This window comes from Gorilla gorilla, chromosome 1 (assembly GCF_029281585.2).
Source record: "Gorilla gorilla gorilla isolate KB3781 chromosome 1, NHGRI_mGorGor1-v2.1_pri, whole genome shotgun sequence".
NCBI classification, from domain to species: domain Eukaryota; kingdom Metazoa; phylum Chordata; class Mammalia; order Primates; family Hominidae; genus Gorilla; species Gorilla gorilla.
The window spans coordinates 171,700,255-171,988,612 of NC_073224.2; the positions used below are offsets into that span (position 1 = coordinate 171,700,255).

The window sequence follows — 288,358 nt, forward strand, 5'->3', positions numbered from 1 at the left end:
GAGGCAGGTGGATCACCTGAAGTCAAGAGTTCAAGACCAGCCTGGACAACATGGTGAAACCCTGTCTCTACTAAAAGTACAAAAAAATTAGCTGGGCATGGTGGCAGGTGCCTGTAATCCCAGCTACTCGAGAGGCCGAGGCAGGAGAATTGCTTGAGCTCAGGAGGCAGAGGTTGCCTCACTGCAGTGAGCTGAGGTCGTGCCATTGCACTCCAGCCTGGGCAACAAGAGCAAAACTCTGTCTTAAAAAAAAGTTTTTTATGTTAACATATAGTGAATTTATTATTGTTTTCTAAAATAAATATTTTCAAAATGTCTCAGTTTAATTTCAAATATGGGAAATATCAGTAGATTTAATCCTCATAAACAAAGGTTCTTTGGATCCTCAATAATTCTTTTTTTTTCTTTAGAGACATGATCTCACTCTGTCCCAGGCTAGAGTATAGTGGTGCAATCATAGCTTACTGAAGCCTTGAACTTCTGGGCTCAACCAATCTTCCAGCCTCAATCCTCCCAAGTAGCTAGGACTACAGGTACATACCACCGTGCCTGGCTAATTTTTTAAAGTTTCTTTTTTTTTTTTGGTAGAGATCAAGGTCTTGATGTGTTCCCAAGCTGGCCTCGAACTCCTGGCCTCAAGCGATCCTCCCAAAGGGTCAGTTCAACCTCCCAAAGTGCTAGAATTACAGGCATAAGCCACCACATTGGCTGGATTCTCAGTAACTCTTTTTTTTTTTTTTTTTTTTTTTTTTTTTGAGATGGAGTCTTGCTCTGTTGCCCAGACTGGAGTGCAGTGGCGCGATCTCAGCTCACTGCAAGCTCTGCCTCCTGGGTTCACACCATTCTCCCGCCTCAGCCTCCCTCCCGAGTAGCTGGGACTACAGGTGCCTGCCACCATGCCCGGCTAATTTTTTTTTTTTTTTTTGTATTTTTAGTAGAGATGGGGTTTCACCATATTAGCCAGGATGGTCTCCATCTCCTGACCTCATGATCCATCCACCTCAGCCTCCCAAAGTGCTGGGATTACAGGGGTGAGCCACCGCGCCCGACCTCAGTAACTCTTAAGAGTATAAAGATGTCGGGCTGGGCGCCGTGGCTCATGCCTGTAATCCCAGCACTGTGGGAAGCTGAGGTGGGCAGATCACCTGAGATCAGGAGTTCGAGACCAGCCTGGCCAACATGGTGAAACTCCATCTCTACTCAAAATACAAGAATTAGCCAGGCGTGGTGGCGGGCACCTGTAATCCCAGCTACTCAGGAGGCTGAGGCGGGAGAATCGCTTGAACCCGGGAGGCAGAGGTTACAATGAGCTGAGATGGTGCCATTGCACTCCAGCCTCGGCAACAAGAGTGAAATTCCATCTTAAAAAAAAAAAAAAAAAAAAAAGAGTATAAAGATGCCCTGGCCAGGCATGGTGTCTCAGGCCTGTAATCTCAGCATTTTGGGAGGCTAAGGTGGGCAGATTGCTTGGGCCTAGGAGTTTGAGACCAGCCTGGGCAACATGATGAAATCCGGTCTGTACAAAAAATACAAAAATTAGCTGGGCATGGTGGTGTGTACCTGTAGTCCCAGCTACTCCTGAGGAGGCTGAGATGGGAGGATCACCTGAGACTGGGAGACTGAAGTTGCAGTGAGCCATAATTGCACCACTGCACTCCAGTCTGGGCAACAGAGTGAGACCCTGTCTCAAAAAAAAAAGATTATGTCCCAACTCCAAAATATTGCAGCGTGTCTGAGGCCATTATAAATGGCAGATCTAAAATATATCTGCTAGAATATGAAAGAGAACTACCATAATGGGAAGAGTAGGAAAACTACACAGTTAGCAATTAATGGATTATTACATTTAGTAATAATGAATAGTTACTATTTCTAAAACGATCAACTTAGTTATATCATCTGTGATCATTACAAAGAAAAATTAAGAAATTAAGAGAAAATGGGCTGGGCGTAGTGGCTCACGCCTGTAATCCCAGCACTTTGGGAGGCTGAGGCGGGTGGATCACGAGGTCAGGAGATCGAGACCATCCTGGCTAACATGGTGAAACCCTGTCTCTACTGAAAATACAAAAAATTAGCCGGGCGTGCTTGTAGGTGCCTGTAGTCCCAGCTACTCAGGAGGCTGAGGCAGGAGAATGGTGTGAACCCAGGAGGCGGAGCTGGCAGTGAGCCGAGATCGCGCCACTGCACTCTAGCCTGGGTGACAGAGCAAGACTCCATCTCAAAAAAAAAAAAAAAAAAAAAAAGAAAATGTAGCAACCAGAAAATGTTAACATTATATTTATATCAACAGAAGCAGAATGTTGGATTCTGAACACTCTGACCGCAGCAAATGTAAAACAACTCTGTTTGTGTTGGGGCCTGGAAAGGAACATGGAAAATAGAAACTTTTGTTGGAAGTTTGCAAAGGAAAATTTTTTCTTTTACAAATGATTTTTAGTGGTGTCAACTAATTACTTTATAATCACTATCACATGTAGCTAAAATTTAATTTTTTTTGTGTTGTCAAGAAACTGCCAAAAGGTTGGGACACTACAGTCATGAATTGCTGATCACACACCTGATTAAATCAACAAGTTGGGCCAATATAGCTTAGCAATTTTACTAGCTGAATCCCATCAACTCTATGGCTACAAATTGGTTGTGACTATCAGCTGAGACCATGGCCAAAAAATATAATTGTCAATTAGTGTGTTTCATATAGATAAGGCCAAAGAGTATCCCACCTACATTAAATGTCTCAAGCTCATTCTGATTCTGGGAGTTCAATTTACAAAGAGAATTAACGTTTCTCTTTATTTTAAATGGTTTCTATGGATACTTTCTATGAAGCATTTCATTCACATCTATCCAATTTAAGCTTCTCATTTTAATTTAAATACACTTTCTATTCCTCCAGATCTGTATATGATACACACAGTTCATTTACTGAAGATAATCTATAAAAAGCATTTATGCACACAAAATTTTAAATTAATACATTTAAAGGTTTAAAGAGAAGAAAGAAACTCCTACTATACAGAAATTCATAATCTCAGATTTGGAAGTCTATTTTTATTTCCATAATAATCACTCAAATCCTGACTTGTAAAGAATCATATTTTCTGGTTTCAACATTTTTTGTCATTATTAGGTTCCTCTTTCTTGATCTTATTTATTTTGTTTTATTGGAGTTTTCTTGCTTGTCAGAGTTGGGAATAAAACTTTTTGGGGCCGAGTGTGGTGGCTCACATCTGTAATCCCAGCACTTTAGGAGACCAAGACAGGAGGCTTGCTTGAGGCCGGGAGCGCAAGACCAGCCTGGGCAACATAGTGAGATCTTATCTCTACAAAATATAAAAATAAAGTTAGCTGGGCAAGATAGTGCACACTTACTGTCCTAGCTCCTTGGGAGGCTGAGGCTGGAGAACTGCTTGAGCCCTGGGAATCTGAGGCTGCAGTGAGCAATGAGCCAGCCACTACACTCTAGCCTGGGTGACAGAGGAAGTCCCTGTCTCTAAAAATATAAATAAATAAAAATAAAACCTTTCTTGTTTCTACTGCATTTCAAAGTCAACATTAAAAATTTAATTGATTACTCTGGTTTCTACTTAGTGTAAAAACATTGAGAAAAACGTATTTTTAAAAGAATAAATCAGGCACAGTGGCTCATGCCTGTAATCCCAGCACTTTGGGAGGCCGAGCTGGATCACGAGGTCAGGAGATGGAGACCATCCTGGCTAACACAGTGAAACCCCATCTCTAGTAAAAATACAAAAAATTAGCCGGGTGTGGTGGCGGGCACCTGTAGTCCCAGCTACTTGAGAGGCTGAGGCAGGAGAATGGCATGAAAACCCAGGAGGCAGAGCTTGCAGTGAGCTGAGACAGCGCTACTGCACTCCAGCCTGGGCAACAGAGCGAGACTCCATCTCAAAAAAAAAAAAAAAAAAAAAAAAAAAGAATAAATCTCGGCTGGGCGCGGTGGCTCAGGCCTGTAATCCCAGCACTTTGGGAGGCTGAGGCAGGCGGATAACGAGGTCAGGAGATCGAGACCATCCTGGCTAACACGGTGAGACCCCGTCTCTACTAAAAATACAAAAAATTAGCCGGGCGTGGTGGCACGCGCCTGTAGTCCCAGCTACTCGGGAGGCTAAGGCAGGAGAATGGCGTGAACCCAGGAGGCGGAGCTTGCAGTGAGCCGAGATCGTGCCACTGCACTCCAGCCTGGGTGACAGAGCCAGACTCTGTCTCAAAAAAAAAAAAAAAAAAAGAATAAATCTCAGAAATAATATTGCTGGTGTTTGCTAATGTAATAAAAACTCTTTATTTGTAAAAACTTCTTTTTTTACCAAGAAGGCCTATAATACCTAAATTTGTTAGAGAAGAGATCAGATGCCATCTCCAGCTAAAAGTCTTTCGTTTTTTTATCTACTATGCAAACTTTATACACCTCAGCCTAGAAACTTAGGCCTTCCACATTGTGGTTCCAGACTCCTACCACCTTTATCTACCATCCCGCCCCGCACAGACCCACAATGCAGCCAAACAGGCCTACTGAGTTCTCAGAGTCCCCTTGCTGACCTCTGGCCCTTCACTCCCCATTCTCTCCCCACTTGAAATATCTCCTCAGGCCTCCAATGTCTGGTCACTGAATGTGATTCAGGCCCTGTAGTTAAAGTACTGTTGTTACTCCTTACAGCACACTGCGCTTCTTAAGATTCATGTGTGTGTTTGCTTTATTCTCTACTTCTAAACAAAAGCTCCTTTACTTTATTTATTTATTTATTTATTTATTTATTTATTTATTTATTGATACGGAGGTTCACTCTGTAACCCAGGCTGGAGTGCAATGGCGCAATCTTGGCTCACTGCAGCCTCGAACTCTGAGCTCAAGGGATCCTCCTGCCTCAGCTTTCTGAGTAGCTGGAACCACAGGCATGTGCCACCACACCTGGCTTATTTTATTTTATTTTAAATAAGTAATATGTATGTATAATAATTACACAATTCAAAAAGCACCAATGCAAAGGTTATGCAAGGAAATGTCTCTTTCCCACCCTCCTCATCCAGTTCTCCTCCCCAGAGGCTCCCAGCGTTGCCAATTCCTTGTGTATTCTCTGCCACATGAGAGAGAGAGAGAGAGTGTGTGTATTAACACAAATGGCAACACATTTTCATGTCATTCTGCAGGGCAGACATACAATAATCTTGGGCAGGTTGTATCATACACAAGAGCGTCCAGTAGAAAGTGGTTAAGGGCTAAAACCCAGCCCATGTACCTCTTGTCAAGCTGTGTTCTCTGTGGCCTTGCTATTGTAGGGCAGAAAATGTGACATCTTTTTCTCACCCATCCCAAGGTTCATGGCTAAGACCCCCGTAACAAAGACAGAGTAATAAGAGAAAGGCATATAAATGTATTTAGTATAAGTTTTATGTGACACGGAAGCCTTCGTAAATGAAAACTCAAAGAAATGCGGGAATTTGTGTATTTTTGTGGACAATTACACCAAAGTATGATTGGAGGACAAAAGGGTATGATCTAATGGTAATAAACTGGGAGGAACATAGCAAGGCCTGTTTGTTCAGTTTCTTCTTGGTGTCCCCTGATGGCATTCTTTCTCTCTGGGAGTATAGGAGTGGACACCCATCACATGAGGGTGTTCAGGGAAGAAGAAATAAAGACAGAGAGAACCTTCTTCAGGGGAGAAAGGTCAGAGAAAGGTGAGGGTGGGCTTCCTGTTTCTGCTGTTTTCTCAAATGCCAAGGTGCTATATTTTAGGATGTCATGTCCTGAACCCTGTCACTAGTTACATCCTAGATACATCCTAAAGAAAAAGGGCTTTCTTCAAATTTCCACAAATACATCCTAGAGACTAGCAGTGATTGGTCCTACTGCATAATTGTATTTCATTTACATTTTCATTTTCTTTTAAAATATCTGTTTTCTTCATTTTGCACTACTTCAAGAAAGGACTTGCATTACAAATTCATGTTGAGAAAAAGATTAATTTGCAAAACCTATTTTCAAACACTAGCCTGTTTTTTTAGACTTGCCAATTTACAAGTCATCGGTGAACATACTAAGTGGTGGATATTATTGTTTCAAATGAAATCCCTGTGAACTTCTCAGAAGTCATAAAAATATTATCAAAAATCATATTTATCATGGTTATAATTTTTGAAGCAGTAATTTTCAGAACTTTGACTAGGCTAAGTTATTTAGAGTTTATTAAACCTTTAAAAAACTTTTATTGTAATAATTACACCTTCCTTCTTTTCCTCAAATAAGTCTAAGATATTAAAAAATTTTTAAGTATTATTTCCATACCGTGAGGGCTCACTGAGTGTCAGTTGCAGAATGTGTCAAAATTCCAGGCTGTTATCGTTCTAGAAAGAATTCATCTTTAATGCTTCTCACTCCAGGGGTTCCCTTTTGATGTGTTTCTGCCCTCATTTTCCAAGAGTTAAATCTACACCTGTGTTTCTTCTCAGAAAATTCATCATTCTACTTTGTAGCTTGAGATTTGCAGGCCAAGATCGCAGCTTCTGGAAATAAGAATTCAGAAATTCATTGTTATGTCCAATCACCTATTTGTATTTTTCTTTAAATAAAGCTATTCAGGTTATAGACCTGAGATTCATTCCTCTAAGAATTTTATTTCAAGTGACCCTGTCATTCTTACTGGACATGTTGCATTGAGGTCAGAACCTCTAGAAGACAAAAAGACATTTCCTCATGGCCTATAAGGTAGGTATATGAGTATTTGTAATGCCAGAGACGTTTAGCATTTACTCCTATTCTATGACCTTAAAAAAAAAAGCCTAAACTTTTGGATATTTTTTTACACATTTTCAATGAGTATTTTTGTTGTTGGTTGTTGTTGTTTGTTTGTTTTAGAAACAGGGTCTCTCTATGTTGCCCAGGCTGGAGGGCAGTGGCTGTTTACAGGCATAATCATTGTGCATTACAGACTCAAATTCCTGGGCTCAAGCCATCCTCCTGCCTCAGCCTCCCAAGTAGCTGGGACTGCAGGTGCATGCCATCACACACAGCTTCCAATGAGTTGTTATTGCTAGTTAAGTCATGATTCAGGGTCCCAGGATAGGGATCACTATGTACCCAGGTCCCTCTTTACCATCCTGGGAGAAGAACAAAGGACTGAAGAGAGGTGGGGTAGAGCAAGCTCAGATCTTCCCAGGAAACATGCCTTCTGCCTGGTACTTGTCCCAGGCTAAGACCCATAATATAGGGCAGAGAGTCTTGTCCACATGTACCGTTCACACACAAAGACATAACCCCCTTTAGCAGTCATTGCCTTTTGGCAGCAGTGGCATTCCAGGTAGGCCTACCAGTAGTTTCTGGTCTAGTTCTGGCTGGGGGAGTTGCTGCCACAAGGGGCAGCCCTGTAGTTCTTGATTTGGCCTCCGTGTCTTCCGCCATGGTGTTAACTCCTAAAGACTCCCCTGACACAACTCGCAGTTCCATGTGACCCTCCAAAAAAGATCAACTTTTAGATTTTTAATATAAAAATCAACTAATATGTCAATTATCATTTGCCACCCCAGTGCTGACCTTCATATCAATTCTTCAAACAGTTTACCTCTGACCTCAGGCTGAAGGAAGAGTGAGCAGGAAATAATGATGATGGTGATGATGATGATGATGATAATGATGATGATGATGTCACTAGGGCTCAGAAATCATACCCCAAAATAAAGGCCTCAGAAGGAAGGTTCATCTCTGACCTTCTCCTGTCCTCCTGTGTCTCTTCTGTCATTCTCCCCAAGGTAAGCCATAGAAACTAGATTCCTCTTCCCCAAGGCGGGTCATAGACACAAGAACCCCTTTTCCCCAAAGCCAGCCATAATACCTAAAAATATTACTCTAACCTTTCCCCACCTTTCTGGGTAAGAACTAGCCATAAAAAATCTCTCCAGCCCTTCTTGTTAGATTGTAGGTCATAAGACTCCCAGCCGGAAAGAATTCTGCCCTGTATGCAGAAGGAATGAATGCTGCACAGAAAGGCTAAGAAGAACCTGAATCAATAGCCCTTGCTGGGTTTCCCCACTCAGTCTATTGCCATTAGTTCATACACGTTTTGTCCAATCACATTTCTACACAGCTGTTCCCCCTTCTTTTTTTTTTTTTTTCCGAGATGGAGGGTCTCGTTCTGTCACCCAGGCTGGAGGGCAATGGTGCAATCTCAGCTTACTGCAAGCTCCACCTCCCAGGTTCATGCCATTCTCCTGCCTCAGCCTCCCAAGTAGCTGGGTCTACAGGTACCCGCTACCACACCTGGCTAATTTTTTTTTTTTTTTTTTTGTATTTTTAGTAGAGACAGGGTTTCACTGTGGTCTCGATCTCCTTACCTTGTGATCCGCCTGCCTCGGCCTCCCAAAGTGCTGGGATTACAGGTGTGAGCCACTGTGCCCAGCCAGCTCTTCCCACTTCTTATAACCTAAGCATTAAAAATGACTTTCCTTTTCTCTTTTGGTCTTCATTCTGAAGTCTCCTGTGTCATGTAAAATTAGAATTAAATTATTTTATTTTATTTTATTTATTATTATTATTATTATTGAGACAAAGTCTCACTCTGTCACCAGGCTGGAGTACAGTGGCGTGATCTCAGTTCACTGCAACCTCTGCCTCCCAGGTTCAAGTGATTCTCCTGCCTCAGCCTCTTGAGTAGCTGGAACTACATGCACTGTGCCACCATGCCCGGCTAATTTTTTGTATTTTTAGTAGAGATGGGGTTTCACCGTGTTAGCCAGGCTGGTCTTGAACTTCTGACCTCAGGTGATCCACCCGCCTCGGCCTCCCAAAGTGCTGGGCCACCGCGCCTGGCCAGGATTAAATAATTTTATTATGCTTTTCTCTTGTTAACCTTTCATTATAAGGGTGACAGCTTATGATGTGGAGGAAAGAGATCACCCTCTTTCTTTCCCTACAATGATGATAATGATGACGATGATAATGACTGGAAGAAGAAGGAGCTATAAACATAATGGTTGCTTTTTTGGATTTCTAAATGCCAGGGAGTCAAAAGAGCCCTGTCAAAACATCCTGCTTCATATAAGGTAAGAGATATTCCTGGCATAATGTTCACAAAGTATTAAGTATTACTAATTAGTAATAAGTATTCAGACATTTTTGCCTTTCTCTGTATTAAGGAGGTCTAAAATATTTTATTGTAGCATAAAAGTTGTTTTGAGTTAAAAACATTTGAGAATGTGCTTTTTTTCCTTCATTATCTGCCTAAGAGCACAGCCTCCTATTAGAAGTCAAGATAACAAAACTGTCATTGTAAATCCCCCCTTTGGTAGCAACCAGGGAAGACTGACTCTCTTATCAGACACTAGACATCAGCTTCCTACCCAAACAAACAGACATTGTCACAAAACTATGATGTCTCCCATCTACCCTCCTGTAGAAGAGGAAAGGTGTAATACCTTTTCTTACTCATCATAAGGATCATGGCCAACACTCCTATAACAAAAGGCAAGAGAACAAGAGAAAAGCATGAGAAATGTATTTAACCAAAGTTTTATGTGACACGGGAGTCTTGAGAAATAAAGAGCCAAAGACCCAGGGAAAATTGTCTGTTTTTATGCTTAGGTTTGATGAAGAACTGACAGCCATATAGAAATGTGATTAGACAAAAAGGTATGATCTAATGCTAATAGACTGACAGGAGAAACCCAGCCAGGCCTGCCTTTCTGTTCAGATTCTTCTCGGCCTCCCTATGTAACATTCCTTCCTCCTGGGTATGAGGCTGGACTCCTCTGGAATGAGATTCTTCAAGACAGAAGGAGAAGAGTGGCCTTCCTAGGTTTTATGGCATGCTTGGAGGAAGAGGAGTTCTGGTTTCTATGACCTACCTTGGGGAAGAGGAGTTCTGGTTTCTATGACTCATTTACTTAGGCGAGGAAAAAGAGACAGGAGATAGGAGGGTAGGAAGAGGTCAGAGAAACCCTGTTTCTGAGGTCCTTCCAATGTCCTTCAGTTCAAAGTACTCAGCATGCCAAGGTGCCATACTTTGGGGTATCAGGTTCTGAGCCCCAACACTCCTAAGGGCCCATTTATCTTTCCTAAAAAACATTAGTTTTCCTGTAAGTACCCTTCTTCTCCTCTTAAGATAGTATACACGCTCCAAATTCTATTAGCAACTGCCTCCTTCAGTGGTTATGAATGCCAACATACATTTGATATATGTGAACAAAAATCTGTCTTTTGCTTTGCTAATCTGTCTTTTGTCAGTTTAATATGCAGACCCTCAAGCACTAACCATAAGAGGGTAGAGAAAAAGCTTTTTTCTCTCCAACAGCATCATCTCCTGGGAAAATAAGACTCACCCTTCAAGACCCAGCTCAATGCTGCATTTTTCCTTCAATAGGAAGTGTTCTGTCCTTCTTCCAACCTTCTAAGAAATTTGCTGATATCTCTTTTAGAGCATTTCCCTCATATATCTTACAATAATGTACCATTTGTTTCCTCTGTCATATTCATATATATATATATATATATATATATATATATATATATATATTTAAACAAAGTCTTGTTCTGTTGCCAGGCTGGAATGCAGTGGCATGATCTTGGCTAGTTGCAACCTCCGACTCCCTGGTTCAAGCGATTCTCCCGCCTCAGTCTCCCGAGTAGCTGGGATTACAGGCACACGCCACCATGCCCAACTAATTTTTTGTATTTTTAGTAGAGATGGAGTTTCACCATGTTGGCCAGGATGGTCTCGATCTCCTGACCTTGTGATCCACCTACCTCGGCCTCCCAAAGTGCTGGGATTACAGATGTGAGCCACAGCTCCTGGCCTACTTTTTTTTTTTTTTTTTTTTTTTTTTTTTTTTTTTTGAGACAGAGTCTCATTCTGTCGCTCAGGCTGGAGTACAGTGGTAAAATCTTGGCTCACTGCAACCTCTGCCTCCTGAGCTCAAGCAATTCTCCTGCCTCAGCCTCTGAGTAGCTGGGATTACAGGCACCCACCACCATGCCTGGCTAATTTTTGTATTTTTAGTAGAGACAGGGTTTCACCACGTTGGCCAGGCTGGTCTTGAACTCCTGACCTTAAATGATCTTCCCTCTTTGGCCTCTCAAAGTGCTAAGATTACAGGCATGAGCCACCGTGCCTGGCCTAATATACATGTTTTAAAGACAAAGACTGGTTCTATCCCATGTTTGGGCTTCCAGTACTTTGTATATCTAATAGATACTTGGTAAATATTCAGTGAAAGAATATGGCCTGGAAGGAAGAAATGAAATATGTCTGTTGGCCTCAGCATCAGGAATCTGAATAGTTCCTAAGCCGGTGGCAGTCACTTCTTAGCTATTAGCTTTGGCCAAGTCCCTTTTCATTCTCAGCCTCAGCTTCCTCATTTGCAAAATGAGAATAATAGCACCTCTGTGGAAACTTTCATTTTCATGGTGATTAGATGAGCCATCTCACTTAAACATCTAGCAGAATGTTTGGGACATCAAAGACACTCCATAAAGTTAGTTCCTCTCTGCTTCCTTCACACCTAACAGGGGCCTGTACTTTGAGGAAACTCAGTGGTCTTCACATCTTCATCCTATCTGAATATCACTTTCAGGAGCCTGCCTCCCTTTCTCCTGCCCAGGTTAAAATTGCCCCAAATAAGAACAACATAGGTGGGACAAATCCCTTCCAGAGCCATAGAGAGCCAAAAAGCCAGGACTTCTGGAAGCTCCCCTGGTGTTCTAGGCATACTGTTAGATCAACTTGTCAGCTCACTGTTACCTGTGTCAGCTGAGAGAGGGAGGTTAGAATGGTGGTGGTGGTGGAGGGGGCTTAGCTGATAGAATTGAGCTTAGAAGATGAATGGGGATGGGTGAAGTGGCCACATAAGATGGCTAGGCCAAGAGAAAGGAGGGCTTTGGTAATGAGAACAATGTCTTTATATGTGTGTTTCTCTGGGAATATATATAAATTTGTGTGATTTTGTTCTCTGTGTGAATCTGTATGTCTCTGCTTATGTGTACAGGAGAATCACCCAAGAGAAATCCATCCATCTATCCATCCATCCATCCATCCATCCATTCATCCACCCATCTATCCATGCTTCCACTCATGTATTCATTCAGTCAGTCATCCGTTCATTTTATTTAAATTAAAAGAGATTTCCAACCATCTATTCATCCATCCATTTATTCATTCAGTCAGTCATCTTTTCATTTCATTCAAATTAAAAGAGCTTTTTAAAATGCTTCAGGTACTAGAGAAAAAAAGTTAAATAAAATATCCTCTACCTGCAAGGAGTCTGACTACAATCTGTTTGCAGTTTGTTGGAAACAGACAAGTAAATATTTTACAAATACTGTTCTAAGATAGAGGCTAGCACAAGATGTTAGGAAACAGACCAAGGAAAGAACCCTGGAAAAAGAAGTACTAAGTTGGGCTTTTTGGTTTTGTTTTTTTTCTTCTTTGCAGGTTCCAAAAATACATTTAGCTCCATATATTCCCCATCCCACCTCCTTCCACCCCAGAGTTTGTTTAAGGAGATTTTTTTCTTTTGATTTGTGCTAAAAACCCAGTGCCGCAGCATTTCCTCTCTGGTATAGAGGCCATCCTTCTCCACCAATTTCAATAAAATAAAATCAAAGTAACTTTTAGTTATATCACTTCCCCTTGTTTGATGTGGGAAATTATGAAGTCTTTGAGGCACCAGCACAGTTTCTTAGAATATAGAAAAGGCTCGATAAACATTTCCCAAATAGTGCGCAAGTGAATGAAAGAATGAAGTTCTCTACCTGTGCAAGTCTTATGTGTCACATGGAGACCCCTCCTCTGGATTCTCAGGGTCATGAGAGCAGCGTGACACTGGGTCTGGCCATCCAGAAGCACTTAAAACGTGATAGATAATAGTGTAATTAGTTACTACCATCTATAATTACTATTTAGTGGGTGGTTCCAAAATATTTAAAATATTGATTTTTACTTTTAGAGCAAATGGGTTGGGGGGTGGGGCGGGCAATGGAGAGAGAGAACACTTTCAGGCCATGATGAAAACCATGTGAGGCACTCCACAGCTGTTTTTCAGACCTCTGCAGGAGCACCATGCATTGCCTCCTCCTCTCAGCCAAATTCCAAGATCTAAGGGTTACCCCCCAGGAGGGAACATGCCATTCCCAGCAGAGTCCATTATCTCTTGCAACCTGTTATCTAAACAGATTGTCTCCTTGGCTCCATTAGATGAGCAGATAAGCATACCTGAAGCTCCTGGGGCGCTCTGCCATTTACATAAGATCCCAGTGCCTTGGGCCACTGCCTAGTGCCTAAGGAACCCAAAGGTTGTCTCTCTCAGAACTCAAGACTTTCACTCCTTTGCCTCCTAGGCATTTGTCAGTCACAGAATTCTCCACTACCAGGCCTCTTGGCAAACCAAGTGTCCAGACCAGTGTGATTCCCCAGGTTTAATCCTAAACCAGTAGCTTACATCTTCCTTTGCTGAGACCTACTTTGAAAGCCAAAAGGACTGAGTTGTCTGCAAATAATTCCAATGCCACCATGAGATTTGGGGTTTATTTTATTTTATTAGAAACAGGCTTTTGTTATGTTGTCCAAGCTGACATGGAACTCCTGGGCTCAAGTGATCCTCCCACATCAGCCTCCTGAGTAGCTGGAACTACAGGTGCATGTCATCACACCTCGCTTTTAGGATTTGTTTTTAATAGAAGTGAGTTATCCATTAGCATTTGTGAGACATATCTGGAACATCACCTCAAGTGTGAAGACTGACTTAACTCACTCCAGCTACCTGGATTTTCATTTTGAAAAACTAATGTCTAGGCCTGGAGCTACAGTTTTGCTCCCAGTTCAAAAATGTCTGGCATATAATAGGTGCATAAGAAATGTTGTTCCAATTAATGGAGAAAATGTCAGTTTGGCCTTCATCTGAATGAAACATTTACCTTGTTTGGGTAGAGAGTTATGAATCTGGAGATGGCTGGTCCCTCAGTCTACCCATTCAGAAAGAACATCACTCAGTAAATCATACCAGGCAGTCAGTTGGCACTTTCAAAAACTGTGCTTCATTATGGTAGGACTGGGAGTATAGAAGGAACAAAGGGAGTGTGTGTGTGTGTGTGTGTGTGTGTGTGCGTAAATATATATATATATAACTTGCATAATTTTAAATTTTATACAATAAAGATAGAGCATAAATATGACAAAATACTAACATGAATGAACCCTTCATGTTATGGAAATATATACTGTGTCTGTTCTTTTCTATATTCTGTATTTTTTGTTGTTGTTCATAAGAGACAGGGTCTTGCTCTGTCACCAACTGGAGTGCAGTGGTGTGATTATATCTCACTATAACCTCGAACCCCTGGACTCAAGGGATTCCTTGAGGCTGGGATCACCTTAGCCTCCCCAAATGCTGGAATTACAGGAGTGAGCTGCCGCTCCAACCATATATTCTATTTCTAGCTACTCTATATTTCTATTTCTGAAAATTGTCAATTTTTTTTTTTTTTTTTTGGTCGTTGTCGTTGTTGTTGTTTAAGATGGAATCTCACTCTGTCGCCCAGGCTGGAGTGCAGTGGTGCGATCTTGGCTCACTGTAGCCTCCACCTCCCAGGTTCAAGTGATTCTTCTGCCTCAGCCTCCTGAGTAGTTGGAAATACAGATGTGCACCACCACGCCCAGCTAATCTTTGTATTTCTTTAGTAGAATTGGGGTTTCACCATGTTGGCCAGGCTCAAACTCCTGACCTCAAGTGATCCTACCACCTCGGCCTCCCAAAGTGCTGAGATTACAATCATGAGCCACCGCACCCTGCCCAAAGTTTTTTTTTTTTTTTTTTTAACTATGTTGCAAGGATTTGATCACCTAGAGAATGTGGATTAAAGGGAACCAGAACTCTTTCACAAAGGCAGAATGTCTTCTGCTCCTATCTTTTTGAAAATGTACACTTAGTCCTACATCCCTCACAACAACATGAAGTGTTCAATATTACACTAGTCATTTTGCAGATGAAAAAAAATGAGGCATTGAGACGTTAATTAACCAGCTCAAGATGACACAGATCTATCTGACTGAACTGGGCTTCAAAACAAGCAGCCTGTCTTCAGAACTCTCCCCTTTAATCATTGTCATGATGAACCAGAACCATCTATAACAGAGAATGGAGCAGCAAGAATAGCTATCTTCTGCCTCTTTCCTGGAGCCAAAAACTGATCTGGAGAACTTCATGCTCTAAGGCCATGTTATCTCAACCTTTTTTCCCGCTTTTATCCCTACTCTCTGCCCATTAAGTAGACTTTTTAGATCTTTTCTGATCATTCCCTCCCCACGAAATTTTAATACCACATATATGCCTTATATCTGTTTACGTATGACAAAGGGCCACAAAACATTTTTATATTTAAGATTTTTTTTAACCTTCCTAATAACCAACTTTCACCTCCGTGGCGGCAACATTGTCCCCCATTAAGAATGTGTGTTCTGAGGAAACCAATATTGAAGATTTCTGTAAGATCTTTTATATTGCCATTGTTTATCCATATGTCACAAATATATGGTGTGAAACAAAAATCTCCCACATAGACTCCCACAGGAAATACAGTAATGGAAGAATTTTGGTTCTTTCTCCCTGGCTTCCGAGGTTGTGTCTGAGGAGCGACTGCTGGGGTGTTCATGAGAGGATGGAGAGTGAGTAACACCAGAGTAATTGCCTCAGAGCTGGAGATTCCTGTTGTCCTTATTATACAGAGCCAGTTTCCAATTACATGTGCTAATAAGGTCCAGCAGTAAGATGGGTAATTGAAATCCACAAGAACTCCCAAACCTCATTTAGAAAGCTGTTTCAAGCATCTCTTGAGCCTGTGAACCAGACTAGGATAACTATTCCTCTTCTTCTTGAACCTGTAAGAACCAGACTGGGATGACTGTTGATCTTCCATTGTTTCCAGCCTCAAACGGAGAAGGAATAACGATTGGGCCTTGTTCACCTTGCATGTCTTTACTCAGGGCATTCCGTGAACCAAGCACTTTGTTGACCCCATTCACAGAGATGTCTAGTATGTACCCATAGGCTGCATATGTGGTAGGTATCGTCCTTTCTATTTTGAAGATGTGAAACTGACTGATGCAAAGTGTTACCAGTAGGAAGTAGCACAGCCAGGGTTCAAAATCCGGTGGTTCTAATTCCAGGTACATTCCTTCATGGTATCTTCAAAGCTTTATGAAAAAACTGGAAAGACCTGGGAAATGTTCAATTCAATTGAATTCAGTGCAATTTGAATTGTTAATCAATTTAAATGTTCATCATTTGAGCTTTAAAGGTAGGCAAACTGGTTTTTTTTCTTTCTAACTATATGTCCATAAGAAATTTCCTTAATGGCCCTTGCATGTTATTCAAAATTCTGATTAGTAAAACTGTATTGTCATGAAGATTAAATGAGGTAATGTTATCAAGCACCTACTATATCATCTGCATCAAAATATCCTGTTTCCTACTCCATTCATCGGTTTGGTCCTTGTATCATTTTGTATCATTTCTTTGTTTTTTCCCCTTGTGGCCTTATTGCTTCCTGACAGTTTAAAATATCTATCTGGCCTTCAGAGCTGAATTGTAAGAACTTCAGGATCAGGAGCTGTTCTCATAAAGATGGTTCTCAAATTTCGAAATTTTTATCTTTTTTTTTTTTTTTTTTTTTTTTTTTTTGAGATGGAGTCTCACTCTATTTCCCAGGCTGGAGTTCAGTGGCACAATATCGACTCAATGCAACCTCTGCCTCCTGAGTTCAAATGATTCTCCTGCCTCAGCCTCCTGAGTAGCTGGGATTGCAGGCACCAACCACCACATCCAACTAATTTTTGTAATTTTAGTAGAGACGGGGTTTCACCATGTTGGTCAGGCTGGTCTAGAACTCCTGACTTCGTGATTCTCCTGCCTCGGCCTCCCAAAGTGCTAGGATTACAGGCGTGAGCCACTGTGCCCTGCTTCAAATTTGTATCTTTTTAATGTGTGAAATCTTATACATTGCACATTGACACTCAAAGTACTAAATTAATATCAGCTTCCACACATCACCCAATGAGCATGAATTTGAACTCTCAACCAGTGGTGCCTTCGGCCAGGATTCCTGGGTTCAATTCGGATGGCATCATTATCTTTATGCAGCAAGTTTTGCTTGTTCTATTATTTGAATAGCTAATTGCATTTGCCCTTCTAATATGTGAAAAGCCATAACAAAAAAGTGATTGTGACATAATAAAAGATATCCCCTAAATGGCAGATCTACAGCTCAAATAGATTATTATTGGACTTAAGCTGATATTTGTGTTCAACTGTGAAGAGTAAGAATAAAATTAAGGGTCATGCATGAAGCATTGGAAGTCTGTCTTTTCAGGGTCAGCCTAAGAGGAGAGGAGTAGTGGTGGGGACATGAAGAACACTTTAGAATTTTAATTGTGAATCTGCATAAAAGTCATTGACAGAGAAGTTCAAGGGTTTAAAGAGACATAGCCAAGGGTAAAGCTCACACAGATTTCTCAATTAAGTAGATATTGGCAGAGTTGAATTTTTCTTTAACAAAAATATTTTTAAAAACTAATACCGGCAGGGCACGATGGCTCACGCCTGTAATCCCAGCTCTTTGGGAGGCTGAGGTGAGCGGATCACAAGGTCAGGAGTTCGAGACCAGCCTGGCCAATATGGTGAAACTCCGTCTCTACTAAAAAAATACAAAAAACTAGCCGGGTGTGGTGGCGGGCGCCTGTAGTCCCAGCTACTCGGGAGGCTGAGGCAGGAGAATGGCATGAACCCGGGAGTCCGATCTTGCAGTGAGCCGAGATCGCACCACTGCACTCCAGCCTGGGAGACAGAGCGAGACTCCGTCTCAAAAAAAAACAAAACAAAAACAAAAACAAAAACAAACCATGAAATCATTTCACAATACCATGAAATCATCACTATAAGTTCCTGCTCAATCTCTGCACAACAACATTAGCAAATTCTTCTTCCCACAGTAAAATGATTTGGTTGTTTTGCTTACTAAATGTCACTTTTAGGAAGTAAGTTCTGCAAGGGCAGGAATATCTGTTTTGTTCAGAGATGTGTTCTAAGCACACAGATCAGCACCTGGCATGGAGTAATCGCTGAATAAGTATTTACTGAATGGAATTCAAGTAAACTGAAGTTTAAATAAGATATTACTTTGTAAAATTATCTGTTATACATCTGATGAGAGGTTAATATTCAAAATATATAAGAAACTCAAACAACTCAATAGTAAGAAAATAATCTAATACAAAAACGGGTAAATGGTTTGAATAGGTATTCCTCAAAATAAGACACATAAGTGGCCAACAGGTATATGAAAAAGATGTTCAGGATCACTAATCAACAGAGAAATGCAAATTAAGACCATAGTGAGAGATATCACCTCGCAGCTATCAGAATGGCTATTATTGCAAAGATGAAAGATAACATGTTGGCAAGGATGTGGAAAAAAGGCAACCCTTATACACTGTTTGTGGAAATGTAAATTAGAACATCCATTATGAAAAAAAAATATGGAGGTTCCTCAAAAAATTGAAAATAGAACCCATGATAGGATTCAGCAATCTCACTACTGGGTATATATCTGAAGGAAATGAAATCAGTATGTGCAATAGAAGAGACAGCTGCACTTCCACATTCATTGACGCGCTATTCACAACAGCCAAGATATGGAATCAACCCAAGTGTCCAGCAACGAATGAATGAATAAAGAAAATGTGGTATATGTACACAATGGAATACTATTTAGTCTTTAAAAGGAAGGAAATTGTGTCATTTGTGACAACATGAATGAGCCTGAAAGACATTATGTTAAGTGAAATAAGCCAGGCACAGAAAGATACATACCACATGATCTCACATGTGGAATCTAAAGAAGTTGGACTCAGAGAAGTAGAGAGTAGAATGGTGGTTACCAGGGGCTGGAGAGGGTAGGGGGCTTAGGAAAATGTTGATCAAAAGATGCAAAATTTCAGTTAGGTAAGTTCAAATTAGTTAAAATAAGTTCAACAGCTCTATTGTACAACATGGTGACTATACCTAATTAAAAATGTATATAATTATTTGCTGCCGGGTGTGGTGGCTCACACCTGTAAACCCAGCACTTTGGGAGGCTGAGTCAGGCGGATCACGAGGTCAGGAGTTCAAGACCAGCCTGGCTAACATAGTGAAACTCCATCTCTACTAAAAGTACAAAAAATTAGCCGAGTGTGGTGGCAGGTGCCTGTAATCCCAGCTACTCAGGAGGCTGAGGCAGGAGAAATGCTTGAACCTGGGAGGTGGAGGTTGCAGTGAGCCGAGATAGTGCCACTGCACTCCAGCCTGGGTGACAGAGCAAGACTCTGTCTCAAAAAAAAAAAAAATTATTTGCTATATTCAATTTTTTTCTCTGTTTAATAATTATGTGATCCTTCTATAACCTAGGAGTTTAAGAAAATCTAAAATAGATAATATGATTAGGATTTTATCATTTAGCTCTCACAGGTTCAGAAAAGTTGAGTACCAAGTTAGGTTCTGTCATGCATTAGGCATATAACCTTGATCAAGTCACTAAACCTCCCTGAGCCTGATTTAAGATAGATAAATAGTAACTTATTTATGTAACAAACCATATATTTATCTTTGTATCTGTACTACAGAATTAGGACAGTTTATAAGAATACCTACAATAAACTAAAGTAAATAAATTGCATACAGAAATATGTAAATACATATAAGTTCCAAGAAAAATACAGGTTGAGTGGGAAAACAAGACTAAGTAAAAGGGCTCCGTTTCTTTTTGAGTTCTTAAGATACAACCTTAGAGATTAATGTGAGAATCAAATGATTTAATAGGATGCTGTTTGATAAAGAGTTCATTGACCATGATGGACAGAGAGGCTGTATAAAGAGAAACAAGCCCAGCCATACCTCACATTCCAGCCACCCCCATTGGAGCTCCAGACATGTGAGTGAAGTCACCTTAGACTCTCCAGCCCAGGTGAGTCACCCTATCCAGCACCACACAGCAGGGATAAGCTGCCACCACCATGCCCTGCCCAAATTGGAGAATTATGGGCAAAAATATGGCTGTTTTAAACCACTACCTTTTGGGTTAGCTTTTTATACAGTAATAGATAAACAGTTTGGTTTCATTTCTTGGTCTCAATAGCAGCAACTTTCGTCTCCTGTCTGGAGCAACTCCCTCTTTATTTCACCAATTATCACTCCACTATCTGTCCTTTTGCATCCATGGATTTTGAAGGAAGGTCAGTGGTACTGTGTGGAAAAGGCTTTGGCCTTTGACTGATACCTCCAAAGAGAATTATCATGTGTGAATACTAAACAAAAATAATATTTAAAGCTGCAAATTGTTTGGCAGTACAAAAATAGAAATCTGAGCCTTCTATTGACCAAAAATCAGAAATTGGATGTCACAGTGGATTGTTTGCATTAGGCCAGAAGGAAGAAAAATGTTATTAGTCATTCCCAGTGAGCCACAGTGAGAGATTGGCACATGCATATGAAATGCAACCTCGCTTCCCATAGAAAGTGATTAAAAAGATTAACACACACACAAACACACCTTTTGTATTCCCAATTTTAATATATTGTACAACAAATACGTTAATATCAAGGAAAAGAAAGTAAGCCACAAGCTTTTCACCAAAATGTAACTACAGTCATGTATTGCTTAATGATGGGGATATCATCTGAGAAATGCATCCTTGGGCAATTTTGCTGTTATTCAAACATCATAGAGGGAACTTACACAGAACTAGATGGTATAGCCTGCTAACACCTCAGGTATAAGATATAGTCTATTGCTCCTAGGTTACAAACCTGTATAGCATGTTAGTGTATTGAATACTGCAGGCAATTGTAACACAATGGTAAATGTTTGTGTATCTAAACATAGGAAAACTGTAAAATAGTAAAATACAGTAAAAATAAAATATCATATAACACACCTATATAAGGCATTTATTATGAATGAAACTTGCAGGACTGGAAGTTGCCGTGGGTAAGTTGGTGAGTGAGTAGTGAATAAATGTGAAAGTCTAGGACATTTCTGTACACTATTGTATACTTTACAAACACTACACTTAGACTACACTAAATTTGTTTTAAAATATTTTTCTTTCATTAATAATAAATTAACCTTGGCTCACTGTAACTTATCTACTTTATAAACTCAATTTTTTTTAACATTGTGACTCTTCTGTAATAACACATCTTAAAACATACATTTTGCAGCTGTTCACAAATATTTTATTTTTTTATCTTTATTCTGTAAGCTTTTTTTCTACTTTTATCTTTTTTTTAACTTTTTTACATTTTAGTTAAAAACTAAGCACAAAAACACACATTACCTAGGCCTACATAGGGGCAGGATCATCAATATCACTATTTTCCACCACTGCATCCTGTCCCACTAAAAGATCTTCAGGGTCAATAATACACCCGGAGCTGTGTATAATAGCGCCTTCTTTTGGAGTACCTCCTAAAGGCCTGCCTAAGACCATCTTTCAGTTAACTTTTTATTTTTATAAATAGAAGGAGTACACTCTAATATAACGATAAAAATATAGTACAGTAAATACGTAAACCAGTAAGTTTATTATTATTATCAAAGTATTATATACCGCACATCATTGTATGTGCTGCACATAATCATATGTGCTCTACAACTGGCAGCACAATAGGTTTGTTTGCAACCAGCATCACCACACACATGTGAGTAATGTGTTTTGCTCCAGCGTTATGATGCCTACAATGTCACTAGGTGAATAGGAATTTTTTAGCTCCATTTTAATCTTATGGAACCACCATCCTATAGGCACTCTGTCATTGACCAAAATGACATTATGCAGTGCAAGACTGTATTTTTATCTTGCCAAGTTCCTTTTCGATCCCTTTCCAAGTGCATTAACTGTGAATCCTTATTTTTAGCTGATTAATTATCTAACTTCTCTTTCACAGGCACAAGAACCAATGTGAACCCAAAGCAATGAGGAAGGAAGGCAGGAAAGGGAAAATAAGGGAGTGTTCCTTGTTGCCCTGGAGGCTTGGAGGAAAGCTGCTTAATTATCAATTTACTTTTCTCCATTTATTCAGTCAGTAAATGTTACTACAAAATTTTTAAGTACTTTTCATTTCTTAAAATTCTTCAGCTGTGTAATTACTTGTTCATTGATCTTCTGCCCAGTTAGACTGTAAGCTATGCGTGAGGCCAGAGGCCAGATCTGTTTTTTCTGGTTTTTTTTTTTTTTTTGGTTGCAGTGTTGCAGTGAGCCAAGATCATGCCCAGGCTGGAGTGCAGTGGTGCAGTCTCGGTTCACTGCAACCTCCACCTCCCGGGTTCAAGCAATTCCTGTGCTTCAGCCCCCCAAGTAGCTGGGATTACAGGCATGCGTCACCACACCCAGCTAATTTTTGTATTTTTAGTAGAGATGGTTTCACCATGTTGGCCAGGCTGGTCTCGAACTCCTGACCTCAGGTGATCCGCCTGCCTCAGCCTCCCAAAGTGCTGGGATTACAGGAGGGAACCACCATGACTGGCCTCAGATATGTTTTTTCTTAATCACTACTGTATATCTAGCATCTAACATAATGCCTAGCGCAATGCCTTAAGAGGCATTTAGTAAATATTTGTTGGTTTGAAGTATGGGAATTGCAAGTCCAGAGGACACATTTACCAAACTAGGAATGGAAAGGAAGAAGTAAGGAGAAAATGGTTGTTAAATAGTGGGTGAGAGTCTATATATTAAAAGGAGAGCATGCATGCTCTAATGTACTTTATAATAAATGTGGTCTATTTGATTAATGCTGCCAGCTCAAATCTGGGTCTTCTGGAAAAAAAAAAAGTGATGAAAGCATCTCCAGAGACATTTTGTATTCAGTTCATTTAATATTTATACTGAGTTTCTTAAGTCAGCATCCTCAAGGAGACCAAAAATGATGGTTGGAATATGGAGAGTAATGCTCAGGAGGATGGGGTAAGAGCACTCCCCACTCACCCAGTCCTAGATAAATCAACATAGCCTGAGTTAAATTTAGGTACTTCTCTAAAGGGTGGAGGGACTACTCCAGAATAGTCCAAAAGGAAATAACATTCTTTCTCATCTCTTTCTCCACAAGACTCTAGCAGAGCTTTAAAAAGTAGGTTTCTTATTACAAGGAATAAAAACTATATAAGTTAGAATAGAGATCAAAAAGAGACCCCAAAATTCAATGATTTAGTAAGATAGAATTTCACTGTGCTTTCTCATAACAGTCTATAGGTGGGCAGACCAGGCTAGTAGATAGCTCTGCTCAACAAAATAATTAATAGACCTAGATTCCTTCCATTTTGTTGTTCCATTATACCCTATTAAGGCAGTATTTCTCAAATGTTAACATGAATTTAAATCACTGATGGATCATGCTAAAATGCAGATTCTCATTAGCAGGCCTGGAATGGGGCCTGAGATTCTGTATTTCTAAAAAGCGTCTGGGTGATGTTAATGCTGTTAGTCCAAGGCACACACTCTAAGTAGCAAGGTGTCAGGGCATTGTCATCATCTTAATGGTCAAGGCTGGGTGACTGGCATATCTGTTCTCCAGTTTTCAGTAAGGGGTTAGAAAACAAGTCTAGGGCAAGAAGTTGTCACTAAGTAAACTATGTAGAAATAATATACACATCTTCTTTTCATATTCAGTAGTCAAGGACTTAGTAAGATGGCCACACCTGGCTTCAAAGGGACTGACGAATGTCTTTAGTCTCTAGCTGGGCAGCCATATTACCATCTAGAAGGGAATTGACATTACCATACACAAGGAGAAAACTGATATATTGGGAAACAGTCAGCAGTTCGCACCATGAAAAATAAGGAGCCAGGAGCTTATAATTAAGCAATAGAAATGAAATGTAACACCAAGAAGTAGATGTATGGGCCAGATATTGCACTGAAACCTATGAAAACAGCTTTAGCAAAAAGCTATTGGATCAGAAGTCAAGGATCATTGATAGCATTCCATTTTTAATTTTCAATCTCTGGCATGCTTCGCTTGCACATCCTCTGTGACTTGTTCATAAGAGTTGCTGATGATAGGAGAGGTAGCAGCAAATGACTCTGAGACTATTTTAGTGACACTGAGTGGACTCTGACATGTGCTTATGGTTAGAAAAAACAAATATAAACAAAAATCAAGAACATAGCTAAGATTTCATTAAAGACATTCAGTCAAATACTAAAATAATCCAAGCATGAATTAGGAGCTTCTGGATGTGTTAATATATAACATGAATTTATATATCCCTATGGCCAACAGTTTACCCAGAACACATTTCAAAACTTAACTGCTTCTAACAGCATCAGAAGCAAAATTTATTGTTCAGTCCCTTGGATATGACACATTTTCTTAGAATATTCAGTTGCATAATAAATTTTAGAAGCTTCCAGCAAAGAAAATTTCATAACTTTTTCTGTCATCCCCACATCAATTCAACATGTAAGTATCCTCTGCCTTACACAAGATCTCTTTTGCAACTAATCTCATTAGAGTGACCGTCTGAAACACTTCTGAGCCTGAAAGGGGCATTATTAACAATTATGCTGGGTATAAATCCAGCATATAAATCCAGTTGTGTAACCTATGACTGTCCTGGGTAGCCCAGGATGTATAACTCCAAGTCTAGGTTGTACCTATCGTATTTTCTTTTCATCTTTTTTCCTCAATTATTAGGTAGAAGTAGCAGACATTAATGTATTTGTCAGTAAGTTTCTTTAAGATTGCAATGAATAGCCAGGTGCGGAGGCCCACCCCTGTAATCTCAGCACTTTTCATTTCTTAACATTACTTAAGTGAGGTGGGAGGATTGCTTGAGCCTAGGAGTTCAAGACCAGCCTGGGCAACACAGTGAGACCTTGTCATTCCAAAAAGTAAAAAAATTAGTCGAATATGGTGGTGCATGCCTGTGGTCCCAGCCACTCGAGAAGCTGAGGTGGGAGGATCACTGGAGCCCAGGAGGTCGATGCTACAGTGAGCTGTGCTCACACCACTATGTTCTAGTCTGGGCAACTAAGCAAGACCCTGTCTCAAAAAAAAAAAAAAAAACCCAAAAAGATTGCAAATGAATAGTCAATAGCAGATTACCTTGGTAATGAGAGTTTGTTGCAAATAATTTAGGTAATGAAAATAAGGTGACGTTATGACTGGAGAGCTGTACCATCAGTTTTTTGGCTTGTTTGTTTGTTTGTTTTGAGACAGAGTCTCGCTCCATCACCCAGGCTGGAGTGCAGTGGCACTATATCAGCTCATTGCAACCTCCACCTCTTGGGTTCAAGCAATTCTCCTGTCTCAGCCTCCCAAGTAGCTGGGACTACAGGCACCTGCCACCACGCCTGGCTAATTTTTGTATTTTTAGTAGAGACGAGGTTTCACCATATTGATCAGGCCAGTCCCGAACTCCTGACCTCAGGTGATCTGCCCGCCTTGGCCTCCCATAGTGCTGGGATTACAGGCATGAGCTACCGTGCCCAGCCATGGTGTCAGTTATTTTTGACCCTAATCCTGTACTTTAAAGAATAGGATGTAGGACAGGGTTAAAATTCAACATAATTCAGGATAAAGCCTCCACTGTCTCCTCCTCTCTGTGTGCCTCTGTTGGGCAGAGATTTTGCCAAGTCTTCTCAAGGTACTTGGCCTCCCTCACATCAAGTTTGTCTTCTTCAATCAATAATGGCCAGGGAACAAGGATGGGTTGACTCACTGAAGATGTTGTGAACTTTTTATAGAAAAAAATACTTGAGGATCATTTTATCTGACTATAGCATGTCATTAAAGCTGCTAGTGATATATGACTGTAGCATGGACATAGAACTCAGGGACATTTCTCTAGTAAAACAAACTCGGAACATTGTATACTTACAAACAACCATAGGAACAAGCTGACTATCAGTCATAATTAGAATATGCTGAGAATGTATTATGGTTTCCTACTAGGACATCCCTTGTTTGTTTAAATCACAGAGAAATAGTGCCACTAAAAAGTATAAAAGAGTGGACATCGTTGAACTGGAGAATTAAAGAAAGACTAATTAAAACATCATAGTTGAGGAAAATAGAATAAGTCTGGTTTCCCCTTGCAATTCCAAATTCCAATTTTTACTGCTAAACAAAAGCCCAACTTATGAAAAGTCGTATAAATAAGATAGAAGTGTATATCTTTCTCATATGACAGTCTAACAATATGGGATGGTAAGACAGCTTCATAAAGTTAAAAGCCCATTAAAAGTTGGAATTCTTTAATTCTCCAGTTCAACGATGTCTACTCTTTTATACTTTTTAGTGGCACCATTTCTCTGTGATTCCTTCTATGTCTGCATTCTGGGTGGTGGTGTCCTCTACTACATGGTTGAAGGTAGATTCCCAACCTATCTCCTCAGTCAACATTTCACCAAGCAGAAAGGGGGAAGGGTTCAAGGGCGAGGCATGCTTTTTGCTTCTTCTGCTCATATCCCATTAACTACAAGAAAGGCTCATGAGTATTTTTGGTAGCCAGGAGTTCTAGTAGGGTCTAGCATATCATAGTAAAGGACAAAAAAGAATGGATACTAGGAGATTACTAGCAATCATGCCATATAATAGAAATAATAACTTAATCTATCAATGAATGACTAGGGGGAACCTGTTGGCATTATTTAGTAACCTTATATCATAGGAAAGTAAGGCTCACAAAGGTTAAACGATTTACCTAAGGTCACATAGCAAGTAATCATGGGAACCAGGACACAAATCCATGTCAGTTGACTGCAAATGGTAGGTTATTTCTACCACTCTGTGATGTCTTTCCAACTGCTTTTCATATAAATTTATAAAAAGGAAAATAATGGTAGAAGATATCAATAAGAGTTATTGTCGAAGAAATGTCAAAAGGCAGGAATACTAACTTTTTTCATTGTGTAGTTATAGAGCTTTTATAGATTCTGAAGTATTTCGTTGTGCTTTTTTTTTTTTTTTTTTTGAGACAGAGTGTCGCTCTGTCGCCCAGGCTGGAGTGCAGTGGCGCGATCTTGGCTGACTACAAGCTCCGCCTCCCGGGTTCACACTGTTCTCCTGCCTCAGCCTCCCGAGTAGCTGGGACTACAGACGCCCGCCACCACGCCTGGCTAATTTTTTGTATTTTTAGTAGAGACGGGGTTTCACCGTGTTAGCCAGGATGGTCTCGATCTCTTGACCTCGTGATCCGCCTGCCTCGGCCTCCCAAAGTGCTGGGATTACAGGTGTTAGCCACCGCACCCGGGCCTCATTGTGTTTTTTAATGAAAACTAATATGCAATCATTAAAATTCAAATACTTCAAAAATGGTAAAAAGTGAAAATTTTCCTCTCCCCAGAAGTGACCACTGTTCATAATTTGTATTTCTTCTTGCAAATCTTCTTATGAAGGTTTTTAAAGGTTCTTTTGTCTATTTCCAAAGTGATCAGGTACCTAGCAATATTTATTTGTAGGACTAAGGGAAAAGAAAAGTCAAGTAGATCAGCAGAACCATTCCTAGTCACTGAAAGATGGAGTGATTCTATGGTTAGGAAACTTTGGGGGCAACTGAAGCCAGCAACAGAGAATAAGAACCGCGTTGCAGAAGAGGTGAAGCACACCTACGCAATATCAATAAACCCATTGTAAATGAAAAATGTTTTAAGCCAAAAATGCATTTAAGACATCCAACCCATCATACATCATAGCTTAGCCTAACCTACCTTAAACGTGCTCAGAACACTTACATTAGCCTATAGTTGGGCAAAATTATCTAACACAAAGCCTTTTTATAATAAAGTGTTCAATATCCATGTAATTTATTATATACCGTACTGAAAGTGAAAAAACCAAATTGCTGAATGGGTATTTGAAATAGGGTTTCCACTGTATGCCTATTGCTTTCATGCCATTGTAAAGTCAAAAAATTGTAAGTGGAACCATGTAAGTCAGGGACTGTCTGTACTTGTAATGTTGCCAACAACAGTACTATCTATTTGGCATCAATTCTTTCCCCACCTCCAGAAACCAACCCCCACACCCAAGGTGGTAATATCCTCAGTGATACCAACTTACTTCTCCCCAAAAGACTGGCTTCCTCAGTCAAGGTTACTAGCTAGAAAATGTTAAAGATGGGGCATGGAGGCTGGGCGCGGTGGCTCAGGTCTGTAATCCCTGCACTTTGGGAGGCCGAAGTGGGTGGAACACCTGAGGTCAGGAGTTCAAGACCAGCCTGGCCAACATGGCGAAACCCCGTCTCTACTAAGAATACAAAAAATTAGCCAAGCGTGGTGGCGGGCGCCTGTAATCCCAGCTACTAGGGAGGCTGGGGCAAGAGAATCGCTTGAACCCAGGAGGCGGAGGTTGCAGTGAGCAGAGATTGCGCCATTGCACTCCATCCTGGGCAACAAGAGTGAAATGCCGTCTCAAAAGAAAAAAAAAGAAAAGATCAGACACGGTGGCTCACACCTGTAATCCCAGCACTTTGGGAGGCTGAGGCAGGTGGATTGCTTGAGGTCAGGAGTTTGAGACCATCCTGGCCAACATGGCGAAACCTCGTCTCAACTGAAAATACAAAAAACAGCCAGGCGTGGTGGTGCACACCTGTAGTCCCAGCTACTCGGGAGGCTGAGGCAGGAGAATCGCTTGAACCCAGGAGGCAGAGGTTGCAATGAGCCGAGACTGCACCACTGCACTCCAGCCTGGGCGACAGAGCAAGGCTTTGTCTCAAAAAAAAAAAAAAAAAAAAAAGGGTGCAGTGGCTCACGCCTGTAATCCCAGCACTTTGGAAGGCTGAGGCAGGAGGATCACCAGGTTAGGAGATCGAGACCATCCTGGCTAACACAGTGAAGCCCTGTCTCTACTAAAAATACAAAAAATTAGCCGGGCTAATATATAGTGTCTTTTGATTATACACTTGACTCAAAAGTGTTTGAAGAAATAATTTGTGAATTGGTATATTAGTTTCCTGTTTTGGTTTTTGAAACATTTAAGGTAGTGACTAATACAACTAAGATTTCTCAGCTTTTTCTTTTCATTTCTTTTTTTATTTTTTTCAGAGATAGGGTCTTGCTCTGTCACCCAGGCTGGAGTGCATTGGTGCAATCACAGCTTGCTGCAACCTCCACCTCCTCAGCTCATACAATCCCCCCACCTCAGCCTCCTGAGTAGCTGGGACAACAGGCAAGTGTAACCATGCCTGGTTAATCTTTGTATTTTCTGTAGAGACAGGGTTTCGCCATATTGCCCAAGCTGGTCTCAAACTCCTGGGTTCAAGGGATCTGTCTGCCTCAGCCTCCCAAAGTGTTAGGATTGCAGGCATAAGCCACCCTACCTGGAGCTGATTTCTCAGCTTTTTCAACCAGACATTAGAAACACTACCCATTTCCTGGCCTCTGATAATTTTTTTTCCATTAAGCAACACAAAGAAAAGACAGCATGGGGAAACCAGTAAATTCAGAAATTACTTCCCTATCCTATGTGCATATAGATATCAGACATATAGACATATAGAAGCCAAAGTATGAAGAAAAGAAATTCATAAAGTTCAGTCATTTCTATCATAATTGAATCAAAACAATAATTTTTAAGCCACTATCTTGTCAAAGCTTAGGCATAACTTAATGAATAAAGAATAAAGTTTACTCCAATCTGCCACATTATTCTATTGATATTTTTCCATAACGCACCGAAATATTCACTTTTATTTTTAATGTGACATTGTAATTGATTGCTTTCTTTTTACTTCAAAAAAATTTTTGATTCTCACACTTACAACTAAAATTGGTATTACTTTTTAAATTAGAAAGCATACCTCAACATAATTAAAGGCTTTTTATGGAAAAATAAAGGCTTTTTATCGGAAAGGAAGAAGTCAAATTATCCTTGCTTGCAGATGATATAAACTTTTATTTGGAAAAAAATATAAATACTCCAAAAAGCTGTTAGAACAGATAAATTTAGTACAGTTGCAAGATACAAAATCAATATACAAAAATAAGCAGCATTTCTATACATTAACAGTAATCAATCTGAAAAAGAAATCAAGAAAGTAATCTTATTTACAATACTACAACAAAACCCCATAGGAATAAATTTAACCAAAGAAGTAAAATATCTTTAATAGAAAAACTATAAAACACCGATGAAAGAAATGGAAGAGACCACACAGAAAAATGGAAAGATATCGCATGTTCATGGATTAGAAGGTGTAATATTATTAAAATATCCAGGCCTGGCATTGTGGCTTACGCCTGTAATCCCAGCACTTTGGGAGGCCGAGGCGGGTGGATCACCTGAGGTCAGGAGTTCGAGACCAGCCTGGCCAACATGGCGAAACCCTGTCTCTACTAAAAACACACAAAATTAGCTGGGTGTGGTGGTGGGTGCCTGAAATCCCAGCTACTTGGGAGGCTGAGGCAGGAGAATTGCTTGAACCTGGGAGGTGGAGGTTGCAGTGAGCAGAGATTGCTCCACTGCACTCCAGCCTGGGCGACAGAGTGAGACTCTGTCTCAAAAAAATAAATAAATAAAATAAAATAAAATATCCATACTGCCCAAAGCAATTTACAGATTCAGTGCAATCCCTATCAAAATACCAGCAACAATTCTTCACAGATATAGAAAAACAATCCTAAAATTCATACGGAAATAACAAAAGATCCCCAATAGCTAAAGCAATCCTGAGCAAAATGAACAAAGTTGAAGGCATGGCACTATCTAATTTCTAATTGTGCTATAAAGCTATAGTAACCAAATCAGCATAGAATTGGCATTAAAACAGACACATAGACCAATATAACAGAATAGAGATCCAGAAATAAATCCACACTTACAGTTAACTCATTTTCAACAAAGGCACCAAGAACATACATTCAGGAAAAGATAGTCTCTTTAATAAATGGTGTGCAGAGAACTAGACATCCATATGCAGAAGAATAAAATTAGATTCCCACCTTCTACCACATACAAAAATCAACAAAAAATAGACTAAAAACATAAATGTAGGACCTGAAACTACAAAAGTACTAGAAGAAAACATTGGGGAAACAATATAGAACATTGATCTGTACAAAGATATTTTGGGTAAGACCTCAAAAGCATAGGTAACAAAAGCAAAAATAGACAAATGGGATTACATCAAGCCAAAATGCTCTGCACAGCAAAGGAAACAATTAACAAAGTGAGGAGAAACCTATAGAATGGGAGAAAATACTTGCATACTACCCATCCAACAGGGAATTAACAAGAATATATGAGGGACTCAAACAACTCAATAGCAAAAAAACAAATAATCAAATAATCCAATTTAAAGGTGACCTAAATAGACATTTCAAAAGACCTAAATAGACTTTTCTCAAAAGAAAGCATACAAATTACCAATGGGTATATGAAAAAATGCTCAACATCACTAATCATCAGAGAAAATGCAAATCAAAAACACAACGAGATATAATATCATCCCAGTTAAAATGGCTATTATTAAAAAGACAAAAAATAACAAATCTTTATGAGGATTCCACAAAAGAGAACAGCTGTACACCATTGTTGGGAATGCAAAGTAGCACAGCCATTATGGAAAATGGTATGAAGGTTTGTCAAAGAATTAAGAATAAAACTATCATATGGTCCAGCAATCCCAAGGCGAGGTATATATCCAAAAGAAAGGAAACCAGTATATTGCACAGATATCTGCATTCCCATGTGTATTTCAGCACTATTCACAATAGCCAAGATATGGAATCAACCTAAGTGTCCATTATTGAATGAATGGATATAGAAAATGTTACATATACACAATGGAATATTAGCCATAAAAAAGAATGGAATCCTATTTGCAACAACATGGCTGGAGGTCATCATGTTAAATGAAATAAGCCAGGCACATACACACAAATATCACATATTCTCACTCATATACAGGAGTTAAAAAAATGGATTTCAAGGAGGTTGAGAGTAGAATGGTGGTGACCAAGGGCCTGTAAGGAAACCAGTGGAGATGAAGAGAAGTTGGTTAATAAGCAACAAAATACTGTTAGGTAGAAGGAATAGGTTATGGTATTTGATATACAGTAGGGAAATTACAGTTAATAATCAGTATTGTATATTTCAAAATAGGTAGATGGGAAGAATTGTAATGTTTCAAATAAAAAGAGAAGATAAATATTTGAGGTGGTGGATACCCCGTTTGCCCTGATTGATAATTACACATTACATATGTGTATCAAAATATCACATGTACCCCCAAGATATGTATAACTACGATACCTCAATAAAAAGTACCAAAAATTTTAGACAGCATGTTTACAAAGGAGATGTGGTGTACATACTGTATATTATGTAACATCCCCAGCAGAGTCTGAGGTAGCACTTTAAAATCTAAAGCATTGTATCAGCTAGCTATTACCTCAATAATTCATCATAACAAAACACTCCAAAACTCGATGGCTTACAAAAGCAACCATGTTTTTCTTATTTCATAGCTCTGTGGGGATGCTGTTCTGTATTTCTTCTCATTCTTTCAGGATCACTGATTCCCTGGGGCAGGCCTTCTCATGGTGAATAATGGGAAGGCCAAAGACCCAAAAAACTCAAATCTCATCAGCACATTTAATGCCTCTGCTCTCATCAGCTCCCCTCACATTCCATTGGCCAAAGCCAGTCATATGACTAAGTCCAGCTGTAACAGGACCAGCCGCAGACAAAACTCCTCAGACACCGAGTTAAAGAAAGAAGGGGTTTATTTGGCCAGGGGCATCAGCAAGACTCCTGTCTCAAGAGCTGAGCTCCCCAAGCGAGCAATTCCTGTCCCTTTTAAGGGCTCACAACTCTAAGGGGGTGTGCGTGAGAGGGTCATGATTGATTGAGCAAGCAGGGGGTACGTGACTGGGGGCTGCATGCACCGGTAATTAGATTGGAACAAAACAGGATAGGGATTTTCACAGTGCTTTTCTATACAATGTCTGTAATCTATAGATAACATAACCAATTAGGTCAGGGGTCAATTTTTAACTACCAGGCCCAGGGTGTGGCACCAGGCTGTCTGCTTGCAGATTTCATTTCTGCCTTTAGCTTTTACTTTTTCTTTCTTTGGAGGCAGAAATTGGGCATAAGACAATATGAGAGGTGGTTTCCTCCCTTACAACGTTAGGGAAATATATTTCTTCCCATGAGGGAGAAGGTAGGTGAAGTGTTGCTATAAAATACTCAAATTAATATGCTAACATTTCTTCAGTAAAACATATGAATATCTCTGCATTCAGTGGGATAAATACAAATTATAAATAACCCCAAGATAGTTTGGTTTTCAGAACCTTTTGGATTTTATATTTGAGATGAAAATCTCCATCAAGCCCTTGTGATCTTTCCTCTCTTGTCCTTTTACTCTGTAATTCCTACTCCTGAGACCAAGGGCTTCAGTAAGGATGGCCTTCTCTCTGCTTAAGGCCGCCAAAAGCTACTGTTGCTACATGTCTTCTAATGTCCTTCAAGGCATATATGTCATACACTTCTTTTGTTACCCTCACAGAACCTAACAGAAGCTCCGGATCCATAGGAAACTCATAAGAGAAATGCTTATTCAATTCGATTATAACATCAGTGAAGCCTGTAGACCCAATGCAAGCCAAGCATGAAAAGGTGTGAGGATGCTAAGCCTTAAGGACATTTTCTGTCATTCAGTTCTTGCATCTCATCCACTCCTACTCCATAAGTGTTCTCTTCTTAAAGAATATCTTAACAGTTTGCAGCTGTGTTAATCAAACTTCCCATTGTCTCTTTATTACATAACTCACACTTCCACATTTTTAAACAAAATGAGATAGTTACTTTGACTTCAACAATAGTCTCCTAAAATAAAGGGGGGAAGAGTTGGCATTAGAGTTATACTAACATCTAAGGCCAAGTAATTAGTGACTCTACTATTTTTCTATTCCCTTAATTATCTGAGAATCATGTATCTAAGAAGGTTTGAAGTACGGCTGTGGATTTGTGTTTAAAGTGGAGCATTGCCCAATAACAGTGCTGTCTACTATATATTTTTCCCTAACTCTTCTGGCCTAAAGTGTAATTAAAATAGAGAGTTATTACAACCGAATGGTTATTACTTGTTTCATGTTACAGTAGGTTGGTTGATGTCTTCTTCAGAAATAAATAACTCAACTTCACCTGGAGGACTTTTCCGATGTCCCAATGTGATCCTTGAGTGACGAAATCATGGTTTCTTAAGTTGTGGAAGGAAGATAAAATAAACTCAAAGATTATGAAAGAAGAACAATAGAAAATTGCCAAATCACCAGCAACTGAACCAAACAAAAGAGTTTAAATAAATAATTTATTTTTAAACCTACATCATAAAAAATGACAAATCAAAGATAAATAAATCAATAGAAGCTTTGTAGTTCTCAAAGGAGATTTCTGGGCATATTTCTGGGACTTTATAAGTTGATGCAAATTCTCTATCACTTTTTAAAATTAGCTGGTTTATTTTATTACAGCAGCAATAAGGTTCAAAATTTTAAAATAAACAAAATAAGAAAGCATAAATTAAAACATCAAATTTCCCTACCTTCTATCTTTTCCTTCTCTGTAACCACGGACGTAACCTCTGGTAACATTTTCTTCCATTTATAGCCATTGAGAATATTTCACTTTCAGTGTTTTTATTAATTTGCTCAGGCTGCCATAACAAAATACCTCAGTCTGGGTGGCTTAAACAGCAGAAATTTATTTTCTCACAGTTCTGGAGGCTAATAGTCCAAGGTCAAGATGTCAGCAGGTTGAGTTTCTTCTGAGACCTCTCTCCTTGGCTTGCAGTTGGCTGCCTTATTTCTAAGCCCTCACACTGATTTTCTCTGTTTGCTCACATCCTTGGTGTGCCTCCAGTGTCTTAATCTCCTCTTCTTTACAAGGACACCAGTTGGATTGGATAAGGACCCACCCTAACAGTCTCATCTTAATTTAACAACCTCTTTAAAAGCTTTATTTCCACATACAGTCACATTTTCAGGTGCTGAGAGTGAGGGTTTTCACATACAAATTTTAGGAAAAGACTGCTCAGCCCATAACACTATCTTAAAAAGCAAAGCAGTGCTACAGCAAAATGATGAAATTCCTGTAGACATATCTTTGAACACTTTTGCAGGCATATGGGTAAGATAAATTTCAATTTGGGGGTCAAAGAGTATGCTCAGCAATAATTTGGATAGATGTTGATAAATTTCCTATAAAAGGTTTGTAATAATTTATTCTATCAACAATATATAGACCTGCATAGTTCCCTTCAGCTTTGGGCTTACATAACCTTTTAATATTCTTAATTGGATAAAAAAATACACTTTGTTCTTCAGTTTATGTATTTTAAAATATTAATATGGTTAAGTATCTTTTCAGGTGTTAATTGCGCACTAATATTTTTTCCATAAACTCCTTTGCCCACTTTTTTTCTATTGGGTTATATATCTTTGTTTCTGTTTTTGTTTTGGAGACAGGGTTTCACTCTGCCACCCAGATAGAGTGCAATGGTGCAATCATGGCTCACTGTAGCTTCAGACTTCGAAGCTCAAACAATCCTCCTGCTTCAGCCTCCCCAGTACCTCAGACTACAGGTACATGCCACCACTCCCAGTTAATTTTTGAATTTTTCTTTTGTAGAGGCCATAGGGTCTGGCTATGTTGACCAGGCTGGTTTCAAACTCCTGGCCTCAAGGAATGCTCCAGCCTCAGCCTCCCAAAGTGCTGGGATTACAGGTTTGAGCCACCATGCTCAGCCATACCTTTTATTTACTTATTTGGAAGAATTTTTTTTATATTAAGGTGCCTTGTCATATTTGTTGCAAATATTTTTTCCCAATATGTGCTTGTCTTCTATTTGACCTTTTTTCACTGCAGAGTGTTAAAATTGATAGAAATTGAAAATGTTAAGATTAAAATGTAGATATTAATCTTTTTCTTTTGGTTTGAGGACTTTGAAATAAATTTAGAAAGGCATTTCCCATACCAAGTTTATGTTTGGATTAGTATTATTCATGTTCTTGCTTATTATTTTGGGATTTCTTTTATTCACATCTTAATAGAGAAGAAGGAAGGGTAAAATCCAGGTTTATGTTTTTCAAATGTTCAATCAGTATTACCAACATTATTTATTTAATAATTTATATTTTTCTCATTTATTACAAATGTGACTTTTATCATTTTATTATTAAACTCAGATAATTACTCCAGATTATTTATGGATTTGTTCATCCATCTCATTGATCTTTTTGTTTATTTGTGGTCAGAAAGAAAGTTCAGATACTTTAAAGCAACACTTTATCTGATGTACTCAACCCACCTCATGATTCTTCTCTTTTCAAATATTTTCCTACGTGTTTATTTTGTCATATAAATTTTAGCATCATTTCATTCAAATTTCAAAAATCTTCAAAAAACTTTGTTTATATTTTTGATAGGAATTGCATTATAGTTTAGATTAATTCAAAAATAACTGTCTTTCAAAATATTGATTCATCAGATGGAAACCATCATTTTCAGCAAATTATCACAAGAACAGAAAATCGAACACCGCATGTTCTCACTCATAAGTGGGAGTTGAACAAGGAGAACACATGGACACAAGGGAAGGGAACACCACACATCCAGACATCTGGGCCTGTTGGGGGGTGGGGGACTAGGGGAGGGATAGCATTAGAAGAAATGCCTAACGTAGATGACGGGTTGATAGGTGCAGCAAACCACCATAACACGTGTATACCTATGTAACAAAACTGCACATTCTGCACGTGTACCCCAGAACTTAAAGTAAAAAAAAAATTGTATGCAGAGAAGTGACATAGGAACATAAACTTTAGAAAAATGTTACTAATCAGATAACTTTGAATAAACCACTTAATCCCACTAAAAAATAGATAGGTAGGTAGGTAGATAGACAGATAGATATAGATAGATAGATGATAGATAGATAGATAGATAGATAGATAGATAGATAGATAGATAGATAGATAGATGATAGATTCATCTATCCAAACAAAAGATGTCTTTTCATTTAACTCATTTTTAAAAATTTTGCCTGAGTGAAATTTTAAATTTTCATGCTTTCTTATTAGATTCATTCCTAAAATAGTTAATTGTGAATGAGATATTCTTCTCCATTCTACTTTCTAGCAGATAATCATTATTCTAAAGTAAAGTACTTGACTTTTTTTTTTTCTTTTTGAGATGGAGTCTCACTCTGTCACCCAGGCTGGAGTGCAGTGGCGCAATCTTGGCTCACTGCAACCTCCACCTCCCAGGTTCAAGCAATTCTCCTGTCTCAGCCCCCCGAGTAACCAGGACTACAGGTGCGCACCACCACGCCCGGCTAATTTTTTGTAGTTTTAGTAGAGATGGGGTTTCACCATGTTGGCCTGGCTGGTCTCAAACTCCTGACCTCACATGATCCACCTGCCTCAGTCTCCCAAAGTGCTGGGATTACAGGCATGAGGCACCACATCCAGCCAAGTAATTGACTTTTAATTATTGTGATTAGCTTTATTACTGCTTGAATTATTTTTATTTGAATTTTTAGATTTATAATTGTATCAATCACACATAATTCTAAGTTTGTTTCCTTCTTGTTTCTCTTTTTATTCTCTTCTTCAGTTGCAATAGCTAGCATCTCCAAAATAAATATCAAATACTAATGGTGATTTCAATTCTAGATTGTACTAGAGAAATTCACCAATACAATAAAGCAAGCAAACAAAATGAAAGCTATAAAGTTTGGAAACAGAAGTAAAATTATTATTGTTCATATATGACATGATTGTTTATGTAAAAAAATGGAAAAAATCTACAAACAAATTATAAGAATACATTTATTTTGTAAGGTCAGTTGATAGAAGGTTGATATAGAAAATCAATTTTATTTATATGTACTACACAACTAGAAAATAAAAAAAATTTAATACTTTTTATAATAGCATTGGAATTTTCTGTGTTTGGGTATAAAAGTAATAAAAGTAGTACAATATCTCTTCCTTAAAAATAATAAAATATAGGCTGGGTGCAGCATCTCGTGACTGTAATTCCAGCACTTTGGGAGGCTGAGGCAGGAGTATCACTTGAGGTCAGAATTTCGAGACCAGCCTGGGCAACACAGCCAGACCCCACCTCAAAAAAATATATATATATATATATATTTTAAGTTAGCTGGGAGTGGTGGCTCATACCTGAATTCCTAGCTACAGGGTAGGCTTAGGCAAGGTAATCACCTGAGCCCAGGAGATTGTGACTGCAGAGAGCTGTGATTGTGCCACTTCACTCCAGCCTGGGTGACAGAGTGAGACCTTGTCTCAAAAAAGAAAAGATAAAATATGGCCAAGAAAAATTTCTAAAAGACCCTTTTAAATCAAATGGAAGAAATCACATGTTTGTTGATTGTAAGCTCAATAAACTTGCAATCTTGATGCCTGTTACTGAAAACGTGATGCCTGTTCCTGAAAAACACCATTAAAAAAAAAAAAAACAGAAAAGACAGATCACAGACCAAGAGATGATATTTTCAATACAAATCTTGAAAAAGTATCTGCATCCAGAATATATAAAGAACTTCTACAAATAAGTAAAGACAAAAAATGGTGATCAATTTAAAAAATAGAAAAAAGACTTGGACAGACATTTTACAAAAGAGGATATCTCAATGAACAAAAGGCAACAGCATAGTCATCACAGAATACTTATTGAAACTCTAATCATATACTCATATATCCCCACCAGAATGGCTAAAATTAAAAAGACTGACACTGCTAAGTGTTGATGAAGATGTGGAACAATTGGAACTTGATTTGCTAGTGTAAATGTATGTTGGCATATCTACTTTGGAAAATTATTACAGTATAGTAACATTAAATACACCCATATTTCTGTAGCCCAGCAATTCTTCTTTTGCATAGATATTTAACACAATGGAATAGTCATGTCAACCAAAAGACAAATACAACAATGTTTACGGTAGCTTTATTCATAATAGCAAAAACTGGAAGAAACTCAAATGTCATATAAACTGTGATAATATTTACACAACGAAATGAAATAAGCAAAATACTGCTACATGCAATAACAAAGATAAGTATCACAGACATCATGTTGGGCAGCAAATGCTAGTTATGAAAGAATACAAATACATATTATGAAGCTCAAAAAGAAGAAAAACAGATGGATGGTGAGAAATGTGAAAAAAGTTCACACAACTTTAGGATTAAGAAGGAATAATCAACTAGGAGGGAGCACAGAAAAGCCCTTCGAGATGGTAGAAATGTTTTGTATCTTGATCTGGGTGGTTCCATATCTAATATATTTATTTGTTCTGGGCTGAATTGTACCCCTCCCCCAATTTATATGTTGAAATCCCAACTCCCAGTACTAAAGAATGTGACCATGTTTGAATACAAGGTCTTTAAAGAGGTGATTAAGTTAAAAGAGGCCTTTAGAATATGGCCATAGTCCAATATGACTGGCACCCTTATAAGAAGAACAGGAAGCCAGGCACAGTTGCATGTACCTGTAAACCCAGCGATTTCAGAACCTGGAGCAGGAGGATGGCTGTAGTCCATGAAACCTGGGCAACATTGCAAGAGCCCATCTCAAAAAAAAGGAGCAGGGAGAAGACATCAGGGGTACAGCACACACCCAAAGGAAAGACCCTGTGAAGAGGCAGCAAGAGGGTGGTCATCTGCAGGCTGAGGAGAGAGGCCTCAGGAATCCAAGGTGCCAACCCTGCTGACACCTTGTTCTTGGACCTCCAGCCTCCAGAACTGTGAGAAAATAAATTTGCATTGTTTAAGACTCCCAGTCTGTGATGTTTTGTTATTGTGGCCTGGTATAGTTTGGATCTGTGTCCCCTCCCAAATCTCATGTCAAATTGTAATCCCCAGTGTTGGAGAAGGGGCCTGGTGGGAGGTGACTGTATCATGGGGAAGATTTCCCCCTTGCGGTTCTCATGATAGTGAGTGAGTTCTCACAAGATCTGGTTGTTTCCCCCTTTGCTCGCTTCTTCCTGCTCCAGACATGTAGGACATGCCTGCTTCCCCTTTGCCTTCCGCTATGATTGTAAGTTTCCTGAGGCCTTCCCAGTTATGCTTCTTGTACAGCCTGTGGAACTGTGAGCCAATTAAACCTCTTTCCTTTATAAATTACTCATTTCAAGTATTTCTTTTTTTGTTGTTGGTGTTTTGTTTTATTTTGAGACAGGGTCTCACTCTGTTGCTCAGACTAGAGTGCAGTGGCGTGATCTCTCTCTGTCTCGCTCTGTGGCCCAGGCTGGAATGCATTGGCATGATCCCCGCTCACTGCAACCTCCACATTCTGGGTTCAAGCAATTCTCCTGCCTCAGCCTCCTGAGTAGCTGGGACCACAGGCATGCACCACCACGCCTGGCTAATTTTTGTATTTTTAGTAGAGATGGGGTTTCACCATGTTGGCCAGGCTGATCTCACCATAACCTCCGACTCCCATGCTCTCTGCCTCAGCCTCCCAAGTAGCTGGGATTACGCACCACTACCACCTGGCTAATTTTTGTATTTTTAGTAGACACAGGGTTGCACCATGTTGGCCAGGCTGGTCTTGAACTCCTGATCTCAAATGATCTACCCGTTTTGGCCTCCCAAAGTTCTGGGATTACAGGTGTGAGCCACCACTCCTGGGCCTTCAAGTATTTCTTTATAGCCATGTGAGAACAGACTAATACACAGCCCTAGCAAACTAATACAGTATTCATATGTAAAAATTCATCAATGTGTGCTCCTATGATTTGTGTACTTTACTGTATGTAAGTTATATAGCAACCAATTAATTGTTTCCTTCTAGCAAACAGCTCAAATTACTCCTAACACATCCATTCTACTCTTCACCACAAACCTGTCTCATAGTTTATTCATCATTTTCTGCATGGCCCATTACTATTTCTGATCGTATTTTAACTCTACCTTAGCTTTTTCAGCTGTTGCATTTTGCTGTATTTTTCTAAAGATAAGAAGAGAAATGGTGGGAGAGTGTAGAATTAGTATAATCTTGTTATTTTGAGCACTTCAGTGAGCTATAAATTAGGGTCTGTTTTCTAGATCTACTGATAATTGTTTGAACAACTTTGGATGCTTCTACTTCTGGTTTCCCTCATGGAAAATGGTGATAATTATAGATAGCCAGATCTCCATGGTTGTAAATATTACTAAGATAGCATCTTAAAAACGGTGCTATACAAATATAGAAGGCATCATTCTTCCCAGTTCAGTAATAAACATGGCTTAATCTTAATGAGAACATCATCTCTCCACCCTCGTTGTGTTCCTATCTCACATCACTGTAGATCTCCAAAGCAATATGCTGGAGACACAAAGGTGTGTGCTAAGTCTTCAGCTAGACGTATGGTCTTTAGGAGTTACTGCTCCCTGATTTTACCCCTTGCTTGTTTAGATTTTTCCTTTTTGTCTATCTGGAGAACACCTACTCATATTTCAGAACTTATCTAGAACTCTAAAGATTTATCTGAACTCTTTCCTCTCCTGTAATATAAAATAAGCCACTCTTTCCTTGTTCCTACTTTCAATACCAATGTTGCCTCATGTGGAAATATGAGGATGACTTCTAGTACTGCTAACCATAGCTGCCCCTTAATGTTACCACGTCCCAGGCACTGATCTAAGTTCTTCATATGTATATATATTATATATAACATATATATTATATATATATACTTGAAATCCTAACAGCAATGATATAATGTTCATACTATGAAAAAAAGAGGCATAAATTGTTTAAATGCATTTCCTAAAGTCACACGTGAAGTAAACAGCAAAGCCAGGCTTTGGACAAAGTCTGTCTGGCTCTAGCATCTGTTCTCTTAACCTCTATGCAATTCTACCTGTCCCATTATTGTGCTTCTTGCTTTTTAACCCCTTTTCTAGACTTTTATGTTCTTCAGGGCAGAAACATTCTCTGATGTATCTAGTGTCTTGCACATATTAGGTGCTCAATAAACATTTGCTGAATGGGTAAATGGTATATTATTCAATAGAGACACTTTCACTCTCATACTGAAAACATGCCTTCAAATTTGTATTAAATAGTCTGAGGAATCTAGAATTTCAAGGAATTCTGAAACAAGTTTCTTAGAAGTGTACATACATACTCTTTTGTAGTGAATATTCACTTCCAGGTTTCTCTGAGAAAACGTTTGAATTTTTATTTGGGTTTCTTTAAGCAAAGTTCATTTGCAAAGATAATCAACGAGAAAAGTATTGCCTACCTCACATCAAGTGTTGGGAAGATTAAATGATGTAAAACACGTAATATATTCAGAGCAGTGCCTGGTACATAGAAAAACTAAAGGAATATTACCATTACTGTTATTAGAATCAAAGACAGAAGAGAGTAACTGTTAAGTGCATGGACTTTGATACCACACTGATTGGATTCAAAGCCTAGCTCCAGTGTTTATTAGTTATGTGATCTTGGGTAAGTTACTAATCCTCTCTGAGCCAACGTTTCTCCAGTATGTAAAATAGAATAATAATAGTATGGATCTCAAATGGTTGTGGTGAAGATAAAATGTTCTAAGTGATATATATGAGTTTATTTAGAACATTTAATCCTCACAAGTATTTGAGATGCATACTATCCCTATTTTGCTTCTAAGTTTTATATATTAATATATTTCTTCTATCTACTTGTCTGTTTATCTCACTTCAAAAGTGCCCATCACTTAGCATGTATGTGTTTGGTGTTATTATTATGCCATATTATTTATGACACCTGACAAATAATATGTTCATTACCTGTTGACTACATTAATTTAAAAGTCTAGGATGATTTCTAGGTTTTCATCTTGGGCCTCTGGATGGCCAGCAGTTTAAAACGGGTAATACAAGAGGAGGAATACCATGGGATCACAGCTTGGTGGTACCACTTTAGGAGTGAACTGATCTGTCCCAACGATTATGTTACAAGGGGAAAGATCTGAGCTTGGCTGTGAGTTACACACCACAAAGTACAAGGTCCCACATTGATGAATCGGGGAACAAAAGATAATCTAAAGTAACTAGTTCTTAGAGTACACTGTGAGATTTTGCTAGATACGAGCTTAAAAAGATAGGCTTTATTTATAGGCAATCAGACGATACTGCCAACCTCTATTCAGAACAGAGAAAAACAGATCAGTGTTTTGTAATGACCACATTCTGAAAACAGTTTGCTAACTATATTATCTATCATAAGAAACCAGAGATTGGAGGCCTGATAGTGAAGGTCTTCAATAGTCTAAATTGGAGATATTATAGGGGTCTAGACTTGCAGATCAGTGAGGATGGAGAAGAGATGCTAGCTCACTATGAATAAGGGAGGTACGGTCTGGTCAAGATAACTGCATGTGTAGGTAATGAATCTAGGATGACCTTGAGATATGTAAGTCGGGTGGCTAGTTGGAGAGTCAGGAAGACTCTGAGATAGGGAAGGCGTCTGGTTGATTTGGAGGTGCATGTGGTTTGTCTAGGCGGAGAAGTCTAGGAAGCAGTTGGTTATATGAGTCTAAAGTTCAGACAAGGGGTCAGGGCTATAGATAAAGGTTTGCCCACAGACCCTATGAAAAGAAGAGGTAAAGGAGAGAATACTCCAAAATACAGTATTAACTCTCAGGGAGTTGGTAGAGAAAACGGAGCCAGCAAAAGAGAGAGAAGGAGATGTTAAGAGAAGTAGGAGGGGAACTGAGAGAAAAAAATTACTGAAGCTGAGGAGGTAAGGAGAGACTTTTCTGGAGGGAGGAAGGTTACATTTCAGAGACCTCTAGTAGGATAAGTACCAAGGTCACTCCATGAGCTTTATCAGAGCAGTCAGTAGAATGCTGGCTATGGAATCTAGATTTTCTGCAGATGGCCAGAGAGGGAATGGGAAGTGAGATTATAAAGCCAGCAAATAGGAACTATTGTTCCTAGAAGTCTTTGTCTTGTTTTGTTTCGTTTTGAGACAGAGTTTCACTCTTGTTGCCCAGGCTGGAGTGCAATGGCACAATCTTGGCTCACTGCAACCTCCGCCTCCCGGGTTCAAGTGATTCTCCTGCCTCAGCCTCCCTAGTAGCTGGGATTACAGGCACCTGCCACCATACCCAGCTAATTTTTTGTATTTTTAGTAAAGACAGGGTTTCACCATGTTGGCCAGGCTGGTCTTGAACTCCCGACCTCAGGTGATCCACCCGCCTCGGCTTCCGAAAGTGCTGGGATTACAGGCGTGAGCCACCATGCCTGGCCCCTAGAAGTCTTACGGTAAAGGAAAGAAGCCCATGAAGGCAATGGGTTAAGGAGCCGTAGAGTTAAGGGAAAGATCTTTTTTAGGATGAGGAACACTCCAGAGTAAGAATGAGGAAAGGTATGAAAAAAGATCTCTAAAGATATCATAGAAGGTGACGGGAGGTAATTAATAATAACAACTAACCATTACTACATTCGTGCCATGTGCTAAGCATGCTCTGTAGTGAGTAGTTTTCACTCACTGACTCATTTAATCCTTACTATCATCCTGGAGGCAGGGACTATTGCTATTGTCTTCATTTGTCACAGGAGGAAATCAAGGTACAGACAGGCTTAGTAACTTGCTCAAGGTTACATAGCTGGTACTGTAAATTGCAGAGCCAGAAGTTCAAACTCAGGCAGTCTGGTTGCAGAGAATATGCTCTTCACCATTAAGCTGTACTGACCAACTCTCTAAAATGGGTCTGAGAACTTTGTCCAAGAAGTGGTTCATTGCTTCCTTGGAGACAAGGCAGAGAAGATACTTATCAGTTTGGAGGCTGAGAATGTTTATACTTAATGGCCCCCACCTCTCCTTGTCCCATAAAATAGAACATCTATTGAGAGAGAAAGATGAAGAAGCATGAAAGCTTAGAAGCCAAGACCTGGAAGAGCCACTGGGATTCTACTAGAATTAAATAAAAAAGACTTCTGAGTAAAACACAGTCCTTTGACCTTAAAAAATGTATAATACACTGAAGTAGATATGACAAGTGCCCAAATAACTATAATCTGGGGCAATATGTGTGAAGGGACATAATAGACATAGAAAGTTAGTTGTACGAGGGTTCACCAAGGGAGACACTGTGTCAGGTTATGGGGTAGAAGGATCAAAAGAATCTCAAAGTATGTGAAATATTTGAAAGACAGAGTTTCAACAAGCAATCCAGGAGTCTTAATATTTTTCCAACAGACAGCTTACTAAGAGCAAGGTTCAATGAAAACATTGTTGATAGCGATTAGAGGAAACTGGAGTTGACGGGAATGTGGCGCAGAGGAGAAAGAGTCTCTGACCAAGGCAGGATGAGAGGGCAGGGGTTGAGGGCATTGAACCTCACTTTTCTAACTAAATAACAGTATCCACCTCCAAGATTATCCTTTTCCTCCTCCACCTCCTCTAGTTTCTCCCTGTTATTGAGTGCTTATCAAATGCCTGGCATTTTGTGAAGCTTTTTATTTTTTCTATCTATCTATCTATTTATCTATCTATCTATCTATCTATCTATCTATCTATCTATCTATCCATCGAGACGAAGTCTCGCTCTGTCGCCCAGTCTGGAATGCATTGTCACGATCCCTGCTCACTGCAACCTCCACCTTCCGGGTTCAAGCAATTCTCCTGCCTCAGCCTCCTGAGTAGCTGGGACTACAGGCGTGCACCACCACACCTGGCTAATTTTTATATTTTTAGTAGAGACGGGGTTTCACCACGTTGGCCAGGCTGATCTCCAATTCCTGATCTCAGGTGATCCACCCGCCTTGGCCTCCCAAAGTGCTGGGATTACAGGTGTGAGCCACCACGCCCGGCCAACTCTTTATATATTGAATATATCTGATCCTCATCACAGATTTTGTGAAGATAACATCATCTCCATTTCACAGGTGACTTAGCTGAGGCTCTGAGAGGTTAAGTTACTTTCCTGAAGTCTCAGAGCTAGACGATGGTTACAGCAGAATTCCACCAACATCTGTTTGATCCTAAATCCTTGCTTCTCATACTGCCTCTCATAATTGAGTAACAGCACCTGGCATGTAGGAGATGTCCAATAAATTTATAATGGACATTAATAATAACTAATGGATATATGTCAAACAACATGTGGTGCTTGGGGTGGGTTATTACAATGTTTAAAGTGAACAGAACACTGTTCTGCACATGCACCCCAGAACTTAAAGTAAAATACAGATAATAATAAAATAATTTCAAAAGTGGACAGAAACCAAGGTACCCTTGCGGGATTGGCAGAAGAGGAAAAAACTCACTTTTTTCTCTCCTTTTTTAGTGACTACTTACTTATATTAAACTTACTATGTGTCAGGCACTGTTTTAAACACTTTATACAAATAAACCCTCTTAATATTCATTACAATCTCATTTACAGATGAGAAAACTGAGGTACAAAACATTTAACCTAACTGGCCCATGCACACACCTAGTAAGTGGCAAAGTCAGGTGATCTGGCTCTGGAGCCCATGCTCTGAACCATGCTGTCTCTGTGAGGGTCAAATGGAGCCAAGCATGGAGGACCTTGTGCGTCAAGCTAAGGAGAGCAGCCCTTCATAAGCCGGCGCTCGGCGAGTTCTCCCAGGAGAAGGCCATGTTCAGTTCGAGCGCCAAGATCGTGAAGCCCAATGGCGAGAAGCCAGAGGAGTTCGAGTCCGGCATCTCCCAGGCTCTTCTGGAGCTGGAGATGAACTCGGACTTCAAGGCTCAGCTCAGAGAGCTGAATATTACGGCAGCCAAGGAAATTGAAGATGGTGGTGCTCGGAAAGCTATCATAATATTTGTTCCCGTTCCTCAACTGAAATCTTTCCAGAAAATCCAAATCCGGCTAGTACGCGAATTGGAGAAAAAGTTCAGTGGGAAGCATGTCGTCTTTATCGCTCAGAGGAGAATTCTGCCTAAGCCAACTCGAAAAAGCCGTACAAAAAATAAGCAAAAGCGTCCCAGGAGCCGCACTCTGACAGCTGTGCACGATGCCATCCTTGAGGACTTGGTCTTCCCAAGTGAAATTGTGGGCAAGAAAATCCGCGTCAAACTAGATGGCAGCCGGCTCATAAAGGTTCATTTGGACAAAGCACAGCAGAACAATGTGGAACACAAGGTTGAAACTTTTTCTGCTGTCTATAAGAAGCTCATGGGCAAGGATGTTAATTTTGAATTCCTAGAGTTTCAATTGTAAACAAAAATGACTAAATAAAAATATATGTATTCATAGTAAAAACAAACACACACACACACACACACACACACACAAACGCTAAGGAGAGCAATCCTTGTCCTTTTGCTTTCTCCAGTCTGAGGTCTCCTCTACACCTCTTACAGCAGTCATTCTTTTTTTTTTTTTTTTTTTTTTGAGATGGAGTTTTGCTCTTGTTTCTCGGGCTGGAGTGCAATGGCGCCATCTTGGCTCACCGCAACCTCTGCCTCCCGGGTTCAAGTCGTTCTCCTGCCTCAGCCTCCTGAGTAGCTGGAATTACAGGCATGCGCCACCATGCCCGGCTAATTTTGTATTTTTCGTAGAGATGGGGTTTCTCCATGTTGGTCAGGCTGGTCTCAAACTCCCAATCTCAAGTGATCCACCTGCCTCAGCCTCCCAAAGTGCTGGGATTACAGATGTGAGCCACCATGCCCGGCACAGCAGTCATTCTTTAAGACTTGCCCTCTCAGCTAATAGAGTCATTGTATCACCAATACCCTTTCATCTACATGAGATTATAAACTTTGTGAGAGTAAAAGATATCTGTCATTTTTGCATTTGTGTCCCAGCACTTGCCAGATACCTGGCATATGGTCAACACATAATAAATATTTATGGAATAAATGAAAGAAAGCTTCATCAAATCATTCATGCTTCAGGTATCAGATAGGACATATGTTCAAGGCCATTCGTTTGGCTGTAAAGGAGTAAATGAGACTGGGTAATTTATTTTTATTTATTTATATTTAGTGTTACTCTTTTTAATTTAACTTTTATTTTAAGTTCAGGGGGTACCTGTGCAGGTTTGTTACACAGGTAAACTCATGTCATGGGGGTTTGTTGTACAGATTATTTCATCACCCAGGTATTAAGCCCAGTACCCGTTAGTTACTTTTCCTGATCCTCTCCCTCCACCCACCCTCCACCTCTGATAGGCCCCAGTATGTGTTGTTCCTCTCTATGTGTCCATGTGTTCTCATCATTTAGCTCCCACTTGTAAGTAAGAACATGCAGTGTTTATTTGGTTTTCTGTTCCTGCATTAGTTTGCAAATGATAATGGCCACCAACTCCATCCATGTTCCTGCAAAGGATATGATCTTGTTCTTTGTTATGGCTGCATAGTATTCCATGGTATATATGCATCACAGTTTATCTAGTCCACCATTGATGGGCATTTGGGTTGTTTCCATGTCTTTGCTATTGTGAATAGTGCTGCAATGAACATACATGTGCATGTGTCTTTATGATAGAATGATTATATTCTTTTGGGCATATACCCAGTAATGGGATTACTGAGTCAAATGGAAGTTGTGTCTTTAGATCTTTGAGGAATCACCACACTGTCTTCCACGATGGTTGAACTAATTTACATTCCCACCAACAGTGTATAAACACTCCTTTTACTCTGCAACCTCGCCAGCATCTGTGTTTTTTTTGTTGTTGTTGTTGTTGGCTTTGAGATGGAGTCTTGCTCTGTCACCCAGGCTATAGTGCAGTGGCATGATCTTGGCTCACCGCAAGCCCGCCTCCCGGGTTGAAGCAATTCTCCTGCCTCAGCCTCCAGAGTAGCTGGTATTACAGGCACCTGCCACCACACCTGGCTAATTATTGTATTTTTTAGTAGAGACGGGGCTTCCCCATCTTGGCCAGGCTGGTCTCGAACTCCTGACCTCACGATCCACCCGCCTCGGCCTCCCAAAGTGCTGGGATTACAGGCATGAGCCACTGCGCCTGGCCTTTTTGGTTTTTAATAATAGCCATTCTGACTGGTGTGAGATGGTATCTCATTGTAGTTTTCATTTCTCTAAAGACCAGTGATGTTGAGCTTCTTTTCACATGCTTGTTGGCCGCATATATGTCTCCTTTTGAAAATTGTCTGTTCATGTCCTTTGCCCACTTTTTTTAACGAGGTTTTTTTTCTTGTAAATTTGTTTAAGTTCCTTATAGATGCTGAATAGTCGACCTTTGTGAGATACATAGTTTGCAAAAATTTCCTCCCATTCTGTAGGTAGACTGGGTAATTTATAAAGAAAAAAGGTTTATTTGGCTCATAATTCTACTGGCTGGAAGATTGGGCATCTAGTGGCAGCCCCAGACTGTTTCCACTTACGGGGGAAGGCAAAGGAGAGCTGGCATCTACAGAGATCATATGGTGAGCTCTGTAACACCCAGCTCTCCTGGGAACTAACAGAGTGAGAACTCACTCACCATTCACTCCCAGGAAGGGCATTAATCTACTCATGAGGAATCCACCTCTATGACCCTAACACCTCCCATTAGGCCTCACCTCCAACCTTGGGGATCAGATTTCCATGTGAGATTTGGAGGGGTCAGATAAGCCAAACTACAGCAACATATAACAGAAATAGGAAAATGTTTGCCCTCATACATTGTTGTCTTAAGATGAATAGTATTCATAAAACAACTCAAACTCGGGCAAAGAGGGTTTTCACTGGGGATTCATATCATAACAACAAAATAAACAGAAATATTATAAGACTCAATTTGCAGATTACCTAAGACAAAATCAATTTTATGTATTACATGTCTTTTGCTAATGTATATTAAGAATATCCTCAAAACACTCTAGCATTATGGTTAACAATTACTCTCATGAGTCATTTGACTTGAAAATTGATCTTCAAATTGGAAAAGCCCTTAGCAGCAAATACCAGCAAAGACAGATTATAAAAATTTAAGGCTTAATGGGAGGGAGTTTTCTCTGAGTGGGAGTTAGGTACTGAGGAAGAGAACAGAGTTGAACACATGAACAGAGGAGCAGGCAGAAAACATTAAAACAATGCCTGTCACTGGGCGCGGTGGCTCACGCCTGTAATCCTAGCACTTTGGGAGGCCGAGGCGGGTGGATCACGAGGTCAGGAGATCGAGACCGTCCTGGCTAACATGGTGAAACCCCGTTTCTACTAAAAATACAAAAAATTAGCCAGGCGTGGTTGCAGGTGCCTGTAGTCCCAGCTACTCGGGAGGCTGAGGCAGGAGAATGGCATGAACCCGGGAGGTGGAGCTTGCAGTGAGCCAACATCGCACGACTGCACTCCAGCCTGGGCGACAGAGTGAGACTCCATCTCAAAAAAAAAAAAAATCTCAGCTTCCCAGTTTGCTAGCAATGTGGCCAAGGGAATATTCCTTAACTTCTCTGAAACAGTTTTCCCCTTTTTAAAATGATTACAATAGTACCTATCTTACAGGATTGTTGTATGGATTAATGGAGATAACATAGGTAAAGCATTTAGAAGAGTGCTTGGTACATAGAAAGTAGTCAACATAAGTTCTCATTCTTGTTATTGCTATAATTATTGGCATTATTCATAGGAGCTATTAACTGCCACTGTATTTGATGTTTGAGGAATGATGTCCTCCCTCACTTCCAGCCATTCCAGTTTCTTTTCACTAATGCAAAGTAGGAGAGGTCCTTGATTTTCATGTATATTATCCTCATGCAACCTTTGCTTTTCCATGTTACATATAGGCATCCTAAGCTGTTTTTATGGTACATTGTCCTTCATGCTGAGCTACTTAGTGATGATTTTGAGCTAATCTGCAATGGGGATAAAGATTGGGCTTTGGCTTGAGTCAGCGTCTGTTCTTAACATATCTAGGCTAAGGCTGAGGTTAAGCCTCAGCTTCTCTTCCTGACATTGGCCGTCTATGGGAGGTCTCCCCAAACCCCTGCATAGCCAGGGACTGAAACTTGTTCATTCATCTTTTTTTTTTTTTTTTTTTTTTAGACGGAGTCTCGCTCTGTCTCCCAGGCTGGAGTGCAGTGGCGCAATCTCAGCTAACTGCAAGCTCCGCCTCCTGGATTCACACTATTCTCCTGCCTCAGCCTCCCGAGTAGCTGGGACTACAGGCGCCCGCCACCAAGCACGGCTAATTTTTTGTATATTTAGTAGAGACAGGGTTTCACCGTGTTAGCCAGGATGGTCTTGATCTCCTGACCTCGTGATCCGCCCACCTCGGCCTCCCAAAGTGCTGGGATTACAGGCGTGAGCCACCGCGCCTGGCTCATTCATCATTATTCATTACAAAAATTTGTGTGCCGAGTCTGCCACGGTACTGGGTGTTGTCTGCATATCACAGGAACCACTGTCCGGGGCAGGTGTTTCTGGGCCTTCCCAGGTTTTCCACCTATTGCCACTCTGCGCGGAGAGAAGCAGATATGGAGGAACTTGTCAGCATGAGAAAGTTCATGAGGAGATGGGGAAGAAGAGCCATCATGACATGAAGGAGCAGTCAGCTCAGCCCCTATTTGGCTTATACTATGAAAACTGGCAAAAAGAAAAAGCCCTTTTCCCCACCTCTGCTGGAGGAACCCAGCACAGGTGATCTCAAAGGCTTAAACACTGGAGGTTTCCCAGCTCTCTGCTGCAGCTTCTTTCAAGCCTGAGAAACAGGGGGCTGGCTGGCTACTTCAAACTGTTGATTGCCTCCCACTAGAGGCCTCTGGAAACCTGTAAAGTTTCTTACCTGCCCTTCCAGGTTGCCTGGGTTCAAAGAGGCAATTTTATAAGAGAGACTATAATTAGGGGTTTTATGGTTTGTTTTGTTTTGTTTTGCTCTCTGGGAACAGAATCCTCCTCCCCTATAACATGCCATATTTGTTGAGTATTCACTTTGTGTCAGGCACTGTGCTAGGCACTTTTTATTTTGTTTAATGATCACAACCCATAAGACTGGTATTATTTATTCTTTGCAAGAAATGAGAAAAGTAATTTCCCCACATTTATTTACACAGCTAGCAAGACATAAAGCTGTGACTGAATAAGCCTAATGACTGAATTGTCTGTGGAATGTAAAAGAAAAGGTGAAATGAAGATCTACAGAGGAGGTGGAGATGCAAAACGGGAGTGGGACATGGTGTATATATTAAGCAATTGAAGATCAGGTTGAAGTATTGGTTTTCTGAATAGTTCCTACCCACAGTTATTGTGTAAAAGGAGGCATTAAGAAAGGTCTTGTATCTCCATACAAAATAAGACAATGGGGTCCGCAGAAAAAGAAGGGAGGGGTGGTTTTGTTTGGGGGAAAAAGAGCATTTTAAAAGAAGTTGTGTGTGTGTGTGTCTATATATGTGTGTGTGTGTATGTGTGTGTGTGTGTGTGTGTGTGGTGAAAAGTGACACTGAATAATAGAGTGTGAACCCACAGTGCTCGCTCACATTCACAGGCACCAATTACCAGAAAATACCAACAACCATGGAGCCATAGGGATGCCATTTATGGATAAAAGCTATTTATGAGAATGAGAAGACTCAGAGTGGGATTATTCCTCTTGTTAGGTTCCTCTGGGAAGTAAATTAGATGTTTAAGGAGATGTATTCAATCTTTTTAGAACTCTACATTACATTTACTGCAATGCCAATAATAATATGCTGCTCTTGGCTTCCAAAGGAGGCTTTCTCAGCTTCAGAATCTAAGCCCTCCTCTGTGCAAGGTGCTGTGCTGGGACTGTGAGGCACACAAAGGTTCAGATCACACTCTCCTTGTGTTGAAGGAATTTGCAAGCCAGTTAGGGTAACAACACATCACATATATAGCTACATGTGCAAAATGCAGTCTAGTGTATAGGTGCCAGGTAGGAATATAGTCAGTCAATTATATATAGGAACTGGGGGTGAGGGAGGAGTTATATCTACCTTCAGTTAGATATCCATTTATCCATTCATTCATTCATGAATTCATGCATTCATTCATCTATTCAATACATATGCATGGAACATCACTATGACCTTCCATATCCCAAACACCTTTTTTTTTTTTTTTAAGATGGAATTTTGCCGTTGTTGCCCAGGCTAGAGTGCAATGGCGTCATCTCAGCTCACTGCAACCTCCTCCACCCAGGTTCAAGTGATTCTCCTGCCTCAGCCTCCCGATTACAGGCATGCCTCACCACGCCCGGCTAATTTGTATTTTTAGTAGAGTCGGGGTTTCTCCATGTTGGTCAGGCTGGTCTCGAACTCCTGACCTCAGGTAATCTGCCCACCTCAGCCTCCCAAAGTGCTGGGATTACAGGCGTGAGCCACCATGCCCGGCATATCCCAAACACTTTCAATAAAATGATGAGTAAATCAGAATACCTAATATAAAGTCTAGTGGAATGGAGTTGAAATGATCAGTTTTTATTGACAGAGTTGGATTTGCCCTTGGATCATTTCAGTCTCTGGGATAATCTACCTAATGACAATGACTCAAAACAAACATTTCCTTGGCAGCTGGAAGTTTTTAGAACAGATGTTTCTATGTTAAAAACCACTGAGTATTGTCAAAGTTCAATACTAGATGTTGTCCTTATTAACACACTTGTCAAGTAAAGTTAACCACCTAGACTTCTCCTAACATATGCTTCAAACAGTAATCACAATATGATAAAAATTTTAGAGCTGAGCAATAATCAGTCATCAGTTTTACCAGTTTTACTAGTTTTTAAACACAAAATTATTGATTTCCCTTAGTTTCCTAAATATAATAATAAATATTCATATCTTACAAGAATACCATGAAATAGTACTATTATTCCCATTTTACGGAAGGGAAAACTCTTCTGTAAAGAGTGAAGCTTTTACAGAAGCCTCAGAGTTGGTCTGTGAAACCTCAGAGGTGGTAAGTAACTGCATAATGGCCTATAATCACATGAAACAAGGGGCAGATGGGATCTGGGTTCCAAACCAGATCCAGCTGACTCTAACTGTCATGTTCTTTTCTATTCACCTGTGTTGTCCGCTTGGGAAATAAAGATTCACAGTCACTTTTAATGTTTAAAAAGATGTGATAGAAATTCAATTTTTTTAAAGCAGCCCGTGGTGATGAATACTACAGGTGTCTACATCCCACCCAGCTGGGCATTATTGGTAATCTCATGACAGAAGTACTGATTAGCAATTAGAAATATCCCTTTTTAATTAAAATAACTATTTAATAAGTGCTCTTTTAAAGCAGGGGATCATCTTGGTGGAGAACCAGCATCTCATTTCCAGATGAGAAAACTGAAACCTAAGGAGTTAGGCTAGTTACTCTGCAGAGATGCATTTCAGAGCAGAGGGGGTGGGGTGTATTGTAGCAGCTCATTAAAAACTAAGTCAAGGAGTTCACTAATCTGAATAAATCACTTCTACCACTCCAGACATTTTTTATGGATCCAGTTTATATTTGAAGTGGACAGGGGCCAGGTGTGGTAGCTCACACCTGTAATCCCAGCACTTTGGGAGCAGAGATGGGTGGATCACCTGAGGTCAGGAGTTCAAGACCAGCCTAGCCAACATGGCGAAACCCCATTTCTACTAAAAATACAAAAATTAGCTAGATGTGGTGGTGGGCACCTGTAATCCCAGCTACACAGGAGGCTGAGGCAGGAGAATTGCTTGAGCTCAGGAGACAGAGGTTGCAGTGAGCCAAGATCGTGTCACTGCACTGCAGACTGGGCGACAGAATGAGACTCTGTCTCAAAAACAAACAAATAAACAAACAAACAAACCCACCATTTTTTCTCTACCCTCTTATGCATAGTGCTTGGGGGTCTGTGGACTAAACTGACAAAAGACAGATTAGCAAGGCAAAAGACAAATTTTTGTTCACATATATCAAATGTATGCGGGCATTCATAACCACTCAAGGAGGCAGTTGTTAATAGAATTTGGAGCGTATATTCTATCTTAATAGGAGAAGAAGTGTATTTATGAGAAAACAAATGACTTTTAGGAAAGATAAATGGGCCCTTAGGAGTGTTGGGCTCAGAACATGATACCCCAGGGTATCTGAGTACTTTGAACTGAAGGACATTGGAAGGACAACAATTCTGTCTACTTCATCCTTTCTGATAGTACCTGGTGTTTGCCAAAGTAGAGGTAATTAATTACTATTCAGTGAATAACATTTGGACTGGGGGGGGGGGGAGTTCCTCTGGGGCAGGTGCAAGCACTTTGACATCTTGGTATCCTCGAGTGCTTAAGAAAGAAAGCCTGGAACATGTTAAAGGCTCAATAAGTGACTTGGATAAAGAGTTGAATGAGAGAATAGTTAAACAGCAACCACAGTCATGCATTGCTTAATGATGGGAATACCTTCTGAGAATGTGTTGTTAGGTGATTTGTCATTGTGCAAATGTCATAGAGGGCACTTACATAAACCTAGGTAGCATAGCCTACTACAGACCTAGGCTACACCGTGTAGCTGATTGCTCCTAGACTACAAACCTGTCTGGCATGTTACTGTACTGAACACTATAGACAACTGTAATGCAATAGTAAGCACTCTGTGTATCTAAACATATCTATAGAAAAGGTATTGTAAGAATATGGTATTATAACCTTATAGGACTACTGTCACACACACGGTCTGTTGTTGACTGAAACATCCTTACGTGACACATGATTGTATATCCTCAGAACTGTTAAGAACAATTAGATGTTGAAGAGATGGAGTTTTGTATGCATAAAGTTTGGTGCTTGTCCTTGACAAGTCTCTTTTCTACTTGGAGATCAGAAATGAATGCTTCTGTTAAGTGTAACCCGCATGACATCTTTTATAAGGGCAATGAAAATTCAGGAACAGAGTAGAGGAGGAGAGAGGACTGGGAAAAATAGTCTCTTGGCATGAAGAGGTGTGTAAGGATGGGAGGGACAAGAAACAAGATGTGTGGGTGGTGGTGGTAGAAACTGCACGTTTGGGGAGCAGGGTGGGGTATTTACCAAACCAAGGGTCTATTGAGTAAGGTGAGTTGTACTGGCCAAGTGGCCAGTTTATGAAACATGGAAAAACCAGGCCCAGAAATTTAGGCTTGATAGAGCAGGAAATCTCTATCGGGAGCCCCGCCCCTCTTTTTATGGAAGTTAAGTATAAATATAAATATATGATTTCTCACAAAGAAAGTTACAAACATTGTAACTTAATATAGGTACCCTCTAAACCAACTAAGATCTCTTTAGACCTTTGAAATACAAACTGTGGGCTTGCTTTCACATTCACTTATTCATTCCACAAAAGATTATGGGGCACCTACTAAAGCTAGCATTTTGTTAGGCACCATGGGGGGTACAAAGAACAAAAAAAACTTGGTCCCTATTCCCCAGGAGTTTACAGCTCAGTGGTGGAGACAAACGTGTACACAAATCCTTACAATAGGAGGTAAAAATGTAAATACAGGATTGTAGGGGCTCAGTTCCCAGAGATACTGCATGGAGGTGGTGTGGAAAATTAGAAAGATTTTTTAAGACTAATTGGTTTTGGATCAGGTTTAACATTGATGGAGTAGAACATGTTCTCTTTAAGGCAATAACCAGGGTTAAGGCTGTGGAAGCACATGCGCTGGAGTAACGAACGGTGGTCTGATTTGGCTGGAGCGCAAGTTTCCTCAAGGGGCGCCGTGGGGAATTTAGCTGGGTATGTGCCCAATAACCGAGGCTGGGAATCTGGTAGAAAGAAGTCGAGCTGAGACTTTATTCCGCATCTCTGTGTTTTGACTTAGGCATCTATTGGGTCCTTTAAAAAAAAATTCTCCTCCTCTTTCCTAAAGAGAGTTCTAGCAGTTGGGGGTGGGGTGGGGACCATTTCCTAAAGTCAACGCGTAAGTTAAAGGTCTGCAAGGCGGTCCACCGGTGATTTAAATCTCGCACTTCGGAAACCAGAAAAGGAAACCTGTGAGAAGCTGGGCAGGGGGAACCCGCTTAACATCAACAGCAACCCCTAAATGGCATCAGACCTTGGAGAGACAGGTTGCAGGCCAGACTCGGGAGCCGGGCGCCAGCACCCGCCGGAGCTCTGAGCCCCGAACTGGTGGGCAAGGGGTAGAGGAAGAGAGGGAGGGAGGGAGGGAGGAAGCGCGAGAGGGAGGGAGGAAGAAAGGGAGGGAGGCGGCGTCATGTGATCCGCTTCCCTGCTCCTTTAAGCGTCCACAGGCGGCGGAGCGGCCACAATCACAGCTCCGGGCATTGGGGGAACCCGAGCCGGCTGCGCCGGGGGAATCCGTGCGGGCGCCTTCCGTCCCGGTCCCATCCTCGCCGCGCTCCAGCACCTCTGAAGTTTTGCAGCGCCCAGAAAGGAGGCGAGGAAGGAGGGAGTGTGTGAGAGGAGGGAGCAAAAAGCTCACCCTAAAACATTTATTTCAAGGAGAAAAGAAAAAGGGGGGGGCGCAAAAATGGCTGGGGCAATTATAGAAAACATGAGCACCAAGAAGCTGTGCATTGTTGGTGGGATTCTGCTCGTGTTCCAAATCATCGCCTTTCTGGTGGGAGGCTTGATTGGTAAGTGCGGAGAGCTGCAAACTTTTCCCCCTTTCTGTCTTTTCGGGCCCCTTCCCTCTTTGCCTCTTGGGCTACTTGTTACAGTATCACTGCCTTGCTTCTATGATCTAATTAGTCCGGCTATTGTGCTTAAGAAAGCAGAGCTCCATGGGGCTCCGTGGGGCACAATCCAGTCTAGTGGCTAAGAGAAAAGGAGGGGAAAAAGTTTTGGCCTAGTTTCAGTATCCACTTGAAAGGCAAGAGGGGGGCGGCGGGGGTGGGAATCTTAAGCATGGCGACGGATCGCGCGAGGAAGCGCTGGGTTACAAAGTTGATTGCTCGCCGCCCCCCCCCCCCCGCTTTTTCCCGCGTTCCCCCCCTTTTCCTCTCCGTTCCCTTCCAATCAGCTCCGGGAGGGCAACGTAATCGACTTTATTAGGAACAACAGAAGAGTCGGGGAACTGCGCCCGGCGCAAACCCGGGGCTCTGTTACAAGGCTGAGATACTTGCACGGTTGTAAATGCATTTGGTCGTCTTTGCTAGGGCTGAGGGTTTGCAATTTGGGGTCCCGACCTGCGCGCCCTCTGCTTTCCCGCCGCACTCCACCCCAAGCTCTGCCGTGGACAGGTCCGAATTGTCGGCCGGGAGGTTGGGTGGGATGGGGTGGGGTGGGAGGGAGTCCTTGACCAGCGCCGCGGGAAGTTGGAGAGGTCGGAGGGGAAAAGCGTATCCGAAAGGTGTTGCTTTTGGCCTCCTGCCCACTCGCGAATATCCCTTCCCCCACTACTTAGAGCCCCGAGAGCCGGTGACTGAATTTCCCCGTCCTCTTTTGGCGCTTAGGAGAGCGCCCCCAGCTCCCACCACAGCCCCCCGCAGGTGACAGCTCGCCGGCCTCCCCGGCGACAGCGCCCGCCCCGGGAGACCTCCCCTGGCGTGCACCTCCCGGACCTCTCTGTGTCAAACAGGCTTCCGGGTGAAGAAAACGGACCGTCCACTCGGAAAAACTCCCTTCCCCTCACTGTCTCCCCATCTGCATCCATCCTCCCGCCTCTCTGCACACTCGCGCCCCCCACCCCCTCAAGATTTGGGACATCCCGGCACAAACTTCAGTGCCAACTTTGCAGCGGGCGCGGACGGGAGGTTCGGTTTCCTTACTTCACGGCTTTGTTAAACTTTGCGGAGTGGGGAGTCCACGGAGGGGCTTTCTCCGCGCGTGCCTTTACGGGCGCCCACGCGATGTGGGGTGCGGGGAAAACGCCCGGGGGCGCCGGCGGCGTCGCTGCCAGAGCTGCACCGGCTTGGGCACCTCCAGTCGTGTGCGTGGCGTTTTGTCTCCAGACTTGGGTTTGATGGGAACAAATTAAAGGGAGTTTGGTACTGTAAATCACGGTAACATCCAAGCCAATTGTCTTAAACAAAGGAGAGTGGGTGAAGCTTCATCAAGGAGAGAAATACCTAAAGGAGACAGTGCTCTTTTCTCTGTGTGCATTTATCCACAAAACAGAAAGGGGTTCAGAGTTTTAAAACAATCTCTTATCCCCAGTGTGGGCCAAACAGCTTCACATTTTCTTTCTGGAACCCTCACCCTCAACACACACACACACACACACACACACAAACGCGCGCGCGCGCGCACACACACACACACACACACACACGGGTTGGCTTTTGTGTTAGGAGCTTCTGTTTGACTACATGCAATCTTGTTTCCTCGTATTGGATTTTTCGAGGCTCTTAATACCTTCTCTGCTGGGAGCTGAAGGCAGCCTTCCCTGTGCCCTCACAGTGATTATGCAGCGGTTACAATTACACCTCTTGTCTCCCTTGATGAGCAGTTGCAGTTAGATGCCATTGGATCTTGTGTGATTTCAGTGGCAGACCATAATTAAAATTTCTTGCACCTTGTGCTTTCAGAATTAAATTGGCCTATTATCCCTGTCTGACCTTCATCCTCTTTGAGGTTTTTGCACAAGCAGCAAACCATTACACATAGTTTCCTGGTGTTTGTTGGTGTGTTTCTTTTTCTAGGCTGATCTCCTAGCTTTGCAGACAGAGCCCATTATCCATGAAGTAGGCTTCCTAGGGCACTTCTGAAACTAGTAGGATTTCTGGGACGCTACCACCAAGGAGAAGCCCTAAGGGCACTCGTGAGTGGCTGGTGGACATTGGAGCGACTATAGGGTCAGAACACTTGTCTGTTCCAAACAGGGTTTGTCTGGAGTAAGTGGTGCCAAAGATTGTTTTTCCCGAAGAATTTGGTTAATGACGACAACCTCAAAAAGTCCGCGGCAGGTGCTAACTGTAACTAGCTTCCCCTCAATTAATAAACTGCTTTATTCCAATTTCCTTGAAAAATATCTATGTATAACACTTCTTGGAGGAAACTGTATAAGTTTACTGCTTACCTCTCCTTCCTCAATTGCAAAGGCTGTGTCTCCAATTCAGATCAGATCTAGCTCATGTTGAACAGTGACTTAGCCTTTCCTCTTTCACTTACACAGTAATTTTTTTTTTGCTCTTAAATCTAAAATTTGGGTAGGACCCAAATATGGGAAATAAATATCAACAAAATGTAAGTGAAAAATTTTCCCACCAAACTTCCCTAAGCTGGAAAACAAAGGAAACTAAGGAAAGAATAGCAACAAAGTGGGCAAGCGGAGACAGTAGTTGAAGGAACAGTTTGTAGGCTGGAAGTCAAGGTAAAGTTCAGAAACCTCCTCTGCTCTCTCGAGTGAGAAGAGAACTCCTCCGGTGCTCATTGTTACTGCTACTTAAAAAGTCAGTTGTCCTGGGTGTGAAGTGTCTCTCTAATATATCTGCAGTAGGCCAAGTGAGAAAAAGAAATGTCCCCTTTGAACTGGCCAGAATGTATTTTTCTTTTTGATCACTCTTTTTGCTGATGAAAGTAAACTTAGGAAGAGCAACTTAGGAAGGGGAGAATATAAATGGCAAAGCTCTTGTTTGTAAGGATGTGAGTACTGCATACACCACACACACAAATATACAGCACAAAAACAACCACCCCACCAAACAATGACAATCCGTGAACCCCAGAGTGACCAGGCAAGTGAGTTAACTAGCAGGCTTCAGGCTCCTCATTGGTAGAGGAAGGAGTTTAAGGTCCCTTTCGGTTCTAAAATTGTGTAACTCTTTCAGTACTTAGAGAATTGTACATGACATTTAGGCTGTTGTTTCGTTGTAGCCTTCTAGATTTGATGGAGAAAATTTAAACATTCACTATAAAAGCAACTAGCCTCCAGGAATTGGCTTTGGTTTAGCCAGCTTAAATGTTCTCCTATTTCAACGTCCTTCTTACCGGAAAAAAAAAAAAAAAAAAAAAAAAAAACCACACATTTTTTTGCTTGCTTTTTTTTTTTTTTTGTGTGGCACCAGTGTCTGTAAGCTAAACCTTTAATGGGATTTTGCAAAAAGGCTCTGAAAGCAACATCTTACATAGTAGAACTTAGGGTATTTATAAATTCACTGATTTATATAATGCTTTTGTAAAAACTTTGAGCCACTATGAAACCATACATCTGATACATCTACTATTCTAAATACATCTAAATACATTCTAAATATTTAGAAATTATTTAAAAATGCAGTAGTACCTGAAGGAAAACATAAATATTTTTAAAAATATAACTTTATCCTCCTTAAAAGTAAGCCTGCAGAAAACTTAAAAATAATTTTCTTTTGATTTCATGTTGGGTGAATTTAGCTCCTGAAAAGGCAGCTTTGGGGGTGGTGGTAGAAGCAGGGAGGGAAGGAGACCATGTACCCTGAAAAGAGAGTGCAGACTAAAAATCATGAACTTGAATCCCATTATGTGCAATTTGCTCAGCTTCAAATTAGTCATGTCTCAGAAATATAATGGTTGAAAAAGCAGGTCACTGTTCTCAGCTATTCTAAAACTGCTAAGAGTATGAAGATCAGAACTGGATTAATAGAAAATTGTTGCATTGTTTTCAGCATACCCATAAATGAGACTATTCCAAACATAAACTGTAAGTATCAACAAATCACCAATTATTATTTCTTTAGAAAAGATCATTGTTTCTTCCAAAAGGTAACTTATGTGAGTGGCCTTTTTAAATTTTTAATGTTGAGGATGTAATGTATACTGTATAAGATATAACATACACACATATGTAATCAATTTTCTCAAATTGTGCATGGATTATCTACTTCTTTCAATGATGTAGCCCACACGATTGTGCTAGTATTGTTTAAGTAGATAGAGGCAACTGGTCTTTACTGTGACCCATTTATGTGAGCTTTTGTTTCTGCTCCTGTTGTTTATTTGGAAGTTGCAGAATTTTAAGAAATTAAATTACAGTTATGCAGAGTATATGTGTTTACTCTCCAATTTATTAGATTTTAAGCTTGTTGCATTTATTTTAATATATCTTAATGATGCAATAGTTGTAATCCTTCAGTATTTGGGTATCTGGTGAGAATCTTGACAAGAATCTTGACAAGTATTAATCAATTGGTTTTTGGTTGATGTTAAGTCATATTTTTCTGTATTCAATTCTGCTTTTTATTTTGTCAAATGTCATTGTTTTCCTCTTTGTTAACTACTAGAAGTATCTAATGTGGTTTGTAGGAGTACTGTGCAACCTTACAAATTAATCTTTTTTAAAACAGCATGAATTTTTTTTTAGTAATTGAAATTACAATATTTGACTTAAAAAAAACTAAACTATTTGTTTCTTGCAGTGTAATCATGCTCATGCTAACAATCTCTAATTGCTCTTTTTTTTTTTTTTTTTTTGAGACGGAGTCTCGTTCTGTCAGCCAGGCTGAAGTGCAATGGCTCACTGCAACCTCCGCCTCCCGGGTTCAAGTGATTCTCCTGCCTCAGCCTCCCGATAGCTGGGATTACAGGCACCTGCTACCACACCCAGCTAATTCTTGTATTTTTAGTAGAGATGGGGTTTCACCAGGTTGGCCAGGTGGGGTTTCACCGGGTTGGCCAGGCTGGTCTCGAACTCCTGGCCTCAGGAGATGTACCTGCCTCAGCCTCCCAAAGTGCTGGGATCACAGGCACAAGACGCCCAGCTTGAATTGCTCTTTCATCTGATTGTTCTTTCAGTACAGCCTGTCTAGACTTCTATTCGAACTTTCCCTTTTCCTGTTACAGTGAGAAACATTTCCTTGAGCTAATAGTGTTATGTGTGGCTTTGTGAGGTTTTCAGGTTCCCTGCCTGAAACCCGGATCGAGACTTCAGGCCTTCCCTTCCTACATGACGTTTTACAATGATTTGACCTTAAAATGTTTAAATCCATATAAACTGCAGAAATATTTCTTACCTTATATTCCTCATAAAGGTGTTTCTATGGAGACTTAGAATTTTGAATTTGTTGAAATTATATAAAGATCCTTAAAGCTCCTGTGTGCCACTTGCCTGATTTGCAAAATATCTATTAGGGTGTACCGTGTGCTCAGGATGGGGCTACATGCCGACACGGGGTTGGTAAAGAGGAGACATGGAGCTTGAGTAAACTAGGGGAGCTGTGGGTAGAAAAGAGCCCCTCTTCATCTAAGTTTACAACAAAAGATTTCCTAGGATGTAGTTTTCTAGCATCAAGATAATTTTCACTTATTTATTGGGAATTCGAGAATGTATGAAATTAGAACCCCTACTAATTATACTGTCAACTAATTATATTAATATTTCATCTTGAAATAGATATATTAATAAAATGATAAAATGTTTAACATGTATTGAATGTGCAATATGTGCCAAAACCTGTCTAATTTCATCTGTACAAAACCTTGGCAAATTGGTATTTTTGTACCCATTTTACATGTAAGGGAACTGAGGTGCAGAAAGATCTAGTAAAATTGCACAAGATTACCTAGCTACTCGTGGTCAAAGCTGGGAATGAACTCCAGTCAATCGGACATCAGAGCCTAGATTATCAACTTTAGGTGATCCTCCCACTTTCCCCAAAACCTTGACTTTTAGGCCTGAATAAAAATCTGAATGCAGGGAAGCATGAGAATAGCACTAAAACTGATTTCTCATTTTTATAATCAGGTAACATCAAAAGGAAGAAAATATTAAATGTGATGATAAATGAAATGGAGTCCAGCTGTACAGACCCAAAAAGTGCCTTGCCAAGGCTGAGGGAGGACATGTCTTGAGAAGTTTGCCTGTGCCAGTCCAACCAATTCTATTCAAGTTCTAACCAGTCCCCATAATTGTATGAATCATCCAATTGACTAAAGCAGCCAAGTTAACCATCAAATGTTTGAGATTCTGCTACTTGCAAGAATATTACTCAATTTTATTTTCTCTAGTTGGTGATTTTAACATATATGTAGTTATACAGTAAGTCCGGACTTTTTCAAAGGAGAGGAAAGAAAGAATCAGTGGAGGTTGGAGAGGTTTTTAGAGGGTGTAGGTTGGTAGTGATGGTGGAGGAATTGAGAAAAGAGCCTCTTACTGAAAGTTGAAAATTCTTTTCCCCTGCGGAGAAGTTTTGTTTATATGCACACCCATGCATAATAATGAGGGCCTTTTAAACCAGAGACTCCTACAAACAGCCACCCTGACAGCAGGAATAGGTACATTTTGTTCTTTGGAAAATATGCTAATAGATTTCTCTATTGAAAGATTTGCAGCCCTTGATTTTGATAGAGACCCTGAGAGGTAATGGGACACAGGGAGCATGATCATAGAAATGATCATGACTATTTCATTTAGGTCTTACTTTTTCTCTGAAGGGTTGTGATGGTGGCCTAATAAATGTGCCAGCTCTGCACAGTTCTAGAGAAAGTGCCCGTATGGGGATGTGGGAAGGAGAGGAGGAGAGTGGAGAGGAGGAGCTTGAGACATGCCAATTCTCAAACTTAATGATCTCAAACTTTAGTGTTTTCTAAGTTTTCTTCTCATAAAATGATGAATCTAAAAGGATTGCTAAATTAAAGAAAATAATGATGTATAATTTATAATATAAAAATACTAAATTTCTATAGCCTCTTACTACCACCTCTTCCCCCCACCCCCTACATTCTATCCCTGACTAAATCTTGTAGGGGAGCAAAAGCAGTAATCATATTGGAAGACTGGGGAACTATGGAAAGCGTTTCACATGTAAAGATTCACTTAATGATCATATTAACCCAAAGAAGTAAATACTTTACTTTCTTCAATTTTCACATGAATCTGAGGCTCATTTAAGAACCTTTTTTGAGGTTGCAGAGATAGTAAATAAGAGTGCAGAGATAGTAAATGAGAGGGCTGAGACTCAAGCCCACAGTCCTTGATTGAATCCTAAGCCATATTCTTAAGCTTAATGCTACCTTCCTCCCATTGTCCTTTCCATTTCTATGGGAAACAAAGGGGTGAGTGTGGTGAAACTGATTCTACACAGATACAGCAGAAGATGAAAGCTCAATCCCCCCCACCTTTTCGTTTTGATTCCACCCCTTCCCAAAACCATGCACTCATATCACTGCATGGTTACTGATCATTGGCCTATTACTTCCTTGACAAGGGATCCCCAACTCCTAAGACATAAGAACCGCCTACACCAGCCATTGTAAATATTGGCCAGTGTTTCTGGGCCATGCTAGGGAGGGCTGAACCTCAGAAATTACATGCCAACACTCCCCAAAGGAAATTATTGCATACAGCAAAAGATGGCTTAGAGTTGTAATAGGAAATTTGTCGAGATAGTGGGCCCTCTGAATGTTCCCTGGATTTAGCATACATCGTAGGTCCTGAAGGTAGCTGTTGAAGAAATGGGAGTGTAATGAGGATGTGGAATAGGAAGATGGGGGTAGAAAATAGACTGAAGAAAATGAAATGAAGAGCTCTGGAAATATATGAGACTGTCTTTTCAAGGACACAGCTTGTGCCTGGATTTCCAAAACCTGCTTCCAGTGTCACCCAATCCCCCAAAACTGAGCTAACATTTCCATCTGCTACGCCTATTTAAATCCTGGGCCTTCAAGTTTAATTTTCTGCTCCCCCTTTCTCCTTAGTACTCCATTCTCATAATGTGGCCAAGGGGTATTCTTTCTTTGCTGGCCCACAGGAATTACAGGGTCTTCTTAAACATCTGGTTAATTCCCTGGGTTAACTCAGAGGTTTTATCCACAGATACACATTTCCAAGAAAGCAGAGGTAATTGAAAGAAAAGACCAAGTTATTACATTTGTTTTGGCAAGGCATTATGATTTTCCTTTAGAAAGAAGATAATAAGTCTGTAAATGGTTGACTCAGTTTTTCTTCAGACCTGGTTTAATAAGGCCAGCCTCATGAAAGTTGGTTGGAGGCCAGTTAACTGCTGCCTTAGTCCTGGCTGACCCCCTCCAAAAGAGAGAGCTTCTGGTCTCAAAGCAGCGTCATTTAGTGGAGAGAAACTTGGCTAGGACTCTACAGACAACCTGTGGCCTCAATGATCCCAAAAAAGTCATAAAATCTCATTGACTCCCTCTCTCAACTGTGATGTGAAACAGAGCCCTCCTTCCTCATGGGGATTGCTACAAGCATAAAATATCACTGGAATCTACTATCTTGAGGACTTGACACTTGTTGGAGTGTCTCATTGAGCCAGGCCTATCAGAGATGTGATTTCCAAAGGACTTTGCACTGAAACCATTTGATTAATCCCAAATCCATCTCTCCTACATTTCTTTGTCCCTCTCTGTTCTTAGATCTGGGGAAACTTACACATGACACTGTTTATTATCCATTCTTTTCCTTCTTTGAGTCACCACCACTTTGTCCAACACCTATAGATTTGTAGATCTGTTGAGGCAGAAGGAATGGGAATGACCCAAAACCTTACTTGGTTTGGGTTTGAAAGTTTAAGGAGGTCATCCTGCTTTCTAACATTAGTTCCTGTGCTATAACCAAGTATTTCATTATGAACCTCCCCCAAATGATAAATATTAATGTTATTGCAGAAAACTAACAGATAAGGACACAAGTCCAAATCTTCTCCTAAAGCATGCACATTTTACTCCCAAGAGAATCTCTCATGCTTTTACTCAATCTATTACTTTTACTTTATATACAGTGTTAGTGAAGCTTGATTATGCCATTTTGTAAGTCTGTCCTTCTGAGTTGGGATGATTTGCCAACCCTCACTGGCAGCACAGACTTGTAGAAGTATGGTAACATGAGGACATAGGATGAGACAAGAAATCAATTAAAAGTCTCTATTCAGAATAAGAATGCCTGGGATTCAGGGGTCTCTGGGATATTAGGCAAGTCATTTCACACATCAGTGGTACCTCACCCCTGCCCCCCACCCCCACCCCCACCCCACACCTTGGCAACATCAATACATTCTAGGCCAATATGATACTTGATCCCACCCTAAAGCTGTGGGATTTTGTCACTGTCCATGAGTGTGGCTACTTGAATCCATTGTGTCCATACACTTTGGTGGTGTTTGTCCTGAATAGAAACTGAAGAGCTTGTCAGTATTAAATCGTAAGGATGAAAGGGCCTTCAAGACTATCTTGTTCTACCTTAATTTAGAAGGAATTTGAGCCCCAGGATAGGGAAGCCATTCAGTTCATGCAATTAGAGGTGGAGCCATGGCTTGGACGCAGTTTCTAATGCTACTCAGTGCCCCAAAGATATATGTCCTTCAGAGTTTCAGTGTGAAGATCATCTGATTTCTGTCTAAGGCTATTAAAGAGTTAATGTGCAGAACATTCCCAACTGGTGCTTCTTATAGCTCGATTGATTTTTCTGTCACTTGAAAATAAAATAGCAATAACTTTGTCATCTCCCCCTTCCCTTTGTATCCTTAATATACTTAGCCAATCCCTTATGGAACAACAGAATTATATGGAATGTTATGCTATGCTATGTGGATTTTAAGGAACACTACAAAATTTAAAAAAAAATCAACTAAATTCTTTCCTTGCTTGCTGAGGGCGTGGTACATTCCCTTCCTCCTGCTTGGGGAAATGTAAATTTAAAACTCTAAAAAACACACACCAAAACCACGCAGTATAGTCATTACTTATCCAATCCAAAGCACAGTCCTTGCGTCTAGTTTTAAGACTTTATCAGTCTGAGGCTTCCTTGACTAAAAAAATCTATGACTAATTCTTGTGCTTTCGGAGGATGTTTGTGGCAGGCATAATTCTGAAGTTGTAGTGAGCTTGGGGTAAAGTCACATAGCCCTATATATTTTGGTCGAATTTACATACAAAAGCAGCAACAAAATTCCTCATTCTTCGTCTCTGCCATTTCTTCACTTTGAAGGTAATTGCAAGCAGAAAATTCACATTGCCAAAATAAGGCTTACAATGTTGTGGGCCCCTCCTTTGTGACTAACAAGTGTATTTTTGTGATTTGAGTGGTGCAAGTATTATACTGTAAATTCTTCCTCCTCTGTCTTTTCGTTTTGTTGAAACTGAGCAGAGTCACGAAGCACTATGTTTTTCTGCACCATCTAATTTAGCTGAAATAAATCTTGACTTTTAAGTCTCTGTTTAACAAGCTTGCCTTCAGGTGATCACTAAAAAAGTTACGTTCCATGTTTTATGAATTCCAGCCTTCTTTCCAGGCAGAGCAGCCCTTTTTGAGGTTCTATTTCTTTTACTCAGTTCCCATATATTTTATCTGTTCTTATTTAGGTTGTAATTTGCCCCAGAGCAGAATGCCTCAGACATGGAAAAGATATAGAAAGACATTCCTTTCTTTTTTCGTTCTGTTGAGCTAGTTCTGGCTTGTGTGAACCAGGCTTTTACCTTTTAGCTCCTGTGTGTCTGGGCTAAGTGAAGTCATAGATAAGATTTTTACTAAGGATTTGAAAAGACTGCACATTGGGCCTTGCTGTCACTTATAGAACATCTCAGAAAGGTTTTGCTTCTTCAGGATCATATGAGGATGTGGGTGGGGTGGGGCTTGGCTGTGACAGGCAACTGTGGGACCTCAGCTATCTTTTTATTCATGCCTCCCCCTGAATTTCAGAATTTGCAGGTCTATGAGCATGCCAGTATTAAATCCCTGGCACTATTCTTTGAACATGCCTAAACAGGACAGAGCTTTGCTCTATGAGAATGTGGTATTTCTGGGTAATAGTTGATGAAAGAGAAAAAAAAAGATAATTTGTAAATGCTCAAGATTTTTAAACTGAAAGGGCACTAAGGTCATCTTTTAATTAGCATTTGTTTCTGTTTTTACAGATATCAGAAGAATTCCTCCAGTACCTTCCTTCCCTCCCCCACCTACTTCTTGAAAAAGAGAAAGTTTAGGAGATCGTTGAGCAGTATGTTTGGGATTTTAACAAAGTCAGGATTAATGTATATATGAGACAGTAATATTTCTGTGTTAAAACTTCGGCTAGTTACTTAAAGCAGCTCTGTAAAGGAAAGACATTAACTCTTCCCACTTGACAGAACTGTTACTTTTGTAATTTTGAAATTTTTGAAATTTTAGTAATTTTGAAAGTTGCTTCTTGATGATGTGGGCTTCTTACAGGATTCTTGAGAAATAGTCACTCTATAAAAATAAGTGTTGGCTCGAGGTTTTCCATTTGATAGTTCATGTTAAATGGGAAGCTTAATCCTTGAGAAACTTGATCTGTCCATTCAAAGTGATGGATTTCTATAATAACTGATGGAATGTGGTTTTATGGTTGACAAATGGCAGTGATCTGATTTATCTCTTTGTTATCAAACTTGCTTTGTAACCTAGACTAACCATTTAAATTCTGTGAGCCTCAGTTTCCTGAACCAAAAATCTCTGAGTCACAGGGGGTTGTAGGATTTAAATGAGAGAACGAGTTCCATCTTCTTGGGAGCCTGCACATAGGTGTTAGATCAATTAATATATGTGAGCCATTTCTCTGAAGGAGAGGTTGCCCATAATTAACTTTTCAAGTCTGTTTGTTTGTTTATTCTGGAGTCAACCTGTGTCTCGTAAGGTCAATGGCAGGTTATTTCTGCCTCTTAATTGATTGGATAAAATTAGAAACCCAGCCACCCTGCTTGATAGCCTTCCTATTAGGCAAGATCTATGCTAGCCAATAGTCCAATAAGCAGGTCATTCATGTATTCGGTAAATTAGAGTAATTAACTTGGGTTGTTTTTCCTCTTTTTAACCAACATTTAATTTGAATCTAAATGTTTGTCTTTTAAAATTCTGGGCCAGTATTCATGGCTCTTTAGAGCATAGATAAGCCGAGGTAGCATGACTTTTTAAAATGGATATCACTCATTATGTGGAAGAGATTTATTCCCTCTTTGCTTGCTGCGAAGTGAATCCCAGTTGTACTTCTGTTTTACATTATAAAATTGGAGTCATCATCCACTGGGAAATTTTTTTGCTTCTAGATAATAACGTGAATGACAAAGACTTCTTAAAGTCAAACTTTGAGGAAAAATGATTTTTAAAAATAAAATATTAATTACTTCTGAAACATTAGCTAGAATTATAGTTTATAAGAAATTTTAAACAAAAAATAATGATTAAAATATAACCTCTGTCAAACTGTAAGCTGTATGAGAATAAGGATGGTCTAATATACTCACCTTTATGGCTGTTACTACAGATCAATGCAATGTAGGTACCCAATAATATCTGTTGAAGAGGTGAATAGATGAATGCCTTGCATTTTGGACCTATTGTGGAGGTAACTAAAATGCTTCTACTTTAAGGCTTTGAGGTCCTCCCTAAGTTTTATAACATTATATTCCAGGCTCTTATTATTTAAATGGGGGGAGGGTTTTTATTATTCACTTGAACATAAAAGATTGTGTTACCTTCATAATATACATGCTTACATTTCTAAAATGGTACAATTTTGGAGTTGGAAAGGGACCTTTTTCCATTATATTGTGGAAACTAAGGTCCAAGGAAGACATAGTGAGAAATCAGGTTTGAACTGAGCTTTCTGACCACTAGTGGAGAGTTTCATTACCTATGCCTACTGTTATGCTGACTGTTATTATGTCTGGGTTATATATTTTGGTCCCTACTTGGCCATAAAGCCAGATAATTGACTGTGGCTGGTTGTCTATACTAGTTGATTAAAGTTTAGTGGGAAGAGGGGAACACACACAAGTATATTTATTTCCAAATTTTGAATATCCAAATGGAACTGTTGAACTGTAATGCAAATTTTGAGATTTACTGTCTTTAAGAAGTAAACGTTTTTCTTCTGTTCCATGAGGGCTATTTTGAAGGGGCTTCTTTTAGAAGATCCACATAGTTTGCTTAATTTTCTATAAACTTTTAAAGATGAAAAACAAATCTTTGAAAGTTATCCTTCTAAGAATTTTGTAGATTTATTTACGGTTGTACTTAGAGACCAATAATGTATTTATGATGTCAGCTTTTATAAATGCCCTTGACAGGAAAATATAGTTCATTCAAGTAACTACCTCTGCATTCCACTGTCTTCAGCTTATAGATCTGGTGAGTGGGAATGAATTCATTCGCACATTCCTTCAGGATTCCTCCAGGTTCCTGCACACAAGCTGTGCCAAATGTCTGCCTGCAGGCAAAGAGGAACCGAGGCCTGTGACTTGCAAGTAGAGCCAGGCAGAGGTGCGAGGCGGGAACAGGGATTAAAGGAGCATATGTAAACTGAAAGGGAAGGAAGCAAGTATGACAAGGCCTCAAAACGACAGTGCCTGGCAAAGAGTACACACCGAGAATGTGATAGGTATGATTTTATCATTAATCTTATTCTTTTGATCCAGAAATGAGTTCTTAGAGGTAAATCACCGACCCAGGGTTCTTTGGAGGCTGGCATAAAAGGTCTTTGCCTGCTGTGAACCTAGTCGTACTGGTTCAGAGAAATATAGATGATTCCAGTTCCAGACTTGGATGTACAATTTCTTGGTTGAATTTAAAAGCCTGTGACTGGAAGTAGGTATTTTTGTCCCCTCTCAATATCTATTTATATTTTTGAACAAGAATAAAATGATGTTAAAAGAATTAAAAACAAAGAAAAAAGAAAAAAAAATCCACCATTTTGATACAACCATTCTATGTTAATGTTTTATTCTTTCCCCTTCTGTGACTGAATATTTCCAATTTTCTATAAAAGAAATGTATAGGCCTACTTAGCAGAGGCTCAGAAGTTTATTGTGTATGCTGCTTCTACCCGTTGTATGTTTACTTTGGAAATTCAGCAGTCAGTTCCTCTTCTCTTCCTTCAATACTCTTCTCTGATACTTAACTCAAGATTGTGGTTGAGCCATTGAACCATGGGAAATTCATTTTCAAAATCTGCTTAATTGCTGTGAGACTTTTAATTTGTTCTGGATGATGGTGCTAATGTCTGGGAACTGGGACTGAAGCCCTCCGAAGTTGTTAATTTAATCAACCGCTGTGTCCTTGCCATGCCTAATGAAGCGGGGGGCGGTGGGGGAACCAGACCCCTCTCACAAAGGGGCTGGGTTCCTCCTGACCACCTTGTCAAAGATAAATAAGAGGGGCCCCACAGTTAGGTTGAACAGTTGGAGCAAATTACCAGAGTGTCAGCCCACGTTATCCAAAGCCCAGGGTTATGCTTCCCAAAATAATGACTGAGTAGGTTTTATGTAGGACCCCGGAGTTTTAAGGCATGGGTTTTGTGTGCGTGTGTTCACACCTGCCAATCTGCAGAATTCTTCAGTCAGTTTGGGGTTCTGTTATGGCTTTGTCCATAATCTGTAAGATCATAAACATCACCCCCAGACTATTGATGTTCCCGTTAACCACTGAAGTTTTCCATGGCGAGACTGGTGAAAGCTTGCTCTGTCCTCATGATAAATTAGCTTGTTTATTCCTCTTCTGCTTATTTCTATCCTGCTGTTGGTTAGTGTAATGAAGCAGAAGTCCATTGTATGTGTTCATTGGGTAGCGATCCTCTGGCACCAAAGGGGGTAATTGAGTAGAAAGGCGGAATGCTGTTGGTGCATGGGAGAAGTTAACACCACATGAGGTCACCAGGCTTCAAGCTTTAATCAATGTGGACACAATGCAATTGAGATTGTGAAAAGGGTTTGTTTATAGTGTGAGAGTAAGGGTCAGTAGTTAATTTGAAATGCTGTAGGTGTGTTTTCCTTGAACCAAGAAGGTACAGAGCATGTGTCATAGAGGACTGTAAATATCCTCAAGGGAGGGACGTAATTGGGGTGGGGATTTAAAAAGAAGGGCATTTAAGAACTTCAGTGTACTTCTTGTTGCTCCATCCATGTTTTATTGAAATTTTTTGCCATTTTTTAAAATGAGGAGACTGTAGAAGAAAAGTATTTAAGTCCATGGTATAAAAGCACAACCCTACCAACAAAGAACTTTGTCTTTTTTCAGCAGTGATTTCCTTTGGGAAGATATTTGAAGTACTATAAAATATTGCTAATAGGACCCCTGTATACTAATTCTGAAAGAATGCTCACTCTCAGAAGTTTATATCTTTAGAATTTGTCATTGTTGTGGCTTGAATTAAATAATATGAAAACCATTAACCCTCTACTTGTTCATGCTGCTGCCTTTTTCCATCTCAGGGCTCCAGTCTGTAAAGTGTGCCTGTCTGCTTTTTGGATTAATTTTGGCATTTCCCCCCATTATTGTCTAAGTTTCAACAGCTAGAAACACAGCTTCAGCCAATTTGAATGTAGAGAAGGCCTGCCCTTTTGCTGCAGAGAAACTTTGCAAACAAACATCTGGTTTTCTGAAATGACTGCAGGGAAAAGAACATGAGGGTTGTGGAGGAGCCAGAGGCTTGCCATGAACTCTCCCATGCTTTGTTGTGTGTTTGTGAAATCTAGGTAATGCATTGATATGCCTGATACCTCACATTTGTATAGTGCTTTTATCCTTCTTGAAGGTACTTTAGTAGAAATCATCTTATTTGATCTTCCCAACAACACTGTAAGATAGGCCAGTCCATCAGGGATATTTACATTTTAAACTTACGAAAACTGAGATGGGGAGTAACTGTTTGTGGTATGGTTTGTCTGGCAAGGCAGTAGCTATGTTTGTGGAAGGAATAACTCGGGATTTGAATATTAATTGCTACATTATGACAAGTTGAAGAACAAGAAAAAAGAGGAGTTTTAAAAAATATGAATTACTTGTGATAGAAATCACTGTGTATTGGCCAAACATTTCTTTTTGAGCTCTCTTCCAGGACAAGTAAATGACAGTTGTGGTCCATCTTCTTTACCCTCCTCTGTATAGCAAGCCATTCCCATGAACAGTTGTTGATTCTCTCTTTACATATTTATTCAACACATTTTAGCCTGCTGAGGGTGTCCAGAGTTTTTCTCTTTCCCCGGGCGGAATCTGGGTCTTTAGAACCCCAGGGTAAATCTTAAAGAAGGAACCAGGGAGTGCCTAGGAGATGAGGGTGAAACTAATTTACTGGGTTTAGTTAGTGAATGATGCTATTGTTGCCCACTTTATTAATTCCTTTGTATAGTGCCTTTCTACTTATTTAAGCCATGCTAATAAACATGCATTGAAAGGTCATTTTTAGTGTCAGTATGATAACCCATAGTATGGATAAAATTAAATTGCTCAATCTATTGTTGGACATTTAGAATAATTCCAGTTTAAGGCTATTATAAACAATACTGGAGAAATCTTCTTTGTATTTAAATTCTTATACGTCCTTTATTATTTCCTTAGTAAATTCAATTTTGTGAATTAGGTAAAATGAAATGCACATTTTTAAGGATTTTGATGGTCAGTGATAATCATCATATCACCCATTAGCCAAATCTGGGAATGTCTATCTCTTTGCATGTTAGCCAGTACTGGTGATTACTTTTGTTTAAAAAATGTTTCCCAATGTGCTGATAATATCTTATTTTTTTAATTTACATTTCGTTGATTGATAGTAATGGTAAACCTCTTTTCATGTGCCTACTGGCTACATATATTTTTATATGACTTGCGTGGTTGTTCCTTTCTTTTAATATACTATTTTCAAAGTTGGATCATCCCAGTAATACAACTTCTTGGAGATTAGGAAAAGAAGGAAGATTTATTGGAGAGGATGATTGGTGTTTTTTGGCTGCCTAGTGTTTTGCCTATTTGTTTTGGCAGCAGGATCTGCCTGAATCTCCTTTGTGGAGCATTTTTTTCCCCACTCTCAGTCCATGTGCCTTAAGAGAATCTTCACTTCTGATTCCAGTGATGGACATGTGGCCAAGCCAAGCACTAGCCACGGTGGATTTATGCCTCAAGTTAGTCTAATTAGAGTGAATTCTAAGACTTGTGTTGAGGCTACCAGGAAGAGATGTCCTCTCTTTTTCTTACTGAATTTCAACTCACAGAATATAAGCCTGGAATTGTTGGAGTCTTTCCAATGAAGCCTGAGAATGAAGCTAATAAAATACAGGGTGGAATTCAATGACTGTAGAGAAGTGAAATCTGTTGACATAATCTGATTTCTCAAAACAACCGCTAGAAGACTGCTTTATCTCTAGATATTTTTCAGTATCATCTTACTAATTTAGTTTTTGCTTAAGTATCTTTGAGCAGGGTTTCCTGTCTCTTACAACCAAAAGAAACTGATACACTTGTTATGCCTTCTTCAGTTTAAAAATAAGTTGGTGGAACCAGATGTGGTGGCTCACACCTGTAGTCCCAGCACTTTGGGAGGCCGAGGTGGGCAGATCACCTGAGGTCAGGAGTCTGAGACTAGCCTGGCTAACATGGTGAAACCCCATCTCTATTAAAAAATACAAAAATTAGCCGAGTGTGGTTTCACATGCCTGTAGTCCCAGCTACTTGGGAGGCTGAGGCAGGAGAATCACTTGAAACTGGGAGGCAGAGGTTGCAGTGAGCCGAGATCACAACACTGCACTCCAGCCTGGGTGACAGTGCGAGACTCCATCTCAAAAAAAAAAGGAGTAAGTTGGTGGAGGCCACTGCTGCATTGCAGAGTGTATTTGGACAGTTAGCTTATTTTGATGAAATAAGTCCTCTGTAACAATTAAAGAATAAAATAAGTTATGGAACCAACCTCTGTCAGGCAGCTCCTCTAACTAGAGCAGTATTGGAAATGGGGTGTGTGTGTGTGTGTGTGCGTGTGTATATGTATGTTCAGAGATCACTGTTGAGCACCAGGTTGCTGGTGAAGATCATTAGTGACAATTCCTGGAACTTGGCCAGGCTGCTGGCTTTGAAGCAAAGCTCATTGCAACACGTGTTCCTGCTGGGCTGGATGTCTGTGTGAAATGGATGGCAACAGGATGTCCCAGCAGCTGAAATGAAGATCCTGAAGGCAGAAGAGAAGCTTTAATGACTGCCCAAGCCAAGCAGTAGTGCTGGGGATGGTTGGGAAATTCAGTAGATGTTATGATGACTCGAGGTTTCTTTGGGACATCTAGGAGGCTGTGAGGCCGAGGAAGCAATGAGCAGCACATGTTGCTACAAGTTCTGAACTAGGTTAGCCATGGGCTACAGAAGGAGTAAACACACGGATTTTGCCCTCCAGCAACTTAAATTTGGGAAGATAAGATCCATAAAATAAGACAGTTTGTTGTTAAGGGCTAAGGGATCTAGGCATTTTTTAGATCAGATAATTTTTTTTTTGATACATGGGGGTTTGGTATGGGCCTTTAAAGTATGGGACAGCCGTCTGAAACACAACTTGATGTGCAGAATCCAAGACAAGATTCATCTCACTCAAGGTGCTGAATTAATAATGAACTTAATACAGAAAGCCATGAGCAAGAGTTCTGGCTCTAGCCCCATTTATCTCCTTGGTATATCATTGAATCCCTCATGCTTCCTCTTGTCTTTCCTTTCTTTTTTTTGGAATGAAGTTTCGCTCTTGTTGCCCAGTCTGGAGAGCAATGGCGCGATCTCAGCTCACTGCAACCTCTGCGTCCCGGGTTCAAGTGATTCTCCTGCCTCAGCCTCCTGAGTAGCTGGGATTACAGGTGCCCACCACCATGCCTGGCTAATTTTTGTATATTTAGTAGAGACGGGGTTTCACCATGTTGACCAGGCTGGTCTTGAACTTCTGACCTCAGGTGATCCACCTGCCTCGGCCTCCCAAAGTGCTGGGATTACAGGCGTGAGCCACCACGCCCGACCTTACTTCCTCTTGTCTTTCTAAATGGACCTGGTAATGCTTTCCCTTGGCAAATAAAAACAGAGGCATGTCTTTCCTCAAAGCCAGGTATGGTTGGGCTTTTCCACCCATTTCTTTTCTTCCTTATTAAAGGCACTAAAATAAATCTTCAGACATGTTAGGTTACCTATCATTAGAAATTTATTTTAGATGATCATTAAGGTATATCTTAGCTCTTAGCTAAATTCTGAAGAATACAAAGAGGCACAAGAGATGATAATCTGTTCATCTGTGGTGTTATTGAAATAAAGCACTGGATGTTAAATTAGTGAGTTGAGATCTCAGTATGGGAATCTACCACTTGCCAGCTATGAGACCTAGTCTTGCTTTTACTGTCTCATCTGTAACCTACTATAGATCTGAAAGCTTAAATAAGATAATTATATGAAGGCATTTATCTTTGGATTATACCAAAAACAGATAAGGTGGAACTATTTAGCTGAGTAGACAGGCAATGACATATATAAAAACATCATTAATAAAATAGAGCAGTGTAAGATGAAAATATTAGGTAATATTATTTGAGTACTTAGTATGTACCAGGCAATGTATTAAGTATTTTATGTGCATTATGTCAACTGCCGATCTGGTAGTGTTGGAACTAAAATCTTCATCTAACTTGCTATTTTTATGTTTAAAAGTCTAGAGAAATTGAAGGATCCTTAAAGCACTGATTTGGACCTCCTTAACTTGTTAATTGTATTTTCTTTTAAAACCCTTTGTTCTAAAAGTAATGGAATTTGGGGGATAAAACCTGGAGGTGGCTGTGAATTGACCAGAAGATTTACAAGTACCCATAAGGGCTGGCATTGTGTTAGACATTGTGGGCAAATTCATTCAGCTCTGGGACTCCGTCTGTATTTCCCTTCGTGAACTCTTTTGCTGAATGTCCCATCATCTTTTGTCGAGATGAGATCCTGTTCATCCTGTCTGCTTTCACAACATAAATGTTTTAGGAACTCTCCACAGACTGGCTGGATTGTCTGTTTGGGCTGTGAACAGATTGTGTGGGTGATGAGACAAGTAGGAAAAGACTCAGCGATCAAAAAAGGGGGAAGGAAAGCTCTTTCTCTTTCTCTTAGAATGGAGCTCGGATACAAAGGGTACTTCGTTAATCATGCCTCCTTTGTAATCAGAATGGGGAGGTATTTTTTTAAACCACCACTATTTTGTCCTCTGTCTCATCCAAGTTAAGCCAACTGTGCAATGGCTAATCGAGGGGTTAAAAATTTCCCAGATGCAGCCAGGCAGAATCAACTTCACTAGATAAAGGAATCATTTGACGGTGATTTGAAAGCTGTCAGGTGTAGCGCCAGGCTTCTTGCAGACATGGCACTGGCCTGGTAGGACACCCATGTCCAAGATCCACATGGTGGCAGATTTGTGATTAGATGATGAAAATCTCATGAGTGGTGAGAAATGGGGAAGAGATCTGTAAGACTCAGGGGTTTTGGTGAGTTTAGAGGATTCAGTCACTTTGCACTATGTCCCTAGAACAATCACTGAACGGAAAATCCAGGCATCTCAATTTACTGAACGACCTTGGGCAACTTGTTTAATCTTTCTGTAGTTGCTTTCTTAGAAATCAAAGAAGGGTAATAATCTTTGGTGCCCACTTAATGGGTGTTGTATAAAATAATGAGATTGTAAACGCTTTGAGTGCCCTGGAGATGAGGAGATAGGGAAAATTCTCTTAGGTGTTCTTCATGCTGAATATGGAAAGATGAATAAGCTTTTGTTGTTTTTTAAGAAAAACCTGTCTTTTTTTTGCACCTTTTTTTTTTCTTTTACAAAGGAGGCTGTGTGCCTCAGTAGAGGTTGACTCTGTAACAGTTTTACTTTCCTGGACAGGTCTGCAGATTTACAATGTAGTCGGTTTTCCAAGAGGAATGTTTGGGTTTAGAGCTGTCCTATCCATTCGCTAAATCTAGTGGTGAGATGTTTTTAATGAATTGTTGGTGTACAGCAAATAAAGAGCAATGAAACAAAAGACGGTGTTTAGAAAAGGACTAATCAACTGTTACTCTAACTGTCCCCTAGCTGGATGGTTGCCTATTTTCTTTTTAAAATTAAATGCAGTCTTCAGGCCAAAGCAGTGGGAGGTGGCGGTACATTCCAAGAAAGAGGCATCAGAGTGTCTGAGGGTTGGAAGACAGCAGAAAGCTGCTTGATCCTTGGTGGGTTTTTTTCTGTTTGTTTTGTTTGTTTTTGGTTTTGCCCTTACTGCCTTACCCCTTGATCATCTATTCAGAACAGAGGGGAAAAATCCTCCACAAGGTTTCTCCTCCCCTTGGTTTGTGTCACCTAAACAACATTTTCTTCCCAGGTGAGATTGTAGCTTACCTCCTCTTGTAGTGATGAGCGGCTGGGGCTTTCCACCCAGTGGACCTTCCATTTGTCTGTTTTCAACAGGGAACCCCAATTTACTAATTCTCTGGAGAAACAGAGATTTTGCTTGGGGAGGGGGCCTGAGAATTTGTTTAGCCCAGTCTCACCCACACTGGGTCTCCCAAGAGAGATGACCTTCCTGTTAGGATCTTTCTATTTGAGCGACCTATTGCTCTCTAGACAGCTTGTTTAGTTTTTCAATCCAGTTGGAACATTACGATGGTTAAATGTTCTTTCTTATCATTCAGTGGAAAACTGGCTTCCATGACTGCATTGTAATTTCCACTCATGAATGCTGGATTTTCCATTTAGAATAATCTCGAATGTATGCTTCACTTCAGTTACACACTAGCCTTTCAAATAACTGAAGATGACTATCATTTCTCTCCTTTGACTTTCTCTTCTCCAGTTAAAATACCCCTGGTCTGGTTTAGACTCCTGACCATACTTGCTGTCCCTTTCTGGTGATTGCCTTCCCAGTCAAGGTTAAGTTTACCTCTGCTACCATGGCAACCAGCTACTGTTTGTTGTTTCTACTTAAAGGAGAGCACCATTTTCCTATTTTCTGCAGAAAATTCATAACTCAAAAATCAGCTTGTTGATGTCCCTAGAACAAAGACATCCATACTGCTGAGTCCACATAGTGCTGAGATCAACAACCTCTACAATAGTCCATACAGTGGAATTGCCATTTGAACTCATGTAACTTTGGGTAAATGTATTTCTTGTTGTATCCCTGCATTAGTTTTTCTCATCAGGAGAAACAGTGTGGCCTGAGACAAGGAGAGACTATGGACCTGGGACAGATTAGGTTCAAACCCCAGTTCAGCCACTTATTGGCTGTGACCTTGGATGAGTTATTTTAATTTTTCAGGGCCTCATTTTACTCATCTCTGAATGGAGATAATAATATCTACCACTTACTTCTTTTTTTTTTTTTTTGAAACGGAGTTTCATTCTTGTTGCCCAGGCTGGAGCGCAATGGCGCAATCTTGGCTCACCGCAACCTCCGCTTCCCAGGTTCAAGTGATTTCTCCTGCCTCAGCCTCCTGAGTAGCTGGGATTACAGGCATGCGCCACCACACCCAGCTAATTTTTTGTATTTTTAGTAGAGACAGGTTTTCTCCATGTTGGTCAGGCTGGTCTCAAACTCCCGACATCAGGTGTTCCGCCCACCTCGGCCTCCCAAAGTGCTGGGATTACAGGCAGGAGCCAACGTGCCCGGCCACACTTACTTCTGTATAAGAATGAAAATCACCCTGTTAAGTCCCTAGCACAATGCCTAGCACATAAAAAATATCCAACAAGTGGTAGCCATTATTATAATTTCTAAATGACAGCCTGATGCAGTCAGTGTAACATGAGGCAAACTGTAATGGTTATGAATTGCTGAGAACTTGGAATCTCTGTAGTTGGAAACTCTGAAAATGAAGTGTTGTAGAATGGCTTGAATGGAGTATGAATTTTTCTTGTAAGCCTGGATGATTGGGGTAAAGCAGAGGTTCTCCACCAGAAGCAGTTTTGCTCCCCAGGGAATATTTGGCAATGTTTGGAGAAGACTTCCCCCACCCACACCCCCCCTGAACTTGCCAGCAGTGGGGATGAAGATGCTACTGGCAGCTAGTGAGTAGAAGCCAAGGATGTTGCTAAATATCCTCCAGTGCACAAGCCAAACCCCCACAACAGTTATTCAACCCAAAATGCCATTAGTGCAAAGCTTGAGAAATCTCTGAGTAGAGGGATGGGGACCGGGCAGCCAAGAATAATAAGAGGAAACTGGTAGGTATAGCTCTCTGATTGTGAGAAGCCCAGAACTTGGACCAAATATTAAAATAAGATGATGGCCCAGTGCAGGCATATCTCTAACCTTATGCATTCTAGACCCACACTCCTAACATGCCTTTCTAAGACATCAATCCTTTCAATGTTCCCCATGTCACGTATGAACACAATAAATTCTGCCTAACGTTTGCATGATGTGTTTGCACCTCTCTTATTTTCTCATGTTGCCTCTATGGAAGACATGGCCTCTTTGGTCCAGTCTCCAAGTAGGGATTCTGTCAAAGAAACAGGCAGTCAACCAAAGGTGAATTTAAAGTGACCTAACAACTTCTGTTCTTTAACTGTCAAAGCATGGTAAAGGGGATATATAATCTCTAGCAGTACTTCTGGCAATCCCTATTTTCTTTCCCATCCACTTTGATGTTTCTAACGTGTCTCTTCCAAAATCTCCCCAACACTCCCGCTGGTAAACTGCCCCCCTCTCCCCGCCGAGCTTAAGCCCATATCTTCTACCTATCCCCTGTCTTTTGATTGTGCATCATGAAAACTCAAAGAATCCATCTAGCAATAGTTGAATCCTCATCGTGGGGCAGGTGAGGGGGTTGTGACAGAAGAGGCAAAACCAGCATTCTCTTTATCTGAAGAGAGGAGGGGAAAGGGTAGCCAAATACCCATGTCAATAGTTTTTGCTCTGCCATAACTATTTTATAATAATTTGTGAAGATAATTGTGAAAAAAGATGTTATAATCCCATTTTTCTAAGGATAAAACCAAGGGTTAATTCTGTGTTCCCTCAAATAACAGGCTGCTTGAGATATGCTTGGGATATTTCTCAGGGTTATCTTAGATGTTCCAGTTAAAATTTGTATAGAATCATCTCTGGTATTGGGGCTGTTCACTGATAGGTGAGGGGAGCCCCTGTTTTTAACATCCAAGATGCACACCTTCTAGTTCCTTAAATATTGATGAACACACCCCTCAGGGCAAGAAGACAGCACAGAGAACATGGAGAAGGTCTTCATCTCCCACCAGACGCTAATTCTTCTCATGTGTTGACAGCACTATTATTAGCAGCTAACATTCATTAAGGCTTCACTCTTTTCATGGTACTGTAATAGGGTTTTTATATTAATCATTTTATCCTCAAAATAAACTTAGGAGGCGAGTACCTTTTAGTACACTTTTACAAAAGGGAAACTGGCATTCTACAAGGCTAGGTAAGCTGCCCCCCTAAATTGCTAGTGAGTAACAGAGTTGGGATTTGAACCCAAGTTTTTCTGAGCTCTAGCTCTTGCCTTTAATTTTTCTTACTTTCTTTTTGTAATTGCCTTCAGCAACATAAAGCACCGTTCCTGTGAAAGTAAGTCCCTTGCTACTCTGTAATCATTGTTTTCTCTTATGACATACTTTTTGTAGAGGGTAATCAGTGTAAATTTTGAAATATATTAGGAACCCAGCCGTTTAAATGAAAATCTGAAAGAAAGTTATGAATTGATTTCATTAGCAAATTTTGTCAATGATCTCTTGGCTTAGAAGTGTATGCTATGACTTTCATTTCTTCTGAATAATAAATAGACTTAGCTCTCTTGAGCTTATTTCTATCATCCTAAAAAATAGAGGCTGGATATGATCCAAATTATTTCATTGTATTGGAATGTCTTTGTGTTGTATTAGGCTGTGAGTATACAGACCACTGGCTGGAAGCTGGAATGTTGTTTTTTGTTGTTTTCTCCTAAAGGTCTTTATTATTATTGGATTAGACCTACCTTCTCATATTATAAATTATGGGGGTATAATTCACTGTGCTGAATACATCAGTATGAAAGTTTACATATGCAGTTGGCTGTAGCTTGTCCTTGCTTTTAGGAACAGTTCTTTGATCTCTCCAGCTGTTGGAAGACAGAAAACACTCAGAATACATTCAGATCCCAAACAGTAACAGAATGAGAATAGGACCATTAAGATCTGTTCTTCTAACAGATGTGAAAATATAAGGACAAGGAGGGGAGGAGGGGCCTGATAGGGACAGCCAGAACTCTTGGAATATAAATTGACCCTAATTTGTAGGAACTTTTTCTTTAAACTTAAAAGAGTGAATTTCTTCATAACGTAGAAGTACATACATTCTTTTTAGAATCCTACAATTGCTGAGTTAAAAGTGCTTAACAGTTTAAATACTGCCTTTTACAGTTGAGAAAACTAAGGCCCAAGATTGATTGAATAATTTGCCTGATTAATGCATATCCATTGCTAGAACCCAGCAATCATGAGTCCTGGGATAATTTATTCTGCCAAGATTCTTATGCTCAAATTTGTAGTAGTTCAGGAATAGCAGATCAACTTGTGGCCCAGAATCGAAGCTCTAAATATTATATATGAAGAATGCCCATAGAATAATAATGATAACAAAGACCCTAAAAGTCACCTTTCCATCCCTACCCGGTACTCAAATGCCCTCTGCATTCTTTGCACTCACCAAGTGTTAACTGAGGAGCACCTCCACTCACACAGGTGCCGGCAGCTCATTTTCTTCAACTGGTGTGGTGAACTGTGGGCCAGTTTGATTTTATTGATCTCAGATTTCCTTCCTGAGAACTTGCAAGATTGGAACCACTCAGGGTAAATCTAATTCCTCCTCCACATTTAGTCATTCACATATTTGACCTTTTATCTTCAACCCTCCATACTAAACCCCCCTTTTAAACAAGCTATACACCTCCAGCTTCTACAAATTCTACATGTGATATGACATGTCATTCATTTTTCTTTGATTCCTGTCTTAGTGAATGACATCACTCATCTGCTGCCTATGCAAGAAATTTGGGGACATCCTTGACTTCTCTTGTACTTACATCCTATGTGAATCAACAGGGACAGTAAATTGTTCATCCTACATCGCTCTTTCCTCTAGTAAAAACTGCCCCTGCCTGTCACCCTTCTGAATCTCTGAGTCACTTCAGAACTTCTGATACCAGCTACACTCCACTGTTCCTTCAACACCGAGAAGATTTTCACCATTTTTCTTTACTAATTCTTTGAGAACTTTCATATGTGATTCACTGGGGCAGAGAGAAAAAAATCATTTACGTCTCTGGGAAATAGTACATACATGCAGCAGAAGGTTCCTTTGCCCAGGTTTCTGTCTGAGCCTGTTTTGTAGTTTTGATCTCAGAAGTAGAATATTGATGCTTTTAGAAGGGAGTGTTTGCTTTTTCTCTGGTAGGTACTGTTTAGAGGGTGTTAAAGAAATGACCAAAATCTTCCCTACATGTGTTCTTAAGAAGACAGATTTTGTCATAAAATCTTCAAACATTAGTTATATACACTAAAGGCTGAGATGTGAACATTTTATCTCATTTTGTCCCCCATCTGCTTTCTATTCATTTAGGTCTTAAAACCCTCAGGGCAGTGCTGGAAGAAGGTAAATAACTGTAAGTCCTGGCTTTGAGAACCTGTTTCCAGGAACTATGCTGAACAGCAGTTATCTAAACATGTTCCTGCAATATTAATGTTGGCCACAAACCCTTTGGGAGCAGTTTTTTTAAAAAAATTACCATTGTTTTGTTTGCCTACTATCTAATTTCTTTTGATGTGTAAATTACTTGTGTGGATTGGGTTATAGTTTAGGAAAAGTTCATTTTGATCTTCAAAATTCAGTATTTCATTTCATATATTGCTTGACACGGATCTGGAAGAACCGTCATAAGTATTTGTAGGAAGTGAGTCTCTGATGAGCACATGTGTGACCTTGGGAGACTGACCTCATGGAAGCCCACTCTGGCTTCTTCCCAAACTGTCACTGAGTGCCAGTCTAAGTGTACTTTGATACAGGCGGGACAAGGATTAATCCACTATGGCATTTAAAAAATGATGCTTAGTAGGCATTTGATAAAATTTTGTTAGTTACATTGAGCATAACTTACATTAATATGTTTATTATGACACAAAAGCCATATAATATATAGTTCAATTCAGGTCCGGAGGACTTGCATGTTTAAGTTTCTGTGCTTAGTGGCACAAGGCAGAATAAGATGTAGTCCTTCCCCTTAGGAGCTTATAATTTTGTAGGGTTCAGAAGTGATGCCTGCAAATAAAGTAGAATGCTATAATAAAGACATAGACCAGGTGATACTGGCACCAAAGGAAGTAAGAATCTTTTGTCAACTGAAGGAAAATCAGAGGAGGCCTCCAGCTGGCACACTATAGGCATTTAACAAATTGAATGAAGGAGAGACGGCCCTTGAGCTAGAACCTAAAACTGATGAAATTTAAAATACTAAATAATTGCATAGACTATTTAATTTTGTGATTTCAATGTTTTTTAAAAAAATAATTCCGGCCGGGCGCGGTGGCTCAAGCCTGTAATCCCAGCACTTTGGGAGGCCGAGGCGGGCGGATCATGAGGTCAGGAGATGGAGACCATCCTGGCTAACATGGTGAAACCCCGTCTCTACTAAAAATACAAAAAATTAGCCGGGCGCCTGTGGTCCCAGCTACTCTGGAGGCTGAGGCAGGACAATGGCGTGAACGCTGGAGGCGGAGCTTGCAGTGAGCCGAGACCTCGCCACTGCACTCCAGCCTGGACGACAGAGCGAGACTCCGTCTAAAAAAAAAAAAAAAATTAATAATAATAATAATTCCTAAGAATGTGAATGTTAAAACTGCAAGTTACCCTCAAAATGTACCTCTACCCTCAATTCTAGGAAATTTGCAAATTATAAGGGCCTGTGTTTTCTTTGAATAATCAAGGAAGGAAATATGATTATTCTTGGCATTTGTGAAATTCCAGATAAAGACATTAACAGGTCTTACTTGCCCTTAGCCTTAACTTACAATGTACAATATTAAATTTTTGACCATTCAGAATGCCCTGTACTTTAATTGCTTTTATCTGTTTATCTGGAACTGGTCAGAAAATAGAAAACAAATCAATAAACTATATGCAGCTCTTTGTTGGACCTTAATTTCTCCATTCCCTGGCATACCATATGCATGGATAGGAGACTTATCATTTTGGTGTGACTGAGAGGAACTTATATTTAGTTCAGGCTCTTGCTCTTATCTATCCATTTACTTTCCGAATGTTTCCATGGATGAGGAACCCACCCTTTCCTGAGTCAAACTGTGCCATTGTTTGCCTACCTGAATTATCAGTAATTCTTCCGTAGGTTGCTCTGGAGTCAGATTTTCTCTAACTTGAATTCCTGTCTCTCACTATGCCTGCAAGTGCTGTCATAGACTTCCATGGCAGCGCTGTGTTCCTGAGTCAGATCTCTAGGCTAACATCCTAAACACTGCCTACCTGCAATATGAAGTAATAACCACGACCCGGTAAAAACGGGGAGAGTATCAGATTCAAGGGAGTTTAGTGCATTTTCAGGAACCTATTACTCCATCATTTCTTTATGGAAGTCTTAGAGGTACTCTGTCCCTGACTGTAAGTCTCCCAGAAAAGCTATCTTGCTGGCTCCCTTTGTGTGACACCCAGCCCAGTGCTGGTAATGCCTTGCCTGTGGAGCTTCAGCAAGCTACTTATGGTCACAGTCGTCTTCATTCATCCCTCAGCTCTGCAACTATCTCAGGTAATCTGAGAGTGCTAATAAATAGTAAGCATTAATAAATAAACAGATAGTTGTATTGGAAAGGAGCATTAGATATGAAATCAGACCTGGGTTCCAGTCCTAACTCTATTTACTGATGAGACAAAAACCACTGATCTTCTGAATATGCAATGGTGCTAATTATGTTACTTGTTAACTAGGTGGATTCGATAATCTATGTATGTGAAAGTTCTTTGCAATTCACTTACTAGTTGTGGTTCATGTTTATTATTAACAATAATATTGATAAAAGAATATATGTAATTTATGAATAATAAATGTCTGATTATTTTAAATAACAAATGTTGGAAACTTGTAGAGTGTAATAGGCACTTTAGAACAAAGCCACTGACTGTGTTTCTTCTAGAAGATTTAATTTTGGTATTTTCCGACCCTAAAATTCCAATATAAATGTGTGCCCATGGTGAGTTTATTTAAGAAGGAGAGCCAGGTGTCCCCTTTTTTGTCACCTCCACCCCTACAGCTTTGCCAGAGCCACTTTGGGGGCCTCCACGGGGGCTCTGAGAGATTTCCCACACAAGAACTGGTGCACCCGCCATGCTGGGTTTATGACATCATCGCCCAAGGTAGTAAATTAAAGATGCTATAATTCACTTTCCATAGGTGGTCTTGGCTGCATTCCACAGTCTTTTGGCTGAAAGGTTGCTGATTTTGAAGCACTGGCTCAAAGTCAAAACTTAACCCAGATGACTGGCCAGCCGAGCAATGAGCAATAGCGTCAACAGATGAGCCACTGGTTTTTCTGTGGAGGTCTTTTGTGTTCACTTCATATGTATTTAATTTTTGCTGTTTTGAGTATTTCTGGAGTGATGGAGAAACAGGAATTGCAGGCATTTTTCAGGGATAGAGAAATTCGTAATTTGATGTACTTCCATCAGTCTTTTCGATTTAGGCTCTCTTTGCTGCAGGACACCAAGGGTGGTAAGGGTCAGTTTTTGAGTCCTAATCCAGGCCACCACTGGATTGCTACACCAATTAGCACATCTAATGATTGGCAGACTTTATGAGCTAAACCTCTGGCAGGGCCCTTTATGTGCATTTTATTATTTTTTCAAAAAGAGGGTAAAAAAACTAGCACCAATCTTGAGCCTAAAATAATTTCATGTTTACCACACCATTTCAAATACTATGTAAGAGTTTGGCTCACTGTCCCAAAGCACTTTAATTTTTTTCCTCTTGGTTCCAATGCTCCTCCATTCCATGGGATCCAAGCCAGGCAAGTAATGTAAGCCAAGTGGCGCTTGTTTGCCACGTAGATCCTGACAAATATAGAGTAATTCTTCTATTCTTCAAAGCTGTTACATCTTTGGCTCCACAACAATTGAGGCTGCAGGCGAAGCATTTAAAATCCTCATCTGCCTAAAATGTAAACATATGATTTTTTCAATATTTTTGAGTCGGAATGTATTTACAAGTGTTTGCTAAATTTTTGGAAATTTGCTGTCAAAATGTCCATAATTTCATAAGTTTATGTTGTAAAGAACTATTTTTAAATAAGTGCTTGACTTTTGTGTGTACGGTACAAATTATTTTGCATTCAACTCTGCTATGTAGTATGTATGTTTGTGTTTTGGTGGCAGTGGTTCAGTGTAAAGGAATGTTCTGCTGTATTAAAAAAAATTAGCTTTCCTAGAACAGATGTTAGCGTAACTAACTGACTGAAAATGGCTGGCAAGAATGAATTTCATTTCACTTAGCGTACCCCATTTCATGCACAAGGGCATAGCTTTGATAATTGTAAAAATCACTTCTGGTCTAGTCTCTGTAGACACACTTTCAGCTCTCCAGTAACTCAGATTGAATTGTGAAATAATACTTCATTTAGTAAGCTAGTAAGATTTAATGGGTATGGTTGAAATATAGGAGAATCTTCTCTTCAAAGTAGGTGGTGGAGATAGCATAAGTGTCTACTATAACTTCAGAGCAATTTCAGTAAAAGAATTAACACACTGAATCATTTAAGTACTAAGTCAATTTAATGCAAATATTTGCACTTTCTTTAGCTGAACTTTTTGAAGAGCTCATTCTAATTAGCCACCCAAAACTTAGATAAGTGGTATGGCAGATATTAAGAAATCTTTTTAGGAACTGACTTTCAGTGAATGGTAAGCAGGTTTGGCTCATAAGACCTCACAGCTCAGCCAGTTAATATGATCTGGCCACTGAAGTTGTGCAGTATATTTCACATGTTTCCTTTTAACCAGAATTAAGGCTTTTGAGCTGGTGAAAGGCATGTGGAATGTCTAAGGAAAATCAATTGAGCATATTTAAAGCTAATTTCTAAATTTAGCTAAAGATTTTCTTAGGTTAAATAAGTACTTTGGGGGCATTTGAAAAAAAAATGTAGTTACATAACAGGAATTCATCTAGTCTTTTCTGACACCTGTGTTCCCTTTCTCCCTCTTTTCGACCCTCCCCACCTTGATACTCAAAAAATCCAAAGCACACTCTGCAATTGCCCAAGGGTTTAAGTGCTCAATATGTTTTATATAAGTTCTCATAAGGCAAGCAGAGATATTTAGATAGGCAGAGCTTCGAACCAACTTGGGCATATGCCTTTTAGTTCTTATAAATACCATTCATAGTGCAATGGAGGTTTTCTCTACATTTCAAAGTAAAATGGATATTGAGCCATTCAACTTCATAGATCAGGTAAAAGTTTTGGGAGCTTATATTCATTCTTCAGCTATTGCTTCAAAAGTTTGAGGAGCTTATATTTCCCAGCTGTTGCTTCAAAAGCAATAGCTGGAAAAAAAAAAAAAAAAGCAATAGCTGGAGAATATAAGCTCCCCAAACTTTTGAAGATACAGACATAGACCAAGTAATTTGTAGTCTCTGCCCACCCCCGCCCCAACATTAATTCTATCCGTTGAAATCAGTCCCAATTATTTTTAAAAAATAAAGGCTAATAACCACTTCTAGTACCCCAAAATGTTTTATGGAACAAGATAGAGAATAAATAAAATGAAATTATAAAATATAAATAAACATTCACATTTTTACAGGTGGAGAGATGGTGCTGGCAGCTTTTTAACTGAGATTAGTTTTCAGGTGTTAAATCAATGTCTCAAGTCAGTAGGAGAAAGTATCTGCTACCAACTTTTTGTATGTTTTTAAATCAATGTGTATTGTTCCTATCATTTTTGTTAGATAAATTCTATTGTAAACATAAAATTCTCTAAAACATTTCTGAAATCTTTGACCATTTTTACTTTAAGTCATTACTTTTTAAAATGGTGGTGTTCTGATTATTAATTCTTATAAACAGGAATTACCTTTTCAACTGGTCTATTCTCCGCATTCCTTCCCCTTGTACCCCAAAGCAGATTATTCTTTAAATATCATCTTTGTTGCAAGGCAGACATTCTTCCTCTAATTTAGAGGAAGGCTATTATTACCTGATGATTGAGACTTCAAAGGCTCTTTGGGGCCATTTGTGGGAATAGGAGGGGGAGCTTCTTCATTCCCACCTGACTACCCTCTCACTCCCGCTCCTTCCAGCAGATCTCTGGTCTGGCCTTGTGGCTACTTACAGGGCAGAGATAGGTGTCATAAAAGGAAACATTCCTGCCAAATAAAAGTTCTTTGTTATGTGTGGCTCTGTTTATTATTCCTTCTTTATGGTGCTCTATAGAGTACAGCAGGGACGATTGGGAGCAGGGGCCAAGGCACTCTAGTAGAATTATACCACTGATTAGAAAAGGCAAGGGTGGACACAGAGATAAGAGTAGTACTGCAGTTTTCACCTGCTAAATGATCTCTTTTTAATTTTTAATATTCAAGCACAGATATCTGCAGAAAATATGATTGTTTTAGATATTCTATGACCCAGCACATGTTCTATCTCTACCTCAGCACCTTCCCTCCTTGGCCATCCCCCATTCTCCCTTGGCCATTACCTGCTCTCTTCCAAGGCTAAGCCCTGCCGAAAGCTACCCTCAGCTCTTTTTACAACTGGAGCATCCTGTGCAAACCTCTGTCAGAGAAATTTCCAATCAGGGTGTAATTCTTTGTGAACTTCTCAGCCTCCCACACTAGCCTGTGAGCAAATGGGGGTCTGGGAGGCCATTCGTCCCTGTCTTTAGTTAGTACGGTACCTGCATAACAGTAATGCTCCTAGGTAATTGCTAAAGAAATGTTCATTACTCGTAATAAAGCGAAGAAATAAATAGTCTATGTTGGCTTAAATGGAGACCATGTGTCATGTCAGCCTGTTGTTTTAGTTTTATTTTAACTTTTCTAAGAGGCAACCAAGTCTTGTGTCTCTCTCTGTCTAACTCTTAAATTACAGGTTCTGGAAGGAATAGGGGCTAATGATTTAATGTTGACTCAATTTTAAGCATGATAAATGCTAGCGGTTGGCTAGATAGTAATTTGTAAACTGGATAGCCATTTGAAGTGAAATAACAGGAAGCTGACTGGAGTCAATGAATATTCTTCCAAAAGAAGTACTACAGGTTTAGTCATTGTTCACTTACATTTTTATTCAAGGTTATGTTGTAAGGATGACTGGATTTTTCTGTCATTCTGGTGTATTCATTTCTCCCACCTCCCAAATATCTGACTGTTGCCCTTTCTCAGGGAATGTCAGGTTACATATAACATTCATCAAAATTATTTTTTCCTGAAATTGTTTATTTATTGTCTGCTTCCTCCATTATTTGTGCGTTCCATATGGTTGGTGCCTATCAGGTTTACTCCAGAACCGGCAGTGTCTAGTGCATGGTAGATACTCAAGACAAATTTGGACAATATACTGTGAGCCATAGTAATGTGTGTAACTGAGGGACCACTGAATTTTCAGAGAGACTTCAGGTTGTGTTTGTACATTTCTTCACACCTTGAATTTGTTAGAAGTCTTATTGATTTCATATCACTTTAACATTAAATGTTGTGTAGAATCACATTTCACAATTCATGTGCTATAGTGGAAAAGTGGAGGCCAAAAATACTGTATTGAAATACAGACAAAATAAAATGGTCATGTTTGATAAAGTAAAAAGAACTGAATTCATAATGGACTGCATTTTCGATGAATAGCTCATGGTTTTATAACTTCTGTGCATATTCCCAAGGCTATCTGAACCAACCATGAGTTAACCAGTTTACAGTGACTAGGCATATTTAGTTTTGGCCAAATTATTCTGTCATTGAATTGGTCTGGTGTAGAAGTAGTTTTTGGCCTACTTGTTCTCAGTTAAACCTTATGCTATGGGTGGGTGGAGGAGACATTTATAATGTGTGCTGAGGCAGCTGGGTAATATTGCATTACTCTCCTAGGAATACTGGGGAGTGGTTATTTTTAGCTTTCACCTGAGCAAACATGACTCAGTTTGTTGACCTGAATCTATCCAGCCCCCTCTTGAATACACAAACTCTATTAATCCCTAGAACCACGCAAGTGACTAAGTAAGGCCTTCATTACAAATACCTGTTATTGTGGCTTGTTCAAAGGTTGAAGATGATTTAAACTTCCTCCATTTAGCTCTTTTCTCTTAATCCCACACACTTGAAAAAAATTTACAGATAGATCAAACTTTTTTTGATTCTAGACACAATTTGTGACCCATGTAGCTAAAATTTTGACTATAGCTAATGAAAACACCTTCTATGGTAGGTGACCAGCTACCAGCTGTAAGCTTTGCTTTTGGTTTACGTGATAATGCTGTCTATATAAAGAAACACTTGGGAATTCTCTTTTAGCTGGAGTAGGACATTGCACTGAGCTGTAAATATATTATTGGGGGAACATTAACTGTCCATGTTTGAATATCAGGATGTCTGTTTACTTTCTCAAGCAATACTTGTGTTTTCTCTTTTGAACACTATTAGAAAAACGGAAAGTGTTGAATTATCTTCAGGTTTTGAAGTTATGGAAAACATTTTTGAGACTCGAGGACTAATTTATTCAAGTGAAAAAAATTGTGATTCTCATAGTATAGCTTGAGATGCACTTGAGGCTTCTCCAAGTTCACTGCCATGATATTTATGAAAATATTAGTATTTCTGGGATTTTTTTTCTTAATAGAAGAAACACTAGACTAATGAGAGGATGAAAATAATGCAGGCCCCTAAAAAAGGCAGGCGTTCACTGCATTCATTAAAAATGCGGACTTTGTGACCGTAAAGTGTTCAGCTTCTCTGTTATTAAGTTGGGAATGTGGTTTTGGAGCTTAGCTGAGGAACTCAGCTAGTTATTTTTCGTTTTGGTCTGAGAAGTGAGAGACTTGTTTTTCAAGAAGGTAAAAAATAAAGAAAAAAAGGTTAGGTTCATTTTGGAAGAATAGAAGTTTTAAAATGTAGTAACTATTTTCTGCAGCAAATAGTCAGTTTGAGTATGTTAGCCGAAAATAGAATTCATGACTTTTGTCTCACTGTTTATTTCTCCAACCACATTAAAAAGGGTTCAGTTAAATGTGCCATTTGGCTTTTCTAATGTCAGTGGGCTATTTAGCTGAGTCAGGATAACCAAAGTTTGATTGACTCATATTTCTAAGAATAAGTCAGATGTCTGATTTTAGATGGATTAGATGTGAGGTCTTCGTGATACAGTTTTGAGTTTTAAAGAAAAACGTCTGTAGCAGGGATTAGTGGCAACTTGTATTGCAGTGTTCAGCCTTCTACATGAAGGATGTTCAGCTAGAGCTTAGTAGTTTGAGTTTTCTGATAAGTATTAATAGGCATTGTCCTAACTTCTTACAAAGATAACATTTTACTAAAAATGTATCATTAAAATAGATATTTAATAGAATAGAAAAATAATGTGGATTCGAACATTAGAAGTAGGGCAGAATATTAATAATACACATTTTTGCCTCTTATATAACTTTCTTTTTGCTTTTCATGTTTCTCCATTGCTATCTGATCTCTATTAAATAAGAGAGAATTTCTGCAAACATAATATACCAAGTATCAGATGCACAGAAATACACATATTTAAACCACACACATAAACCATAATTTATGACACTTTCTTTTAACTACTAACTTTCAAAGGTTTATAGATGTATCTATTTTAAAATATACTAGTAGGACCCACATAAAGAAAACAATGAAAGTTTTCCAAGGAATTTAAAAACAGATTGTAGACAATGGAGAAACAAGTACTGTTCTTGGATGGGAAAACTAAATGCTGGGGAAGGATGCTAATTCTGTCCACATTAATTTATTATTATGTATTTATTATTTATAAATTTAATTTAATCTTCAATATCCTAGCAAAAAGATGTAAATTTGAAATGGATTGGGGAAGAGAGTTACTCTAGCAGATATTGATAAAAATAATAAATTTATAGAATTCAAAGCAATGTTGTGCTGACCTGTGAATTGACAGTTTAATGCATGGAAAAGAACAGATGTTCAGAAACATGCTTACATGCATAAAGGCTAACAGTGATATGATAAATCAACAAAAGGGAGGGTCTGTTCAATCAACTATAATTTAAATATTTAAGAAATAAAATTAGAACCTCACCACATCTCTTATAGCAATTTTCAGATGGATCAACTGTTTAAATATTAGAAAAAATGAAATTGCAAAAAATAAATAGAAGTCAATATAGATGACTATTGAATTTTGAGATGAAGAAGGTCAGTTTCTCTAGGCACAAAAGCATGGGGGGAAAAACATAAAAGAGGGATTCCATATAAGATCTGGAACTTCTCTATTTAAATGTACATAAACAAATTTAGATAGCAGATGGAAAGTTTAGGAGAAATTTCCAACAAAACATATTAGGCAAAGGATTATTCTTATAGATAGCCTTTACAAACTGATGAAGGAGAAGTTGATTTTGGTGTATTGTGTGATTGACTATTTTGCAACTAGTAACTGAAAGATTTTAATTATAAAGAAAATATGATATAATGGCTAATATTTTATACTTTGTGTGTGCCCAAGCACTACTCTGAGTGCTTTAATATGTTAACTTGTTTAAAATATGCAGTGACTTGGAAAGATCAGTACTATTATTATTGCCATCTAAGAGATGATAAAACCCATACAGAGATAGGCTTAGTAATTTGCCCAAAACTTTCCTAGTGTGGATTTGTGGTGACACAACTAAAAATGAGAGAGCCAGGATTTGACACCAGACAGGTCGCCTCCAGAGCTGGTGTTATCACACAATACTCTGCTTTTCTAAGTGAATAAAAAGAAAAGACTACAAAACTATGCATGATATAACTATTTTATAAATATGTGTTAATATTTGTGTATATTTTAAAGTTACACAATTTAATTCATGTGTAAACTTTTTATCTAATTACACAGTCATAGAAAAGACAGATGGCATTTTGACATTTTTCCAACAGTGGTTACTTCCCTCTAGTGGGATTTTGGGTAAATGTTGTTTTGAACTTAAAATTTCTGTATTTTCCAAGTTATTAATATTATAATCATATAACCATTATATAATCACAAAATAGTGTTTTTAAAGTTACACATTTCAAAGTTGCTTTGCTGTCTTGAAGTGCGTCGTTTATATTTTAGTACACTTTTGAAGTATCAGTCAGTGTTTGAGTTCCCATTCTCTGCTAGGTACCAAGCTAAGTGGTGGCCCCGAGTTCTTTATCTTAAGCAAAAGCAATGTTGTACAATTTTAGAGCCAAAAGGAATCTTAGAAACTCTTCCGTTTCTCAGATGAGGGTCCTGAAGCTATTATAGATTTAACTGACTTATCCAAGATTCACTGACAGTAAGTTTTTAACCAGGCTTTGAATCCAGGTTTGAAGACTAAGGTCTTCTGACTTTAGATACTGTTCTCTATGAAGCACCAGAGCTCTCCAAGACCTCAAGCAGGTGGGAACTGTAGCACAGTTGATTTTTTGTGACATTGTTTTGAAGTGCGGAAGTATAACTAGACTGGTTACAAATGTATTCTTTCACAACAATTAAAACATAATGGGAAGGTTCTCAGGGATACTGTTATGACACCTCTGGAGGTCACTGAAAGATCCTCAGCCAGATTTGGAAGATCCCTAAGTATTGCTGAGCCCCAGTTGTGGAAGGCGGTACAAAAACTGGAGGGAAAACAGCAGTGGAAAGAATATTAATCAGAAACAGTAGTTTCAATAGATGGCTTTTCTAAAACAGACAAACTTTCTCTTTTCAGCTCCAGGGCCCACAACGGCAGTGTCCTATATGTCGGTGAAATGTGTGGATGCCCGTAAGAACCATCACAAGACAAAATGGTTCGTGCCTTGGGGACCCAATCATTGTGACAAGATCCGAGACATTGAAGAAGCAATTCCAAGGGAAATTGAAGCCAATGACATCGTGTTTTCTGTCCACATTCCCCTCCCCCACATGGAGATGAGTCCTTGGTTCCAATTCATGCTGTTTATCCTGCAGCTGGACATTGCCTTCAAGCTAAACAACCAAATCAGTTAAGTGTACTCTCCTCTCATCCCTTTCTTCCCTTTGAGCATTGCTCTCTTTGGGTTCTTTTTGAGCCAATTCTAATAAAAGTAAAAATGGTAATAGTAATAGCAAACAATTACTGACTACTTCCCAGGCACTTTCTGTGTACTTTACCTGTATTAACCCATTTAATCTTCCCACCAGGTTCCTTGAGGTAGTCTTATTATTTCATTTTACAGATGGAACACTTGGGCACCAGTGAGGTTACTCATGATCTGAAGACTAGAGAGTGGAAAAGCTGAGATTTCTGACTCAGAAAACTGCCCTAACCACCAAACTTCATCACCTCTCTAGTGTCACAGGGGAGTTCACCCCAATGGAGTGACTTGAGGGTTCCTGAAAGGTTTTTATTTTTTTTTAAATGTCTTTTTCCACTGGGCTTTGAGTAAAGCTATGGCCTTAGAAAAAGATCCCTACCAAAATGGAAATGCCAACCCATGAGCACCCATTTCCCCACCAAACCAGGTTTTTTTTTGTTTTGTTTTTTTGTTTTTTGTTTTTTTTTTTTTTAGCTTATTTGCAGTTAAAAACTCTGAGGGCATGAGACATATAAACGTTTCATGGGGAGAAAATCACTGGGTGATTTCTGGGAGGCCAATACATGTATGGCATCTGGGGACAGTATCAGGAATCTTAGGCTGAGAAGTAAGAAAACTTTTTGTTTTTTCCTTTTTGACTGAGATGGGATCAAGGATGTGAGGGAAAGGGAAAAAGATGTGTTAAAGGCAGCTCTGTCTAGGGCCTGTCCATAGATTGAAACATTATTTCTTTTTCTTTTCTTTTCTTTTTTTTTTTTTTTTTTTTTTTGAGACAGAGTTTCGCTCTTGTTGCCCAGGCTGGAGTGCAGTGGCGCAATCTCGGCTTACTGCAATCTCCGCCTCCCGGGTTCAAGTGATTCTCCTGCCTCAGCCTCCCACGTAGCTGGGATTACAGGCACCCACCACCACGCCCAGCAAATTTTTTTTTTTTTTTGTATTTTTAGTGGAGATGGGGTTTTACCATGTTGGCCAGGCTGCTCTTGAACTCCTGATCTCGGGTGATCCACCCACCTTGGCCTCCCAAAGTGGTGGGATTACAGGTGTGAGCCACTGTGCCTGGCCTGAAAACTATTTCTTTCTTCTTCTTCTTCTTCTTCTTTTTTTTTTTTAGAGACAGAGTCTCCTATGTTCCCCAGGCTGGTCTCGAATGCTGGCCCAGGCTGGAGTTCAGTAGCATAATCATAGCTCACTGCATCCTCGAACTCCTGGGTTCAAGCTATCCTCCCACCTCAGCCTCATGAATAGCTAGGACTACAGGCACACTAATTTTGTAATTTTTTATTCTTTTTTTTTTTTTTTTTTTTTTTGTGACAGGGTCTTTCTCTTTTGCCTGGGCTGGAGTACAGTGGTGTCATCACAGCTCACTGCAGCCTCAACCTCCCAGGCTCAAGCGATCTTCCCACCTCAGCCTCTTGAGTAGCTGGCATGAGCCACTGCACCTGGCCTTAAATTTTAAAATTTTATGGGGGTCTCTCCTGAGCTCAAGCAATCTTCCCACTTTAGCCTCCCCAAATTTTTGGTTTACAGCTGTGAGCCACCATGCCTGATCTGAAGTACTATTTCTAAATATAATTTTCATGTATCTGTAATAATCTTGATGTACAATTATTTTTACTCTGTTTAGGAGTTGGAGCACTATGTATACCTGACTGATAGCTTACCTGAAATAAATAGATTATGCTGAGATAATTTTCTAGATACAGTTTTCTTTTTCTCATTCATTCATTCTCTTGCCCATTATTTTAAACTGTTTTTGAGTGCCTACCACTGCTAGGCATTCTGCTGTTGGCTGAATATGCTGTCCTTTAAGGAACTTACGGCTAAGTGGAAATGACAGGCAAATAACTAATCATTACAGTGTGGTATGCTGGGTGCTGTGACCAAGTTATGCCCAGGAGGATATGGAAACTTAAAGAAAAGGCTTCACAGCAGAGAAAAGGAAGACTTCCCTGGTAGGGTGTGTGGGTGTGTGTTGGCGGGGAGAGTTGTAGAGAGGCAAGCAGACAGCTCTTTGAGGTGAATGTTAAAGAGAGAAAAGCCTGGTGAGGAGGTGAGGATGAGCAAAAGAAAGAGCATTCTATATAGAAGGAAATGGCTTATATGAAGGTCCAAATTTGCACAATAGCCTCAAGCTTTTAAGTGGTGGTTCCCATGTCCCTAAACTCTTGCTTATTGACTCACTTGTTCACTCACTCACTCATTGGTTGTGCAACACATTTATTCATGAGTTCATTTAAACTTTATTAAGTCCCAGCCATATGAACACTCAGTACTGGGGATATAAGATCACACAAGACATGATTCTTGTAACGGGTTAGGGAAGAGGGTGCCTGGAAAACATACACTTAAACCTACAAATAAGAAAAAACATGTTATGTGCTATAATAAGAATACACAATGTAATGTGAGGAGCCTTGGGAAGGAAAGAGTTTGCTATGAGATTCAAAACTGTATGTCTAAAAATTTTTTTTTGAAACCTGCAGGTTTGGGTTTTAGCATTTCTATTCCTAAGAATGCATTCAAGCAAAGGAGAATAAGGACAGTAAGAAGAGCCATGGGAGGATGAGATAGGTAGATTACCTGATTTATGTATGTTTGGGTGGAAAGGTAAAGGACATGGTATTCTGTTATTTGGGCTGGTTGTGGTTATTTCAGGTATAATCTCTCCTAGACAGATCCCTACTTCTAGCTCCAAGTATAAAGAAAAAGATTTACCCTGTAATAATAAATAATTACTGTCTACTGACTGTATTAATGCTGGGTAACAAATTACCCTAAAAGTTAGCAGCTTTCACCTGTAAACTTTCTTTTTTTTTTTTTGAGTCTGAGTATCACCCTTGTTGCCCAGGCTGGAGTGCAATGGTGCGATCTTGGCTCACCACAACCTCCACCTCCCATGATCAAGAGATTCTCCTGCCTCAGCCTCCCGAGTAGCTGGGATTGCAGGCATGTGCCACCACACCTGGCTAATTTTTGTATTTTTAGTAGACACGGGGTTTCTCCATGTTGGCCAGGATGGTCTAGAACTCCCGACCTCAGGTGATCCACTCGGCCTCCCAAAGTGCTGGGATTACAGGCGTGAGCTACCGCGCCTGGCCACCTATAAACGTTTCTTAGCTGCTCATTTCTGTGGGTCAAGAATCTAGTTTGGGAGTCTCTGGCTCAAACTCTCTTAAGGTTGCAATTAAGCTGTTGGCCTGGTCTGCAGTCTCATCAGGCATGAGGGCTCCACTGGGGAAGGGGGATCTGCTTCCAAGCTCTCTCACATGGTTGTTGACAGGCTTCCATCCCTCCCACATGGGTCTCTCCATAAGACTGCCTCGCAACATGGCAGCGGGCTTCCCCCAGGGATAGTGAGCCAAGAGAGAGCCCGAGCAGTGCTGGAGAGGGAAACTGCTGAATCTTGCAAGCGACATTCCATCACTTCTGCTGTATTCTGTTGGTTAGAAGTGAACTAGTAAGTTCAACCCACACTCAAGGGAGGTGATTACAGAAGAGCATGAATGCTAGGAGATGGGGATCATTAAGGACCATCTTAGAGGCTGACTACCTGCTGGCATACTTTTCAATGGAGTCACAGTTTCATTTGAAATGTGTTCCCTGATTTATATCTAGGTTAGGGGGTAAGATAGAAAGTTTTTTAAGAGCATGGACTTAGGAGTCCTACAGCAATGGGTTTAAATCCTTGTACCACTTTTTAAAAGCTCTGCAGTATTGGGGAAGTTACAGAACTGCTCTTAGCCAGTTTCCTCCCTTGTAAAATATGGATAATAATGCCTAATTAACCAACTCACTCTAAGGAATAAATTAGTTTATGTAAAACTTTTAGGACATAGTAAGTACTTATTTTTTATTTATTTTTTTTTGAGACAGAGTCTCGCTCTGTCACCCAGGCTGGAGTACAGTGGCATGATCTTGGTTCACGGCAATCTCTGCCTCCTGGGTTCAAGAGATTCTCCTGCCTCAGCCTCCTGAGTAGCTGGGACTAAATTTTTGTATTTTTAGTAGAGGCAGGGTTTCGCCATGTTGGCCAGACTGGTCTCGAACTCCTGACCTCAGGTGTTCCACCCAGCTCGGCCTCCCAAAGTGCTGGGATTACAGGTGTGAGCCACTGCACCCAGCCTGGACATAGTAAGTACTATTAAAACAGTTAAAAATTAAAAGTAGCTATTAAAATTATCCAATTATATTTTTCCTTTGCTGAAATTCAGCCATTTTTCCAATTCTTACTTCTACACTTTGGTTAGTGAGATTAGTCTTTATAAAAGAAGCACGTGGTAGAGGTAAGTCTTCCTTATCCACAGTGGATATGTTCTAAGACCACCCAGTGCCTAAAATCACGGTACTGAACCCTATATACATACATGATGTGTCTTCCTATACATATATACATACTTAGAATAAAGTTTAAATTATAAATTAGGTGCAGTAAAAGGTAACAACAATAATTAATAATGAAAGAAAAAATATACTGTTCACAATTTTAAGGACAGGAGATTCATTCTTATTGTAGATCTTAGCAACCTCAGCATAAGATTTTTTTTTTTCTTTTAAGTTGAGAACTTTCATCTTCTTAAAGGAAGCACTTGACTTATCTCTTTAGCACATCTGAAATGCCAGCATCCCTACTCTTGCACCTTGGGGCAATGAGAGAAAATAAGGATGACTTGCACACAAGTACTGTAATACACAGCAGTTGATCTAGTAACCTAGATGGCTGCTAAGTGACTAACAGGCAGGAGCAGGGAGATGCTGGACAGAGGGGTGATTCTTATCAGGGGACAGCACAAGATTTCATGATGCTACTCAGAACAGTGCACAATTTATAACTTAAGAATTATTTCTGGAATTTTCCATCTAATATTTTTAGACTGTGATTGACCTCTGCTAACTGAAACCACTGAAGGTGAAACCTCCGATAAGGAGGAGGCTCTTTTAGCTTTAGTTTATCATTTCCTTGCTCAAAGCATCTTCAGTGACTAACAAATAAGACTCGGTGTTCAGACTCCTCTCCCTTTCTGGCTCAAGGCTTCTTTCTAGCCTCCTTCCTCACTGCTGGCCAGTAACCATTCTCTGCATCCTCAACAGGAGTAGTTTCCTGCCCTGTAAACACATCCAGAGAGTTTCTCCCTTTGCGTCTTCGCTGATATTGATCCTGCCTACCTCTTCCTCTCTTGTGATTCCTCTTCTCACAAATGAAGGGCTCCTCCCAGAAAAACCTACTCATTCTTCACAACATCCCAAATTTTACATACCCCTGGAGCCTTCCTAGGTATTTTCTATATTATCTCCCGTCCTCATTCCTTCCTGGATATAATCTGTCTTTCCTTACGCATTCTTCATTACTGGCCTTGTGATGTTTACTTTATCAGCCTTGTGGTCTGCACAGTGGAATTGTCTTCTCTGAGTCCTTACTAAACCATGAACTCCCAGTGGGCAGATTATGCAGTATATTTACGTTTATGAAATCCACAGCTTTGTGTTTAGGAAGCTGTGGATGAAAATATTGGATTGTATCATTCTTCTGCCACTAAAAGGAACATAAAGCAACTGATTGAGGTGCTTCCTCCCCTCCCACACTTCAAAATAAGAGTTCTGTTGTTTAACATTTCAGTATATGTAAGTCTGGTCCCCACTGCTCCTATATTTTTTACACTGATGAAATTGTGGTTAAGAAGTTAAGAATTGACTATAGGAGTAGTATGTTGCTACTTTCAAGCAGCCTGTTACATGACAGGCAGTTGTTTAGAGCATAGTCTGACACTTGGGCAGGTACTTGCCACAGGTTCCGTTTTCAGGTTGTGAGGAAAGTGCTGGATTATCTTGTGGTTCTACCTTTTACATCACTGAAGGTGACTGGCCTATAATTTGATTTCAAAACTTGGCATCAGAATCATTGAGTAACATAATGCAGAGCCTCAGGTAAGTTTAGGTGAAATTTTAAAAGTCAATGATAAATTTCTAAAATTATACCACCAAAATTGAAAAAAGGTTAAATATGTTTAGTGAATGTTATTTATAACTGAACTTTTTAAAAGAAACTTTCCCAGTAATGTGAAATAACTCGAATACTTTTAGCTACTTTTTTTTTGCCAGTTTCTAATGATGTTTTGTATTCATTATAAATGGATTGAATATTAGAATTCTCCAAATTCATTTGAAATGTATTGAAAGCTCCCTATTTACATTTTTCAGCTTTAGCAGTGTGAATAAAATGATTTTAAGCTCAACTCTTGAGCATTTCTCCCAAACCAGAAACTAAGAAATAATTCTACATGTTAAATAATTTCACAGATGAATTACTTCCCAGCAAATACTAATCCTAAACAACAAAAATGCCGATGTTGGCAAAGCTTTAAAACATTTCTATATGTAAATATTAATGTCTTATTTTTTTCTCATGTACATCTTCATGCTCTAAAATATTTTATCTTCATCTACAAAAATACTGTACTCAAGCTTTCTATCTTAAAAATAATCCTTAATTTTCTTATAACATGAGAACTAGCACTTAATAGGGGGCATACTAAAAAGTTAACAAGATGGACCACTAATTATTCCTTTGATAAATGTATAAAATAACTTTCTTAATAGAGCTATCAAGAAAACCACACCAAAAAATACTTTTCATGAGTAGCAGCAACACATTTTGGCTGCTAATTTTTTTTTTTTTTTTTTTGGAGACGGAGTCTTGCTCTGTCCCCCAGGCTGGAGTGCAGTGGCACGATCCCGGGTTCACGCCATTCTCCTGCCTCAGCCTCCCCTAGCAGCTGGGACTACAGGCGCCTGCCACCAAGCCCGGCTAATTTTTTTGTATTTTTAGTAGAGATGAGGTTTCACCGTGTTAGCCGGGATGGTCTCGATCTCCTGACCTTGTGATCCGCCCGCCTCGGCCTCCCAAAGTGCTGGGATTACAGGCATGAGCTACCATGCCTGGCCAGCTGCTAACTATTATATGAGAAGTTACATGTTGTGTTTGTGGGAATATTCATTTCCTTAAATTTATCCTCTCTACCTTTGCTTATGGACACTGAGCAAGGCATTGATTATACAGATTATATATATTATGTCATATATATTCAGCAATATACATATACACACATGTTTTAGTATAACAGGCACATCAGGTCTAGATTTCTCTCTGATTTTGGTATTAAGAATGCATGAGACTCTCTACTTTTTATATTGTTTATCGTTACTTTGGATTCCTTTCTGACAGCAATGAACAGGACTTCAGAGAAGAGTTTGGGAGTGTGGCAAACAAGATCCTATTACACATGATGGTTTCCTGCTTATCAGAGATTCACCTGTAACAATATTACTTCATATGTAAGGAAAAGTCAAGACCAATCCATTTTTTTTTTTTTTTAACTTTGCGTGGCAGTCTTTGAAATGAGTTTCAGATTTCAAACAATGAGAAGAGATTTCATGTTTGGGCTCTGAAATTAAAGCTTGGGTTTATAATATATGTCTGGTTAGTGTCTTCATCTACTTTTGAAAGAGTCTTTGAGTAGATAAAATAATCTAAGTACTATATATTTTAAATGACTTCTAGTCACTTGGGGTTAAATGTTTATTCCCTTTAAATCTTTCAATTTAAAAGTGATGCAGGTTTTAGCTAGGATTTGAGTTTCCAAACCCTCAGAAAACTAGAAAAGCATTGACTTACACTATAGAAGCTGGCCATTGTTTTAATTTCTGAATTTAATCAAGCCAGTGCCTTTGGGAGAAAAATGATGGCATTATAAGGTACTTTATAGTAATAAATTTCCTGATACACAGCTTCTAAAATTCTTGGAATCTCCTGAGTGATAGGAATGCCTCTTTGCATGCTAATGAGTCAACTGATGGCTGGGGACTCCCAGATAGCTTCAGAATGGTCACCTGAAAGACCAAGGCATGATTAGAAGGGTGGGGAACTAATTTCAGCCCCACCCACCAACAGCCAGGAGGGAAGAGGCCTAAAGATTGAGTCACTCGCCTACGGCCAATAATGTAATCAGTCATGCCTAGGTAATGAAGCCTCCATAAAAACTCAAAAGGACTGGGTTCTGGGAGCTTCCAGACAGCTGAACTTGCAGAGGTTCACGGAGCATGGCACCCTAGAGAGGACAGGGATGCTCTGTGCCTTATCATAACCATCCTCAACTTTTTGGGCACCAGGGACCGGTTTCATGGAAGACACTTTTTCCACAGATGAGGGGATGGGGGATGGTTTGGGTATGAAACGGTTCCACTTCAGATCATCAGGCATTAGATTCTCATAAGGAGCATGCAGCCTAGATCCCTTGCATGAATACTTCACAATAGGGTTCCCACTCATATGAGAATATAATGCCAGCTGATCTGACAGGAGGCAGAACTCAGGCTATAATACTTGCTCACCCACCTCTTACCTCCTACTATGTGGCTCAGTTCCTAACAGGCCACTGACTGGTACCTGTCTGCTGCTAGAGGGTCAGGGATCCCTGCCATACCACATGCCTTACCCTATGAATCTTTTATCTGGTTGTTCATGTGAATCCTCTGTCATATCCTTTATAACATGTGCATAAGTTAAGTGTTTCCCTGAGTTCTGTGAGCCTCTGTAGCAAATCAATCAATCCTAAGGAGGAGGGTCATGGGAACGCGTATTTATAACAGGCCACAACCTGTTTTTTCGATGGGCATCTGAAGAGGGGAGCAGTCATATGGGACTGAGCTTTCAACCTATGAGACTTGATGCTATTTCCAGGTAAGTGGTGTCAAAATTGAATTTTTGGACACCCAGCTGATGTCTGCTGTGTAAGTGATTGATTGCTTGCTTGGTGTGTGGAGAAACCTTCCCCGACTCTGTGCCCTGCTCCTTCCATCACATCTGGGTCAGAAGTAGTCTGTGTTATGTTGATTATGAGTGGAGTGGGAATCAAAAAGTGTTTTTTTGTTTGCTTATTTGTTTGTTTTTCCCCTCACTCGGAGTTCAACTTCTAAATGGTGGTAGTTTTAAAACAATAGTCTGTAAGAGCTGAGGAAAAGAGGCCAATTAAGAAAATCTAGAGACTCATAGATGCTTGGGAACAGGAGTCATTGACCTTTCAGTGAATACCAATTACAAATATGAACAGACCTGTCTGTGGAAATCTATGATTGAGTCAGTGCTGGCTTTTTGCTAAATATTTCAGAGGTACAGAATTAATGAATTTGTCAGGATGTAAACATGATGCTTCTGTCTAGTTGTTAGGGATATGGGATTTCAATTTTTACTCTAAAGGAGTTAGGAAATGGAGTATGAATAGGCAGAGAAGAGTGTCAGAAAAAAGTCAGCCTTAACATTTAGAGTCTGGATGTATTATGAATCACTGATAAAAATGATTATTTACCTGATGGTATTAGACCTCTTGGTAAGGCCAAGTTCTGTTATTTGGTATTATCTACCAAATATTGTATTATCTACAATGGTGATGGGTGAATTTGTAGAAGGATGAAAGTCAAAGAATCCTTCTGGGAACTAATTTTTGGCCTTCAACAAGAATTGTGATATTTAATTCTGTGTTTTCTGATGCTTCTGAGGAAAGCTCCATAAAGAGAGGTGAATGGGGCAGAGCATTTTATACACTATAAGAACTATCCCTGCTATGATGGAACAGGCCATTGGTAGTATGATATTCACATAATTGTATTTCTATGCTTCAGCAGATAGTCCTTATTAATAAAATATGTTGAAGCAACTGCTAAGAAGAAATGTATAACTCTACTCTCCCATCCCTACTACTACTCCCACCAAAAAGAGGTCTTCTTTCATTTACGACCATGTCTTCTTTAATTTATGACTATGTTATAGCCTGTGTTAAAACTATCTAACATTTTGGCTGGGCACAGTGGTTCACACCTGCAATCCCAGCACATTGGGAGGCTGAGGTGGGTGGATCACCTGAGGTCAGGAGTTCAAGACCAGCCTGACCAATATGGTGAAACCCTGTCTATACAAAAATTAGCCCAGCATGGTGGCATGTGCCTGTAATCCCAGCTACTTGGGAGGCTGAGGCAGGAGAATCACTTGAACCTGGGAGGTGGAGGTTGCAGCAAGCTGAGATCACACCACTGCACTCCAGCCTGGGCAACAGAGCAACTCTGTCTCAAACAAAAAAAACCTCTAACATTCTAATTAGATAGTTTTCATTGTTGGCTAGTGTCACTAGAATTTTAAAGTTACCTTTTAAGTTTCTTTACCACAATTTGAGTCAATGCAAGCAGAAATAAAAACTTCAAATTCTCCCTTTGTTCTCCTCCTCCCTCCTCTCCCACCAAAAAAGGTAAGTTGAAAAGCTCAAAATACAGCAAAAAGATCTCAGAGACTTAAATGGAGTAGGGTTTGTAGTGTTAGGTAAATGGTACAGAAGTTGTCAGTATTCAAGATGGGCTTACATGGCCAGTCTCCTTTACTCTTATTGAATTGTGTGCCCCTTCAAACCAAGGCTGGAACCTGGAAGTTACCAGTATGAATCAGTTTTACTTACTGACTTGGTATAGAAAGCAACTGAAATCATGGGAGAAAACTATATTTTGTTTACCCCAGGATAGAGAAGATTAGGGACATGATGTTTGTTTGCTCATGAATTATCTCTCCCTTTGAGGAAATCTTCAGGCACATCTTGACAGCTCTTCCTTTGGAATTGACCATTGTGAGCATGTTTATATTGGCAGGAGCATGGGAACCTTTGGCTTTGAGTGTGATTATTGGTAAGCACATTACTTGGACAACATCATTATAAGGCTCCTCCATAGGCATCGCTATAGAGCTCTATCTGGCTTGGTGGGTTTTGTTAAGTATTTGCAAATGAAAAATTCCAATTCAGAAACAGAGTAGGGCTCCTCCAAAACCTTTCCAAGATTTAAAAATTAGTATTTATAGTTTGGTATATCTAGTTACATACACTTTCTTCTAGTCATCTATTGGTTACTGGTCCATTTAACATTGTTGAGTAGATTGTGTTAGATTAGTCTCTAGTCTTAACAAAACACTCTTCTATGGTGTTGAATAATTTGCAGAAATTGTTACTAAACATCAGCTGTTTTACTTTAGCTTGGAGTGCTGAAAGGAATACTAGAGGGCTGCTGGTCTAATCATCATCAACCAAGCAGTTTAGACTGGAGTGTAAGGGCTGAGAGAACCCCTTGATACTCTACATAAAATTTCAGTGGTATTTGCTTATATGCATTTTTGAAGTAAGAGTGTTTGTGGTTCTTGTCAGGTTTGCAAATGGGTGGTTGACCCAAGTTAAAGCACTAATCCTTTAATTTAGCAGCTGGAGAAAGCTTGAACTCTGTGGTACTCGCCCACGGTGGCACAGCTGGCTGGAGCCAGGGCAGGATCTCCTCGTTGTACATCAGTGGTGTAGATAGGTAGATGGTACCTAACAACACGTGCACCACCCCATACAGGTGAGTCAGCCTTCTACCAAACAGCGGACTCTAAGATCCTTGCACAGAAGATGCACTGGTCTTTCTAAAATGATATATTTTCAATTTTTTAAAATCTCCCAATCAGTATTTCAGGGAATGAAGTGCAGTCTAGAATCTAGACTAGGTGGTAGGCTGGCCCTGTTTATAGTGCCACAGCTGCAGATCACCCACGTGTCTCATTTCCTGCTCTGAGTTTAGAATATAAATGAGGATATTCTCTTTGCATCCATACAAGTATATCCTGATTACTAAAATAAAAACCTGGTGACATCATTGACTAATGTGAAGAGCAGAGAAGCCAGAAGCAGCACATCCCATAATGGTGCCCCCAATGTATAGAAGGTATTTTTTTGTTTTCACCTCCTCTTCTAACTTTGGGTCTTTCAGTATTTAAATGCCAGCTGGTCATAACATAGCTATTGTGAGGTTCTTTTATGGGGAATTCACACCTTTATCTTGGTTAACTTAAAAAAATGAAGTTAAGATTATTTTCTGGATTATATTTTTCTAAGCAAAAGGAAGTTAAATGAGAGCAAGGCAGAATTCTGCTTGCAAAAGTGCTAGGGACTCTACATTGGAAAAAACCATTTTCCCCAACCCTACCTATTGTCTACACACTGATGCTAGAAACAGTTCCAGATCCTCTTTTGCTTTAGTGAGTTATCAGTAATGGTGTTAGTAGAGAGATAGTAGTAATTCTTTATAGGAAGAAGAGGTTCTGGCTTTGTTGTTCTGATCCAGGTTGTTTGCTAAAATAATTGCATAGTGAATCTATCTCTCTTGTGTTGGGGTGATCAGACCCAACACCAGGTTGTGGGGGTGACAAAGTCCAGCAGAGTCAAAGGATTGAGAAAAAGACAGTTTGAGAGAGAAAGTTGGGACACCAGGGGGCCATCACTAGTGTACAGAGGCTGCGAAGGCCCCGAGCTCTGGGAGCCCACGCTATTTATTGGTAATCCAACAAAGAAACAGGTGGTGAAAATGTGGAGGTCAAAAGAGCAGGCGCATGATCTACAGCTGTGATGGTTTAGCATTTATATGGAACATGTTCTGCTACTTGAGATAATGGGAATAGGAGCCTAGGAGCCTATGAGGGCTAGAAGTAAGGAACCAGCAAGTCTAGACACATTCCCGAAGACATTATGCAAGCCCTGCCTCAGTTTCCCTCCCAACACTCAGCATTTCCTCAACATCTTGCTTTGCCCATTATTCATATTTTGACTAGAAAGAAAAGCCCAGGCTTGACCTAACAAGCAAGATTATGCGTTCATTAAAGGTAAGGCTTGGGAGAAGATTACAAATATTTCAGTTTAGTATCTTAAGTTGCTGTCACATGGAAAAGAGTTCTAATAGCTGAAGTTGTTTGCCGATGAAAAGGTTGCCTCTACCAGTAGTGAGCAGCCTGTTACTGGTAGTGGTCAAGCAGAAGATGGTTGGTGAGGATCATAAGGATGGCCACAGTGATAGCTGGCATGGGGCAGTGCTTTCTTTGCAAAGTACCATCGCACTAGAGATGCTGTTGCTTGTCTTTGTTGCCAGTCATTTGCTTGGCCTGAACTTGGCCTTAACTTCCCCCTCCCTCAGCATGTTCCACCACCTCTACTGAATGGGCAACTGGCCATATGATCAGTCCCCAAGCCGTAACTGATCAGACTAGCAGTGGTCCCTTGGCCAAAGGGGAAGCAATCAAATTCTCTCTTATAAGAAATTGCATTTCAGTAATTCGAGATCTTCCTTTATTAGCACTTAAACTGAAAAGCCATGAGAGTCACCTGGGCAGTCATCATTCTACACGTGCACAGAGAAGCCGTGATTGTTGACTGGCAGAGTGGGAAGACCAGATGCAAAGAGGAAATGGAGATGAAGACTATTAGTATAATTACAATAGACTATAAGAGTTGACTTTCCTCCTGACAGCTTTCTATTCCTGGTTTCAGACCCTCCAGCTTCTCGGCATTTTCTGCCCTTGATTTTCCTAAAGCACTCCTGTATGCCTCCAGCTGATTTCTGATTAAGTTAGTGGGGGTGAAGTCCTGTTACTTGCAAACAAATGTTCGCTAATTAAGACAACGTTTATTTCATCTGATCATCGGAACAATTATATCTGGCAGAGTGAGGACACTGAGGATGACAGAGTTTACATGATTTGCCAGTCTCCCAGCTGGGAAGTCGAGAGGCTATGAGTGTACATGACGTTAGGACTCCAGTGCCTTGATCCCACCATGAGTCTATTGACAGGGCTATGGAGTGCTTCCTGTTCTGAGTGGGAAATTATACTAGATGACCCCTAAGGTCCCATCTACTCTAACTCTCTGAAATTGAGAGTCCATGACTCACTTAAGATTCTCTGGCTTTATAAAAAATCTCATTGGTATCCCTTTGGTTTTGTAAATAGATGACTTCAGAGACCCTCAAGTGAAAACCATTCTAGAAGATAGTGCTCAGTCAAGACAGATGCTCTTGTTAGAGGGTGAGCTTAGTGTTGAAATGAGTGAATTTTCTTTTCTTTTGTTACATGCGACCTTGTGTTCATTTCTACTCCTTAGGTAGGCAGACAGGGTTGGTGTACTGGAAGTGTATTTTTAGTCTGACATTAAAAAATGTATCATAGACACCAACACAGGAAGCAGTTTTTAGGTGAGTCAGTGTATAAATAACCTCAAAGAGTTTCATGATGGGATGGTAGATCTTTCAGTTTAGCAGTTCAGTATCTGAAAACCCTTTCCCAATTTCATTCATTCATTCGATAGGCATTATTGGGACTTGTACTACATGCTAGCATTTTGCTCAGGATTTAAGAAATAAAGATAAGTCCTTATTCTTCATAATACAATTTCAGAAACCATCATAACCCTCTTTTGTTTAGTTTTCTCTTTTCTTTTCTTTTTTTTTTGAGACGTAGTCTCGATCTGTTGCTTAGGCTGGAGTGCAGTGGCGTGATCTTGGCTCACCGCAACCTCCGCCTCCCGGGTTCAAGTGATTCTCCCGTCTCAGCCTCCTGAGTAGCTGGGATTACAGGCGTGTGCCACCACGCCCAGCTAATTCTGTATTTTTAGTAGAGATGGGGTTTCACAATGTTAGTCAGGCTGGTCTCAAACTCCTGACCTTGTGATCTGCCCACCTCGGCCTCCCAAAGTCCCAAAGTGCTGGGATTACAGGCGTAAGCCACCACTCCTGGACTAAGAGTGAATTATTTAAAGGCAGGGACACTGTGTTGTTCATTGTTATATCCTTTAGCACAATATTAGGCACAGTAAATATTCCATGTGTACTCAAAATAATTAGGAGCTCACAGTCTAATTCATGGAGAGAGAATTAAAAAATTACACCAGTGTGTTCAGTGCATTAAGTACCCAAAGGAGTCCATAAACATAGAAGGGGAAATGATTAACTCACGGAAAAGGAAATGTTTTGATTGAGTCAAAGGTGGAGTTTTAAAGACGTTGGAATCTGTGATCACTTACAATGTGAAGGCAAAGAAACAGTCCAAGGGCAGTCTTATTTTTTTCTGGAAAGTGAAAGAGCTTGGAGAGACAACTCCAGCACTGGGTTAAGTACTTTCAAGCCAGAGTGTTTGGGCTGAATCATAAATTATGAATGTTTGGCCTGCTGCTTATAAATTATGCGACCCTTGGCAAGGAAGTTTTTGAAACTTCCTTGTACTTCATTTTCCTCACTTATAAAATAGAATAGTAGTACTACCTTTATAGGGTTGTTGTAAGGATTAAACTAGAATAGTGTATGTGAAGCTTTTACATAGTAAGTGCTGGATACATATAGTAAATGCTCAATATAAGTGAATAGTTGGCTGGGTGCAGTGGCTCACACCTGTAATCCCAGCACTTTGGGAGGCCTAGGCGGGCAGATCGCTTGAGCCCAGGAGTTCGAGACCAGCCTGAGCAACATGGTGAAACCCTGTCTCTACAAAAAATACAAAAATTATCAGGATGTGGTGGTGTGACCCTGTAGTCCCAGCTGCTTGGGAGGCTGAGGTAGGAGGACTGCTTGGGTCCAGAAGGTTGCACCACTGCCCTCCTGCCTGGTTGAGATTCTGTCTCTAAATAAATAAATAAGAGTGAGTAGTTATTATTCTTGGACTTGAATAGAAAGGAGGAATTGTGTTCCAGAGAGAGCATAGAAGCCCAGAAACATAGGTGGCAGGGCTGAGTGTTCAGAAAAAGGACCCTGTCCGTGGATGTTAGCCACAGGCCTTTCATTACTTCCGGACAGTGGTTATTAATTTCAGGTCAAGGACTTTAACCTTGGGAGACAAATATGCATAGACCCCATTTGCACATTTAGTATTCATATTTCAATGGAAGCCCTGAAGCTCACCCATGGAATTCAGAGCTTTATGAATCCCGATGAGGGTACGCCCCATGAGTACCAAAATGCATGCTGATCAGCACTGAAGCAATTGGAGAAAGTCCTAAAATAGAAGATGTGGAAAATTCTTAGCATCCTTAGGAGAATGTGCCCACAGGCATGATTTAATTATATTTGACTATAAACATAGCAACATGTAAATTAAAATATTTTGAAATGGAAGAATATTAAGATGGGAGCAGAGGTGTATGGGAGACAACCTCTTGGAGCGGAAGAGTGGTAAGGAAAGATCAGGACAAGAGTTAGCAATGGGAACATTCTTTTGGATGAAGGTACTTCAGCAAAGGCATTAGGTATAGAGAAGGAAACATTGATTATGCATCTCCTATGCAGGCTCAATGCTAGATGTTCAACGTTAAATCTCTACTGTCCTCTGTGAGGCTGTTACTGGAGAAAAAGTTTTAAATTTAAACAAGTATGAAATTATGGAAGTGAAGTGACTTCTCCAAAGTGATTTCTAGGTGAGAAAGTGAGGACTAAGACCATATTTTTCTATCATGAAATGCTCTGAAATAACATATGTGCAAAGGACGGTAAGCCCATTTGTTGGGCTGTAGAAAAGTGTCCATATTAGAGAAAAAAGATGAGCTGCTGAAAGACAGAGGGGCTGGTAGGTGAGTTGCCTTGATGACCAGCTAAGAAATTTGGAGTTTTTTTCCTTAAGAAAAGGAATTGAATATCACGTCTCTAGTGCTGAACTAAAATGTGGAATTCAGGATTTGAGACTCGTACCTTGTCCTTTGAATTATACAGTGGCTGAAAATCGTGTTTCTTTTTTTCCCATCTGGACTTCTCACTTGGTGGTTTTCCCAACGGGAGGGCATCTGTGAACCTTTTAATGGGAGAAGTCGTCAAGCTGGGTTAGGGCTGTGCTCCCAGGGCTGGCTTCGGAGGCAGGTAAAATCTGACTCCCTTTTGCTTTTCAGCTACAGACACAGCCATTGCTGCCACCACCAGCTGGGTGACTCGGAATCTAGGGGTTGCCAGTAATTGTGGGTTTAAGTCACAGAGGAAAAAGATAAGAGGAGAGCCAGGCTGGTTTTTCCACAATTAAATGTTGCCTCTCAGGCTTCTCTGTTGGCAGGAATCCAAGAGGTCAGGAACCACCAGCCATATTATTTTTGTCCCTGGCTGCCTGCTCTCATTTGTATCCCCTCCTCATTCATGGGAACGAAGAAAAGGTGGGTTGGAAATAAAAGAGCTTGTTCTAGCCTACTTTTTCCTTTACGAAACTTGTCAGAAACAAAGCTTTCCTGTGAAACAGACGGGATCCCTTCTAGTAGCTGGCTTTTCCTGCAAGCATTTTCTGTCTCTTCTTTTCTTTCTGCTGGCAGCACAAATGTATTTTCGGGGTTAGGGGTGTTACCATTGTTGAAATCTACTTTTCTCCTTGTATAGTCATGCTGGTATGCGGTGTTATTTCTCAAGCACTGCCCTGTAGTCTGGTTCTCTGGTATTTTTGTATTTGTTAATTGTTTAACTCTTCCATTAGTCAAACTCAAGTTGTTATCCTTTGTCACTCAAACTCCATTATAAGTGCCCCGAGGACAGGCATGGTTTTATAGTTCTTTGTTTTGGCCTCAGTGCCTTAAGTATAGAAGGCAGTAAACAGCTGGAGGTGTTTTAGATTTCTACATTCATGAAATATTAGAACTAGAAAGGATCTTAGTAAGCCTATGATCCAACTGTAGTATTTCATGAAATAATACATTATGTAAAGTGACTTACTCAAATTATATGGCTAAATAGTGGCCTTTTTAGAGCAAGAAGCGGGTGTCCTAACTTTCCTACCCCATGACTGAGAGACATAAGGGGAAATTACTTGAGCTGCTGAGTCAGGCAAACCTGGGTTCTCATTTTGCCTCCCTCTCACATTGGTAGCATGGCCATGGGCCTCAGTTTCCTCACTTTGAAATTGCCTGTTATGGTTTCCATCTGGCTGGCATCTGCATGGGTGAAAATGTCTACACATAGTAGGCAGTAAAAAATGTGAGCTCTTAGGAATCATTGTTTTATTTCTTTTAAAAATACTTCATTTATAAGAAAACATATTTCTGAGATATTTTCAGCATCAGAAAATGGTGCCCGATTGCTCTTGATGAGAAGAACTTTGGAGGGAGAACAAGCCAGTAGGCCTCTTTGATGGAGATTCAGCCTAGAATGAGCTAGAAATAGAAATTAGTCCCACCTACAGGACATAAATCTCATGGATGTAATGCCTTTTCCTCTTCCCAGTTGTCCCTCCATATAAGGGAGTTTGGGTTGATTAACTCAGCAGTTAGTAACACAGCCCTTATCTTACTCACACTCAGAAGAGGATGTGGAGTAGTGGAGGAGGTCACCAGGCCAACAGGCCCAACTTGCTTCCTACATGATAGGAACATCAATGGTCATAAACCATTTGATGAGATAGGAGAAGCCAAGGGCTGAGGGAGGAGATGGCATTCGGGGCAGGTGTGTGGAGTGATGCATGTAGAGACCAACGCAACAGTGCTAGCGTGATCTGAAAGGAAAGAGCAATGATTTTAAGGGAAAGGCTGAGGGCGATGGCTGGAGAAGAGCAGAAAGGGAGTCCAGCTTAACACTCTTGTGTTGTGGGTGGCTTTTATTGAGGGAGGAGCAGCAGAGTTCTTCTGCGGCTCCACCAAGGGTCATGGTTTTCCATTATGCTTCCCATTCTGTCACACACACATATGCTTCATCCACCTTCTTTATAGTATTATGAATCTATCCATTATCTGGAACCCCAGGTGGCAGTAGAATATTGTCCCACTGTCTCCTGGAGCCCAGCTCGAGGAATGTCCTGGCTGATTGATCAAGGGAAGGACCTTATCTTCAAACAGAACCCCAAAGCTGAGTGCAATAATTCCCCACATAAGCCGTATGAAACAAATACTCCATGTGAATAACACTGGCCTGACTCCAGCAATAACACAGCTGTTGAAACAGCTTAGTCACCAGGGCGATGGAGGTATGCAGTGAGGGAATGTTGGGGTGCCGTGATCTGACATTTAGCTGGCTGGCAGCAGCGCTGAGAGCCAACATGGAGCTGCGGGAGAGCTGCAGAGAGAATCTGCTACCCGTCCACAGGCATTATTCCCTTGTTTCTTTTGAAGCCCAACCATAATCCCTTCCCTGGGCAAGGCAGACTGAGGAGGAAAACGGAAAACATTTTAGGACTGAAGGGAGGGAAAGAAATGGTTTGCTTCTTTTAGACACCTGGTTTCTGCCCCTTAATGATGCATGTTTATTTCCTGGATAACTTTTTTTTAAATGCCCCAGGCTAGGCAGAGTATAATTTAGATATGGCAAAGGGGGAAAAAACTCATTTATTTATCTTGCCTAGAAAAACGTCATGACTCTTCTTAGCTTACTTGTGTCCAGGGGATGTATGAAGAAGTCAGCAGGGAAAGTCCTGGCCCTGCTGCCTAATATTGCCTGAATCTCTGTAGCGGTTCATCTGCCAGAGCTCTTGTCTGAAGGACTCTGGGTAGATCTGGGCAAAATACTTAGCTGGTTTCGTCAGGATTTTGGGAGGACTAATAAACTGCCATGGAGCGACCCCATCCCTCTTCCAGCTCTTTGAAGAACTGACCTGTGTGTTTTCTCTTTATCCTGGACTCCCTCTGCACTGTTTGTTTTGGAAGTTGTTAAGTTAAATTAGCCATCCCTTTCCTTTCCTGGTTACTGTATGACAATGCAGCTGTCAGTCTGTGAACTCTGCCATCATCTATTTTTAGACACAGTGTGAATGAAGCTCTCTTCTCTAATTGCATTCAGAGAGAGAGAGAGAGAGAGAGGGGGGCACGCAGGTAGATTTTCACAACGATCAAATCAGCTATTCTAAATGCTCTGTGTACTGACAGTGTCCTGGAGAGAAAGCAAAGAAACCCACTGTGTGTTTTCCTCACTTGCTGTCAGGTTTGTTTTCTTTCCACATTGATGTTGATTATGGTCAAATAGGAAAGTGCTGTTGCCACATTTGCTTTCCAGTGTTTTAACACTTGCTAACTTAGATGGTTCTGAGTTCTCTAGCTTTGTTAGGGAAAGACTGGTTCATCATTGGGTTCAGATTCTTTGGTAAACAAATTCCTTAGAAAATATCCTCCTGGCAGTATTTTCCACAAGGTTAAATCGTCTTAAGCACACTGAGAACTGTGTTAGCAGTGGGCCTCAGTTTCCTTAGGATGTCTCTTTGTCTACCTGCCCCCCCATCCCAGTCCGTCTTCTGCACAGCTGCCAGAATCTCCTCCTTTGCTTTAACATCCTCTAATCAAAATGCTGTGGCACTCAGGGCAAGCTTCTTCCCTTTGTCATCAGACCCTTCCTGTTCTCTAGCCTTCCCTGTTCCCTCCAGTCCCTCTCACATTCTCTGCCATATTGAATTAGTTGCTTTCCCTGACTGCACCCTGCTATTTTGTGCTTATGTGACTTTTTATACATGGGGCTTCCTCTGCCTGTAATGCCTTTTCCTATCTCTCTGCCTAGTGAACTCCTATCCTGCAATTCATTGGTAAATATCACCTCTTCTCAATAGGGTGAGACAGAAGATTGTGTCTTCTGTGCTACAATTCTTGACCTTCTACTCAGAACTCTTGATCTTTTTGTGCTGACTGTATACTTCATATATACTTCTAATGCAGTACAAACTACATGGAATTATACTTATTTATATACCTGCCTTCACCACTTTACTGTAAACAATTTGAGGGCAATGACTTTGCCTTATATGCCTTTTTATCCCTACTCTTTTTTTTATAGAAGAAGTTTAATTGTTTCACTCTTTATAGACATATATAAACATACATTTTTATGTTTATATACATGTATATAGTTCCAAATCCTATTTCTATATAAGATTTGTATTTATTTACATATAGGATTTGGAACTTCTCTGAGTATTTTTTGTTAAATTATACTTTAAGTTCTGGGATACATGTGCAGAATGCGCAGGTTTGTTACATAGGTATACGTGTGCCATGGTGGTTTGCTGTACCCATCAACCCGTCATCTACATTAGGTATTTCTCCTAATACTATCCCTCCCCCATCCCCCCACCCCTCAACAGGCCCTGGTGTGATGTTCCCCTCCCTGTGTCCATGTGTTCTCATTGTTCAACTCCCACTTATGAGTGAGAACATGTGGTGTTTGGTTTTCTGTTCCTGTGTTAGTTTTCTGAGAATGATGGTTTCCAGCTTCATCCATGTCCCTAAAAAGGACATGAACTCATCCTTTTTTATGGCTGCATAGTATTCCATGGTGTATATGTGGCACATTTTCTTTATCCAGTCTATCATTGCTGGGCATTTGAGTTGGTTCCAAGTCTTTGCTATTGTGAATAGTGCCACAATAAACATACGTGTGCATGTGTCTTTATAGTAGAATGATTTATAATCTTCTGGGTATATACCCAGTAATGGGATTGCTGGTTCAAATGGTATTTCTGGTTCTAGATCCTTGAGGAATCGCCACACTGTCTTCCACAATGGTTGAACTAATTTACACTCCTACCAACAGTGTAAAAGTGTTCCTATTTCTCCACATCCTCTCCAGCATCTGTTGTCTCCTGACTTTTCAATGATTGCCATTCTAACTGGCATGAGATGGTATCTCATTGTGGTTTTGATTTGCATTTCTCTGATGACCGGTGATGATGAGCTTTTTTTCACATGTTTGTTGGCTGCATTAGAGTCTTCTTTTGAGAAGTGGCTGTTCATCTCCTTCACCCACTTTTTGATGGGGTTTTTTGTTTTTTTTTCTTGTAAATTTAAATTCCTTGTAGATTCTGGATATTAGCCCTTTGCCAGATGGATAGACTGCAAAAATTTTCTCCCATTCTGTAGGTTGCCTATTTACTCTGATGATAGTTTCTTTTGCTGTGCAGAAGCTGTTTAGTTTAATTAGATCCCATTTGTCAATTCTGGCTTTTGTTGCCATTGCTTTTGGTGTTTTAGTCATGAAGTCTTTGCCCATGCCTATGTCCTGAATGGTATTGCCTAGGTTGTCTTCTAGGGTTTTTATGGTTTTAGGCTTTACATCCAATCTTGTGCGAGGACACCAGTAGGTGCTCAAAAATATTTGGTGGAAACAAAAATAGAGTTGGATGGTCCATCTAGCACCAGGGATTTCAGGGGTGTGTGTGCAGGGGTTTGGGGGGAGTAGAAGTAAAAAGGCAGGTGATGGAGAAAGAAAGTATGAATGTCACCAAAATATAGAGCAAACCACTTGTTTGATGGTAGAGTGACAGGAAATTTAGGTTTGTAAGAGTTATTTGGAGAAAGAAGGATGATAATCATTAATTTGGTAAATATTCAATGAATATCTATTGTGCAAAGACATGAGTGATATAACTGTGAACAAAACTGAGTCAGTCCCTGGCTTTTAGGAACCCAGCCTAAATAGGAGATGGGTAGGGAGAGAGATGGGGATAAGTAGTCAGGAGAAGCACCATGGAGAATAAGTGTCATAAGTGTCATATTGCTGGGTGAACAAGGTACTGTGGGAGCAAGGGGGGGTGCCATATTGAGTTTGGGTGAGTAAAAGAAGGCAAGAGTAAATCTGGGGGGAATTCCAGAAGATGAGTAGGAGTCTGGCACGAGTGGGGATGCCAAGCACTGTCTGCAGCCCAGATAAAGAAGCCTTTTGTAATTCACCCTCTCAAAGGAGGCATCTCTTTATAAAATTTGGTGTGATTATGGGGACCCTGAGTACAGCAGGTGTAGATAACCTTGAGTACTAGCCTTGAAATAGCAGCCAGAGGCCGAGCGCGGTGGCTCACACCTGTAATCCCAACACTTTGGGAGTCCAAGGCGGGTGGATCACCTGAGGTTGGGAGTTCAAGACCAGCCTGACCAACATGGAGAAACCCCATCTCTACTAAAAATAGAAAAAAATTAGCCGGGCATGGTGGCCCATGCTTGTAATCCCAGTTACTCAGGAGGCTGAGGCAGGAGAATCACTTGAACCCAGGAGGCGAAGGTTGCAGTGAGCAGAGATCGTGCCATTGCACTCCAGCCTGGGCAACAAGAGCGAAACTCCATCTCAAAAAAATAAAAAAAAACAAAAAAAGAAAAGAAAAAAAGAAATAGTAGCCAGCCAGCATTGATTGAGTGCTTACTATATGCCAGGCCTGTGCTGAGTGCTTGGCACCCATTATCTCATTTACTCCTCACAGTGATAGGAGAAGGGCATTACCATTACCATTATCCTCATCTTACAGATAGAGACATTTAGTGACTCCCAACATTGCATAGGCACCAAGTAGCTAAGGTGGGCTGTGGTCCCAGCCTGTCTGTCTCCAAAGCTGAGCTCTTACTCATCTTCCAAGGCTGGAGAGGAGAGGGGCTGTATTTGAAGTGGCCAACCTAGGTAGAAGGGGTAGTGAACGTTCATAGAACTAGAACCTAGGCTGCTACATAACATCTTAGCCAATTATGCCATTTAAGGAGTTTTAATATCACACTGAAGACAATATAAAGGCATTGAAAGTGTTTTAGAAATCATTTCTGTAGCAGGAAGTGTGAAAATTAGACAGGAACAGGGCAGGTGTTTTAGTCATGGAGGCTGGAGATAATGGTGGCCTGAACAAGCGGCATATCAGTGAGGAGAGGAGGCTAAATCTGAAAGACACCTAGTAGAGTTGACCAAATTTGGTGGTTTGCATTTCTAAACCACGAAAAAGGAGAGACTGGTGAAAAGTGAACATGCAAATTCAAATATCAAGAGGGAAATCTGGACTGGAGAGGAGGGTGACTTGCATCCCAGGAGCAGATGAAATCCTTCAGGGTGAACGTGTTGAGTTAGATGAGGAAAGAGCTACTCTCCGACCTGGTGAACAATAAATATGGTTTTTTTCTATATTCGGTGGTACTTCAGATTCATTTATTAAAAAAAATTAATGTCTCCACTTACTTTTTCAGTGGTATAGCATTTAAGCACTAGTAGCCTTGGCTGCAATAGGGGTAAGTGGATGTTTTCTAACTGCATGTCACTTTGAAGAGAACCTAATGTGAGCACCGTTCTCCCTTGTCCTCGTCATGTTCCATAGACAGATATGTGACTTCAACCAGATGATAATGCATCAGAATACAGCAAGGAACCAGTTTTGCAATGCTTAGAAATATGTTTTCTTACATGTGGAAGATAATTCTCTGCAATTCAAATGCTTGATTTGATGAGGAAAGACAAGAGAAGCAATGTGAACTAAACTGTTAGGCTGGTTTGCAAAATAATTGTACTCATTCATTTTTATAACCACTCACACCCAGGCCTGTAGGGCATCTTAAGAAAACCGCCAGGGCCAAATTTATAATTAGCTGAGTCCATTTTTGCCAGACCTAACCATGTATAGGAGAGGGTTGGTTTTGTTATTTCCTTAATTGAAAGCATCAAGAAAAATTCAAGCCAGGTCAGAGAGTTTTTTATTGGGGAAGGAATGCTGGCATAAATAACTCCAGATTATATGTCTGCCAGAGGCTGGGAGGAGATTTGTCTCTGTGGCCTCTTTCTGAGGTTACCCAAACAAACTCTGGTGACTGGCAGCTCCCCTATGTAATGTGGGAATGCACACGAGCATTGAAACCTCTTTAATTTTTTTCCCAGGGCAAAGGCCCAGGAAAGTCAAAGTGTCTCTAGGAACCTAAAAGCTTTTGACAACCATAAAATCATTCTTGATTTCCTCTAATATATCTTGTCCTCTCCTTTTTCCCCTTTTATTCCAGTTAATAGGTCAACAATATAACCCAGCCACCCTGGGAGTAGATGGAGAAGGAACTGGTATTGGTTAACAGCCTTAGGGAGTAGTTCCCACTGTTTCCATACTGCAAAGGTGGAAACTGAGACGTATTCAAGGTTGTTCAGGTGGGAAGTCATAAAAGGAGAATTCAAAATCACATCCATTTGGTGCCCAGTTTATACACTTTGTACTATCCTGGCTGGGAAATACCTGTTTCAAATATAGAAGGTATAGAGCTTAGGTGAGAAGCATTCTGATGTCTTCCTCAATTAAGGTTCTAGTGGCCTTTTCATTGCTTTTCCTTCTCCCCACATTCCCACCCCAGGGACAATTCTTACATTAAGCAGCTGCCCTAGATTTCTTGGGGACACTAGACCTCTTTCCTAGCGATTTCTAGCACCCCCCTCCCACCATTTCTGGCTTATAGAAGGTACTTGCTCTCCTCTCTGACTTTCCACTTGCCTGCAGAAAAACTGATTGGCTTTGCTTTTCTCAAGCAGGGCAGGGGGCAGTATAACTGGTATAGAGACAGACTTCCTAAGGATACAATTACTTGATGCTTCCCAACATGGAAAGGCATGGATCTTTCTGTCTGTAACCACACTTTGCAGTCTAGGTCTGCTCCTATGGAACCCTGGAGCATAGGGGAAACTGCCCCCATAACAGGATGGAAATAGTAAGTGTAACAAACGACAGTGCCTTTCCACACTTCCCTTCCTCCTCTGAATGAATTCTCCACCCAACTAAAATATGTCTCCAAAGCTATTTGAGAAATGTGAAGCTTGGCTAGCCCATAGGACCTATGGGCTTCTATACCAAAGCTGCTGGTATAGTATAGGTATGGAAAACCATGCATTTCAAATCTATAAATGCCCTATGCTGATACCTTACAACTGTACCCCCATGAAACTGATATAACCAGTGTCCTTGTTTTATAGGGAAAGTTCTAATATAGTGCCAAATGTAGTGCCAAATGTAGCTTAGCCTTCCTGCCATTCTCCCAGGGAGTTCAAATTGGATTCTTCGCCTTCATTATCTCTGGAGGGTGGAGGGGAAGTATTGCCCACGCAGTATCCCAGGAGTCATGAAACCAGTGTTTTATTAAATGCAACATCATCATTAATGCTGAACTTTATTTCCAAGTCCACTGGAGGCAGAAGAGAAAACAATTCAGGTAACCAGCTTCGCAGTTTTATTGTGTTCCTCTGTCCAGTGCTTTCCTGTTTCTGGGTTTTGTGATCTAGGTTTGGATTAGGGATTCATAGTGGGAAGCTCCATGTTCCTGAAACCTGGTAATTATTTTGAATTAAGGATAAGTATAAGAGTTTCACTTCCCTAATAAAATGTCAACAACAATACCTTACGCTTCATGCTTTCTGCTCTGTCTTGAGCATTTTTCATGCAGTAACTAGTGTAATAATCATGAAATTCTAGGCGTTAAGTCTTATCCTAACAGGTAAGGAACCAGGTCTGCTAAGATTGACCTGTGCTACCTCATGTGTGCTATCTGTCTGGGGGTGAGGAGTGATATCACAGTCTAGTAAAGGTCACTTGAACAGGCCATTTTCCCTGTGATTTCTATTTTTTTATGTACGTCATAAAAGATGGCAGGATGCTATGAGACTATTGGCTATGAAGCTCTAGGGTCCTGAGTCTGGTATTTCTAGGGTAGGGCTTTCTGAGTTACGGCGTCTTCACCTCATAAGCAGGAATAACACCTCTGCTTCAGATTGCACAGGAAGTAAGGAGATGATAACGTGAAGAGACGGCAGAACATGCTATAATTTTAACAGCCAATAATAGATGGCTTTAGAAAGCTTAGATTAGATAATTCCAGACATTCTTATGAGCCATACTTGCAGCCTCCCAGGAACATTGCCTGTTTCTCTCCTGTAGAAAGCTGGAAAGATATTTAGTTTGTGTTGAGTGGCTCTTTGACCAAGTATGCTTGATTCAGCTGTTAGCTTCTTTTGAATTCTACTGTGTTTGTTTGTTTTCACCAGCAAAGGTAGTAGAGTGCAGTGGGGCCCTTACGTGATCCAGACTTAAGCTCTGCTGTTTACTAGCCATATATTCTTGGGCAATTTATATAACGTCTTCTTCCCAGGATGCATGTGAGGCCTGAAGAAGGCTGGTGCATGTTAGCCTCTGATGAAGGAGAGCTGTTGCTATTATTAAAGACTTAGCATATTCATATTGTGTGACTGCTTTGAGGGGCTTCTTTTATCACAAGTTAGCCAGTTTTCTTTAAGCAATACCAAAAAAGTGATTTTATTTTAAGGCAATTTCAATGACTTTATACAAGTTCCTTAAGATCTGAGGGCATCACTTTACTCATTAATTAAAATAAAATAATTCTGTCCACTTCGTGGAATTGTTGGGAACATTAAATGAGGTAATTTAAAGCACAGAAACCACAGGAGCTTAATATGGAGTAATTGTACATTAAAATACTGTGCACAATTTTCATTTTAAACCGCATATTTTAAAATAGTTTTTCCTTTGAGGATCCTCAACAGATTAGAATAACTTTTGAAGCTGGGACCAGGCAAGGAAGCAATCCTATCTAGCCTTGTCTCTGTGAGGCACCTGCTCTGAACCAGGCCCACCACAAACATTTGTCTGGCTTGGGGAAACAGTATGAATGAAGGCATGCCTATCATGTGTCTAAATATTTAGAAGTGATAAATCAGGCCAGCAAACTGTTAAGCCAAGTACGTTGCATCCTCTGATGATGAGTTACTTGCATAATGAACAGGATGGCCAGGTTCGAATTGAGGACTCATGGATGACTTGGAATTCTGTGCCAAAATGTGACTGGCCAGGAAGTGTGGGCCCCTACACCCCTTTTCTCCCCACCTCTGGCTCCATCCCATAAAGAGAGGGGCCTTGCGTGCTTGTACATGGACACTCTAACCTCCGAGCTCGAGCTCTGTTCATATCTTCCAACAAATAGCAGCCTTTTCACTGCCACCCCCACCGAACATCCAAGAGTATACAGGTGGTCGTCTAGTTCTTCTTGGGAAGCCAGACCTGGAAAGAGGCCACACAGACCTTGGAAGTAAGATAAGAGTTCAGAGCTGTCTAGGCAGAATGTTCTGGAGTCTGACATCTCGGAGCGTGGTCTAAAGTGAGGGGGTCTGTAGGCTCTGGGTATATATATCCCCTTCACTTGGGAGTCTTCTTGTCCTATAAAGAAGGGAACAGTTGACAGAGTGGGACCCTTTAAAAGTGTGGGGCCCAAACTTCAAAGGCCCCTCTTGCCTGTGTCTAAGGCTAGTGTTGCTCTGAACCCTATGGCTCCAAGGAGAACAACCTGTGAGTAATTTGTAACCTGTGTGTGAGCTGATGACATTTTTTACAGCTTTTCATATTTATACTCTTGTGTTTCTCCAAGCACCCTTTTCAACACAGTTTAAAGTCCCAATTCCTACTCCCGGCGTTATAAGTAGGATGTACTTTATTGCCTAAGATTTGACTCCAAGGGAGCTCTGACTGATTCTTTCTGTTGACCACTGAGGCTACTAAGTGGGGAGAAGTTGTAGCCAGCTTGGTCCCTGACCAAGGGGAGATACCAACTCTGAGCATTGTTTCTGCCAAGCTGGGAGTGGCACAGTTTCTTCTACAGACTCTTGCTCTTCTCCACCTCCAGCCCTGGGTCTACGTATTCCCCTGGTGTCCTCAAGTCCAAAGTCTCTCCTTGGATCATGCACAGATGGGAAGATGTGGGAGAACTGAGGTCCAGCAGTTTTGTGTGCAGACTTTGACCCAGTCACCCCATTGTCAGTGCCATGCTTTGTTCTGCCTTCGGCAACCCCTGGTACTTTCAAATTCTGAGTGGCTTCAGGTTCCTGCAGACATGTTGGCTCACTTTTCTAGAATATCCGCTCTATACGAGTGTAGGCTGTGGCTGCCAGGAAACCCTACTTCATGTATTTTTTATGTTTTAAAAAAATTTTGAGGCCAGGCACAGTGGCTCACGCCTGTGATCCCAACACTTTGGGAAGCTGAGGCAGGTGGATCACCTGAGGTCAGGAGTTCAAGACCAGCCTGACCACCATGGATAAACCCTGACTCTGCTAAAAATACAAAATTAGCCAGGCATGGTGGTGCACACCTGTAATCCCAGCTACTCGGGAGGCTGAGGCAGGAGAATTGCTTGAACCCAGGAGGCAGAGGTTGCAGTGAGCCGAGATCATGCCATTGCACTCCAGCCTGGGTAACAAGAGCAAAACTCTGTCTTAAAAAAAAAAAAATGAAATCTCTTGTCTGCTCGTGTGTCTACAGTTAGTTTTTTCCCCTTTTGATTTAATATCGTTTGCTTTTCTTTTTACTGTCTTTGTCTTTATTTTGTGGAATTTCAGGAGGAAAACACAGTGGCTAATTCACTATGTTTAACTGAGGATAAAAATAGGAATAATAGAATAGTGGGTACTGATGTTCATCGAGGGTTTCCTCTATATCAGAATGGCCTCAAATTCCTTCTTCCATGGATCATCTCTTCCTTTTCCGAGATTTCTTCTGAGAACCAGGGATCTGCCATGCTGCCATGTCAGCTTTAAGCCACCGTAGAAAAGCCCTGCTTTTCGGAGGGCAGTTATTCCTATCTGTTTCCCTTGTGACTTGTATGTGTTCAGGTTTAGTAAACATTTATTAAGCACCTACTGCATACGAGGCAGCATGCAGTGCTTTCACTAACTTGACTTTTAATCCTTGTCGCAGCCCTGGAGGAGGTGGGTATTAGATGAGCAAACTCAGGTGCCTGGATACTGAGACTTCTTCAAGGCTGAATAGCCAGAGCCTAAAATTGTGCCCATTTTCATAACCCTAGTGGTGGCAGGATCTCCAGTCATTTTGGAAATGTGATTTGTGCTTTTTTTTTTTTTTTTTTCTCATTAAGACTTCTCTGGAGGGGTAGGGTGGGGGGAGGGGGGCAGCGGAGGGAGGGAGGGGGAGTGGTGGGGAGCTGGAGAGATTAAGTTTTTGTGTTGTGTGTCCCTGTGTGCGAGTGTCATTTTAAGGTGGCTCGGGAGCGGCCCGGAGGAGCGAGGGACCGAAAAGGGAGCCATGCTGCGCTAGGTGGGGCTGCACAGCTGCAGCCACCGCCACCGCCGCAGGGTGGGGTGGGAGGGGCGGGAGCCACCGCCACCGCGGCCTCCAGGGTGGGCGCCTTTTGCCGTGGACGCCGACCGTCCGGAACGAGGGTTTCATCACCTTAAATGGTTTTGAACCAATGAAGCTGTGTTCCCTTAAAAAGACGGACAGCCCATCGTGTGAACTATAGATTTATAGTATACACATTTATAGTGTGTACAGATTTATAGTGGGTTCATAGTGGCGTCATGCACGCAGACTCCTGCGAGTTCCCCTAAGTTCTTAGAGGACTGCTTTGCCTTTTGATCTGAGAGTTGCAAAGTTCCATAAAGTATGGCCCTGTGGATAAGCACAAAGTCAAGAGACAGCGATTGGACAGAATTTGTGAAGGTATCCGCCCCCAGATCATGAACGGCCCCCTGCACTCCCGCCCCCTGGTGGCGCTGCTGGACGGCCGCGACTGCACTGTGGAGCTGCCCATCCTGAAGGACCTGGTCACTGTGGCCTTCTGTGATGCGCAGTCCACGCAGGAAATCCACGAGAAGGTTCTAACGAAGCCGTGGGTGCCATGATGTACCACACCATCATCCTCACCAGGGAGGACCTAGAAAAGTTTAAGGCCCCGAGAGCGATCGTGCGGATAGGCAGTGGCTACGATAACGTGGACATCAAGGCTGCTAGCGAGCTCGGAATTGCTGTGTGCAATATCCCGTCTGCAGCCGTGGAAGAGACATCGGACTCTACCATCTGCCACATCCTCACTCTGTACCAGAGGAACACATGGCTGTACCAAGCACTGCGGTAAGGCACACGGGTTCAGAGCATGGAGCAGAACCGCGAGTTGGCCTCGGGAGCGGCCCGCATCCGTGGGGAAATGCTGGGCCTCATAGGCTTTGATCGCAGGGGGCAGGCGGTTGCAGTCCGAGCCAAGGCCTTTGGATTCGGCGTCATATTTTATGACTCCTACTTGCAGGATGGGATCGAGCAATCCCTGGGCGTGCAGAGGGTCTACACTCTGTAGGATTTGCTGTATCAGAGCGACTGCGTCTCCTCGCACTGCAATCTCAACTAACATAACCACCACCTCATCAATGACTTTACCATAAAGCAGATGAGGCAGGGAGCATTCCTTGTGAACGCACCCCGTGGTGGCCTGGTGGACGAGAAAGCCTTAGCACAAGCTCTCAAGGAGGGCAGGATACGAGGGACAGCCCTCGATGTGCATGAGTCGGAGCCCTTTAGCTTTGCTCAGGGTCCGTTGAAAGATGCACGGAATCTTATCTGCACTCCACACACTGCCTGGTACAGCAAGCAGGCGTCACTGGAGATGAGGGAGGCAGCTGCCACTGAGATCCGCCGAGCCATCACAGGTCACATCCCAGAAAGCTTAAGAAACTGTGTGAACAAGGAATTCTTTGTCACATCAGCGCCTTGGTCAGTAATAGACCAGCAAGCAATTCATCCTGAGCTCAATGGTGCCACATACAGATATCCGCCAGGCATCGTGGGCGTGGCTCCAGGAGGACTTCCTGCAGCCATGGAAGGGATCATCCCTGGAGGCATCCCAGTGACTCACAACCTCCCAACAGTGGCACATCCTTCCCAGGCGCCCTCTCCCAACCAGCCCACAAAACATGGGGACAATCGAGAGCACTCCAACGAGCAATAGCAGAGAATGCCGGAAGGTAATCATTCAGATACACTTGGGACCAAGAGATAGTGAAAAATGATGAACTAAGAGAAAAAGAATCTGATGGTCTTTGTAACTGATTCTGGACATATGCATCATTGATGCTGCAGTGTTAAAACTACAAGAGCTAGAAAACTGAAGATGTCGTCTGCTTACGGAAGCGCTGAAAGACTAGGATGTGATTTATTAACGACCAACTTCTGTTATTGTGTGTTAAGTTTTTCATCTGTGCATCAAATCACAAAGAATAAATAGAGCTTTTTCCTTCATCAGTCCCTTGGGCACAGCAGGTCCTGAACACCCTGCTCTACAATGTTGCATCAAGAGTTCAAACAACAAAATAAAAAATATTAAGAGGATATCCCCATCCTGTGACTTGAGTCCCTTAAGTCTACAGGGGCTGGTGACCTCTTTTTGCTAATAGGAAAATTACATTACTACAAAATGGGGAGAAAACTGTTTGCCTGTGGTAGACACCTGCATGCATAGGATTGAAGACAGTACAGGCTCCTGTACAGAGAAGCGCCTCTCACATCTGAACTGCATACTGAGTGGGCAAGTTGGTTGTAAGTTCAGTAAAAACCCTCTGATGCAAAAAAAAAAAAAAAAAAAGTATTAGGTTTCACAAGCTGTACTCAAATACATTTTCTCAGTTTCAGATCCTTTGCTGTTTTATTGAGTGGAAAGTCGAGCTAAAAAGGTTCAAGAAGAATAATGCTGCATTTCCTTATGTCTCAGGAAACACTTTTTATGGTAACTTGTCAGATTGTCTATGAACAAACCCACTTTTTTAGACATTGATAAAGTCTTTTCTTCACGTGATATTTTATACAAGAGCACTTCAGATGTATTAGATGTGACTGATTTTAACAAATCCTGTTAGATTTGTATCAACTAGTTACAGGTTCTATTCATAGTCTTTTGTGAATCATTGCCTTTTTGTTTGAAAAGATGGCCTCTTTTGAGCCTTTGTTTGGATACATTCCTGTTTTTGTGACAAAAGAAAAACTTTAAAATTGTCCCAAGCAGAAAAATAATGGCTATCAGAAGTATGTTTTGTTTCAGTGTGAGTTACTGTTACTGTATTTGTTTATTGTAAACATGGACATTTAGCGTTCACTGCAGTTTTCAATAAAAAGTAATTAAAATTTGTTAAGTTCTGAAATTCAAGTACATCTCACTAATGTAAAAGTTCTCTACTTGAGATGTTTAAGGCAAGTGCGTTGTCAATTAGCCAATTTCCAACTCTTGTTACTACAGGGTTACTACAGGGTTCTATCTGCCTATTCCATAACCAGACTCAAGAATGCTGACAATTACCTCATGTGATATAAAGTTTAACTGAAAACTCAAAACCTCACACAAGTCCATCATTATCAAGTCATGTCGTCCTTAAGATGTAATGGTGGGTTAGAGCTAAGTCAATTAGAAAAAAACAAAGTTGCTCAACTTTTGGAATTCTGATTTTAATTTACCCCAAAGCAAAATGACCTGGACCTGGTTCAACAGAGGGAAGTGAACCTTGAAACTGTTTTGCCAATAACCTAACAAAATGATATTTACAAAGAAGTGTTGCAAAATAGTCCCATGAGTTAAGAACTTGAAGTTGATTTAATGGACTTTCTTTTTAAATAGAATTAAACCTTTATATTAAAAAAAAAAAGACTTCTCTGCTCTTGAACTTGCTCATCATAGTATAAAACAGACAAAATTAATAGGTGCAATGTTTTATTAATCTCATCTCCTTAATGAGTTCTGTGGTGAGTTTAACTCATTGGTGGTCCAGTCCACACATATGGAAGTATGTGTGAACATTCATTTGTGCAATTATGTATTATTCCTATCTGTGTATAAGTCTTTAATTTTGGAAAAACACTTTGCCTTTTACATTAACTTCATCCACAATATGAAGGGATTTTGACTTTTGGAAAAGTAGCAAATCCTATATTTGAGAACTTTCGGGAATAAGTTTGAGAAGGATGTTTTCAGACAGAGTGTGACCAGAGAAGAGCCCCAGAGGGACGCGTCTGAGAGGTGGTTGAAAAACTTGGTCATGTTTATCAGAGAGGAAAGAGAATGCAGGCAGATGTGGTATGGTTTTCAAGAACATAAGGCACTTTTTATGGAAGAAGGAAGGACATCATCTTCCATGTGGCTTCTACAGGCAGACCTAGGACCCATGGTACAAGTTATGGGAGGATGAGGTCTGACCATTTGTGCTCCCTCAGAGGGAGTGAGGCCCCTGTCTCTGGAAGAGTTTAAATGGAGGCTCTTGACTCTGGCAGAGTGGACATGAGAGGGGACCCAGCAGTTGGCTTAGACTTTCATCCTATGACTTCTAAGTCTTCAGGTTTGGAGTTTGATAGAAATTAATATTTCCCTTTTGTCTTGTTGGTTTCCATGTCAAAGCCTAAAAGAATTTTTTGAGCTGTTTCTAAAATATCTTTCCAAAAGTCATTTCTGAAATGTGCATCCTTTCTCTTGCAGGAGAAAATGCAGAAGTCTCCATGGACGTTTCCCTGGCTTACCGTGATGACGCGTTTGCTGAGTGGACTGAAATGGCCCATGAGAGAGTACCACGGAAACTCAAATGCACCTTCACATCTCCCAAGGTATGACCCCTTGCTGTCTAAGCCGACAGTTTTTATTTGGTTCTCAGGTATGTGGAAAGATTTGCTTACTTTACATAGGTGTGTCCCTTCTTCGCATGAGGACAGCTTTGGTAATACCTGCTCTGCGGAGCATTTTATTTCCTCTTCTCTCCTGCCACGGGCCTTTCCTAACTTTGCTTTTGCCTATTACTGTTGAGATTTCCTGCGAAATAGTAAAAACATGAGGTTGAAGCCTCTGAGTACCTTGCCCCAGCTTTAGCCATTTTTTTCCTAAAGAGGAGAAAGATTAGGTGGTTTTATCACTGACGGTGTGACCTCAGGTAAGCTTACATAATCTGTCTGAGCTTCAGTTTTTCTTCTGCAAGATGAGATAAGAGTACCTACCTTGAGAGTCTTTTTAAGGGCTAGATCAAGCTTGTCCAACTCTGCCTGCGGGCCGCACGCAGCCCAGGATGGCTTTGAATGTGGCCCAATGTAAATTCATTACGTTCTTAAAACATTATAAGTTCTTTTTGTGATTTTTTTTTTTTTTTTAGCTCATCAGCTATTGTTAGTGTATTTTATGTGTGGCTCAAGACAATTCTCCTCCTTCCAGTTTGGCCCAGAGAAGCCAAAAGATTGGACACCCCTGGACTAGATGATACAATGACGTAGGCAGGATGACCTTATAATTTAACATCTTGTCTGGGACATATTTGAGAGTCAAAGCGGATATTAACCAGATGGGCCACTAGGAGAAAACATATAAACTAAGGCCCTCCATGGGTAAACCTAAGTACCCATTGCAGTGTTTTTTGAAACACTAGGGGAGTCTCCCTCCCCCAGGTTTCCTAGAACAAAGCTACAGAAAGTGTGTTCTGAGAACCAACAGTGGCAGCATCACCTGAGAGGTTTTAGGAAAGGCAGATTCCCAGGGCACACCCAGAACCTATTAAGTCAATGTCTCAGGGTGTAGGAGCAAGGAATCTGTGTTTTAACAGGCCTTCAGTTTACTACCTTAAACTCAATGAAGTTTGAGAGCCACTGCCCTAGACCCTCTGCTGAGTGCTAAATATAGGGCTGTCCTCCAGAGAAAGCCATTTGTAGGTAGAAATGAATGATAGACAAACTAGAGGAAGCAGGAGAGAGGAACAGCTAACATTTTCAGATCTTTGCATGCAACCAAGAAAATTAAAAACCTTTCTAGCTATCTCTGCAAGTTGACTGCATCTTTGAAATACTGGTTGAACATCTAAGCTAGATGGCTTTCGGATACAGAATTTTATCCATAGAAAAGGGAAAAGTCATTTCTCTTATTTATACACATGGAGGGCACTGAGTAGCGAGGGGGAAGGGTGTTTGCCTGCAACTGCTTCTTAATGCTTAATTATCTTTAGGATGTGTTGATCCCTTGCAAGAAAGATATTAAATCTTGAAAGGTGCGAAGGAAATGAATCATCAAGTGTCTGCTTTTTGATTGCAGTGAAATTTAGTCTTGAGTCTCAAGATTAAATGAGAAATTGCTTTAAAGCTTTTGAGTCCCTGGTGGATTGTGAAGTTAAAAAAAAAAAAAGTCAAGTTGCCACCTGCTGTAATTTGTCCTAATGAGCCAGTCTCATGCTGGAGTTGGGGGAGAACTGGGGGTGGGGGAAAGGAAGGAGAGAGAGGAATCTTTCTTCTTAAATGCCCTAAATACTGGCAGAGGCAGGACTTTAGTGCATGAAGAAAAGTCTCTAACAGGATACAACGAATTTGTCTCTGAGACAGGAAGGTTGAGCCAGTGTCCCAGATGCCAATGTGTCTCTCTTAATTTGAACTTAGGTAAATTTGTGTCAAGGGTGTCCATGTTACTCATTCAGTAGTGACAGGGAAGTGTGGGGCACCCAGAGACCCATCGTGGGGGATTAGAAGTGACCCTGGAGATCATCTTACTTAACTTTCTCACTTAGGAGTAAACTGAGGCCAAATGAGGCAGGGTGACCCAAGGTACCCAGCAAGGAACATGGTCAGGACTAGAATCAGCCTCCTGGCCTGGAGTTCAGGAGTCTTTATCACAGCACAATGCCTGCCTTTGGGCAGGGCCCATGTCCTTCTCCCAATTCTGCTACTACTTTTGGGACCCTGGGCGAGACACACACCAGATGGAATTAGACTAAGTAGGTTTTGTTCCCTTCCGCCCTCAAGTTCTCAATTTCCATCAACAAAATAAGGCCCTAACTGGAAACAAATCAGAAAATACCCTCTTGCTGTTACCACAGAGGATAATCAGCCTCCTCGCTGCAGCTTAATCTGAGGGAGAATTAGAGCCTGCAGTGAACTTTTAGTAGTACCTGCAGAGCCCCCATCCTCCCTGATTTGAAAGTATAAGAGAGAAAGGAGTGGAGGGGAGAGAAAGATGATCTATATAGGAAGAATCATCTGACCTGCAGCTGAGGTTTGAAAAAGCAGCATTCTTTCTACAGAATTTTTAAAAATCTCACATGCCAACTCTAATCAACTGGTGTGTCTGACAAGAGCCGCTCACACCTTAGGGATAAAAACTGTTGACGACTGATTGGTTATGTGTGCCTTGGTGGGGAAGAGGAGGTAGAAGCACCTCCCCACCTCTACCTTGCCGTGTGTGTCTCTGTCTCTGTACAAAGGTCTGTTTACTGCATTCTAAGCTCTGACTGTCCAGTAAGGAACCCTCCCCACCAGCCGAGATCTCAGAAGGGGCAGAGCCCCTTCCTAGCCCCTTCCTACACACTCTTAGACTATGGACTCTTTGTTATCTTCTTTCTTCTCACTTCTTCAGTGGATCTTTGCTCTGAAGATTTATGACAAATTATGGAGGTCTTGCAAATTCAGGCTTAGGAAGGACAAATTAGATCTCCCCTATCACTTGATCAGGAGGTGCCAAGGAAACATTGAACATAGAAACCCAACATTGATGGTAGAGTCTCATCTTCTATATCAGGGAAAAGTCCCGGCCTGCTGAAGCTCATGCCTCTTTATGCTCATCTTTACCCCTGGCCCCCACCCCTCAGCAGGTACACAGTCGGGAGTCCTGGTGAGGTGGAGCACAATTTAGTTTTCAAAAAAAAGCTGTGTCCCTACTGTCCAATTTCCCACCACCGTGCTCTGGGCAGTATTTCTTAAATTGTTTGGCACGAAGTCCAAGAGGCTTTCCTAGACACTGGGCTAAATTCTTATTTCATTAAAACTTCTATTCCCTTCTGCCATCTTGGACTGTTAGGAAGCACTGGAGGCAGAAAATTCTTAGTGGGTATCTCTGGCCACTAATCTTATTATCTTTCTTTCTTCTGTTTCGACCTTCCCTAAATACCAAGGGCTCCTTGTGTCTTTTTTTTCCTGGCAAGTGAATAAAAAGAAGATATTTTCAGCTTCTTCTAGCTTCTCCCTCAGGCCAAAATCAGGAGAATAATTAGCCGTCGTTAAAGAGTGTAATGATTCAGTAAGAGCTTCCACCTGAACGTTTAAGAGGCTGACTGTTCCACAGAGCCTTAGAGACCCTGACAACACACTGCAGATAAAAACTCTTGTAACCGTGGCAGACAAGATTCGTAAGATGCGAGGTTCTAATGAAGATTAAACAGCCTAGAAAGGTGTTAGGAGATAGAAGGAAGGTATCTCTGCTTTCTACCTAAAATTTCTGGTTCTACCTTGAATACGGCTGTTTGTTGTTGTTGTTGTTGTTGATGTTTGTTTTAGGTTGGGATAGCTGGGTAGACACCATGCCTCCAGTATGCCTTGTTACTCTGTGCCTCTAAAGTGTACCTTTAAGCATTAGCTGCTTACAATTGATGTTATGGGTCCAGGGTAACAGAATTCAGAGCCAGTCTATTGGAAATAGTGACCCTGCCTCAAACCCTCTGCTCTTTTTCCAGACTCCAGAGCATGAGGGCCGTTACTATGAATGTGATGTCCTTCCTTTCATGGAAATTGGGTCTGTGGCCCATAAGTTTTACCTTTTAAACATCCGGCTGCCTGTGAATGAGAAGAAGAAAATCAATGTGGGAATTGGGGAGATAAAGGATATCCGGTTGGTGGTAAGTGAATGTAATTGATCTTGGCATGTGTATTGGAGGGGAACTCCATCTCACTCTTGGCACCTCTATGCCTCACCTGTCTCATCTGAGAAATGGGAATAATAACATACTCATGATGGCTGAGGTCATAAAGTGAATAAATTTGTGTGAGAGATTACAGAAATGGGAAACAATGCAATTATTGTGCCCACTTAAGATTTTAAATGGGCTTAAGATCACTTAAGATCATTACAGTGATGATAAGATCATGATATAGTCATGATTGCATAATGAATAACACTGAGATAAAAGTAAATTTTCTTTTTTATGTGTTTCACCTTGCAAGCACAAATGTTAAAAGGAATAGGGGTGGGTTAGGTTCTTTCCATCATATTTGTTTAATTGGTGAAAAGTTAGAACTTGCTGCAAGGAGGCCATTTCTTTTCAATCTCAACAAAGTCCCACAAGAATTGTGTAGAGACACAGAAAAGCATAATAATTACCTGTAATGTCCTACTATTTAGAGAAATAGTCACTGTTCAGGTTTTGATATATCTCCTTCCAGGCTTTTTTTTATACATAGTAATTCCCTTACAAAAAGTAGGATCATATTGAACTGACTTTTTTCCTTGCTTTCTTTATTTAATGGTATATGTAATATAAATTGGTCAATGTAATATAAATATACTTTCCAATATTGATTAGCATTTTATAGAATAGATTTACCTTAACACTTACCAATCTCAACATATTGACCATCTAGGATATCTGCAACTTTCTAATGAAAAGCTTACAAAAAAAATTGACCATGTACTTAATCGTAATCTTAGCATAGGGAAAAAGCTCTTGTAGCCTTAGTAGACCAGATTAGTAAGATGTGAGGGTCGAATGAGGATTAAACGGCCAAGGGAGGTGTTAAGAGATAGAGGATATCTCTGCTTTTTACCTGAAATTTCTGGTTCTACCTCAAATGTGGCTTTTTTGGGGGGTACACTGTGGGGGTGGTAGCTGGGTAGATATCATACACCCTGTATGCCCTATTAATCCATACCTGCCCTATTAATCCATACCTCTAAAGTGTATCTTTAGGTATTAGCATTTTAATATCAGTGGGATGAGTCCAAGGTAAGATAATTCGAAGTCTCTCGGAAATAGTGACCCTGCCCCAAAGCCCCATGTTCTTCTTTCAGACCCCAGAACATGAAAGCCATTACTGTGAATGGGATGCCCTCTTTATTTCTCTGGTCTCAGGTCCATAGCACAGGGCTCTTTTAATATGTATTTCTATTATCTCTGAGGAGAGTCCAAGGGTGTATGAGGGCAGTACATGCTATGAATGTGAAAGCTCTTGATCATGAACATTCGCAGACAAGGTCTCCACTTACCTCTCCCACAAAATCATTTGCTAGTAGAAGGAAATGCTAAGATAATATTCACCTTCAAAATTATCACTGGTCTCTGCCTAGGGGATCCACCAAAATGGAGGCTTCACCAAGGTGTGGTTTGCCATGAAGACCTTCCTTACGCCCAGCATCTTCATCATTATGGTGTGGTATTGGAGGAGGATCACCATGATGTCCCGACCCCCAGTGCTTCTGGAAAAGTAAGAGCTGGTTTTGGAGCGCTCTTCAGGAATACTGGCTTCTCATGATCCGCCAAGCTCTTGCTTTTGCTGGTGTCCAGTTCAAACAGCCAGTGTGTGACTTAGGCCAGTGATTTGACCAGGAGTCATCCTGGACTCCTTTTTCTCCTGCAACTTTCCTATGCAAGTTGTTATTAAGTAAATCCTCGGGGTTCTACCTCTCTCACCTTTCTGGCTCTTTTTAATTAATTAATTTATTTTTTGGAGACAAGGTCTCACACTCTGTTGTCCAGGCTGGAGTGCAGTGCTGGGATCTCAGCTTGCTGCAGCCTTGACTTTCCAGGCTCCAGTGGTCATCCCACCTCAGCCTCCCGGTAGCTAGAACCACAGGTGTATGCTTCCCAGCTAGTTTTTTTGTATTATTTTGTAGAGACAGGGTTTCCCTATGTTGCCCAGGCTGATCTCGAAATCCTGAGCTCAAGTGATTTGCCCGCTTCAGCTTCCCAAAGTGCTGGGATTACAGGCGTGAGCCACCACACCCAGCTGACCTTTCTGGCTCTTTAACCTGTCCTTGATCTTCGGGATATTCCGTGGTCAGAATCAGATACTTGTCTGTGTTGTAGTGAAAAAACTCCCCTAAGCCCAGCTCCTCTCACTTACAGAAAGACAGTGCTCCTGTAGATGTACCTACTTGCTCTCCACATCATTGACTTCTCCCTTTCTGCTGGATTCTTTCTATTAATATACAAACATGCCCTGCCATCTCCCATTCTTAGACAAAATTCTCCCATTTCCCACTTCCCCCTGAAGCCACATACCCTTTTTCTGCTCCTCTTTACAGCAATGCTTCTCAAAAACCTTGTGCATATGTCTTCTCCTCTGTTCTCTCTTGAGTCCTTTCCAGTCTGGATTCATCTCCACCACTCTACTAAAACTGCTTTTCACGGGATCACCAACAACCTTCATAGTCCAAATCCAAAGGTCATTTTTTATTCCTTTCTTTTTATTCATCCCAGCATCTGACGTAATTGATCAGTTTTTCTTCCCAGAGTCTCCTCTACCCTTCTGTTGGTCATTCTTCTTTGCTGACCAGCATTTAGGTTCCATTCCTGTCTCCTTCCATCTTTCCAGACTCTTAGACTTTGGGACTGGGGCACCTGCTTTGGACCTCTTCTCTTTATTTAGCTGTGCTTTCCCTAGGGGGGTGATCTCACCTACCTTTGTGGTCTGAAAAATCATCTATTCTCTGATGACTCTTAATCTGTATCTTTAGCCTCAGCCTCTCCCAACTCTGGACCCAAATATTCCAGCTCTTTACTTAATGTCTTCATTTGCATTGAAAATGTCACATGTACCAAGAACAACACTTGATTGTGTCCCATTTCCAACCTATTCCCTCCCAGGATCCCCATTTCAGTAAAAGGCAACTCCATCCTTTCAGTTGTTCAGACTGGAAATGTAGCAGTGAGTCATCCCGTATGTCTCTGTTTTTCACACTTCTCATCAACTTCACCAGGAAATCTCACCAATTCCACTGCTGCCACCCTAATCTAACTAACCCACCATCACTTCTCACCTGGATCAGTGGGAACAGCCTCGCAACCCCTTTCCTTGCTTCCACCACATGCCTCCCTGCAGCCTATTCACAGGATAGCCAGGAGTGCCCCCTTTCAAGTGTTAATCAGATCCTGTCACCCCTCTGCTCAAAGCTCTCCACTAGCTTTTCATCTCCTTTGCCCTGACCTATAAGCCCCTTGATGATTGGGTGCCTTCCATCTCTGATCTTGTCACTTGTCCTCTCCACCACCCACCAGCCCGCTTTATTGTGCTCAAACCCACACCCCAGGGCCTTCACACCTGCTGATCTCTTCATCTGTCCACCTTACGTAAAATCACATCCCCATTGCTCTCCACTCTCTTGCCTAGCTTTCTTTTTCATGATGCTCATTCTTCATTTATTTATTATCTTTTTCTTGTACTCCCTCTCTCACTCCATCTCTATGCAAGCATCACAAGAGCACAATCCTTGCTTTTCTTGTTCACAGTTATATTCCCAGCATCTTAGAATAGTGACTGACACATAGTAGGAGTTTAATAAATATTTTTTGAATGAATCATGTCACTCCATTGTTTAAACTTTTTATTGGATTCCAATAAAAAGTCTCTTCAAGATAAATTTCAGTTCTCCAGTGGAGTATTCAAGTTTCTTCATGAGCACAGCCCTCTTTGTTTCTCTGGTCTCATGTCCTGTCATTTCCTGATGTGCCACATGCAGATCCCCAAATGCAGCAGGTTCTTCCAGGCCTCTATGCCTCCATCCAGGCTCTGCCCTCTCCTCCAAACACCCTTTCCACTTCCCTCACCTTGACTCACAAGTCAGCTCCATTCCTGTCTGTGTCCAAGTCAGAAGTCCTGGTAGCAGCCCTCTATGCTTTAAAACTCTATGATGTTCCTGATCCTAATCTATTCAGTTGTCTCTTTATCTGGCTTCTCTACTAACTGTATCTCCCGTGAGTGAAAAAACAGGTCCTGTTCATTTGGGATTCCATAGTGCTAACATAATACCTGGTACGTGATCTGTGCTTAATTAACATATGTATTTCAAGGGGATGGAAAAAAGTATGAATAAATCAGTGACTTAAGAATTATATTTTAGTAGAGAATTGGCAGTTCTTAGTGTGACAGGGAAAGAGTAAAATAAAAGCTAAACAAGCAGTCAAGAGAATTTACATTTCAAATGTGTTTGGAGTCATGTATTATTGAAACAAATATGCTTATATAATTCATAGTTGCTGAGGATATCACAATAATAATGAGTGTTCTTAATGATCAGATGAATGATAACCTGAATAGGTGAAAGAGGACAATTGTACTTACTGACGCCTGGGTGAGAAGGCAAGGGGACACAAACATTATAGGAAGCTCGCCATCTGCAGTGGTACCAAAGTAAAGTGTGGGGCATTAAGGAGGTCAGGTTCACTTCCATAGAAAGTTTGGTATAGCACTCCCTCATTCTGCAGCAGTGCCAACTACATAGGACGTTTTGCATCTCTGTGCAGAAGAAATTGATCATATGGCTTCAGACCCAATAAGTAACATCTCATGTCTCAAAACTGAATTCGGGGAATTGTTTGAAAATCTGCCTTCCAGATGAATAAAGTGGCTGTCCTGATATTTTCTCACCATCAGAGTCATCTTTGCTCTTGGGATTTCCATGACCTTTATCAATATCCCAGTGGAATGGTTTTCCATCGGGTTTGACTGGACCTGGATGCTGCTGTTTGGTGACATCCGACAGGGCATCTTCTATGCGATGCTTCTGTCCTTCTGGATCATCTTCTGTGGCGAGCACATGATGGTAAGAGCCGCCGGGAGGGACAGACGTCTGTACCAGCTGCTCTGTGCAGGCTGCCAAGCTGACACCTGCCCCCCTTTGCCTCTAGTCAGCAGTGGGTGAGACAGAATAAACTAGTAGTTACAAGTGGGAACTCTGGAGGCAGACCCTCTGGTTCACATTCCTGCTTCACCACCTGCTGACCAGCTGAGTGGCTTTAGGCAAATGACATTATCACTCTGAATCTCAGGTCCCTCATCTATAAAATGGGATGTAAAGACCTAATGCATGGGGTTTTCGTGAGAATTAAATGACAGAATGTGAGTAACTTAAGATAAACACACACATTCTAATGATTAGTATTATTTCTTGCCCTTGAGCTTGAGTTTCTTGTCTGCTGGCTTCTGCCCTGCTTGTCCTGTCCCCAGGAATACAGGTTAACCACCAGAGAATGTGGGCCTGGCTCTTTCCAGCTGGCAATGTGTCCAGATGGCCTAGTAACCCCTATTACTCTGAAATACAGACCTTCCCGGTCTCCTCAGTTTGCACAGACACCAAATCATATTTCAAGAGGGATTGAAGGTACCATGGTTAAAAATAAGAATGGTGTCATCATCACATTGTGGCTAAGATGATATGCCAGCTGGAACTTGGTCTTCACGTCAGGCACATGGGCTTCACAGCAGAGTGGACTGTTTTTAAATTCCATTATGGCTCAATCATGAAAACCAGACCTCTGAAGTCCTGCTGCCCTTCCAGGGGAGCAGTGTGAGAGCAGAGAGAGAGACTTCTTCCTACTGCTAAACTGTCTACATTAAGGGGTCTTTTTCTCCATGAGGCGTCCTCCAGCAGAGATGCGCTGAGAATGAGGCCTCGGCAGCAGGGCAGGGGAGTGGATGGAACTTGGTCCAGCACCAGGAAGCCAGCCAAGGATTGTCCACAGGGAGCTGGTGTGGACTGACCCACCTGGGGCCCCGCCTGGAGGCTAAGATCATCTTTGCTTTCCCTTTTTTCTCATTCTACATTCCTTCCTTTTCTTTCTCTTGGTGTCTTTGTTTATCAAGGGGACTCATTCCTGGTTTTAATAAGGATGGGGAGAAAATATGCCTATTTTCCTCACCATAAGAGACACATTTTACATATTTAAATGCTTTAATGTCTTTACTTTGTCTTCTGAGGATCAGTCACTTTTATAAACACACGTTACAAGTCACGTAGAAATTTAATTCAGAATGAGTTATTTTGTGGACCACAAAATGTCCCCTGCCTGGGAGCCGAGGCCTTTCTTTGTGCTCCCATGGCATCCTGTTCTTATTACTCTCAGAGCCCTTATGGCTGGGCTTTGTCATGTTCTACGTGTGTGCCAGACTCCCCCACAGAGGTGAGCTCCTGAAGAAGAGATTTTCATCTTTGTTCTCATACCTAGAGTCTAGCATAGTGCTTGATACACAATAGGTGGTCAGCAAGTGTCCTTCGAATGCTGACTCCCCCATAGAATTGCTTGGTCTTCCTCTCCCCTCTATCTCCCTTCTCAATTTGGTTTTCCTCAGGATCAGCACGAGCGGAACCACATTGCAGGGTATTGGAAGCAAGTTGGACCCATTGCCGTTGGCTCCTTCTGCCTCTTCATATTTGACATGTGTGAGAGGTGAGCAAGTGTTTGTGGGACACTGAGCCAAACTGTGCATCACAACGGCCACTCCTGTCATTTTAGGAGGAGTGTTTGAAAAGGAGAATGGTGGTCGGGAACCTTTGGTTTGGAAGCACTGGATGTGGTCACATCCTCAGACAAGGTCTGGGATCAAATCAAAGGCACAGCTCTTTACAGTTGAAAAATTTTTGGGCCGATGTATTCAACAAGCTTCATTTCTCTTTAGGATCTCTGTAATGTTTTTTAGCCTAAATACAGCCCTCACCCCTGCAGCTGAAAAGCTAAGAATATGTGAAAAGGAAAGTTCCCGTTGCCTTTGTATTAATTGTGTCTTGCCTTTCCATCTCATTTTCTTTGTAGAGGGGTACAACTCACGAATCCCTTCTACAGTATATGGACTACAGACATTGGAACAGAGCTGGCCGTATCCTTCCTTGATGGGCTCAGGGTTTTATTTCTTCCCCTGGCCACCCAGTCCCCAAGATCATTTTCTAAGGCTCTGCTGATGCTCCCCATATGTACTCAGTCAGGGCTTTGATTCTCAGGCCAATCATAACAGCACAATTAAGGCTAATAATAAGAAGAATTACTGCTTGCTTTCAAGCCTGGGTGAGAGCAGGCAAAATGAGAAGGTCACAGCCCATCCTCACAGCAAAGGGATCTGAGCTGCTAGGCTTACTGCAGCCTGTCTGAATTATCTGTTATACACTGTTTCCTGCAGACTGAAGCATGACTAGCTTTTCCCTGGAGCCATGGAGGTTCATCTCTGGGCCCCTGTGGAAGAGCCTGTTTCTGAAACCGCCTATGTGTGAGACTTCTTATAGTGACCTTGGTGTGCTGGCAAATCACACTGCTGCTATTCATTCCTGAGACCAAGTGGAGATAAGGCTAAGGTGATTAGTTCCAGAGGAGTCGCCAAGGCTTCTGGTTGGTTGGCATAAACTCTAAGTCATCTTCATGAAGCAGAAGTGACAGTCTTAGCTTATCCCTTTTAGGATGCTGGATTTAAATATTTTATCTTCCGGGATAGTATGTGAAATGCTCTTGGGAGAAAAAGACTCTGCTCTGGCGTGGAGAGAAAGGCTTGGGTTGTATTCTTCCTTGATGGCTCACATCTTGCCACGTGCTAGGGAATATCCTTTGTCTTGCCATGATGTTTATATTGGTTTCTCAGTGTCACAAGAACATTGTGAGCAAACTAAATCAGTAGCATCATTTCCTCAAAGATGAGAGAGAAGCTCTACCCTTCCTCTGTTATGCCCCCACCAAATGTTAGCTGCACAACAAGAAGAATGTTTCTAATGTTAAATCTAGTTCAACTTTTTTAATTTTGTAGATAGGATGGAGTGAGTAAAATTTCAAGTCCTGCAGAAAAGAACTATATTCCCTTCATTCCAGGATGATGCTCATTACAGGAAAGAAGGAGAAACTGCATTAGATACTACATTATTTAATGAAATATGCACGCCAAGTTCATACTTATTAAATGCTTTTAAAAATAGACAATTTGGGCCAGGTGTGGTGGCTCATCCCTGTAATCCCAGCTACTCGGGAGGCTGAGGCAGGAGAATCGCTTGAACCTGGGAGGAGGAGGTTGCGGTGAGCCAAGATAGTGCCATCGCACTCCAGCCTGGGCAACAAAAGCAAAACTCTGTCTCAAAAAAAAAAAAAAGCAATTTGGGCAAAGTTGTAGCAGAAAGAGGTTGGAATCAGGTCATCTGCCTTCCAAGGCAGCTCACGCTATCCTAAGACTTGGTGGTTCTCAGACTGGCTCTAATTGGCAGGTCAGTCTCCCTAGTGGGTCTCAAGTGTACTGGCAGCAACCCAAACTCCCACCTGTGCCATGTGTCCTTGAATCCCCATTCTGTTGGACAAGATTTTCTGTGGTGACAGAAGATTGCAAATAGTCCTTCATCCCTGGTTTCACTTTAAGACCTTCAAGCCCATGCCCAGGTCCCCCGCACTGAGCCCCCACGTATCTCCTCTTCAATTATGCCAGAGCATCTCAATTGCATTCTTATGAAACTCCAAGGACTAGCCCAGTGGTTCCCAAACATAGTCATACTTGATGTCCTAGCCCTGGAATATCTGATTCCATATATCTAGGGAGGGACCTGGGGATCTACATTTGAACTCTTCTGGTGATTTTACTGTGGTTTTTCATCTGATCCATAGTGACGAATATATGCTTTATTAGTGCTTCTCAAATTTATTGTGTATACGGATCTCCTGGGGACCTGGTTAAAAGGTAGATTCTGATTCATTAGGTCTAGGGTAGGGCCTAGATTCTTCATTTCTAACAAGCAAGACACCATTTCTTTTCTTACTTGGTTTAGAAAGCAATATTGAACACCTCCCTCTGTGGTACTAATGTGTCAAGAAACCTATCATTGGCATTAGAATATCAGGTTTTAATATTTTATCCCCTTGAAAATTTTCTACATATTTGGAGACAAAACAAGTATTGCCAACAGACCTGGGGAGAAGGGCCTGGACCCGCTCAACTTGGCCTTGGCTAGCCCGTTGTTTCCTTTACTGGACACTACCAGATGGCCTTCATCATCGTGGCTGGAATCTGCCTCTGCCTCTACTTCCTGTTTCTATGCTTCATGGTATTTCAGGTGTTTCGGAACATCAGTGGGAAGCAGTCCAGCCTGCCAGCTATGAGCAAAGTCCGGCGGCTACACTATGAGGTGGGCAGATTTCTTGGCTCGTTCTGGAACTGGTGCTTGCTTGATCTTTCCACTTGATGTGTAAACACACACACCCTGGAGATAGAAAGCCTTTACTTTGAAATACAAATTGAGAGATTCTCATGTAGGATCTCTGGGCAAAATTAGAGGCCAAATCTTACTCTGAGAAGCATCTAGCTGGCCTAAATCTTGGTGTTTTCTGTGGTACAAATGTGTTTCAATTTTCAGTCATGAGTAAACTTGTTCAGCCGGTTCTTCAGCTTGGTGATGGAATGTAGGTTACATACTAGCTGGGAGATTGGACTATGGCAGAATTGGGATTTTGTTGGGATGAGGCTTTAGTCAAAGTTCTGTCCCAGAATCAACCCTGTCCTGTAATTAAACAGGGTTTAGCCCACGTGATCTGATTTCCAGACTCTTAACAGGCCACATTCCCCTAAAATATCCAGCAGATGCTCAGACAGAGTTCAGTAATCTCTGTTTATAGATTATGTTCCTCATTCAAGAGAAACACTTAACATCCTCAAATCCCCAATGCAAGCAACACATCCTTGATTTCTCAGGGATCCCCTGGGTTCATGCCTAAGTGGCTGTCCTTGGAGAAACAAGCCTAATTCCTGTATGAAAAGAGAAGCAGAAACTACAGAACCTCAGAGTTTTTATATGCAGTAGATCTGCACAGAAGAGCCCCTGAATAATAGGCCTCCCTCCCTGAAACACAGGTTCTCTTAAATCCTGCTCTTAGGAAACCACAGGCACTTTCTAAGGCTTGCCTGTCTCCAGAGCTGGAGTGACATGAGAAAATTCAACCAAATCCACTTCATGTTGATTAATATGCACATTTCTTTTTGTTCACTGGAGCAGAATTTTATTACAACCACAGAAAACTTGGATTTGGTAACTTTGAACCCTTGCAGAGAAGCATAACCAGCTTAGCAGGGAAATTAGCAGCCTCACGACGTGTTGTGAATATAATTTCCCAGGCTCTCGTATCGCTGCTTTATGAGTGATAAGAACATAGGAAATACTTGGCCCAAGAAATTTTCAGCCACACTCACCTCTGCAGAAGAAATATTGCTATGGGAAACCATTTTACTGTCATTCTTAGGGATTTGGTTTTACAGATTTCTTTAAAATTAAGCTTTTTATAGATTTACAGAGTGAGAAAAGGATTGGTAGCTGATGGAGTATTAAACTACTCTTTCTTTTCTAATAGGGGCTAATTTTTAGGTTCAAGTTCCTCATGCTTATCACCTTGGCCTGCGCTGCCATGACTGTCATCTTCTTCATCGTTAGTCAGGTAAGTGGACCCTGAGATGTCAAGGTGAGAATGTCTCTGCAGAGGTCCCTCTACCCTGCACAGAAATTCGATAGAGCCACTGAGGAAAGGAGGAGAGAGGCCATAATTCTGGACAGCTGGTCAAGCCATATTTTTCTGGGTCTTGATATCACCTGGCCAAATGGACTAAATTTTCTCTTTCCGTAAAACCTTGTAGGAGATAAAAGTTTCCAAATAAATTAAAAGCCTACAGCCAGATTGAAGGGCACATATTTTATTTACTTATGAGAAAAACTTATCAAGCCGTGTAGCACAACACTAACAAGCATAAATTTGATTCCATTTTTATCTAGCATTAACATAAATCCTTATACAGTCCATCAGCTATTCCTTGTAATAATTATATTGCCACTTAAATATGAAATGTAATTCAAAAGTCTCTTTGATAGCATCTTGTCTTTTCACTGGTTATTTCCAAAACTCAACATTTTGCTATACTTGAAAATCTCAATAACAATCATTTTTAAATATTCATAACTTGTTTTGAAGGGTGGGAAGTACTGTTTAAATCTAATGTATCTATTATTCATTTGAGCATCACAAAAATCCTATGAGGTAAGTAGGGCAGGAATTGTTATCCTAGCTTGCTAGACTATGATATCTAATAGCTTTGGAGAAAGTTTTCATTTATGTTGCTTCCTAGCTGGATAGGACTGTGGATGGATTACTTAACAGTTCTAAGGTTTAATTTTCTTATCTGCAAAATAAATATTACAATAGACCCACAGAAGGTTGCTGTAATGATTACAGGAAGTAATATTTACAAAGAGGGATGCATTCTGAGAAACGCATCATTATGTGAGTTCCTCATTAAGGGAACATCATAGAGTGTACTTACACAAACCTAGATGGTATAGCTTACTACATACCTAGGCCATATGGTGTAACCTATTGCTTCTAGGCTACAAACCTGTACAGCATGTTCCTCTACTGACTACTGTAGGCAATTGTAACACAATGGTAAGTATTTGTGTATTTCAAACATATCTAAACATAGAAAAATACAGTAAAAATATGGTATTATAATCTTACAGGACCACTGTCATACATGTGGTCTGTTGTTGACTGAACCATCACTGTGGCAACCAAATGTAGTTAGCAGAGCACCTGGCACATTGTAAGCATGAGTAGCTGTGTTCTTATGAATAGCAAGAAGGTTGAATGTCTTTCTTGCCAAAGGACATGCAATAAGTTAGAGATCAGAACCCAGTCCTTCTGACTCTTTTGCCAGTGCTTTGTCATTTAGTCAAAATGGAGGATTTCAGTAGTGCAGATAGTGTCTTAGGACACGACTTGATCCATTCTGCAGGGAAGTTTCCCTAGTACAGGGACTCCTAACCATTTTTGTATATGGACCCCTTTAGCAACCTGAAGAAGGCTACGAGTCTCCTCTTAGAATGGTTTCAAATAAGTAAAATAAAATACTTTGAATTTCAAGGGGAATCATCTCTATATATTATATGTAATATATATTTACAGTGAAACAGATGCTACAGGTATATTACAGATTTATATCTACAACTGTAATTGATGTGAAAATATCATGATTTCTATTGAGAAAATCACAGTAGTACTAACACTATAGGGATTTTTCTACATCCGTAATTGAAGTAAACATTATCTTTCAGCTAGAGACTAGTGAAAATAAAGATATAATTTTTTCTATTCTAGTTTATGGACCCCTTGAATTCTATCCAGGGACACCCAAGGGGACCCCAAGTTTGGAGCCTCTAGAGCCCTGTTGTTGGCTCTGCCACTGGGGAGTGTTAGTGTTGCTAGCTCTGCTGAGGTTGAAATGAACATGGAAAAAATAAACTGATATACATATATGTCTTGTAAGTTCTGTTCACCACATCTGCTTTGACCTATAACACTGCTGTGTTTATATCAGGTTGTTTATAAAACCTTGGAAACTTCGCTTTCCACTCCATTTGCAGTAAAACTATTTCAAACTCTGAAAGAGTGTTTTATTCTACCAGCTAAGGCTCAAACATCCATATTCAAACAAGAGTGTCTGAGGCCTGACTTCTCCCGTGGCTATTCCCTCCTATGACCAAAATGCTTTTCAGTTCCTCCAGTCCCTCAGTAGTGCACAGTGGCACTTGACACAGCCAGACCTGCAAGGCTGAGAGGGCACAGAGCACTTCCTTGGAGAAACAGAATCTCAAGGAAGATGGGTTGAGGCGTAAAAGGCAATTTCAAGATGTGTTTTCAGGAAAGCAGAAAGAAGGACGCTTTTGATCCTAAGGCCACACACAGGTCCTTGTGCCAGTTTGGGAGGCTGACGTCATTCTCCCCACACTGCCTCGTGTATATCTTGCCTCTGCAGGGAATGCCTCCCACCTGAAGTCAAGAAGGACTGATCCCTGAAGCAGCTGCATGTTGCCAGGATTTAACCTTGTACATGTTTAATTAGTGTACTTCTTATAGCAAAGGAAGCCATCTTCCAAGGAGCATAGTCCGTGGCTTTTCTTTGGAGAAAAAAATTAATATTCTATTGCCTCAGTATTTTCTAATACAGCTTCAGCCTGTGGCTGGCTTTTTATATCTGCTGCGACAGTCGGCCCGGAGTGGATTTCAACTCTAAGGGGTAGCAATGAGGCCTTTTGAATTCCATTAGCTCCTCACATTCCTCCTGCTGAGTTTTTTTTCTAAGATTTATTTATAGACATCTAAGACATTTTCCGGCATAACTCTCAGTGTCCCAGGTACTGTATTAATATAGTCATCAGAGGATTTATTTTTTAATGTCATTTTGGAATGTCAGAGCAATGAGCTCACCTGAAAGGAAACCTATTGGGTAACTTTTTGAAATGGATCCCAGCCTTAGGTAAAAGGAATGTATTAAAACCCCCATTATACTCTCGGGCTTGCTGTGGGAGAGCTTGCATTTAAGCCTCATGAAATATAATGCGAGGGGATCTCGCCAGGATATTGAAGCTCTGAGGCCAGGAATGAAAGGCGACGGGAAGCTGTGGAATGCAGTGACCTTGAGGCTTTGTAGCTGGGTACTGAGGTGCAGTCTTTTAATGCCTGCCATTTTAATGGCCTCAGTCATAGCAACCAAGAGATGGTACATCGCAGTCTGGTATTTCAGCCCCTTCCCTCTGGAAAAGAAAGAGGCGTTCCATTTAGAGGTGGCGGCAGTAGGGAACAGAAGTGCAGTGCAGGGGAGAAGGTCACCGACCTTCATTAAGGGGACCCCCAGGTGCCTGACATTCAGGTCAAGCCACATGCAGCAAACTCCCAGAGAGCCTGTCCCCAGCTCTTTTGTGTGTGTGTGATCACTTCATTCTGTTACTTACAGAGGAAATGTTTCCGGTAAGAGAGCCTGTGTCTGGGATTTGGAAATCTTGTTGTTAAGTGGAATGTTGGTTGTCAAGACTACTGGGTGTAAAGGGATTTGACCTTCACTTGGCTCCAGGGGTATAATTGGGTGGTTTCACACAAAAGTAAATTGTTCAAATGTAAAATCAGGAAAAACAGGGACTTTTAGAAATAAGACTTATGCAGAGGGTGAGATTGGGGGATTTTGGCGGGGGTGGGGGGTTTGGCGGAGGGGGGCTGGGGCTACCTGATTTTTCTCTCAAAGTTAAAAGGGGGGAGACTGTTACCTCCGCCTTGGCATTAGTAAGATTTTGGATTTACAAGGCCTGCTCTGTTGAGGCTGCTCATTGTGGTACATATTGGTGGGAATGTGCTCAGAGCTGAGGATGTCTTAGGCATGAATAATTGGGAGAGGAGAGGGAAAAACAAGCCAGCCACCAAAGAGCAGAGTTACACTATCTATACCGTTTATTTCTGCAGTTCAACTCTTTGCCCACAGCAGGGAAGCACCACATTTACAGATTGCACATTCAGTAGGGTGTGTAATTCTGCAACTAAACTCTAAACAATGTGCATGTGTCCCAGAGCAAGTACGAGATGGGAGCATGAGTCTGATATTTCCTGTCAGGCTTGGTGTGTGCCTCTCATACTATGGGCATCTCATTCCAGTGGTTCTACTGTAAGTTTTTACTTTGTTTATATATCCAGTTTATACCATATGTTACTATGTCCAGGATATATAGTGCATACTATACACATTTGAATAGACAAACGTGTGCATGTATGTTGTATTTGTAATGTACATTATGGGCAATGAAGTGAATTTCAAAAGGGAATTTGACCTTACATAGTCGTTGCCTCATGTGCTACCTTCAGAGATCAACCCCTGTTTAAGATTAGCATTCCTACCCTTGTGTTGTATAATGGTTAAGAATACCTTCTTTTGGACTCAGAGCCATGGCTTTCTGGCTGAGCAATCTTGGGCAAGATACTCCATCTTTCTGTGCCACAGTTTACCCATGTGTTGAATGGAAATATTACCTACCTACCTCACAGCGTCATTAATAAGACTAAATAATGCGTTTCATGTAAAAGGGTTTAGTATTGTATCTGGCACATCATTAGCATTGAATAAATATGCTTATCCTTGTTATGAATACAAAAGAATCTTAGCTTTGCTAATATTTGTGTTAACCACTTATTTTAAGTAAGTATAACAGAAAGCAATGTTTTAAATGAATAACACTTGTCACACATTGGCATCTCCTCTCACTTTTAAATTCAATTATTATGACTTGTGGACTGCAATACTTTGTCTTTACTTTTCAGTCAAGTACTTTTAAGAGTGGTTCTTTCCATCTCCACTTTCTACCTCCATGTATTTGTCCTGGAGTCCCTACACACGCCTGTACTTTACCTCTGTTCATTCAACATACGTCTATCGAGCACCACTGTGTGCGAGGCACATAGGTTGGTGTTTCCTTAGATGGGTCAGTCATGTCAATCCTAGCAAGAATCAATGTTCCTAAAATTGTCAATATTGAGTATTTCCAACTTCTGTCGCAGGAATAGGGTCTCTTACTGGCCCTTCCCTGAGCTGAAGAGTCCACTGCCTTAACAGAGTAGAAGAGCTGCCATATTGCCATATTCTCTCTTGCAGCTAGGATGGGTGACAGCCTAGCCTCCCCTCCTTAATCACATACAGAAGAGTTCTCTGTGTTATGACAGCAGGTACCTGTATTTCTGGAAACTATCTTAATGCTTTCTTTTCCTTTCCATTATATGCAATAAAAATCATCATAAGATGCTCTAAGTAATATAGTTTTTATAAAGTTAGTATATTCTGCACTTAAAGAAGAGCGACATTTGGAGACATTTCTAAGAAGTCCTAAGTAGCTTGAATGCTGGTACATTGTCCTAAAATTAGTAATGGTTATGAAATCCATCTTTGCCAGAAAACACTTCTGGGCATTTTATATAAAATGCATTATTTTCCAAAATAAATAAGAGTTCATAATAGTGGTTTGTTTATGAGTCACAAAAAGTGAAGAATTATGTATCACCAAGGCCAAACTAAAACTGCTAAGTCTATAATTGGTTAATGTGGTTAACTGACACTCCTGGTCTTTCAGAAGAAAATACCTATACTTAGACCTTAATTTGGCCTAGGGCCCCAAGTGGGTTATGGATTATACAGAAGATAATGAACACAGACCCACTGTATCATAAACAGGCAATGAAATCCACCTGCTTGTTAAAGTTCTTAACCTTTCGATCTAGCCTGCCATCTTACAATTTAAAAGTGATTCCTAGAGAAAGTTTATACAACACAGCCTCATTCAGCTGTCAAAGGAACATTTATCCAATACTTTCTTCTATTTCCATTTTAAGTGTCCCATAGTAAGCAGAAGTGGTCAAAATCATTTCATTTGTCTCAGAGCTGGCACAAATTAGTCACTTAGCTCAGCAGCTCTGTTGACAGTTCTTAGTGTAATCCATATATCTTTAGGCAGCCCTTAAGACAATTACCAAATCATTAATACAGACAAAAGCAGCTTCAAAACATCTCTTGCAAAATTTTGAAGCATATGAAAGCTTCATAAGTATCTTCATGAGTGGCTTACTTCGAGGGATGTTATAGAAATAACTAATATTTACTGAGTACCTGCCAGGCAGGTTCTAGAAATATTTTTACTTAATTCTCTTCAATAACCTGCAAGCTTTTATGTTACACTTACGGACACTGAAGTTCTGAAGTCTGGAGTCTTCATCTTGTCTTACATTAAGCCGAGTGAGTGGTAGACACCGGATTTGAATTAATCTATGGTGCATCAGGCCTTAAAGACATGGCAGCAGAGAACTGGTCTCTGCCTGCAGGGAATTGACATCTAGCTGGGAAGACAGACAGCAGAGGAGGAATTATAATTGTGAATAAGTGATGGGCTCAAACACAGTTTGTTTAACTTAGGGATAGCAATGAATTGCTGTTTTTAGGAAGAGACACTCCCCAGGTGATAATAATCTGTAGCCAAGGTAAGGACCACTGACTGTGCCTGACAGATAGCTAGAGAACCTTCAGTTGACCTTAATTTACACCGAAATGATTCAGATTAAAAGATGGAGTCTTACATGGCCCTTCATGTTTCCCACATGTAGAAGAGACTTGGTTTTCATGTTGGTTGGTTCCTTTATTGGTGTTATGTTTCTTCTGTTTCTTCTCTGTTTCAATTGAATATCACCATCCTTTCTCCACAGGTAACGGAAGGCCATTGGAAATGGGGCGGCGTCACAGTCCAAGTGAACAGTGCCTTTTTCACGGGCATCTATGGGATGTGGAATCTGTATGTCTTTGCTCTGATGTTCTTGTATGCACCATCCCATAAAAACTATGGAGAAGACCAGTCCAATGGTGAGTTTCTGTCTCTTTAGAACAGCTTAAGTCAGGATAAATAGGCTTCTGTCTTTACAAGATTTAAATGGCTAAAGCTCTGAGATGCCCAGTGAAACTTTCCCTCCAAGTATACTCCTCACACTGGGAGACGGTGAATGAGCACCCAGGGGACTCAGCCATAAGACAAAAAGCCCACACAAGCCAGATCTTTCTTTAAGTCCTCATTTTTAAATCTCTAAAATACATTGAGAATATTGCATGCTAGTCTAAAATATGTCTTGATTTTAGAACAAGAGTCAAATTTTCTTCTTTACATTTTTGAGCACAATTGACTGTTGGAAACTATGCCATGTTTATTCTTCCCATTTGAGAAGCAGAATCCTAAGATATCAGGTGGAGGGAGTCTGGGCCCTGAGAGCTGAAGATGGAATAGGCTTCATTTTTCTTCTGCTCATTTTTCTTCAAGGTGATTTTTCGATGTATGTCTAAACCAATAGCTATTCTCCTGTCCCCAGAATCTTCCTGTCCTTTAGTGCTGGTATGTGCTGCCTTTTTATATCTTATTATCACAGAACACTGAGACACGGATGCTGCAAGTAGCCTTAGAGAATCCAGTCATTTTATGGATAAAGAAACTGAGGCCTAGAGAAGGGAAGATCTTGCTCAGGGTTTCTTCACTAGCCACAGCAGACAGAAATGATTAACACTGTCTAAGCCAGTGCTGTTAACAGGTAACAGGTGGCCTGATAAACAACTGATCTAATAGATGCTTTTTCTGTTTGGTTCAGCCTTATTCCTCATTCTTTCTCTTTTTACACCTGCTTTACTCTAGCCATGCACTTGCTATTCCCCAAACATAGGAAGCCCTTTCTCAAATCAGTGCTCTAGTGCCTTTCACTCTGCCTTGCAGTGGAAACCAGGGTAGCAGCCCCCCAGAGCCAAGGGTTGGCCTCACCTTTAGGAAGTACTCAGTGAGTGTGTGTTGCATGAGTGGATTGCACATTCTGCCTCCATCTGGGACTAATGAAACCCTACTCATCTTTTGGGCCCAGTCAAAATGCAGCATCTTCTTTAACACCTATTCCCAATCACCCCAATTAGAATCCAGCAAATGACATTCAATGGAATATTGTCTCCATGAAATGTTGATAAATTTAGGTAGTCAAACATGCTTGAGAATGATTGAGTTGATCAGCACTAATAAGGCTTTTCACTGCAATACATGTTAATGCCTTTAGTACATTAATTTGTACTGTCAGTCTTTACAAAGTGGGGGTGGTAACAGCATTTTCCAGAATTATTAGATCATTTGGCCCTGGCACCCTTTCTTTAGGCAGTGTATCTCTTGAAACTGTTGTCCTAAGGAATATGCCTAGGGGATCATGAGTCTACTTTCCACATGACATTTATTGTGTAGAGGTGGAAGATGAGTCATCTGTGCCTTTATGCTCCTGCTGGATCATCGACTCCTTCAGGGCAAGGACTAGTTCTTTAGGATACTTTTAAAATGTTGAGTGAATTAATGCTTTAGAAGTAAGAGTTCTAGATTAGCCTTCAGTGATCTTGTGGGGAGAAGGGAGGGGGGTAGTAACTTGAGAGACGAGATGAAGTGGAGCAGGAGAGGAAGGCATCTGTGCTGGGGGTCAAGCGATGTGGAGTGGTCTCAGCCACTGTCTGTCTTCATCCTATATTTGCCATGTCATGCGAGAGCATGCTGGACATGAGTTTCCCTCACCCCTTGACCTCTTTGGAGTAGACATGTTACAATCAGTTTCAAGCCCATCTCTGGTCTGAGGTGAGAATACAGAATATTTACTTACCTACCCCCTGCCCAACTTTGGTTTGACTGACTGTTTTGCTAGAAGGCTTGTGAGCTAGGCAGCCTTCTTCCTTTCCATTTCTAGTAAAAACACCACTCGGTGTTTTTACTGTACATGTGGAAAATGGGAGCATTCAGCCTGTCAAGCAGTGGGCTTCCACAACACGAGCAGCAAGCACTGCTGGGCTTGTGGACAAGAATCTTGATTTCATTCCATGGTCATCCTGTGGGGGACACTGAAGGAAACCATGTGGCCTTGTCCTTGATGTGAGTAGGTAGAGTTTCTACCTTCCAGAGAAATACCACTTAAAGCAATGGCTGGACTTCCTGGATGATGGAATGATAATACCAGTGGGAAATAATTATCAAGTACTGACTGTGTGCTACAGCACTTTATGTACATAAATTCTTTTGGTTGTTTTTACTGTGTGACTGTTGGCAAAACACTTAACCCTCTGTGCACCACTGCTCCCAAATGTAAGTGATCTCCTAAAGTCCTTTTGAACTATGAATTTCTGTGGTTAGGCTGGGTGCAATGGCTCACACCTATAGTCCTAGCACTTTGGGAGGCCAAGGCTGGAGGATTGCTTGAGCCCAGAAGTTTGAGACCAGCCTAGGCAATATAGTGAAACCCCATCTCTACAAAAAAAAAAAAAAAAAAAGCCAGGCATGGTGGTGTGCACCTGTAGTCCCAGATATTCAGGAGGCTGAGGCAGAAGGATCCCGTGAGCCCAAGGAGTTTGAGGCTGCAGTAAGCCATGATTGTACCACTGTACTCTAGCCTGGGTGATAGATAGAGGAGGACCTGTCTCAAAAAAAAAGAAAAGAAAAGAAAAGAAATTCCATGGTTGTCTTTCTTCCTATTAGCAGGGAAGGGGCAGAAGAACACTTCTTGCCACTAAGTGGCAGCCCAGAGAGTGGTATCTGTCATAGGTAAGGGATTTCCAAACACTGGTGAGAATGTGTCCAACTTTAACACTGTTCAGCAAGTGGGAGCCCAGAGCTGTGGCCAACCCTGCAGAGGCAGGATGACTACAGACCACCATGTTGGACAGATTCTTGAGATTTGAGCCAGATATTAGGCAGCTCCCATCAGGACTTCCCACCCTACACGTAGCCAGTCTCCTAGGCTTGAAATGTTGCAATTGAGAAAAGCACTTCACTCTTCCTCATCAGAGTTTTTCATCAAAGACAGCTTGATCTGTAATTTCATGGAAAACTTGCAAATAATTCTCAACAAGAGGTCATATCCCCTGAATCCTTTGCTAAGTGGGTGTTTTTAAATGTTCACAGTTGTTTTGGTTTGTGACTATAACTGGGATATGCCTTTGGCATTTAGTGTCCAGATTCTAGGGGGTGCTACTAAATGTTGTTCAATAGGCAAAAAAAGGCTCATGTCATAAAGACATGTCCTGCCTGTGAAATGCCAAGTAGACCCTCTGTGAAAAAACATTCTTCAGGCAATTTAGTGGGCAAACTATTTGGGGACCATATGCTGATCCTAAACACAAAAGTCATAAGATTGAGCAGTTCTCCTTTGGTAACATGATCTGTGATTTCCCAGCACCCCCGGGAACCCCTGGCAGCTTATGAGCCCTTCCCTTTCCTGCATGGTGCTGTGACCTTGTGCATTTGGAAGGGGTCTCTTCCATGTTGGGCATTCTGCTCATTTTTCTTCTCTATTTTGTTTCACTTTTCATCTCTTCATCTGCCACCAGATCACACAATGTATCCTAGGAATTACAGAGCGTTTGCCAAGATTTCAAAGTTCCTTGGAAAGACCTAGTTTGGAATATTATGTGGAAACCTCAAAGATGAACTCTTGCAAGGAAGGATACATGTGTCTTTACATTCTCTGAGTCTCTGGATGGCATTCCCTCTCCACCTCCAGCATTCCCATGCTCCTTTTCCATTCTCATGGGAAGTTTTTATTTTTAAGTTTGCTTTGGCCTTTCCCTCCCTATTTCTTTCTCTCCTTTGCTTTGAAGCTTCAGAGATAGGAATTCAGATATCTCGCTACAGAGAGTGAACCCCAGGTGTGTGGGGCTTCAGCCTTTGTTAGATGGATCCTGGACGGAGCACAGACAAGCAGTTTCTGATGCCAAAGGCAATAAGAAAAGGGAAAGAATCTTTGATGGAGGTTGTTTGGTATGTGAGTTGGAGGGACATGCCAAGTGTCAGGAGGAAGTAGAAGTGGGTAGGAAGGAAATGGAATCATTGAGCATTTCACGATAGACTTTTTCTTCTCTCTTTTGGTCATAGAATGGACAGAGAAGAACAAAGTGGGCCACAGGTTCAAGACAAGGTCACTTTCCAAAGAGCATTTTCTCATGTATTTCTGTTTCTCTTTCATAGTATGGATCAGAAAGTGACCCTTTACAAATGAACCACTGAGCACCTCAGTACTTAGCTCATACCTCATACCTTAGTTCCTTAGTACTTAGCCTTGTGCCATCTTGAATGAGATGGAGTGAAGTGAAGCTCAAAGGAGTGACAGAGACATAGTCCTTGCTCTCAAGGGGTCTTTAGCCTGGTCTGGGGGACAAGATTTCCTCATCTACCTCTTGAAAGGTGGCAGGACAACTCCACACTGGAGTGTTTTCACCAGCAGATAGGTGCTGCGGGAGTGTGGCGCCACATACTTTATAGCCACAGGCTTTCGTGGACTTCCCCTGGGTTCCTTCCTGTTGGCTGGTGGACCATAGCGGCAGTGAATGTGCAAACTCATTCACATTAATCATTTTATTTTTATGTACATAGAATTATATGTGTAATCATTTTATGCATATATGTGTGTCTGAGTGTACACACACACGTGCACATGTGCACATATAGATTTTTAAATTTAGCAAAGATATTTTAGTTAGTTACCTTTCCTTCAAGGAACACTTATATTTTCTGCCCTGCTGCTGCCGCTGCCGCCTTTTCATGACAGTTGTTCTTTTTACCTGTTGCCATAACCAATTTGTGAATCATTCTGGATGTCTTCCCAGGCAGATATGAATTGCAGCAGGCTAAAGTGAATCCTTTTCTCAGAGCAAAAATACCACCTCCCAGGGCTCCAGCAGCAAAGCCCTGCACACACAAAAAACTGTCCAAACCCACTCAACCACAATTCAGGTGGGAATAAGAAGTTGGAGCTGCTTATGAAGTCAGACAATTCTTGATAATAGCTTTGATTTTTGTGTTCTTTTGATTATAAAATTCTTGTCAGAATGTTTTAAAAAAAGAAGTGAGACACAGAATTCCCAACTAGATGACTGTGGCAGAGGGAACACAAGACGCCCTCACTGCCACCATTCCCTCCTATTTCTGTTCACGCTAAGCATTTTCTGTCTAATGCACCCACTCTGTGGGGAGCAAAAGCGGCAACACTGGTTCCGCGTCTTGGCAGCTAGCTACTGTGTGATGTCAGTTTTACTTCTGGAGGTTTCTGAGGTCTCCTGCCCCTTGTTTCATAGGAAAGATGGCTTTGGCTTTGTTGCCTCGGTAAAGGGTTGGATTAAGTCCTGAGGCCCTGACATTGGTTGCCCCCTTTTATTGACGCCATCCCCCTGATTGTACATTAGATGATCTGCCCATGGCCAGCTGAGTTTCTTGATGTCTGTGAGCACTGATGGGATTGGTCTTGTCACACGGGCTGGACTCAGACCCTAAAGCAGGTCTTAAAAGCATTTTCCCATTCCCCAGTGAAGGTGGGAACCAAGTGATGGACCGTCACCAGCCTGGCACCCCTTGCTCAGCTGTTTGTAATCAGGTGTCTTCTGCCCCCTGCCTCTCCCAGGGCTATTGCTGTGCCAGTGACCTGACCTTTCCTGGCCTGGTCAATTAAAATCATTTTTTCTGAGTCTTAGAATTCCTGTCACCCCACCATGATAGGTACATCTCAGTTACCTTCTTGGGAAGAACTTTCGGCTTCCTAAATGTTTGCTAGAGTTGCTATACGAATACTACAGACAGGGTGTCCTAAACAACAGAAGCTTGTTTTCTCACAGTCTGATATTAAGGTATCACCAACGTGGGTTTCTTCCAAGACCTCTCTGTCTGGCTTGTAGATGGATACTTTCTCCCTGTGTCTTCACGTGGTCTTCCCTTTGTGTATATCTATATTCTAATCTCCTTTTCTTTCAAAGGACACCAGTCTGTTGGAGTAGGGCCCATCCCCAATTGACCTCATTGTTAACTTAATTACTTCTTTAAGAAGGCCCTATCTCTAAACACAGTCACATTCTGAGGTTCTAGGGGTTAGAACTTCAGTATATGAATTTGAGAGTTTGGGGGAGATACAATTCAGCCTGTAACACCAAGATTTTACCCCCAAACTAATAAGTTCTATTGTGTTCTTCTCCCACTTGCAGTTACTGCCTGGCAGTAAGTGTCAGGAGGTGCTTTGGAGGTCCATGGGCAGTGGCTTGCTCCAAGCCTGGAATAAATGACCTCTGGGGTTGACAGGCTCCGAGAGACAACTGGACCCAGGGTTCTTAACCCTGTCCACCAAAGCCACTCTGCCCCATCTCCCAGAAGGGATCCTCAAAGCTGACCTATCCCAAGGCACACTTGTTTTCTAACTGAGGGTGTTTTCCTAAATGCCAGTGGGGAAGAACACCAGTGCCAATATGCTAGGCTAGACCCAGCCATGCAGAGTACAGAGGAACTGCCCTTGCCTGCACCAGGCAAATCTTTGGTGGGTGTTTTGAGCACTTACTATATACCACATACTGTCCTGGGTATTTACTTTCTTTGAAAAAAACAAAAAAAACAAAAAAAAAAAAACAGGCCAGGTGCGGTGGCTCACGCCTGTAATCCCAGCACTTTGGGAGTCCAAGGCAGGTGGATCACAAGGTCAGGAGATCGAGACCATCCTGGCTAATGCAGTGAAACCCTGTCTCTACTTAAAACACACACACACACACACACACACACACACACACAATTAGCTGGGCATGGTGGCATGCGCCTGTAGTCCCAGCTGCTCAGGAAACTGAGGCAGGAGAATCTCTTTGGACCCTGGAGGCAGAGGTTGCAGTGCTGAGATCGCGCCACTCCACTCCAGCCTGGGTGACAGAGCAAGACTCCATCTAAAAAAAAAAAAGAAGAAGAAGAAACCTACCATTCACCATTTTATTATTATTTTTTCTTTTGGTTAAGATCTTTCTATGTTGCCCAGGCTGGTCTCCAGCTCCTGGGCTCAACTGGTCCTCCTGCCTCTGCCTCCCAAAGTGCTGGGATTACAGATGTAAGCCACTGCACCAGCCACACTATTTTGTTCTTTAACATAACAATCATATTAACACCAAAAATGTAAGGCAGACATAGTCTTAAACAGTTCTTTGCATGAAAATAATCTGGCTTTACAAATACTACACTTTTCTGTTTTTCTCATTCTGCTGTGAACCAGAGACTTCGTTACAAAAAGTTATCATTTGAACTTAGCTTTGAAGGTGAATAAGAGAGAGGTTGGTGTGGGCCTAGGGAGAATTCCACAAAAAAGGATAGGTCATGAATGTTCTGGAAAGAACATAAGCTTTGGAGGTAGACACAGATGGTTTGGAATCTTGGCTCCAGCACACATTGTGTATGACCTTGAGAACAAATATGAACTCATGGTGTGGGAGCTCCCTGGCTTTCACACTTGGGCAGTGGGGTGTTAATTTGCATTGGTAGTGGTGAGGATGGAAGTAGGTAGGCCTTATTAATATTAGAAGACCTCCAGTGGTACCTCCGATCTCTCCCGGAATCTGTAATACATCCTCAGAATGAGAATAGCTGTTGTCGTTTTTATTGAAGTGGGCACAGATCCACGAACAATTGTCATTAAAATGCTGCCGGTCCTAAGAAGCTGTCTCCAGTGCATGTGGCTTTCTTCATCCTCATTAGGCATTCCAGGCAGTTACAACCAAGCAGCAGCTACACACCTGTGGATGTGACTCCACACATATGGATGCATTGCCATAGTCCTTTGGGATGAAATCTGTGCCAGAGATTGGTCTCATTTCACAAGGTTAGGAAGAAATAGACCGTCATCTAATTGTTAATGAGCTGTGATGAATTTGACATCATAACCAGGGAGAGAAATTTACTGCAAACTAAAGCATTCTTTTTTTTTTTCTTTCTCACTCTTTTTCACCCCAAGACACATATCACATTTTCAGAAGGATTTTTTCTTGTCTGAGATGGGAAGAGACTTTTGAGCATGTTTGTGCACTGAGCAGCAGGAGCCAAGAGAGGGGGAAACTAACAGATGGAGCAAGACCTTGGCAGAAGTAGGAGGTGATGGAATTAGGAGGCAAGTGGAGGGATCTCCACTCGTGCTATGTTACTGCCATGTTCACACACCCATTCCCCAAGGGGGAACAGTTGGCCTTCAAGGTACAATAAAATCACATGTGAAACATAGATTTTGGTGCATGGAGTCCCATTATCTGGGTCCTCATCCAGCACAGTAGAGAAATTAATTACGCCACAGTAGCTTCACATCGTACAAGGAAATACAGGGCATGCTAAACCCCTAACAGTGCATATGGCCAATACTCATAAATAACAGCTCTCCTGTCAGTGCACTGATTTATATGCTATAAATTTATCAGATACAAAAGCAAAGTAAATATGCTAAACAATTGAAATTATTTTATGTGTAGTTTTTTGTTTTGTTTGTTTAGTTTTTGAGACACTCTATCACGCAGGCTGGAGTGCAAGGGCACGATCTTGACTTAATGCAACCTCCGCCTTCCGGGTTCAAACCATTCTTCTCCCTGAGCCTACTGAGTAGCTGGGACTTACAGGCATGCGCCACCACACCCGGTTAATTTTTTTAATTTTAGTAGAGACAGGGTTTTGCCATGTTGACCAGGCTGGTTCAAACTCCTGACCTCAAGTGATCCGCTGCCGTCAGCCTCCCAAAGTGCCGGGATTACAGATGTGAGCCACCGCACCCGGCTGTATGCGGATATTTTTAACTGTAATGCTGTGTGTGTGGACTTCATATCTCACTGGCAGTCTCACTGGCTGCTGGAAACTTGAATATTTAAGAAGAGGCAGCAGAACCCAAAAGTTGAGAGCCTGCATCCTGGCACCTATTTATTTGAATCCCACACACTATTTAGCAGCTTGGGCCTTGGGCAAGTTACTTAGCCTCTCTGTGCCTCAGTTTCTTCATCAGCAGAATGGGAGTGATAATAATAGTGCCTCTGTCTGAGGACTGCTATGAGAATTAAGTGCATTAATATTTGTACAGTATTTAGAACTGTGTCAGGCACATGTTAAGCATTATGACATAGGTATCCATTTAAATAAAGAAGCCAAAGCAATTTTGGCTGTTTTTTCAAGTGATCTGTAGGATCATATGCATATTCTAAGATCTGCTAATTGGAGTCATATTTTAAGTTTAAAGAATTAACATCTTTGGTTCAAAGCCTGAGTAGAATTACTCTCTAGCATCTATTTCTAAGAAGTCCTCAGGGAAAGGGATCCCTTAGGTAAACGGTTATGAGTGCTAATGGGTCCACTGGGGTGGTCAGGACTCTCTTTGAAATTTTGATGACTCACACAGACATGCAGATCATGAAACTGGCTTTGAAGTTCTGATGGCTAGCCCAGATATGCAAATCCAGAAATAGCTTTGACTGAGAAATGTGAAGCTTAGACTGCTTGTGCTTCACTGAGGTGTGGACTAGATGTTGCAGCAGTGAGAATACAAGTTATTGGCCTGGGAATAGTTGCTCACTGTACAAGTGGTGGTTCAGCTTGGCCCAAAGTAGCCCAGCTAAAGCCTCTCACCAGCCTTACTTGGCATCTATGCTCTGGCTTGAGGGCAGATGAATGTGGATGTGCTGGAGGCTGGACTGATGCCCCTTTAATGCCTTCTCTACCCATAGTCCTGTGGATTAGACCCTTGCCAACACAGCCCCAAATGTCTTCAGCAGTCCTCTGCAGCAGCCAATGAGCCTGCTTCTGAGGCCAGGGAATCTCCTGGGTAGAGAGCTTACAGGGTGGCATTTAATAATAGGACTGATTTTTCTGTGCAGCCACAGAGAAATGGGTCTACGATGAGAAACTAATACTGCGTGGCACACGTGAAGGGAACCAGCCAAGCAGCCTGCTGGGCCAGTGGGTGGGAGTGACCTCTGGGGTTCTAAGGCCACCAGATTCATTGATGCCTAGCAGTTCTTAAATTAGTGATAAGATTACTAGTCCTAAGGGTAGGGCCAAGGCTGCTTCTAAGTTATGGTATGGCATTTCAATGGAAAACAGCATTTAGTTACTTAATTCTATGCTTTAAATTAGAAAAACTTCAGTTCCAGCAAACATATCATATGATATGTGCACAATATAAAAATCACTGACACAAGTTTAACTTTCTATTCCCCAGCACCCCTCTCCACAAACATGTGTGCGCACGTGCACCCCCACACACAGACTGAGCGTGGTTGCGTTTTCCATTTTCCCTTTGTTGTTTATACATTCACTTGTCTTATGGCAGGTAGCAGAGTTTTTGAGGTTTAACTTAGAGAAAATTTTTTTCTCCTACTAATTTAGAGAAGTTCAAATTATTCCATTTTAGCAGAACACTGTCCGCTGATAATGAGTTCAGAACACTTGGGACAATCCTGAGGGCAGAAGGAAATGCACAGCACGTTTCTGGCACTTTCTTTTTCCTGGAGAATAAAGCCCCTCATTGTTCCTAGATGTGTTAGATATGGCTCCTTCCCCAATCTATGGATAGATATAAGCAGGTCTTATTTGCTTTCACGTGATGTAGATGCTTTGTAGTTTATTTTTTTATTTTTTTAGAGTCAAAGTCTTACTCTGTCACCCAGGCTGGAGTGAGTGGTGCAATCATAGCTCACTGCAGCCTAGAATTCCTGTGCTCCAGTGATCCTCCTGCCTCAGCCTCCTGAGTAGCTAAGGTTACAAGTGTGAGTTACTGCACGCAGGTAATTAAAACAATTTTTTTTTTAGAGTCAGGGTCTCGCTCTGTTGCCAAGGCTGATCTTAAACTCCTGGCCTCAAGCGGTCCTCCTACCCCTGCTTCTCGAGTAGCTGAGATTGCAGGCCTGAGCCACTGCACCTGGCTCCTATTTTGTAAATTATTCACAGCAAATGTGTTGGTGCCTGACTGACCCATCCGTCGGGAAGTGTGTTATGCTGGTTTAGCTCATCACATTGGTCTTGGCATCAGACGTTCCTTTGCCAGCTCTCTCGTGGGTCTGCTCCTCCACCCAGGACAATTACCTTGCCTACCTCCCAGCTTCCTCATCTGTAAGGCTGGCACGTATGTCATACTGCCTACTTCAGAGGGCTTCTGCGAGGATTAAAGATCACTTACAAAGTGATTAGAATAGTGTCAGGCACAAAGTAAATGCTCATTAAATGTTAATGATTACTATGAATAATATCAGCAGTGAGCTGACTCATGTATCTTAATGACTGTCATCTAGGAGCCAAAAATGGTATTTTAAGAAGTTCTGCAAAGTCCAAGTGAACAGGTTTGGAGTTAGTCCTTGTTCTGAATGTTGTGTGCCCTAGGTGTCTCTGTGTGCTCAGAATGTCAAAGAGGGCTAGCGTCAGGGCAGTTGTCCATGAGATGAACCCCAGCTTGCTTCTCCTTCCTCCTTGAATGCATCTAACACCGAAAACCCTGTTTCAGGCGATCTGGGTGTCCATAGTGGGGAAGAACTCCAGCTCACCACCACTATCACCCATGTGGACGGACCCACTGAGATCTACAAGTTGACCCGCAAGGAGGCCCAGGAGTAGGAGGCTGCAGCGCCCGGCTGGGACGGTCTCTCCATACCCCAGCCCCTCTAACTAGAGTGGGGAGCATGCCAGAGAGAGCTCAATGTACAAATGAATGCCTCATGGCTCTTAGCTGTGGTTTCTTGGACCAGCGGCATGGACATTTGTCAGTTTGCCTTCTGACGGTAGCTTTTGGAGGAAGATTCCTGCAGCCACTAATGCATTGTGTATGATAACAAAAACTCTGGTATGACACATTTTCTGTGATCGTTGTTAATTAGTGACATAGTAACATCTGTAGCAGCTGGTTAGTAAACCTCATGTGGGGGTGGGGTGGGGGTGTATTCCTTGGGGGATGGTTTGGGCCGAATGGGGAGTGGAATATTTGACATTTTTCCTGTTTTAAATTCTAGGATAGATTTTAACATCCTTTGCGGTCCCAGTCCAAGGTAGGCTGGTGTCATAGTCTTCTCACTCCTAATCCATGACCACTGTTTTTTTCCTATTTATATCACCAGGTAGCCTACTGAGTTAATATTTGTCAATAGATAAGTGTCCCTGTTTTGTGGCATAATATAACTGAATTTCATGAGATTTATTCCACCAGGGGTATTTCAGCTTTGAAACCAAATCTGTGTATCTAATACTAACCAATCTGTTGGATGTGGGTTTTAAAAAATGTTTGCTAAACTACCCAAGTAAGATTTACTGTATTAAATGGCCTTCGGGTCTGAAAAGCTTTTTTAACCTCTTGCTTAAAATGCGTTTTATTTCGATAAGATACTTCAAATAGCCTCCAAAAGTGTAGATCCAATCATTTAAATAAACCTGTATGTATATGCATATGTGTACATGCATATCCCCTCCTGCTAAAAGTCATACACATGCGTGCAGATTATTTTCCAGGTTGAACCTAGGGGTGGGGAGTTGATGGGGGAAATAGGTTTCTGAAAAACCAATATACTTTATCATCAAATCAAAGTGTTTGGGGATAATACCTATTCCTGGAGAAAGAGTGACATTTTCTGTCCTGTGTGGTTGGCCTCCCTAGGCTGGCAATGGATGCTCATATGCGTGACAACAAAGGTGGGGAAAACATCACGTGCTTTAGAAGCAGAGCCATCCTCTGCCCTATTCAGACTTCCCCCAATAGCCTTTTTCATTGTATTTTAACACTTGCACTGGAGGTAGCTGAGAGAAAGAACACGGTTTCCTGTTGAAGGTCTGTGATTTATATCTGACCTTGCTATATTTCCTCACTTAAACTGCTTACTGGGGTCACAGTGAAAATTTCAATCAGTTCATATATATGGAAGTGTTTTATGGACAACAAGCCACATAAATGTGTTTTGCCTGGAGTCTAAAACCAGTTTCATAAGTAACTTGTTTTTCAGACACTGAGGTCTGGAGGTCTGGGGCACAGTCCATGTAATTCATCACTCAGCACCCCTAGCCTGCCTTTTCCTGACTTTGGCTTAAAGCGTGGTAAGCAGTGACAGTAGAAAATGCTTTGACTTTGGCTATTCTCTCTAGGCCTTTTCCTAACCTGGTGGACATTGGATGGTGTACGATCCTGTGCACTCAATATCCACTTACCAATCAACCACTGCAGTGCCAGGAATCAAAGGGAGCCGTGCCTCCCAGTCTAGCAGGGAACTCCTGTCCCAGAAGATAGAGGGAACGTTTCTCTATCCTCTGGGTTAGGAAAAGGACTTGAGATAGACCTTAAAGAAGAAAGATTTTACCAGAGCCAACGGGCAAAGGGATCAGCAGTACAAAAATCATAGAAGATGCAAAGCATAGACAATGTTTGGATAAGGTCGCCGATCAGGCCTGGCTGGCACATAGGAATGGAAATAGCAGATGATGAGCCCTGTGCACCTGTGAGCCAGATGGAGAAGGGTTTTTAATGCTGTGGTAAGAGTTACAAGACTTAGCCTCAGATATTAGGCAGAAAAGTGATACGATCAGAATGATTACTGGAGCCTGGAGAGGCTGGACAAGCCCAGAAAAGAGATCACAGAGACTGGAACCAGGATAGTAGCAGAGGACTTGGAGGAGAGGATTATTTTGGAGATAAAATGCACAAGGTTTTAATGTTCTGGATGTGGGTTGCACAGAAAGTAAGATCAGGTCAAATTTCAAGCCCTCGCTGGGGAAGGGAATGGGTGGGGTTTCGGACAGAAAGAGAGATTCTTGGATGACAAGTGTCAGTGGATTCAGTACTTAAAGTTTTCTAAGTAGGAGCCAACTCTAACAAGCTTAGCTAAGAGAGACAGACTGTACTAGAACTTTCCTAGCATATATGAGAGATCCATGGAAGAGTTTAATTAACCAGGAAGATGGGAAGTGGGGCAGCTCTAAGGGGCCCTAGCACCAGGAATCCATGCACCTTTCTCTCAGAGCAGTACCATTCACTACTGAGTCTTTATCCAGTTCTTGTTTCTCTCACTTACAAACTAGGAGCCTTAGGCAGGTGGCTGTCCCTGTGCCAGTCACCTGTGACCAGGAAGTCAGGTCAAATGGCTGCTTGGGGCCTACCTTATAGATCGGTGTCCATCTCCAAAGAATGGAGAATCCATTTGGAATTGGGCAAACAATCAGAAAAGATCTAGCACAGTGGGCAAGATGAGGAGTTTGGGTTTGCCTGGGCTAAGTTTTAAAAGCCATCTCTTTGAGGAAATGAGCTAACAATTAGAACTGAGGGGTCCAGCAGATTGGGCAGCCACCACCATTGAGAGGAAGAAGGACAACTGGGCAGAGCAGCAAAACATCAAGCAGATGACCACCAAGAGTGGTGAGCCAGACATGGCTGTATTCTATAGGAAAGGGGAAGAAGATAAGGTGGATAAATCAGAGAAATGTGGGGTTTCAAAGAAAGAACCAGATTCACAAGGAAAACACAACATTAGATGTCCTGAGAGGTTCAGCAGCATTTAAGGATCCAAGTCTCTTGGATTTGGTGGTTTGGCTGTGTGTAACCTTCTTAAGTGGCAAGGGCAGAAGGTAGACAAAGTAGAGCAGAGTCAATGGGCAATTGTGGTGGGAAGGAAGGAGGTAAAATGGTTGCTCCGAGAAGAGCCAGAGTAAAATGCAGACTTGTGTTTTTCAGTCCGCAGGGAAGTGAACTAAGTTTATAAACCTGAAGGGTGAGATCCAACCATGAAGGAAAGATGATGAGGAGCTAATGTAAGCCACAAGCAAAATCAGAGTTTTGGGACCAAGAGTACAAGTTGATGAGTTAGCATCGAAGGAGTGAAAAGACACTTTCATCCTGAGACAGGAGAGAAATAACAAACAGACAGTGGAGGAGAAACTTGAGGTCCAGAGGAGATGGGTTGCAGTATGTCCCCTGGCTGTTCTGCCTTCTCCACCGATGTGTAGTGGGTGTTGGAGTTTCACTAACGAAGTCTCCATTTCAAGAATGCAGGTTGGATGCAACCCATTTCAATCAGTGGAAAGAGAAGTGGAAACTCAAGAGGTGAGAAAATGCTTTTAGTAAGGACCATCAACCTAGAGAAAAATTTATTATTGGCCATGATACCAGTTTTATACATTGTCATAATAAACATTTTTCCGGCAGCTTTAAAGGATATTATAGGAAAAAAGTATATAATTTTACAGATGTCTGTTTTTAAAAAATTAGAAAGTTTACCAATACTTACAACAAACAAATAAAATGCAATTGCTATATCAAACTGAAAACAAAATCAGTTTTATGTTGGTTATCCCAGTGGCTTTTCACTATGTATTGTTCCTACAAGAAAATGTCCATAGTAATGAAATAAGTGATTCCACGTGTGACTGCCCAAGGGTGGTTTTAACCATTTCTCAGAACTGAGATAAAGCTCTAACAATTCTGATGCCTGAGTTCAGCCTATAATCTCAGAGCTGATGGGGCCCTTGGAACTCATACCCCTGGGGCCCCAGCAGGTAACTTTGAGAAGTTCAAGAGAAATGTCAGGGGAGGTTGGAGGACCTCCCAGTGTTCACATGGTAGTGGCCGCGCCCTGGTCTTGGGTCTCATCCTCACCTTGTCAGTTCTAGAAACTATATTTTATCTACTCTTTCAAATTGAATCAGGCTCCCAAAGGCTGAATGGTAACACTGGGGAATCTATAAACTAGAATTTCTGTGTGATCTTTTACAGTAAAGAATGCATATATCTTGTGGGCCCATCATCGTAGACTTCCTTCCTTCCTATTTTCAGGTAACCATGGAGGCTAAAAGAGGAAATAGAAGCTTTTTGGTAGACAAGGAATAAATTCACAGAGAAACTGCTGTCCTTGGAAGAGATAATGTCCTAACCCTGTGCCTCCAAAGGAAATATACACAGCTCCCTAAAAAGTGCCTAGCATAGTGTGGGAATTCAATCAGGAAGAGTCGGTGAGAGAGTGAACACGCTTGACTAATCCCCATCTCTCTCTGCTGCGTGACCCTGAATTATTTGGGACCCATCTTGTTGATTCAAGCTGACTCATCAGGATGTCAGTGCAGTTGGTCAGGCTCAACTTGCCGGTGCGTCCAGACATTCATGAGCCTGTACTTTGTCTTCTGTATTTCAAGGTCCTTTTTATCCTGTAGTGCTCCGGGAACCATCTGACTTCTGCAGGCTGTCTCTCCATCATGTTTTGATACGTGATTGATTTTGTTGCATGGGGATAACTTGGTTTCTGAGATGACATTAGCAGCCCCTTTTCTGCTGACATCGGGGGGCCTTCTAAGCATGTCTTGAAGTGTTCAGAGCTTCCTGTCTCCTGTGACAACACACTGATCTCTCAGGGAGGAATGCCCTTCACTACTGAGACCAGACCTTTCCTTTGTGACTTTTCCTTATTTGGATTGATGGAACCCCTTTTTGTAGGGCCTGCCCCACTCAAGTCTTCCCTACCCCAGGCTCAGCATCTCAGCTCCTGAACCCCTCCTCCAGACATGGTTTCTAGAAAGTTCTCCCATTACTACTTACCTGTTAACTGCATCCTAGCTTCTCAATGTTCCAAAATATGATGTTCAGATGGCAGGACTGCTCCAGCTGGCACAGATTAGTGTGAAAATGTCCCTTCCTGTACTAGGGCTTGATGTCCTAGGAAAATGGTACAGGATTTTTAAAAATACTCGCTTCTTACTTTTTTGCTTCTCATGACCAAGCAACCACTAAATACTTAGTTTTAAAAATTTGTATTACCAATACCTTCTCTGTATTCAGCAATATTTTTGACTTAATGGTAGAACTTTACATATATCCCTGTTATGTATATTTTTTCCCATACACCAGTTAGGTTAAGGGACATCTTTAGCTTTTAAAAAAGTACAGTTTGAAATATAAAGTAAAAGCAGCTAAGTCTTTTCCAAGTACAAAGTGAATTGGTTCCAATTGCTAGAGAATTTACAAATATATATTCACCTGAGGCCAGAAAAAGCTCCTTTGGCCTAGGCCTCTCTCCTTTATCAAGCTCTCTCCATCACGAGTATGCACATATGCACACACACACACACACAGAATTTAACAGCAGTGATGTGTGTTGTAATATGCAACTTTGTAAGTTACATATCACTCCCCAATACCACCTTCTCAGTCACAGAGTAGAGATCTTACTTCACAAGAAGTGAGACTCAAAGAGGTGAAGTGACCTGTGCAAGGTCACCTATTACAGTGCCAGAGTTGGAACTAAAGGAACTTCAGTCTGTGAACTTCAGTGTCTTTCCAGTAGCATATTTGCAGCAGAAGAGTCAAGAATGTTGTGAGCTGCAACTCTCACTAGAACCAAATGACCTTATTGGGAGATGTTAGTCCAGCCTTAAAAACAAGCTCTTCACCTCCATGGATGGCAAGTGTCTGCCCTCTTCAGGCTAAATCGAGAATGACATCTATAACTGAGCAAATCCTCAGAACCCAAGTCAGACCTTGGATTATTGCTTTTCAGTAAGTTCTGGTCCTGGCTCTGTCTCTAACTCTTGCTGCGGGACCCTCAGGGAAGCTACCCACCCCCTTCACCCCACCTGAATGAGATGATTTCTGAAGTCCTCATCAGCCCTGATTCTAAGCCTCATAAGGAAGAGTAGGTGTTAATGGCATCCTAGGGCAATGGTAGGCGCCTGATGCAGATCTGCTGTGAGCCATGTGCTGGCATCACAGGGGTGGTTTATTAATTTCATTTATCATCTGGACAGCCCCTTCTTATAACTTACATCCTTGCCTCTTCTGAGGCTCTAAGATCCCCAAGGTGGCTCCTGTATCCAGAAACCCCTTGGCCTTCCCTCCCAGTTAAGCAAGATCTCTCTTCAACTCAGGGATGCTGAGAGATTGAAAGTGAACTACACACAGGAACAGCCAAGACAGGAGTTCTTTCTATAGCACCATGCTTGGCTGATGTTCTTTACACGGAGTGGGCAGGATTTTTAAAACAGCATTTGTGCCTTTTAGCCTGGGATCCTCCTAAAAGCAGACTCTGGGACAAGGATTTGTGTGCAAGTAGCTGGCTTGAAAGGTGATTCCAGGAAGCACTGAGGTGGCATGGAGAAGCAAGGCTGAGAAGAAGGGAATGCAAAGAACAGCCACCAAGGTGCACGGTCAGGGTCTCTGTCAAGCTGTGAGGAACATGCTGCAGAATTGTCCCCTGGGGCTGAGGAATTTGTGAGAGACAGCCACTCACTCCCATCCTTTGTAGGTAGAGGGCCACCCCCAGGCTCTTAGCTACTTGGAACTAGGGCCAGCTTGAGGAATATGGGTGAGGCACCCATGGCCTCTGCTACATTGTTTTTAATCCAGTCTCAAAAACAAAATGGTCCTATCACAGAAACTCTGCAAAAATACATGAAAGAGTAAAGAAAAACATGTAAACATTTTACAATTACTCTATCCAAAGATAAATACTGTTAAAATGTCAGTATGTTCTTACACAAGTTTTTTCCATGCATATATGTGTAGATTTATATAAATTAAGATTGTATTATACATAGAAAATAAATTTCTGGACAGTTATATAGCCTGCCCTTTTCAAAATATATCTAGGAAATCTTTCTATGTTATTATGTTGTCTTCTATAACATGATTTTCATGACTTTACTATTATAGTCTCTAAAAAGGATGGTTCATAATTTCTACTGGACATTTCAGTGGTTTGCAAAGTTTGACTATTACAATATATGTTGAAATGAGCATCCTTGGATATAAATCTTTTTTGTACATCACTGATTGTTGCCTTAGTATCAATTCCTAAGAGCTACTGGGTTAAAGATCAATTATTCATTCAATAAGCATATGTTGAACATCTAATTTTGGGCCAGGTGCTTTTTTTTTTTTTTTTTTTTTTTTTTGAGACAGAGTCTTGCTCTTGTCACCCAGGCTGGAGTGCAGTGGTGCGATCTCGGCTCACTACAATCTCCACCTCCTGGGTTCAAGTGATTCTCCTGCCTCAGCCTCCTGAGTAGCTGGGATTACAGGCATCTGCCACCATGCCCAGCTAATTTTTTGTATTTTTAGTAGAGATGGGGTTTCACCATGTTGGCCAGGCTGGTCTCGAACTCCTGACCTTGTGATTTGCCCGTCTTGGCCTCCCAAAGTGCTGGGATTACAGGCGTGAGCCACCACACCCAGCCGGGCCAGGTGCTATTGTAAGCATTTGGGGCAGATCAGTAAACAATGTCCCTATCATTGTGAAGTATATTGGTGTGGTAAAGGAAGGCGGGAGGGAGGAGGCAATAGATAGTAAGGTGATAGCGATGAAGGCTACACAGAAAAGCATTTATCATGGGCACCTGTAAGCAAACAGAGCCCTCCAGAACTGTGCCAACAGCAGAATGAGAGAGGCTGTGGCCCGCATCCTCACTGACACTACGTAGTTTTGAAATTTACAACTTCAAGATGCAGAAATTGAATTTTGCATTTACTTCATTACCAGTAACACTGAGCATGTTTCATGTTCCTATGACTTGATATTTTTAGGTTGTCAGTTCAGATTCTTTATCCATTTTCTTGAGAGTCTGATTTAGTATATTTATCTTTTGTCTGTTACACGGGTAGCTCAACTTTTCTCCATTTGTCACTAGCTTTTATTTTGATTTGGATGTTTACCAGGATATAGAGCTTTTTAATTTCTATGTAGTCAACCTGTACATTTTTTCTTTTATAGTTTCTAGTTTTGCTTTCATGCTTAAAGAAATATCCCCTAAGATAATAGGTCACCCACATTTTTTCTAGTTTTAAAAATTCTGTTTTTTTTTTTCTCATCAATTCATATAGAATTTGTTTCCCAGCTGGAAGACCAATTAAATATTTTTTCCAGACAGTTATCCTAGCATGATTTTTTGGATCATAATTGGGAAGGACAGGATCTAGCAAGCTGGGGAGATCATGTCACTGGGTTACCCCCGGAGCAGTGGTGAGGCTTGGGTGTCAGAGCCATCCCATCCACAAGTGGTGCCAGAAGGCACCAACAAGACCCAGAAGCTCCCCAGGAACTCACCTCCGACTGCCAGTGAGGGTCCTGTCTGTGACAAAGAAATGTGCCATCGGGGGAAGATAAGCGTCCACTGCAGCACAGAGGAAACACAAGAGCTGCAGGCACGGGCTCAGTGAGCCAAGGAAGTCAGTGGCAGTGGCCGCCTGGCCAGGGTCCCTGGAGCTCCCAGAAGCTGCCCTCCAAAGCAGTCTGCTCCTCTGTGCCACAGTGCAGAGGAAAGGTGTCTGGGGCCAGAAGCTGATGGCCGTATTGACTGGATGACAAACAGGAACCACGTGAGCCTCCTGTTGGCAAAAGAGAACATGTGTGATGAGGCTGTATAATGGACAGCAGAAGGCCTTGGCTAGGGCTCTAACGTTACCCCTAATTGCTGTGTGTTCTTGGCCAAGCTATAGTACCTCTCTGGGTCTAGTTATCAAATTACATGTTGTTTAAAAAATTATACTAGGTTTAGCAGCATTCATTGGTTGGGAAGAATACTGTATAAGGATCCACTCTAGATGTCATGGTTTGCAGTACAAGCTGCAATTGTACAGATAAAGTTTGGGAGTGTGTACAGTATACTAGCTTGATGCAGAGGAGTGAGTGTGGGGGCAGGGGGAAATATGATTAGAGAAAACGGAGAAAGGAGGAAAAGCAGGGATGGAGGGAGGGAGGAAGGAAATTGAAAGTAAGTTGAGAAGAAATGGAACCAAGATTTTTTGTGAGTTGAATGCCTGACAATCATTCTAACCTGCACAAAGGTGAGTGGGAGGGGTCGGGGCCAGTCGTACAGGTACATGGCAACCTTTTATTTCCCTAACTGGCTCAGGAGGGGACAGTTCTGTTAGCCTTCAAAATTAAAACCACCCTTGCCCACAATTAATCAGTCCACAGCTATTTGCTGCCCTCTGCTGGCCAAGACAAACAATGGCTGCATTGCAAAAGAGTTTTATCTTGAAAGAAATAGATTCATTCACCCAACAACTGTTTATAGAGCCCCTATTAAGTACCAGGCACTGTTCTAACACAGACCAGTAACCAACATAGACAAAGACTCCTGCCTTCATGAGGCTTAACAACAATTAAAATATCTAGCATGTAGAATCCCTGCTATGGATGTGCCAGGTAGGATTTTAATCACTTGATATTTATCAACTTCTTTAATCCTTAAATGAACCCTATGAGGTAGGCACAATTGTTGGCACAGAGAGGTTGGGTGATTTCCCTAAGGTCACACAGCTAGGAAGTAACAGCCTGGTTCAACTCAGCCAATTTAGCTCCTGCTGCCTCTGTCACCAATGAGTTCTAATAGATGCATTGCCCTTCCTGCCCAAAATTTTGTATAGGCGGAGCCATTATTAGATGGAAAAGCAAAAACACTGGTCTTCTGGCTCAGCCACTGTGTGACCGTGAGCCTGGCCTTACCCCGTGTGGTTGTCAGGGGAGTCATCCATAAGAAGTGTATGCTTACACGGGCCCTGCTGATTGTTGTCCCTGTCCTCTTCCTCCCTCCCCGATGCTGGCCCTGGGACAGGAGGGTCAAGGAAGCCAAAGGCCTGAATCTCCGAGCTGCTGCTCCTGGTCCCTATTTATTGTAAGGTCCTGTGAACCCTGCTTCTCCAGCTCAGCATTAATGGGGAGGGAGCAACCTGGAAGTTAATGAAGAAATGAGGGACTTCCCTGTTAGGGTGAGTGCTCTGGGATAAAGGGACAACCTACAGCAAGAGGACTTCAGGACAGCTGCAGGGGAGAGCTGGCAGCTCCCGACCAGGAGGTGCAGAGCTTGCCAGCCTCCAGGGTGAGCCATACAAAAATGCCAGTGACTGCTGCCAGGAGGGAGATGGTGGAAGACTAGTGGAATAGAGCAGCAAGGGGGTCCTTGGAATTGCTTAGAAGCCCTCGATTGCTATTTGTTAATTTAAAACAAAAAAAATTATGCCTAACCTCATACAAAAATTTTAACTTTATAAGAAGAGAAAAACATATTTTAAAGTCTCATTTGAAAATGCCTTCAGAAATTTGATGTTTTTAAAAAGCAAATTTTAAAAAGTATTCCCCCCTCATAACAAATGTCCAAGCAACAACAAGAGTAATAGCGGCTCTTTACAAAGCACTGATAATGTGCTGGCACCTCACAGTAGTCCCATGATATAGGTACGTTCATTTATACCAATTACCAATGAGCATGCTGGAGCTCAGAGAGGTTGAGTGACTTGCCCTGTGTCACACAGCCAGCACTCAAGGCTGTGCCCGACTGACTTCATTATCACCACCCTATACTTTGTCTCAAAGGGAGGGAATGTTAAACTGAGTGAATTGGCTCTAGGCCCCAGGGACTGCCTAGTGAAGAATGGCAAATTCCTAGTGTAATCCCAAGAAGCAGGGGCAATTTATCCTTGGGTTTGTCTGACCACACAGCAGAGGTTCCAGCTTCATTACTGGGGTTCTAGGCATGTGCGTTGGTGCAATCTGGAAGCAACAGATCTTCTTCGTGTCCCTGAGAGGGAGAGGGTTAAGCCACCTCTTGCATGATCTGGATTTGACAGCCTGGAGCAGCCATAACCCCAAGGAGCTCCAGAGGGACCTCCTGAAAAGCAGTCACTGAGTTGAAACCCAAGGTGCAACCCATGACTGGGTGTGGTGGGGTGGGGGGGTGTATCATTATTTTCAAAGACTGAGACCCAGGGAAAGGCCTGTCACAGGCCACACAGTGGCTGCAGACCAGCATTGTGAGAAGATCCCAGGCCTTATAATCCAAGCTTAGTCCTACCTGCAGTCCAGCACTGTGCTGAGCCTTCTATGACTGCCCCAGAGCAAACCAGGTGTCCCCTCCCAGGCCTACCACTGAGGTCACTCCAGCCTATACCTGCCCAATTAGGGCTGCTTCACACCTAAGTGGCACCCCCAGAGGGGGTTCTCTGTTCTTCCTTTACCCTATTCCAGAAGGAATAAGCCCATGGTGTGATAATTGGCAGTTTTGCTAAGGCACAGATGTGAATCTTGCCCACTTCTGGGATGGGGCTCTGAGCAAGTCTCTCAGCCTTCGGGGGCTGGCTCGGGGGATCAAGGGGACCAGTGGTCACTCCACCATCTGGCCAGTTTAGTCTGCACCAGTCAGTTGCCTGTCACCTAGGTCTCAGAAGTCACATTCAGCATGAAACGGATTAAAACGAGGAGCCAGCTCTGTGCCTCAATTTCTTCATCTGCAGAAATGAGGATTATACCACTTAGCATTGCTGTTGGGAACATATGAATTAGGACAGTGCTTGGCATATAGTAAGTTTTAAAAAGGTATCTATCATTGTCTTTGCCATCATCATCATTATAGATTCTTGACACCTGTGGAATATATATAGCCCATGACTTTCTTGAATCCCCGAAATGACAAATAAGGAATGCTTATATTGGCTCCTAAATTTCTCCAAATGACATATTTCAGCTATAGAATCCAGTGTTTTCTGTATATATCCTCCTTATGCCACAAGTTAACCAGTAGTTGGCAGTCTCCGAGTCCCTCTATCTTTCCAGCCCTCTGATCCTCACCCTATCCCAAGCTGAGACCTTGGCCCAGAGCCTCAGCCTGGCAGTAGGCATGATTCAGATTTGTTCCTCAGCAAAACTGCCAGTTATCACCCCATGGGCTCACTCCATCTGCAGTCATTGAAGCCAAGAAAGTTGAATCTGGGAATGCCAGAAGGTCCACTACTGGTTTCTCAAGGTGTGTTTCACAGGATGCTGGTTCTGTTGAGTGATTACAGTCGGTGATTTGTTGTTGAGCCATCAAATACAGTTGAGTAGCATTGGATTTTTAAGCATGTTTCTTTCTGAGGAGATCTCAGTCTTGAACACGCCACCTTTCTGAATCTGAGGCATGAGATGTGCTCTTTCTCAAATGCACATTATCATTCTGCTCCCTTTCACTGTAGGACAGCTTGTGGGATTTGCTGTCCTGTAGCAAGGCTTTTCAAGCCTTTCACTGCAGACAGTTCACCTGGGAGCATATTGTAAAGTGCAGTTTCTTACTCAGAAGGTCTTGGGAAGGGCCTGAGATGATGCATTTCTAACATGCTCCCTGGAGGTGCTGATGCAGCTGCTCCACACACCAGACTTGAACAGTGAGGCTTGCGGCAATATTTCTAAGAGATCTGTCTGCCATGTCCCCTACCCAAGGGGGTCCCATGCCATCCCTTTTACAGCCCTAACACCTGCCAAAGTGCTTGGATCATATGAAAAACAGACTTGGCCAGGAGCTGAAGTGGAGGCTCATAAGGGCAGAATTTCTGTCTGTTTTGTTCTCAGGTATATTTCCAGAAACTAGAACTGTGCCTGGAACACAGAGTGGCTCAGTAATTACCTGGGGAATGAGTAGATTACTAGGGTCATTCAGCAAAGAGATGCCCTTTTCCAGGCATTTTCTGGCATTCACTGTTCTGAGTGGTGGTAGATTTGAGTCCAGGGCTTCTGCAAACTCACCAAAGGTCCTTTGCATCCAAAGCATCTCTTTCTAAAACTCATAAATCTGACTGAACAACCTATCTATAAGGCCTCCACCTATAAGGATATGGATATTTTTATGGACATGCGAGGTTGGATGACTCAGGATATGAGTAAGCCCAGAGCTTCAGCCAATATGGTCTCAGAGTGACAGATGGAGAGAGAAGGCTTCCTGTGGTGGGACTAAGGAGCATGGGCCTCAGGCTGACCAGTGTCCTCAGAATAAAGGGCTTTAAGATGGGGCCAAGGCGTTCCAAGCCAAGTTCATGGGCAACTAACTAAATGAAGTTCATGGATTTGGCCTCAACCTTGTTCTGATGCTCTCACTGCCAACCTAGGCGGGGAGCCAAATTCCTTGCTCTTTAACAGTTTGTCTGTTTGTTTTGGTCCAAGAGGCCAGGAAGAGAAGATATTTGTTTCCATGGTAATTGCCTGGAATGATTCTTAAGTAGAGGAGCCTGAAGGGCAAGTCTTCTCATTAGGTTTCCACCTTCAAGGAACTTAAAATCTTCTTAACAATCAAGGTTCCCAATACATGAACCATGCAGTCAGTGACCAATGGGAGGTACAAGGACACTTTTCAGTAACTCCTGATTGGGGGCAATTGAGAGGGCTTCCCAGAAGACTGAAAATGAGCCAAGCCTTGAAAGAGTTGGATAAAAGGTGAGGGTAAGGGAAGAGTATGAGAGTGTGGAGATGCAACTTTACAAGCATTATTTGGGTGGCAATGACTAAAGTAGCCTGTTTAGCAGAGAGTCTGGGGTGCAGTGAGTAGAAAAGCAACTTGGAACCGGAGTGTACACAGCATTGAATGTCAGGCCGTGGAGGCTGGACACCTGGGCCCATTCTTTAGAACTAGAGCCTGAGAAGTAGGTGGGACCCACACATTTTGCTTTTGGGTTCAGGCAACCATGGGGAGACAGCCTCCTGAATAAAGCCAAGAGGAGACTGCTGAATTGGTAGAGAATGAGAGGGTCCAGCCAGTAGGTACTGTTGTACAGCTAGTGCACTGCATAAGAGCACCTGGCCAGGAGAGCAAGTAAGGACAGAAATACAGTTGTCGCTCCTCTCATCAATCTATGCACCCTAGCATGGGCTGCCTTCTCCCAGAGGGACTTCTTCTCTGTCCACAAAGACATCTGCACAGGCTGGCGCTGACCCAGTTGGCTCAAGCCACAGCCAGAGAATGTTTTCTCCTTGTGGCCAAGGCATTTTCTTAGAGCAATGAATACTGTACATTCCCAGAGTGTCCCAAGGAGGGCACTGCTTAGCTTTGAACAGAACGATAAAGCACTGCATGCACGGTTCTGAGAATGCAGTTAGTACCAGAGCAAGCCAGTTTTCTGCTCCTGCTGGCTGTCAGAACAAGGGAGCAAATGGTTGGTAATAGTACACTTCAATTGAATTCAACTAAATCTTCTTCTGGCAAGGAGAGGCAGCCCAAGCAGGACATACACCAGAACAGAGCATCTCATCTGCAGCCCCAAAGATCCTAAAGTTTGGACAGCAGCCATCTGACCTGTGGGTTTGGGTGGAGACCTGCATGCTTCATAAAATATCCAAATGTTTCCCGACCCACCAGCAAACATCATGTATGTGTAGAGAGATGTAAAGGGCTCATTCAAAGGACTGTTATAGAGAGGATGTTTCTCAATAGGGGCACACTGGCATTTAGGGTGCAACTGTCTCACACATTGGAGCATATTTAGCCAGCAGGGTCCCCCAGTCCTTGTGACAACCAAAAAAATCCCTCCTCCGTGTTTAAATGCTGCATTGGAAAGGTTGAATCCAAATGAGAACTGAGCAGCCCTTCTCTCTACAGAAAAGACAACAGGCCCAGTGATTTGGCCAAGACCACAAGGCTGGGGAAGAAAAAACAAGAATTAGTACCCAGGTTGCCCACTCCTTACCACTTGTCATCAGCTTCTCCCACCAGTGTGGTCCTTCTTTCTCCCAGCCTTAGTTATTCTCTAGGTTTCTGCATTGAAACCACAGAACATGCTAGAACCAAGTGATGTAGTTCATCTATGGTCCCCAAAGGCTTATATAAAGCTGTCTTAGCTCAGGCTACTATAACAAAAATACTATAGACGGAGTGGCTTAAACAACAGACGTTTACTTCCTACCATTCAGGAGGCTGGAAGTCTTAAGACCACGGTCAAGATTAATCTAGATATGAATTCCTTATGTTTTCATTTATGGTACCTTTTGATGATTTGTGTAGTTGATTTACCAATGTTTTCTTTTTTAATGGGTACTTGTGTCTTTTAAAAAAATTCTTTAAATAAATTTCAAGATTATAAAAATATTCTATATTTCTTCAAAATTTTTAAGACTTTGCCTTCCATATTTAAGATTCTATTCCATCAAAAATTAATTTTTGTATGTAAGAGAATAACGAGCTTCTTTAATTTTTTTCCTATATGGATAACTAATGCTCTCAGCACCATTTATTGAATAAGCCACTCATGATCTACAACACAATATCGTTTATCGAGCAAATATATATATATATACACACATATATATACAAACATATACATACATACACATATACACACATATATATATGGAGGGAGGGAGAGAGAGAGAGAGACAGAGAGACAGACAGAGATTTTTGGGGGCTTCTTAGTCTGTTCCACTGGCTAATTTGATTATCCTTACCTCAAAACCATACTGTTTTAATTACTTTAGCTTTTTAATAAGGCTTGCAATCTAGAAAAGCACATTCCTTCATCCTGTTTGTCCTCAGAATGTCTTGGCTCTTCTTGGACATTTGGTTTTTTATTTAATGCAATAATAATATGTCACTAAAATTATTGAGACTTTTATTTTCTTTGCAGAAAAATTTTAGACTACCATTTAAATTTATTTAATGATTATAAGGCTATTTAGGTTTTCCATTTCTTCAGTTGGTTTCACAAGTTTTTCTGGGCATTTTAAATTGTTTCCAATGTATAGACATAAAGTAGTGTAGATTATTCTTGCTCTTTTGGCACTTAAAATATTTTTTCAACTTAAATTTTTTAAAAATCTTTTTAAAATTTAATTTTGCCTATCTGTAGATATGTTCCTTTGTTCATACATATTTATACCTTCACTTTTCTCAATCTTACTAAAGATTAATCTATTTTTAATAGTCTTTTTAAAGAATTTTTGATTTGGTAGTGCTTCTATTTTATCTTTAATTCCTACTAATTTATGCCTCTTACTGTATTATATATTTTTTTTACTTTTTGTGTTGTGTTCCAATGCAAATTCAGTTGATTCAATGATTTCCCCACCACCAGTTTAGGATTTGGTTTTCTTAGCTCTGGTAACATTGTTATCAATTCTTCATTTATATTCCATTTTCCAGAAGTTTGTTGCTGGTATCTCATCTCATATTTTGCCCATTCTTGTGGGTTTATATGATTGTTTAAAATCCCTTTGCTGTAGTTTTAATAAGTTTGGAGAAGGGAGTAAAATGAGCTGTATGTGTTCAATATATTATCTTTACTTGGAACCTATAATGATTATTGATCCTTCTTTCTTATTTATAATCTTTTTTTCCTGTGCTATATTCTGTTTAATTTCTTCAACTGTATTTTCCACTTCACTAATTCTTTCCTCTGTTTTAATAACATTTTTCATTTCTAAAAGTTATGTTTGTCTTTTTCAAATCTACCATTTCACTTTTTATAGTCTAGCATTGCATGCCTATTTCTGTGACTTCATATTTTTTGAATGAATTTTATAATTATTATACATTTCAAATATTCTCATTCCAACATTTAAAGTTCTTAGAAGTAGAAGTCTGGCATACCTCATCTCTTCTACCTCTTGCTTATAGTGGTTTGCTTTCTTGTGTGTTTGATTATATTTCATTGATCACATTTTATTGAGTGCTCATATATTGTTGCTTAATCCACGAAATCTAAGGACCCAAATTGAGGAAGCTTTTCTCCAGAGAGATTTGTTTTTGTTGAGAGCCAGAGGGTTACCCACCTATAGAAACTTTAGCCCACTGCTAGGACCCCAGGCTTAATCTATCTTGTTAGCTGGCTTTTGATTGCAGTTTTAACATCAGCATTTGCCAGCAGGGCAACCCTGCCTTTCACCTATACTTAGCACTTATTGCTGTGTGTTCAGGTCTTTGTTGGGGGTGAAGGTGGTAGTGCATAAGTGGTACATAACTTCTTGCAAGCCCAGGAATAAAATTAAAAGTATACTTTGTCAGGTTGTCTTTATTTTATAGCACTAAGCATTTCATAATATTTCATTCCTCATAGTACCAGAAGTGCTCTTTAATACTTTCATATTGAATTCTACTAACACGGGCCCCTCCAGGCATTACCATTTCTTTCCCTCATATATATATTTTTTGGCCTTTCTCTGGGTCCGTGGTATCTTTAGTGTGCCAATTTTCCCCATAAGAAAAGCTCTCAATTTTTTAATGTTCTTTGACTTCTGTTTTACTTTCCCCAGAGAATAAACTTATAGCCTTGAGCTGTACATTATAGTCACCATTAGCTCCATGTGGCTATTAAATTAAAATTAATTAAAACTAAGTAGAATTAAAAATTCAATTATCAGTGAAAAAAAATCTCAAAAGAATCAAGGTGATTCAGCTCAGTATTTGATGAATTCCTTTAAGGCCAGTGAACTACTCTTTGAGCTCATTGCCCACCTCAGTCCAATCACCCACAGTGGAGTGGGAAGGGGGCATCTGGTGTAGACCATAGCACACTAGGGGCTGGGTGGCTGGAGTGGGTACACTGCCTTAGAGGTGGGAGGGACACAGTGGTAGGCATTTTTAATATCCTCCATGACTTCATTTGGATTTTAGGACAATCCTTGACATAAACTTTATTCCTGCTTTTGGCCTCTTAAGAGATGAAGAAACTGAAAATCTGAGAAATGAAATGAGTTACCCAAAGCTACACAGATACCAAGTAGAAAAGACAGGATTCCTTTTCCAATAAGCTGGGATTATTCAAATTTCAAATGATTTGGGACCAGGCATCCAGAGTTCCAGTCTTCCCTGTCCTAACATATAGGATGATGCTTCACAAGCTGATTCCTGCCCCACCCACAGCACAGAGCTATTGTCAGAACAGTGAGAGAATGGATGGGAAAGAGCTCTGGAATGCACGAATATTGTATACATATAAAGATTGTGGTCCCCATTTTAAAGACTAATAAAAGACCTATTGACTCAAGACTGTGAGCAGGCTATCATGAGCTTTTTGGCCTCAGGATTGTCCCTAGCTGGTGATTCATCTCCCGGGGAGCTGGGTCTGGAAGGCTCTGTAGCTGGCCTTCTGCCACACTGGAGAGTGCGCTTCTCTTCTGCATTGTAATCACCTCAGAGCCTGGGATGTGTCCCACAGACCCGGGTCTGAATCTCTGTCCTGCTGCTTCTACCGTTGTGCCCATGATGGGGTAGATTATCCACATGTCTCATTTCCCTTCTGTGTAACATGTGGGTAATAAAAAAAATAGCCCCTGCCTTACAGGTTTGCCATGAGGATCAAATGCAATAAAGCATGTAAAACGTAGGAAAGTGCCTGGCATATGAGAGATTCACAGTAAATGGAAGATAATGTTTTTTTCCCCCTTCTCTCTCAGAGTGAGGTACAGTTGAAAGGTACTTTCACATGTATTTATTCAGTTAATCTCCTGTGCTATCCTGCCAGGTAAGTATTGTTATTCTCATATTGCAGATGAGGATACTGAGGCAAAGAGGTTGAGCTGAATGGCTTAAGGTCACATGGCTAGTAAGTGGCAGAGTTGGGACTTGAAGCAATGTCTTCTCATTGCAGACCCTAAACTCTTGTCACTCTATCTATCCTCCTACCTTCCAGCTGTTAAACATCCTTTTGCTCTCTGACAATAAAAAACCATTCAAAGATAAATTGCCACATTGTGTTAATAGCAAAAAAAAAAAAAATATAGCTATTCAACAATGGAGGATAGTTCAACAACGGTACAGACATAAAATACAGTATTAGGCAGCAACTAAAAATTATATACAAAAGGATCTATTTAAGTCAATGAAGATTCACAATATAGTAATTAAAAAGAGCTGACTAAAAATATAGTATAATTTTGTCTTATTTTCATACATAAATGGAAAGACACATTAATCGATACCAACATATCAATTACTTAAATAGTAGGAATGAGGATTATTTTGATCATTTTCTTTATGCTCATCTGTATTTTCTAACTTTAAGAGCTTTTAAATTTAAAAGCAGAAAACATTGGAATATACATGTTCAAATGCATACCAACTTAGTTGGTTTCAGTAAGGTATACATTTAGTTCTTTTAAGGGAATTTCCTCTTGACAGGGTCCAAAGCACATTGTTTTATAATGGGGTCCATATTTGCTCTGAGGAACTGATCTCATGTTGCAGGACATTAAGCATCTCTTGTCCTGGACACTGCATACCAGTAGCCTCTATATTCACCCACCCACCCACACATACACACACACACACACACAGTGACAAACACATGCACACACATTTCCAGGTGCCCCTTGGGTGGGGAAGTGGGAAGCAGTCTGTCTATGCATGAGAAGCACTGAGCTGCCTACACTGAAATGTCTGCCACCATTGAACAGTGAGCAGCAGGTACCTAGGTTTGCAAGGGACATGTTTCTGGAATGGAATTTTTATTGTTTTGCCTCCAATAACAGTATACTTTCCAAGCTGTTGCTCTGTGGGGCTCCCAGACCTGAAGGACACTGGTCCGGTGTCCCAGAGATGCTGTCTTTATCCTCCAAACTTCCCTTAGAAACACTCAAGCTGCAGAGGTCACACACACTGGGAAATTCTGAGGACATCATCACCCAGGCCCACTGAGGGCTCCCTTAGGCCCCCCTCGAAGTACCCTCTGCCCACCCAGCCTCGGCATCTCCTCAAGAGCACTCACTGCTAACTCCCCTCCTGGCCATTGAGTCCGGCTGCCTTGCACTATCATTTATTTCTTCATGAATGGCTCGAAGTGCCTTTTAATAAACCACTCCAGAGTGTATATATTATGGATGTATCTACATCTTAAATATAGATCATTGCTATGGGAGTTACTGTTAGTTGTTTTTGGCTGTGATTCTTCCTAGTCCTAACTCCCCACCAAGAAATTCTGAAATTTCAGAGCCAGGTACTTGATTTTTCATATTAAAACTTTGATTGCAGTGACCAATGTTTAGTTTTAAGTCATCATTCTGAAGGAAAAAAGAAAAGTGATTATGTATCACCATCTTTTCTTTTTTCTCATCCCTCAGACCCTTACACCAATCCCATATCCTTTCCTTTTTGGAGCCCGGGGCATTCCTTTTTCCTCTTTTCTCCTGACATGTCTCTGTCCACTCATCTGGTGTTAGGTGTATGGTACTGACATGTTTTCCCTGGATGCAGCCCCAGAACCCAGTCCTGTCTTTCCACCCCTTATTTCTAGCAGTTCAGGCAGGTTCTGGCTCCCTTAATGTGAGGCCAAAATCACTAACAGCCCTCACCTTCCAAGAGATACATCTTTTGTGTGTTTCCCATTTATACGTGGTAGGTAGTTTCTTAGTAAACCTTGAGCAGAGTTCAGAGAGAAAAATCAAGATGCCTTTTTCATTTGGGTTTTGGACTTCCTGGAAAGCCAAGGACCTTGTAACAGTGATTTCTGCCTTTGTTTCATAGTTTGGAATTTTCAAAGTTGCTACTCAAAACCATTTCTTTCTTTCTGGATTCTTTTTCTACAATGAGGTGCACCTTGGTTATGGCTTTGTGGCATATAAAACTAGACTTTCCATTAAGAGTGACTGAACTGAATAAGGATTTAGCAAATTGTGTCTATTTTTATAAATCTGTTTTAAAACAATTAAGTAGCATAAAAACCAGTAGTACTAAACAATGCAAAAGGGCTATGCAAAGTATAAGCACTCAGGTTAGATGTCTTTTTCCAAAATCTTGCATTGTTACCTCTCACAAGGGCGGTATACTATTAGGTAAACTACTTATGCTGCTTCAACAGATCAAAGAAAGCAAAACTCCCTGGCTCCTGACTTTCCTCCAGCTTTTCTGTCAATGAATTGGAAAAGAGAATAGACATTAATAAAGGGTAGATCAGACATCTAACCTTATTAAACATGCTGGTCTGGATAAATTAGAGCTGAAGAGAATGGGACCACATAGATACATCAACTATGCACAGGCAGTGACTGCCTAAGACTTCACAGATCAGGATAGGTAACAAAGAACCAGAGACAGGAGGGTGCAATCCCTGCAATCCTAAATTTTATTTTACTGAGACAGGTGTCTTGCTTTTTTGCCCAGGTTGTAGTACAGAGGCACGATCATGGCTACCTGCATCCTTGGCCTCCCAGGTTCAAGCCATCCTCCCACCTCAGCTTCCTGAGTAGCTGGGGCTACAGGCATGCACCACCACACCTGGCTACTTTTTTTAAAAATTATTTTTAGTAGAGATGAGGTCTCCCTATGTTTCCCTGGCTGGTCTTGATCAAACTCCTGGGCTCAAGAGATCCTTCTGCCTCAGCATCCCAAAGTGCTGGGATTATAGGTGCAAGCCATCGCACCAGCCTGCAATCCTGAATTTTAAAATACAGAAGGTGAACTCACAAACTTGACAGCAAAAGCAGGCAAGGAGCTAGGAGGGACCCTGGACACCCATAGTCCCAATAGAGCTGGGCTTAGGGATCATATGATATTGCACCTACAAAGGAGAAATACCCTCCAAGTTTTCGCTGATTGTAGAGCTCAACATGAGTCAGCAGTGGGATGCAGCTGCTCAGAGCAAATGTGATATTCAGCTGCATTAATGGAACTATTATGTTTCCAAAAGAGAGCACAATGACCTCCCTGGACTTTGCATAACTAGCTAAGTCTAGAATACTGAGTCATCTCCACCGATAATGGTAGTGATGATTCTCAGAACCATTTTGTATAAAGAAGAGTTTCATGTGACTTTTCTCCTGAGCAACAGGGTCTGCACTTAGATTTTGCTTTTTTTTAAATCACAAACATTGCAGGGCCCCGAGAGACAGAAGCTGTGCATTTTATTCTTAATCAAACACTACATCAAGGAATGTTTAGTTTTCTCCCTACTGCTTCTCTCCTGTGCCTCAAGGTGGGACTCTTCAACGGTCTGGATAGTTCTGGGCCCTTGAGCCAGTGTGGCTTGCTGGGTGTGGGCCCTGTGACAGAGGTAGGGCATGTCTTATGAAGAAACCTCTGTGAGCTCCGCCAGTCAGCCAAGTCAAGGAGGAAAATTGTCCCCTGCCCCCGGCACCCCATTTTTCAGTTCAATTTAAGGCAGATCTTCTAACAATCAGGGCTGTCTAAAAACAAAATGAGCTGCTCTGGGAAGGAGCAAGTTCTCCATTTTTGGCAGTGCCCGAGCAGCATGTGGGTGACCCACTGAATACTGCTGTGGATTAAGGAAAGGCTTGGCGGGGATGATGCTGGGTGCGCCTCCAAACCCGACCCTGTGCTCCTATGCTTAGACCACCCTGGTCTCTTCTGATAAGACTTCCCAAATACCTTGCTTCTCCTCATTTGGAGTTAGTAGCCCCCTACAAACTACAATTATAGGATTCTGAATCCATTTTAAAATAAAATGGAGTATTTATCCTCTTATCTCTCTCCATCACCACCAGTACAGCCTCCAATCACTCAGCTCTGACCACTTGAATCCATAAGAAGAGAAGAACTGCATAATTTTGTCTTTCTAGCTAGCTTTCCTGGTCCATTAGAAGGGCACCGCAGTGCTCCCTCTTTAATCCCTTTAGCTTTTTGGCAAAGCAGCAGGAAAAAACACCTTATGAGGAATGTGAACAGATCACAAGGGGAGCCAACCTGTGATTGTTCTTCTTCACTCACCTGCTTCCCAGTCAGTTCAGTCCAAATCCTTTTGAAGCAAGCACATGAATTGTTGCTACTTTAGGGCAATTACAGGATTTACAGATTAAACATATCCCCACTGGTTTCCCTAGCAACCGTCTTTGAATCACAGGATGAGATAAAACTATTGTTCTAGTTAATAGAGTCTGATGTTAAGAGAAGTCCAGCCATGTAATTCACAGAGGTATGCACCCTGGTGGGAGCAGAAAGAGCGCTAGGCAGGGAGGCAGCAGACCTACGTGCAGGTTCCGGTCCACTGGGGTCAGATACAGAACAGGAACATATCTCAAGACACTGGTGACAGTGCCCCCGGCAAAAAAAAAAGGGTTCAGAGCACTGCCAGGGGAAGAAAGCTGCAGGTGTTTCTAAATGCATGAAAACATTAGGCACAGAACAATCGAAGGCAAGGGGTCTACTTGGACAAAGCCAAGACACAGTGAGGTCAGGTGCAGGGCCCACTCCTCCAGCTGCCAGACCAGGCAATCAAGCCACCTTGGGCAATGCACATTATTATGTGGCCAGACCTGGGTGGGGTCTGGGAAGGTCAGCTGGCAAGAGGGGCATACGATTTTTGGCTTTTTACCTGCATAATAAGATGCTTGGGTTACATTTCAAGGCCTATTCCAACTCTTCTGGGTAGTAGAGCTTCTCTGATTCTGAACCAATTGAGAAATAGTCATATTTCAGCAAATACAGATTAATATAGGACCTTTATTGGTTGTTGAGTAGGAGCCCTTAAAGTGGACCTGCAATCAGATGACCTTCAAAATGATACAACCCCAGCTGGGTCTGGACCTGCACATGAGGAGAATTGAGTCTGTGGTGCAAAAACATGGAGGTCAGATGCAAGCCTCAAATCAATGAATTCTGGAGAGCAAGAAGAGAGACATCAACCTCCAGATCCCAGGCTAGGATTCAACCGTTCTTCCCATAGGAAAGCAGAAGCAATGAAAAAATTGTCTCACCCTGTGCACAGTCAGCCTAAACAAGAGAGCCCGCTGTTTAGGACCCTTCTCCAACCTCCCTAAGAAGAGAAGTCATTCTTTCCCTTGGGAAGAAGTAAAAGAGGAAGGGGCAGGAAATAACTTCCCAATCCCCCAGAGGACAGAAAGTCCTGTTATAGGCTGGGAAGAATGCAGGAGGAGAAATGTTTCCTCTAACACAGGGAGGAGGGTGTTGAATGGAATACCAAAGGCATATAGCTGGCCCATGGTAGACACTCCTTACTTGCCCTTGCTTCCCAGAAAACACAAGTCTAACCACCTACACCTCTGTGTGCAGAGTCTGCAGCTCCCAGCAGCCATAACAAAGCCATTTACTGCCACCTACACACATATAGTTCAAAGTCCCTTGGAAAATGAAAATCAACAGTAAGATATTTGATTTCTCTCCCGTAACAGCTAAGTAGAATGAATATATTAAGTTATTGAAATTTTAAGAGCATATTTTTTCTTTCCCAGTATTTCTCGCTGTAACTATGAAGTTTTATCATTTTCCTTGTTAAAGGAAGAGAAAGTGTGTTTATAAGCATGTATTTTGCAAAGCCCCTTGCAGCCAGTCTTTCTGAACTTTCACCATTGGGAGATTCACCCCCAATTCATGAAGTTTCTAGATTTCTTGTGCAATATCTCAGAGTTCCTCATTTAGTAAGCAGCATCTTAATAATACCAAGCCCTGTCTTGTATTATATTCTGGACAGTGAACATAGACATATTTGTTTAAGGGTCAGAGAGAGAAGACAGCACTCTCAGGAACACACTAGAGTGAGTGGTTGAATTGGATTCAGCCCTGCAACCCTTCTGTCTTTGTGATGCTTCATGTGATCCTATCGGGACTGAGCTTCAGGTTCTTTCTTTCCAGACATTCCTGTTCCCCTCTACAAGGTAACTAAGTTCATGGAGTAAGAGGACACCAATAAAGCCTTTCTGGGGCGGCCTCCTTTCTTCAAAGAGCAAAGGAAAACTATTTCTCTGATAGGTTGCTGATGCCTATAATAATAATAATAATAATAGCAAATATGATTAACATTTATTGGCCCCTCTCTGCCAGGCATGGTGCTAGGTGCTTTGTATTATTTCATTTCTTCTTCACAACAACCCATGAGGTGTTGATTATTATCATCCCCATGTTACTGTTAACTGAAGAATCACAAGGTTCAGAAACTTGGAGAGGAGAGCTTTACTTCTAACAAAGGGTTACAGCCTGCAGGTGGCCATCCTGATAGGCTGGGAAGCATAGCCTCCAGCAGACACCAAAAGCTGGGAAGCATAGCCTCCGGCAGACACCAAAAGCAGGCACTTCAAGGGAGAGAGGGGTAAAGCAGGAATTTATGCTGAACGTTTGGCCACGTTTACGTTTACATATTCAGCAGGTTACAGGGGGCAATAAATGTTTAGGAAGTGGGGGATGCTCGCATACATAGTAAAGCAAACATGCATGTTGCATGTGTCCCATGTTCACGGTGGGCTGGAGACTTATCAGTGCTTGTTTAACTGCTAGAGTGAAAGAAAAAACCTTGAGGCAGTTACAATATAGTTTATTCCTTAAGAGTAAGGGTGTGTGACTTCGTTCTTACCTGGCATGACCTTGGGTCCTGTTTATAATATGGTATCTTATTGCCACAAAGAGTCCATTCTGACAGCCTTATGATCTCTGTTTTGACATTACAGAATAGAAAAATGAGGCTTGGAGACTCTCAAGTAACTTTGTGTGCAGTCTCACAACTGGAAAGTGGTGAGACTTTTGCCAGTTTAGACAATTCAATTTTAAATTCTAAATTTAAAACCTTTGCCTCCCACCTACCCATTCGCCCTCTTCCTCAAAGTTGAAGATTTACTATATTTAAAGGAACTCTACTATGTATTTGCATATTCCTTGAGGGTTTGAGTTTAGGGGTCATTCACACCTGATTTATTCTTTGCTCTCTGTCCTTTAGGAAGAGATGAGAGTTTGGGGTGTTATAGAACAGTTGAGAGAAGGTAGAATTTTGGAACCTGTGGACACTCTGGGAAGGAGAGACAATAGGCTGCTTCTCTGCACCCCTCCACAGGCCAGCTCCAGGCCGACATATTGGCAAGAGCAGCAGAAAAGAACCAGGGGACCAGGATCCTCAACTAACTTGTGGATCCTCAACTAATATGTGAGCTTGGCCCCTAGACTTTCAGTGTCTGGCTGCAGTTTCCTGCACTGTAACACAAACAGATTAGAATTGATGAATGTCAAGTTTCCTCTGAGTTTTCAATCTAGGTAATTCAATTCCACATCTATTAGTGAGAAAAACTGCTGGGAAAAACTGTTTTCTCTAAGAACTTTTTCTGCTTATTTGGCAAATGTTTATATAGTGCTTACAAGTAACTACTGTATACTCTCCTAAGAACCTTATGTGCACCAACTTATCTAATCCTCACAATAGACTTGTGTGGTATTGTAGGTAGTGATATTATCCTGTTATAGGTAACAGGACAGAAGCATGTGGTGATTTGCTCAAGGTCCCACAGTTTGTAAAAGTGAAGCCAAGTTGAATGTATGCAGTCTGGGTCCAGAATCCATGTCCTTACCTTGATATTATAGTCAGTCCTCTGTATCCGCAGGTTCCGCACCCAACCATGGATTGGAAATATTCTAAAAAATTAAAAATAACAATAAAAATGACACAAATGAAAAAATAGAGTATAACAACTATTTCCATAGCCTTTATATTGTATTAGGTATTATAGGTAATCTAGAGATTATTTAAAGTATATGGGAGGAGGTGCATAGGTTACGTGCAAATGGTCCCTTATGCCATTTTCCATAAGGGACTTGAGTATCTGCAGAGTTTGGTATCCACAAAGGTCCTATAGCCAATCTCCTACAGGTACGGAAGGATGACTAGAGCTTGTTTTTAATCTTATCAACATAGAATTGTGTGTCTGATCAAGTATTCCTCTTTAAATTGACAACCCAGTTACTTCTCAACTTTATTGAGTATACAAGCCCTGGGAGTGTGTGTTTTAGATACTAGGCTCAGCTTTCAGCTTTATTCTGCCTGCCTGTTTTTCTTTCATTCTTCACCCTACCAGATCTTTTTCCTGTCTCTGAGTATATCTCTTTGCAGTTCACCAAAACATTTTTGGAAGATGATAAGACATAAAAAAATAATAAAAATAAATTTAAAGATGATTCAATGACACAAGTTGGGAATCTTCCTAAGTGGCTTGCTGTATCCCCCAGTGCCTGTGCTGGGCTTTCACAGAATTTGGGAGAGAAAGTGGGGATGAGGTGGGCAGTTCTATCTTAAGATGAACTAGATACATGTTCTCAACAAGGATGGCAGTGCTGCTCGGGAGGTGTTGGAAAATTTGTTGAATGTGGAGGAACTGATTGTCACAATAATTGAGGGAGGAGGTGCTATTGAGATTTAGTGGGCAAGGGAGAAATCTGCAAATGTCCCACAATGAAGGACACAGTCCTAAACAAATTTCAAACACTCCACTAGAAATTTATGTAGGTAAAAATTTTTATAGTTACCTGAGCCTTGGTCCTAAACTCCATGTTACATATTTTTTTAAAAGGATATTTTGCATGGTTTTAAAATATACTGAATTTTCCAGGAATGCAACTCCCATGTAAATCGAGGGAAGATTGTGCTTTGTTTGTTTCGGAACTTTATCAAGAATTGTTCAGCGCTTCGAAATATTCCTTCATCAATGACAACGCAGCTTCTGGTATTTGAGTCAACAAGGCAACACATGTTTATCAGCTTTGCATTTGCAGTTGTCACAGTCACATTGATTGTACTTGTATACGCACACAAATACACTCATTTAGCCTTTATCTCAAAATGTTAAATATAAGGAAAAAAGCGTCAACAATAAATATTCTTTGAGTATTGTCTTACTTCTCTTACATCCATATTAACTCAATGTATGTAGAAGAAAACATCTGCCAACTTTATCATTGTCTCTAGTGTAGTCATGCCTGAACATTTCCAGGTTGAAAAACATTTTGTTACAAATTACCTTTTATTTATTTATCCTCCATGTAACAGGATACTCTATTGTTTTCTAAAAATTTAGATTACCTATAAGTTTTTTTCAGGATAGAAAAAGGAATATTCAAATATTTGTATTTAAAATGGTAGTGTTGCATCTGATAGGTTGAGAACCACTAGCTAAGCCTTCAAAGGTGCATGTTCCCAGCACATGTAATGGCGTTCTTCAACTGTATGATTCCCAGCTTCATACAGTCATTTGAGAAGTACTAAGGCAGTGCAGAATTGCAGGACCGAGATCAGAAAGAAAATCTCCAATAAATTTGGACCATAGTGGATATAAGCTAAAATTAATTTTTACAAAGGTAACTGTAAAATACCCATATGCTTGGAAGTTTTAAAACTATTTGCAAATTTCAAAAACCCCTCACAATTAATATTTTAAAATAGTTGAAACTAATTGAATGTAAACACTGATAATATCAAAACTTGTGGGATATAGCTAAACTATACTTAGAATATTCGTGTAATAAAAGAAATGCATGTAATACTGAAATGCATGTAATAAAAGACAGTTGAAATCAATGGTTTAAGTATACCACCCAAGATTTTAGAAGAGGAAAGGCAAATTAAATAAAAAAGACAGGAGAAGGAGGTAAAAAATTAAAACAGAAAAAAATTAATGAAATATAATACAGATGACAATAAAGAGAACCAGTAGGCCAAAAATTTGTTCATTAAAAAGTACAATAAGATTGATAAACTGGCAAGACTGATCAAGAAAAAGAAAAGAGATCAAAAGCAAGAGCAGGAGCAAGTCAGCAAGACAGCAAGAGCAAATTACCCATTATCAAAAATAAAAAGTGTCGGGCACAGTGGTTCACACCAGTAATCCCAACACTTTGGGAGGCCAAAACAGCAGGATCACTTGAACTCAGGAGTTTGAGACAACATAATGAGATCTCATTTCTACAAAAAATAAAATAAAATAAATATCCAGGCATGGTGGCGCACACTTGTAGTCCCAACTACTCAGGAGGCTGAGGTGGGAGGATTGCTGGAGCCTGAGAGGTTGAGGTTGCTGTGAGCTCTGGTTGCACCACTACACTCCAGCCTGGGCAACAGAGTGAGACCCTGTCTCAATAAATAAATAAATAAATAAATAAATAAATAAAAAGGGGAATAGCATCACAGACGACAAAGTTTCAACACAGATGCTACAAAGTTAATAAGAGGATAACATGAACAATTTTATGCCAATAAACTTGAATTTTTACACGTTATGGACAAATTTCTTAAAAAACTTACTAAAATTGATACAAGAAGAAATAGAGTATATGAATAATCTCTATGAATATTTTTTAAATTTTATATTCAATTTTGTTCCCACAAAGAAAAGTTGGGCTTCACTGGTAAATTTTACCAAACATATGAGAAAGAAATAGGACAATTACACAGACTATTCCAGAGAATATGGAAAAAGGAGAAATTTTCCAATTCGTTTTATAAAGTTCTATAATTTTGACAGCATCAACTTGATACCAACAAAATTACAGTCCAATAATGCTTACAAACATAGATGCAAATATTCTAAAAGGAATATTAGCAAACTCAATACAGCAATACATAAAAAGTGCAATTGATCAAAACCAAGTTGGATAATTTCTAGAAATGCAATTTCTAGTTTAACATTGGAAAAGCCAGGCAGGGTAATTCACTGTATTAACACCATGAAAGATAAAAATTGCTGACATCTCAATAGGTTAAAAAATATTTAATTAAATTCAACACCTATTCATGAAAAAAGACTAAGAACTAGGAAAGGAAGATAATTTCTTTAATTTCATCAGGGCCATATAAAAAGCCAGCATCATAATAAATGGTGAAATGCTGAATGCTTTCTCTGAGACTAGGAACAAGCCAAGTATGCCCAGAATCACCACTTCTTCACAGTATTCTAATGGAAATCCTAGTAATTACAACAATAACAGAAATTAAACCAAGGGTATAAGGAATAGAAAAACTATGATTGTTTGCAAATGTTATTTACATATGCAAAGAAAATCCATAATAATTACAATTAAAGTATCATAAATAATAAGTGAGCTTTGCAAGGTTGCCAGATGCAAGGTCAAGATATGAAATCAATACCAGCATTAAAAATTAGAAAATAAAAATTTAAAGCAGATATCATTTCATAGTAGCAACAAAACTACCAAATACTTTTGAATAAATCTAACAAATATGTACAAGACCTCTGCACAGAAAATAACATATATTGAGATAAATTACTGAAGACCTACATACATAGAGAAATATCCCATCTTGGTAGAATGAAGAAAACTCTATGAAACATAAACTCCATTATATGCAATCCCCATTAAAATCACAGCAGTGTTTTTTAATAAAAAATTCTGAGCAGCTTCTAAAATATACTCAGAAATACAAAGGACTGTAAATAGCGTAAAGCCTAAGGACTTACTCCATCAGATATCAAGACTTATAGGTAATTAAACTACAGTAATTAAGACAGTGTGATATTGATGTAAGGAAAGACAAATAGACTACAGAAAAGAGTTTTCAAACAGATCCACACATACTTGGACATTTGATCTTGCAAGCTAGTACTGTAGAGCAGCAGAGAAAGGATCATTCAGTAAATAGTGCTCAGTCTATTGAGTAACTGTCTGGGGAGAAAAAGAGAAACTTGATCATTATGTCACACCACACATAAAAATCAATTCTCAGTGCATGGTAGCTCTAAATGTAAAGGGCAAAATAATAGAGCTTCTATTAGATAAAATAAGAAAATATCTTCATGATGTGAGGCTAGAGAAAAAAATTTATTAAATGACACAAAGATCACTAACAATACAGGAAAATATGGATAAATTGGATATATTACATTAAATTAAGAACTTTTGTTCATCTAATGACATTATTAAAAGAGGGGGAAAGTAAGCCAAAGAGTAGAAGATATTTGCAACACATGTATATGTGAGCAACTTGTGTCCAAAACACATGAAAAACTTGTACAAACATAAAAATACAGACAAGTCAAGATGCCTCCTGTATAAAAAAGAGGATACCAAATAGCTAATATACCTACGAAAGGTGCTCAACCTCATTAGTAATCAAGAAAATACAAATTGAAATAAACACCTACCCTGTGACCCAGCAATTCCATTCCTAGGCCTATACCAACAGAAGTGCAAGCACATGTGGACAAAAAGATATTTACAAGAGTATTGATAACAGCCTTATTTGTAATGGCCCCTGAATGGAAGCAGCTCAAATGTCCATTCATAGTAGAAATTGTGGTGTCCTCATTTAGTGAAATACCACCAGCAATTACGATGAATAAAACTATACAATGTGAACAATTTTACAAACATTATTTTGAGCACAGAAATTCAGCAAGAAAGAATATATACTGTGTGATGATATATAAATGATCCCACTTACGTAAGGTCAAAAACAAGCAAAACTGGCCAGGCGCAGTGGCTCACCCCTGTAATCCCAACACTTCGGGAAACAGGTGGGCAGATCACTTGACATCAGGAGTTCAAGACCAGCCTGGGCAACATGGTAAAATCCCTTCTCTACTAAAAATACAAAAATTATCCAGGCATGGTGGCACACACCTGTAGTCACAGCTACTTGGGAGGCTGAGGCAGGAGAACTGCTTGAACCCGGGAGGCAGAGTTTGCAGTGAGCTGATATCACACCACTGCATTCCAGCCTGGGCAACAGAGGGAGACTCCATCTCAAAAAAAAAAAAAAAAAAAAAGGCAAGCGAAACTAAACCATAGTTTTAGAAGACTGTATAGTAAATAAATAGGGAGTAGTTTTGGGGAAGGAACCTGAGCTTGGCTTTTGGGATGATGAAAATGTCCTATGCATGATGGTGATGTATTATATGGAGCTATGTGCTAATGATGTATATACTATGTGTACTATATTTCAATATTTTAAAAAATTCAGCAATACCTTAATCAGACTAGGCTCACAGAATTTTTTTACACTATTAAACTAATGTAACAGTTGATGTGACAATTTATAAGCAACATTGATGAAACAATAGGAAGAAATCATCTATGGTTTATAACTAGTAGTAAATGAATAAGCTTTTACTCATTGAAGAAAATCTACATGCAGAATATACCCTGAAAAGTTTGAAGAAGGTAGCTCAATGAAGACAAAACTCCTTAGAGAAGCCCTAACTGGACTTAAGACTTTAGGCTTCACTGGCATTCAATCACACTCTGTTCTCACCTACAGTTCACAAAAGCCACCTACACCCCCTTCCAGTCCCAGAGACACTTTTTTCTTAATCCTGGACCAGATGAAGGCAGAACCGTTTGAGCTCTGGCTGGCTAATAGCAGAATTGAAATGTCTCCAACAATACAGAGCTGCAAATTGCTGTGATTCATCCTAGGTGAATGCAGTCCTTGGACACCTTATCATAAAAGGAACACAGTTGCTAAAACTCTTCTGTGTGGCCAAAGGCCCCCTCACCTACATGTGGGTACTGAGATTTGGGTTTTAATTTTTAATCTGAGAGCACAGTTTAATAACTGGGCCATTTTTCTGGTGGGGGGGAGAGTGTTGTCATTGCCATTGCTGCTGTTGTTATAAGAGAAAGGAAAGCGGGTGTGCAGCTCCCAGAATGATCGACACAGAAGATGGGTGATTTCTGCATTTCCAACTGAAGTATCTGGTTCATCTCACTGAGACTGGTTGGACAGTGGGTGCAGCTCACGGAAGGTGAGCCGAAGCAGGGCAGGGCATCGCCTTACCCGGGAAGTGCAAGGGGTTGGCGGATTTCCCTTTCCTAGCCAAGGGAAGCTGTGACAGAGTGTACCAGGAAAAATCAGCTCACTGCCACCCAAATACTGCACTTTTCCAATGGTCTTAGCAAACAGAACACAAGGAGATTATATCCTGTGCCTGACTCAGTGGGTCCCATGCCCACTGAGCCTTCCTCACTGCTAGCGCAGCAGCCTGAGATCAAACTGCAAGGCAGCAGCCTGGCTGGGGGAGAGGCGTCAGCCATTGCTGAGGCTAGAGTAGGTAAACGAAGCAGCCTGGAAACTCAAACTGGGTGGAGCCCACCACAGCTCAACAAGGCCTGCCTGCCTCTGTAGACTCTATCTCTGGGGGCAGAGCATAGCTGACCAAAGGCAGCAGAAACTTCTGCAGACTTAAACGTCCCTGTCTGACAGCTCTGAAGAGAGCAGAGGTTCTCCCAGCACAGTGTTTGATCTCTGAGAACAGACAGAGTGCCTCCTCAAGTGGGTCCCTGACCCCTGTGTAGCCTAACTGGGAGACACCTCCCAGTAGGGGACAACTGACACCTCATATAGCAAGGTGCCCCTCTGAGATGAAGCTTCCAGAGGAAGTATCAGGCAGCAATATTTGCTATTCTGCAGCCTCCGCTGGTGATACCCAGGCAAACAGGGTCTGAAGTGGACCTCCAGCAAACTCCATTGGACCTGCAGCTGAGGGACCTGTTAGAAGGAAAACTAACAAACAGAAAGGAATAGCATCAACATCAACAAAAAGAACATCCACACCAAAACCCCATCTGTAGATCACCAACATCAAACACCAAAGGTTGATAAAACCACAAAGAGGGAGAGAAACCAGAGCAGAAAAGCTGAAAATTCTAAAAACCAGAGTGCCTGTTCTCCTCCAAAGGATCGCAGCTCCCCACCAGCAATGGAACAAAGCAGGATGGAGAATGACTTTGACGAGTTGACAGAAGTAGGCTTCAGAAGGTTGGTAATAACAAACTTCTCCGAGCTAAAGGAGGATGTTCAAACCCATCACAAGGAAGCTAAAAACCTTGAAAAAAGATCAGATGAATGGCTAACTAGAATAAACAGAGTAGTGAAGACCTTAAATGACCTGATGGAGCAGAAGACCATGGCACCAGAACTACATGATGCATGCACAAGCTTAAGTAGCCAATTTGATCAAGTGGAAGAAAGGGTATCAGTGATTGAAGATCAAATTAATGAAATGAAGCGAGAGGAGAAGTTAAGAGAAAAAAACAGTAAAAAGAAACGAACAAAGCCTCCCAGGCATATGGGACTATGTGAAAAGACCAAATCTACGTTTGATTGGTGTACTTGAAAGTGACGGGGAGAATGGAAACAAGTTGGAAAACACTCTTCAGGATATTATCCAGGAGAACTTTCCCAACCTAACAAGGCAGGCCAACATTCAAGTTTAGGAAATGCAGAGAACACCACAAAGATACACCTCAAGAAGAGAAACTCCAGGACACATAGTTGTCAGATTCACCAAGGTTAAAATGAAGGAAAAAATGTTAAGGGCAGCCAGAAAGAAAGGTTGGGTTACCCACAAAGGGAAGCCCAGTCAGACTAACAGCAGATCTCTCAGCAGAAACTCTATAAGCCAAAAGAGAGTGGGGGCCAATATTCAACATTCTTAAAAGATTTTTCAAACCAGAATTTCATATCCAGCCAAACTAAGCTTCATAAGTGAAGGAGAAATAAAATCCTTTACAGACAAGCAAATGCTGAGAGATTTTGTCACCACCAGGACTGCCTTACAAGAGCTCCTGAAGGAAGCACTAAACATGGAAAGGAACAACTGGTACCAGCCACTGCAAAAACATGCAAATTGTAAAGACCATTGATGCTAGGAAGAAACTGCATCAACTAATGGGCAAAATAACCAGCTAACATCATAATGACAGGATCAAATTCACACATAACAATATTAACCTTAAATGTAAATGGGCTAAATGCCCCAGTTAAAAGACACAGACTGGCAACTTGGATAGAGTCAAGACCCATCAGTGTGCTGTATTCAGGAGACCCATCTCACGTACAGAGACACACATAGGCTCAAAATAAAGGGATGAAGGAAGATCTACCAAGCGAATGGAAAGCAAAAAAAAAAAAAAAAAAAAAAAAAAAGAAGAAAAAGAAAAAGCAGGGGTTGTAATCCTACTCTGATAAAACAAACTTTAAACAAACAAAGATCAAAAGAGACAAGGCCATTACGTAATGGTAAAGGGATCAATTCAACAAGAAGAGCTAACTACCCTAAATATATATGCACCCAATACAGGAGCACCCAGATTCATAAAGCAAGTCCTTAGAGACCTACAAAGAGACTCAGACTCCCACACAATAATAATAGGAGACTTTAACACCCCACTGTCAATATTAGACAGATCAATGAGACAGAAGGTTAACAAGGATATCCAGGAGTTGAACTCAGCTCTGCACCATGCGGACCTAATAGACATCTACAGAACTCTCCACCACAAATCAACAGAATATACATTCTTCTCAGCACTACATCGCACTTATTCCAAAATTGACCACATATTTGGAAGTAAAGCACTCCTCAGCAAATGTAAAATAATAGAAATTATAACAAACTGTCTCTCAGATCATAGTGCAATCAAATTAGAACTCAGGATTAAGAAACTCACTGAAAACTGCACAACTACATGGAAACTGAACAACCTGCTCCTGAATGTCTACTGGGTAAATAACGAAATGAAGGCAGAAGTAAAGATGTTCTTTGAAACTAATGAGAATAAACACACAACGTACCAGAATCTCTGGGACACATTTAAAGCAGTGTGTAGAGGGAAATTTATAGCACTAAATGCCCACAAGAGAAAGCAGGAAAGATCAAAAATTGACACCTTAACATCACAATTAAAAGAACTAGAGAAGCAAGAGAAAACAAATTCAAAAGCAAGCAGAAGGCAAGAAATAACTAAGAGCAGAACTGAAGGAGATAGAGACACAAAAAACCCTTCAAAAAAAAATCAATGAATCCAGGAGTTGGTTTTTTGAAAAGATCAACAAAATTGATAGACCACTAGCAAGAGTAATAAAGAAGAAAAGAGAAGAATCAAATAGATGCAATAAACAAATGATGAAGGGGATATCACCACTGATCCCACAGAAATACAAACTACAATCAGAGAATACTATAACCCCTCTATGCAAATAAACTAGAAAATCTAGAAGAAATGCATAAATTCCTGGACACATACATCCTCCCAAGACTAAACCAGGAAGAAGTTGAATCCCTGAATAGACAAATAACAGACTCTGAAATTGAGGCAATAACTAATAGGCTACCAACCAAAAAAACTCCAGGACCAGACAGATTCACAGCTGAGTTCTAACAGAGGTAGAAAGAGAAGCTGGTACCATTCCTTCTGAAATTTTTCCAATCAATAGAAAAAGAGGGAATCCTCCCTAACTCATTTTATGAGGCCAGCATCATCTTGATACCAGAGCCTGGCAGAGACACAACAAAAAAAAGAGAATTTTAGACCAATATCCTTGATGAACATCGATGCGAAAATCCTCAATAAAATACTGGCAAACCGAATCCAGCAGCACATCAAAAATCTTATCCACCAAGATGAAGTTGGCTTCATCCCTGGGATGCAAGGCTGGTTCAACATACGTAAATCAATGAACATAATCCATCAGATAAATAGGACCAAAGACAAAAGCCACATGATTATCTCAACAGATGCAGAAAAGGCCTTTGACAAAATTCAACAGCGCTTCATGTTAAAAACTCTCAATAAACTAGGTATTGATGGAACGTATCTCAAAATAATAGGTATTTATGACAAACCCCCAGCCAATATCATACTGAATGGGCAAAAACTGGAAGCATTCCCTTTGAAAACTGGCACAAGACAGGGAACTTCAACATAGTGTTGGAAGTTCTGGCCAGGGCAATCAGGCAAGAGAAAGAAATAAAAGGTATTCAATTAGGAAAAGAAGAAGTCAAATTGTCCCTGTTTGCAGATGACATGATTGTATATTTAGAAAACCCCATTGTCTCAGCCCAAAATCTCCTTAAGCTGATAAGCAACTTCAGCAAAGTCTCAGGATACAAAATCAATGTGCAAAAATCACAAGCATTCCTACACACCAATAACAAACAGCCAAATCATGAGTGAACTCCCATTCACAATTGCTACAAAGAGAATAAAATACTTAGGAATCCAACTTACAAGGGATATTAAGGATCTCTTCAAGGAGAGCTACAAACCACTGCTCAACGAAATAAGAAGACACAAACAAATGGAAGAACATTCCATGCTCATGAATAGGAAGAATCAATATCATGAAAATGGCCATAATGCCCAAGGTAATTTATAGATTCAATGCCATCCCCATCAAGCTACCAATGACTTTCTTCACAAAATTGGAAAAAACTACATTAAAGTTCATATGGAACCAAAAAAGAGCCTGCATTGCCAAGACAATCCTAAGCAAAAAGAACAAAGCTGGAGGCTTCATGCTACCTGACTTCAAACTATACAAGTCTACAGTAACCAAAACAGCATGGTACAGGTACCAAAACAGAGATATACACCAACGGAACAGAACAGAGGTCTCAGAAATAACACCACCCATCTATAACCAACTAATCTTTGACAAACTTGACAAAAACAAGACATGGGGAAAAGATTCCCTATTTAATCAATGGTGCTGGGAAAACTGGCTAGGCATATGTAGAAAGCTGAAACTGGATCCCTTTCTTACACCTTATACGAAACTTAATTCAAGATGGATTAAAGACTTAAATGTTAGACCTAAAACCATAAAAGCCCTAGAAGAAAACCTAGGCATTACCATTCAGGACATAGGCATGGGCAAGGACTTCATGTCTAAAACACCAAAAGCAATGGCAACAAAAGCTAAAATAGACAAATGGGATCTAATTAAACTAAAGGGTTTCTGTACAGCAAAAGAAACTACCATCAGAGTGAACAGGCAACCTACAGAATGGGAGAAAATTTTTGCAATCTACCCATCTGACAAAGGGCTAATATCTAGAATCTACAAAGAACTTAAACAAATTTAAAAGAAAAAAATCAAACAACCCCATCAAAAAGTGGGCAAAGGATATGAACAGACACTTTTCAAAAAAAGACATTTATGCAGCCAAAAGACACATGAAAAAATGCTCATCATCACTGGTCATCAGAGAAATGCAAATCAAAACCACAATGAGATACCATCTCACACCAGTTAGAATGGCCATCATTAAAAAGTCAGGAAACAACAGATGCTGGAGAGGATGTGGAGAAATAGGAACACTTTTACACTGTTGGTTGAAGTGTAAACTAGTTCAACCATTGTGGAAGACAGTGTAGCAATTCCTTAAGGATCTAGAACTAGAAATACCATTTGACCCAGTGATCCCATTACTGGGTATATACCCAAAGGATTATAAGTCATGCTACTATAAAGACACATGCACACGCATGTTTATTGCAGCACTATTCACAATAGCAAAGACCTGGAACCAACCCAAATGTCCAACAATGATAGACTGGATTAAGAAAATGTGGCACATATACACCATGGAATACTATGCAGTCATAAATAAGGATGAGTTCATGTCCTTTGTAGGTACATGGATGAAGGTGGAAATCATCATTCTCAGCAAACTATCACAAGGACAGAAAACCAAACACTACATGTTCTCACTCATAGGTGGGAACTGAACAATGAGAACACTTGTACGCAGGGTGGGGAACATCACCCCCCGGGGCCTGTCATGGGGTGGGGGGATGGGGGAGGGGTAGCATTAGGAGAAATACCTAATGTAAATGATGAGTTAATGGGTGCAGCAAACCAACATGGCACATGTATACATATGTAACAAACCTGCACGTTGTGCACATATACCCTAGAACTTAAAGTATAATTAAAAAAAGAAAAGAAACAAAAGAAGGGAGGGAGAAATTTCAAGACCCTTATGATCTTTCCCTAAGCTACCTTTTTAACATAGCTCTCATTGATACCCTGGGTAGAGCCTATATTAGCAAAATAAAAATCACCACCATGAAATACCGTGTGCTTCCTGCTTTTAAGCATTTGTCCATGCCTCGCCCACTCACTTCTTCCTGGATGAATCAACTCCACCTTCAAACTGCATCCAAGTGCAGTTTCCTCCAGACGGCTTTGCTGACCATCCCAGGCCCAGATGAGTCCTCTTTCCTGTGGACTCCAATTGCTATGTATTGACTCTCTTTTCAACACCCTAAATCAGAATACATGGTCTGCAGAGACTCTGTCTCCCACTTATGGGTGTGAGCAGCTATCTAGGAGATGTTGTTTGAAGCTGAAAATACTGGAATTTCACACATCAAAAGTTTTTTTGTTTTTTTTTTTTTACTTTAAGTGCGTATTATGGGCCAGGCACTATGTTAAACACATCACATACATGATTTCATTGAAACCTCATGACAATCCTCATAGGTAGGTATTATTATAGTTGTGCCCGAGGTTATACTAGTGACAATAAATTGCAGAGCCAGAATTCAAACTCGGATCTAGATGAATATTTAGGACACGCTCACCACTCGGCCACCTAGCTGCTCACAGAAGTGAGAAAGGGTAGGGTGGCAGGGTTTGGATTGGGTGAGGCTTCCAGTGTGTGAAGAGAAGCTGGGAGAGATGAGGCTGGGCTTGACCACAAGCATATAGGAAGTACTCAGGGCTGGCATAAGTGGGATTTAGGCCCTCAAACTCTGTTGCTTTCCTTGTCCCATTCTCAAGTAAAGAATATTGGCATTTTCTGTAACTAATGGAAAGTACTATGCATATGCATTTCAAGCCTCATGCCAACTCAATGACGGCCCTTTAGCCACTTACACAGAAATTCTGGAGCCACCAATGCATGCAGCTTGTGGATGTCCACCTGTGAACACCCCAGTCCCTTGCACACTAGCTCATGTCTCCAATACTGCATGTGCTTTCCTCACCAAGATTGCCAGGGACCTTCCCAATATTCTAGGATTATATTATTATCTCTGCTGTTGTTCTAGTTTCCAAGTAACACAGAAATTATCTTTGGCCTCAAGAAGTGATAGAGCATTGTGGTGAAGAGTTTCTATCTCTTGTGCTCTTAGATAAATGAGATAACTTCCTTAGTTAGTCCATGATTCTGCTCTATGGGATGATCTCTTTAACTCACTGTTCTAGGAGGCACCTAGTCTTGATCTTTGGGAAGTTCTTCACTGTTCATTTTCGTATTTGTCCATCTCCAAAGTGGGTGTTAGAGTAGACCCTCCCAAGTACAATGGTCTATCTCTTATTATTTGTGTGATTTGGGGCTCCTCTCAGTTTCAGTGTCCTCAGTGTAAATGGAGAATATATTATACTTGCACCTATCTCATTGGGTTGGTTTTGTTGGTTAAATGAGCTAATATACACGGAGCATGTAGCAAATACTTGTAATCTATAAATGCTAGTGTGTTAGTCTAGGTAGGCTAGATTCTGCTGTGGTAACAAACAGACCCATTCACATTCCATTGGCCATAACTCACATTCCATTGGCCATAACTCAGTCGCATGGCCTCAGATAACTCTAAGGAAGGCTGGGAAATGCAGTCTTCATGTGTGCCTAGAAAGAAGAGGAATCAGGCTTGGTGAGCCCTTAGTCACTTTTTCACACAGACTGCCCTACTTGTTGTCAAATAGCAATTTCACTCTGCTTCTCACACAAAGAACATACTTGTGCCCTTCCCTCAAATCCTATCCCATCACAGCATTCAGCCTCAAGTCCAGGATCTCTGAGTGATGGGCAGCAATCGCCATCAGGTGCTGATTTTGCTTCTCGAGTTTGGTGACCTATTAATGAAAAAGGAAAGTTATTCCCCATTACCCCCAGGGCCACTCACCATGCACATGATTACAGAGGAAGAATAAGATAATCATAATGAACGCCCATTAGAAAACAGAGGAAGAATGTGAGGCACACTGTGGTCACTGGACCTTGGCAATTCAGAAATCCCACCAGGCAGACATTGTAAAGGCTCTCTACCCTAAACGAGGAAGTCCTTAGTTAGGCTGTGATCTGCTCTATGGGATGATCTTTCTCACTCACTGTTCTGGGAGGCCCCTAGTCTTGTTCTTTGGGAAGCTCTTCCCTGTTCATTTTCATATTTGTTCATCTCCAACATGGGTGTTAGAGTAGACCCAAGTACACTCACTTTCTTCCTGAGATTTTCTTTAAAAAGCAACTCTCCATAATACAGACTTTTCTAGACCAGGCTTATGGTTTCTTTGATAGTAAAATTGCCTCAAACAGTAGTAGGTTTTTGTTTCATTTGTTGCTAATCTGTTTCCTGTGTCATTAACAGCACTTCTTTTCTGATGCACCCTTCAAATATGTTTTCTTTCTCTGTCTAACTACCCACCATGCCTCTCTTACTAATTTGAAGCTAGCAGGCTCATGAGACAGCAACACCCTTCATCTCATCTGTACTACCAAGTGAGTCTAATGGACTTTTCTGGCTTCCTGTATCTTATTTCTTTTTATTCAGGATCTAGAAGCAGTTTTTTCCTTTTCTATTCAAAGCCCAACATTAGACATTCTCTGTTTCCTTTCACCTGTGCTTGCCACACACAATTTTTGCCCAAGCACACCTTTGTCTTGTAATATCTTACTCAAAGCAGCCATAGTGGCCAACACACACTATCTTTCTGACTTACAATCACTTTTCTAGAACTTTAGGCAGGCAACCATTTTGTCAAATAGTTTGGCATAGCAAAACAGGGCTCCTCAGCCATTCCAGTCTCTAATAATTTGTCTCCTCACCAGCCCAGGTCACATGCTTTAGTTTTCTGTTGTAGGAGCACCCACTTCAAAGTATCAATGTTTAATTTGGTTAGGGTAGTCCACAGTATGCTGTGATTACAGAAAAGTCCAAGCATATAAAGGCTCAGTAGGGAAAAAGTTTATTTCTCAGTTGTCTCAAAGTCTATTGCAGGCTGAGTAATTCTCCAGGAAGTAATTTGGGAGCTACAGCTCCTTCTACCCCATAGTTCTATTATATTCTATGCATGACTCTCAGAGTGGTCTTGAAAGTTCTCTCCATTCCAGTCTTATGGTGGAAGGATAGGTCTGAAAGTGGCATACATGACTTTCACCCATAATGTTCATTTTGGCTGGAGAGTCAGTCATAGCTGTGCCTAATGCCAGACAGGCTGGGAAATGTAGTCCAGCTGTGTGCCCAGGAAGAGGAAGATATAGGTTTGGTAAGGATCCTGCCAGTCTCTGCCACTGTTAGCTATGAAATTGGCCCCAAGGCCTGTCTATTCCACCTCCATAATCTCTCTACATATTTTTACTCCTATTTTCAATATCCCCTCCTTTGTATATATTCTTTCATAGTTTTTAATAATAACTCCTATGTTTCTCTCCAGACTCTTATCCTTCAAATTTCATTTAGATAGTTGCCAGTTATTTTTCTAAAGCTCAGATCTGATCATATTACTCTCCTTGCCCAAAAATGCCATTGTCCTCCACACTCATGATTACAGAATGAAGTGCAAACTCTTTAGCCTGTCGCACAAGTTCTACACACCCTATGCTCTCACATGGCAGACTTTGCCTATACGTCATATTCTTTCCTTCCCTGCCTTAGTGCACGTGGTGTGCCGTTGGCCTCCTCTACCTGTTCAAATAACACTTGTATGTTAAACCTTTCATGAAGCTGTCCTTGAGTTGCCATGTTAACATGGTCCTTTCCTCCAACATTCTCAGTCCCTTGCTTATCAGTCCCCTTGATTCTTACATTGTTACTGTGATATGCTATAATTATTCTCACCTTATGTGTCCAAGGACAGCTGTATATTTACAAATAGCAGAACCAATAGGAAAGTTCGAAATATTTACATCTCCAAATTATGAAGGAAAACAAGATCAACATCCTTGTAAATGTCAACTCAAGACTTTAAGAAATCAGATTCTCTGTACAAGCTTTATGAGTCAGAAGAAAACATCTCTCCCACTGTTAGTGCAGGAAAAAGGAAGCATCTTGTCTATCTTTTCTAAAAACCTTTTTGTTATTAATAATTTAAAACACTTAATTGTAAACATTGGCTTCTGTAATCCTATTAATTAGCCTTAAAGTTTTAAAGTAAGTAATCTGTAAGTATGATATGGAAAGAGAGAAAAAGAAGAGTAACTTTATAGTGAAGAAACCTGACAAACATTACCTCAGCCAGGTGATCAAGGTTAATATCTGATATAGTTTGGCTCTGTGTCCCCACCCAAATCTCATGTTGTACTGTAATTCCCAATGTTGGAGGTGAGGCCTGGTGGGAGGTAATTAGATCATGTGGGTGGTTTCTAATGGTTTAACACCATCGCCCTAATGCTGTCTTATAATAGAGTTCTCAGGAGACCTGGTTGTTTGAAAAGTGTGTAGCACCTCCTCTTTCATTCTCCCTCTCCTGCCAGCCATGTGAATATGTACTTGCTTCCCCTTTGCCTTCCACCATGATTGTAACTTTCCCAAGGTCTCCCCAGAAGCAGAAGCCTGTACAGTCCACAGAACTGTAAGCCTATTAAAACCTCTTATCTACGTAAGTTACCCAGTTTTAGGTATTTCGTTATAGCAGTATAAGAACAGAGTAATACAACATGAAAGTGATAAGTCTCATTGATCTATGTGCTCTTGATATGATATGATGAGAATGATTATGTACATCTGTGGTCTTCCTCCAAAAATGTATTATGTCAGTTTAATCATGAGAAAAACACCAGACAAATTCCAATACCAATTTCTACAAAATACCTGACTAGTAGTCCTCAAAACTGTTAAGATCATTAGAAACAGGGAAAATCTGAGAAACTGTCAGAACCAAGAAGCAGCTAAGGAGACATGATCACCAAGTGTAATGTGGTAACATGATTAGGATCCTGAGACAGAAAAAGGACACTAGAAAAAAAGAAAATGAGGAAATCTGAATAGTGCCAAGAAGTATGAGGGCGTCTAAAAGAAGTCATTTAATGCTGCTGTCCTTGTCATTGCTCAGGATCGTAACACAGACACACAAACACAATCGATGTATATAAAGCTATATGCATATCCTGCTTAGTCATGGTCTTTCCCTGCCTCCTGTGGACAACTGCTCTAATGTGCTTAGTATGTATGTTGTATGAATGTGTTCCTGCAAAATGTATAATATTGTTTTGTGGGCATACCTCTTTAATTTACATAAATGATGAAGTGCCATATACCTCATCTCTTTTTCTTACTGTTTTTCAGTAAACGCTATGTTTTTCACATCCATTTGTACTGTTGTGTGAACATCTAATCTACTTCTAATTGCTATAATGATATCACTCCTGGAAAGGCCCTTCTCTGCTAGTCCTACTCTCCTCCCACCACTCTCTTCTTCAAGGGGAGAGCTGGCTTTAGGTGGTTGGTGCATTCCTTTGAGTGTAAGGCATAAGTATTCACTTACACAGACCTGATCATCTAGGAAAGTTTCCAAAGAAGTATTCTGGCTCATTTAATTAAGAAGACTATGCTGGCAGCATATTCAAAACTGTAATTAGTGCTACTCTACAAATCCTCTCTGCCTTCTGAGAACATTTCATTTCTGATTCCTACAGAACCTTATTTCCCTTAACCCCAGAGGACTATGTTAACTCCATCACTAAAATTCCCATAGGATTTCTGAGCATTATGTTTCAGGCTGTATACTTGTGAAAGTAGAGGAACTGGGAGACAGGAACTGATGGCTTTGTCCTGGCTGTGCATCTGATTGGCTGGGCCACCCTGAGTAGGTCTTAACCTCCTTCTGTGTTGGGAGAATAAGTGCTGAAGTCACTCTCTTGAGTTTGAATCCCAGCTCTACAAATTTCTAGCTGTGTAACCTTGGGAAAATTATAGTACTCACCTAGGAAATGAGGTAATTAGGCCACAGACGATTTCCAGGGTGGATTCCAATTCAACTACTATTTCACTCATAGATGCTTTATTGGCTCTTAGCTCTGTTGGCATCATTCTGCCTGAAATGCCTTTCCCCATTGTCCTCTCCTCCCTTCAAAGTTCACTTCAGGTGGCACGGCATGGTCTCTGTGAAGCTTTTTCTCATTCCTCCAGCCCTACCCCAAACTCCATCCCCCAACATTGGGAGAAATCTCTCAATACTTTTTTTCCATTACAAATACACATCTAACTAATTGGTAGATAGCACTGAGAAACCTGCTTCACTACATAAGAAATATAAACCTAGCTCAATACATGATGAGAATGATTATATAGTGAAGAAACCTGACAAACATTACCTCAGCTGCATGACCAAGGTTAATATCTGATAGGGTTTGGTGCTATGTCCCCACCCAAATCTCATGTTGAAATGTAATTCCCAACGGTGGAGGTGGGGCCCTGGTAGGAGGTGATTGGATCATGTAGGGGGCTTGGAATTGTATGTAAATATTAATTTTACATACAAAGTTAAGTTAAAGACTTTATTGTGAAAGGTAAAACTAAAGTTAAACTGAAAAAAGTAGGAGAATATGTTTGTGGCCCAGGATAGAGAAACAACTTTACCAGAGTTGTATCTACTTGGGGTGAAAGCACTGAGCCAACTCTAGCCCTCTGTAGCATTGCTGTTTCACCTAGATGAATAAAAAATAAAAATAAAGGCAAAGAAACACTTCTGAAGCTTAGAGACTCAGGCACACTAAAAAAAAAAAACAGATTTAAACATGAGACTGTAGAACCGTTTCCTCTACTATACCTTATCGGTACATCAACAGAGGTAGAAATTAATAAAAGTAGATTATAACTGAAAGAACTGCAACACTATTTTAGAAGGATTTCTTAGGGAAACCCAAAGAAAACAGAGTAGAAAAATAAAACAAGGATTCTAGAGGAAACTAAAGCCTTGGGCACCTATAGCTATAGCCAACATTAAACACAGCCCAACCTGTAACCAGATGAACAGCAAATCTCCATACTAGAGGCCTGATTATCTGAGTTATAATTACTCAATGTATCCGGCTTCATAATACTCAACATAATTACATACATTATATATAATACTCAATGTAATTATATATAATTACTCAATATATCTATAAACAAAAATATATAAATCACACGAAAAGGTAAAAAGAAAAACCGCCTCATAATATAAAGAAACAAAGCAAAAATCTGAATCAGATTCAGATATGATGCAGATTTTGGAATTATCAGACAGGGAATTTAAAACCAATGGTTTAATATGAAGGGCCCTATTCAAAAAAATAGCATGCAAGAACAGATAGGTAATGTAAGTAGAGAGGCAGAAACTCTAAGAAAGAATCAAGAAATGCTGGAAATGAAAAACACCATATAGTTAAGTTCTTACTTTATGCTATCCATAGGTTCTCAGACATTGCAGCTTTAAGCAAAACAAGGTACTCTATGCTGTAGGAACTTAACTCTTGTTTATATCAATTAGCCTATGGGAAAATTGGTTTCCTTATACAGTATGTCACTTAAAGTTGCAGTGTTCAAGAACCTATCAATGATGTTAAGTGAGGACTTACTGTAATAGAACTAAAGAACGCTTTTTATAGGCTCACCAGGAGACTGGACACAGCTGAGACAAGAATTAGTGAGCTTGAAGATACATCAGTAGCAATGTCACAAACTGAAATGCAAAGACAAAATAAAAGAATAATGATAATAAAAAGAACAGAATGTTCAAGAATTGTGAGACAATTACAAAAAAAAGTATATATTTAATTGGAATTCTAGAAATAGAAGAGGACATATTTAATTGGAATTCTAGAAATAGAAGAGGATGTATTTAATTTGAATTCTAGAAGAGGATATATTTAATTTGAATTCTAGAAATAGAAGAGAGAGCAAATATAGGAAAAGAAATACTTGAAATAACAATGGATGAGAGTTTTCAAAAATTAATCACAGATACCAAACCACAGATCCAGGAAGCTCATGGAAAGCCAAAGAGGATAAATATTAATACCAAAAAATTAAAACCCATGTATATCATATTCAAACGACAGAAACCCAAAGACAAAGAGAAAATCTTAAATGAAGATGGAAGGGGAAAAAATCTTACCTACAGAAGAACAAAATAAGAATTACATCAGACATCTTGCCAGAAACAAGACCAAAAAAATAATAATTCAGTGAAATTTTTAAAGCATTGAAAGAAAGACACTCACCATCCTTAGAATTTTATATACAGCAAAATTATTCTTTAAAAGTGAAGGAGAAAAATAGTTTCTCAGACACACAATGGAAATGTATCATTATCACACCTGCCCTGCAGGAATGTTAAAAGAAACTTTTCAAGGAGAAGAAAAATGATATAGCTTAGAACTCAGATTTAAATAAAGGATACTTGGTGGAGGGGGCCAATATGGTGGACTAAAAGCAGCTCGTGTATGCTGCTCTCATGAAGAAAAACAGATGGGCTTGTGAACACCGATCCTGCAGGCCAATCATCTGAGAAACCACGTTGAGATCCAGCAAGGCAACCAGGCATACAGAGAGCAGAGAGGAGTGAAGCTGGGTGCCAGCCTGCCTGGACTCAGCATGGAGCCAGGAGACCCTCTTTAACATGGGAAAGGGTGAGTGAGTGGGAGCCCTCTAGGGGATTCACACTCTCCACAGGGACCTGGGCAAGACTGGGAATGGGAGAATCCCCCTTCCCCCACTGCATCCCCCAACCATGCTTCTAGACTGAGGCAGAGAGCCACCTAGATGTTTTGCGGGTCAATGCTTGAGTCCAAGGGGCCTCTACAAGCCTTGGGCCCCAGAGCAGACAAGCACTGATACCATAGCCCCAGTAAAGGCTACAAATATGGTGCCTGGGAACAGTAAGATTGCTCCATCCACACCTTGCCAGAACAGGCTGACGACTTCTGGCCCAGTGGTCCCACTTCAGTCTGAAGTGGGCAGCCAGGTGGGCAATGCTTCTGACTCAGCGGTCCCACTTCTGTCTGAACTCGGCTGGATGGTGCAGTCTCCTGTTGATCTGGGTAGTACCTGGATGTCAGGGTGTGTGACTGCACCCACTTCTGCCACTGGTACCCAGGAAGGCAACATCTGCTAGAGCTTTTGGCAGAGTGGTCCCACTTTTGTGTGGACTAAGTCAGAGAGTGCAGTCTCCTACTGTCCTGGGAAATGCCCTGATGGCAGGGCAGGTAATTCCACTCATGCTCTGCACTAGAAGCCAGGCAGGAGGAGAAAAATGGCAGATAGAAGGCAGGACTAAATTGTAGCTCCCACTCGTGTGGACGTAGCAGCATGTAGAGACTCATATCATGAACTTTTGTTCCAAGAACTACTACAGAACATACCAGGAAAGCTAAGAGAATCCACAGACCCTTTGAAGGAAGTGGATTGCTCCTGCTGGCCCTGGGAGACAGCCAAAAAACTGCGAGTGTCCCAAGTGTGAAAGAGGAACCATCCTCCCCCAAACACACACCTTCACTGGGGAACCTGAAGGTCCAGATCATAGGAGAAGGATTTGACCTTACCTGGAGCTGAGACAAACTTAGAGAGCTGAGCAAAATACAGGAGTAGAAGCAGCAGCAGCAGGAAGAGCCTGTGGGCTCTCTTGGTCCCTAGGGAAGCCATTTCTGACTTTGTCTCAGAGGGATCTTTAGGGAGGGCTGCCAGAGGAATTGGGAAAAGACCACAGGGAGAAGGAAACTTCCAGTTGAATGTTGTAACAATTTCAACTGGACGCAAAGTTTCCCAGACAGAACTCAGGGGAGGGGGTGAATCAGGAGTGCAGACACAGCACAGAAGCTGCTGGAGGCAGGGAGGCACAAAACCTAAAAACCCTGTTTGCTTTCTCAACTGGGAGTCTGGGAACCTGGGGCAAGTTCTCAGCCCTGCTCACCCACTACTTGGAAATAAACTTGGTCCCATCGGGCGGGCACTGTGGGAGTGAGATCGGCCTTTTGGGCTCCATGGGAGCTGCGTGAGGCCTTTAACTGCCAGCTTTCCCCCACTTCCCTGGCGACCTGCATGACACAGAAAAGGCAGCCATAATCCCCCCGGAAACATAACTCCATTGGCCTGAGAAACACACTCCCATATGATAGGCCACAAAACAAGTCTCAATAAATTTAAGAAAACTGAAATTATATCAAGTACTCTCTCAGACCACAGTGGAATAAAATTGGAAATCAAATCCAAAAGGAATCCTCAAAACCATGCAAATATATGGAAATTAAAAACTTGCTCCTGAATGATCATTGGGTCAATAATAGTCAACAATCAAGATGGAAAACTTAAAAATTCTTTTAATTGAACAATAATAGTGACATAACCTATCAAAACCTCTGAGATACAGCAAAGGTGGTGCTAAGAAGAAAGTTCATAGCATTAAATGCTTACATCAAAGTCTGAAAGAGCACAAATAGACAATCTAAGGTCACAAACCAAACCACAAACCCAGTAGGAAAGAAATAAACAAGTTCAGAACATAACTAAATGAAATTGAAACAAAAAAATACAAAAAGATAAATGAAAGAAAAAGCTTGTTTTTTAAAAGGATAAATAAAATTGATAAACCATTTTTGAGATTAACCAGGAAAAGAAGAGAGAAGACACAAATAAGCTCAATTAGAAATAAAACAGGAGATATTACAACCAATAACACAGAAACTCAAAAGATCATTCAAGGCTGCTATGAACACCTCTATTTGAATAAACTAGAAAACCTAGAGAAGATGAATAAATTCATGGAAATGTACAACCTTTCTAGATTAAACCAGGAAGAAATAGAAACTCTGAAAAGACCAGCAACAAGCAGCAAGATTGAAATGGTAATTAAAAAGTAACCAAGGAAAAATAGTCCAGGGCCAGACAGATTTACAGCTGAATTCTATCAGACGTTCAAAGAAAAATTGGTACCAATCCCGTTGACACTATTCCGAAAGATAGAGAAAGAGGAAATCCTCCATAAATCATTCTATGAAGCCAGAATCACCCTAATAACAAACCCAGAAAAGGACATAACTTAAAAAAAAAAAAAGAGAGAGAAAACTACAGACCAATATCCCTGATGAACATAGATGCAAAAAATCATCAACAAAACACTAGCTAACCAAATACAACAGCATATAAAAAAGATAATCCACCATGATCGAGTGGGTTTCACACCAGTGAGAGTTTAACATACGCAAGTCAATAACTGTGATACACCACATAAATAGAATTAAAAACAAAAAATCACATGATTATCTTAACAGATGCAGAAAAAACATTTGACTAAATCCAGCATCCCTTTATGATTAAAACTCTCAGCAAAGTCAGCATAGAAGGGACATACCTTAAGGTAATAAAAGCCATCTATGACAAACCCACGGCCAACATTATACTGAATGGGAAAAAGTTGGAAGCATTCCCTCTGAGAAACAGAACAAGACAAGGATGCCCACTCTTACCACTTCTATTCAACATAGTACTGGAAGTCCTAGCCAGAACGATCAGACAAAAGAAAGAAACAAAGGGCATCCAAATTGGTAAAGAGGAAGTCAAACTATTGCTGTTTGCTAATGACACGAGCGTATATCTAGAAAACCCTAAAGACTCATCCAAAAAGCTCTTAGAACTGGTAAATTAATTCAGCAAAAGTTTCAGTTTACAAAATTAATGTACACAGATCAGTAGCCCTGCTAAGCACCAACTGTGACCAAGCTGAGAATAAAATCAAGAACTCAACCATTTTTACAATAGCTGCAAAAAATTAAAAAATTAATAAACTTAGGAATATACTTAAGGAGTTGAAAGACCTCTACAAGGAAAACTACATAACACTGCTGAAAGAAATCACAGGCAACACAAACAATTGGAAACACATCTCATGCTCATGGATGGGTAGAATCAATATTATGAAAATGACCATACTGCCATTCTACAAATTCAATGCAATTCCCATCAAAATACCACCATTATTCATCACAGAACTAGAAAAAACAATCCTAAAATTCATATGAAACCAAAAAAGAGCCCACATAGCCAAAGAAAGACTAAGCAAAAAGAACAAATCTGGAGGCATTACATTACCTGACTTCAAACTATACTACAGGGCTACAGTAACCAAAACAGCATGGTACTGGAACAAAAACAGACATGTAGACCACTAGAACAGAATAGAGAGCCCAGAAATAAAGCCAAACACCTACAATCATCTGAACTTTGACAAACCTCATAAAAACAAGCAACGGAGAAAGGAGTCCCCATTGGTCCTGGGATAACTAGCTAGCTACATGCAGAAGATTAAAACGATACCCCTTCCTTATACCACATACAAAAATCAACTCAAGATGGATTAAATACTTCAATGTAAAACCTAAAACTGTAAAAAATTAAAACCTAAAACTGTAAAAACTAATAAAATCCTTAGGAAATACCAACTTGGACGTATGCCCTGGCAAAGATTTCATGATGAAGATGCCCAAAGCAATTGCAATGAAAAAAAAATTGACAAATGTGACCTAATTAGACTAAAGAACTTCTGTACAGCAAAAGAAACTGTCAACAGAGTCAACAGACAACTTACTGAATGGGAGAAAGTATTTGCAAACTATGCATTCAACAAAGGTCTAATATCCACAGTCTATAAGGAACTTAAAAAAATTTACAAACAAAAAATAACCTCATTAAAAAATGGACAAAGGGCATGAACAGACACTTCTCAAAAGAGATGTACACATGGCCAAAAATCGTATGAAAAAATGTTCAACATCACTAATTGTTAGAGACATGCAAATCAAAACCACAATGAGATATCATCTCATACCAGTCAGAATGGCTATTATTAAAAAGTCAAAACAACAGATGCTGGTAAGGTTGCAGAGAAAGGGGAGTGCTTACAAACTGCTAGTGAAAATGCAAATTAGTTCAGCCAATATGGAAAGCAGTTGTGCAATTTCTCAAATAATTCAAAGCAGAATTACCATTTGACTCAGCAATCCCATTATTGTGTATACACCCAAAGGAATATAAATCATTCTACCATAAAGATGCATGTATGCATATGTTCATTGTAGCACACTATTCATAGTAGCAAAGACATAGAATCAACCTAAATGCTCATTAACAGTAGACTGGATAAATAAAATGTGGTATGTATACACTATGGAATACTATGCAGTCACAAAAAGAATGACATGTCCTTTGTGGCAACATGGATGGAGCTGGGGGTCATTATCCTAAGTGAACTAACACAGGAACAGAAAACAAAATACCACATGTTCTCGCTTATAAATGGGAGCTTAACATTTAGTACATATGGATACAAAGAAGGGAACTACAGACACTGGGGCCTACTGGAGGGTGGAGGGTGGAAGGAGGGTGAGGATTGAAAGACTATCAGGTATTATGCTTATTACCTGGGTGAAAAAACAAAACATACACCAAACCCTTGAAACATGTGATTTACTTGTATAACAAACCTACACATGTACCCCTGAACAGTAATAAACTTTTAAAATGTTAAAAATAAATGAAAAAAACACAAAGCTATAAAAACCCTAGAAGACAACCTAGGCACTACCATCCTGGACATAAAAAAGGGCAAATATTTTATAACAAAGATACCAAAAGCAATTGCAACAAAAGCAAAAATTGACCAGTGGGATCTAATTAAATTTAAGAGCATCTGCACAGCAAAAGAAACTACCAACCAGACTACAGACAACCTACAGAATAGGAGAAAACATTTGTAAACTATGCATCTGACAAAGGTCTAATATCCAGCATCTACAAGGAACTTAATTTTAGAGGAGAAAAACAACCTCCTTAAAAAGTGGGCAAAGAACATGAATAGATACTTCTCAAAAGAAGACATATACGCACCCAACAAGCACATGAAAAAAAGCTCAATGTAACTGATCATTAGAAATGCAAATCAAAACCACCATGAAATACCATCTCACATCAGTCAGAATGGCTATTAAAAAAAAATTTTAAAAACTGATGCTGCTGAGGTGGCAGAGAAAAGGGAAGACTTATACACTGTTGGTGGAAATGTAAGTTAGTTAAACCATTATGAAAAGCAGTATGGCAATTCTTCAAAGAGCAAAAAGCAGAATTACCATTTAACCCAATAATCCCATTACTGGCATATACCCAGAAGAATAGAAATCATTTTACCATAAAGACACATGCACGTGAATGTTCATTGTAGTGCTATTCACAATAACAAAGACAAGGAATCAACCTAAATGCCCATCGATGACAGGTTGGATAAAGCAAATGTGGTACCTCTACACCGTGTAATACTATGCAGCCATAAAAAAGAATGAGATCATGTCTTTTGTGGGAACATGAATGGAGCTGGAGGCTATTATCCTTAGCAAACTAATGCAGGAACAGAAAACCAAGTATTGTATGTTCTCAATTATAAGTGGGAGCTAAATTATAAGAACTTATGAAGAGAAAGAAGGAAACAACACACAATGGGCTCTACTTGATGACTTGATGGTGGATGGTGGGAGGAGGGAGAGGAACAGAAAAGATAACTGTTGGGTACTGGGCTTAATACCTGGGTGATGAAATAATCTGTACAACAAACCCCCATGACACAAGTTTACCTGTGTAACAAACCTGCACATGTACCCCAAACGTAAAATAAAAATTAAAAAAATAAACAAATAAAAGAAATGAAAAAAAGGAAAAAAAGAAATGAAGAAAGGAAGAATGCTAGAGATGGAATGAAGGTAAAATAAAATCTTTTATTTTCTTATTCTTCATTGATCTAATAGATAACTGTTCAATGTAATAATATTAACAATGTATCAAGCAGTTATAGCATATGGATGAATGAAATGAATAACACCAATACTATAAAGGATGGCAGGAATGAACTGGAAATACTATGTTATAAGGTACTTGAATTGAATGTAAAGTGGTATAGTCTTATTTAAAGGTGAACATAAAGTTATAAATATACATTGCAAATTCTAGAGCAACTATTAAAATTTTTTTAAATTGTGGTAACTGTTGTACTAAGAGAGAAGAAATATAAAATGACATAAAATGTTCTACAACTAGAGAAGGCAGAAAAAGAGGGAAAAGATAAAAAATAAAAGTACAATTAACAGAAAACAGTTACAAACATGGTAGTTATTAAACCAACTATATCCATAATCATATTAAAATGTGAATGGTTTGAATATGTAAATTAAAAGACAGAGACTGTCAGAATAAAGGAGACCTAACTATATATTGTTTACAAAAAAAACCCATTTAAAATATAAAAGCACAAATAGGTTAACAGTAAAGTGATAGAGAAATGTATACCATAATAATACTAAGCAAGAGAAAGTTGGAGTAGATTTGTTAATTTCAAATAAATCAGATTTCAGAACAAGGAAAATCATCAGGGATAAATTATCAGGGACATTTCATAATGATAAAAGGGCTAATTCTTCAAGATACATAATAATCATTAACGTGCATGCACCTGATAGCAAAGCACCAAAAGACATGAGGCAAATACTAATAGAACCGAAAAGAGAAGTAGACAAATCTGTTATTATGGTTGAAGACTTAAATAAAAAAACTCTCCCAGTAATTGATATCTCCAGGAGGTAGAAAATCAGTAAGAATACAGCTGAAGTGAACAACATCATTAACCAATTAGCAATTTAATTAACATATAAAAAGTATCTCACCCAACAACAGCAGAATACACATTCTTCTCAAATGGAATGTTTACCAGGATCACATTCTGGGTCACAAAACATACCTGGACAAATTTAAAAGACAAGAAATCATACAAATTATATTTTCAAGCATCAATGTAATTGAGCTGGAAATCAATAACAAAATGATAGAATATTCCCAAATATTTGGAGATGTAACAATGCTTTTCTAAATAACACATGGATGAAACAATAAGTCTCAAAAATTAAAAATATATAAAACAAAATAAAAATAAAAGTTATCAAAATATGTTGGGCACAATGAAAGCAGTGATTACAGGGAAATTTATAGCATTGAATTGCCATCTTGGAAAAAAGAAAAACTCTAAAAATCAATCATCTAAAGTTCTACCTTAAGAAACTTGGGGAAAAAAAGAGAAATTTAAGCCTTAAGCAAAGAGAATTAAATAATAAAAATTACAATAAAAATCAATAAAATTTAAAAATGTAAAGCAATAAAGAAAATTAACAAAACCAGGCACTTGCTCTTTGAAAAGATCAATATAATTGATAAGCGTCTAGCCTGGCTAACCAAGAAAAAAAGAGAGAAAACACAAGTTGACAGTATCAGAAATGAAATAGGGGTTATAACTACTGCTCCAATGAACATTAAAAGGTTAACAAAGCCTTACAGTAAACAACTGCATGCCCACAAATTTTATGTTTCATAGATAAATTCCTTGAAAGACAAGAACTACAAAAACTCATACAAGGATAAATAATATGAATGTGTCTCTACTAAAGAAATTAAATCAATAATGAACAATCTTCTATTAAAGAAACCAACAACTCCAGATGGTTTCACTGATGAATTCTACTAAATACTGAAAGAAGTAATACCAATTTTCTATTATTTCTTCCAGAAAATAGAAGCACAGAGAAAATATCCTAATTCATTTTATCAGGAAAGCATTACTTTAATAACAAAACCAGATAAAGACATTACAAGAAAGGAAAACTGCAGACCACCTGTGATTATAAATCTTCAACAGAATAATAGCAATTTGAATGCAACAACGTGTAAAAAGAATTTCATGTCACAAATAGCATTTATCACAGTTATGTAAGGCTGGGTTAATTTTTTTAAATCAATATATCACATCAACAGGTTAAAGAAGAAAAGTATTCTTCTAAACACTTGTATTAGTCCATTTTCACACTGCTGTAAAGAACTGCTCAAGACTAAGTAATTTGTAAAGGAAGGAGGCTTAACTGACTAACAGTTCTGCATGGCTGGGGAGGCCTCAGGAAACTTACAATCATGGTGGAAGGGAAAGGCGAAGCAAGACACCGTCTTTACAAGGCAGCAAGAAGGAGAAGTGTTGAGAGAAGGGGAAGAGCCCTTTATAAAACCATCGGATCTCGTGAGAACTCACTCACTATTATGAGAACGGGATGGGAGAAGCCGCCCCCCATGATAAAATTGCCTCCACCTGGTCTCTCCCTTGACGTGTGGGGATTATGGGGATTATAATTCAAGATGAGATCTAGGTGGGGGACACAAAGCCTAACCATATCACCACTGATTCAGCAAAAGCATTTGACAAAATCCATAATTCATGGTAACTAATGATAAAAAACTGTCAGCAAACTAGAAAGAAAAAATAACTTCAACTTGATAAAGAACATCTACAAAAACTCACACCTGATGTACTTATGGATAAGAATCTGAATGTTGACCAGGTGCGGTGGCTCACACCTGTATTCCCAGCACTTTAGGAGGCCAAGGTGGGTGAATCACGAGGTCAAGAAATCAAGACCATCCTGGCCAACATAGTGAAACCACATCTCTACTAAAAATACAAAAATTAGCCAGTCGTGGTGGTAAGTGCCTGTAGTCCCAGCTACTCAGGAGGCTGAGGGAGGAGAATCAGTTGAACCTGGGAGGCAGAGGTTGCAGTGAGCAGAGAGATTGCACCACTACACTCCAGCCTGGTGACAGAGCGAGACTCTGTCTCACAGAAAAAAAAAAAAAAAAAAATCTGAATGTTTTCCCCCTAAAATTGAGTACAAAGCACAATGTCCCTGCTCACTGCTCCTGATTAATATTGTACTAGAAGTCCCAGTTAGTGCAAAGAAAAAGAAACAAGGAGTGTACACACTGGGAAGGAAGAAATTAAACTGCTTTTGTTTATATGTGACATACATGATATGAATGTCTGTGTAGAGAGTCCCATAGAATCAATTTAAAAAACCCACAAAAACCTTTCTAAAACTAATAAGTGACAATAGTAAGACTGCAGAATACAAGGTTAATATGCAAAACCCTATTGCTTTTCTTTACACCAAGAATGAACCATTGGAATTTGAAATATATAACACAGTGCCATTTATATTAGCATCAAAATACTTAGATGTACTTGAAATTCTTAGGCATAAATCTAACAAAATATGTACAGGTTCTGTATGCAGAGAACTACAAAACTCTGATGACAGAAGTCAAAGAAGATCTAAACAAGTGGAGAGATATTCCATGTTCATGGATTAGAAGACTTAATATTGTTGTCAATTTTTCCCTACTTGATTTACAGGTACAGCATGATCCCTATCAAAATCTGAGTAAGCTATTTAGTGGATAGTAACAAACTGATTTTAAAAGTCATGTGGAAGGGCAAAGAAACCAGAATAACTTACCGTACTGAAGAAGAACAATGTTGGAGGACTGACTAGATTTCAAGACTCACTATATTCTGAAGATCTAATGTACATCATGGGTGGCAATGGATGTGTTACTTAAGATTGTGACAATCACTACATTCCTCTAGGAAAGAATGCAGACTGTAACCAGAGACTGTTATAACTCCACCGAAGGGGTTGGAAAACACCAACCTAAGTCATTCTGGAAATAAATGGAGTATGTAAGACAACAGTCAAGGAACTATACATAAACATTGTACTAGTTGATAAAGACATTTCCCAGGGAAATGAAGTTAACAAAAGTTAACAATTCTGAGCCCGCTATACATATATACTGGGATTGGATGACTAAGTAAACATGGCAGAAGATGGGAGCCAGATGTCTCACTGTTGGAATGGAAATTTTTAGATCTGCAAGAGGATGGCTAGAATGATGCATGTAATGGGTATAGTCAAAGACATCAGTAAGAACTCATATTTAACTTAATATAGATGCAAATAGATATAGATAGAAATATTTATAGATATTCGTATAGACATGGACAAGTGTACATGCATATATTTCTTTGTCCTCTCAGTTGAGGGAGTCTGAGAACAATGACTTCCCAGTACAAACCAGCATAATAGATTTTTTTAAAAAAAAAATACCATTCCACTTGAGAAATGGTTAATTCTAGCAATGGGGTAGAAAATATACAAGATGAGTCTGGAGCATCTTATAATGCCAAGAATTGCTGAAACACACAAAAAACCTGCAGTCTATTAATGAGAAGGTCAAAGGAGCATAAGAACCAGCTGAAAGAACTCCCAATGGCCAAAGCTGAAACAATTTGAACAAATCATTACAATCTAATAAAGTAGCATTGGGTTATAACCCAAAGCACAAAATATGTATCCTTAAATCTATACTGATATAAACAAATGATTAATAAATGGGTTAGAGAGAAATCTTCCACACAGAAGAATTCCAAATAATTTTTAAAAATTATGTAGCTACTTTGCCCTCAAAGAGGTAAGCATAAATCTCCCCTCAAGTGGCCTGCACGTACTGACTTCTTTCCAAAGAGTATGCAAAGCAGGAAAAGCATAACTTTACAGGGAGAAACGTGACGAACACGTCAGCCAGGTGATCAACATCAACATCAACAGTTATAAATCATGTCAATAGTATGTACATGTACCCTGGATGTGATGTAATGAAAACTGTACTTTACCTCTGAGATCTTCCTCCCAAAGACCCATAATCCTGGTCTAATTATGATTTTTTTAAAAATCAGACAAAGTTCAATAGAGGGGTATCTTAGAAAGTACCTAACTACAACTCCTCAAAGCTGTCAAGATAAACAAAAACAAGGAAAATCTGAGAAACTGTCATAGCCAAGAGGAGCCTAAGGAGACATGACAATTACACGTCATAGGATGAGATTGCAAAACAGAAAAAACATTAGGTAAAAACTGAGGAAATCCAAATAAACTATGGGCTTTAGTTAACTAAAAAAAAAATTTAAGAAAAAAGATAGCCAACATATGTATTGTATGTACTAGGTGCTGTTGGCTTTATGTATATTAACACTGTTCATCACCACAACCCCATGATGTAACATTTTTTCTTATTAGAATAGTCGAGACCTGAGTATATTTACAGGCCAGGAGAAAGAATCTAATTGACAGTGAGAGAGAGTGGTAGGTTAGAAAAGACACGATTGATTAAGCAAGGTTGTAAAGGAGCTACCTCAAACTTGCCTCTGTATCAGAGTCACCTGAGGGGCCTTATTAAAATCCAGACACCCCTCCCACCCAGCTTCAGTCCCCACCTCCAGATTCTGATTCTGTAGACTGGAGCTCGGTGGTTTAGCAAGCATCCCCGGTGATTCCAATACAGGTGATACTAGGACTACATATTGAAAAACAATCCATGGCTCAGATGAAGCTAGTAGCCATGGATTAAGGAAAGAGAAAATGCCCAAGAATGTGCATGGTCCAGGAGCTGGTGAGTTTTGTCTGGTGGCTTCCTTTCTCTAAGAAGTAGGAGATAATATCTCTACCAATGAGGAGCTATTTGAAGCAGCTGGGTGCTAGGCGAAAGCAGACAGGTTGGGAACAGACTTGGAGGGAGTAGAAAACACTTGAATGGGATTAGGGAAGGGATTCTTAGGTAACCCTGATCCAGGAAGTCAAAAATTGTAAAGAAGATACTTAACTTGTTGTGAAGGGTGTGAAATACAACTGCCGTTAGTTTTCTACAGAGCTTAAGCAAAGGTGTTTGTAAGGAGAACCTTGTAGGAAATAAAAAGAAACAGATTTCCAAAATTATAATTATGAAGGTCCAACAACGCCCTTTCAACAACACCTAATAGAAAGGCAGCATGGTGTAAAATGCTCTACACCTGGAGCAAGCTAGCCCTCCTGGCCTCTGCCACTTAGTTAACCTTTCTATACCCAGTCTCATCATTTATAAAATAGGGATAGCAGTGGTCTCCACCTCACACAATCATAGTAAGATTTAAATAGTTAACACATGTAAAATTGTTAGAGCAGTGCCTGGCTTGTGGTCAACACTCAAGTGACTGTTAGCTCATTCATACTCCACAATCAGTACTCTCCTTGAATATTGTTCTCTAACATTTCTAAAGTACTTTTACACACATAACTCAATCTTACTTCAGACATAAATATTTTGTGCCCATTCTACAGGCAGAGAAACTGAATATAAAAGGAAAACAAGTTGTTTGCTTAAGCCTATATAATTAGTATGTGACCAAACAGGAACTGGAAACCAAGTCCCCAGACTCCAGCTGCACTTTCTGAGTGTCTACTATGTGCTAGGTATTGAGGAAGGTGTTTTTCTCACACACTGCTATTATCAGTTGCGGAAACTTAGGATAGAGTCAAAGGCCAAACTGTAAAGAAGTGGTGGAACCAGGCCTGGAGAGGAAGTCAGGCTAGATCCAAAGCTGGCTTTCCTTCAGAGATCTCCACCCCTCTGGGTGGAATGTATGTTCCCCACTATCTTGGCTGCCTCTGAGTGACACATGCTGGCACTTACTAGCATGAGGGGATCAGAGATAAATGAATTTCAGTCTTGTCCAAGAAAAGCTCATAGCTTTGTGGAGAACATGAAACAATACACACATAACTGCAATACAAGGTGGAATAGTGCTGTGGGAACTCCAAGGAGGTAGAAATTCCTTCCAGCTGGAGGTGCCATTTAGAGGCGAGGCTTGAAGGAGAGTAGGATTGGGGTAAGTGGATGAGGAGATGAAGATGGGGGTGGGGAAGGGAGCAGGGCAGCAGGAATGCATAAGCTGAATGGTCAGGCTGCCACAAGGACCTCCCAAGAATAGCCAGTTTGTGCACAAGGCTTTTGGAAGGTAAGATTCGAAAGGGAATTTCAAGTTGGTTTGCAGGCAACAGGGAGTATGAAGCTAAAGAGTTTGAACTTTAATTCTGTAGGCAATGGACAGCCATCAGAGTTGGGCTGTTTTTATTTTTTTTGCAAGTGCTTTCTAAAATTTACGTTTTTAAAAAATTTTTAGATAATTGAAGATTCACACGCAGTTGTAGGAAATAATACAGAGAGCTCCCTGGTAACTTTGACTCAGTTTCCCTGATGGTAATATCTTGCAAAATTACAGTCAATGTTACAACCAGAATATTAACATCAATACAGCCCGCTGATCTTATTCAGATAGTTTTACTTGTATTCATTTGTGTATGTACTTAATTCTATGGAATTTTACCATGCGTGTAGGTTTGTATCTCTACAACCACATTCAAGATACAGAACAGTTCTCTCAACACAATAATTTCTCATATTGCTATTTTACAAACATATCCACCTTCATCCCATGCCTCCTCCCTCATCCTTAACCCTTGGCAACTACTAACAATACACGATTTCTATAATTTTGTCATTTCAAGATTGCTACAAAGATAGAATCATACAGTATATTTCATGATTGGCTTTTTTCACTCAGCATAATTTTTTATGATTCATCTAAGTAGTTTCATATATCAATAATTCTTTTTTATTCCTGAGTAGTATCCCATAATATGAATATGTTGAAGTCAAATAAAATATAGAGACAAATTTCTAAATTCAAAATGTTTTATTAGGGAAGTAAGAATTACAATTTGGGACATGCATACAGACTGGTTGATCTTCAGTCTTTTTTGTGTGAAGGCAAAAAAAGGTTGGAGTTTCCACAAGAAGGAGAAATGTTTTATATTGTTTTGAAAGAAAGTTCTTTGGCACTAGTAACATTTTTTAGGGAGCTGGCAAGTACTGATTGGTGAGTGATGGTGGTGGATAAACCTAGTCTAGCATCTCAGCAAGATGTTTCAGTAGCTATTAGATAAAACTGGCTTCAGGCTACAACTGGCAGTTTCATAAGCCAAGATTTCAGAAAATTACATTCTTGGAGCAATGTTATATGTTCTGAGTGATTTTCCCCTTCGATCCCTTGAATATGATTTAGTTGGGTATGACAAAATTGACCCAACTGGTATGATCAACTTCCCATTTTCTTCTTTTGATCAAGATCTTTCTCTGAAAGCATCACTGATCAATCATCTTGAATTTGGCTTAATTGTTCCTCAGTGCTGGGATAAGCCTGTCCTGGTTGTCTCTGTCCCATGTTGGAAAGAAGGCATGAGGGTCTATGTCAGGGGCTTGGGCCACATTTGAATAACAAAAAGTCCAGAAGGAAAAATTTTCTCAGGGTAAGTTTCTCTGGGAAGTATCAAGTTTCCTCTTATCAATACCATGGACAACAGCAATCACCTTGAAGTGTTGGGCTAACATTATCTTCTAAAAATATTTTTAAATTTAACTTTTATTTTAAGTTCAGGGGTACATGTGCAGGTTTGTATATAGGTAAACTTGTGTCATGGGAATTTGTTGTACAGATTATTTCATCACTGAGGTATTAAGCCTAATATCCATTAGTTACTTTTCCTGATCCTCTCCCTCCTCCATCCTCTACCCTCCAATAGGCCGTGGTGTGTGTTGTTCTCTAAATGTCCATGTGTTCTCATCATTTAGCTTCCACTTATAAGTGAGATCATGTTGTATTTGGTTTTCTGTTCCTGCATTAGTTTGTGAAGGATAATGGCCTCCATCTCCATCCATGTTCCTGCAAAGGACATAATCTCATTCTGTTTTATGGCTGCATAGTATTCTATGGTATATGTGTGCTACATTTTATCCAGTATACCATTGATTGGCATTTAGATAGATTCCATGTCTGTGCTATTGTGAATAGTGCTGCAGTGAACATACATGTACATATATGTCTTTATGAGAGAACAATTATATTCCTTTGGGCATATACCCAGTAATGAGATTGCTGAGCCAAATGGTAGTTCTGCCTTTAGGTCTTTGAGGAAGCACCATACTGTCTTGTTTTCCACAATGGTTGAACTAATTTACACTCCCACCAACAGTGTATAAACGTTCCTTTTTCTCCACAACCTTGCCAGCATCTGTTATGTTTTGACTTTTTAGTAATAACCATTCTAACTGGTGTAAGATGGTATCTCATTGTGGTTTTGATTTGCATTTCTCTAATGATCAGTGATGAGCTTTTTTTCATATGCTTATTGGCCACAAGTATGTCTTCTTTGAAAAGTGTCTATTCATGTCCTTTGCCCACTTTTTAGTGGGGTTGTTTGTTTTTCTCTTATATATTTAAGTTCTTTCTAGAAGCTGGATATTAGACCTTTGTCAGATGCATAGTTTGCAAAAAATGTTTTCCCATTTTGTAGGTTGTCTGTTCACTCTGTTGATAGTCTCTTTTGCTGTGCAGAAGCTCTTTAGTTTAATTTGGTCCCATTGGTCAATTTTGGTTTTGTTGGAGTTGCTTTTGGCATCTTCATCATGAAATCTTTGCCCATCCCTATGTCCAGAATGGTATTGCCTATGTTGTCTTCCAGGATTTTTATAGTTTTAGATTTTAAAATTGTCTTTAATCCATCTTGAGTTGATTTTTGCATATGGTATAAGGAAAGATTCTAGTTTCAATCTTCTGCATATGGCTAGCCAGTGATCCAAGCACCATTTATTAAGTAGGGAGTTCTTTCCCCATTGCTTGTTTTTGTCAGCTTGTTGAATATCAGATAGTTGTAGATATGCAGCCTTATTTCTGGGCTCTCTATTCTGTTTCATTGTTCTATGCGTATGTGTTTGTACCAGTACCATGCTGTTTTGTTTACTGTAGCCCTATAGTATACTTTTGCCCAACTATAGTATAGTTTGAAGTTGGGTAGTGTAATGCCTCCAGCTTTGTTCTTTTTCTTAGGATTGTGTTGGCTATTTGAGATCTTTTTGGGTTCTATATGAATTTTAAAATAGTTTTTTTCTAGTTCTGTGAAAAATGTCTTTGGTAGTTTAATAGAAGTAGCACTGAATCTATAAATTGCTTTGGGCAGTATGACCATTTTAACAATATTGAGTCTATCCATAAGTATGGAAAGTTTTTCCATTTGTTTGTGTTATTTCTGATTCCTTTCAGCAGTGTTTTGTAGTTTTCATTGCAGAGATCTTTCACATATCTGGTTAGTTGCATTTCTAGGTTTTTATTTTATTTTATTTTATTTTATTTTATTTTATTTTATTTTATTTTATTTTATGGCAATTGTGAATGGGATCACATTCCTGATTTGGCTCTCAGCTTGACTGTTGTTGCTGCATAGGAATGCTAGTAATTTTTGCACATTGATTTTTGTATCCTGAGACTTTGCTGAGGTTGTTTATCAGATTAAGAAGCTTTTGGGCCAACACTATAAGATTGTCTGGATATAGGATTACATTGTCTACAAACAGGGATAGTTTGACTTCCTCTCTTCGTATTTGGATGCCTTTTATTTCTTTCTCTTGCGTGATTGTTCCCACTGGTATTTCCATGGCAGAACTACCATTTGGCTCAGCAATCTCATTACTGGGTATATGCCCAAAGGAATATAATTGTTCTCTCATAAAGACATATATGTACATGTATGTTCACTGCAGCACTATTCACAATTGTACAGACATGGAATCTATCTAAATGCCAACATTCTTATGTTGAATAAGAATGGTAAGAAAGGGCATCCTTGTCTTTTTCCGCATTTCAAGGGGAATGCTTACAGCTTTTGCCCCTTCAGTAAGATGTTGGCTGTGGGATTTTGGAGATGGTCCTTATTATTTTGAGGTATGTTCCTTCAATGCCTAGTTTGTTGAGGGTTTTAACATGAAAGGGAGTTGAATCTTACTGAAAGTCTTTTCTGAATCTATTGAGATGGTCATGTAGTTTTTGGTTTCGGTTCTGTTTATGTGGTGAATCATATTTATTGATTTTCCAGGGATAAAGCCTACTTGATCGTGGTGAATAAGCTTTTTGATGTGCTACTGTATTCTGCTTGCCATTACTTAGTAGAAGATTTTTTCATCTATATTCATCAAGGATATAGGCATGAAGTGTTTTTTTAAATTTATTTTTATTATTATTTTTCTTTTTGGTTATGTCTCTGCCAGGTTTTGGTATCAGGATAATGCTGGCCTCATACAATGAGTTAGAGAGCAGTTCCTTTTCCTCAATTTTTTGGAATAGTTTCAGCAGGAATGATACCAGCTCTTCTTTGTGCATCTGGCAGAATTTACCTGTGATTCCATCTGGTCCTGGGCTTTTTCTTGGTTGGTGGGCTATTTATTACTGACTCAATTTCAGAGCTTGTTATTGGTCTGTTCAGGGATTCAATTTCTTACTGGTTCAGTCTTGGGAGGGTGTATGCATCCAGGAATTCATCCATTTCTTCTAGATTTTCTAGTTTATTTGCATAAGGTTGCTCATAATATTCTCCGATGGTTATTTGTATTTCTGTACAGTTAGTGGTAATATCCTCCTTATCATTTCTGATTGTGTTTATCTGGATCTTCTCTCTTTTCTTATTTATTATTCTAGCTAGTGGTCTATCTATTTTAGTATTTTTTTCAAAAAAAATCAGCTCCTGGATTTGGTGATCTTTTGAATGGTTTTTTGTGTCTCAATCTCCTTCAGTTTGGCTCTAATTTTTGGTTATTCCTTGTCTTCTGCTAGCTTTGAGGTTAGTTTTCACTTGGTTCTCAAGTTCCTTAATTGTGATGTTAGGTTGTTAACCTGAGAGCTTTCTAACTTTTTGATGTGGGCATTTAGTGCTATACATTTCCCTCTCAACACTGCCTTAGCTGTGTTCCAGAGATTCTGGTATGTTATGTCTTTGTTCTCATTAGTTTCAAAGAATTTATTGGTTTCTGCCTTAATTCCATTATTTACCCAAAAGTCATTCAGGAGCAGGTTATTAAATTTCCATGATTCTACGGTTTTGAGTGAATTTCTTAGTCTTAATTTCTAATTTGATTGCACTGTGGTCCAAGAGATTGTTTGTTATGATTTCAGTTATTTTGCATTTGCTGAGGAGTGTTTTACTTCGGATTATGTGATGGATTTTAGAGTATTTGCCATGTGGCGATGAGAAAAATGTATATTCTATTGTTGTTGTGTGGAGAGTTCTGTCAATGTCAGCAGGTTCATTTGATCCAGTGCTGAGTTCAGGTCCTGAATATCTTAGTTAATTTTCTGTCTCAATGATCTAATATTGTCAATGAGGTGTTAAATTCTCCAAAACTATTATTGTATGGGAGTGTAAATATCTTTAAAGTTAAGAACTTGTTTTATGAATCTGGGTCCTCCTCCTATATTTAGGATAGTCAGGTCTTCTTGTTGAATTGAACCCTTTACCATTAATGCCCTTCTTTGTCTTTTTAAAATTTTTGTTGGTTTAAAGTCTGTTTGTCTGAAAGTATAATTGTAATCCTGCTTTTTTTCTGTTTTCCATTTGCTTGGTAGATTTTTCTTCATCTCTCTATTTTGAGCCTATGTCTGCAATTGCATGTGAGATGGGTCTCTTGAAGACAGCATACAAATAAGTCTTGCTTCTTTATCTAGCTTGCCACACAGTGCCTTTTAATTGGGGCATCTAACACATTTACATTCAAGGTTACTATTAATACATGTGGATTTGCTCCTGTCATCATATTAGCTGGTTATTTTGCAGATTTGTTTGTGGTTCCTTTACAGTGTCACTGGTCTGTGTACTTCAGTGTGTTTCGTTGTGGCTGGTAACAGCCTTTCCTTTCCATATTTAGTACTTCCTTTAGGAGTTCTTGTAAGGCAGGTCTGGTGGTAACAAATTCCCTCAGCATTTGCTTGTCTGAAAGGATCTTATTTTTCCTTCACTTATGAAGCTTAGTTTCTGGATATGAAATTCTGGGTTGGAATTTCTTTCCTTCAAGAATGTTTAATACTGGCCCCCAATCTCTTCTGGCTTATAGGGTTTCAGCTGAGAGGTCCACTGTTAATCTGGTAGGCTTCCCTTTGTAGTTGACCTGACCTTTCTGTCTAACTGCCTTTAACATTTTCTTTTATTTTGACCTTGGAGAATCTCATGAATATTTGTCTTGGGGATGATCCTTTTGTGAAGTATCTTACTGGGGGTTCTCTGAATTTGAATGTTGGCCTCTCTAGCTAGGCTGGGGAAGTTCTCTGGATGATATCCTGATATATGTTTTCCAAGTTGGTTTCATTCTCCCCCTCTCTTGCAGGGACACCAATGTGTTGTAGATTTGATCTCTACATAATCCCATATTTCTTGGAGGTTTTGTTCCTTCCTCTTCATTCTTTTTTTCTGCTCATGTCTGACTCTCTTGTTTCAGAAAACCAGTCTTTGAGTTCTGATATTTTTTTCCCACTGTTTGGTCTGTTCTGCAATAATAGTTGTCATTGCATTATGACTTGTGGTATGTTTTTCAGCACTATCAGGTTGGTTACATTCTTTTTTATACTGGCTATTTTGTCTGTCAGCTTCTGCATTGTTTTATCATCATTTTTAGCTTCCTTGGACTGAGTTTCAACATATTCCTGTAGCTCAGTGATCTTCATTCCTATCCATGTTCTGAATTCTATTTGTGTCATATCAACCATCTCATCTGGTTCTGAACCCTTGCTTGAGAGGTGATGAGGTAATTTGGAGGAAAGAAAGCACTCTGGCTTTTTGAATTGTCAGGGTTCTTATGCTGATTCTTTCTCATCCTTGTGAGCTTATGTTCTTTCAATCCTTGAGGTTGCTGACCTTTGAATTTTTTTTTTCTTTTATTCTATTTGATGTCCTTGAGGGTTTGCTCATAGTATAAGGTAGATTCAGCTGACTGGCTTCATTTCTGGAAGATTTTACAGAGCCGAGGCTCAGCTCCCAATTCCTGTACTATGTGTTCTAACTCTGGGGGACTTGTGTTGGGCTCCAACTTCGTTTTCTGGCTCCTTAAAGTTAGAAACCCACTGCAGTGGGATTGGGGGGGTGGTGGTGGTCAAGGTGCTCCCAGACTCCGAGACCACTGGTCACTACATTCCAGTGCGTTGTGTCTATACAGTCCAGCCCCACAGAGTCGGTGGGTTTCTCCCCATGTGCAGAGACGAGAGAGCGTACAAATAAAGACAAAAGACAAAGAGATAAAAGAAAAGACAACTAGGCCCGGGGGACCACTACCACCAAGATGCAGAGACTGGTAGTGGCCCTGAATGCCAGGCTGTGCTGATAATTATTGGATACAAGACAAAGGGGCAGGATAAGGAGTGTGAACCATCTCCAATGATAGATAAGGCCACATGGGTCACGTGTCCACTGGACAGGGGCCCTTCCCTGCCTGGCAGCTGAGGCAGAGAGAGAGAGGAGAAAGAGAGAGACAGCTTACACCATTATTTCTGTTTATTAGAGACTTTTAGTACTTTCGCTAATTTGCTACTGCTATCTAAAAGGCAGAGCCAGGTGTACAGGATGGAACATGAAGGCAGACTAGGAGCATGACCACTGAAGCACAGCATCACAGGGAGATGGTTAGGCCTCCAGAAAACTGCAGGTGGGCCTGACTAATGTCAGGCCCTCCACAAGAGGTGGAGGAGTAGAGTCTTCTTTAAACTCCCCCAGGGAAAGGGAGACTTCCTTTCCTTGTCTGCTAAGTAGCAGGTGTTTTTCCTTGACACTAACGCTACCGCTAGACCACGGTCCACTTGGCAATGGGCGTCATCCCAGACGCTGGCGTTACCGCTAGACCAAGGAGCCCTCTGGTGGCCCTGTCTGGGCATAACAGAAGGCTCGCACTCTTGTCTTCTGGTCACTTCTCACTATGTCTCCTCAGCTCCTATCTCTGTATGGCCTGGTTTTTCCTAGGTTATGATTGTAGAGTGAGGATTATTATAATATTGGAATAAAGAGTAATTACTACAAACTAATGATTAATGATATTCATATATAATCATATCTAAGATCTATATCTAGTGTAACTATTCTTATTTTATATATTTTATTATACTGGAACAGCTCGTGCCCTTGGTCTCTTGCCTCGACACCTGGGTGGCTTGCTGCCCACAGTGTCAGCCAAAGCATTTGTAGTGCAGTGATAGTGGGATCCATTCTCATTCACAGGTACCAGCAGCAGTGGTAGTGGCAACTGTGGCAGGGTACTAGGGTGCCTGCCTCCCTGAGGGTATTCACCATAGTGGTGGAGGCAATGCAGCTAGGGGGAGCAGGGGCCCCTGCTGGTGAGGGTGTGCATGGCTGCACTGGTTGTGGTGTTGGCTTGGGGGCTGGATGCTGGCAGGTGCAGGTCTGTGAGCTTTCTCTGTGCCCCACAAGCATGAGTAATTGCTCAGGCCAGGGAGAGATCTGTTGTTTTCTGCACCTAGTTTCACTCCCACAGCAGTGTTAGTGCAAGGGCAGGGCACCGTCGGGGCAGAATTCGCTCTGTGCTCATCAAGGCTCCATCTGCAATGATGGTCAGCAGTGAGAGAGGGTCAGACTGCACTCTCGCGCAGCAGTGGCAGGGTAAGGTGCACACATACTGGTGAGATGGCAGGGCAAGGAAAGCAAAACCTGTCTGCAAAGATATGCACCAGCGAAGCAATGTTGGGACTTGCTGTGGGCCTCAGGGAAGCTGCAATGTGGGGAGGGAGTGTGTGGGCTGTGAGGGCCACCCAGCTAGAGCTTTCTGCCAGTCAGGCACAGTCCGCCAGCACAGAAACTATGATGTGGGTCCCCACGCACCTGAGATTGCCCTGCAAGCAGGTGTGGCTAGGCTAGGGCCTTGGGGGAGGCCAGCAGAGCAAGGGGTGCTCAGGTTGGACCAGCCCCAACTGATGGGCAAGATTGTCCTACAGAGTTCAGGACTAACAGTTCCCCTGGGGCTAAAGTCTCCTATGGAAGTAAGTTGATCCAAGGGGGATGGGTGTCCCTGGCCATGCTCCACTACAGATGTTCCTGCTCCAAACCCTCTGTGCTCCACATCAGCTGGCTTGCTGCCCCTACCAGTTCTCTAAGTAGCCCTTCCTGCCTATTCAAGTGTCCATGGTGGTTGAGGGGTCTCCTCCTGGTGGGGTTCCAGAGGCCTATGGCAAGAACGGGTTACTCCTTGCAAGTTCAACTCACCCATGCCCTCAGAGCCAGTGGGGTCAAGGAAAGAGTCCGGGTGCATGGTAGCCCCATAGAGTGTTCCCAGGTTTCTCCCCACTTCAGCCCAGCTTCTGTGTCTTCCCTACATCATTTTTGGAGGGAAGTGGTAGGGGCAGCCTTCCCTCTGAAAATCTGTTAGGAGTATACCAGCTGTCTCTGTCCCTTGGTAGAAGCTGTTCTACCTGGCTATGTCTAGTCAATCATCTTGCTGGGCTAACATTATCTTGTTGGGAGAGCTGGCTTTACAAAGACTAGTCAAGTAATAAGAAAAAAGTTTAAAAATCATAACACACACACACAAAAAATCCCACTAATATAATCAGTCTGGTCTAAATACTGGTGCTAAACCATGAACCTACTGTTGAAGGTAACCAACTAAAGAAATCAAAAGACCATGTGGGAAACTGGTTGAGTCTTGAGTCCTGTTGTAGCCATTGGGTGACATTTTATGACTGGGTTGAATTACAGCAGAGAATGTCCAGCTCTACAACAGGGACGATGAGTATAATTTGAACAAAAGATTATGTTAGAATTATGACTGATAACATACTCGATTTCTATGAATTTATATAATTTTTGAAACATTCATGTCAACATGTACATAAATGTAACTAAAAGAAAATCTAGTATCACTTATTTGATGATGTGTTTATACAGTTCACCAAATAAGCCTAGTCATCTCTACAAAATGAGAAGTATGTCTTTTAAGGTTTTCCAGGAGCCTAACTGAAAAATCTCAAAGTTAATTTTAGGTCAAAAAGACTTAAAATAGGATTTGACCTGGGAGACATTTGTCAAAGATGTTAAAAGGTTCAAAACAGAATCACAGGTTGCTGTGAAATAACAGTTATTCATTTAACCAGTGTCATAATCAAAAGACTTCAAAAGCAATAAGAAAGTCACATGGATTTAGAAACCTTAACCCTTTTAAAACTCATTTTTTTTTAAGTAATCAAAAGCCTAATAAAGGTAACATAGAAAGTTAGTTTGCTAAAACATAAAATCTTTGTTTCTTAGACTCGCTACCAAAAACGTAAAGAAAGCCCTCTTCAGTGTGATTGTTTTTCATTACGGGAAGCTCATTCAGATAACGTGGAAGTTGAACCTGATGAAAAGGGAACTTGAATGTCATGAAACACAGGAAGAATATGTCCAAGGTTATAAGTATACACTATATTATAGAGGAATATAAACAAGAAAACTAGTACCTTGAGCAGGGAACTACATGGTTCTTAGTAACAGCATGCTGTTACTTACCACAGTAACTTTTCTGGTTATATGGAAAAATTCAGACATATCAAGAAAAGCCAAGAGCACAAAATTAAGTTATACTGGAGAAAAACGCTGCTTTTCTACGCCTTCAAGATAAATATTCTAATGTCAGGCCAAAACAGCAATGTTAGAACCAAAAAAAGTCAAAGACGAGAATGATCATCTCAGGCCTTCTCCAGGGGAGAAAAAACTGAAGGAAATGACATATTGACCTGCAAATCACGTACAGCAAGAAACTGCAAAAGATGAACTTCTGCAATATGAATTTGAGAAATAAAAAAAACAACAACAACTGTACCTCAAGGAATGAAATTACCACTTTAAATCAAGAAGACAACATTTTTAACCCAAAACTAGGAAAATTAAATAGATGTCAAGGAGAAGATACCTGTTTAAAAACAGAGTATAAATTTAAAAATCAAAACCCCTTAAAATTTTATTAAAATCAGATAATACTTCAAGAAATCTTGTTGTTTTAAATATAAGGAACCAGACTCTGGTTCTGTATCAGTGCCCGTCCCCTGGTCCCCTACCCGAGGACGTTTAATTTTTAGAAAAACACACAAACAATTTGTTTTTAATTCCAGCCAAGTCACTAACACATAAAACTTCTTTTATTAGCTCATCCTTTATAAGTCCTCTTCAACTTTAGACCTTTTATTTTCCTAACCCCTACCTCTTAGTCCTATAATTTTTCTTTTTTTTAAAATGTGGGATAACCAATCATTTTATCTTATCTGACTATGATACAGACATTTATTTTGTATATATGATTTAACATAAATTTTAAGACTTTAAATTACTTGAGTTCATTTATAAACATTTATTTCATTTACAGTTAATTTATTTTTTAACAATTATACCTAGATTTCTTACAAAAATTGAGATATTAGATGGAGCTGGTCATTATTTCAAGTTTTTTTAGATTAAATAATTATATAGCCTGTTAACATAAGGTGTTTACCCACATAAGAGCCATAAAGTTAAATACATGGGTATCTGTAGATAACTCAGAAAATACAACTTTTCTTTTTTTCCTTAGAGGCAAAGGCTCACTCTGTTGCCCAGGCTAGAGTGCAGTGGTGTGATCATAGCTCACTCTAGCCTTGAACTCTGGGCTCAAGGGATCCCCCCTCCTCAGCCTTAAGAGTAGCTGGGATCACAGGCACATGCCTGGCTAATTTTTAAATTTTTTTATGGAGATTGGGTCTTGTTATGTTGCCCAGGCTGGTCTCAAACTCCTGGGCTCAAGTGATCCTCCCACCTTGGCCTCTCCAAGTTTTGGCATTACAGGTGGGAGTCACTACCCAGCCACAGCTGTTTTTGTTAAATAATATTAAATTAATCTTATTTATCAAAGAATTGCATAAATATATATCACTTTGCTTTAGGCCTGGTTTATAGCTTCATGACCTTAATAGCATAGGCAAATATAAAACTGACCAGTGCTGGTGCTCAGAAACTGATACGCCAAAACATGGTATTTGACACGCTAAACTAAAGAAGCCTCAAGGTCTCTCTGACTTTTCCTCCAACCCCACCATCCTTCCCAAAGAAGCTGAAATTCCTTTATCTGCCTAACAACCAGATCCACCAAGGAGAGCAATTGTCGGTTCTCCTCCTCCTGTTATCTCATCCGTTAAAGAAAAGAGGACCAAGCTGTAACCACACCCAAGCAGACCTTTATAGAAGTACAATGACTGCCTCCAAGGATTATTTAAATTCCAAAGAAAACTATTTACGAGTTAATATCTGTTGCTCAATCCAATCATTCTCTCACCAATCATTCATTGCCCCTCAATAAATTCCTCTTCTCCTCCCATAATCTGTTTTACCAGAATCCAAGCCCCCCATTCTTTCTGTAATTTCAAGACTAGTGTATAAACTTCTATAACTCATTGAGAAGTTGGGTCTTTATTCTGAAAGCTCCTGTGTATACACATTAAATACATTTGTATGTCTTTTTTCTTACTAATCAATCTGGCCCATGTCAGTGATTTTCCAGCAAATCTTTGGGGGACTGAGAGCCATAGCCCCCACACCAGTAAACACAGGCAAAAATATATATTGACAATTAGAAAGACGTTTTTAATTTTATTTTATCAACAATTTTAAAACCAATTACTTTTTTAAAGATTAAGTCACATGAACTAAAAAAATTAGGTTAATTACTATGTTTTTGTATGAGTGCCCATCTATTTAAATCAATCAGATTAACATTTCTTAAGGGATTTTTGGTCTACTACACTGAATTTTATTATGTAGACATAACATACAACATAATACATGTACATATGTGTAAATATATTTAAACAAACATACACATAAAGGTCTTCTAGCTTTTATTTTAGAATTTTAGTTGTGAGATAGTAAAACATATAAACTTGCTGGTTTATAGAAAAAAGTTGGATCCAAATTATTTTTCTGGTAAAATGAGATAAAGGCTATGAATCAAATTTTGGTAAAACAGTTTGAGTTAATTACCAGTGCAGGGGCCAAAGGGAAACTTCAGTGAAGGCTCACTGAAAAATCAACCTGCAAAAGGCAGATTAATTGGAGAAAAAGCATACAAATGTATTTAATATGTATACATGGGAGCCTGCAGAATGATGACCCAAGCATATAGAGGAAATTGTCTATTTTTAACTTAGGATTAATAAGATATAGACAGCCATGTAGAAATATTATTGGACAGAAAGAGTATGAGCTAATGCTAATAAAATGAGTGGGGAAACCCAGTGAAAAAAGCCAAACTCTGTAAAATATTTAGAGGTTTATTCTGAGCCAAATATGAGTGACCATGGCCTGTGACACAGCATCAGGAGGTCCTGAGAACATGTGTCCAAGGTGTTTGGACTATAGTTTTCTTTTATACGTTTTAGGAAGACAGAAGATACAAGCAAAAACATCAGTCAATACATGTAAGGTATACATTGATTTGACCTGGAAAGCCGGTACATTTTGGAGGAGGAGGGGTTTGGCCAGTGGTGGCAGGAGGGAGGTTGTGGAAGCCAGGGTTCTTGTTACATATGTGAAGCCTGTAATATGCTTCAGAAAGAATAGATGGCATATGTACCTCAAAAGGTAAATGACCTTAAACGGTGTCAGACTCTTAGTTAAATCTCTCCCGGATCAGAGAAAGACCTGGAAAGGGAAGGAGATTGTCCACAGAACACAAATTTCCCTCGCAAAAGATAGCTTTGCACAGGACCATTCCAAAATATGTCAGAAATATATTTTGGGGTAAAATACTTTGATCGCCCTTAGGGTTGCTACCTGCCATGTGATGCTATACCAGAATCAGGTTGGAATTTGTTTGTTTTGAGACAGGTTCTCACTTTGTTGCTCAGATTGGAGTACAGTGGCTGTGATCATGGCTCACTGCAGCCTTGATCTCCTTGATGTGGGAGGCTCAAGTGATCCTCCCACATCAGCCTCCCAAATAGCTGGGGCTACAGGCGGCCACCACCACACTGGGCTAAATTTTTTTAAAGTAGAGACAAGTTCTCCCCATGTTGCCCAGGCTGGTCTCTAACTCCTGGCCTCAACCTCCTTATTCTCTAGGATTACAGGCGCCAGGCTAGACCTCACAGGTCTTTAGACTTCTACGCACCAGGTACCTAGTAGGGGGAGGGATTATAGTGGCGGAAGAGCAGTACCAGCGGCCCACACCACACACCCTGGCCTCAGCTGGCTGGGGCACACAAAACCAGGTGCTACCGTCAACGACTAGGCCCATAGGGTACTGCTGTCAAAACCTGCTGCCAACAACTTCCACACGCTCCCCGAAACGCTCGGTAGGCGGTGGTGCGCAGCTTTCAATGCATCCGCCGCCAGGCGCTCACAGGCAAGGGAGAAAGAAGCCAGACGGAGCTCGGAGATGTGGAGGGCAGACGCAGGCGCATTTGGAAAAGGGACTGGCGGTGGGAGGCGCAGAGGGAAAAAGGAACGACACAATCGGGCTTCCTAGCCGCTGGCGGACCCGATGGGGCGTCCTGCGAGGGTTCGGCGAGGGTTCTGCCAGGATAGTAGCAGTGCGCCCAAGGAGTGAGAGGCACCCGGGGCTACTGGAGCCAGACCCTTAACCCGCCCTAGTGGGAGGCGAGGAACAACGAAAGTCTCGTATTCCCATTTCTCTAACGGCTAATGACATTAAAGGTTTTCATATGGTTATTTGCCATCTGCATATCTTCAGTGAAATGTCTGTTTATGTCTTCTGACTATTTTCTAATTGGATTTTTAAAAATAATTGATTTTTGAGTTATTTACATATTCTAGATACTGGTTGTATGCCAGATATATGGCTTGTAAATATTTTCTCCTAGGTAAACCTTTTCAGTATCGTTACAGGGTCTTTCACAAAGCAAAAGTTTTAAATTTATGGGGTCTAATTCATCAACATTTCTTTTTACCGGTCTTGCCACTAATGTCAATTTAAGAACCTTTTGCCTAGCCTTAGACAATAGTTTGTTGTTTTTTAAAACCGTTTTGTAATTTTACTCGTCACAGTTATATCTAGCCACTTAATTTTTATGTAAGGGTTTTTTTTTTGGCGGGGGGGGAATCTATAGATGTCCTATCTTTTCAGTATCATTTGTGGAAAAGATTATCTGTCCTGCATTAAACTGCTTTTGGACTTTCGTCAAAAATCAGTTGGACCCGTTTTTGTTGGCAAAGTTTTGCCTGAAGCTTATTCCAACAGGTGAGAAAAAGTCCACAGTTTAACAGTTCCTCCCCAACCTGTAACCCCGCCTTGAACTTCTGGACTAGCCCCTCGATTGTTGTAGATGCCAAGCGGACCTCGCGCCGCTCTGCGTTGGGCCAGCCCCTCACGGCTGGTTTCTTACCACGCATCACGCAAGCGGAATCTATGCCTGTTACCCACACTCCCTGCGCCCCCGCACCCCGCTCCTGTGCGCAAGTCGGAATATAAAACCGCGGAGAAGTGAGCTCTCGGGGTGTCCAGTTGGTTGCCGCAGCAGTCTCTGCAAGCAGCGCATTTGTCTTCCAGGCTGCTTGGTTCGTGCCTCCGAGAAAGGTAAGTCTTTCTTTCGCTTTTTTAGGGGTACTTGAAAACAACAAGTGCCAGACAAAGCAGCAGATGCTGTTGCGCAGTAGAAGTTTATGGGCGAGTTGTCCCTGAAACTGGCACCAGGTCTTTCTTGGCGCGATTACGCAAGAACCACCCGCAGCCCTGCGGGCTCCTGGCAGGTCCTGCAACTGCACTTTGGATAGTCCCGTTGGGAAGCTAGCACTTTTTAATATAGAAGAACGAGGTTTGGTAAGTGTGCGAGCTTAAAGGTTGACACAGTGTCCACTATTACAGCTGCTTAGGTAGCTAGTGTTCAGGAAGTAATAGTGGAGTCATGTAGTGTGAAAGTAAGATTGAAATGGGCGAGGAGGGTAGCTGCCGCCACAGCCACCAGAGAGAAACCTGACCCTGCAGGTGCGTGGTGATGTCCATGAGCCAGGCTGGTGCCGCAACAGCAGCGGCGGGACCTTGAGCTCGGCACGGCCGCTGGGTTTGGACGCCCTCTGGTTCCTGGAAGCTTTCACCTCCCCCTCAGCCTGAGGCCAGGTGGCCTGGGAAGGTGGAAGGAGTGTGGAGGGGAGGGGGGGCGGTCCACTGCCTGAGAATGAGAATTCTCTTCACATCTGGAAACTTCAGTTATCACGTGTGTCCTTTACCAATTTTCTTTTTCTTTTATTTTCTTTTTGATAGAGACGGGGGTCTCCCTATGTTACCCAGGCTAGTCTTGAACTCCTGTGCTTAAGCGATCCTCCCACCTTGACTTCCCAAAGTGCTGGAATTACAGGCATGAGCCACCGCGCCCGGCTGCTTTACCAATTTTCTATGAATGAATTTGTACGTACATCCCCTAGAGCAGGAAGTAATGTAAAACAGAATAATTAGTAATGCACATTTCCTAATGTGGGATGTTGGTGGCCAAGAGATATTTGGTCTTTACTGGAACTCTTGATACTAACATGGAGTTTATAATAGTTGTGGACAGTGCAGACAAGGCTAGGATTTCTGTGACTAGAGAACTCTTAGTGCGTGAAGACCTAAGGAAAGCTGGATTGTTGATTTTTGTTAATAAATAAGATGTGAAAGATTGCATCACTGTAGCAGAAATCTCCTAGTTTTTTAAGCTAAATTCTATTAAAGATCATCATTGCTAAAGGAATTGTGCCCAGGATTTGGATAGCTGATGTCATTACTTAATATTAGATGATATCAACTAACCACATCTCATAGACTGGAATAAAGTGCTAGATTTTACCTGAAAGCTGCAAAAATGAATGGTTTAGATATATGTATGTATTTATTTTATATCAATTTCAAATATTTATTGTATTAACCTCCCTGGCCCCCTTTAATCAAGAATATAAAATCATCTACTTAAATTTTGCCACTTAAGTTTAGAACACTCTTAGAATCACACTATCTTAAAGAAGCCAGACTAGAATTAGAAGCAGTTAAGTCTGAAGATATAACAACCAGCAACAACATTTTTTTTTCAAATGAAAACTCTAATATGGGGTGGGTGTGTTGTGTCACACCTGTAATCCCAACACTTTGGGAGGCTGATGCAGGAGGATCACTTGAACACAGGAGTTCAAGACCAGCCTGGACAGCATAGCAAAACGCTGTCCCTACAAAAAATAAGAAAATTAGCTGGGCATGGTGTCACATGCCTGTAGTCCCAGCTACTCGGGAGGATGAGGTGAGAGGATTGATTGATCCCAGGAGGTTGAGGCTGCAGTGAGTCACGATCGCATGACTGCACTCCAACCTGAGGGACAGAGCAAGACCCTGACTCAAAAAAAAAAAAAAAAAAAAAAAACACCACCAAAACTCTAATATGGACATATTACTCTCATGGGACTTGCACATTCTAAAAAGGGTCCTTTTCCCCAGTACTGGGAGAGTATGTGTTCAACTACGCAGCCAGCAAGAAAGGCTAGTTTATAGAGGGAGTGTGCTATTCACAAAAAGCCTCCCTTCTCTTTCTGGTATTGTACATGACACAATCATAGCTGTACCTGAAGAGAAGTGCATTTTAAGGACCATCATCACCTAGAAACATGTATAAATTTCTATACCTAGTGCCACAGGAATGACATTGCCTTGTACAATTCCTACCTCTGTCCAGAGGCCAGCTATGTGGTCTGTCTGCATGGTGCCTAGAACTTTTTCCATCTGACCTAGGATGCTTCTGAAGCAGTCCCCCTGGGCAGCTGTCTGGTATTTAGGATATACCTATGAGAAAAGTTTCTTACAAACCTAATCTACTATGTTTATTCCTGAACTCAAAAAGTTCATTGACTGTTCAAATCCTGAAATTTTCTCTATTTCCATAAGGCTGAATTAAAAGTACTTTGTTAAAGGTAGTAGCCATGGCAAAAGAAAAACCACTGTTCTGTAGAAAAACTCATCCAATATTTACAATCTTTTCTAAGCAGAGATGAGATCCTGAAGAGAAAGGTTCATATATATATATATTTTTTAACTCCACTGTCATTGTGACTAAGGATTCATGAACTAAGACCCCTCCCTCAGCTCTTGGTGGCACATGGTGACAGCATGCTCAGAGCAAAGGTGCTCCCCATGCCTCTTCTGGGGCTGCGCTGACTGCAGGTACCTCCCCTCTCTACATCCCACACCACTGATACCAAAAACCCCCTCCTTTCTCCTGTACTGATGACTCTGTAGCTTTAACCAGGGCGGCGGTGTCACTCTAAATGTCACCTTGGCATTCAGCCCCATAGAGTGGGGAAAATTCCCTCACCTGTTTCTCTTTGACTGTTCAGTCCTCTTCAATTAAAATCTTAATTTTACAAGCGAGGAAATGAGAGTAAGTGTTTCTTGTAGGGGTGTAGTGAGAATTTAATAAAACAGTTTAAGGAAAGAAAACAAAAGGTAGTATTGTTGCTCTTTCTAGATGGTAAAAAGCAAACCACCATGTCTGTTTAATATATATCACCTGCTGGTCCCTCGGTCTAGCAGGCTGAACTGTGTGCCTGGGAATTTTCTTCTCGCTGTGTGCACCCCTTTACGTCACAGGGTGGACTCTCTTCAGAGTCCTAGTGGAGCAGCTGGCCAGGCTGACATGATCTGACAACATTGTAGGTTACCACTACCATCTCTCACCGTCTCACTTTCTTCCTAGGGGTCTCCTGCTGCCGGCTAAGTGTGGGAGAACTTGTGCACGTATCTCCCCTCCGAATCCCAACGATGGGTAACGCCAGCTTTGGCTCCAAGGAACAGAAGCTGCTGAAGCGGTTGCGGCTTCTGCCCGCCCTGCTTATCCTCCGCGCCTTCAAGCCCCACAGGAAGATCAGAGATTACCGCGTCGTGGTAGTCGGCACCGCTGGTGTGGGGAAAAGTACGCTGCTGCACAAGTGGGCGAGCGGCAACTTCCGTCATGAGTACCTGCCGACCATTGAAAATACCTACTGCCAGTTGCTGGGCTGCAGCCACGGTGTGCTTTCCCTGCACATCACCGACAGCAAGAGTGGCGACGGCAACCGCGCTCTGCAGCGCCACGTTATAGCCCGGGGCCACGCCTTCGTCCTGGTCTACTCAGTCACCAAGAAGGAAACCCTGGAAGAGCTGAAGGCCTTCTATGAGCTGATCTGCAAGATCAAAGGTAACAACCTGCATAAGTTCCCCATCGTGCTGGTGGGCAATAAAAGTGATGACACCCACCGGGAGGTGGCCCTGAATGATGGTGCCACCTGTGCGATGGAGTGGAATTGCGCCTTCATGGAGATCTCAGCCAAGACCGATGTGAATGTGCAGGAGCTGTTCCACATGCTGCTGAATTACAAGAAAAAGCCCACCACCGGCCTCCAGGAGCCCGAGAAGGAATCCCAGATGCCCAACACCACTGAGAAGCTGCTTGACAAGTGCATAATTATGTGAGCCCTGGGCCTTAAGAGCCAGCTCTTCCTATCCTGTAGCGTGTAGAAAACGTGGACTCATTTCACTATGTTACATGTACATGGTTGATTTTGTGCTGTTGTTTGGACTGTAACATCCATATTGTCAATACATATACCTTGTAAGTGGATAACTTTTCTTTTTCCCAGGCCAGAGAATTCAAATTGTTAAAACATTGGCATTTGAAGAGGAGAACAAAAAGTAGCATGATGTATTTAAAGTAAGGCCTTTAGTAATGAATGTAATGAGAGAAAATGTTTTGAAAAGAACAAAACATCAACATGAATAGAAAGAAAAATTGGAAGGCGTCCTTTTGGTAACCCTATTATTGTGTATTACCTTTAAACATTTCACATCCTGTAAGTGTTTAATCATATATTTTAATTGTGTATTTAATTAAGAAAAGTGTTTTCACAACAAAAGCTTTTGATAAATTGCTGCGTGACATATACTAAATAAAAAAATGAATATGTTATAGTTGATCATTAGGGGTGTGGGAGCAGAGAACATTGTGAAAGTGAAACTCTCTCACTAAAGATGTTAGTAGTTTCCCATGTCATTTAAAAATGTTTGAGTATTCTGCATAGCAGTTTGTAAAAGTGTAACAGCTTCTTGACTTAATAAAGCTTTTCCTGCATGCAATCAGCTGTAAGAATTTGTCTCACCAGAAAACAAAACATTGCCCATTGTATTAAAATTTAAACCATATCTGTTAAAAGTTTCCAATAAGAACTTCACACATGGATGTCCTTGCCATGTTGAAATTATCCAATATGGGAGGGAGGTGTTTTAGGGAGGTCTCTGCAATGCAGAGCTGTTTTGTGTCTTTCCTGGACTGACATCCAGAAGAACTCCAGGCATCTTTGAGGAAGATGGTCACAGTGTTGCTGTCTCAGAGGAAGCGGGTGAAAAGCAAGCCTCTGCCTTCTGCCTCTTCCTATATTCTGAAATACTGGATATAGGCAATAGGGAGCAGAATGAAAGACAAGGGGAGGAATGATATTTGAGAGACTCCCACATAAGGGAGTTTTTAAAGAGATTATATTTGAACATAATCTTTTGAGCGAGGGAATAAAGTATACATATCCTTGCTTTTGAGAGTTTTTTTTTTTTTTTTAACTTGGGAGAGGTTCAGGGGAGGCTCTTAATCTAGTGATTTTTTTCCCCACAAAATATTATTGAACAAATATCTATTGAACAATGTATGTGTTTCTAGACGAGAAGCACATTGTTGAGAAGGAATCATAAACATGACTTTTTTTTTTTTTTTTTTTTGAGACGGAGTCTCTTTCGCCCAGGCTGGACTGCAGTGGCGCTGTCTCGGCTCACTACAAGCTCCGCCTCCCGGGTTCACGCCATTCTCCTGCCTCAGCCTCCCGAGTAGCTGGGACTACAGGCGCCTGCCACCACGCCCGGCTAATTTTTTCTATTTTTAGTACAGACGGGATTTCACCGTGTTAGCCAGGATGGTCTCGATCTCCTGACCTCGTGATCCGCCTGCCTCGGCCTCCCAAAGTGCTGGGATTACAGGCATGAGCCACCGCGCCCGGCCATGGTACTATAGACATTTTCAAGCTTAGAAGATCTATTCAGTGGCTCGTTTTTAAATAATTATTTTAAAATTTCCCTATTCATTTTCATAGCAATTATTCTCAACCACTTGGAAAATACCCAAATGGTTCTACCATACAGCTTTTTATGAATTCTGTTCCTAAAAACCAATTCTTTGCTGAAGTACCTAATGGAGTAAATCTACTTCTAAAAGAAACTACTCTACCTTGGTTATTCTCCAGGGTAATTCTCCTTCAAAATGTATTGCATTTATTGTTGCTCCTAATAGGTGAGCAAAGGGATTATTAAATTCAAGTGGCAAATACTAACCTTGAGAAAGGGAAGAACATGTTTTTAATGTTACAAGTAATAGTTTAAAAAACAATTTTTGTTCCTGGGGTAACATCTTTATATAAGTAGGTAGTTGAGAATGATTTTATTTTCCATTAAAACTTGTGCTAAATAACAGGATTTTACCCCTCTACTTCTATCTTTGCCCAAATAGGAAAAATATAATCAGAATAATTACACTTTTAAAGACAATCTAATTACAACGTTTTTCCCTCCCAATAACCAACTAAACACATCAAAGGTCTCTTATGTTTCAGTTCAAATCAAATAACATGCATTAACTTTACAGTTCTCTGACTTCTAAATACCTTTGCTCTTGCTACTTCTGAGCCCTAAACACTTATCAACAGGTTGGATTCCAGCCAGGGAATCAGAATATTTTTGGATCATCCAATATCAGCTCGCCACCTAGACATACTTAGATATACTATAATTTCTTTCTTCCCAGGATGCTTAAGAAACAGTTTCATTTTCATGACCAGCAAGGGCTTCAGGAAGCATCCTACCACAGGGTGCCTGGAAATGAAACCTGAATCTTCTCATGGCTGAGGTGGTCTCCATGTTAAATTCGGTCACTGGCACTCCCTTGGCAGACATCTGGTGGGCAAACACAGCTGCGGGGTACACCACAGGGGGAGTATGTGCCACTAGACATAGTCACAAGGGTGAGCTGTCTGTCAACCTCCTCCAGAAAGGCAGGATCCAAGTTTTTGCCAAACCACAGGGCGTGAGGTTGCGGCAAGCCCCTGCTCTCTGCCTCTCACACCCGGCAAGTTTCCCAGCTGGGATTCTGGCATCTTGAGTTCCAGGTCCTGGAGCACCTTCTCCTGATAAAGGTGGACCAACCGACTCTCATAATTCTCAGACACGACTCCACAAGAGGTACATGGAGTTTAACATAAGCTACGGTGGATTTCCAGAAGGTTCTTGGCGCCAGCCTTGGGTGCCGCCCATGGATATTCTGTCATGATCATGCCCCGGCGGCCCTGTCCGCCCAGCAGGGCATCACATTCGGTGGTGGCGAGGTGCGGGACTGGGCTCCTGCTCGGCCTGACCTCTCACCCACAGTGGGGAGCTCCCGCACCCAGAAAAGCGTGGGCAGAGGACAGAGGAGCTGCCAGGGCCTGGACTGACATTTTCCCCATGACCTCCGGCTTGTCTGAAGGGTGGAACCCCACTTACCGCAATAACATCAGCCCCTGAAATGACGACCACGTGCTCTGCTTTTGCAAAAAACTTCCGAAAATCTGCCATACTTGAACTGAGAGGAACCATTGTCTGGCAAATCTTGGTTTCTGTGGTGGCTGGAGGCTTCAGGCCACAAACAGCTGGGAAATTAATGGGCTCGGGACAATGTGGAGAGGTTAGCAGGTTTTCTTATAGTTCTGATTCATTCATTCATTCATTCATTCATTCAGAGACAGGGTCTCACCTTGTTGCCCAGGCTGAAGTGCAGTGGCACAGTCTTGGCTCACTCCAGCCACCACCTCCCAGGCTCAAGCAATCCTTCCACCTCAGCCTCCCAAGTAGCTGGGATTACAGCCACCATTCCTGGCTACTTTTTGTATTTTTTGTAGACATGGGGTTTCTGCATGTTGCCCAGGCTGGTCTGGAACTCCTGGGCTCAAGCAATCTCCCTGCCTCAGCCTCCCAAGTGCTGGGATTCCAGGCATGAGCCACTCTGCCCAGCAGTGGTTCTGATTCTTGCGTGGGCAGCAGGAGGTGGGGGTGGGGTGGAGCAGCTCAAAGTCCTGCCCCCAAATAAAAATATTTTAAGATAGCAAATATTTATAATCTACACGCCAATGTTTCTGAACTGTAGAACGTATATAATCTTTCTACACGTTGACATGCTCTTACTTTAATCCTCCCAACTACCCAATAAAAAAGATACTGTTATGCCTGTGTTACAGATGGGGGGACACTGATAAATGTCACAAAACCGGTAAGTAGCAGAGCCAGGATTTGAACCCAACTGTTCTGCTGCAGGTCAGGGCTTTTACCACTGTAGTACATTTCTTTTCTTTTCTTTTTTTTTTTTTTTTTTTTTTTTGAGACGGAGTCTGGCTTTGTCACCCATGCTGGAGTGCAGTGGTGCGATCTCGGCTCACTGCAAGCTCCGCCTCCCGGGTTCACACCATTCTCCTGCCTCAGCCTCCCGAGTAGCTGGGACTACAGGTGCCGCCACCACGCCCTGCTAATTTTTTGTATTTTTAGTAGAGACGGGGTTTCACCGTATTAGCCAGGATGGTCTCAATCTCTTGACCTCGTGATCCGCCCACCTCGGCCTCCCGAAGTGCTGGGATTACAGGCGTGAGCCACCGCTCCCGGCCTGTAGTACACTTCTTCTCCAAGATGACTAGTCAAAGGGCGGAGGAGCTCACCTTTCTGTTCTCTATTCATATTATGCCAAGGTGGAAAATGAACCTTCCTCAGAGTTTCTCCCGAATCCCAGATGGGAGGCAAAGAAGCAAGTCAACAATTTAACATGCATAGGGTGTTTTAGAAACAGGGAAGATAAGCACCTTTAATGAGGAGTGGGAAATATTTTCCCTGAAGAGATGACGTGACTGGAATCTTGTAGGTCTAGTAGGGTTGGTTTAGGTAGGGTGGGTGCAGGTGAGGGAAGGAGAGGAAGATATTTCATACTTCAGGCAGACAGGACAGTGAACAAAATCACAGACAAAATGTAGGGTCTGAGAGATCACAGCATGATTCCAGAAATGGATGGAGGAAATTTTGGAAGATGAGCTGGAGAAATTAGAGTTAGAATTCATTCTTTAGAGCTAATGAGGAATTAGGAAGGGATTTAGGCAGACTTGATCATACTTGCATTTTGAAAAGATCACTCTAGAGCCTCTGTGGGAATGGAGAAAGACAGGTAGACCAATTAGAAAACTATTAGAATCATCCAGGAATGAGATTTTGAACAAATGCTCTAGCCATTGCCAGAGGGAACAGAGACAAGGGGATGGACTTGAGAATTATTTAGTAGGGAGAATGGCCAAAGTTTGGTGATGTGTTGGAGTTTAGAATAAAGGGAGAAACAAGGTGACTGCCATGTTTCTGAGTGGGATTCCTGGGTGGGTCATGGGGTCATTGACCAAGTCCAGAAATGCACAAAGAAGGGTCAATTTGGGAGAAAATCTATTTGCACATGCACATGTGGACAATAAATTACATTCTACATAACAAAGTTGCAAGGTGTTTATGAGACAACCAGATGAAGGTTTCCAGTGCAAACTGGACTGGGACTAGAGACTAGAGACCATGATTTGTGAGTTTTCAACATATGGTGATGGTAAGGCTGTGGAGGAAGAGAAGAGGAGGTAAGATGAAAGTGTTTAGGGCAGAATCTTGGAGAACAGAAGCACTGAGCTGCTGACAAAGAGGAAACAGTGAAGGGCACTTTGAAGTGACCAAAAGATAGGAGGAAACTCACAATGTACAGTAGTAAATACTGAGAGAGAAATGTGTTTCAAAGAAAAGCATGTAGTCCATCCCAGCAAAAAAGTAATAATATGAGGATTAGAAAGTCTTGTTCATACTCAGCAGAGATTTCTGGTCCCAGCCAAGAGAGAGAAGCCTCATTTCTCTCATATACTGTCTTACAACTAAAATAACCCTGGAAATAGCATAACAGATAAGCAAAGGAAAATACTTAAAGGTGGGAAAATGTGGGCGATTTAGGAACCTCAGCATGTAAGGAATGCTATGATAGTGAATTCTCTGGGTATCCTTATTGTGTCCGTGTATCCTGGATAGGACACTGCAGAAACCCCCAGGCTAGAGCCACCAATAGGTGTACACATGCATGAGCATGCGCATGCGTGTGCACACACACACACACACACACACACACACACACACACAGGGCTGACAAAAGCATGTTTCCCCTAGCCAAGAAAGGACAAATTAACAAGAGAAAGTCTTTTTGGCAATATCTGTGCTACTCCAGTTAAACACCAATGGCAAAACCTCTTCTATTCTTCCTCCACCAAGAGGAAGATTGTCTTCCACCACACTGTACTCTTCCCTGAAGAAGCAGATGCTAATGATTTGATTTCCTCTTCTGGTACTGTTACCAGCAGGACAGAATAGGAAACTATAAAGGCTGTCAACCTAAATGACAGCGAGAGGCTTTCTAAAAGAAAATTATGTTTATTCGGGAATAGAGTATTGCAAAGGGAATATATGTGCAATAGTAAATTATTTGTATATTTGAAGTAAAGGAAGACAAAGATTTCTAAAGAAAAAAGAAATGAGGAGCATTACACAATTGTTCTTGAAATAATTATCCTTGGCTACAAAGATCAATGACAAGTATGACACCAGCCCGAGGTTGGACAGACAGTGCTGGTCATATGTCCTGCAGAAGTATTTTTTTGTGTGATTGTGATGGCCTTTGTGCCAGGTTGTGTTTTTTTGTAGAGATTTTTTTCTGTCGTTATTATCAAGCATACAAGCATGAGAACCCGCTCTTCATGGCCTTCCCTAGCTCTTATTTGCCAGAGTTCTCTTAACTTTGGTAACACCATTTTGGCCCTGACAACTTTTGCAGGGCCAAGGAAAAACTTCCACCTTATCCTCTAAAGTTTCCTGAAAATCAGTTGACAAATGGCAGACTAATAGCCAGAAATGCATACATATTTATTAATGTGCATGGGAGAGAATCACAGAGTGTTTATTAGTTTGTTTTCATGCTGATGATAAAGATATACCTGAGACTGGGTAATTTATAAAGAAAAAAGAGGCTTTATAGACTCCTAGTTCCATGTGGCTGGGGAGTCCTCACAATCATGGTGGAAGGCAAAAGGCACGTCTTTCTTGGTGGCAGGCAAGAGAGAATGAGAGCTACGTGAAAAGGGAAACCCCTTATAAAACCATCAGACATCGTGAGACTTATTCACTACTGTGAGAACAGTATGGGGAAAACCATCCCATGATTCAATTATCTCCCACTAGGTCCCTCCCACAACACATGGGAATTATGGGAGCTATAATTCAAGATGAGATTTGGGTGGGGACACAGCCAAACCTATCAGAGTGATTACTCCAACCCCCTAATGGGGCACAGAAGCTTATATACCCTTTGTCATACAGCAGGGAGGAGACAGGGGCCCACCTTGCATTTGAAGGGAGGGAGAAATGAGATAAGTTAGAGAGACCTTGATTCTAGGGTTTATTTTTGAGTCCTTGCAATTCTTAAAAGCACTCAACATACTCAACTGCCATATTTTGGGAAATCATTTTATGCACCACAACAGAGCTAATCCTCTATTTCAGATTCCTTCTATCCCTTCCTTGCTGGTAGGGTAGTGTGGTGGTAAGTGGTAGTGTGGTAGCTTGGACCTGGCTCAGTGCTGAGCCTTAAAAAACAATGTCTTTGACTAATCAATGTTGTTTTTGCCCCTACACCAGACTAACCCTCTAAGAGTTGTAAGACTTAGTCCTCACCTTCAAGTAGCATCATCAATCAGGAGTCAGAAGAGTCACATTTCATAATTTATTCCTAACTTTACAATTTTTTAGCCTTATATCTGAAATGAGCTGATTAGGTCGTTCATGCTCTGAATCCCTTTACAGGTTTGTGTCAGTGGCATCAGTGAAAATGAATGAGGCTATGCAAGCTGGAGCTAGTTAATACTTCCCTCCCTCTCTCATCTCATCACTATGGCTCACTAAGGAGCTGAGCTAATACCCCAATAAGGCAGTACGAGTTTGCACCCACATTTTCTGGGAAGAGTTCTATAGGACTGAGAAGGAAGTTCAACTTTCAGTCCACCGTTCTGCAAAGAGGCAGTGTGAGCACACCACTTCCATTGAAAACACACACCCACTCGGCCCTCAAACTACATGTCAGTGGAGATAATGCCTGGTAAAAAAGATTACATAGGATCTAGAGTCTTCCAAATGTCTAGAATACCACAGGAAATCACTTATCAAACTAAGAACCAAAACTAACTAAATAAATAAGTAAATAAAGATCACAGCTTAAATGAGAAAAGAAATGAACAGGCAACACCAAGATGAATTCCAAGGTGTTGGAATTATCTGAAGACAATTTTAAAGCAGCAATTATGAATTCTCTTTAACAAATAAAAAAAGAGAAAACCTTAACAAAGAAGTAGAAGTTATAAAAAGAATCAAATGGAAACTATAACACTGAAAAGTACAATAACCAAAATAAAAATCATGCTAGATGGACTTAATAGTAGAGTGGAGATGACAGAGAAAATACCATCAGTGAACTTGAGGACAGATTAATATAATTTACCCAATCTGAACAAGAGAGAGAAAGTAGAACAAAGAAAATTAACAGTGTCACAAGCACCAACATTCATATTACCAGAGTCCCAGAAAGAGAGAAGAAAGAGAAAGGAGCAATTTACAGGGGAATACAGCTGCTGTCAAGGTGGAGGTGGGTAATGGAGGGGCACTGGATTCATTACACTTTCTTTTCCCCATACTGCTGCTCACTGCCCCCATCCCCTATTTTTACTACACTCTGCCTGGATTTTTCCTTCTTTTAATAAAGTCACATATTAAAATTCAAGGCATTCTTCAGGACTCAACAAATGCCAAATCTGTTGAAAGCCTTCCTTGCTTTCCTTAATGGAACTTGGTAGCACCTCTCTCACCACATGCCTCTAACTTACATTGAACTTTAGCTTGGACCTGGCTCAATGCTGACGCTTAAAACAATGTCTTTTGACTAATAATCCAGTGTTGTTTTTGCCCCTACACCAGACTAACCCTCTAAGAATTATAAGACTTATTCCTCACCTTCAAGTAGCATCATCAATCAGGAGTCAAAAGATTCACATTTCATATTTTACTCCTAACTTTACAATTTTTTAGCCTCATGTCAGAACAAATCATTTCTCTCAGACTCAATTTCCTCGTCTTTATAATGGAGGATAAAAAGTTCTTCTCTGTCTGCCACATCAAGTGACTAGGAAAATGGAATAGAATTTGCATGTGAAAATACTTTGTAAAGTATAAGAAAAGTGCAAGTAAATAATTTTAAATCAGGTTAGGTGAAAGAAAGAAGTGTTATTTACATTTATGGATGTGACAAGTTTCTACTTGCAGACTTTATGAAAGTTGGCAATTCTGAGTTGAGATTTTGGCCAGAGCCCTAACATTTTTGCACAGGAGTTGATAATAACTTCACAGCATGTTCTCCCCTTTCCACATTTGTTAAATTTCTAGTACATTTCAGAATGTTTTCTGAAGATGAAACATTTTATAGTTAAGGTGTGCTTATGCCTCTTATTAAAATATTATCTCCAGAGTTATTTCCAAATTTTTTATGGTAACATCTTGAGTAACTATAGTGCAATATCACAACCCAGAAACTGACATGAATACAACCTATCAGTCTTATTCAGATTATCACCAGTTTTATATATCCTTGTGCTTTTATGTGTATGTGCATGTATTTAGTTCTATGCAATTTATCATATGTTGCAATTTATGTAATTACCACCACAGTTAAGATACACAAGGATTTCTTGTGCTACTCTTTTGTAATCACACTCATATCCCTCCCCCTACACTTTGAGCCCTAAACACTGGCAACTATTAATCAGTTCTAGTATATCTATAATTTTGTCATATCAAGAAGGTTATATAAATGGAATCATGACGTATGTAAGCTTGTGGGATTGGTTTTTTTTCACTCAGCATAATTCCCTTGAGATTCCCTCAAGTTGTGTGTATCAATAGTTCATTCCTCATTATTGCTGAATGATGTGGATGTGCTGTCGTTTGTTTAATCATTCATCCATTGAAGGACATCTGGATTGTTTTCAGTTTTGGCTACTACAAATAATACTGCTATAAGTGTCCACATGCAGGTTTTTGTGAGAAAATAATATTCATTTCTCTGGAATAAGTGCCCAAGAGAACAGTTGCTGGGTCATATGGTGGTTGCATGTTTAGTTTTATAACAAACTGCCAAATGTTTTCCAGAGTAGCTAAATCATTTTACTTTCCCACAAGCAATGTGTAGGTGATCTAATTTCTTTGCATTGTGACAACCAGCATTTGGTGTTGTAATTATTTTTTTAAATTTTAGCTATTTTGATAATTGTGTAGTTATGTCTTATTGTGTTTCAATTTTTGTTTCCCTAATGGCTAATAAAGATGAACATCTTTTCACTTGCTTATTTATCATCTGTATATATCCTCTTTAATAAAATGCTTATTTAGGGGTTTTGCCTATTTTCTAATTGGATTGCTTGTTTTTTATTTCTGAGTTTTTAGAATTCATTAAACACTCTATGTTTTATTCCTTTTTCAGATATCTGATGTTCAAATGTCTTCTAGTTTGTAGGTTCTGTTTTCATTCTTTAACAGGGTCTTTCACAGAAGTTTTAAATTTGATGAAGTCCAACTTATCAAATTTTTCTTTAAGGATTATGCTTTTGGTGTCAAGTCTAAGAACTTTTCACTTAGATTTTGAAGATTTTCTCCTATTTCTTGTTAAGTTTTATAGTTTATGCTTTATATTTAAGTGGATGATCCATGTTAAGTTAATTTTATATAAGGTGTGAGGTTTAGGTTGAGTTTTTTTTTTTAAGTTTTTTTTTTGCCTGTGGATGTTTAATTGTTCCCAAACCATTTATTTAAAAGACTACTGTATTAGTCCATTCTCACATAGCAATAAAGAACTACCTGAGACTGGGTAGTTTATAAAGAAAAGAGGTTTAATTAACTCACAGTTCTGCAGACTGTACAGGATCCATGGCTGGGGTGGCCTCGGGAAACTTACAATCATGGCAGAAGGCAAAGGGAAAGCAGGCATGTCTTCACATGGTGACAGGAGACAGAGAGAGAATAAAGGGGGAAGTGCCACACACTTTTAAACCATCAGATCTAGTGAGAACTCACTCCCTGTTATGAGAACAGCAAGGGGGAAATCTGCCCCCATGATCCAATCACCTCCTACTAGGTCCCTCCCCAAGCACTGGGAATTACAATTCAAGATGCGATTTGAATCTCATCTTGAAATGTAAATCCTCATAATCTCCATGTGTCAAGGGGGAGCCCAGGTAGAGGTAATTGAATCATGCGGGTGGTTTCCCCCATGCTGTTCCCATGACAGTGAGTGAGTTCTCATGAGATCTGACGGTTTTATAAGGGCCTCATCCCCATTCACTCGGCACTTCTCCTTCCTACTGCTTTATGAAGAAGGTGCCTTGCTTCCCATTCACCTTCTGCCATGATTGTAAGTTTTCTGAGGCCTCACCAGCCATGCTGAACTGTGAGTCAATTAAACCTTTTTCCTTTATAAATTACCAGTCTTCGGCTGCTTTTTTTATAGCAGTATGAAAACAGACTAATACACATATCAACTATCTTCCCTACAGTGAACTGCTTTTGCACCTAGTGCATGCTTTTGCACAGTTAATTGAACATAATTGCGTGTGTCTATTTCTGAGTTCTCTGTTCTGTACCATTGATCTATGTGTCTATCTCTCCACCAATTTGACATTGTCTTGATTATTTAGCTTATATAGTAAGCCTTAATATTAGGTAGAGTTATTTCTGCCACTTTTTTGGGAGGCTGAATAATGGCCCTAAAACTATCCAGGTCCTAATACCTGAAACCTGTGAATGTTCCTTATACAGTTGGCCCTTACATAACATTAGTTTGAACTGTCTGGGTCCACTTATAGGTGGATTTTTCAAGATAAACATATTGAAAAAATTAGGGGGGGTTCTGAAAACTTGAAAAAAATGGAAGATGAACCACACAGCCTAGAAATATCAAAAAAAATTAAGAAACAGGCATGTACTAAATGCATAAAACATATAAATGCTAGTCTATTTGATTATTTGCTACAATAAAATATACACAAATTTATTATAAAAAGTTAAAATTTATCAAAATCTATACAAACAGACAACTTACAGTTGAGAGAAATGTAAACAAACATGAAGATAGAGTTGATATGGTTTGGCTCTGTGTTCTCATCCACATCTCATCTTGAATTGTACTCCCATAATTCCCACGTGTTGTGGCAGGGACCTGGTGAGAGAGAATTTGAATCATGGTGGCGGTTTCTCCCATACTGTTCTCTTGGTAGTGAATAAGTCTCACGAGATCTGATGGTTTTATCAGGGGATTCCACTTTTGCATCTTCCTCATTTTCTCTTACCGCCACCATGTAAGAAGTGCTTTTTGCCTCCCACCATGATTCTGAGGCCTCCCCAGCCATGTGGGACAGTAAGTCCAATTAAACCTCTTTTTTTCCCCCAGTCTCCAGTATGTCTTTATCAGCAGCATGAAAATGGACTAATACAACAGTATTCAATCGTAACAGCATAAAATTAACTATAGTACATATTACTTTAATAATTTTGTGGCCACTTCCTGTTGCTATTGTTCTGAGTTCAAGTGTTGCGCCCATCCACTTAAAGTGCTGATGATGCTAAGCATCTCCCTGTGAGCAGTTTGTGTCTTTCCAGTAAATTGCCTATCACAGTAAAAAGTGATCTCTTGTGGTTCTCATGTATTTTTTATCATGTTTGGTGCAATACCATAAATAACACCATGGCAACTATATGAAGTGTCACTAGTGATGCTGGAAGAGCTCCTAAGAAGCAGAGAAAAGTCTTGACATTACAAAAAAAAAGTTGAATTGTTCGATATGTACCATAGCTTGAGGGCTGCAACTGAGACCTCAATCTGCCATTTCAAGATAAATAAATCCAGCATAAATAAATCTGTTGTAAACAAAGAAAAGTACACTTGTGAAGCTATTGCTTCAAGTGTGAAAACCTGTACTTTCTGTAAAACATCTTTCTCACATTGAAAATCCAATTTTTATGTGGGTGCAGGATTGCTATAAGAAAGGCATACCTATAGACTCTAATGTGATTCGAGAAATAGTAAAGTCATTATATGACAACTTTAAGGAAAAAGAAGATGAAGGATCTAAAGTTGGAGAATTTCATGCCAGCAAAGAACAATTTGATAATTTTAGAAAGAGATTTGGCTCTAAAAATGTCAAGGTTACAGGAGAAGAAACTCCTGCTGACCAAGAGGCAGCAGACAAGTTTCCAGATGCCATTAAAAGAAGAGAAAGGAAATTTGCCTGAACAACTTTTCAATGTAGACAGAAGTGTTCTATTCTGGAGGAAAAAAATGCTGCAGAGGATATTTATTAGTAAGGAAAAGAAGTGAACACCAGGATTTTTGGCAGGAAGGGATGAGCTAACCCTACTGCTTTGTGGAAATGCAGTTGCGTTTATGATAATGACTGCTCTTCTCTATAAAGCTGCTAACCTCCAAGCCTTGAAAGTAAAAGATAAACACCAGTTGCCAGTTTTTTTTTTATTGTTGTACAGCAAGAAGGCCTGGACAACAAAGGCCCTTTTTCTGGATTGGTTCCATTGATGCTTTGTCCTTGAAATCAACAAGTTCCTTACCAGTTAAAAACTACCTTTTAAAGTTATTTTAATACTGGACAATGCCCCTGGCCACCAGAACCCCATGAGTTCAACACTGAAAGTTGTGAAATAGTCTCCTTGACTCCCAAACACAACACCCCTAACTCATTCTCCAAAGATGGGTCATGAGGACCTTTAAGGCTGATTATACATGGTACGCTATGGAAAGGACTGTCAACTCTATGGAGGAAAACCCCAATAGAGAGAACATCATGAAACTCTGGAAAGATTACACCATTAAACATGCCATCATTGTTACAGAAAAAGCCATGAATGTCATCAAATCCAAAGTGATAAATTCCTGTTGGAGAAAACTGTGTCCAGATGTTGTGCACGACTTCACAGGATTTACAACAGAGCCAGTCAACGGAATCATGAAACAGATTGTGGATACGGTTAAAAAGGTACAGGATGAAGAATTTCAAGATATGGATCTTGGGGAAATTCAAGATCTAATAGACACTACACTAGAGGGATTAACAGATGATGACTTGATGAGTGCTTCTGAACTGGTGCCAGATTATGAGGAAGAAGATGTAGAAGAAGCAGTGCCAGAAAACAAACTGACATTAAACAATCTTCCACAACAGTTCTGATTATTCAAGACCTCTTTTGATACTTTTTTTGGTGATGTAGATCCTTCTAATGGGCATTAAAACTAAAGCAAATGGTGAAAGAAGGATTGGTATTTAGAAGCATTTCTAGAGAAATGAAAAAGCAAAAAAGTCAGGAAGAAATTATGTTCTATTTCTGCAAAGTTACCAGAGAAATAAAAAAGCAAAAAAGTCAGACAGAACTTATGTTGCATTTCACAAAGTTACACTGACTGTGCCTGCCTCTCCTGCCTCTTGCCTCCCCTTCCACCTCCTCTTGTTTTTCCATCTCTGACACCCCTGAGACAGCAAGTGAAACTTCTCCTTTTCTTCCCCTGAGACAGCAAGTCCAATTGCTCCTTTTCTTCTTCCTCCTCAGCCTGCTTAGCATGAAGATAATGAGGATGAAAACCTTTGTGCTGATCCACTTCCACTTAATTAATAGTAAATATATTTTCTCTTTTAAATAATTTTCTTAATGACATTTTCTTTTTTCTAGTTTATTGTAAGAACAAAATATATAAAAATGTACAAAATATGTGTTAATCAACTATTCATGTTATCAGTAAGGCCTCCATCAACAGTAGGCTATTAGTAGTTAAGTTTTGGGGGAGTCAAAATTTATATGCAGGTGTATTCCTAAGTATTTTCATTTGTTTATTTATTTTTGCAGCTATCATAAAAGAAGTTGAGTTCTTGATTTAATTCTCAGCTTGGTTGCTATTGGTGTATAGCAGTGCTACTGATTTGTGTACATTAATTTTGTATCCTAAAATTTTGCTGAATTCATTTATCAGTTTTAGGAGGTGGTTTTTGGATGAATCTTTAGTGTTTTCTAGATATATGATCATATCATCAGCAAACAGCAACAGTTTGACTTCCTCTTTACTGATTTGGATGCCCTTTATTTCTTTCTCTTGTCTGATTGCTCTGGCTAGGACTTCCAATACTATGTTGAATAGAAGTAGTGAGAGTGGTCATCCTTGTCTTGTTCCAGTTCTCAGGGAGAATGCTTTCAACTTTTCCACATTTAGTATAATGTTGGCTGTGGGTTTGTCATAGATGACTTTTATTACCTTAAGGTATGTTCCTTCTATGCCAATTTTGCTGAGGGTTTTAATCATAAAGGGATGCTGGATTTTGTCAAATGTGCTTTTTCTGTGTCTATTGAAATAATCATGTGATTTTTGTTTTTAGTTCTGTTTGTGTGGTGTATCATATTTATTGACTTCATTTGTTCCATCCCTGAATCCCTGAAAGGCCTCTACAAGGAAAATTACAAAACACTGCTGAAAGAAATTATAGGTGACACAAACAAATGGAATCACATCCCATGCTCATGGATGGGTAGAATAACTATTGTGAAAATGACCATACTGCCAAAAGCAATCTACAGATTTAATGCAATTCCCATCAAAATACCACCGTCATTCTTCACAGAACTAGAAAAAACAATCCTAAAAATCATCTGGAACCAAAAAAGATCCCACATAGCCAAAGCAAGACTAAGCAAAAAGAACAAATCTGGAGGCATCACACTGCCTTACTTCAAACTATACTATAAGGCTATAGTCACCAAAATAGCATGGTACTGGTATAAAAACAGGCACATAGACCAATGGAACAGCATACAGAACCAAGAAATCAAGCCAAATACTTCCAGCCAACTGATCTTCAACAAAGCAAATAAAAACATAAAATGGGGAAAGGACATCTTATTCAACAAATAGTGCTCAGATCCTTGGTAAACCACACATAGAAGAATGAAACTGAATCCTTATCTCTCACCTTATACAAAAATCAACTCAAGATAGATCAAAGACTTAAATCTAAGACCCGAAACCATAAAAATTAATTATAGAAGATAACATTAGAAAAACCTTTCTAGACATTGGCTATATGCAAATATTTCCTGACCAAGAACCCAAAAGCAAATGCATCAAAACAAAGATAAATAGATGAGACTTAATTAAACTAAAAAGCTTCTGCAAAAAAACGGAAATAATCAGCAGAGTAAACAGACAACCCACAGAGTGGGGGAAAATCTTCACAAACTATGCTCCTGACAAAGGACTAATATGCAGAATCTACAAGAAACTCAAACAAACCAGCAAGAAAAAAACAAACAATCTTATCAAAAAGTGGGCTAAGGATATGAATAGACATATTCTCAAAAGAAGATATACAAATGGCCAACAAACTTATGAAAAAATGCTCAACATCACTGATAATCAGGGAAACGCAAATTAAAACCACAATGCAATACCTCCTTACTCTGCAAGAATGACTATAATATAAAAAATAATAAAATAATAGATGTTGGCATGGATGTGGTGAAAAGGGAACACTTTAATGCTGCTGGTGGGAATGTAAACTAGTACAACCACTGGGAAAAACAGTGTGAAGATTCCTTAAAGACTAAAAGTAGATCTACCATTTGAACCACCAATCCCACTACTGGGTATCTACTCAGAGGAAAATAAATCATTACACGAAAAAGATACTTGCATACGCATGTTTGTAGCAGCACAATTCACAATTGCAAAAATATGGAACCAGCCCAAATGCCCATCAGTCAACAAGTGGATAAAGAAAATGTGGTACATATATACCATGAAATACTACTCATCCATAAAAAGGAATGAAATAATGGCATTTGCAGCAATCTGGATGAAATTGAAGACCATTATTCTAAGTGAAGTAATTCAGGAATGGAAAATCAAACCTTGTATATTCTCACTCATAAGTGGGAGCTAAGCTATGAGGATGCAAAGGCATAAGAGTAACACAGTGGACTTTGGGAACGCAGAGGAAAGTGTGGGAGGGGGGTGAGGGATAAAGGTGTACAAGTACAATGTACACTGCTTGAGTGACGGCTGCACCAAAATCTCAGAAATCATCACTAAAGAATTTATCCATGTAACCAAACACCCAAAAACTACTGAAATAATTTTAAAAATGTTATATGCAGATTTTCTATTGTGCAAGGTGCCAGCATCACTAGTCCTCACATTGTTGAAGCATCAACTGTATAGGAGAAGGGACTTTGCAGAGGGGATTAAGGATCTTGAGAGATGGGACAATTATTCTTTATTATCTGTGTGGGTCGTAAATGAATTATATATGTCCGTATACAAGGGAGGCAAAGGAAGATTTTACTACAGAAGAGGAGAAGGCAGTATGACTATGAAAGTGGAATTGGAGTAATGCACCCATGAGCCAATGAGGCCAGCAGCATCTAGAAGCTGGAAGAAGCATGAAAAAGATTATCTCCTGGGGCCTCCAAAAGTAACCATTGCTGTCACACCTGGACTTTAGTCCAGTGAAACAGAATTTGGATTTCTGGCCTCCAGAACTGTAAGATAATAAATGTGCATTGTTTTAAGTCACCAAGTTTGGGTTAACTTATTATATCAGTCACAGGAAACTAACACAAAATTTCTTCTTTTTTCAAGATTGTTTGAACTATTCTAGGTTTTGTGTTTGTCCATATAAATTTTAGAGCAGTTCATCTACATTTCCAAAAAATCTTGCTGGGATTTTGATGGGAATTACATTAAATCTATAGCTCATTTCTGAGAGAACTGACATCTTTACTACATTAAGTGTTCCGATCCATGAGCATAATATGTCGTGTCACTTATTTAGGTCATCTATAATTTCTTTCATAAGCATTTTGTAACTCAGTATACAAATCCTGCATGTCTTTTATTGTGTTTATAATTATTTCATTTTCTTTAGAGCAATTGTAAATAGTACTGTGTTTTAAATTTTCGCTTCCAGATTTTTGTTGTTAGTATATAGAAATACAATTGATTCTTGTGTGTTGATGTTACATTCTGTGGCGGTTGCTAAACTCAGTGATGTGGTTTTGCTATGTCCCCACCCAATCTCATCTTGAATTGTAGTTCCCATAATCCCCACATGTTGTGGGAGGGACCTGGTGAGAGGTAATTGAATCATGGGGGCAGTTATCCCCATGCTGTTCTTGTAATAGTGAGTGAGGTCTCACGAGATCTGATGATTTTATAAGGGGCTTTTCCCCCTTTGCTAGGCACTTCCCTCTCCTGCCATCATATGAAAAAGGATGTGTTTGCTTCCCCTTCCACCATGATTGTAAGTTTCCTGAGGCCTTCCCAGCCATGCAAAACTGTGAGTCAATTAAACCTCTTTCCTTTATGTTACCCAGTTTTGGGAAGTTCTTTATAGCAGCATGAGCATGGACTAATATACTTAGTAATTAGTGTTAGGATGTTTTTTGGAATTTTCTACATAGAGAGTCATATTATCTAGAAAGAGTAGCAGTTTAATTTCTTTCCTAATTATTGTGACTTATTTTTTGGCTTTATTTTGGTAGGTAAAAATTCCAGAATTATGATGACTAGGAATGGTGACAGTAGACATTCTTGTCTTAGCCCTGATCTTAGGTGGAAAGCATTCAATCTTTAACCATTATGTGTGATGTTAGCTGCAGTGTTTTTGTAGATGCCCTTTATTATGTTGAGGTAGTTCTCCTTCATTACTAATTTGCTGAATGTCAGACTTTATAAAGTGCTTTTTCTGCTTCAATTGATATAATCATGTTGTCCTTCCTTAGCCTGTTAATGCAGTGAATTACATTATTGATTTTTAAGTGTTGAACCAACCATGTATAGCTGGAATAAATCCTACTTGTTAACAGAGTATAATTCTCTTCATATATTACTGGATTCCATTTCCTAATATTTTGTTGAAGATTTATGTCTAAGTTCATGAGATACACTGGAGATACTGCGTCAGAGTCTTTTGAGGTTTTTTGGTACTCTTTTTGTCTGGTTGTGGCATCAGGATAATACTGGCCTTATGTAAAATGACTTAGGAAGTGTTTCCTCTTTTTCCATTTTTTGGAGTAGACTGTGTAAAATTGTGTTAAATCTTCTTTAAATATTTGGTAGTATTCTCTGGGGAAATCATTTAGGCCTGCAGATTTATTTTGAGGGAAATTTTAAATTATGAATTCAATGTATTTAATGGTTTAGGACCATTCATATGTTTCATCTTAGATGATTTTTGGCAGTATGTGTCTTTTGAGAAATTTGTATGTTTCTTCTAAGTTGTTGAATTTAAGCATAAACTGTGTATATTATTCCATTACTATCCTTTTAATCACTATAGGGTCTGTAGTGATAAACCATTTTTTATTTTTAATATTGATGATTTGTGTATTTTTTCTTTTTATCTTTGTCATTATTATAGGTTTATATATTTTATTGAATTTTTTGAAGAACTACCTATTGGTTTAATTATGTTCTTATTTTCAATTTCTTCGATTTCTGCTCATTATTATTTCCTTCCTTAAACTTGCTTTCAGTTTCTATTATTCTTTTTCTAATTTATCAAGGTAAAAATATAAATTTTTGATTTGAGACTTTTATTTTAATGTAAGCATTTGGTGCTATAAAATTTTCTCTCAGCAATGTTATAGGTGCATCTTACATATTTTGATATATATTATATTTTCAATTTTATTATGTTCTATGTATGTTTTTAACATCCTTTGACACTTCCTTTTCAACTCATAGATTATTTAGAAGTATTTTGTTTCATTTCCAAGTGTGTAGAGATTTTGTGGATAATTTGCCACAAGTGATCAATAAATACACAGTACACATGCAATGAATAAAATGAGAGACATGCATAAATAATTACAATGCAGTGTGGTAAGTTATTTTGACGGTAATACAGCAGGCTATGAATGCAGAGGAAGGGCAGCAAACCCAATCTATGGTAGTAGGACAGAGGGGTATGTGGTGCAATCAAGGAAAACTTTGAGGGTGAAGGCTATATAGGTTAAGCTATGAGTAACGGAAAAACCTAAAATGACAGTGGCTTAGGTGAAATAGAAGTTTATTTCTTCCTCATAGGCAAAAAGTCTGTAGCTAGTCAGTCTAGGACTCATGTGGTGCTCCAAAGTGTCAAGGATCAGACTCTTCCTATCTTCTTTCTCCATCCACTTTGCTTCTCTTCTTTTCATGATTCAAGAAGGTTGCTGAAGCTGTAATATCACTCACACATTCCAGTCAGTAAGAAGGGGGAGAATGGAAGAGCATTGTTCTTTCCCTTTATATACATTTCCTTTAGTTGTACTCATCACTTCCCTTAATGTCCCACTGTCAGAATTTAGTTCATGCCCTTCTCCTCAGGTTTCAGGGAAGTGGGCACATATCTTCAGAGAGGTTGGCACATATATCCTTTATCTTCTTAGGATAAAGAAGATATGTGCCCTGCCAAGCTAAGGGTTTTGTTACCATGGAAGAAGAGAATATATGTGGATACAGTTAGTGTTTTCTGTCACAAGACACCTCCCAAATCTACATTATATACTTCTGTAAACTCTATTAACCGAAGAAGCCATTCCTTATTACAATTCTCAGTTCAGACTATCTCATCTCTTTAATCACTATGGACATGCTTCGTGGAGTGGAGACTGCACCAACACAAGAGGAGATATGGCTGAATTGGCCAAGACTCTTTCTCTCCATGCATCTCAGCTTCATTGACCATAATACAAAAGTCTGGGACAAGATAATTTCTTAGGTCTATCCCCTCAAAAATCCATAGATGAGAGAGAAATTTTGCAATATTACTGCTTGGATGGGAGCAAGAGGAAGGGGGATATAAATCACTCTTCCAGTTCTTTGAAGGAACTAACTGTTCTAAGGAGCTGGAATCTACAGCTCTTAGCCTTATGTGACTATTGTACACTTGAAATGTGGCTAAAGTGAAATGTGTGGTATGTATAAAATACAGTCTGGACTTAGTATGAAAAGAATAAATGTAGAATATCTCATCATTTTGTATATTTATTACATGTTGAATGATAATATTTTGAGTACTGTGGGTTAAACGAAATATGTTATTAAAATTACTTTCATGTTTCTTTTCACTTTTTTTAATATGGCCATCAGGAAATTTAAAATTATATACATGGCTCATCTTTATGACTCACTTTATGTTCCTACTGATCAGTGCTGATCTATAAGACTGCCTGTTGGAACCAATTTCTAATTTGAGTTTGATTAAATACATTAGACAGGATCAAAAATCAAGTGTCTTAGAAAAATGATAGCATATATTTAAAATTCTATGCATTGTCAGATGTCTGAGGAATTTCATGAATTTCAAGATGAACAGAAGTATAACAAAATCCACCGAGATAGGTTTGCATACAAATGAATTTGAATAGCATATCTATAAGCTACATCTGTAAACCTGGGCTCACAGGCCCAGAGCTTAGAAAAAAAAAAAAAAGTCAGATTTAGTGATTCCAGAGCATTGGTAAGGTTGAAAATGAATGAAAACTGAAAGTATTTCCATTGCACTGATATAGAGTCAGTATCAGGGTACTGATACTAAATCCCAAAGCTGCCATCCATTTGAAACTGGGAAGTGGTGGAAAGAAACCTAGTGTGGAGATGAACACAATTTTGCAAATGGTGAGTCAATAAATTTAACCATTTGACATATTGTGGGTGTATGTGGGTAGGTTCATAAATGCCATCTGTTCTATCCTCTGAGTGAATGGCCATGGGCTAGAGAAGATTTCCCAAACTCAAAACAGCACTGGAGTCCCCCATGTCCTGCCTCAAGACTTCCTTTATAGTTCCCTCTGAGCATGTCACTCCATATACCCTTTCCCCAACCAGCCTGGAAAATTAGCTGTCCCCCAAATATCCCATGTAGTCTTTTCTTTGTGGTCTCTTCATTCACGATGTGCTTTTCAATTTTATTTAACATTATTTAATATTATTTTTATTGAATATTATTATTATATTATTATTTATTAATTTTATTTAATATTAAAGTAATCCCAGTGAGGAGCCACATGGTCTAATTAAAACAAACAAACTGTAAATGTATTGTACATCTGCATGTGGCATTTACCAGATGAGAAATAGATGAAGCTCAGAACAGTTAAATAAGTAACCCAAGATTACTCATAATAGAGAGTTGCAGGTACCAGTCATGCTGAGATCGCTGGAACTGGGATTCTCACCCAAATCACCTGACGTCACCAAAATGAGCCCAGAGTTAGAAAACGTGGGTTTAATCTCATGTCTTTTCTTTCTTGGTGTGTGACCTAGTGAGTTGTGCAAATGAAATAAAACAACTATGAAATCATTGTTTATAGTGCCTGACACCTAGTAAATCCTCCACCCATTACATGAATTAGATGTCTGCTTCACTTTTTACTTGCCCTAGATATTCACTCCATGGCTAAAGTATCATTCTACCCAACACCCACTACCTCTGGACCCTCAGAGATTATGTTTATCTGATATTTGTAAAAGAAGCACATCTTAACAATTCCATTTCTAAAAGCTCTACATTCAGGTGTGGAAGGTGACTAGCCTGCCATGTTAACACATGTCCTCCTGTTTACTCCTTTCTCTTTGAAAGCTCATGTGTCCTCTTTGTAAAGGTGGTCATTAATCCAGAGTGGGACCAAAAGAGACTGATTTGGAGGAAAATGACTGGTACCTGCAACTCTCTATTAGCATGTTATTCTTCGCAACCTGAAGCTGAACATTGTGAAATGTATTTGTTCCCAGTGCAATTTAAATGTGAAATGAGCCATGCTGTGAAGCTGGGCTATTTGAGGACAAGGCAGTTCTTCACGTATTTGTAATTGTTGCCTGAAAATGCCCACCAGAGTGAAAATGCCCCCCGTCCTGATGGTATGGATATACTTTAAGGTGCTAACTTTAATATCAGCTCTGCCATGCTTAACTAGCTGGTGGCCTGTGGAAACTTCTGTGGATTGCAGTTTTTTCATCTTTAAAATGATAGAATTTTAAACTCAAGGTCCATAGCAGGCAAGTAGGGGTTTAAATGATGGTATATGAGGAGTTATATTCCAAGTTGTATTCCGTTTGTCTTGCCAAACCGGTTTTGAATACAGAGCCTTCACCTCTAGTTCTAAACCATAGCTCTCTAAAGACTCAACCTTCGTTACTCCTTCCTTACAGCCCACTCAGCTACATCTGTTCTTTGCTACTCAGGTTAACACTGCCTCGGTTAGACCTTCTCTGATTGTCCAGACTGGGTTATATCTCCATTGTAAGTTCCCATCAAACCCTGTCCTTCCCCTTTGCAGCATTGTTTGTTTAATAGTTTACCAACCAGATAGAGAAGACAACTCATGAGCATGAGATCATGTGTGATGCTTGCTCACTGGTGTATCCCTAACGTCTAGAACAATGTATGAACTCACTGGGGGCTGAATAAGTACATGTTAAGGAAGGAAGCCATATTTTATAGAGGAAATTGAGACTCAGAAAGGTTAACTATCTTCCCAGGGCGCAGAGCTAGGAAGGAGCAAAATTGGGATTCAAGCCTAGATTTGCCCAATTCCAAAAGCCCTGATCTCTGAACCACCATAAGCCAAGAGAATAGACCCATATTCTGCTTCCCAAGTTCCCAACCTATCCCAAAGGAGAGGAAAGGCAAGCCAATATGAAGGTAGAATTTTATTTTTAAGTTAGAATAATCAACTGACTTTTCTGTGCATATCAAAAATAAGAACTCAACATATGCTTAGAAATGCAATGACCCTCATGTTGCAGGGAAACTTGTCATTTTGTGGTTGACTTCATCAGGTCTGAAGCAGAAAAGCTTCCAGGGGCATCAGATACCAGTAAAAGACCAAACAATTTCCTGGCAGAATCAGGAAGAAAAGTTCACAAGTCACCTTCTTACAATACCGGAACACAATAGGAGAAAAGATGATGTCGCTCTAAGACTTAGAACTACAAGGATGAGGACAGGCCAGGAGCTGGAGGAGGCCATGGCATGTGCCATATGTACAAGAAGGAAGCAGATTCTAGATCCTGGAGTACAAGTGAGACACACAACAGGGTCCCTAATCCAGAGGGAGGTAATTTTTTAAATTTATTTATTTATTTATTTATTTTTATTTAATTAATTAAATAATTAATTATTTTTTGAGATGGAGTCTCACTCTATCGCACAGGCTGAAGTGCAGTGGCATGAACTCGGCTCACTGTAGCCTCAGAGGGAGGTATTTTTAAAAAAACATAATGTTTTTACTAATAACCAACAAATACTAGGCTCTCTGTCCATCCATTCATCTATCTGTCAAATATCTACTGGAAGCTTACTGGGTACTGGGGACTTTTCTAGGTGCTAAGGATACAGAGATGAATGTAACAAACTGGGTCTTTCCCTTAATAGAACACCATTCTAGTGGGTGGGTAGTATGGGGAGGAGGCACAATAATCAAATACCTAAATATCATACATGCATACGTACATACTATAACATCAAACAATGATAAGCATAATGAAGAAAAATAACACAGGATGAAGGAACCAAGAGTGGCCAAGGATGCTCTTCAGATAATGTGACCAGGACACTTTGCTAAGGATGCGATAAAACATGATTGTGTGTAATTCCTACAACCGCCCTCTAAAGTGGGTATTAGTATTTTTACAGCAGAGGAAATGGAAAAGTAGTAGACTAACTTACTTGTCCAAGAATCAGACTCAAACCCAAACCTATCTCATGCCAACCCACATTTGATGCTTATGCTCTCCAATCCCAGAGATTTGGGCTGATCAGAGCTGAGCCAGGCAAAACCTGGCTTGTTGTTATTATTTTGTTCCAGCAAAAACATTTATTAAGTTTGTATGATGCATTAGACTCTGCACCAAGCTCTGGGAGATAGGCTCCATCCCTGCTCTAAAGGGGGATACCGTCTGGTAGGAATGTGGACCATGAGGTAGGCACCTTGAAACAGTATCTGACATAATGTAGGCCTTTAGTCAATGTGTGCTGACTCGGTGAATGAGGGAAGAATGAACAAATGACTCTCTGTGTGCATGATGAGATGAGATTGGAGGGCTTGGTAAAAACACAGCTGCCTGGACACCAGCGTGGAGAGGTGGCTTCAGTAGGTTTGGAAGAGGGCTCAAACATCTGTAATGTTCAAAGGTTGAAAGTTAATTCTGAGGTCCAAGAGTCAATTGTCACATATTTGGGAATTATGCAAGTTGGTTGCTAAACACGCAATTATTAACAATTATAAACAAGTAGATTAGATCAACTTATAATTACAGAAATTATATTTAAAACAAATACGCTCAAATTCAAAATACTCAGAATTCATCACTGTAATTCCCAATTACTTTACCACACTCAACTATTACCTGTGCTCTTGAGTTTTTCATCATTTTTATGTGTGTGGTGAAAATGCTCTATGATGTGGACGACTGCACACCCCTTTTGATCTCCCTGTTCAATGATGTCATGTTGGCGGCCTGAAACTGGCCACTGCAGGAGCATTTACACCATGGAAATTGCCAAACACTACTAATGAGGGCTTTGTCCCATTTGAGAGCCAGTTGTTTATTATTCACCAGCACACCACTAGCACATAGAACTATAAGAACCACTGAGTGGGAAGAGGACGAATTCAAATCAACTGTGCCACTCACTAGCTCTGTGACCTGAGCAGCTTCTAAACCTCTCTGAGCCTAAGTTTTCTTAGGTCTAGACTAGAACTGATGTTATCTTTCCTCCTCCCTGACCCTCCCTGGTCTCGCCTCAGCCTAACTTAAAGAAGAAGGCCAGGCGCGGTGGCTCATGCCTGTAATCCCAGCACTTTGGGAGGCCGAGGTGGGTGGAACACCTGAGGTCAGGAGTTCAAGACCAGCCTGGCCAACATGGCAAAAACTCGTCTCCACTAAAAATACAAAAAAGTTAGCCAGGTGTGGTGGCACGTGCCTGTAATCCCAGCTACTCAGGAGGCTGAGGCAGGAGAATTGCTTGAGCCTGGGAGGCGGAGGTTGTGGTGAGCCAAGATTGTGCCACTGCACTCCAGTCCAGGAGGCAGAGTGAGACCCTGTCTCAAAAAAAAAAAAGGAGGAGAAAATGCAGGTAAAGCAATTATTTGCTTAGCATACAAGAGGCCTTCAGCAAAAGTCAGCCTTGTAGCTACTCTTGTAAAGCTCAAAGGAAGGCTTTCACTAAGTGGTGACTCTTGTGCAGGAGAATTAAGCAGACAGAGAAGAAGCAGAGAGAAACGATTATGGTGATGGAGAAGCACCAAGTGGGCTGGGAGAGAAAGTGACAGAACATATTTTGGGGTGCTCTGAATGGTTCCACTGCTAGAGTAGTGGTTCTGAAACTTTCTAGTCTTCGGACCCCTTTGTAATATTAAAAATTATTAAGCACCCTCAAAATATTTTGTTCATGTGGGATATATTTCTTGGTATTTGTTGAAACTGTAAACATTTTTAAATCTGTATATTTATTAATTTAAAATAATAATAAACCCATTATGTATTATGTGCTAACAAAAATATCTTTTATAAAAAAAGTATATTTTTCAAAAAAAAATAGTGAGAAGCTGGTATAGATTTACATCTTTGCAAATCTCTGCAATGTCTGGCTTAATCAAAGACAGTTAGCTGGGTTCTCATATCTACTTTTGCATTCCATCTGTTACAATAGCACACATCATGTAGCTTTTGGAAAATTCCACCATAAACTCATGAGAAAATGAAAGTGAATAAAGCAAATGATATGTTAGTATTATTACGAAAATAGTTTCGACCTAAGACTCCTTGACAGGGCACGGAAACCCCATTGGTCCTAGAACCACACTTTGAGAACCTCTCATGTAGCACATAAAATTCAAAGTATATAACCGAAAAACTGATGGGTTGAAAAGATAAAACTTGAGAAAGAAGCAGGGGCCAGATGATATCTTATGGAGTTCATGAAGAGCTGTTGAGGGCTTAAAAGCCAGAGAGTGACAGGGCCACTTTTTTATTTTGCAAAGATCATGGCTATAATGAGAAAAGTAGATTAGATCAGCCAAGAAGGGGTTATGAAAGGGGGACCAATTAGGAGGTTGTTGCCCTAAAGCAGATGAGACATGAAAGTGGCCTGAATTGCAGTCAGGGCAGTCATGTGGGGGTAGGAAAGGTGGGTGGGTGACTCCTAAGTTTCTGACTTGGGCAGCTGAATGGATGGCAGGGACATAGAAGGAAGAATAGGTTTGAAATAGGAAATAATTAACTCTACTTTTTATTTGTAAATAGAATTTTCTAGAAGACTGTTGACAGATGGGGCAGAAAACAGAAGCGGCATTTGGGCAGGCAATAGTACAGCCTGGGAAAGCTCAAGCCAAGGCTTAGAGGGACAACTTGATTTGACTGTGGTCACACAGCTTCTAAATGTGTTTCACATTTTTAACAGGATAACTCTATGAAAGGGATTATTGCAGCACCTGGCGAATAGTGGTCCCTAAATAAATCAGTTACTTTTTTTTATACCATCACTTGTCTATTTTTCTCTAATTTTCAAATGAATTAGTGACATTCATCTGGGATAATGCAATGCATGGACTTAAAGTGAAAGACTTAATGTAATTTCCTTCAGGCTTGTGGCCAAGAAAATTAAGGTTGGAAAACATAAGGTAGCTATTCTGAAACTTGCTATGGAAAAATGGGAACAGTATAGACATCTGTGAGCAAGATTATTAAGCATCTACCACCACAATGCTTCAGGAACAGAATAAATCTGATGCCAAGTTGTACAGCTACAGCAGAGGGTTTGACCATAATCACAATGAATAGCACCAACATTGACCACACAAGTGATGAATGATATGGGTACGGTTTATAGTCAGGGACAGAGTGTCCAAAAGGAGAAGGGATATACATGGTCAGTAAAAGCTCATATAAATTTTGTCTTAGTCCATCCAGGCTTCTATAACAATACCATAGACAGGGTGGCTTATAAACAACAGAAATTTACTTCTCATAGTTCTGGATGCTGGGAAGTCCATGATCAAGACTCTGACAGATTCAATGTCTGGTGAGGGCCTGCTTCCTGGTTCATAGATGGCCATCTTGCTGTATCCTTACACAGTAGAAGGGGTTAGGGAGCTCTCTGGGCTGTTTCCTACAGAACACTGATCCTATTATGAGGGACTATACCCTCAGGACCCAATCACCTCCCAAAGCCTCCACTCTAAATGCCATCACATTGGGGATTCGGTGTTAATATATGAATAGTGGGGAGAGACATAAACCTTCAGTCTATAGCAGCTGCCATTCATTCATACATTACTCAACAAGAATTTCTTCAGTATCCAACTAGAGACAGAGCAAGGTGGTTAGGTTCCATGGGAGTTGTAAATTGGAATGAGACTAGGATCCTACCTTGAAGGAAGTTACAAGACAAATAAGAAATGTTTCTTGAGCTTTTACATTGTGCCAGACACTGTCCTAAGCATTTTACATATATCAGCTCTTTGGATCTTCACAACAAATGAATAGATTACATATTGCCACTATAGTTTCCATTACACAAATAGGAAGATGAAGGCAATGAGGGATTAAGGCACTTGCCTAAGTCCCTAGAGCATGTGCCTGAGTTGGGTGGATAAACAGAAGTCTCTGAGAGGATGGTGCACACACATTGCATCTTTTGCAATGGGTGCAATAAGGAGCATGCCAAGGAACAGAGACTTACAGGTGGGAGCACATGAGGCTGGGCCAGGGAAGAGGCCACTTGTGGAGAATTTGGGAGGTGAGGAGAAAAGCCAGCCTAGCACAGAGCTGGTGCTTCATAAATATCTGTTGAATGGAGATTTAAGGAGAAAAAATACTAATAAAAATCCACAGATGGTATAACAGGACCAGATTTCTGAAGGCCGGGAAAGCCAGGTTAAGTAGTTTAACAATTATTTATATAAGCAGTGAGGAGCCGGAGAATCTTTAAGGGAAAGGATGTTATAATAAAAAGAATGGTTCAGAAAAATCAATATGGCAGCTCGTGTAGCACACAAATTGAAGGAGAAGGAGAATATGTTGTTAGGTGTTTTTGCAGTTCAAAGAAGAGATAAGGGCTGTCTTGTTTCTGTAAATGATAGTCTTTATCATTCTTTTCCTTATTATAAAGTAGGACATGGTCACCACAGGAAATTTGGAAAATATGGAAAAGTGCAAAGATGAAAAATACTCAAGAGGCCAATATACTGGGATAATTACTGTTAACATATTTATTTATTTTCAGTTATTTTTCTAGGCCTATATCCCCTAGATAGATAAAGAGATAAAGAATGGACAAATGGATGGATGGATGGATGGATGGATGGCTGGATGGATGGGATTGATTTAAAAAATTAAAATCATATTATTTGTAATTTGTAACCCTGGGTTTTCTCTCTCTTTGTTCATGTTGGGAATGTTTTCCACATGCCATTAAACATTTCTTTTAAGAAAACACATATTGGAATGATTGAAATATGATGTAAGCAATTTGTTAATTATTGGATATTTTCTTTGATTCCTGTTTTGTTTTTGTAGTTGCAAATAGTGCTTCAAGGAAGAACCTGTGTATAAAACTCAGTCCTGTCTCTGAATATTTTCTCAAGCCTGGGTTAAAAGATATGAGCCTTTTAAATCTTCTTGATCTGTTTTTCCAAATTAGTTTCTGGAAAGACTGCAATAATTTGCATGTTTACCAGCCCTGGGCAAAAGTTCTACCAGAAGATTGCATGTTTTTTGAGTCAGTTTATGAGAATCTAGCCCTGAATCATGTGGATTATGCCAGACCACAGTTTCAAATAGGGTTTCAAATATTTTGACTTGGATTGTGTCAGATCAGGACAGTTTCTTTTTGAAGACAGATTTGCTCAGTGGACCAGGGACTGGGTAAGTTACCACTTATGTTTTGGAAGTAGAAACGAAGTCTGACGTCACTGAGTTAGTTCACTGCCTGACAGAAAGGCATACAACTCAGAGAAAGCGCTTTAAAGAAATGGGAAGACTGGCTTTTCAGACACTTTATTGTCAAATTAGCTTCAAAATAGGTAATCCCTATTATGTGGCGCTTGACTACCCTGAATTTTTATCCCTTTTATGTCTCCTCCTGATAAGCTGGGATTTGACTGATTCACTTTTTATTAACACCTCCACCAGAGGTCTGGAAGAAAGAGTAAAAGAAAAAAAAAAAATCAACGCTGCCTAGGCCTCCTTTTTGATTGGCAGAAGGAAAAAAATAGAACATCAGTGAAGAGCATAATATTCCCTGTTCTCTTTGATTCCCAAATCAAAGAAAATTGAGAGCTTGTCTTAGAAATGATTAGGAAGGTTTTTCTTTCAATCACAAAAAGGGCCTGCCTGATTTTCTAGCTCTGGAGATTATATAACTCATCTTTATAAAACCTCGAACATACAGAAGGTATCATGTTTTTCCGGGAGGCTCCCCAGGATTTTGTCCCATCTCATTCACTTACCCTCGTAGCACGCCCCAGCTTATTTATCTATATAATGAACGGAGGGAGTGAATTAGATGAGTGTCAACCGTAACCACAATGATTGTTTAGTTCTAACATCTTAATCCAGGATGAATGACCCGTGGAGAAGACTTGGGGAGCAGTGGACCTTCCTTCCTTGGCTTTATCTATAGGCAAACTGTAGGTCCTTTCCATAAAGTCTACAGGTATTCTAAGGGCTCTTCAAATATTACATCCAGTCCTCATGAAGACAAGCACTGTTAATAGTGTCAATTTACAGATGAAGAAACTGAAGTACAAACCATTTAATTCAGCCAAAGTCTCACATGCCTAGCTAGTAAGTGGCAGGGACACATTTCAGACTGAGTCAGCTTGGCCCCACAGTGAATGCTCTCAATATTCACAAACTGAGTGAGCCTGTCTCACTCAGTTTCTGGACAGTTCAAATCCTGCCAACCCTACTTCCCAGTATCAACACCTCAAACAGATTTATGTCTCACATTGCTCAAACCTAAAATAGGAACACAAAAACATACCTCACTGTGGTGGTGTGAAGTATAAACAATGTATCGTTTGTAAAATATTCACTTATTGGCATTTGCTAGCTGTGTGACCTTGGTCAAGTTTACTTACTCTCTCTGTGCCTCAGTTTGAATATCTGTCAAACATAGCAGTACCCATTTCAGGGGACTGCTGTGAAAATCACCTGTAAAGCACTCAGAATAGGACCTGACACAGAGAAACTACTCTTTAAGTGTTGTTTGTTATTAATATTACTATATTAGATGTCAGATTATTATAATAATATGTTTTGTTATGTTATATTATAATTACATGCCAGGTACTGTGCAAAGCACTGGAGAGATAGCATTAAACAAGAAAGGTGGGTTCCTCCCAACAGGTCTAGTGAAGGAACAAATAATGACAAATGATAAAATGTTTGGAGTGTTACAAAGGAGAGCTACACATTGCTCTGGGAGCAACCAATATAAAGCTCTAACCAGGACTGGGGATCAGGGAAGTCTTCCATAAGAAAGTAATTTAATATAGCAGATGCCAAAATCTTCATTTCTCCCCAGAGTGTTTTCCTTCCTTGCTCTTCCTATTGTCTCATCTCCTTTCTTCACCTTTACCACCCAATCCATGAACAAGATCTATAGGATTTAATTCCAAAGTGTACCCCACTTCTCTTCAATTCCCTTATCTACCAGATGAAGATATTGATATTAACCCGTCAAGGGTAGTATCATCTGAGTCACCAATATCTCCACATTGCATCCTGTACAGATCATCGAAAAGTTTTTGCCACTCCTCCTAACTCCCTCTCCCTCTCCCTGCCACCCCGTGATTTCTCCCTGTCATTTCTACCAGGCATTCTCCATTTAGCATCCAGGGTAATATTTTTTAAATGTAAGTGTAAATTAAAACGTTCCAATGGCTTCCATTTAGACTTAATATCTGAGCCCTGACCCATGGCCTAGAAGGCCCTAGATGTTCTGCCCCACCCACCTCTTTGATTTATCTTATGCTTCTCTAACTCCATCACAGTGTTCTAGGAACCATGGCCTTTTTTCCCTTTGACTGTACAAAGCTCATCTCTGCCTCAGGCCATTGTATTTGCTGCTACCTCTCTCGGGACTATCCTTTTTTAATCTTTCAGCTCACAGCTCATATCACTAAGAAGTGATCTAATCTAATGTATACCACCCTCTCCTACCCAACCACCACCCTCCAGAGAGCCTGGCCTGCCCCAAATGATTATCCTTGTATTGCCTCTCAATACCTCCATTAAAGTATTATCTTATTCCTTCATTGCTTGCTTGTTTTCCCTCTGTCTCCCCAGTGCTAGAATACGAGATACATAGGACTTTGCCTTCCTATTTGCTACTTTCCCCATTGTCTAGAAAAGTGCCTGGCACATAGTAGACACTCAATAAATATTTGTGATTTAAATGACTGAAGTGAATTTAACCTGGATCCTTGTATTAGCCCATTTTCACACTGCTATAGAGAACTGCCAGAGACTGGGTAATTTATAAAGAAAGGAGGTTTAACTGACTCACGGTTCTGCATGGCCGGGGAGGCCTCAGGAAACTTACAATCATGGCAGAAGGGGAAGCAGGCATATCTTACACGCAGCAGTCAAAAGAGAGTGAGGGGGGAAGAGCCCCTTGTAAAACCAACGGATCTCATGAGAACTCACCCACTCACTATCACAATAACAGCATGGGGGAAACCGCCCCCATGATCCAACCACCTCCCACTAGGTCTCTCTCTCAACACCTGGCGATTACAATTTGAGATGAGATTTGGGTGGGGACACAAAGCCAAACCATATCAATTCTAAAAGAGGGATAAGAGATGGTCAAGTGGAGAAGAGAGGCAAGAATGTGCCAGGCAGGGGTACAGTATGTGCAAAGGCCTAGGCTGGCAAGAGCATGGCATCTCTCACAAATGACAACGGCCAATACAGCCAAAGCACAGACAGCCAGGGAGGCATGGTAAAAGATGAGGCTGGCAGATGAGTTATGCTGTAGACTGTTGACTTTTTTAAGGGCAGTGAGAAGCCCTTTTCTTTTTTTTTTTTTATTTTGATTTAGCAATTTCCTTTTATATATATATTTTATATATATATATATAATTACATTTTAAGTTAAGCAACCTGTTTAGTGTTTTTGGAGGAACCTCTGTAGCCAATGCATGGATTTAAGGTGGATATATAATGTTGCAGAGCTTCTTTTCCTCTGCCTCAATTCTAACAAAAACTTTGTGGGGCAAATATGATTATTTCTAAACTACAGATTGAAAAAGCAGATTCTGAGAGCATAAGGAAGTTGCTGAAGGTCAGAATTTCTTTAATTTGCCTTGTCCTGGCTTGAAGCAGCCATGAATGAAGGAAACAGGCAGAAATGAAAGAGATCACCAAATGGAACTGATGCTCACAGGGCATCCTCTCCTCTCCTGAGGCAGGAGGGCATAGGGCCTAACACACGTAGAACCTTCTCTTGTAATCAATATTCTTCTTCCTCGTGAAAAGACTATCAGGAATCTTGTCTCTTAAAGAGCTTCTCTGCTCTGCGAATTCTAATAACTGTCTTTACTGTAGAAACTTATCCTCCTGCTGTTCCTAGTTAAAATCTGAATCTTGGATGAATAGATACACCAGTGGTCTGCAAGAGCAGTAAGGCCATTCATTCATTTGCTCGAACAATTTAGGTCCATCTTTTTCACCTGTAACAGATGAGGTCGCTGCCCTGGTTTGCTACCACATTGCTTTTCTCCCTTCTTCTCTCCTCCAGAAGAAGGATGAGAGCCCAGAGCTGTGCCTGCTGCAGGTGGAAGGGAGCAGACAAGAAGCAGTTCCTGAGCACCGACTATGCGCCAGGCTTCATGCCAGGTGCTGTTCATCCCCTATCTCATTTCATCCATACACAGCAATTCCTTTCCTGTTTTGCTGATTAAGAGATCTAAGTGGCATTTTTTACATTAAAAATACTAAACATATTAGAATCAAAGTATATGTATTCTCTATTCTGACTGCCCCCGTGCTGGATCCAACCTCATCATCTTTCACATGATAAGAACCACTTTACAGTAACTTAGACTCCGGTCTTCCTCCCAACTATTTCATCCTCCATTACCACCAGAGTCATCTGGAAAAAGCACAAACATGATTGGGTTTCTCCACTGCTTTGAAACATTCCCTGGCTCCCCATTGCCTGAAGTTAAGTTAACAGAGAGTGAGGGAGGCATGGTACAAGATGAGGCTGGCAGATGAGTCATGCTAAAGACTGTGGACTTTTGTGAGGGCAGAGAGAATCTCTTTTAAGGCTTAAATAACCTATCTAGTGTTAAGCAGACAGTAGCTCAGTAAAGAATGAAAGCAATCATGCTTGAAGCACAATAATAAAAGAGTGCTATTAGAGCAATGGCAGAGGAGGGAGGTGATTCATTATACTTTTGCTGGGGGAGCAGCAATGGGGGCGGTGAAGACTTCACAGAAGGGGGTTGGGCTGGGTTTGGTGGTGAACAGAGGGGTCCCTCTAAAAAAATTGACAGCAACCTGCACAAAGCCACTGAAAGGCGAAAGCTGTGGCTCTGGCTGCCCCAAGGACACACAGCAGCCTATAGACTCTTTCTCTCAGGACTCTACGGAGCAGCATAGCAATAAGCAATGATTTGTTATAGCTCTGCTGTCAGGCAGCTTACCTAAATGTTAGCACCCACATGAACTGCATAATGATTTCTGAAACTCAATTTCTCCACTAATACAAGCAAACAGATTTAGTTACAGTTAGAGAGGGTTTGGGGGAAAGGCAGCCTCTAGAGAGAGGCCAAGACTACCCCCTCCATCGCCCCGACTCCATCTCTGTGGAGCACTAAAGTACTGATTTGGATCAAGACCAAGGAGGATAGAGGCTCAGGGTTGGAGCAGAGCTTTCAGTGTGATAAGGAAAATGATTTAAAAAAAAAAACCCTGGAATCTGAATGTTAGATCTTCAGCTTTCCCTTTTTTGTCTTCTACATTTGGCTTTGGAAATATCTCTTCTCTCATGAGGCTAAGGAAGGGGTATCCATGTCCTGGGAAGGTCAAGTAGACACCACAAGGGTACCACAACATAGGGGATCAGGGGAAGGGAGGCTTCATTTGTCTGCTGAGGCATTTCCTAGCCTAGACCTTAAGCTAAAAGTGCAAAGAGAGTCCTTAACATTTTCCCAGTTCTGCTCATTGGGACTAAGAGCTCTACAGAGAAATTAGGTTCAAATCACAGCTGATAATGAAAAGAAACCATTTGTTCAGGTTCATTTTCTATGTATCTTGCCCTTGAAACTTAGCAGTCCAAGGTCAGTGGTAGTTGGAGATTGTCCTTTGTCCCGAAGTTTAGAGTTGCCACCTCCCAGGACCACATAAAGAAACAGGAGGACTCAAATTCAGGTCTTGTGATTGATTTCTCTGGGGCTTTGGCACTGCTAACACAGGAGCCCACAAAAGGCTCTAGAAGCACGGGCAGGGAAGCAGAGTCAGCTTCAACTCCTGCATTCATCCAGGAGCAGAGCTCCTACTGATAAATGCAAATTGATGCATTCTAGGCCACCTGGGCCTCTTGGATTGCTTACTCATGTTCTTGCAGCTTCTCTAAGCTTGGGCATGCATTTAGTCAGTCCATAAGTGTTACTTTTCTGTAGACAGGTTTTTGCGATATACTCCTAAGGAAATGAGATATGCTCATCTTCCAGAGTATTCTAACTCACTTCCTGTGGTCTTTGTTTTGTGCAGGAAATACAAGGATAAATGGAAGGCAATTCAGATAACCAGGGCTTTCAGCATGGGGCTTATTGTCAGAACTTGGAAAAAAACGTATTTATTGAGGGAAAAAGGTACAGATAAGAAAATGGAAACTCCAAGAGGTTAATAGATGATCGGTAGACAGGATGTAATGTAAAATGTGAGACAGAGTATTACTCTTACTCTATATACCAACCCTACACTGTCTGTGTAACTGAACCTACAATTATATATAAATACATTTATAAATATTTACTTTCAAAATATTTATGGTAATTCAACCCTCCTCTTCAAACTCAGTGTTACAGTGCTAATTCAGGCAATTAATATCTCTTTAATTTGTCTATTACAAGAACCTCCAGCTCCTTCTTCCTCTACCTAGCCACCAGAGGGTGTATTTATCTAAAGCAAGCATGATCATATTACTACCTTGCTTAAACCATTCAATGGCTCTCTGTGATTCTATTTTACCTATTTGACTAGCCTATACTCCCCAGTTATTCAATTAAACACAAATCTAGGTGTTGCTGTGGAAGGTATTTTATACATATGATTAAAGTCCATAATCAGTTGACTTTGAATCAGGGAGATTATCCCAGCTCTTCTGAGTGGGCCTGATTCAATCAGTTGAAAGGCTGTAAGAACAGAACTGGGGCTTCCCTGATGAAGAAGAAACTCTTTCTATGTACAGAAGCTTTAGCTTATTCCCTAGATTTCCAGGCTTCTCTTATCATGGCCTGTCCTTCAGGTTTTGGCTTGTCTAGCCTGCCCCTACAATAACTTAAGCCAATCGCTTGCATTAAATCTCTTAATATATTTATTGAGATAGATAGATATATCTTACTGGTTCTGTTTCTGTGATTGAACACTGATTTATACACTCATCATAACTCATAAGATGAGATTCAAAGGGTAGAGGCCTTTTTGACCCTAGCAAAGGTGTTTAAGCAAAACTTCTGATGAATTATTGGCTGGCCACTGAGCTATGCAAACTCAGCGGTGAACCCATGAAAGCCAGATGTAAAATTTTTTAAATAATTTTTTAGAGAGCAGCTGAGCAGCCAGCAGAGACTATACTATGAGAGAAACAGACTCCAGAGAATTAATTCAAAAAATGTCTGGGCACAGTGGCTTACGCTTCTAATCCCAGCACTTTCGGAGGCTGAGGCAGGTGGATCACCTGAGGTCAGGAGTTCAAGACCAGCCTGGCCAACACGATGAAACCCCGTCTCTACTAAAAATACAAAAATTAGCTGTGCGCGGTGGTGTACACCTGTAATTCCAGCTACTCGGAAAGCTGAGGCAGGAATTGCTTGAACCTGGGAGGCAGAGGTTGCAGTGAGCCGAAATCATGCCAATGCACTCCAGAGTGGGTAACAAGAGCAAAACAACACTTCCAAAAAGAAAAAAAAAAGAATTAATTCAAAAAATAAATAAACAAACAAAAACAACAACAAATGGATTCCATTACAAGATGGCCAAATAGGAACAGCTCCAGTCCGCAGCTCCTAGCATGATCAACGCAGAAGATTGGTGATTTCTGCATTTCCAACTGAGGTGCCTGGCTTATCTCATTGGGACAGGTTGGACAGTGGGTGCAGCCCATGGAGGGTGAGCCGAAGCAGGGTGGGGTGTTGCCTCACCTGGGAAGCACAAGGGGTCAAGGGATGTCCCTTTCCTAGCCAAGGGAAGTTGTGACAGATGGTGCCTAGAAAAACAGGACACTTCCACCCAAATACTGCACTTTTCCAATGGGCTTAGCAAATGGCACACCCGAAGATTATATCTGGTGCCTGAATTGGCAGGTCCCACACCCATGGAGGCTTGCTCACTGCTAGTGCAGCAGTCTAAGATTGGCCAGCAGCCTGGCAGTGGGAGGGGCAACCGCCATTGCTGAGGCTTGAATAGGTAAACAAAGCGGCTGGGGAAGGTTGAACTGGGCAGAGCCCACTGCAGCTCCGCAAGGCCTATTGCCTCTGTAGACTCTACCTCTGAGGGCAGGGCATACCTGAACAAAAGGGAGCAGAAACTTCTGCAGACTTAAAAATACCTGTCTGATAGCTCTGAAGAGAGCAGTAGTTCCCCCAGCACGGTGTTTGAGCTCAGAGAATGGTCAGACTGCCTCCTCAAGTGGGTCCCTGGCCCCCTTGTAGCCTAACTGGTAGACACCTCCCAGTAGGGGCTGACTGACACCTCATACAGGCAGGTACCCCTCTGGGATGAAGCTTCCAGAGGAAGGATCAGGCAGCAATATTTGCTGTTCTGCAGCCTCCGCTGGTGATACCCAGGCAAACAGGGTCTGGAGTGGACCTCCAGCAAACTCCAACAGACCTGCAGCTAAAGGACCTGACTGTTAGAAAGAAAACTAGTAAATAGAAAGGAATAGCATCAACATCAATAAAAAGGACATCCACACCAAAACCCCATCTGTAGATCACCGACATCAAACACCAAAGGCAGATAAAACAACAAAGGTGGGGAGAAACCAGAGCAGAAAAGCTGAAAAATTCTAAAAACCAGAGCGCCTCTTCTCCTCCAAAGGATCGCAGCTCCCCACCAGCAATGGAACAAAGCTGGATGGAGAATGACTTTGATGAGCTGACAGAAGTAGGCTTCAGAAGGTCGGCAATAACAAACTTCTCTGAGCTAAAGGAGGATGTTCGAACCCATCGCAAGGAAGCTAAAAACCTTGAAAAAAGATTAGATGAATGGCTAACTAGAATAAACAGTGCAGAGAAGACCTTACATGACCTGATGGAGCTGAAAACCATGACACAAGAACTACGTGACACATGCACAAGCTTCAATAGCCGATTCGATCAAGTGGAAGAAAGGGTATCAGTGATTGAAGATCAAATTAATGAAATAAAGCGAGAAGAGAAGTTTAGAGAAAAAAAGAGTAAACAGAAATGAACAAAGGCTCCAAGAAATATGGGACTATGTGAAAAGACCAAATATATGTTTGATTGGTGTACCTGAAAGTGACAGGGAGAATGGAACCAAGTTGGAAAACACCCTTCAGGATATTATTCAGGAGAACTTTCTGAACCTAGCAAGGAAGGCCAACATTCAAATTCAGGAAATACAGAGAACACCACAAAGATACTCTTCGAGAAGAGCAACCCCAAGCCACTTAATTGTCAGATTCACCAAGTTGAAATCAAGGAAAAAAATGTTAAGGGCAGCCAGAGAGAAAGGTCGGGTTACTCACAAAGGGAAGCCCATCAGACTAACAGCAGATCTCTGGGCAGAAACTCTACAAGCCAGAAGAGAGTGGGGGCCAATATTCAACATTCTCAAAGAAAAGAATTTTCAACCCAGAATTTCATATCCAGCCAAACTAAGCTTCATAAGTGAAGGAGAAATAAAATCCTTTACAGACAAGCAAATGCTGAGAGATTTTGTCACCAGCAGGCCTGCCTTACAAGAGCTCCTGAAGGAAGCACTAAACATGGAAAGGAACAACTGGTACCAGCCACTGCAAAAACATGCCAAATTGTAAAGACCATCAATGCTATGAAGAAACTGCATCAACTAATGAGCAAAATAACCAGCTAACATCATAATGACAGGATCAAATTCACACATAACAATATTAACCTTAAATGTAAATGGGCTAAATGCCCCAATTAAAAGACACAGACTGGCAAATTGGATAAAGAGTCAAGACCCATCAGTGTGCTGTATTCAGGAGACCCTTCTCATGTGCAGAGACACACATTGGCTCAAAATAAAGGGATGGAGGAAGATCTACCAAGCAAATGGAAAGCAAAAAAAAGCAGGGCTTGAAATCCTAGTCTCTGATAAAACAGACTTTAAACTAACAAAGATCAAAAGAGAAAAAGAAGGCCATTACATAATGGTAAAGGGATCAATTCACCAAGAAGAGCTAACTATCCTAAATATATATGCACCCAATACAGGAGCACCCAGATTCACAAAGTAAGTCCTTAGAAACCAACAAAGAGACTTAGACTCCCACGCAATAATAATGGGAGACTTTAACACCCCACTGTCAATATTAGACAGATTAACAAGACAGAACGTTAACAAGGATATCCAGGAGTTGAACTCAGCTCTGCACCATGCGGACCTCATAGACATCTTCAGAACTCTCTACTCTAAATCAACAGAATATACATTCTTCTCAGCACCACATCACAATTGTTCCAAAACTGACCACATAGTTGGAAGTCAAGCACTCCTCAGCAAATGTGAAAGAACAGAATTCACAACAAACTGTCTCTCAGACCACAGTGCAATCAAATTAGAACTCAGGATTAAGAAACTCACTGAAAACTACACAACTACATGGAAACTGAACAACCTGCTCCTGAATGACTACTGGGTAAATAACGAAATGAAGGCAGAAATAAAGATGTTCTTTGAAACTAACGAGAACAAACACACAACGTACCAGAATCTCTGGGACACATTTAAAGCAGTGTGTAGAGGGAAATTTATAGCACTAAATGCCCACAAGAGAAAGCAGGAAAGATAAAAAATCGACACCTTAACATCACAATTAAAAGAACTAGAGAAGCAAGAGAAAACAAATTCAAAAGCTAGGAGAAGCCAAGAAATAACTAAGATCAGAGCAGAACTGAAGGAGATAGAGACACAAAAATCTCTTCAAAAAATCCATGAATCCGGGAGTTGGTTTTTTGAAAAGATCAACACAATCGATAGACCGCTAGCAAGACTAATAAAGAAGAAGAGAGAGAAGAATCAAATAGATGCAATAAAAAATGATAAAGGGGATATCACCACCAATCCCGCAGAAATACAAACTACCCTCAGAAAATACTATAACCACCTCTATGCAAGTAAACTAGAAAATCTGGAAGAAATGCATAAATTCCTGGACATATACACCCACGCAAGACTAAATCAGGAAGAAGCTGAATCTCTGAATAGACAAATAATAGGTTCCAAAATTGAGGCAATAATTAATAGCCTACCAACCAAAAAAAGTCCAGGACTAGACGGATTAACAGCAAAATTCTACTAGAGGTACACAGAGGAGTTGGCACCATTACTTCTGAAACTATTCCAATCAGTAGAAAAAGAGGGAATCCTCCCTAACTCATTTTACGAGGCCAGCATCATCTCGATACCAAAGCCTGTCAGAGACACAACAAAAAAAGAGAATTTTAGACCAATATCCCTGATAAACATTGATGCGAAAATCCTCAATAAAATACTGACAAACCACATCCAGCAGCACATCAAAAAGCTTATCCACCATGATCAAGTTGGCTTCATCCCTAGGATGCAAGGCTGGTTCAACATAAGCAAATCAATAAACACAATCATATAAACAGAAACAAAAACCAAAACCACATTATTATCTCAATAGATGCAAAAAAGGCCTTTGACAAAATTCAACAGTCTTTCATGCTAAAAACTCTCAATAAACTAGGTATTGATGGAACGTATCTCAAAATAATAAGCGCTATTTATGACAAACCCACAGCCAATATCATACTGAATGGGCAAAAACTGGAAGCATTCCCTTTGAAAACTGGCACAAGACAGGGATGCCTTCTCTCACAACTCCTATTCAACACAGTGTTGGAAGTTCTGGCCAGGGCAATCAGGCAAGAGAAAGAAATAAAGGGTATTCAATTAGGAAAAGAGGAAGTCAAATTGTCCCTGTTTGCCCAAAATCTCCTTAAGCTGATAAGCAACTTCAGCAAAGTATCAGGATACAAAATCAATGTTGCAAAAATCACAAGCATTCCTATACACCAATAACAGACAAAGAGAGGGCCAAATCATGAGTGAACTCCCATTCACAATTGCTACGAAAAGAATACAATACCTAGGAATCCAACTTACAAGGGATGTGAAGGGCCTCTTCAAGGAGAACTACAAACCACTGCTCAATGAAATAAAAGAGGACACAAACAAATGAAAGAACATTCCATGCTCATGGATAGGAATAATCAAAATCATGAAAATGGCTATACCGCCCAAGGTAATTTATGGATTCAATGCCATCCCCCATCAAGCTACCAATGACTTTCTTCACAGAATTGGAAAAAACTGTTAAAGTTCATATGGAATCAAAAAGAGCCTGCATTGCCAAGACAATCCTAAGCAAAAAGAACAAAGCTGGAAGCATCACCCTACCTGACTTCAAACTATACTACAAGGCTACAGCAACCAAAACAGCCTGGTAGTGGTACCAAAACAGAGTTATAGACCAATGGAACAGAACAGAGGCCTCAGAAATAACACCACACATCTACAAACATCTGATCTTTGACAAATCTGACAAAAACAAGACATGGGGAAAGGATTCCCTATTTAATAAATCCCTACATATGGCTAACAGGGAAAACTGGCTAGCCATATGTAGAAAGCTGAAGCTGGATCCCTTCCTTACATCTTATACAAAAATTAATTCAAGATGGATTGAAGACTTAAATGTTAAACCTAAAACCATAAAAACCCTAGAAGAAAACCTAGGCAATACCATTCAGGACATAGGCATAGGCAAGGACTTCATGACTAAAACACTAAAAGCAATGGCAACAAAAGCCAAAATAGACAAATGCGATCTAATTAAACTAAAGAGCTTCTGTACAGCAAAAGAAACTACCATCAGAGCGAACAGGCAACCTACATAATAGGGAGAAAATTTTTGCAATCTACCCATCTGACAAAGGGCTAATATCCAGAATCTACAAAGAACTTAAACAAATTTACAAGAAAAAAACAAACAACCCCACCAAAAAGTGGGCAAAGGATATGAACAGACACTTCTCAAAAGAAGACATTTATGCAGCCAAAAAACACATAAAAAAGTGCTCATCATCACTGGCAATCAGAGAAATGCAAATCAAAACCACAATGAGATACCATCTCACATGAGTTAGAATGGCGATCATTAAAACGTCAGGAAACAGATGCTGGAGAGGATGTGGAGAAATAGGAATGCTTTTACACTGTTGGTGGGAGTGTAAACTAGTTCAACCATTGTGGAAGACAGTGTGGCGATTCCTCAAGGATCTAAAACTAGAAATACCATTTGACCCAGTGATTCCATTACTGGGTATATACTCAAAGGATTATAAATCATGCTACTATAAAGACACATGCATACGTATGTTTATTGCAGCACTATTTACAATAGCAAAGACCTGGAACCAACCCAAATGTCCATCAATGACAGACTGGATTAAGATAATGTGGCACATATACACCACGGAATACTATGAAGCCATAAAAAAGGATGAGTTCATGTCCTTTGCAGGGACATGGATGCAGCTGGAAACCATTTTTCTGAGCAAACTATCAGAAGGACAGAAAACCAAACACTGCATGTTCTCACTCATAGGTGGGAATTGAACAATGAGAACACTTGGACACAGGGTGGGGAACATCACACCCCAGGTCCTGTCATTGGGGGGGGTGCAGGGAAGGGATAGCATTAGGAGAAATACATAATGTAAATGACAAGTTAATGGGTGCAGCAAACCAACGGGGCACATGTATACCTATGTAACAAAACTGCACACGTTGTGCACGTATACCCTAGAACTTAAAGTATAAAAAAAAAAAAAAACCAGAAAATTTAGTGAGGCAATGAGTGAAGTGATGGTGAACAGAACTCCTTTCCCAGCCTGAGATTTAACAACTCTGGGGGCTTTCAAAGGCTTGTAATGGCAGCTGTCTTGATTTCAGTTTTTAATCATTTGTTTAGTAGCTTTTCCCATGTTTTCTTCCTCAATATGAAACACACTGGGCTCTCCTGGTGTGTAAGGCATGAGGAGCTAGAGGAGACAAGATGCTTCTCATGCCTCCACCTCTCAGGTGTCTTGTTATCTGCTGAACACTGCCAACTGCAGTGGTGGTTGATAAAGCTTGGCCCTGTGTCCCCACCCAAATCCCAACTCAAACTGTGATCCTCACGTGTCAGAGAAGAGGTTTGGTGGGAGGTGCTTAAATCATGGGTGCAGATTTCCCCTTTGCTATTCTTGTGATAGTGAGTGAGTTCTCACGAGATCTGTTGGTTTAAAAGTGTATGGCAATTCCCCCTTTGCGCACTCTCTCTCCTGCTCTGCCACGGTAAGACATACTTGCTTCCCGTTCACCTGCCACCATGATTGTAAGTTTCCTAAGGCCTCCCAGCCATGCTTCTGTACAGCTTGTGGAACTGTGAGTCAATTAAACCTCTTTCTTCACAAAAACAACAATAACAACAGATACCCTGGGGGAATCAGAATTCAGAATTGTTACAATATATTTTCAAAATATCAAGTTATCCACACATACACACAAAAAAAATAGAAAAGCGTGTTCCATTAATAGGAAAAAAAGCAGAAAAAAGATTCCATCTCTGAGGGTCCAGATTTTGGACTTAGCCAAGAAAGCAGTATATATAAATATTTACACAGAACTACAGGAAACCATCTTTAAAGACTTCAAAGTATGACAATAATGACTCATCAAATAGACAATGTCAATAAATAAAAATTATTTTAAAAACACAAAATGAAAATTCTACAGTTGAAAAGCACAATAACTGAAACAAAAAATTTATGAAAGAAGGTTTAACAGCAGATTTGTGCTTATAAAAAATCAGCAAACTTGAAGATAAATCAGTAGAAATTATCCAATCTCAAGAGCAAAAAAAAAAAAAAAAAAAAAAAGAGAGAGAAGAAGGAAGAGAAGGAGGAGGAGAAAGGATAGAGCCTCAGAGACATATGAAAGTCCTCATGCATCCAAATATAGACAGTAAAAGTCCCAGGAGAGGGAGAAAATCAATATATAAAAATCAATTGTAAAGATGGCATAAACACACTTTTCCCCGTTCCTCCTCTTTAAATACAATTAACTGCCCTTAAAATAATTCAGCAGGCCATTATGGAAGGTCTCTGAAAGGTGTAAAAAAGAAGGTAGACTGGGCTGGGCGCTGTGGCTCACGCCTGTAATCCCAGCACTTTGTGAGGCCTAGGCAGGCCGATCACGAGGTCAAGAGATGGAGACTATCCTGGCTAATATGTGAAACCCAATCTCTACTAAAAATACAAAAAATTAGCTAGGCATGGTGGCAAGTGCTGGTAGTCCTGAAGTCAGGAGTTCAAGACCAGCCTGGCCAACATGGTGAAACCCCATCTCTACTAAATCTACAAAAAATTAGCTGGGCGTGGTGACACATGCCTCTAGTCAAAGCTACTCAGGAGGCTGAGGCAGAAGAAGTGCTTGAACCCAGGAGGCGGAGGTTGCAGTGAGCTGAGGTCGCACCACTGCACTTCAGCCTGGCAACAGAGTGAGACTCCATCTAAAAAAAAAAAAAAAGGTAGATATTTCTTCAGGTAAGTTTCTTGGTTTTTTTCCAGGCATTGGAGAAGCCTGTAACCTGGAATAAAGGAAGGAGTATGGGAGGGAGAGGAGAGATGGAGGGAAATAAGAAGGGATATACTTCTCTGATCATAGTAAAATCAAACTAGAAATCACTTACAGAAAGACAACAGCCAATTATTCAAATCTATGAAAATTAAACAACTACTTCATGTTTCAAAGAGGAAATGTAAAAGGAAATTAAAAAGTAGAACTGAATGAAAATAATAAGACATGAAAATTTGGGGGATGCAGTCAAAGCAGTGCTGAGAGGAAAATTTATAGCACTAAGTATTTATAATAGTAAAGGGGAAAGATCTCAACTCAATACCTAGGTCATTCTAGCACTACTGTAAAGAAGTACCTGAGACTGGGTAATTTATTAAAAAAAAACGTAGTTTAATTGGCTTACGGTTCTGCAGGCTGTATGAGAAGCATAGCGGTGTCTGCTTCTGGGGATGCCTCAGGAAGCTTATAATCATGGCAGAAGGAAAAGGTGGAGCAGGCATATCATGTGGTAAAAGCATGAGCAAGAAAGAGATGGGGAGAGAGGAGCTACACACTTTTAAATGACCAAATCTTGTGAGAACACACTCACTATTATGAGGACAGCACCAAGGAGATAGTGCTAAACCATTCATGAGAAATCCACCCCCATTATCCAATCACCTCCCATAGGCCCCACCCCTAACATTGGAGATTACCCTTCAACATGAGATTTGGCATTGGCAGGAACACATATTCAAGCCATATCATCCTATCTCAAGACACTAGAAAAGAAGAGCAAAATAAACCCAAAGAAGATCAAAAGGAAGAAAATCATGAAGAGAAGCAATAAATGAAATTGTAAACAGGAAAACAAAGGAAAAAATAAATGAAACAAAAAACTGGTTCTTTGAAAATAATCAACAAAACTGAAAAACTTTTAGCAAGACTGAAAAAGATAAAATGATCAAAAAACCGTGAATCATCAATATCAGGAATGAAATAGGGGCTATGACTACAGACCCTGCAGCCATTAAAAAACAATAAGAAAATATTATGAATAACTTTTCATCATAAATATGACATCTTAGAAGAAATGGACCAAATCTTCAAAATCCCAA

General features: G+C 40.5%; 3 protein-coding genes and 1 pseudogene across 4 annotated transcripts; all 4 read left to right on the forward strand.

The window, feature by feature from the left end:
• The first annotated feature begins 46,620 nt into the window (after window positions 1-46,620).
• LOC101151846 (small ribosomal subunit protein eS7-like) lies at window positions 46,621-47,251 on the forward strand. The gene has a single exon (XM_063706058.1). It carries the CDS (start codon window positions 46,652-46,654, stop codon window positions 47,234-47,236), a length of 585 nt encoding a protein of 194 aa, XP_063562128.1. The 5' UTR covers window positions 46,621-46,651; the 3' UTR covers window positions 47,237-47,251.
• A 9,834-nt stretch (window positions 47,252-57,085) lies between these two features.
• Window positions 57,086-190,360, forward strand: WLS (Wnt ligand secretion mediator). 2 transcript variants are annotated; one of them, XM_019019538.4, is made up of 12 exons: window positions 57,086-57,510; window positions 95,459-95,731; window positions 129,638-129,762; window positions 133,629-133,790; window positions 135,236-135,372; window positions 138,541-138,709; window positions 140,236-140,333; window positions 140,697-140,760; window positions 142,886-143,029; window positions 144,246-144,329; window positions 150,951-151,104; window positions 162,552-163,387. In XM_019019538.4, exons 1-12 carry the CDS (start codon window positions 57,405-57,407, stop codon window positions 162,659-162,661), a joined length of 1,626 nt encoding a protein of 541 aa, XP_018875083.1. In that variant the 5' UTR covers window positions 57,086-57,404; the 3' UTR covers window positions 162,662-163,387. The 2 variants fall into 2 exon arrangements, with proteins under 2 accessions (XP_018875083.1, XP_018875077.1); XM_019019532.4 differs by lacking the exon at window positions 162,552-163,387 and adding an exon at window positions 190,066-190,360 and having other exon boundaries at window positions 57,099-57,510.
• On the forward strand, window positions 125,515-127,939 carry LOC101151116 (C-terminal-binding protein 2-like; annotated as a pseudogene).
• Window positions 190,361-236,182: 45,822 nt separating the features above from the next.
• Window positions 236,183-242,986, forward strand: DIRAS3 (DIRAS family GTPase 3). Its single transcript, XM_055350567.2, has 2 exons — window positions 236,183-238,435; window positions 241,572-242,986. The coding sequence occupies exon 2, from the start codon at window positions 241,637-241,639 to the stop codon at window positions 242,324-242,326; it is 690 nt and encodes a 229-aa protein (XP_055206542.1). The 5' UTR covers window positions 236,183-238,435; window positions 241,572-241,636; the 3' UTR covers window positions 242,327-242,986.
• Window positions 242,987-288,358: the final 45,372 nt, after the last annotated feature.

What these genes read in the sequence shown, in the direction of transcription:
- LOC101151846 (XM_063706058.1), top strand. Translation starts at nt 46,652, where the DNA reads ATGTTCAGTTCGAGCGCCAAGATCGTGAAGCCCAATGGCGAGAAGCCA.
- WLS (XM_019019532.4), top strand. Translation starts at nt 57,405, where the DNA reads ATGGCTGGGGCAATTATAGAAAACATGAGCACCAAGAAGCTGTGCATT. An exon ending in TCTGGTGGGAGGCTTGATTG is followed by an intron (nt 57,511 to 95,458) that starts GTAAGTGCGGAG and finishes TTCTCTTTTCAG; the next exon opens with CTCCAGGGCCCACAACGGCA. An exon ending in TCCGGCGGCTACACTATGAG is followed by an intron (nt 143,030 to 144,245) that starts GTGGGCAGATTT and finishes CTTTTCTAATAG; the next exon opens with GGGCTAATTTTTAGGTTCAA.
- DIRAS3 (XM_055350567.2), top strand. Translation starts at nt 241,637, where the DNA reads ATGGGTAACGCCAGCTTTGGCTCCAAGGAACAGAAGCTGCTGAAGCGG.